At 53.9% G+C, this 288,358-nt stretch overlaps 1 long non-coding RNA gene across 1 annotated transcript; it reads right to left on the bottom strand.

The window, feature by feature from the left end:
- Nucleotides 1-7,017: 7,017 nt before the first annotated feature.
- On the bottom strand, nucleotides 7,018-22,182 carry LOC142051452 (uncharacterized). Its single transcript, XR_012658486.1, has 3 exons — nucleotides 21,984-22,182; nucleotides 7,467-7,658; nucleotides 7,018-7,208 (listed from the first exon to the last, which is right to left on the bottom strand). It is a non-coding gene; the product is annotated as an uncharacterized LOC142051452 (long non-coding RNA).
- Between the last annotated feature and the right edge of the window lie 266,176 nt (nucleotides 22,183-288,358).

Genomic DNA, 288,358 nt, shown 5'->3' with positions numbered 1-288,358 from the left:
TACATCCCAGTACTTCACAGTTCCCTCCCAGTTCACTCCCAGTACACAACAGTTACCTCCCAGTACCTCCCAGTACATCCCAGTAGATCCTGGTACATCCCAAATCCCTGCCAGTTCCACCCGGTACAACCCAGTACAAGCCTGTACATCCTAGTTCCTCCACGGTACATCCCAGGGCATCCCCGCACATTGTAGTGCCTCCCAGTACATCCCAGGTCCCTCCCAGTACTGGGAGGGAACTGGGATGTACTGGGAGGGAACTGGGATGTATTGGGAGGCACTGGGAAAGAAGTGGTAGTGAACCGGGAGGGAATTGGGATGTACGGGGATGAACTGGTAGGAAACTGGGATGTACTGGCATGGAACGGGGATGTATTGGGATGTACAGGAACAGAACTGGAATGTACAGCGATGTATTGGCATGTACTGGGAGCGAGCTGGGATTTACTGGGATGTACTGGGAGGAAACTGGGATATACTGGGAGGAAACTGGGATATACTGGGAGGCATTGGGAGGGAAGTGGGTGTCAACTGGGACATTCCAGTTTCCTCCCAGTACATCCCAGTTCCCTACCAGTGCAGCCCAGTACAACCCAGTTCCCTCCCAGTCCATCCCAATCCCCTCCCAGTACATCCCAGTTCCCTGCCAGTATGTCCCAGTACATCCCAGTTCCCTCCCAGTACATCCCAGTTCCCTCCCAGTACTGGGAGGGACCTGGGATGTACTGGGAGGCACTACAATGTGCGGGGATGCCCTGGGATGTACTGTGGAGGAACTAGGATGTACAGGCTTGTACTGGGTTGTACCGGGTGGAACTGGCAGGGATTTGGGATGTACCAGGATCTACTGGGATGTACTGGGATGTACTGGGAGGTAACTGTTATGTACTGGGAAGGAACAGGGAGGGAACTGGGATGTACTGGGAGGAAACTGGGATGTACTGTGAGGGAACTGGGACGTACTGTGAGGACACTGGGATGTACTGTTATGTACTGGGAGGGAAGTGTTATGTACTGAGGGGAACTGGGACGTACTGGGATGTACTGGGAGGGAACTGTGAAGTACTGGGATGTACTGGGAGTGAACTGGGAGGGAACTGGTATGTAGTAGGATGTACTGGGTGGGAACTGGGATGTACTGGGATGTACTGGGAGGGAACTGGTATGTACTGGGAGGGAACTGGGATTTACTGGGAGGGAACTGGGATGTACTGGGAGGGGATTGGGACGGACTGGGAGGGAACTGGGATGTACTGGGCTGCACTGGTAGGGAACTGGGATGTACTGGGAGGAAACTGGAATGTCCCAGTTGACACCCACTTCCCTCCCAATGCCTCCCAGTATATCCCAGTTCCCTCCCAGTACATCCCAGTACGTCCCAGTTCCCCTCAGTACATAACACTTCCCTCCCAGTACATACCAGTACATCCCAGTGTCCTCACAGTACATCCCAGTTCCCTCCCAGTACATCGCAGTTCTCTCCCAGTTCACTCCCAGTACACAACAGTTACCTCCCAGTACATCCCAGTACATCCCAGTAGATCCTGGTACATCCCAAATCCCTGCCAGTTCCACCCGGTACAACCCAGTACAAGCCTGTACTTCCTAGTTCCTCCACAGTACATCCCAGGGCATCCCCGCACATTGTAGTGCCTCCCAGTACATCCCAGTTCCCTCCCAGTACTGGGAGGGAACTGGGATGTACTGGGAGGGAACTGGGATGTACTGAGATGTAATGGGACGGAACTGGGATGTATTGGGAGGCACTGGGAAAGAAGTGGTAGTGAACCGGGAGGGAACTGGGATGTACGGGGATGAACTGGTAGGAAACTGGGATGTACTGGCATGGAACGGGGATGTATTGGGATGTACAGGAACAGAACTGGAATGTACAGCGATGTATTGGCATGTACTGGGAGCGAGCTGGGATTTACTGGGATGTACTGGGAGGAAACTGGGATATACTGGGAGGAAACTGGGATATACTGGGAGGCATTGGGAGGGAAGTGGTTGTCAACTGGGACATTCCAGTTTCCTCCCAGTACATCCCAGTTCCCTACCAGTGCAGCCCAGTACATCCCAGTTCCCTCCCAGTCCGTCCCAATCCCCTCCCAGTACATCCCAGTTCCCTGCCAGTATGTCCCAGTACATCCCAGTTCCCTCCCAGTTCCCTCCCACTACATCCCAGTACATCCCAGTTCCCTCCCAGTACATACCAGTTCCCTCCCAGTACATCCCAGTTCCCTCCCGGTACATCCCAGTTCCCTCCCGGTACATCCTACTACATACCAGTTCCCTCCCAGTTCACTCCCAGTACATCCCAGTACTTCACAGTTCCCTCCCAGTACATCCCAGTACGTCCCAGTTCCCCTCAGTACATAACACTTCCCTCCCAGTACATACCAGTACATCCCAGTGTCCTCACGGTACGTCCCAGTTCCCTCCCAGTACATCCCAGTTCCCTCCCTGTTCCTTCCCATTACATAACAGTTACCTCCCAGTACATCCCAGTAGATCCTGGTACATCCCAAATCCCTGCCAGTTCCACCCGGTACAACCCAGTACAAGCCTGTACATCCTAGTTCCTCCACAGTACATCCCAGGGCATCCCCGCACATTGTAGTGCCTCCCAGTACATCCCAGTTCCCTCCCAGTACTGGGAGGGACCTGGGATGTACTGGGAGGGACCTGGGATGTACTGGGAGGGAACTGGGATGTACTGGGATGTAATGGGACGGAACTGGGATTATTGGGAGGCACTGGGAAAGAAGTGGTAGTGAACCGGGAGGGAATTGGGATGTACGGGGATGAACTGGTAGGAAACTGGGATGTACTGGCATGGAACGGGGATGTATTGGGATGTACAGGAACGGAACTGGAATGTACTGCGATGTACTGGGATGTACTGGGAGCGAACTGGGATTTACTGGGATGTACTGGGAGGAAACTGGGATATACTGGGATGTACTGGGAGGAAACTGGGATATACTGGGAGGCATTGGGAGGGAAGTGGGTGTCAACTGGGACATTCCAGTTTCCTCCCAGTACATCCCAGCTCCCTACCAGTGCAGCCCAGTACATCCCAGATCCCTCCCAGTACATCCCAGTTCCCTCCCAGTCCGTCCCAGTACATCCCAGTACATCCCAGTTCCCTCACAGTACATCCCAGTTCCCTCACAGTTCACACACAGTTCACTCCCAGTTCCATTCCAGTACATCCCAGTACATGCCACTTTCCTCCAAGTAAACCCCAGTTCCCTCCCACTACATCCAAGTTCCCTCCCACTTCCCTCTAAGTACATCCCAGTACTTCACAGTTCACTCCCAGTACATCCCAGTTCCCCCTCGGTACATAACAGTTCCCTCCCAGTACACCCCAGTACATCCCAGTTCCCTCCCAGTTCCCTCCCAGTCCATCCCAGTTCCCTCCCAGTAAATCCCAATTCCCAACACTTTCCACCCAGTACATCCCAGTTCCCTCCCAGTACATACCAGTTCCCTCTAAGTACATCCCAGTACTTCACAGTTCCCTCCCAGTACATCCCAGTTCCCTCTAAGTACATCCCAATACTTCATAGTTCCCTCCCAGCACGTCCCAGTTCCCCTCAGTACATAACACTTCCCTCCCACTACATACCAGTACATCCCAGTGTCCTCAAAGTACGTCCCAGTTCCCTCCCAGTACATCCCAGTACGTCCCAGTTCCCCTCAGTACATAACACTTCCCTCCCAGTACATACCAGTACATCCCAGTGTCCTCACAGTACATCCCAGTTCCCTCCCAGTACATCCCAGTTCTCTCCCAGTTCACTCCCAGTACACAACAGTTACCTCCCAGTACATCCCAGTACATCCCAGTAGATCCTGGTACATCCCAAATCCCTGCCAGTTCCACCCGGTACAACCGAGTACAAGCCTGTACTTCCTAGTTCCTCCACAGTACATCCCAGGGCATCCCCGCACATTGTAGTGCCTCCCAGTACATCCCAGTTCCCTCCCAGTACTGGCAGGGAACTGGGATGTACTGGGAGGGGATTGGGACGGACTGGGAGGGAACTGGGATGTACTGGGCTGCACTGGTAGGGAACTGGGATGTACTGGGAGGAAACTGGAATGTCCCAGTTGACACCCACTTCCCTCCCAATGCCTCCCAGTATATCCCAGTTTCCTCCCAGTATATCCCAGTTTCCTCTCAGTACATCCCAGTAAATCCCAGCTCGCTCCCAGCACATGCCAATACATCGCTGTACATTCCAGTTCTGTTCCTGTACATCCCAATACATCCCCGTTCCATGCCAGTACATCCCAGTTTCCTACCAGTTCATCCCCGTACATCCCAGTTCCCTCCCGGTTCACTACCACTTCTTTCCCAGTGCCTCCCAATACATCCCAGTTCCGTCCCATTACATCTCAGTACATCCCAGTTCCCTCCCAGTACATCCCAGTTCCCTCCCAGTACATCCCAGTTCCCTCCCACTACATCCCAGTTCCCTCCCACTACATCCCAGTTCCCTCCCACTACATCCCAGTTCCCTCCCACTACATCCCAGTTCCCTCCCGGTACATCCCAGTTCCCTCCCGGTACATCCCAGTTCCCTCCCGGTACATCCCAGTTCCCACCCGGTACATCCTACTACATACCAGTTCCCTCCCAGTTCACTCCCAGTACATCCCAGTACTTCACAGTTCCCTCCCAGTACATCCCAGTACGTCCCAGTTCCCCTCAGTACATAACACTTCCCTCCCAGTACATAACAGTACATCCCAGTGTCCTCACAGTACGTCCCAGTTCCCTCACAGTACATCCCAGTTCCCTCCCTGTTCCTTCCCAGTTCCCTCCCTGTTCCTTCCCAGTACATAACAGTTACCTCCCAGTACATCCCAGTACATCCCAGTAGATCCTGGTACATCCCAAATCCCTGCCAGTTCCACCCGGTACAACCCAGTACAAGCCTGTACATCCTAGTTCCTCCACGGTACATCTCAGGACATCCCCGCACATTGTAGTGCCTCCCAGTACTTCACAGTTCCCTCCCAGTACATCCCAGTACGTCCCAGTTCCCCTCAGTACATAACACTTCCCTCCCAGTACATAACAGTACATCCCAGTGTCCTCACAGTACGTCCCAGTTCCCTCCCAGTACGTCCCAGTTCCCTCCCAGTACGTCCCAGTTCCCTACCAGTACATCCCAGTTCCCTACCAGTACATCCCAGTTCCCTACCTGTTCCTTCCCAGTACATAACAGTTACCTCCCAGTACATCCCAGTAGATCCTGGTACATCCCAAATCCCTGCCAGTTCCACCCGGTACAACCCAGTACAAGCCTGTACATCCTAGTTCCTCCACAGTACATCCCAGGGCATCCCCGCACATTGTAGTGCCTCCCAGTACATCCCAGATCCCTCCCAGTACATCCCAGATCCCTCCCAGTCTGTCCCAGTACGTCCCAGTACATCCCAGTTCCCTCACAGTACATCCCAGTTCCCTCACAGTTCACACACAGTTCACTCCCAGTTCCATTCCAGTACATCCCAGTACATGCCACTTTCCTCCAATTAAATCCCAGTTCCCTCCCACTTCCCTCTAAGTACATCCCAGTACTTCACAGTTCACTCCCAGTACATCCCAGTTCCCCCTCGGTACATAGCAGTCCCCTCCCAGTACACCCCAGTACATCCCTGTTCCCTCTAAGTACATCCCAGTACTTCACAGTTCCCTCCCAGCACATCCCAGTACGTCCCAGTTCCCCTCAGTACATAACACTTCCCTCCCAGTACATCCCAGTACATCCTGGTACATCACAAATCCCTGCTAGTTCCACCCGGTACAACCCAGTACAAGCCTGTACACCCTACTTCCTCCACGGTACATCCCAGGACATCCCAGCACATTGTAGTGCCTCCCAGTACACCCCAGTTCCCTCCCAGTACATCCCATTACATTCCAGTGCCCTCCCAGTACATCCCAGTTCCATCCCAGTACATCCCAGTACATCCCAGTTCCATCCCAGTACATCCCAGTACATCCCAGTTCCCTCCCAGTACATCCCAGTTCCCTCCCAGTACATCCCAGTTCCCTCCCAGTACATCCCAGTTCCCTCCCAGTACATCCCAGTACTTCACAGTTCCCTCCCAGCACATCCCAGTACGTCCCAGTTACCCTCAGTACATAACACTTCCCTCCCAGTACATACCAGTACATCCCAGTTCCCTACCAGTTCCTTCCCAGTACACAACAGTTACCTCCCAGTACATCCCGGTACATCCTGGTACATCCCAAATTCCTGCCAGTTCCACCCGGTACAACCCAGTACAAGCCTGTACATCCTAGTTCCTCCACACTACATTCCAGGACATCCCAGGACATTGTAGAGCCTCCCAGTACGTCCCAGTTCCCTCCCAGTACAACCCAGTAGATCCTGGTACGTCCCCGTTCCCCGCACTATACGTCCCCGTTCCCCGCACTGTACGTCCCCGTTCCCCGCACTGTACTGGGAGGACAACCGAGCCTGCGCAGTGACTGACATAGGGAACGAGCAAGTTTGTACCCATCACTAGACAAGACAATAATGACTATGTATGAGTATGTGAAATTTTCATCTATAAATTGTACGGGAAAGGTGCGTGAGGTACGCACGCCAGGAGGAGCGATCCCCCGTGCATCCGGCGCCGCGAATAAAGAATGCCTGCTCTTTAATACTAAATTGGTGTTGAGGAGTCGTTTCCGATTTTAACGCGTTTTTCGGTAACACAGGGAGTCAGATCAAGAGAGCCAGAGAACAACAAAACACCGACAGGCTACAGGACAGAGCAGGAGGAATAAAAAAAAAAAAAAAAAAAACGGAGCCAGAGCCAGGCAGAGAGAGGCGGAGAAAGAAAAAGGAGCCACAGGCTACAGGACAGAGAGAGGGAGGACTGAAAAGACGGGGAGGCAGGGAGACACTCAGAGCGAGACGGAGAAAGAAGGTGCGGGGGGGGGGCGCAAAAAAAAAAAGTAAATTTTGCAGCAGGTAAGGAAAGAGAGGGGGCCGGGGGAGAGACAGGGAGGGCCCAGGACGCACAAGAGAGGCAACGGGGCCCCAGTGGCCCAGGACTCACCGCGACTCTCGCTCTCAGCGCTGCTGGCACAATTTAGCCGTTCAGATGCTTCTTCCCCCTCCTCTCCTCCCTGCCTCTTCTGCAGCTCCAGACTCTAGGCCGTCCTCCACCTGAAGAGAATACGTGGGTGTCTTACAGCTCTTACCAGATGAGGCTTCCTAGGCACGTAGCCTAGCTTGCTCGTGCACTACACGCCCGTACCCAACTCCGGGTTACGCGTACAGACCCTACGGTGCACGTTGGTGGCCTGGCCCGCTGCGGGCTATGAAGGGGGATCCTTCCTCCCCCACCTGCATGGACAGGCTCTCTCTTGCCTGCGGCAGGAAGGCAGCTGGCAGCCAGAGCACCTTCAGTTTCTTCTTCTTTACCTTTCGTTGGCGTCTCCAGCTTCAGCCGAGGCAGCTCCTGTCCGCAGCCGGGAAGGGCTTTGTCTATCCCTTTTCGGCCCTGCGCTGCGAGGACGGCGAGGACGGGCAGAGAGAAGCCACGCGAGCCTGAGACGGCCGCAGGCAACGGCATCCCCGGGGGAAGGACAGACAACCACGTCCTCAGCACGGTCTCTGGGAGAGGGAAAGAAGAAACAGTGACCGTCATTACCGTCGATCGACCCTGGCCAAAGCCTCTCCTTCCGCAGGGGCTTCTGGACACACCGCTCCCTCCCCACGCTACTGCTAAGGGCCCCTGCGCCAAGGGGGAATCCAGTGCGCTTGAGGGACGGCTTGCTGCCTTCACGACAGGGCCTGGGGGCGGCCTAAGGCTATGCAGCACGCTTATGGGGAGGTGCCGGAGCTGGGGGCAGGCGCACGGGGCAAGGGGGGCCAGGGGAGGCTGAGCGGGACCTCCGGTGGGCCGGGGACGCGGCCATCATCTGCGCCCTGGGCACGGGGAAAAGGTCATCGTCCTCCTCCTTTCCCTCTTCCCTTCTGTCAGCTCCCGGGGAACTCACCGCTTCTCAGGAAGCGGCCGCACCCGCAAGCCCCCAGTAATCAACACGAATCCAACCCCAAAAATACACCTCGCGTACCGTACGCGCCACGGCCGCCCGGCACCCGAGCGCCGGAAGACCGCGCCTCCCGCCATGCCCGGCGAACCACGTGACAGGGCCGGCAGCCACTGCGCCAGGAATACAGCTCCCGGCATGCTCTGCGGCACAACCCGGCCGCCCGGCAGCCGCAAGGACTACAGCTCCCGGCATGCTCTGCGGCACAACCCGGCCGCCCGGCGGCCGGTTTGATGCGGAGCCACCCAGCATCCCTGCGAGCACAGCTGCAGGCGCAACAGCAGTTACGCAGCCACAACTAGGCACTAAACAAAGGCTTTCCAACACTGGAGGTCTAGAACAGGTAGACATTAGCACAGAAGCACAAGGGGCTCCGTCACCCTGCACAAATCTCCCCGTGCCTACACACGCACACGTTCAGAAGTTAGTTATCAGAAAACGCCCGACTCAGCCATTTGCCACAGTCACGAGACTCACGACATGATAACACGACATGACACACGAGGTGGGCTCAGAGTTTTAAGGCAAGAAATACCTCCCACGCCCCCCACCCGAGATCTTTCAGGGTCCACACCTGCCATCGCCCCGCACCAAACCTACCCGGCCAAAGGCTTTCAGGTGGCCCGAAACACTGTACACAGAAAATAACCAGGGACAGACCTGCATTGTTCGGAAGCGAACGATGCCCGACCGGGGCTCCTCTGCGGGGCACGGAGCCCCCCGGCCCCGCCCGGAGACACACACCCGCCCCCCGCTGCCCGAACTCACCCACCAGCGCTCTCCGGCCCCCGGACACGGCCGCGCTGCTCTCTCAGGCGGCTGCCGCAGGCGAGGCTCGGGCACCGCCAGGCCTCCAGGCGTCCCAAGGGGCTGCCGGCCACCGCAGGAGATGGCTGCCGGCGGCCGGACCGCCGCGGCGCTCCCCGCCCAGCTCCGAGCAGGCTCCGCCGGCCGCGGGCTTCCCACGCCGGGCCGCAGAGGGGCCCCGGCACCGCACAGGGACGCCTCGCGACCCGGCCGCCACACGCACCGGCCCTTCGGCCTCCACACGCACCGCTCCCGCCCCGCTCCGACGCGCCGCGCACGCGCCACCGGAAGCCCGAGCCCCGCGGGGCGGCCCTTAAAGGGCGGCCGGAAGGAACGGCCCCCACCGGCCCCGCCACCGCGCCCAGCCGGTGAGCGCCAGCGCCCCCTGCTGGCCGGGCCGCGCTCAGCTCGCGAGGGCGCCGAGGGCCGGGCGGGGCGGGACGCGCCGGCTCGGGGCCAGCGCCTTCTCGGAGCGAGCGGGAAACCCCTGCGGGCCCCGGTCACGGCCGGGCACAGCCGCGCGCCCTCCGAGAGCTGCTGAACGGGGCTGCCGCTCGTGACACATACCGAGCCGTCTGCGACGGGAGCGGGCAGAGGAGGAAGGGGCCGGCGGCCGCGGGGCCCTGGCCCCAGGCGGGGGGGGGGGGGGGGCTGGGGCCCGGGGGGCCGCCCCCCTACTCACAGTTCCCTCACAGTTCCCTCACAGTTCCCTCACAGTTCCCTCACAGTTCCCTCACAGTTCATCCCATGGACGGAACCGGGACCTACTGTGAGGCACTGGGAAAGAAGTGGGAGGAAGCCGGGACAGACCAATATAGCCCAGTATGGACTAGACCAATATAGCCCAGTATGGACTGGAGGGAACTGCGAGGGAACCGCGAGAGAACCCCACAGAACAAACCATGGGGCACGAGAAGGCAGAGAATTAAGAATTAGGGACAGGGAGCCAGAAAAAAAAAAAAGAAAAAAACCAAAGGGAGACAGAGAGCAAAAGGAATCGCAATGCGTACGGAGAGAAGAGAGAAACAATTCTAGCATAGGGTCACGCGGGAGCCAGGGACAGCAAGATGGAGAAAGGACAGAAGCTACAGGCTACAGGGCAGAGAGGGAAGAATTAATGAATAGACACAGAGAGCTGGGCAGAAAGAGATGGAGAAAGGCTAAAGATCACACGGCCTACAGGGAAGAGAGAAGAGAGGGAGGAATTTTAAAAACAGGGGCAAGAAGCCAGAGAGAGGGAGAGAGAAGCAACAATAAGATGGGGACAAGCCACAGGGCAGCGAGGAGGGAATCAATGAATAAGAACACGAGACCAAAGAGAACACAATGTAGAATGGAAAAAAGGAACAGCGGCCTACAGGGAAGGAGGAATTAAAGATCAGGGACTGGGAGGCAGACAGAGACACATGAAGAAACAAGTGAAAAAAAAGAAAAAAACAAACCAACAGCAATGGGCTACAAAGACAGAGAGGGAGGAAATGAGGAAATAAAACGTCGCAGCAAGGAGCTGGACAGAGAGAGATGAGGACAAACAAATAGCACGGGTCCACGTGACAGAGAACGTGGAATTAGAACACAGAGAGAGGGAGCCGGACAGAGAGAGAGGCCGAGAGAAACATCTAGACAGGCTACAGCGGGCAGAGGCAGGAATTAAAACCTAGGGACAGGGAGCTGGACAGAGAGAGATGGAGGTCACAGGGAACAGCGGTGGCTGCAGGAAGAACAGGAATTCATGAATAGGGAAAGGGAGCTGGACAGAGAAGAACTCAGAAAGGCAAGAACAGTAGCAGGGTACAGAGCAGAGAAGACGAATTAAAAAGCACGGGGGGAGCGTTGAGGCAGACAGAGAGAGATTAAGAAAAAAGTCACGGGCTACGTGGCAAAGCAGGAGGAATTCAGAAACGAGGATGGGAACCAAGGGAGAGTGTGCTGGTGAAGGATAACGGGCATTAAAAGTGAGGGACGGGGAGCTGGGAAAAGCGAGGCAGAGAAAAACAGAATCACAGAGAGAATCACACAAAGCCAAAAAAGAAGAAACTGAACAACAGGAACAGGTGTAACCAAAGCGATGAAATCAACCAACCAGAGACGGTGTTCCATTACGGGAACATGGAGCGTACCAATCAGCGCACCTGTCGATCTGCATTTTAGTGCCTAGGCGATCGTTAATGTCAGCAGAACAACAGACAACATGCTTCTGTCAGAAAAGGATGACAAAACGCGGTTTCGCTTAGCGGACTGAGAAAACTAGCCAAGACTGCCAAGAGTAAGAGCCGAGAAGCTAAAAGGTAATTCCGGCAGGGGGAGATCGCGACCACCGACTCACAGACCACCACCGACCCAAGTAACACCACCTACTCAGAAGAGAACAACGGAAGAGGACAACCGAGCCTGCGCAGTGATTGACATACGGAACGAGCAAGTTTGTACCCATCGCTAGACAAGACAATAATGACTATGTATGAGTATGTAAAATTTTCATCTACAAATTGTACAGGAAAGGTGCGTGAGGTACGCACGCCAGGAGGAGCGATCCCCCGTGCATCCGGCACCGTGAATATAGAATGCCTGCTCTTTAATACTAAATTGGTGTTGAGGAGTCGTTTCCGATTTTAACGCGTTTTTCGGTAACAGTTTTGGCACCCCAGGTGGGAACCTGCTTTTGAATCTCGACGGATCCGTGGGATCGTGGGACCTGCAGCCGGCCCCGAGGAATTCTCCGGGAGAGCTTCTGATCCCCGGGCCAGAGAATTCTGAGCAAGATCCCCTGGATTGAGGTAAACAAGGCATTCTTTGAAGAAGAAACTTAGGTAGAATAATACGTGGGGTTAGTTTCCCACATAGGATAGGATAGCGGGTTTGAGTCCCACAGGCCTGCCCGTAAGGCGCGGCGAAAGCCACGCAGGGTCGGGGCCAAGAGGTGCCTCGGTTGGTAAGTCTCTGCTAGGCGAAAGCCTGTGGAGCGGGACCCGAGGGTAGGGGAGTCTTCAACAGGGGGTTGAAGTCTCCAGGGATATCTAGCAGGGGGCTACAGATCCCAGTGGCAGATTTCCAGTGAGACCTCTAACGGGGGTTGGAGTCCCTCTGACTAGTATTTGTGATAGTGCACTATCACAACTACTAGTCGACTGGGAGACGGGAGCATTACTGAGTAGGAAACCTATCCCACAGAGAACACCTTTGCGATGTATTTTGAAGCACTGGAAAGACGTCGGGGGCAGTGACCCACTAACTCGGAAACCATTAATTGAATATTGCAATCATTGGTGGCCAACGTATCAATTGGAAGGTGGGCACAAATGGCCAGAACACGAGACATTGCAATATCGTACCATCTTGCAATTAATGTTGTTTTGTAAAAAGGGAAGGCAAACGGGAAGAAGTGGCATATGTTGATTTGTTCTTTACACCGTGGAATCATCCCGAGCAGCAGAAACAGCGTGAGGTATGTCCACAAGATTCTACGGCAATGTTTCTGAAAAGAGGAAAACGTGGTGAGAACTTGAAAGAGTGTTGCTCTACTTGTGATACTGGATACTTCACTTGATGAAACTGACAAGAAAATAGTATGGAATACAGCCAGAAGGCAGGTGCAGGGAGCACATGCTAACGGGAATTTACAGAGAACAATGAATAAGAATTTTCCATCTACAAATCCCGAGTGGGACCCTAATCAGCCAGGACCCAGGGGAATGTTGACTAGATGTCAGAGAGAGATTTTATTTGGAGTAAGACAAGCAATGCCAAAAGCAATAAATTGGTCAAAATTTATGAAGTGAGACAAGAATTAAGTGAGTCCCCTTCAGCCTTTATGGAAAGACTGAAGGTGACCACCAGAAAATATACTCATTTGAACCCAGAAAAACCAGAAAAAGCAATTCAGCTGGTCTCTATATTCATAAGACAATCAGCCCCAGATGGGGGCGGGGGGAGAGAAAACAACCTTCAGAAACTAGAACAACCTGAATCCAGAGATCTGGGTTAAATGCTTGAAGTATCTCGGCATGAAGGAGACCAGGGGAATCAACCCTAGCTGAACACCTGGTTACACTGAAGCTACGGAATGAAGAAATAGAATTTTTGGTAGATACGGGAGCCACTTATTTGGTATTGAATACACGTGAAGAGAAATTTGATCATAAATCAGTAGATGTTGCTAGCGCAACAGGGCAAAGAAAAATTAGCCCCTCTCAGAGCCATTAAAGTTTAAATTGGAGAAGCAATGGGCAACTCACCAGTTTCTGCATATGCCTGAATGTCCACTGCCTCTGTTATGACGAGATCTATTAGGTCAATTAGATGCTCAAGTAACTTTTAAAGATGGAGAGATTAAATCACTAATACCAGAATCAAAAGCCACAGAGGCGAGAGCGTTTATGTTACAGGATTCCTCCAGGGAGGAACGGGTTCCCGAGGAAGTGGAAAACGTAGTAATTCCTTTGGTTTGAGCGAGCGGAGCTCCGGAGCGATCTAAGTGGGCAGAGCCGGTAAAAGTAACCTTAAAGCTTGGAGCCAAGCCCGTAAGACAAAAACAATACCCTATTAAGCGAGAGGCTCGAAAAGGATTACAGAAGTTAATTATAAAATTTTTCAGAATATGAGCTTTTAGTGGAATGTGAATCAGAATATAGTACTCCTGTGTCGCCAGTAAAGAAATCTAGAGGCAAAGAGTATTAGCTAGTTCACGATTTAAGGGCTATAAATCAGGTGGTCCAAGATATACATCCGGTAGTAGCTAATCCATACACTTTACTGACCTCTTTTAAAGGAGGAGCATAAATGGTTTACTGTACTAGATTTGAAGGACGCCTTCTTTTGCATACCTCCAGGCATAAAAAGTCAAAGCCTATTTGCTTTGGAATGGGAAAGCCCCACCACAGAATGAAAGACACAGCTACCATGGACCGTACTTCCACAAGGATTTAAAAATAGTCCTACGATACTTGAGACTCAGCTGGCAAAAAAAAATTAGATATAGAAAAAACAGAACCCAGGGAGAGGCATCTTGTTACAGAATGCGGATGACATTCTGATAGCGGCACAAAGTAAAGAAAAATGTTTTGAAATTTTTAAATTTTCTGGGCCAAGGAAGATGCGGAGTTTCCAGAAACAAAACCCAAATAGGAAAAGAAGCAGCCATTTATTTAGGATTTGAAATATCTCAAAGACAAAGACAATTAGAAAGTGAAAAGAAAGAAACTATTTGTCAAATTCCCGAACCTAGCAGCCCGAAGGAACTGAGAGCTTTTCTGAAAACAATGAAATAGCATCAGCTCTGGATTCTGAACTATAGACTGTATGTAAAACCATTGTTTGAGGCATTGAAAGACTCAAAAGGATAAATATTTAACCTGGACGCCCGGATGCCAAACGGCATTCAAAGAACTGAAAAGAGCCTCGATGATGGCCCCTGCATTAGGCCTACCTGATTTCGCTAAACCTTTTGAGTTGTTTGTCCACGAAAGACAACATTTAGCCCTTGGAGTGCTGACACAGCGACTGGGAACCTGGAAGAGACCTGTGGGCTACTTCTCCAAACAACCTGACCACGCGAGTAAAAGATGGCCTAGGTGTTTACGGGCAGTAGCAACAACAGCGCTGCCGATCCGGGAAGCCCCAAAGTTAACAATGGGACAGAAGATGACAGTATACGTCCCGCACATAGCGGTGACTGTTTTAGAACAAAAGGGGGGTCGTTGGCTATCCCTTAGCAGAATGTTGAAATATCAAGTTGTTCTGTTAGAACAAGACGATGTGGAATCGAAGACTACTGCTATACTGAATCCTGCTATGTTTTTAACAACAGAAAACCTTACGGACAATTTAGAACACGATCGCTTGCTAACTATTGAACAAGTCTATTCCAGCAGACCAGACCTGAGACACAAACCTCTGGGAAAATCCTGATCTGGAGTTGTTTACAGATGGAAGAAGCTCTGGGCGAGAAGAGAAGCGAATGGCCGGATATGCTGTCGTTATCGCCGCCGAGGGAATGGAGTCAGGGGTGCTGCCTGCAAACACCTCAGCACAGAAAGCAGTATTGGTAGCATTGAAGCGAGCTCTGCGAATGGCAGAAGGACAAAGGATAAATATCTAGACTGATTCCAAACGTGCATTTGGTGTGATCCACGATCATGGAGCTATTGGGAAGGAGAAAGGACTGCCATCAGCCCAAGAATCATCAATACAGCATAAAGAAGAAATTCTCCAACTTCCGGAAGACGTGCAGAAACCAAAAGAAGTGGCGGTAAAGCGTTGCAAAGCTCATCAATTTGGCCAGACGGCTGTAAACATAAGCAAACGACTGACCGATAAAGCTGCAAAGAGGACTGCAGAGCAAGGTATCCTTGCACTAGTACCAGTAAAACAGATCAGAATTCCAAAGTTGAAACCGAGATATAATAAATTGGATGAGCAATTAGCAGAACAATTGGAAGCATCACAAAACACAGAGAGATGGTAGGTAACACCAGAAAAACAAGTAATAACAACAACCACCCCACAAGTTATGACAGAACTTGCAAAAGAAAACCATGAGCAAACACATTAGGGTGTAGGCGCTACGGTTTTGAGTTTAAAAACATCTGTAGCGTGTGTAGGCATGACAAGAATAGTTAAACCCATAGTAGCTAAGTGTCCAATCTGTCCTAGAAATAATCCCCTGAACCAAAGGAAACAACCTTTAGGAGTAACAAAACAAAAAATTCTCCCGGAAATTATTAGCAAATTAAGTTCTCTGAGTTACCCAGACAAAATAGATATAGCAGTATTTGTCAGTGCTGATTGACAAATTTTCTAGATGGCCAGAAGCTTTCTCGTGCTGCACCGACAAAGCTAGAGTAGTAGTTAAAACGTTGCTGAAAGAAATAATACCAAGATTTAGAGTGCCAACGGGAATGTCCTCTGATAGAGCACCACATTTTTTTGCAGAGGTACTTCAACAAATTAATAAAATTTTGGGTAGAAAATGGGACCTGCATACACCCTGGAGACCACAATCAAGTGAAAAATTTCAGAACATGAAGCAAACACTAAACTGACATAGTGGAATGTTACTGATCTAGGATGGAAGTATTGAGAAAATTATTATTTCAGAACTTCCAAACAGGGGAAATGTAACCAAAGTGATGAAATCAACCAGAGACGGTGTTCCATTACGGGAACATGGAGCGTACCAATCAGCGCACCTGTCGATCTGCATTTTAGTCCCTAGGCGATCGTTAATGCGAACAGAACAACAGACAACATGCTTCTGTCAGAAAAGGATGACAAAACGCGGTTTCGCTTAGCGGACTGAGAAAACTAGCCAAGACTGCCAAGAGTAAGAGCCGAGAAGCTAAAAGGTGATTCCGGCAGGGGGAGATCGCGACCACCGACTCACAGACCACCACCGACCCAAGTAACACCACCTACTCAGAAGAGAACAACGGAAGAGGACAACCGAGCCTGCGCAGTGATTGACATACGGAACGAGCAAGTTTGTACCCATCGCTAGACAAGACAATAATGACTATGTACGAGTATGTAAAATTTTCATCTACAAATTGTACAGGAAAGGTGCGTGAGGTACGCACGCCAGGAGGAGCGATCCCCCGTGCATCCGGCGCCGTGAATATAGAATGCCTGCTCTTTAATACTAAATTGGTGTTGAGGAGTCGTTTCCGATTTTAACGCGTTTTTCGGTAACAGTTTTGGCACCCCAGGTGGGAACCTGCTTTTGAATCTCGACGGATCCGTGGGATCGTGGGACCTGCAGCCGGCCCCGAGGAATTCTCCGGGAGAGCTTCCGATCCCCGGGCCAGAGAATTCTGAGCAAGATCCCCTGGATTGAGGTAAACAAGGCATTCTTTGAAGAAGAAACTTAGGTAGAATAATACGTGGGGTTAGTTTCCCACATAGGATAGGATAGCGGGTTTGAGTCCCACAGGCCTGCCCGTAAGGCGCGGCGAAAGCCACGCAGGGTCGGGGCCAAGAGGTGCCTCGGTTGGTAAGTCTCTGCTAGGCGAAAGCCTGTGGAGCGGGACCCGAGGGTAGGGGAGTCTTCAACAGGGGGTTGAAGTCTCCAGGGATATCTAGCAGGGGGCTACAGATCCCAGTGGCAGATTTCCAGTGAGACCTCTAACGGGGGTTGGAGTCCCTCTGACTAGTATTTGTGATAGTGCACTATCACAACTACTAGTCGACTGGGAGACGGGAGCATTACTGAGTAGGAAACCTATCCCACAGAGAACACCTTTGCGATGTATTTTGAAGCACTGGAAAGACGTCGGGGGCGGTGACCCACTAACTCGGAAACCATTAATTGAATATTGCAATCATTGGTGGCCAACGTATCAATTGGAAGGTGGGCACAAATGGCCAGAACACGAGACATTGCAATATCGTACCATCTTGCAATTAATGTTGTTTTGTAAAAAGGGAAGGCAAATGGGAAGAAGTGGCATATGTTGATTTGTTCTTTACACCGTGGAATCATCCCAAGCAGCAGAAACAGCGTGAGGTATGTCCACAAGATTCTACGGCAATGTTTCTGAAAAGAGGAAAACGTGGTGAGAACTTGAAAGAGTGTTGCTCTACTTGTGATACTGGATACTTCGCTTGATGAAACTGACAAGAAAATAGTATGGAATACAGCCAGAAGGCAGGTGCAGGGAGCACATGCTAACAGGAATTTACAGAGAACAATGAATAAGAATTTTCCATCTACAAATCCCGAGTGGGACCCTAATCAGCCAGGACCCAGGGGAATGTTGACTAGATGTCAGAGGGAGATTTTATTTGGAGTAAGACAAGCAATGCCAAAAGCAATAAATTGGTCAAAATTTATGAAGTGAGACAAGAATTAAGTGAGTCCCCTTCAGCCTTTATGGAAAGACTGAAGGTGACCACCAGAAAATATACTCATTTGAACCCAGAAAAACCAGAAAAAGCAATTCAGCTGGTCTCTATATTCATAAGACAATCAGCCCCAGATGGGGGCGGGGGGAGAGAAAACAACCTTCAGAAACTAGAACAACCTGAATCCAGAGATCTGGGTTAAATGCTTGAAGTAGCTTGGCATGAAGGAGACCAGGGGAATCAACCCTAGCTGAACACCTGGTTACACTGAAGCTACGGAATGAAGAAATAGAATTTTTGGTAGATACGGGAGCCACTTATTTGGTATTGAATACACGTGAAGAGAAATTTGATCATAAATCAGTAGATGTTGCTAGCGCAACAGGGCAAAGAAAAATTAGCCCCTCTCAGAGCCATTAAAGTTTAAATTGGAGAAGCAATGGGCAACTCACCAGTTTCTGCATATGCCTGAATGTCCACTGCCTCTGTTATGACGAGATCTATTAGGTCAATTAGATGCTCAAGTAACTTTTAAAGATGGAGAGATTAAATCACTAATACCAGAATCAAAAGCCACAGAGGCGAGAGCGTTTATGTTACAGGATTCCTCCAGGGAGGAACGGGTTCCCGAGGAAGTGGAAAACGTAGTAATTCCTTTGGTTTGAGCGAGCGGAGCTCCGGAGCGATCTAAGTGGGCAGAGCCGGTAAAAGTAACCTTAAAGCTTGGAGCCAAGCCCGTAAGACAAAAACAATACCCTATTAAGCGAGAGGCTCGAAAAGGATTACAGAAGTTAATTATAAAATTTTTCAGAATATGAGCTTTTAGTGGAATGTGAATCAGAATATAGTACTCCTGTGTCGCCAGTAAAGAAATCTAGAGGCAAAGAGTATTAGCTAGTTCACGATTTAAGGGCTATAAATCAGGTGGTCCAAGATATACATCCGGTAGTAGCTAATCCATACACTTTACTGACCTCTTTTAAAGGAGGAGCATAAATGGTTTACTGTACTAGATTTGAAGGACGCCTTCTTTTGCATACCTCCAGGCATAAAAAGTCAAAGCCTATTTGCTTTGCAATGGGAAAGCCCCACCACAGAATGAAAGACACAGCTACCATGGACCGTACTTCCACAAGGATTTAAAAATAGTCCTACGATACTCGAGACTCAGCTGGCAAAAAAAAATTAGAGATATAGAAAAAACAGAACCCAGGGAGAGGCATCTTGTTACAGAATGCGGATGACATTCTGATAGCGGCACAAAGTAAAGAAAAATGTTTTGAAATTTTTAAATTTTCTGGGCCAAGGAAGATGCGGAGTTTCCAGAAACAAAACCCAAATAGGAAAAGAAGCAGCCATTTATTTAGGATTTGAAATATCTCAAAGACAAAGACAATTAGAAAGTGAAAAGAAAGAAACTATTTGTCAAATTCCCGAACCTAGCAGCCCGAAGGAACTGAGAGCTTTTCTGAAAACAATGAAATAGCATCAGCTCTGGATTCTGAACTATAGACTGTATGTAAAACCATTATTTGAGGCATTGAAAGACTCAAAAGGATAAATATTTAACCTGGACGCCCGGATGCCAAACGGCATTCAAAGAACTGAAAAGAGCCTCGATGATGGCCCCTGCATTAGGCCTACCTGATTTCGCTAAACCTTTTGAGTTGTTTGTCCACGAAAGACAACATTTAGCCCTTGGAGTGCTGACACAGCGACTGGGAACCTGGAAGAGACCTGTGGGCTACTTCTCCAAACAACCTGACCACGCGAGTAAAAGATGGCCTAGGTGTTTACGGGCAGTAGCAACAACAGCGCTGCCGATCCGGGAAGCCCCAAAGTTAACAATGGGACAGAAGATGACAGTATACGTCCCGCACATAGCGGTGACTGTTTTAGAACAAAAGGGGGGTCGTTGGCTATCCCTTAGCAGAATGTTGAAATATCAAGTTGTTCTGTTAGAACAAGACGATGTGGAATCGAAGACTACTGCTATACTGAATCCTGCTATGTTTTTAACAACAGAAAACCTTACGGACAATTTAGAACACGATCGCTTGCTAACTATTGAACAAGTCTATTCCAGCAGACCAGACCTGAGACACAAACCTCTGGGAAAATCCTGATCTGGAGTTGTTTACAGATGGAAGAAGCTCTGGGCGAGAAGAGAAGCGAATGGCCGGATATGCTGTCGTTATCGCCGCCGAGGGAATGGAGTCAGGGGTGCTGCCTGCAAACACCTCAGCACAGAAAGCAGTATTGGTAGCATTGAAGCGAGCTCTGCGAATGGCAGAAGGACAAAGGATAAATATCTAGACTGATTCCAAACGTGCATTTGGTGTGATCCACGATCATGGAGCTATTGGGAAGGAGAAAGGACTGCCATCAGCCCAAGAATCATCAATACAGCATAAAGAAGAAATTCTCCAACTTCCGGAAGACGTGCAGAAACCAAAAGAAGTGGCGGTAAAGCGTTGCAAAGCTCATCAATTTGGCCAGACGGCTGTAAACATAAGCAAACGACTGACCGATAAAGCTGCAAAGAGGACTGCAGAGCAAGGTATCCTTGCACTAGTACCAGTAAAACAGATCAGAATTCCAAAGTTGAAACCGAGATATAATAAATTGGATGAGCAATTAGCAGAACAATTGGAAGCATCACAAAACACAGAGAGATGGTAGGTAACACCAGAAAAACAAGTAATAACAACAACCACCCCACAAGTTATGACAGAACTTGCAAAAGAAAACCATGAGCAAACACATTAGGCTGTAGGCGCTACGGTTTTGAGTTTAAAAACATCTGTAGCGTGTGTAGGCACGACAAGAATAGTTAAACCCATAGTAGCTAAGTGTCCAATCTGTCCTAGAAATAATCCCCTGAACCAAAGGAAACAACCTTTAGGAGTAACAAAACAAAAAATTCTCCCGGAAGTTATTAGCAAATTAAGTTCTCTGAGTTACCCAGACAAAATAGATATAGCAGTATTTGTCAGTGCTGATTGACAAATTTTCTAGATGGCCAGCAGCTTTCTCGTGCTGCACCGACAAAGCTAGAGTAGTAGTTAAGACGTTGCTGAAGGAAATAATACCAAGATTTAGAGTGCCAACGGGAATGTCCTCTGATAGAGCACCACATTTTTTTGCAGAGGTACTTCAACAAATTAATAAAATTTTGGGTAGAAAATGGGACCTGCATACACCCTGGAGACCACAATCAAGTGAAAAATTTCAGAACATGAAGCAAACACTAAACTGACATAGTGGAATATTATTGATCTAGGATGGAAGTATTGAGAAAATTATTATTTCAGAACTTCCAAACAGGGGAAATGTAACCAAAGTGATGAAATCAACCAGAGACGGTGTTCCATTACGGGAACATGGAGCGTACCAATCAGCGCACCTGTCGATCTGCATTTTAGTCCCTAGGCGATCATTAATGCGAACAGAACAACAGACAACGTGCTTCTGTCAGAAAAGGATGAAAAAACGCGGTTTCGCTTAGCGGACTGAGAAAACTAGCCAAGACTGCCAAGAGTAAGAGCCGAGAAGCTAAAAGGTAATTCCGGCAGGGGGAGATCGCGACCACCGACTCACAGACCACCACCGACCCAAGTAACAGAAGAGAACAACGGAAGAGGACAACCGAGCCTGCGCAGCGATTTACATACGGAACGAGCAAGTTTGTACCAATCAGCAGACAGGACAATAATGAATATGTATGAATACGTAAAACATTGATCTACAAATTGTACGGGAAAGGTGCGTGAGGTACGCACGCCAGGAGGAGCGATCCCCCGTGCATCCGGCGCCGCGAATAAAGAATGCCTGCTCTTTAATACTAAATTGGTGTTGAGGAGTCGTTTCCGATTTTAACGCGTTTTTTGGTAACACAGGGAGTCAGATCAAGAGAGCCAGAGAACAACAAAACACCGACAGGCTACAGGACAGAGCAGGAGGAAAAAAAAAAAAAAAAAAACGGAGCCAGAGCCAGGCAGAGAGAGGCGGAGAAAGAAAAAGGAGCCACAGGCTACAGGACAGAGAGAGGGAGGACTGAAAAGACGGGGAGGCAGGGAGACACTCAGAGCGAGATGGAGAAAGAAGGTGCGGGGGGGGGGGCGCAAAAAAAAAAAGTAAATTTTGCAGCAGGTAAGGAAAGAGAGGGGGCCGGGGGAGAGACAGGGAGGGCCCAGGACGCACAAGAGAGGCAACGGGGCCCCAGTGGCCCAGGACTCACCGCGACTCTCGCTCTCAGCGCTGCTGGCACAATTTAGCCGTTCAGATGCTTCTTTCCCCTCCTCTCCTCCCTGCCTCTTCTGCAGCTCCAGACTCTAGGCCGTCCTCCACCTGAAGAGAATACGTGGGTGTCTTACAGCTCTTACCAGATGAGGCTTCCTAGGCACGTAGCCTAGCTCGCCCGTGCTGGAGCTGGGGGCAGGCGCACGGGGCAAGGGGGGCCAGGGGAGGCTGAGGGGGAGCTCTGGTGAGCTGGGGAGTCGGCCATCTTCTGCACCCAGAAGCTGCAGGGGGAAAAGGTCATCATCCTCCTCCTCCTTTCCCTCTTCCCTTCTATCAGCTCCCGGGTAACTCCTAGGGCTGCCCTCACCCGCTCGCCTTTAGCATACCAGAAGCCTGCCTCGGCGGGTCGTTTGAAGCTTCCCATCCCACCAGCCCCAGTAGTACAGGCACACAAGGAGATACCCCTGCACCCACCAAAGGGGCTCGCTCACCTCGCCGGCAGCCCTAGGCCTCACCCGACACAGGGAATCGTGTCCGACACACCACCACGCTGCAGCAAGAGCAGAGGAGGCCTTTCCTTACCAGGAAGCAGCAACGAGCACGGCGGCATCACCTCGCAGGCACTGCAGCATCGCAGGGCTGTTACCTGCGGAGAGAGCAATGGGGATCACAGGGACGCCACCGCGCGTGCACGGCTCCCGGGCTCAGTACCCAATTCTGGTCGCTGGGCAGCAGCATTATCTGAATTACTCTTCTCGATTAATACCATCCAGAAACCGTAACTTGGCTGCATCCACAGAGCTTCTATTCCTCTGCACCTTTCCCCCTCGCAGCCCCAGCAGCGCCATTCATTGCCTCTGCACCAAACAGCAAAGTGTCTCGAGGGAGGAGAAGCAGCACAGCAAACCTGGGGAACAAGGTTGGGTTCCCACCCCCGCAGAATAAGCCCCAGGAACTGCTTGTAGGCATGTGGCATCAGGGTTGTGATCGGGTTTTGGTTTGGTTTTCTTTTTTTTTCCCCCGCCTTCTTTACATAATGTAATAATTGGGGTTGCTTTTCCAAACTACTGAGTTCTGTGGGGATTTTTTGTGCTTTTGCCCTACAAAAAATGGTCATTTTCACTTTCGGTTTTGTGCATGAGAATGGTTGGTGGGTGCTTTTAGGTTGTTGTTCCTTCCCCCCACCCCCTTTTTTTTTTCCTTTCCAGCCGCACAAATCCAGCTGGAGTTGGCTTTCCCAGAAGCCCCAAGTTGTTTTCTTTCCACCAGAATTCTTCCTGTATTTTCACCCCTCATTGCAGGCCCAGAGTCAAGGGGTTTGAGGTATTTTTGTGCCCAGGCAGCAGCTCCCAGGCTGCATAAGCAGCCCCACAGGGGGAAGTCCCCGTTTGAGGGAATCGGCCCCAAATTGGGATGGGAAAGTGAAGAGAAGGAGAAAAAACCCTGAATAACCTGAAAAAGAACACCTACTCCAGCCCACCAAGCACCGGTCACCTTGCCTGACTCACCTCCAGGGCCCACATCACGCTCGGCTCATCGCTTAGCACCCTCAGATCACAAAAAAAAAAAAAAAAAGAGTAAAACCCATAATGGAGCCCTATAGCCATCAGTCACATCTTCCCTCCAGTACTACACACAGACTCACCTTCTTACAGCACTCCCCTGGGCTCTCCTCCGTTGCCCTGCACGACTCATCCATCTGCACCTGGAAAAACAGTGTTACTGAACAAGTCACCTGGAGGCACAGCAACAGCTTAACCATTCCACAGCTCCTGCGCCCACGTAGGAATACCATCTAGAGCCCAACTACAGCCTGCCGTTAAAGGAAATGCATTAAATCAAACGTTAAGCCCTCGCACATACAAGCCGGAACAGCAAAAACACGGCACGCTCGCGCACCCAGGGCGCAGCCCGACGGAGGTCCACGCGCACCTCGCCGGTTTGATGCGGAGCCACCCAGCATCCCTGCGAGCACAGCTGCAGGCGCAACAGCAGTTTCACCTACACCCATCTCGGCACGCAGCGCTTCTGAAGCTTTAAGCTGAAAGCCCTACCTTGACGCTTGGCCACACTAGAAGCGAGCCGTAGCTAGGACTCCACAGAAACACAGCAACACAAATTGCACACCCACAGCGGCGACAGCCTTGCAACTACTTAGACCAGGAACAACAGAGGAAAGTAAAACGGCTTCATCACCCGCACAGGAAAAGCGGCAGACGGAGGCAAAGGGTCAGCATTCATAGCCCTTACAGAACACAGGCGTTCTCTCTCCTTCCATTCCTAAACCCATCCCTTAGGTCTAAATATCGCAGCCCTGCTGTGGCAATAGCGAGAGCGGGGAACGAGAGCCCTGCCGCCGGCCGTTTGTGCGGCAGGACACAAAAACAGAGGGACATGTTTTGCCACACACAACCCTGAATCTCCTGAAAAGTTATGTTTACCAAAAATAGGCATTTGGAACATATTGCCAAAAACAAAACATTCGGCAATAAAACTTTTGTGTGTTTGACACCCGCACATTTTTTGGGAACTTGCTATTTGCTTCCTGGTTTTGCTGGTCTTCCCTCAGAAGTTCTACCTGCAGCCAAGTTATTCCCACCCGCCCGACCGGTTCAAGCATTCACCTTCCTGGTATTACCAGCACATTGAGACACAGGCGAGGAACTTAACTGCTCTTCTAAAACTATCCAAATGACAATTACAGCCCTGAAAGAGGAGTGGAAGAGAAGAACAGGAGAGATCAGGCAGCAAAAATGCTCTGCAGGCTGCTGCCAGCCAACACTGCACTCTTTTGTTAAAGCCACCCCGCCCCCCCAAATGCAAACAAAAAAACCCCCCATGACTTCATGAAGTGCGTGGGTTTTTTTTCTTTTCAGTAGTCCTTTTGGAGCTCATCCCTGTCTCAGCATCTTGTCTTGTCAGAGCATGAAGTGCAGATGATCTGTATCCCAATGACATTTGCATGGGATGAATACATTTTCAGAAATAGACCCGATCCGTGAGACTCCTGTCACCTTTGTGGTTTTAATAATCGTAACTCAATTTTATCGACTGACACACTTGTGAGAAAACTAATTAACTTGAAACGTAGCCTCTCCTCGGGGAAAAAATGTGTTAGACACCAAATGAAACCGATTCAGAGCTCCAAACCACGATGGAGCCGATAGAGCTGTTGTGACTTAGTTTGTATGTTTAATTAATTGGTTAATAACTCTTCTAAGCAGCGCAGAATGAAGAGCTGGACCCAAAGAGGGTGCGCTGCACTGGATCCAAAAAGCACCCTTCCTCCAGAGACCCGCCTCAGGTGGCGAGTTCGCTCTGGTGCATGCCGGCCTCCCGAACTTCGGGGTCCGATGTGACCGGACCCCCACCTCCGGGGAGGGTCCTCGTACCCTGCCCAACCCTTGCTTTCCCCTGCAGCCCCCGATGCCCCCACGCCACCCCCACAAGCAGCCAAACCGGCTTCTGCTTTTGGCCCCCAAACCAGCTCACTTTGGGACCGGTTCTGAGCCAAAAAGCCCAGCTGCTGAGCCTGTTCTCAAGTCCCAAAAGCGCAGCACTTGACCTCTGCTCCTCAGCCCAAAACCACACCACTTAGTCCCCTCGCTCAGGCCCTCAAAACGCACGACTCGATCTGTTTCAGGGCCCCGGCATCAGCCACAGGAGCCTGCTCTCAAGGCCCAGGAACAGAAGAGCTGTGCTCTCCACGCTCAGGGACCAAACCAGCTGAACCTGGCTGCGTCCCGGCCCCCTCCGCAGTCCCCACGGGCAACGCTCAGGGCCGCGGAGAGCGCAGCCACCCCGCAGCCCTGCACCCCCACGGCCCACGCGGGCACTGTCGGGGAGGCCTTGGGAACTGAACTGCGCGGGCCCGGCCCCGCACCCCGGCGGGGCAGCCCAGCGCCGGCCCGGCAGCGCTTTCTTCCTGCTCTCGCAGGCCTCGTTTCCCCGGCAGCGCCGGGCCCGCACCCCAACCCCACAGGGGGCCGGGCCCGGCCCGCCTCCAGCAAACCGCGGCGGCAGCAGCCGGGGTCCCTGCCTGCCTCGCGGGCAAGGGGGGACCCGCCCGGCACCGCAGGAGCCCCCGCCGGGGTCGCCGCCGCCGCCGCCCGACCCCGACGAGGAGCAGTCGAGAGCCGGGTGGGGCTGCCCCTACTCCCCGGGGACGGGCACGGGCTCGGCCCCAAAACCCAACCACCGACCCACGACAGCGCTCGGCCCGGGGCCGCTGCTGCCCGCACCCCGCCGCCCCCCCGGGGGCTCCGCGGACCGGGAGACCCCACAGCCCAAACCCGCCGACCCACAGCGCGCCCGGCCATGCGGCTCCTCACCTGCTCTGGCGCGGCTCCGGCTGCCCCACGGCCCGGCACGGAGCCGAACCCGGCCACCGGACCATCCGCCAACCCCCCCAACCCCCGGACGCTCCGGGACGGTTCTCGTCCCTTTTCGCTCTGACGCCTCGAGCCGAGCCGGCCCCGCTCCTCCGAGCTACCGGCGGTGCCCGCTCTGCTGCTCGGGGCCGGGCCCTGTTCTCGCCCGGACGCGAGAAGCCGCTCCGGGGTCTTCTCGGTGCGTCCAGCCCCGTGCCGTGCCGGAGCGGGGAGAGCCGGGTACGAGCGCGGAGCCCTGGGGCAGGGGTTGCCCCAGTGCCGCCGACGGTGTGTGGGGGGGTGTCGTCGTCCCCCGCCCCACGCGGGGGGCGCACACACGGTACACCCGCGGGCAGGGGCATCCCCGGGGAGCCGTGCGGCCGGGCTGCGCCGTAGGAGGGGAAGGTGATGTTGGTTTCCCATTTTCCCCGCAAACTGATCCTCCCCCCCGGCCCCCCTTTCCCGCGCGTTACAGCCCGCGAAAAAGCTTTTAACAACCCGATCGACAACACTCCCTTTATCCCTCTTCCAGCAGCAGCAGCAGCAGCAGCGAGAGATTAAGGCAACTGCAGCAGAGGGGAGGAAGGCAAGGAGAGCCTTTTCAAGCAAGGGCAGGACAAAATGCACGGCGTGGACAGGCACAGGAGAGGCTGCATTATCTGGAAAGCACAACGCCTGCCCAAGGGCAGAAAATAAGGAACGAATTGTTTCCAAGGAGCTGCAGCAGACGAATCACCTTTTTCTTTATTGCACTCCTGCCCTTTGTTATCCAAAGCGATAGGCTTCACCACCGGGCAGAAAATAGCTGCCTAGATTTACACGGACAACCAGAAACAATCAAGCCACCCAGCAAGAAGTTCGCAGCAGAGGTATAACCCATCAGCAGCTAAAACATTTGTTACGCAGGCACAACTAGGCACTAAACAAAGGCTTTCCAACTCTGGAGGTCTAGAACAGGTAGACATTAGCACAGAAGCACAAGGGGCTCCGTCACCCTGCACAAATCTCCCCGTGCCTACACACGCACACGTTCAGAAGTTAGTTATCAGAAAACGCCCGACTCAGCCATTTGCCACAGTCACGAGACTCACGACATGACACACGAGGTGGGCTCAGAGTTTTAAGGCAAGAAATACCTCCCCCACCCCCCACCAGATATCTTTCAGGCTCCAGACCTGCCATCTCCCCGCACCAAACGTAACCGGCCAAAGGGTTTCAGGTGACCCAAAACACAGTACACAAAAAATAACCGGGGAGAGCCCTACATTGTGGAAAAGCGAACGATGCCCGACCGGGGCTTCTCTGCGGGGCCCGGCCCCCGCCCCGCCCCCGGCCCGACCCGCACGGAGATACCCCCCGGCCCGCGCCAGGCCTCACCTCACACGGAGACCCACCCGCTGCCCGAACTCACCCACCAGCGCTCTCCGGCCCCCGGACACGGCCGCGCTGCTCTCTCAGGCGGCTGCCGCAGGCGAGGCTCGGGCACCGCCAGGCCTCCAGGCGTCCCGAGGGGCTGCCGGACACCGCAGGGGATGGCTGCCGGCGGCCGGACCGCCGCGGCGCTCCCCGCCCAGCTCCCAGCAGGCTCCGCCGGCCGCGGGCTTCCCACGCCGGGCCGCAGAGGGGCCCCGGCACCGCACAGGGACGCCTCGCGACCCGGCCGCCACACGCACCGGCCCTTCGGCCTCCACACGCACCGCTCCCGCCCCCGCTCCGACGCGCACGCGCCACCGGAAGCCCGAGCCCCGCGGGGCGGCCCTTAAAGGGCGGCCGGAAGGAACGGCCCCCACCGGCCCCGCCCCCGCGCCGGACCGCCCCCGCGCCCAGCCGGTGAGCGCCAGCGCCCCCTGCTGGCCGGGCCGCGCTCAGCTCGCGAGGGCGCCGAGGGCCGGGCGGGGCGGGGCGGGACGCCCCGGCTCGGGGCCAGCGCCTTCTCGGGGCGAGCGGGAAACCCCTGCGGGCCCCGGTCACGGCCGGGCAGAGCCGCGCGCCCTCCGAGAGCTGCTGAACGGGGCTGCCGCTCGTGACACATACCGAGCCGTCTGCGACGGGAGCGGGCAGAGGAGGAAGGGGCCGGCGGCCGCGGGGCCTGGCCGCAGGCGGGGGGGAGGGGCTGGGGCCCGGGGGGCCGCCCCCCTACTCACAGTTCCCTCACAGTTCCCTCACAGTTCCCTCACAGTTCCTTCCCAGTACATAACAGTTACCTCCCAGTACATCCCAGTACATCCCAGTAGATCCTGGTACATCCCAAATCCCTGCCAGTTCCACCCGGTACAACCCAGTACAAGCCGGTACATCCTAGTTCCTCCACGGTACATCCCAGGGCATCCCCGCACATTGTAGTGCCTCCCAGTACATCCCAGGTCCCTCCCAGTACTGGGAGGGACCTGGGATGTACTGGGAGGGAACTGGGATGTACTGGGAGGGACCTGGGATGTACTGGGAGGGAACTGGGATGTACTGGGATGTAATGGGACGGAACTGGGATGTATTGGGAGGCACTGGGAAAGAAGTGGTAGCGAACCGGGAGGGAATTGGGATGTACGGGGATGAACTGGTAGGAAACTGGGATGTACTGGCATGGAACGGGGATGTATTGGGATGTACAGGAACGGAACTGGAATGTACTGCGATGTACTGGGATGTACTGGGAGCAAATTGGAATTTACTGGGATGTACTGGGAGGAAACTGGGTTATACTGGGTGGAAACTGGAATATACTGGGAGGCACTGGGAGGGAAGTGGGTGTCAACTGGGACATTCCAGTTTCCTCCCAGTACATCCCAGTTCCCTACAAGTGCAGCCCAGTACATCCCATTTCCCGCCCAGTCCGTCCCAGTTCCCTCCCAGTCCGTCCCAGTTCCCTCCCAGTACATCCCAGTTCCCTCACAGTTCACACACAGTTCACTCCCAGTTCCATTCCAGTACATCCCAGTACATGCCAGTTCCCTCCCAGTACATCCCAGTTCCCTCACAGTTCACACACAGTTCACTCCCAGTTCCATTCCAGTACATCCCAGTACATGCCAGTTCCCTCCCAGTACATCACACTACATCCCAGTTCCCTCCCAGTTCCTGCTAAGTACACCCCAGTACTTCACAGTTCCCTCCCAGCACATCCCAGTACGTCCCAGTTCCCCTCAGTACATAACACTTCCCTCCCAGTACATACCAGTACATCCCAGTGTCCTCACAGTACGTCCCAGTTCCCTACCAGTACATCCCAGTTCCCTCCCAGTCCGTCCCAATCCCCTCCCAGTACATCCCAGTTCCCTCCCAGTATGTCCCAGTACATCCCAGTTCCCTCCCAGTTCCCTCCGCCTACATCCCAGTTCCCTCCCAGTACATACCAGTTCCCTCCCAGTACATCCCAGTACATCCTGGTACATCCCAGTTCCCACCCAGTACATCCTACTACATACCAGTTCACTCCCAGTACATCCCAGTTCCCTCCCAGTACATCCCAGTTCCCTCCCTGTTCCTTCCCATTACATAACAGTTACCTCCCAGTACATCCCAGTAGATCCTGGTACATCCCAAATCCCTGCCAGTTCCACCCGGTACAACCCAGTACAAGCCTGTACATCCTAGTTCCTCCACAGTACATCCCAGGGCATCCCCGCACATTGTAGTGCCTCCCAGTACATCCCAGTTCCCTCCCAGTACTGGGAGGGACCTGGGATGTACTGGGAGGGACCTGGGATGTACTGGGAGGGAACTGGGATGTACTGGGATGTAATGGGACGGAACTGGGATGTATTGGGAGGCACTGGGAAAGAAGTGGTAGTGAACCGGGAGGGAATTGGGATGTACGGGGATGAACTGGTAGGTAACTGGGATGTACTGGCATGGAACTGGGATGTATTGGGATGTACAGGAACGGAACTGGAATGTACTGGGATGTACTGGGAGCGAACTGGGATTTACTGGGATGTACTGGGAGGAAACTGGGATATACTGGGAGGAAACTGGGAGGGAAGTGGGTGTCAACTGGGACATTCCAGTTTCCTCCCAGTACATCCCAGTTCCCTACCAGTGCATCCCAGTCCGTCCCAGTTCCCTCCCAGTCCGTCCCAGTTCCCTCCCAGTCCGTCCCAGTACATCCTACTACATACCAGTTCCCTGCCAGTTCACTACCGGTACACAACAGTTACCTCCCAGTACGTCCCAGTTCCCTCCCAGTACGTCCCAGTACATCCCAGTTCCGTCCCAGTTCCCTACCAGTGCGTCCTAGTTCCCTCCCAGTACGTCCCAGTTCCCTCTTAGTCCATTCCAGTTCCCTCCAGTATATCCCACTACATCCCAGTTCCCTCCAGTACATCTCAGTTCTCTCCCATTTCCCTCCCAGTACATCCCAGTTCCCTCACAGTTCACACACAGTTCACTCCCAGTTCACACACAGTTCACTCCCAGTTCCATTCCAGTACATCCCAGTACATGCCAGATCCCTCCCAGTACATCACACTACATCCCAGTTCCCTCCCAGTTGCTGCTAAGTACATCCCAGGACTTCACAGTTCCCTCCCAGCACATCCCAGTACGTCCCAGTTCCCCTCAGTACATAACACTTCCCTCCCAGTACATACCAGTACATCCCAGTGTCCTCACAGTACGTCCCAGTTCCCTCCCAGTACATAACAGTTCCCTCCCAGTCCGTCCCAATCCCCTCCCAGTACGTCCCAGTTCCCTGCCAGTATGTCCCAGTACATCCCAGTTCCCTCCCAGCACATCCCAGTTCCCTCCCAGTAAATCCCAGTTCCCTCCCAGTTCCCTCCCACTACATCCCAGTTCCCTCCCAGTACATACCAGTTCCCTCCCATTACATCCCAGTTCCTTCCCAGTACATCCCAGTTCCCACCCAGTACATCCTACTACATACCAGTTCCCTCCCAGTTCACTCCCAGTACATCCCAGTACTTCACAGTTCCCTCCCAGTACATCCCAGTACGTCCCAGTTCCCCTCAGTACATAACACTTCCCTCCCAGTACATACCAGTACATCCCAGTGTCCTCACAGTACGTCCCAGTTCCCTCACAGTACATCCCAGTTCCCTACCAGTACATCCCAGTTCCCTCCCTGTTCCTTCCCAGTACATAACAGTTACCTCCCAGTACATCCCAGTACATCCCAGTAGATCCTGGTACATCCCAAATCCCTGCCAGTTCCACCCGGTACAACCCAGTACAAGCCTGTACATCCTAGTTCCTCCACAGTACATCCCAGGGCATCCCCGCACATTGTAGTGCCTCCCAGTACATCCCAGTTCCCTCCCAGTACATCCCAGATCCCTGCCAGTCTGTCCCAGTACGTCCCAGTACATCCCAGTTCCCTCCCAGTCCATCCCAGTTCCCTCGCAGTAAATCCCAATTCCCAACACTTTCCACCCAGTACATCCCAGTTCCCTCCCAGTACATACCAGTTCCCTCTAAGTACATCCCAGTACATCCCAGTTCCCTCCCAGTTCATTCCCAGTACACAACAGTTACCTCCCAGTACATCCCAGTACATCCTAGTAGATACTAGGACATTTCAAATCCCTGCCAGTTCCACCCGGTACAACCGAGTACAAGCCTGTACATCCTAGTTCCTCCACAGTACATCCCTGTGCATCCCCGCACATTGTAGTGCCTCCTAGTACATCCCAGGTCCCTCCCAGTTCACTCCCAGTACACAACAGTTACCTCCCAGTACATCCCAGTACATCCCAGTAGATCCTGGTACATCCCAAATCCCTGCCAGTTCCACCCGGTACAACCCAGTACAAGCCTGTACATCCTAGTTCCTCCACGGTACATCCCAGGACATCCCCGCACATTGTAGTGCCTCCCAGTACATCCCAGCTCCCTCCCAGTACTGGGAGGGAACTGGGACGTACTGGGAGGGAACTGGGATGTACTGGGATGTAATGGGACGGAACTGGGATGTATTGGGAGGCACTGGGAAAGAAGTGGTAGTGAACCGGGAGGGAATTGGGATGTACGGGGATGAACTGGTAGGGAACTGGGATGTACTGGCATGGAACGGGGATGTATTGGGATGTACAGGAACGGAACTGGAATGTACTGCGATGTACTGGGATGTACTGGGAGCGAACTGGGATTTACTGGGATGTACTGGGAGGAAACTGGGATATACTGGGAGGAAACTGGGATATACTGGGAGGCATTGGGAGGGAAGTGGGTGTCAACTGGGACATTCCAGTTTCCTCCCAGTACATCCCAGTTCCCTACCAGTGCAGCCCAGTACATCCCAGTTCCCTCCCAGTCCGTCCCAATCCCCTCCCAGTACATCCCAGTTCCCTGCCAGTATGTCCCAGTACATCCCAGTTCCCTCCCAGTACATCCCAGTTCCCTCCCAGTACATACCAGTTCGCTCCCAGTACATCCCAGTTCCCTCCCAGTTCCCTCCCACTACATCCCAGTACATCCCAGTTCCCTCCCAGTACATACCAGTTCCCTCCCAGTACATCCCAGTACATCCTGGTACATCCCAGTTCCCACCCAGTACATCCTACTACATACCAGTTCCCTCCCAGTTCACTCCCAGTACATCCCAGTACTTCACAGTTCCCTCCCAGTACATCCCAGTACGTCCCAGTTCCCCTCAGTACATAACACTTCCCTCCCAGTACATACCAGTACATCCCAGTGTCCTCACAGTACGTCCCAGTTCCCTCCCAGTACATCCCAGTTCCCTCCCAGTACATCCCAGTTCCCTCCCTGTTCCTTCCCAGTACATAACAGTTACCTCCCAGTACATCCCAGTAGATCCTGGTACATCCCAAATCCCTGCCAGTTCCACCCGGTACAACCCAGTACAAGCCTGTACATCCTAGTTCCTCCACAGTACATCCCAGGGCATCCCCGCACATTGTAGTGCCTCCCAGTACATCCCAGTTCCCTCCCAGTACTGGGAGGGACCTGGGATGTACTGGGAGGGAACTGGGATGTACTGGGAGGGAACTGGGATGTGCTGGGATGTAATGGGACGGAACTGGGATGTAATGGGACGGAACTGGGAAAGAAGTGGTAGTGAACCGGGAGGGAATTGGGATGTACGGGGATGAACTGGTAGGGAACTGGGATGTACTGGCATGGAACGGGGATGTATTGGGATGTACAGGAACGGAACTGGAATGTACTGCGATGTACTGGGATGTACTGGGAGCAAACTGGGATTTACTGGGATGTACTGGGAGGAAACTGGGATATACTGGGAGGCACTGGGAGGGAAGTGGGTGTCAACTGGGACATTCCAGTTTCCTCCCAGTACATCCCAGTTCCCTACCAGTGCAGCCCAGTACATCCCAGTTCCCTCCCAGTCCGTCCCAATCCCCTCCCAGTACATCCCAGTTCCCTGCCAGTATGTCCCAGTACATCCCAGTTCCCTCCCAGTACATCCCAGTTCCCTCCCAGTTCCCTCCCACTACATCCCAGTTCCCTCCCAGTACATACCAGTTCCCTCCCAGTACATCCCAGTTCCCTCCCGGTACATCCCAGTTCCCACCCAGTACATCCTACTACATACCAGTTCCCTCCCAGTTCACTCCCAGTACATCCCAGTACTTCACAGTTCCCTCCCAGTACATCCCAGTACGTCCCAGTTCCCCTCAGTACATAACACTTCCCTCCCAGTACATACCAGTACATCCCAGTGTCCTCACAGTAAGTCCCAGTTCCCTCCCAGTACATCCCAGTTCCCTCCCAGTACATCCCAGTTCCCTCCCTGTTCCTTCCCAGTACATAACAGTTACCTCCCAGTACATCCCAGTAGATCCTGGTACATCCCAAATCCCTGCCAGTTCCACCCGGTACAACCCAGTACAAGCCTGTACATCCTAGTTCCTCCACAGTACATCCCAGGGCATCCCCGCACATTGTAGTGCCTCCCAGTACATCCCAGTTCCCTCCCAGTACTGGGAGGGACCTGGGATGTACTGGGAGGGACCTGGGATGTACTGGGAGGGAACTGGGATGTGCTGGGATGTAATGGGACGGAACTGGGATGTAATGGGACGGAACTGGGAAAGAAGTGGTAGTGAACCGGGAGGGAATTGGGATGTACGGGGATGAACTGGTAGGGAACTGGGATGTACTGGCATGGAACGGGGATGTATTGGGATGTACAGGAACGGAACTGGAATGTACTGCGATGTACTGGGATGTACTGGGAGCAAACTGGGATTTACTGGGATGTACTGGGAGGAAACTGGGATATACTGGGAGGCACTGGGAGGGAAGTGGGTGTCAACTGGGACATTCCAGTTTCCTCCCAGTACATCCCAGTTCCCTACCAGTGCAGCCCAGTACATCCCAGATCCCTCCCAGTACATCCCAGTTCCCTCCCAGTCCGTCCCAATCCCCTCCCAGTACATCCCAGTTCCCTGCCAGTATGTCCCAGTACATCCCAGTTCCCTCCCAGTACATACCAGTTCCCTCCCAGTACATCCTGGTACATCCCAGTTCCCACCCAGTACATCCTACTACATACCAGTTCCCTCCCAGTTCACTCCCAGTACATCCCAGTACGTCCCAGTTCCCCTCAGTACATAACACTTCCCTCCCAGTACATACCAGTACATCCCAGTGTCCTCACAGTACGTCCCAGTTCCCTCACAGTACTGGGAGGGAACTGGGATGTACTGGGAGGGAACTGGGATGTACTGGGATGTAATGGGACGGAACTGGGATGTATTGGGAGGCACTGGGAAAGAAGTGGTAGTGAACCGGGAGGGAATTGGGATGTACGGGGATGAACTGGTAGGAAACTGGGATGTACTGGCATGGAACGGGGATGTATTGGGATGGACAGGAACGGAACTGGAATGTACGGCGATGTATTGGGATGTACTGGGAGCGAACTGGGATTTACTGGGATGTACTGGGAGGAAACTGGGATATACTGGGAGGAAACTGGGATATACTGGGAGGAACCTGGGAGGGAAGTGGGTGTCAACTGGGACATTCCAGTTTCCTCCCAGTACATCCCAGTTCCCTACCAGTGCAGCCCAGTACATCCCAGTTCCCTCCCAGTCCCTCCCAGTACATCCCAGTACATCCCAGTTCCCTCACAGTACATCCCAGTTCCCTCACAGTTCACACACAGTTCACTCCCAGTTCCATTCCAGTACATCCCAGTACATGCCAGTTGCCTCCCAGTTTCCTCTAAGTACATCCCAGTACTTTAAATTTCCCTCCCAGTACATCCCAGTTCCCTCACAGTACATCCCAGTACTTCACAGTTCACTCCCACTACATCCCAGTACGTCCCAGTTCCCCCTTGGTACATAACACTTCCCTCCCAATACATCCAAGTTCCCTCCCAGTACATCCCAATCCCCTTCCAGTACATCCCAGTTCCCTGCCAGTATGTCCCAGTACATCCCAGTTCCCTCCCAGTACGTACCAGTTCCCTCCCACTACATCCCAGTTCCCTCCCAGTTCCCTCCCACTACATCCCAGTTCCCTCCCAGTACATACCAGTTCCCTCCCAGTACATCCCAGTACATCCTGGTACATCCCAGTTCCCTCCCAGTTCACTCCCAGTACATCCCAGTACTTCACAGTTCCCTCCCAGTACATCCCAGTACGTCCCAGTTCCCCTCAGTACATAACACTTCCCTCCCAGTACATACCAGTACATCCCAGTGTCCTCACAGTACGTCCCAGTTCCCTCCCAGTACATCCCAGTTCCCTACCAGTACATCCCAGTTACCTCCCTGTTCCTTCCCAGTACATAACAGTTACCTCCCAGTACATCCCAGTAGATCCTGGTACATCCCAAATCCCTGCCAGTTCCACCCGGTACAACCCAGTACAAGCCTGTACATCCTAGTTCCTCCACAGTACATCCCAGGGCATCCCCGCACATTGTAGTGCCTCCCAGTACATCCCAGTTCCCTCCCAGTACTGGGAGGGACCTGGGATGTACTGGGAGGGACCTGGGATGTACTGGGAGGGAACTGGGATGTGCTGGCATGTAATGGGACGGAACTGGGATGTAATGGGACGGAACTGGGAAAGAAGTGGTAGTGAACCGGGAGGGAATTGGGATGTACGGGGATGAACTGGTAGGGAACTGGGATGTACTGGCATGGAACGGGGATGTATTGGGATGTACAGGAACAGAACTGGAATGTACAGCGATGTATTGGCATGTACTGGCAGCGAGCTGGGATTTACTGGGATGTACTGGGAGGAAACTGGGATATACTGGGAGGAAACTGGGATATACTGGGAGGCATTGGGAGGGAAGTGGGTGTCAACTGGGACATTCCAGTTTCCTCCCAGTACATCCCAGTTCCCTACCAGTGCAGCCCAGTACATCCCAGTTCCCTCTCAGTCCGTCCCAATCCCCTCCCAGTACATCACAGTTCCCTGCCAGTATGTCCCAGTACATCCCAGTTCCCTCCCAGTACATACCAGTTCCCTCCCAGTACATCCCAGTTCCCTCCCAGTTCCCTCCCACTACATCCCAGTACATCCCAGTTCCCTCCCAGTACATACCAGTTCCCTCCCAGTACATCCCAGTTCCCTCCCGGTACATCCCAGTTCCCACCCAGTACATCCTACTACATACCAGTTCCCTCCCAGTTCACTCCCAGTACATCCCAGTACTTCACAGTTCCCTCCCAGTACATACCAGTACATCCCAGTGTCCTCACGGTACGTCCCAGTTCCCTCCCAGTACATCCTAGTAGATCCTAGGACATTTCAAATCCCTGCCAGTTCCACCCGGTACAACCCAGTACAAGCCTGTACATCCTAGTTCCTCCACGGTACATCCCAGGGCATCCCCGCACATTGTAGTGCCTCCCAGTACATCCCAGTTCCCTACCAGTACGTCCCAGTTCCCTCCCAGTTACCTCCCAGTACATCCCAGTAGATCCTGGTACATCCCAAATCCCTGCCAGTTCCACCCGGTACAACCCAGTACAAGCCTGTACATCCGAGTTCCTCCACAGAACATCCCAGGGCATCCCCGCACATTGTAGTGCCTCCCAGTACATCCCAGGTCCCTCCCAGTACTGGGAGGGACCTGGGATGTACTGGGAGGGAACTGGGACGTACTGGGAGGGAACTGGGATGTACTGGGATGTAATGGGACGGAACTGGGATGTATTGGGAGGCACTGGGAAAGAAGTGGTAGTGAACCGGGAGGGAATTGGGATGTACGGGGATGAACTGGTAGGAAACTGGGATGTACTGGCATGGAACGGGGATGTATTGGGATGTACAGGAACAGAACTGGAATGTACAGCAATGTATTGGCATGTACTGGCAGCGAGCTGGGATTTACTGGGATGTACTGGGAGGAAACTGGGATATACTGGGAGGCACTGGGAGGGAAGTGGGTGTCAACTGGGACATTCCAGTTTCCTCCCAGTACATCCCAGTTCCCTACCAGTGCATCCCAGTACATCCCAGATCCCTCCCAGTACATCCCAGTTCCCTCCCAGTCCGTCCCAGTACATCCCAGTACATCCCAGTTCCCTCACAGTACATCCCAGTTCCCTCACAGTTCACACACAGTTCACTCCCAGTTCCATTCCAGTACATCCCAGTACATGCCACTTTCCTCCAAGAAAATCCCAGTTCCCTCCCACTACATCCAAGTTCCCTCCCACTTCCCTCTAAGTACATCCCAGTACTTCACAGTTCACTCCCAGTACATCCCAGTTCCCCCTCGGTACATAACAGTTCCCTCCCAGTACACCCCAGTACATCCCAGTTCCCTCCCAGTATGTCCCACTACATCCCAGTTCCCTCCCAGTCCATCCCAGTTCCCTCCCAGTAAATCCCAATTCCCAACACTTTCCACCCAGTACATCCCAGTTCCCTCCCAGTACATCCCAGTTCCCTCTAAGTACATCCCAGTACTTCACAGTTCCCTCCCAGTTCACTCCCAGTTCCCTCCCAGTACATCCCAGTTCCCTCTAAGTACATCCCAATACTTCATAGTTCCCTCCCAGCACGTCCCAGTACGTCCCAGTTCCCCTCAGTACATAACACTTCCCTCCCAGTACATACCAGTACATCCCAGTGTCCTCACAGTACATCCCAGTTCCCTCCCAGTACATCCCAGTTCTCTCCCAGTTCACTCCCAGTACACAACAGTTACCTCCCAGTACATCCCAGTACATCCCAGTAGATCCTGGTACATCCCAAATCCCTGCCAGTTCCACCCGGTACAACCGAGTACAAGCCTGTACATCCTAGTTCCTCCACAGTACATCCCAGGGCATCCCCGCACATTGTAGTGCCTCCCAGTACATCCCAGTTCCCTCCCAGTACTGGGAGGGACCTGGGATGTACTGGGAGGGAACTGGGACGTACTGGGAGGGAACTGGGATGTACTGGGATGTAATGGGACGGAACTGGGATGTATTGGGAGGCAAAGGGAAAGAAGTGGTAGTGAACCGGGAGGGAATTGGGATGTACGGGGATGAACTGGTAGGAAACTGGGATGTACTGGCATGGAACGGGGATGTATTGGGATGTACAGGAACGGAACTGGAATGTACAGCGATGTATTGGCATGTACTGGCAGCGAGCTGGGATTTACTGGGATGTACTGGGAGGAAACTGGGATATACTGGGAGGAAACTGGGATATACTGGGAGGCATTGGGAGGGAAGTGGGTGTCAACTGGGACATTCCAGTTTCCTCCCAGTACATCCCAGTTCCCTACCAGTGCAGCCCAGTACATCCCAGTTCCCTCCCAGTCCGTCCCAATCCCCTCCCAGTACATCCCAGTTCCCTGCCAGTATGTCCCAGTACATCCCAGTTCCCTCCCAGTACATACCAGTTCCCTCCCAGTACATCCCAGTTCCCTCCCAGTTCCCTCCCACTACATCCCAGTACATCCCAGTTCCCTCCCAGTACATACCAGTTCCCTCCCAGTACATCCCAGTTCCCTCCCGGTACATCCCAGTTCCCACCCAGTACATCCTACTACATACCAGTTCCCTCCCAGTTCACTCCCAGTACATCCCAGTACTTCACAGTTCCCTCCCAGTACATCCCAGTACGTCCCAGTTCCCCTCAGTACATAACACTTCCCTCCCAGTACATAACAGTACATCCCAGTGTCCTCACAGTACGTCCCAGTTCCCACCCAGTACATCCTACTACATACCAGTTCCCTCCCAGTTCACTCCCAGTACATCCCAGTACTTCACAGTTCCCTCCCAGTACATCCCAGTACGTCCCAGTTCCCCTCAGTACATAACACTTCCCTCCCAGTACATACCAGTACATCCCAGTGTCCTCACAGTAAGTCCCAGTTCCCTCCCAGTACATCCCAGTTCCCTCCCAGTATATCCCAGTTCCCTCCCTGTTCCTTCCCAGTACATAACAGTTACCTCCCAGTACATCCCAGTACATCCCAGTAGATCCTGGTACATCCCAAATCCCTGCCAGTTCCACCCGGTACAACCCAGTACAAGCCTGTACATCCTAGTTCCTCCACAGTACATCCCAGGCCATCCCCGGACACTGTAGTGCCTCCCAGTACATCCCAGGTCCCTCCCAGTACTGGGAGGGACCTGGGATGTACTGGGAGGGACCTGGGATTAACTGGGAGGGAACTGGGATGTGCTGGGATGTAATGGGACGGAACTGGGATGTAATGGGACGGAACTGGGAAAGAAGTGGTAGTGAAACGGGAGGGAACTGGGATGTACGGGGATGAACTGGTAGGGAACTGGGATGTACTGGCATGGAACGGGGATGTATTGGGATGTACAGGGACGGAACTGGAATGTACTGCGATGTACTGGGATGTACTGGGAGCAAACTGGGATTTACTGGGATGTACTGGGAGGAAACTGGGATATACTGGGAGGCACTGGGAGGGAAGTGGGTGTCAACTGGGACATTCCAGTTTCCTCCCAGTACATCCCAGTTCCCTACCAGTGCAGCCCAGTACATCCCAGATCCCTCCCAGTACATCCCAGTTCCCTCCCAGTCCGTCCCAGTACATCCCAGTACATCCCAGTTCCCTCACAGTACATCCCAGTTCCCTCACAGTTCACACACAGTTCACTCCCAGTTCCATTCCAGTACATCCCAGTACATGCCACTTTCCTCCAAGTAAACCCCAGCTCCCTCCCTCTACATCCAAGTTCCCTCCCACTTCCCTCTAAGTACATCCCAGTACTTCACAGTTCACTCCCAGTACATCCCAGTTCCCCCTCGGTACATAACAGTTCCCTCCCAGTACACCCCAGTACATCCCAGTTCCCTCCCAGTATGTCCCACTACATCCCAGTTCCCTCCCAGTCCATCCCAGTTCCCTCCCAGTAAATCCCAATTCCCAACACTTTCCACCCAGTACATCCCAGTTCCCTCCCAGTACATACCAGTTCCCTCCCAGTACATCCCAGTACTTCACAGTTCCCTCCCAGTTCCCTCCCAGTTCCCTCCCAGTACATCCCAGTTCCCTCTAAGTACATCCCAATACTTCATAGTTCCCTCCCAGCACGTCCCAGTACGTCCCAGTTCCCCTCAGTACATAACACTTCCCTCCCAGTACATACCAGTACATCCAAGTGTCCTCACAGTACATCCCAGTTCCCTCCCAGTACATCCCAGTTCTCTCCCAGTTCACTCCCAGTACACAACAGTTACCTCCCAGTACATCCCAGTACATCCCAGTAGATCCTAGGACATTTCAAATCCCTGCCAGTTCCACCCGGTACAACCCAGTACAAGCCTGTACATCCTAGTTCCTCCACGGTACATCCCAGGGCATCCCCGCACATTGTAGTGCCTCCCAGTACATCCCAGTTCCCTCCCAGTCCGTCCCAATCCCCTCCCAGTACATCCCAGTTCCCTACCAGTGCAGCCCAGTACATCCCAGTTCCCTCCCAGTCCGTCCCAATCCCCTCCCAGTACATCCCAGTTCCCTGCCAGTATGTCCCAGTACATCCCAGTTCCCTCCCAGTACATACCAGTTCCCTCCCAGTACATCCCAGTTCCCTCCCACTACATCCCAGTTCCCTCCCAGTACATACCAGTTCCCTCCCAGTACATCCCAGTACATCCTGGTACATCCCAGTTCCCACCCAGTACATCCTACTACATACCAGTTCCCTCCCAGTTCACTCCCAGTACATCCCAGTACTTCACAGTTCCCTCCCAGTACATCCCAGTTCCCCTCAGTACATAACACTTCCCTCCCAGTACATACCAGTACATCCCAGTGTCCTCACGGTACGTCCCAGTTCCCTCCCAGTACATCCCAGTTCCCTCCCAGTTCACTCCCAGTACATAACAGTTACCTCCCAGTACATCCCAGTAGATCCTGGTACATCCCAAATCCCTGCCAGTTCCACCCGGTACAACCCAGTACAAGCCTGTACATCCTAGTTCCTCCACGGTACATCCCAGGGCATCCCCGCACATTGTAGTGCCTCCCAGTACATCCCAGTTCCCTCCCAGTACTGGGAGGGACCTGGGATGTACTGGGAGGGAACTGGGACGTACTGGGAGGGAACTGGGATGTACTGGGATGTAATGGGACGGAACTGGGATGTATTGGGAGGCACTGGGAAAGAAGTGGTAGTGAACCGGGAGGGAATTGGGATGTACGGGGATGAACTGGTAGGAAACTGGGATGTACTGGCATGGAACGGGGATGTATTGGGATGTACAGGAACAGAACTGGAATGTACAGCGATGTATTGGCATGTACTGGCAGCGAGCTGGGATTTACTGGGATGTACTGGGAGGAAACTGGGATATACTGGGAGGCACTGGGAGGGAAGTGGGTGTCAACTGGGACATTCCAGTTTCCTCCCAGTACATCCCAGTTCCCTACCAGTGCATCCCAGTACATCCCAGATCCCTCCCAGTACATCCCAGTTCCCTCCCAGTCCGTCCCAGTACATCCCAGTACATCCCAGTTCCCTCACAGTACATCCCAGTTCCCTCACAGTTCACACACAGTTCACTCCCAGTTCCATTCCAGTACATCCCAGTACATGCCACTTTCCTCCAAGAAAATCCCAGTTCCCTCCCACTACATCCAAGTTCCCTCCCACTTCCCTCTAAGTACATCCCAGTACTTCACAGTTCACTCCCAGTACATCCCAGTTCCCCCTCGGTACATAACAGTTCCCTCCCAGTACACCCCAGTACATCCCAGTTCCCTCCCAGTATGTCCCACTACATCCCAGTTCCCTCCCAGTCCATCCCAGTTCCCTCCCAGTAAATCCCAATTCCCAACACTTTCCACCCAGTACATCCCAGTTCCCTCCCAGTACATCCCAGTTCCCTCTAAGTACATCCCAGTACTTCACAGTTCCCTCCCAGTTCCCTCCCAGTTCCCTCCCAGTACATCCCAGTTCCCTCTAAGTACATCCCAATACTTCATAGTTCCCTCCCAGCACGTCCCAGTACGTCCCAGTTCCCCTCAGTACATAACACTTCCCTCCCAGTACATACCAGTACATCCCAGTGTCCTCACAGTACATCCCAGTTCCCTCCCAGTACATCCCAGTTCTCTCCCAGTTCACTCCCAGTACACAACAGTTACCTCCCAGTACATCCCAGTACATCCCAGTAGATCCTAGGACATTTCAAATCCCTGCCAGTTCCACCCGGTACAACCCAGTACAAGCCTGTACATCCTAGTTCCTCCACGGTACATCCCAGGGCATCCCCGCACATTGTAGTGCCTCCCAGTACATCCCAGTTCCCTCCCAGTCCGTCCCAATCCCCTCCCAGTACATCCCAGTTCCCTGCCAGTATGTCCCAGTACATCCCAGTTCCCTCCCAGTCCGTCCCAATCCCCTCCCAGTACATCCCAGTTCCCTGCCAGTATGTCCCAGTACATCCCAGTTCCCTCCCAGTACATACCAGTTCCCTCCCAGTACATACCAGTTCCCTCCCAGTACATCCTGGTACATCCCAGTTCCCACCCAGTACATCCTACTACATACCAGTTCCCTCCCAGTTCACTCCCAGTACATCCCAGTACTTCACAGTTCCCTCCCAGTACATCCCAGTACGTCCCAGTTCCCCTCAGTACATAACACTTCCCTCCCAGTACATACCAGTACATCCCAGTGTCCTCACAGTAAGTCCCAGTTCCCTCCCAGTACATCCCAGTTCCCTACCAGTACATCCCAGTTCCCTCCCTGTTCCTTCCCAGTACATAACAGTTACCTCCCAGTACATCCCAGTAGATCCTGGTACATCCCAAATCCCTGCCAGTTCCACCCGGTACAACCCAGTACAAGCCTGTACATCCTAGTTCCTCCACAGTACATCCCAGGGCATCCCCGCACATTGTAGTGCCTCCCAGTACATCCCAGTTCCCTCCCAGTACTGGGAGGGACCTGGGATGTACTGGGAGGGACCTGGGATGTACTGGGAGGGAACTGGGATGTACTGGGATGTAATGGGACGGAACTGGGATGTAATGGGACGGAACTGGGAAAGAAGTGGTAGTGAACCGGGAGGGAATTGGGATGTACGGGGATGAACTGGTAGGGAACAGGGATGTACTGGCATGGAACGGGGATGTATTGGGATGTACAGGAACAGAACTGGAATGTACAGCGATGTATTGGCATGTACTGGCAGCGAGCTGGGATTTACTGGGATGTACTGGGAGGAAACTGGGATATACTGGGAGGAAACTGGGATATACTGGGAGGCATTGGGAGGGAAGTGGGTGTCAACTGGGACATTCCAGTTTCCTCCCAGTACATCCCAGTTCCCTACCAGTGCAGCCCAGTACATCCCAGTTCCCTCCCAGTCCGTCCCAATCCCCTCCCAGTACATCCCAGTTCCCTGCCAGTATGTCCCAGTACATCCCAGTTCCCTCCCAGTACATACCAGTTCCCTCCCAGTACATCCCAGTTCCCTCCCAGTTCCCTCCCACTACATCCCAGTACATCCCAGTTCCCTCCCAGTACATACCAGTTCCCTCCCAGTACATCCCAGTTCCCTCCCGGTACATCCCAGTTCCCACCCAGTACATCCTACTACATACCAGTTCCCTCCCAGTTCACTCCCAGTACATCCCAGTACTTCACAGTTCCCTCCCAGTACATCCCAGTACGTCCCAGTTCCCCTCAGTACATAACACTTCCCTCCCAGTACATACCAGTACATCCCAGTGTCCTCACAGTACGTCCCAGTTCCCTCACAGTACATCCCAGTTCCCTACCAGTACATCCCAGTTCCCTCCCTGTTCCTTCCCAGTACATAACAGTTACCTCCCAGTACATCCCAGTAGATCCTGGTACATCCCAAATCCCTGCCAGTTCCACCCGGTACAACCCAGTACAAGCCTGTACATCCTAGTTCCTCCACAGTACATCCCAGGGCATCCCCGCACATTGTAGTGCCTCCCAGTACATCCCAGCTCCCTCCCAGTACTGGGAAGGAACTGGGACGTACTGGGAGGGAACTGGGATGTACTGGGATGTAATGGGACGGAACTGGGATGTATTGGGAGGCACTGGGAAAGAAGTGGTAGTGAACCGGGAGGGAATTGGGATGTACGGGGATGAACTGGTAGGAAACTGGGATGTACTGGCATGGAACGGGGATGTATTGGGATGTACAGGAACGGAACTGGAATGTACTGCGATGTACTGGGATGTACTGGCAGCGAGCTGGGATTTACTGGGATGTACTGGGAGGAAACTGGGATATACTGGGAGGAAACTGGGATATACTGGGAGGCATTGGGAGGGAAGTGGGTGTCAACTGGGACATTCCAGTTTCCTCCCAGTACATCCCAGTTCCCTACCAGTGCAGCCCAGTACATCCCAGTTCCCTCCCAGTCCGTCCCAATCCCCTCCCAGTACATCCCAGTTCCCTGCCAGTATGTCCTAGTACATCCCAGTTCCCTCCCAGTACATACCAGTTCCCTCCCAGTACATCCCAGTTCCCTCCCAGTTCCCTCCCACTACATCCCAGTACATCCCAGTTCCCTCCCAGTACATACCAGTTCCCTACCAGTACATCCCAGTACATCCTGGTACATCCCAGTTCCCACCCAGTACATCCTACTACATACCAGTTCCCTCCCAGTTCACTCCCAGTACATCCCAGTACTTCACAGTTCCCTCCCAGTACATCCCAGTACGTCCCAGTTCCCCTCAGTACATAACACTTCCCTCCCAGTACATAACAGTACATCCCAGTGTCCTCACAGTACGTCCCACTACATACCAGTTCCCTCCCAGTTCACTCCCAGTACATCCCAGTACTTCACAGTTCCCTCCCAGTACATCCCAGTACGTCCCAGTTCCCCTCAGTACATAACACTTCCCTCCCAGTACATACCAGTACATCCCAGTGTCCTCACAGTAAGTCCCAGTTCCCTCCCAGTACATCCCAGTTCCCTCTCAGTATATCCCAGTTCCCTCCCTGTTCCTTCCCAGTACATAACAGTTACCTCCCAGTACATCCCAGTAGATCCTGGTACATCCCAAATCCCTGCCAGTTCCACCCGGTACAACCCAGTACAAGCCTGTACATCCTAGTTCCTCCACAGTACATCCCAGGCCATCCCCGGACATTGTAGTGCCTCCCAGTACATCCCAGGTCCCTCCCAGTACTGGGAGGGACCTGGGATGTACTGGGAGGGACCTGGGATTAACTGGGAGGGAACTGGGATGTGCTGGGATGTAATGGGACGGAACTGGGATGTAATGGGACGGAACTGGGAAAGAAGTGGTAGTGAACCGGGAGGGAATTGGGATGTACGGGGATGAACTGGTAGGGAACTGGGATGTACTGGCATGGAACGGGGATGTATTGGGATGTACAGGAACGGAACTGGAATGTACTGCGATGTACTGGGATGTACTGGGAGCAAACTGGGATTTACTGGGATGTACTGGGAGGAAACTGGGATATACTGGGAGGCACTGGGAGGGAAGTGGGTGTCAACTGGGACATTCCAGTTTCCTCCCAGTACATCCCAGTTCCCTACCAGTGCAGCCCAGTACATCCCAGATCCCTCCCAGTACATCCCAGTTCCCTCCCAGTCCGTCCCAGTACATCCCAGTACATCCCAGTTCCCTCACAGTACATCCCAGTTCCCTCACAGTTCACACACAGTTCACTCCCAGTTCCATTCCAGTACATCCCAGTACATGCCACTTTCCTCCAAGTAAACCCCAGCTCCCTCCCTCTACATCCAAGTTCCCTCCCACTTCCCTCTAAGTACATCCCAGTACTTCACAGTTCACTCCCAGTACATCCCAGTTCCCCCTCGGTACATAACAGTTCCCTCCCAGTACACCCCAGTACATCCCAGTTCCCTCCCAGTATGTCCCACTACATCCCAGTTCCCTCCCAGTCCATCCCAGTTCCCTCCCAGTAAATCCCAATTCCCAACACTTTCCACCCAGTACATCCCAGTTCCCTCCCAGTACATACCAGTTCCCTCCCAGTACATCCCAGTACTTCACAGTTCCCTCCCAGTTCCCTCCCAGTTCCCTCCCAGTACATCCCAGTTCCCTCTAAGTACATCCCAATACTTCATAGTTCCCTCCCAGCACGTCCCAGTACGTCCCAGTTCCCCTCAGTACATAACACTTCCCTCCCAGTACATACCAGTACATCCCAGTGTCCTCACAGTACATCCCAGTTCCCTCCCAGTACATCCCAGTTCTCTCCCAGTTCACTCCCAGTACACAACAGTTACCTCCCAGTACATCCCAGTACATCCCAGTAGATCCTAGGACATTTCAAATCCCTGCCAGTTCCACCCGGTACAACCCAGTACAAGCCTGTACATCCTAGTTCCTCCACGGTACATCCCAGGGCATCCCCGCACATTGTAGTGCCTCCCAGTACATCCCAGTTCCCTCCCAGTCCGTCCCAATCCCCTCCCAGTACATCCCAGTTCCCTACCAGTGCAGCCCAGTACATCCCAGTTCCCTCCCAGTCCGTCCCAATCCCCTCCCAGTACATCCCAGTTCCCTGCCAGTATGTCCCAGTACATCCCAGTTCCCTCCCAGTACATACCAGTTCCCTCCCAGTACATCCCAGTTCCCTCCCACTACATCCCAGTTCCCTCCCAGTACATACCAGTTCCCTCCCAGTACATCCCAGTACATCCTGGTACATCCCAGTTCCCACCCAGTACATCCTACTACATACCAGTTCCCTCCCAGTTCACTCCCAGTACATCCCAGTACTTCACAGTTCCCTCCCAGTACATCCCAGTTCCCCTCAGTACATAACACTTCCCTCCCAGTACATACCAGTACATCCCAGTGTCCTCACGGTACGTCCCAGTTCCCTCCCAGTACATCCCAGTTCCCTCCCAGTTCACTCCCAGTACATAACAGTTACCTCCCAGTACATCCCAGTAGATCCTGGTACATCCCAAATCCCTGCCAGTTCCACCCGGTACAACCCAGTACAAGCCTGTACATCCTAGTTCCTCCACGGTACATCCCAGGGCATCCCCGCACATTGTAGTGCCTCCCAGTACATCCCAGTTCCCTCCCAGTACTGGGAGGGACCTGGGATGTACTGGGAGGGAACTGGGACGTACTGGGAGGGAACTGGGATGTACTGGGATGTAATGGGACGGAACTGGGATGTATTGGGAGGCACTGGGAAAGAAGTGGTAGTGAACCGGGAGGGAATTGGGATGTACGGGGATGAACTGGTAGGAAACTGGGATGTACTGGCATGGAACGGGGATGTATTGGGATGTACAGGAACAGAACTGGAATGTACTGCGATGTATTGGCATGTACTGGCAGCGAGCTGGGATTTACTGGGATGTACTGGGAGGAAACTGGGATATACTGGGAGGAAACTGGGATATACTGGGAGGCATTGGGAGGGAAGTGGGTGTCAACTGGGACATTCCAGTTTCCTCCCAGTACATCCCAGTTCCCTACCATTGCAGCCCAGTACATCCCAGTTCCCTCCCAGTCCGTCCCAATCCCCTCCCAGTACATCCCAGTTCCCTCCCAGTACATACCAGTTCCCTCCCAGTACATCCCAGTTTCCTCCCAGTTACCTCCCACTACATCCCAGTACATCCCAGTTCCCTCCCAGTACATACCAGTTCCCTCCCAGTACATCCCAGTTCCCTCCCGGTACATCCCAGTTCCCACCCAGTACATCCTACTACATACCAGTTCCCTCCCAGTTCACTCCCAGTACATCCCAGTACTTCACAGTTCCCTCCCAGTACATCCCAGTACGTCCCAGTTCCCCTCAGTACGTAACACTTCCCTCCCAGTACATACCAGTACATCCCAGTGTCCTCACAGTACGTCCCAGTTCCCTCCCAGTTCCCTCCCAGTTCCCTCCCACTACATCCCAGTTCCCTCCCTGTTCCTTCCCAGTACATAACAGTTACCTCCCAGTACATCCCAGTAGATCCTGGTACATCCCAAATCCCTGCCAGTTCCACCCGGTACAACCCAGTACAAGCCTGTACATCCTAGTTCCTCCACAGTACATCCCAGGGCATCCCCGCACATTGTAGTGCCTCCCAGTACATCCCAGTTCCCTCCCAGTATGTCCCACTACATCCCAGTTCCCTCCCAGTCCATCCCAGTTCCCTCCCAGTAAACCCCAATTCCCAACACTTTCCACCCAGTACATCCCAGTTCCCTCCCAGTACATCCCAGTTCCCTCTAAGTACATCCCAGTACATCCCAGTTCCCTCCCAGTACATCCCAGTTCCCTCCCAGTACATCCCAGTACTTCACAGTTCCCTCCCAGTTGACTCCCAGTTCCCTCCCAGTACATCCCAGTTCCCTCTAAGTACATCCCAATACTTCATAGTTCCCTCCCAGCACGTCCCAGTACGTCCCAGTTCCCCTCAGTACATAACACTTCCCTCCCAGTACATACCAGTACATCCCAGTGTCCTCACAGTACATCCCAGTTCCCTCCCAGTACATCCCAGTTCCCTCCCAGTTCACTCCCAGTACACAACAGTTACCTCCCAGTACATCCCAGTACATCCTAGTAGATCTTAGGACATTTCAAATCCCTGCCAGTTCCACCCGGTACAACCCAGTACAAGCCTGTACATCCTAGTTCCTCCACAGTACATCCCAGGGCATCCCCGCATATTGTAGTGCCTCCCAGCACATCCCAGTTCCCTCCCAGTACTGGGAGGGACCTGGGACGTACTGGGAGGGAACTGGGACGTACTGGGAGGGAACTGGGATGTACTGGGATGTAATGGGACGGAACTGGGATGTATTGGGAGGCACTGGGAAAGAAGTGGTAGTGAACCGGGAGGGAATTGGGATGTACGGGGATGAACTGGTAGGAAACTGGGATGTACTGGCATGGAACGGGGATGTATTGGGATGTACAGGAACGGAACTGGAATGTACGGCGATGTATTGGGATGTACTGGGAGCAAACTGGGATTTACTGGGATGTACTGGGAGGAAACTGGGATATACTGGGAGGAAACTGGGATATACTGGGAGGCATTGGGAGGGAAGTGGGTGTCAACTGGGACATTCCAGTTTCCTCCCAGTACATCCCAGTTCCCTACCAGTGCAGCCCAGTACATCCCAGTTCCCTCCCAGTCCGTCCCAATCCCCTCCCAGTACATCCCAGTTCCCTCCCAGTACATCCCAGTTCCCTCCCACTACATCCCAGTACATCCCAGTTCCCTCCCAGTACATACCAGTTCCCTCCCAGTACATCCCAGTTCCCACCCAGTACATCCTACTACATACCAGTTCCCTCCCAGTTCACTCCCAGTACATCCCAGTACTTCACAGTTCCATCCCAGTACATCCCAGTACGTCCCAGTTCCCCTCAGTACATAACACTTCCCTCCCAGTACATACCAGTACATCCCAGTGTCCTCACAGTAAGTCCCAGTTCCCTCCCAGTACATCCCAGTTCCCTCCCAGTACATCCCAGTTCCCTCCCTGTTCCTTCCCAGTACATAACAGTTACCTCCCAGTACATCCCAGTAGATCCTGGTACATCCCAAATCCCTGCTAGTTCCACCCGGTACAACCGAGTACAAGCCTGTACATCCTAGTTCCTCCACAGTACATCCCAGGGCATCCCCGCACATTGTAGTGCCTCCCAGTACATCCCAGTTCCCTCCCAGTACTGGGAGGGAACTGGGATGTCCTGGGAGGGACCTGGGATGTACTGGGAGGGAACTGGGATGTACTGGGATGTAATGGGACGGAACTGGGATGTATTGGGAGGCACTGGGAAAGAAGTGGTAGTGAACCGGGAGGGAATTGGGATGTACGGGGATGAACTGGTAGGGAACTGGGATGTACTGGCATGGAACGGGGATGTATTGGGATGTACAGGAACGGAACTGGAATGTACTGCGATGTACTGGGATGTACTGGGAGCAAACTGGGATTTACTGGGATGTACTGGGAGGAAACTGGGATATACTGGGAGGCACTGGGAGGGAAGTGGGTGTCAACTGGGACATTCCAGTTTCCTCCCAGTACATCCCAGTTCCCTACCAGTGCAGCCCAGTACATCCCAGATGCCTCCCAGTACATCCCAGATCCCTCCCAGTCTGTCCCAGTACATCCCAGTTCCCTCACAGTACATCCCAGTTCACACACAGTTCACACACAGTTCACTCCCAGTTCCATTCCAGTACAGCCCAGTACATGCCACTTTCCTCCAAGTAAATCCGAGTTCTCTCCCACTACATCCAAGTTCCCTCCCACTTCCCGATAAGTACATCCCAGTACTTCACAGTTCACTCCCAGTACATCCCAGTTCCCCCTCGGTACATAACAATTCCCTCCCAGTACACCCCGGTACATCCCAGTTCCCACCCAGTACATCCTACTACATACCAGTTCCCTCCCAGTTCACTCCCAGTACATCCCAGTACTTCACAGTTCCCTCCCAGTACATCCCAGTACGTCCCAGTTCCCCTCAGTACATAACACTTCCCTCCCAGTACATACCAGTACATCCCAGTGTCCTCACAGTACGTCCCAGTTCCCTCCCAGTACTGGGAGGGACCTGGGATGTACTGGGAGGGACCTGGGATGTACTGGGAGGGAACTGGGATGTACTGGGAGGCACTGGGAAAGAAGTGGTAGTGAACCGGGAGGGAATTGGGATGTACGGGGATGAACTGGTAGGAAACTGGGATGTACTGGCATGGAACGGGGATGTATTGGGATGTACAGGAACGGAACTGGAATGTACTGCGATGTACTGGGATGTACTGGGAGCGAACTGGGATTTACTGGGATGTACTGGGAGGAAACTGGGATATACTGGGAGGAAACTGGGATATACTGGGAGGCATTGGGAGGGAAGTGGGTGTCAACTGGGACATTCCAGTTTCCTCCCAGTACATCCCAGTTCCCTACCAGTGCAGCCCAGTACATCCCAGTTCCCTGCCAGTATGTCCCAGTACATCCCAGTTCCCTCCCAGTACATACCAGTTCGCTCCCAGTACATCCCAGTTCCCTCCCAGTTCCCTCCCACTACATCCCAGTACATCCCAGTTCCCTCCAGTACATACCAGTTCCCTCCCAGTACATCCCAGTACATCCTGGTACATCCCAGTTCCCACCCAGTACATCCTACTACATACCAGTTCCCTCCCAGTTCACTCCCAGTACATCCCAGTACTTCACAGTTCCCTCCCAGTACATCCCAGTACGTCCCAGTTCCCCTCAGTACATAACACTTCCCTCCCAGTACATACCAGTACATCCCAGTGTCCTCACAGTAAGTCCCAGTTCCCTCCCAGTACATCCCAGTTCCCTCCCAGTACATCCCAGTTCCCTCCCTGTTCCTTCCCAGTACATAACAGTTACCTCCCAGTACATCCCAGTAGATCCTGGTACATCCCAAATCCCTGCCAGTTCCACCCGGTACAACCCAGTACAAGCCTGTACATCCTAGTTCCTCCACAGTACATCCCAGGGCATCCCCGCACATTGTAGTGCCTCCCAGTACATCCCAGTTCCCTCCCAGTACTGGGAGGGACCTAGGATTAACGGGGAGGGACCTGGGATGTACTGGGAGGGACCTGGGATGTACTGGGATGTAATGGGACGGAACTGGGATGTAATGGGACGGAACTGGGAAAGAAGTGGTAGTGAACCGGGAGGGAATTGGGATGTACGGGGATGAACTGGTAGGGAACTGGGATGTACTGGCATGGAATGGGGATGTATTGGGATGTACAGGAACGGAACTGGAATGTACTGCGATGTACTGGGATGTACTGGGAGCAAACTGGGATTTACTGGGATGTACTGGGAGGAAACTGGGATATACTGGGAGGCACTGGGAGGGAAGTGGGTGTCAACTGGGACATTCCAGTTTCCTCCCAGTACATCCCAGTTCCCTACCAGTGCAGCCCAGTACATCCCAGATCCCTCCCAGTACATCCCAGTTCCCTCCCAGTCCGTCCCAGTACATCCCAGTACATCCAAGTTCCCTCACAGTACATCCCAGTTCCCTCCCAGTAAATCCCAGTTCCCAACACTTTCCACCCAGTACATCCCAGTTCCCTCCCAGTACATCCCAGTTCCCTCTAAGTACATCCCAGTACTTCACAGTTCCCTCCCAGTTCACTCCCAGTACACAACAGTTACCTCCCAGTACATCCCAGTACATCCTAGTAGATCCTGGTACATCCCAAATCCCTGCCAGTTCCACCCGGTACAACCCAGTACAAGCCTGTACATCCTAGTTCCTCCACGGTACATCCCAGGACATCCCCGCACATTGTAGTGCCTCCCAGTACATCCCAGCTCCCTCCCAGTACTGGGAGGGAACTGGGACGTACTGGGAGGGAACTGGGATGTACTGGGATGTAATGGGACGGAACTGGGATGTATTGGGAGGCACTGGGAAAGAAGTGGTAGTGAACCGGGAGGGAATTGGGATGTACGGGGATGAACTGGTAGGAAACTGGGATGTACTGGCATGGAACGGGGATGTATTGGGATGTACAGGAACAGAACTGGAATGTACAGCGATGTACTGGGATGTACTGGGAGCGAACTGGGATTTACTGGGATGTACTGGGAGGAAACTGGGATATACTGGGAGGAAACTGGGATATACTGGGAGGCATTGGGAGGGAAGTGGGTGTCAACTGGGACATTCCAGTTTCCTCCCAGTACATCCCAGTTCCCTACCAGTGCAGCCCAGTACATCCCAGTTCCCTCCCAGTCCGTCCCAATCCCCTCCCAGTACATCCCAGTTCCCTGCCAGTATGTCCCAGTACATCCCAGTTCCCTCCCAGTAAATCCCAGTTCCCTCCCAGTACATACCAGTTCCCTCCCAGTTCCCTCCCACTACATCCCAGTTCCCTCCCAGTACATCCCAGTTCCCTCCCAGTACATCCCAGTACATCCTGGTACATCCCAGTTCCCACCCAGTACATCCTACTACATACCAGTTCCCTCCCAGTTCACTCCCAGTACATCCCAGTACTTCACAGTTCCCTCCCAGTACATCCCAGTTCCCCTCAGTACATAACACTTCCCTCCCAGTACATACCAGTACATCCCAGTGTCCTCACGGTACGTCCCAGTTCCCTCCCAGTACATCCCAGTTCCCTCCCAGTTCACTCCCAGTACATAACAGTTACCTCCCAGTACATCCTAGTAGATCCTAGGACATTTCAAATCCCTGCCAGTTCCACCCGGTACAACCCAGTACAAGCCTGTACATCCTAGTTCCTCCACGGTACATCCCAGGGCATCCCCGCACATTGTAGTGCCTCCCAGTACATCCCAGTTCCCTCCCAGTACTGGGAGGGACCTGGGATGTACTGGGAGGGAACTGGGATGTACTGGGATGTAATGGGACGGAACTGGGATGTATTGGGAGGCACTGGGAAAGAAGTGGTAGTGAACCGGGAGGGAATTGGGATGTACGGGGATGAACTGGTAGGAAACTGGGATGTACTGGCATGGAACGGGGATGTATTGGGATGGACAGGAACAGAACTGGAATGTACAGCGATGTATTGGCATGTACTGGCAGCGAGCTGGGATTTACTGGGATGTACTGGGAGGAAACTGGGATATACTGGGAGGAAACTGGGATATACTGGGAGGCACTGGGAGGGAAGTGGGTGTCAACTGGGACATTCCAGTTTCCTCCCAGTACATCCCAGTTCCCTACCAGTGCAGCCCAGTACATCCCAGTTCCCTCCCAGTCCGTCCCAATCCCCTCCCAGTACATCCCAGTTCCCTGCCAGTATGTCCCAGTACATCCCAGTTCCCTCCCAGTACATACCAGTTCCCTCCCAGTACATCCCAGTTCCCTCCCAGTTCCCTCCCACTACATCCCAGTACATCCCAGTTCCCTCCCAGTACATACCAGTTCCCTCCCGGTACATCCCAGTTCCCACCCAGTACATCCTACTACATACCAGTTCCCTCCCAGTTCACTCCCAGTACATCCCAGTACTTCACAGTTCCCTCCCAGTACATCCCAGTACGTCCCAGTTCCCCTCAGTACATAACACTTCCCTCCCAGTACATACCAGTACATCCCAGTGTCCTCACAGTAAGTCCCAGTTCCCTCCCAGTACATCCCAGATCCCTCCCAGTACATCCCAGTTCCCTCCCTGTTCCTTCCCAGTACATAACAGTTACCTCCCAGTACATCCCAGTAGATCCTGGTACATCCCAAATCCCTGCCAGTTCCACCCGGTACAACCCAGTACAAGCCTGTACATCCTACTTCCTCCACAGTACATCCCAGGGCATCCCCGCACATTGTAGTGCCTCCCAGTACATCCCAGTTCCCTCCCAGTACTGGGAGGGACCTGGGATGTACTGGGAGGGACCTGGGATGTACTGGGAGGGAACTGGGATGTGCTGGGATGTAATGGGACGGAACTGGGATGTAATGGGACGGAACTGGGAAAGAAGTGGTAGTGAACCGGGAGGGAATTGGGATGTACGGGGATGAACTGGTAGGGAACTGAGATGTACTGGCATGGAACGGGGATGTATTGGGATGTACAGGAACGGAACTGGAATGTACTGCGATGTACTGGGATGTACTGGGAGCAAACTGGGATTTACTGGGATGTACTGGGAGGAAACTGGGATATACTGGGAGGCACTGGGAGGGAAGTGGGTGTCAACTGGGACATTCCAGTTTCCTCCCAGTACATCCCAGTTCCCTACCAGTGCAGCCCAGTACATCCCAGTTCCCTCCCAGTCCGTCCCAATCCCCTCCCAGTACATCCCAGTTCCCTGCCAGTATGTCCCCAGTACATCCCAGTTCCCTCCCAGTACATCCCAGTTCCCTCCCAGTTCCCTCCCACTACATCCCAGTACATCCCAGTTCCCTCCCAGTACATACCAGTTCCCTCCCAGTACATCCCAGTTCCCTCCCGGTACATCCCAGTTCCCACCCAGTACATCCTACTACATACCAGTTCCCTCCCAGTTCACTCCCAGTACATCCCAGTACTTCACAGTTCCCTCCCAGTACATCCCAGTACGTCCCAGTTCCCCTCAGTACATAACAATTCCCTCCCAGTACATACCAGTACATCCCAGTGTCCTCACAGTAAGTCCCAGTTCCCTCCCAGTACATCCCAGTTCCCTCCCTGTTCCTTCCCAGTACATAACAGTTACCTCCCAGTACATCCCAGTAGATCCTGGTACATCCCAAATCCCTGCCAGTTCCACCCGGTACAACCCAGTACAAGCCTGTACATCCTAATTCCTCCACAGTACATCCCAGGGCATCCCCGCACATTGTAGTGCCTCCCAGTACATCCCAGTTCCCTCCCAGTACTGGGAGGGACCTGGGATGTACTGGGAGGGAACTGGGACGTACTGGGAGGGAACTGGGATGTGCTGGGATGTAATGGGACGGAACTGGGATGTAATGGGACGGAACTGGGAAAGAAGTGGTAGTGAACCGGGAGGGAATTGGGATGTACGGGGATGAACTGGTAGGGAACTGGGATGTACTGGCATGGAACGGGGATGTATTGGGATGTACAGGAACGGAACTGGAATGTACTGCGATGTACTGGGATGTACTGGAAGCGAACTGGGATTTACTGGGATGTACTGGGAGGAAACTGGGATATACTGGGAGGAAACTGGGATATACTGGGAGGCATTGGGAGGGAAGTGGGTGTCAACTGGGACATTCCAGTTTCCTCCCAGTACATCCCAGTTCCCTACCAGTGCAGCCCAGTACATCCCAGTTCCCTCCCAGTCCGTCCCAATCCCCTCCCAGTACATCCCAGTTCCCTGCCAGTATGTCCCAGTACATCCCAGTTCCCTCCCAGTACATACCAGTTCCCTCCCAGTACATCCCAGTACATCCTGGTACATCCCAGTTCCCACCCAGTACATCCTACTACATACCAGTTCCCTCCCAGTTCACTCCCAGTACATCCCAGTACTTCACAGTTCCCTCCCAGTACATCCCAGTACGTCCCAGTTCCCCTCAGTACATAACACTTCCCTCCCAGTACATAACAGTACATCCCAGTGTCCTCACAGTACGTCCCAGTTCCCTCCCAGTACATCCCAGTTCCCTACCAGTACATCCCAGTTCCCTCCCTGTTCCTTCCCAGTACATAACAGTTACCTCCCAGTACATCCCAGTAGATCCTGGTACATCCCAAATCCCTGCCAGTTCCACCCGGTACAACCCAGTACAAGCCTGTACATCCTAGTTCCTCCACAGTACATCCCAGGGCATCCCCGCACATTGTAGTGCCTCCCAGTACATCCCAGTTCCCTCCCAGTACTGGGAGGGACCTGGGATGTACTGGGAGGGACCTGGGATGTACTGGGATGTAATGGGACGGAACTGGGATGTAATGGGACGGAACTGGGAAAGAAGTGGTAGTGAACCGGGAGGGAACTGGAATGTACGGGGATGAACTGGTTGGGAACTGGGATGTACTGGCATGGAACGGGGATGTATTGGGATGTACAGGAACGGAACTGGAATGTACTGCGATGTACTGGGATGTACTGGCAGCGAGCTGGGATTTACTGGGATGTACTGGGAGGAAACTGGGATATACTGGGAGGCACTGGGAGGGAAGTGGGTGTCAACTGGGACATTCCAGTTTCCTCCCAGTACATCCCAGTTCCCTACCAGTGCATCCCAGTACATCCCAGATCCCTCCCAGTACATCCCAGTTCCCTCCCAGTCTGTCCCAGTACATCCCAGTACATCCCAGTTCCCTCACAGTACATCCCAGTTCACATACAGTTCACACACAGTTCACTCCCAGTTCCATTCCAGTACATCCCAGTACATGCCACTTTCCTCCAAGTAAATCCCAGTTCCCTCCCACTACATCCAAGTTCCCTCCCACTTCCCTCTAAGTACATCCCAGTACTTCACAGTTCACTCCCAGTACATCCCAGTTCCCCCTCGGTACATAACAGTTCCCTCCCAGTACACCCCAGTACATCCCAGTTCCCTCCCAGTATGTCCCACTACATCCCAGTTCCCTCCCAGTCCATCCCAGTTCCCTCCCAGTAAATCCCAATTCCCAACACTTTCCACCCAGTACATCCCAGTTCCCTCCCAGTACATCCCAGTTCCCTCTAAGTACATCCCAGTACTTCACAGTTCCCTCCCAGTTCCCTCCCAGTACATCCCAGTTCCCTCTAAGTACATCCCAATACTTCATAGTTCCCTCCCAGCACGTCCCAGTACGTCCCAGTTCCCCTCAGTACATAACACTTCCCTCCCAGTACATACCAGTACATCCCAGTGTCCTCACAGTACATCCCAGTTCCCTCCCAGTACATCCCAGTTCTCTCCCAGTTCACTCCCAGTACACAACAGTTACCTCCCAGTACATCCCAGTACATCCCAGTAGATCCTGGTACATCCCAAATCCCTGCCAGTTCCACCCGGTACAACCCAGTACAAGCCTGTACATCCTAGTTCCTCCACGGTACATCCCAGGGCATCCCCGCACATTGTAGTGCCTCCCAGTACATCCCAGTTCCCTCCCAGTACTGGGAGGGACCTGGGATGTACTGGGAGGGACCTGGGACGTACTGGGAGGGAACTGGGATGTACTGGGATGTAATGGGACGGAACTGGGATGTATTGGGAGGCACTGGGAAAGAAGTGGTAGTGAACCGGGAGGGAATTGGGATGTACGGGGATGAACTGGTAGGAAACTGGGATGTACTGGCATGGAACGGGGATGTATTGGGATGTACAGGAACAGAACTGGAATGTACAGCGATGTATTGGCATGTACTGGCAGCGAGCTGGGATTTACTGGGATGTACTGGGAGGAAACTAGGATATACTGGGAGGAAACTGGGATATACTGGGAGGCATTGGGAGGGAAGTGGGTGTCAACTGGGACATTCCAGTTTCCTCCCAGTACATCCCAGTTCCCTACCAGTGCAGCCCAGTACATCCCAGTTCCCTCCCAGTCCGTCCCAATCCCCTCCCAGTACATCCCAGTTCCCTGCCAGTATGTCCCAGTACATCCCAGTTCCCTCCCAGTACATACCAGTTCCCTCCCAGTACATCCCAGTTCCCTCCCAGTTCCCTCCCAGTACATACCAGTACATCCCAGTTCCCTCCCAGTACATCCCAGTTCCCTCCGGTACATCCCAGTTCCCACCCAGTACATCCTACTACATACCAGTTCCCTCCCAGTTCACTCCCAGTACATCCCAGTACTTCACAGTTCCCTCCCAGTACATCCCAGTACGTCCCAGTTCCCCTCAGTACATAACACTTCCCTCCCAGTACATACCAGTACATCCCAGTGTCCTCACAGTAAGTCCCAGTTCCCTCCCAGTACATCCCAGTTCCCTCCCAGTATATCCCAGTTCCCTCCCTGTTCCTTCCCAGTACATAACAGTTACCTCCCAGTACATCCCAGTAGATCCTGGTACATCCCAAATCCCTGCCAGTTCCACCCGGTACACCCCAGTACAAGCCTGTACATCCTAGTTCCTCCACAGTACATCCCAGGGCATCCCCGCACATTGTAGTGCCTCCCAGTACATCCCAGCTCCCTCCCAGTACTGGGAGGGAACTGGGATGTACTGGGAGGGACCTGGGATGTACTGGGAGGGAACTGGGACGTACTGGGAGGGAACTGGGATGTACTGGGATGTAATGGGACGGAACTGGGATGTAATGGGACGGAACTGGGAAAGAAGTGGTAGTGAACCGGGAGGGAATTGGGATGTACGGGGATGAACTGGTAGGAAACTGGGATGTACTGGCATGGAACGGGGATGTATTGGGATGGACAGGAACGGAACTGGAATGTACGGCGATGTATTGGGATGTACTGGGAGCGAACTGGGATTTACTGGGATGTACTGGGAGGAAACTGGGATATACTGGGAGGAAACTGGGATATACTGGGAGGAACCTGGGAGGGAAGTGGGTGTCAACTGGGACATTCCAGTTTCCTCCCAGTACATCCCAGTTCCCTACCAGTGCAGCCCAGTACATCCCAGATCCCTCCCAGTCCCTCCCAGTACATCCCAGTACATCCCAGTTCCCTCACAGTACATCCCAGTTCCCTCCCAGTTCACACACAGTTCACTCCCAGTTCCATTCCAGTACATCCCAGTACATGCCAGTTGCCTCCCAGTTTCCTCTAAGTACATCCCAGTACTTTAAAGTTCCCTCCCAGTACATCCCATTTCCCTCACAGTACATCCCAGTACTTCACAGTTCACTCCCACTACATCCCAGTACGTCCCAGTTCCCCCTTGGTACATAACACTTCCCTCCCAATACATCCAAGTTCCCTCCCAGTACATCCCAATCCCCTTCCAGTACATCCCAGTTCCCTGCCAGTATGTCCCAGTACATCCCAGTTCCCTCCCAGTACATCCCAGTTCCCTCCCACTACATCCCAGTTCCCTCCCAGTTCCCTCCCACTACATCCCAGTTCCCTCCCAGTACATACCAGTTCCCTCCCAGTACATCCCAGTACATCCTGGTACATCCCAGTTCCCACCCAGTACATCCTACTACATACCAGTTCCCTCCCAGTTCACTCCCAGTACATCCCAGTACTTCACAGTTCCATCCCAGTACATCCCAGTACGCACCAGTTCCCCTCAGTACATAACACTTCCCTCCCAGTACATAACAGTACATCCCAGTGTCCTCACAGTACGTCCCAGTTCCCTCACAGTACATCCCAGTTCCCTACCAGTACGTCCCAGTTCCCTCCCTGTTCCTTCCCAGTACATAACAGTTTCCTCCCAGTACATCCCAGTAGATCCTGGTACATCCCAAATCCCTGCCAGTTCCACCCGGTACAACCCAGTACAAGCCTGTACATCCTGGTTCCTCCACAGTACATCCCAGGGCATCCCCGCACATTGTAGTGCCTCCAAGTACATCCCAGTTCCCTCCCAGTACTGGGAGGGACCTGGGATGTACTGGGAGGGACCTGGGATGTACTGGGAGGGAACTGGGATGTACTGGGATGTAATGGGACGGAACTGGGATGTAATGGGACGGAACTGGGAAAGAAGCGGTAGTGAACCGGGAGGGAATTGGGATGTACGGGGATGAACTGGTAGGGAACAGGGATGTACTGGCATGGAACGGGGATGTATTGGGATGTACAGGAACAGAACTGGAATGTACAGCGATGTATTGGCATGTACTGGCAGCGAGCTGGGATTTACTGGGATGTACTGGGAGGAAACTGGGATATACTGGGAGGAAACTGGGATATACTGGGAGGCATTGGGAGGGAAGTGGGTGTCAACTGGGACATTCCAGTTTCCTCCCAGTACATCCCAGTTCCCTACCAGTGCAGCCCAGTACATCCCAGTTCCCTCCCAGTCCGTCCCAATTCCCTCCCAGTACATCCCAGTTCCCTCCCAGTATGTCCCAGTACATCCCAGTTCCCTCCCAGTACATCCCAGTTCCCTCTAAGTACATCCCAGTACATCCCAGTTCCCTCCCAGTACATCCCAGTTCCCTCTAAGTACATCCCAGTACTTCACAGTTCCCTCCCAGTTCACTCCCAGTTCCCTCCCAGTACATCCCAGTTCCCTCTAAGTACATCCCAATACTTCATAGTTCCCTCCCAGCACGTCCCAGTACGTCCCAGTTCCCCTCAGTACATAACACTTCCCTCCCAGTACATACCAGTACATCCCAGTGTCCTCACAGTACATCCCAGTTCCCTCCCAGTACATCCCAGTTCCCTCACAGTTCACACACAGTTCACTCCCAGTTCCATTCCAGTACATCCCAGTACATGCCAGTTGCCTCCCAGTTTCCTCTAAGTACATCCCAGTACTTTAAAGTTCCCTCCCAGTACATCCCAGTTCCCTCCCAGTACATCCCAGTACTTCACAGTTCACTCCCACTACATCCCAGTACGTCCCAGTTCCCCCTTGGTACATAACACTTCCCTCCCAATACATCCAAGTTCCCTCCCAGTACATCCCAATCCCCTCCCAGTACATCCCAGTTCCCTGCCAGTATGTCCCAGTTCCCTCCCAGTTCCCTCCCAGTACATACCAGTTCCCTCCCAGTACATCCCAGTTCCCTCCCAGTTCCCTCCCACTACATCCCAGTTCCCTCCCAGTACATACCAGTTCCCTCCCAGTACATCCCAGTACATCCTGGTACATCCCAGTTCCCACCCAGTACATCCTACTACATACCAGTTCCCTCCCAGTTCACTCCCAGTACATCCCAGTACGTCCCAGTTCCCCTCAGTACATAACACTTCCCTCCCAGTACATACCAGTACATCCCAGTGTCCTCACAGTACGTCCCAGTTCCCTCACAGTACATCCCAGTTCCCTACCAGTACGTCCCACTTCCCTCCCAGTTACCTCCCAGTACATCCCAGTAGATCCTGGTACATCCCAAATCCCTGCCAGTTCCACCCGGTACAACCCAGTACAAGCCTGTACATCCGAGTTCCTCCACAGAACATCCCAGGGCATCCCCGCACATTGTAGTGCCTCCCAGTACATCCCAGTTCCCTCCCAGTACTGGGAGGGACCTGGGATGTACTGGGAGGGAACTGGGACGTACTGGGAGGGAACTGGGATGTACTGGGATGTAATGGGACGGAACTGGTATGTATTGGGAGGCACTGGGAAAGAAGTGGTAGTGAACCGGGAGGGAATTGGGATGTATGGGGATGAACTGGTAGGAAACTGGGATGTACTGGCATGGAATGGGGATGTATTGGGATGTACAGGAACAGAACTGGAATGTACAGCAATGTATTGGCATGTACTGGCAGCGAGCTGGGATTTACTGGGATGTACTGGGAGGAAACTGGGATATACTGGGAGGAAACTGGGATATACTGGGAGGCATTGGGAGGGAAGTGGGTGTCAACTGGGACATTCCAGTTTCCTCCCAGTACATCCCAGTTCCCTACCAGTGCAGCCCAGTACATCCCAGTTCCCTCCCAGTCCGTCCCAATCCCCTCCCAGTACATCCCAGTTCCCTCCCAGTACATCCCAGTTCCCTCCCACTACATCCCAGTACATCCCAGTTCCCTCCCAGTACATACCAGTTCCCTCCCAGTACATCCTACTACATACCAGTTCCCTCCCAGTTCACTCCCAGTACATCCCAGTACTTCACAGTTCCCTCCCAGTACATCCCAGTACGTCCCAGTTCCCCTCAGTACATAACACTTCCCTCCCAGTACATACCAGTACATCCCAGTGTCCTCACAGTACGTCCCAGTTCCCTCCCAGTACATCCCAGTTCCCTACCAGTACATCCCAGTTCCCTCCCTGTTCCTTCCCAGTACATAACAGTTACCTCCCAGTACATCCCAGTAGATCCTGGTACATCCCAAATCCCTGCCAGTTCCACCCGGTACAACCCAGTACAAGCCTGTACATCCTAGTTCCTCCACAGTACATCCCAGGGCATCCCCGCACATTGTAGTGCCTCCCAGTACATCCCAGCTTCCTCCCAGTACTGGGAGGGACCTGGGATGTACTGGGAGGGAACTGGGATGTACTGGGATGTAATGGGACGGAACTGGGATGTAATGGGACGGAACTGGGAAAGAAGTGGTAGTGAACCGGGAGGGAATTGGGATGTACGGGGATGAACTGGTAGGGAACTGGGATGTACTGGCATGGAACGGGGATGTATTGGGATGTACAGGAACGGAACTGGAATGTACTGCGATGTACTGGGATGTACTGGGAGCAAACTGGGATTTACTGGGATGTACTGGGAGGAAACTGGGATATACTGGGAGGCACTGGGAGGGAAGTGGGTGTCAACTGGGACATTCCAGTTTCCTCCCAGTAGATCCCAGTTCCCAACCAGTGCAGCCCAGTACATCCCAGATCCCTCCCAGTACATCCCAGATCCCTCCCAGTACATCCCAGTTCCCTCCCAGTCCGTCCCAGTACATCCCAGTACATCCCAGTTCCCTCCCAGTACATCCCAGTTCCCTCACAGTTCACACACAGTTCACTCCCAGTTCCATTCCAGTACATCCCAGTACATGCCACTTTCCTCCAAGTAAATCCCAGTTCCCTCCCACTACATCCAAGTTCCCTCCCACTTCCCGATAAGTACATCCCAGTACTTCACAGTTCACTCCCAGTACATCCCAGTTCCCCCTCGGTACATAACAGTTCCCTCCCAGTACATCCCAGTTCCCTCCCAGTATGTCCCACTACATCCCAGTTCCCTCCCAGTCCATCCCAGTTCCCTCCCACTAAATCCCAATTCCCAACACTTTCCACCCAGTCCATCCCAGTTCCCTCCCAGTACATCCCAGTTCCCTCTAAGTACATCCCAGTACTTCACAGTTCCCTCCCAGTTCACTCCCAGTTCCCTCCCAGTACATCCCAGTTCCCTCTAAGTACATCCCAATACTTCATAGTTCCCTCCCAGCACGTCCCAGTACGTCCCAGTTCCCCTCAGTACATAACACTTCCCTCCCAGTACATACCAGTACATCCCAGTGTCCTCACAGTACATCCCAGTTCCCTCCCAGTACATCCCAGTTCCCTCCCAGTTCACTCCCAGTACACAACAGTTACCTCCTAGTACATCCCAGTACATCCCAGTAGATCCTGGTACATCCCAAATCCCTGCCAGTTCTACCCGGTACAACCGAGTACAAGCCTGTACATCCTAGTTCCTCCACAGTACATCCCAGGGCATCCCCGCACATTGTAGTGCCTCCCAGTACATCCCAGGTCCCTCCCAGTAAATCCCAGTTCCCTCCCAGTACATACCAGTTCCCTCCCAGTACATCCCAGTACATCCTGGTACATCCCAGTTCCCACCCAGTACATCCTACTACATACCAGTTCCCTCCCAGTTCACTCCCAGTACATCCCAGTACTTCACAGTTCCCTCCCAGTACATCCCAGTACGTCCCAGTTCCCCTCAGTACATAACACTTCCCTCCCAGTACATACCAGTACATCCCAGTGTCCTCACAGTACGTCCCAGTTCCCTACCAGTACATCCCAGTTCCCTCCCTGTTCCTTCCCAGTACATAACAGTTACCTCCCAGTACATCCCAGTACATCCTGGTACATCCCAAATCCCTGCCAGTTCCACCCGGTACAACCCAGTACAAGCCTGTACATCCTAGTTCCTCCACAGTACATCCCAGGGCATCCCCGCACATTGTAGTGCCTCCCAGTACATCCCAGTTCCCTCCCAGTACTGGGAGGGACCTGGGACGTACTGGGAGGGAACTGGGACGTACTGGGATGTAATGGGACGGAACTGGGATGTATTGGGAGGCACTGGGAAAGAAGTGGTAGTGAACCGGGAGGGAATTGGGATGTACGGGGATGAACTGGTAGGAAACTGGGATGTACTGGCATGGAACGGGGATGTATTGGGATGTACAGGAACAGAACTGGAATGTACTGCGATGTACTGGGAGCAAACTGGGATTTACTGGGATGTACTGGGAGGAAACTGGGATATACTGGGAGGAAACTGGGATATACTGGGAGGAAACTGGGATATACTGGGAGGCATTGGGAGGGAAGTGGGTGTCAACTGGGACATTCCAGTTTCCTCCCAGTACATCCCAGTTCCCTACCAGTGCAGCCCAGTACATCCCAGTTCCCTCCCAGTCCGTCCCAATCCCCTCCCAGTACATCCCAGTTCCCTGCCAGTATGTCCCAGTACATCCCAGTTCCCTCCCAGTACATACCAGTTCCCTCCCAGTACATCCCAGTTCCCTCCCAGTTCCCTCCCAGTACATACCAGTACATCCCAGTTCCCTCCCAGTACATCCCAGTTCCCTCCGGTACATCCCAGTTCCCACCCAGTACATCCTACTACATACCAGTTCCCTCCCAGTTCACTCCCAGTACATCCCAGTACTTCACAGTTCCCTCCCAGTACATCCCAGTACGTCCCAGTTCCCCTCAGTACATAACACTTCCCTCCCAGTACATACCAGTACATCCCAGTGTCCTCACAGTAAGTCCCAGTTCCCTCCCAGTACATCCCAGTTCCCTCCCAGTATATCCCAGTTCCCTCCCTGTTCCTTCCCAGTACATAACAGTTACCTCCCAGTACATCCCAGTAGATCCTGGTACATCCCAAATCCCTGCCAGTTCCACCCGGTACACCCCAGTACAAGCCTGTACATCCTAGTTCCTCCACAGTACATCCCAGGGCATCCCCGCACATTGTAGTGCCTCCCAGTACATCCCAGCTCCCTCCCAGTACTGGGAGGGAACTGGGATGTACTGGGAGGGACCTGGGATGTACTGGGAGGGAACTGGGACGTACTGGGAGGGAACTGGGATGTACTGGGATGTAATGGGACGGAACTGGGATGTAATGGGACGGAACTGGGAAAGAAGTGGTAGTGAACCGGGAGGGAATTGGGATGTACGGGGATGAACTGGTAGGAAACTGGGATGTACTGGCATGGAACGGGGATGTATTGGGATGGACAGGAACGGAACTGGAATGTACGGCGATGTATTGGGATGTACTGGGAGCGAACTGGGATTTACTGGGATGTACTGGGAGGAAACTGGGATATACTGGGAGGAAACTGGGATATACTGGGAGGAACCTGGGAGGGAAGTGGGTGTCAACTGGGACATTCCAGTTTCCTCCCAGTACATCCCAGTTCCCTACCAGTGCAGCCCAGTACATCCCAGATCCCTCCCAGTCCCTCCCAGTACATCCCAGTACATCCCAGTTCCCTCACAGTACATCCCAGTTCCCTCCCAGTTCACACACAGTTCACTCCCAGTTCCATTCCAGTACATCCCAGTACATGCCAGTTGCCTCCCAGTTTCCTCTAAGTACATCCCAGTACTTTAAAGTTCCCTCCCAGTACATCCCATTTCCCTCACAGTACATCCCAGTACTTCACAGTTCACTCCCACTACATCCCAGTACGTCCCAGTTCCCCCTTGGTACATAACACTTCCCTCCCAATACATCCAAGTTCCCTCCCAGTACATCCCAATCCCCTTCCAGTACATCCCAGTTCCCTGCCAGTATGTCCCAGTACATCCCAGTTCCCTCCCAGTACATCCCAGTTCCCTCCCACTACATCCCAGTTCCCTCCCAGTTCCCTCCCACTACATCCCAGTTCCCTCCCAGTACATACCAGTTCCCTCCCAGTACATCCCAGTACATCCTGGTACATCCCAGTTCCCACCCAGTACATCCTACTACATACCAGTTCCCTCCCAGTTCACTCCCAGTACATCCCAGTACTTCACAGTTCCATCCCAGTACATCCCAGTACGCACCAGTTCCCCTCAGTACATAACACTTCCCTCCCAGTACATAACAGTACATCCCAGTGTCCTCACAGTACGTCCCAGTTCCCTCACAGTACATCCCAGTTCCCTACCAGTACGTCCCAGTTCCCTCCCTGTTCCTTCCCAGTACATAACAGTTTCCTCCCAGTACATCCCAGTAGATCCTGGTACATCCCAAATCCCTGCCAGTTCCACCCGGTACAACCCAGTACAAGCCTGTACATCCTGGTTCCTCCACAGTACATCCCAGGGCATCCCCGCACATTGTAGTGCCTCCAAGTACATCCCAGTTCCCTCCCAGTACTGGGAGGGACCTGGGATGTACTGGGAGGGACCTGGGATGTACTGGGAGGGAACTGGGATGTACTGGGATGTAATGGGACGGAACTGGGATGTAATGGGACGGAACTGGGAAAGAAGCGGTAGTGAACCGGGAGGGAATTGGGATGTACGGGGATGAACTGGTAGGGAACAGGGATGTACTGGCATGGAACGGGGATGTATTGGGATGTACAGGAACAGAACTGGAATGTACAGCGATGTATTGGCATGTACTGGCAGCGAGCTGGGATTTACTGGGATGTACTGGGAGGAAACTGGGATATACTGGGAGGAAACTGGGATATACTGGGAGGCATTGGGAGGGAAGTGGGTGTCAACTGGGACATTCCAGTTTCCTCCCAGTACATCCCAGTTCCCTACCAGTGCAGCCCAGTACATCCCAGTTCCCTCCCAGTCCGTCCCAATTCCCTCCCAGTACATCCCAGTTCCCTCCCAGTATGTCCCAGTACATCCCAGTTCCCTCCCAGTACATCCCAGTTCCCTCTAAGTACATCCCAGTACATCCCAGTTCCCTCCCAGTACATCCCAGTTCCCTCTAAGTACATCCCAGTACTTCACAGTTCCCTCCCAGTTCACTCCCAGTTCCCTCCCAGTACATCCCAGTTCCCTCTAAGTACATCCCAATACTTCATAGTTCCCTCCCAGCACGTCCCAGTACGTCCCAGTTCCCCTCAGTACATAACACTTCCCTCCCAGTACATACCAGTACATCCCAGTGTCCTCACAGTACATCCCAGTTCCCTCCCAGTACATCCCAGTTCCCTCACAGTTCACACACAGTTCACTCCCAGTTCCATTCCAGTACATCCCAGTACATGCCAGTTGCCTCCCAGTTTCCTCTAAGTACATCCCAGTACTTTAAAGTTCCCTCCCAGTACATCCCAGTTCCCTCCCAGTACATCCCAGTACTTCACAGTTCACTCCCACTACATCCCAGTACGTCCCAGTTCCCCCTTGGTACATAACACTTCCCTCCCAATACATCCAAGTTCCCTCCCAGTACATCCCAATCCCCTCCCAGTACATCCCAGTTCCCTGCCAGTATGTCCCAGTTCCCTCCCAGTTCCCTCCCAGTACATACCAGTTCCCTCCCAGTACATCCCAGTTCCCTCCCAGTTCCCTCCCACTACATCCCAGTTCCCTCCCAGTACATACCAGTTCCCTCCCAGTACATCCCAGTACATCCTGGTACATCCCAGTTCCCACCCAGTACATCCTACTACATACCAGTTCCCTCCCAGTTCACTCCCAGTACATCCCAGTACGTCCCAGTTCCCCTCAGTACATAACACTTCCCTCCCAGTACATACCAGTACATCCCAGTGTCCTCACAGTACGTCCCAGTTCCCTCACAGTACATCCCAGTTCCCTACCAGTACGTCCCACTTCCCTCCCAGTTACCTCCCAGTACATCCCAGTAGATCCTGGTACATCCCAAATCCCTGCCAGTTCCACCCGGTACAACCCAGTACAAGCCTGTACATCCGAGTTCCTCCACAGAACATCCCAGGGCATCCCCGCACATTGTAGTGCCTCCCAGTACATCCCAGTTCCCTCCCAGTACTGGGAGGGACCTGGGATGTACTGGGAGGGAACTGGGACGTACTGGGAGGGAACTGGGATGTACTGGGATGTAATGGGACGGAACTGGTATGTATTGGGAGGCACTGGGAAAGAAGTGGTAGTGAACCGGGAGGGAATTGGGATGTATGGGGATGAACTGGTAGGAAACTGGGATGTACTGGCATGGAATGGGGATGTATTGGGATGTACAGGAACAGAACTGGAATGTACAGCAATGTATTGGCATGTACTGGCAGCGAGCTGGGATTTACTGGGATGTACTGGGAGGAAACTGGGATATACTGGGAGGAAACTGGGATATACTGGGAGGCATTGGGAGGGAAGTGGGTGTCAACTGGGACATTCCAGTTTCCTCCCAGTACATCCCAGTTCCCTACCAGTGCAGCCCAGTACATCCCAGTTCCCTCCCAGTCCGTCCCAATCCCCTCCCAGTACATCCCAGTTCCCTCCCAGTACATCCCAGTTCCCTCCCACTACATCCCAGTACATCCCAGTTCCCTCCCAGTACATACCAGTTCCCTCCCAGTACATCCTACTACATACCAGTTCCCTCCCAGTTCACTCCCAGTACATCCCAGTACTTCACAGTTCCCTCCCAGTACATCCCAGTACGTCCCAGTTCCCCTCAGTACATAACACTTCCCTCCCAGTACATACCAGTACATCCCAGTGTCCTCACAGTACGTCCCAGTTCCCTCCCAGTACATCCCAGTTCCCTACCAGTACATCCCAGTTCCCTCCCTGTTCCTTCCCAGTACATAACAGTTACCTCCCAGTACATCCCAGTAGATCCTGGTACATCCCAAATCCCTGCCAGTTCCACCCGGTACAACCCAGTACAAGCCTGTACATCCTAGTTCCTCCACAGTACATCCCAGGGCATCCCCGCACATTGTAGTGCCTCCCAGTACATCCCAGCTTCCTCCCAGTACTGGGAGGGACCTGGGATGTACTGGGAGGGAACTGGGATGTACTGGGATGTAATGGGACGGAACTGGGATGTAATGGGACGGAACTGGGAAAGAAGTGGTAGTGAACCGGGAGGGAATTGGGATGTACGGGGATGAACTGGTAGGGAACTGGGATGTACTGGCATGGAACGGGGATGTATTGGGATGTACAGGAACGGAACTGGAATGTACTGCGATGTACTGGGATGTACTGGGAGCAAACTGGGATTTACTGGGATGTACTGGGAGGAAACTGGGATATACTGGGAGGCACTGGGAGGGAAGTGGGTGTCAACTGGGACATTCCAGTTTCCTCCCAGTAGATCCCAGTTCCCAACCAGTGCAGCCCAGTACATCCCAGATCCCTCCCAGTACATCCCAGATCCCTCCCAGTACATCCCAGTTCCCTCCCAGTCCGTCCCAGTACATCCCAGTACATCCCAGTTCCCTCCCAGTACATCCCAGTTCCCTCACAGTTCACACACAGTTCACTCCCAGTTCCATTCCAGTACATCCCAGTACATGCCACTTTCCTCCAAGTAAATCCCAGTTCCCTCCCACTACATCCAAGTTCCCTCCCACTTCCCGATAAGTACATCCCAGTACTTCACAGTTCACTCCCAGTACATCCCAGTTCCCCCTCGGTACATAACAGTTCCCTCCCAGTACATCCCAGTTCCCTCCCAGTATGTCCCACTACATCCCAGTTCCCTCCCAGTCCATCCCAGTTCCCTCCCACTAAATCCCAATTCCCAACACTTTCCACCCAGTCCATCCCAGTTCCCTCCCAGTACATCCCAGTTCCCTCTAAGTACATCCCAGTACTTCACAGTTCCCTCCCAGTTCACTCCCAGTTCCCTCCCAGTACATCCCAGTTCCCTCTAAGTACATCCCAATACTTCATAGTTCCCTCCCAGCACGTCCCAGTACGTCCCAGTTCCCCTCAGTACATAACACTTCCCTCCCAGTACATACCAGTACATCCCAGTGTCCTCACAGTACATCCCAGTTCCCTCCCAGTACATCCCAGTTCCCTCCCAGTTCACTCCCAGTACACAACAGTTACCTCCTAGTACATCCCAGTACATCCCAGTAGATCCTGGTACATCCCAAATCCCTGCCAGTTCTACCCGGTACAACCGAGTACAAGCCTGTACATCCTAGTTCCTCCACAGTACATCCCAGGGCATCCCCGCACATTGTAGTGCCTCCCAGTACATCCCAGGTCCCTCCCAGTAAATCCCAGTTCCCTCCCAGTACATACCAGTTCCCTCCCAGTACATCCCAGTACATCCTGGTACATCCCAGTTCCCACCCAGTACATCCTACTACATACCAGTTCCCTCCCAGTTCACTCCCAGTACATCCCAGTACTTCACAGTTCCCTCCCAGTACATCCCAGTACGTCCCAGTTCCCCTCAGTACATAACACTTCCCTCCCAGTACATACCAGTACATCCCAGTGTCCTCACAGTACGTCCCAGTTCCCTACCAGTACATCCCAGTTCCCTCCCTGTTCCTTCCCAGTACATAACAGTTACCTCCCAGTACATCCCAGTACATCCTGGTACATCCCAAATCCCTGCCAGTTCCACCCGGTACAACCCAGTACAAGCCTGTACATCCTAGTTCCTCCACAGTACATCCCAGGGCATCCCCGCACATTGTAGTGCCTCCCAGTACATCCCAGTTCCCTCCCAGTACTGGGAGGGACCTGGGACGTACTGGGAGGGAACTGGGACGTACTGGGATGTAATGGGACGGAACTGGGATGTATTGGGAGGCACTGGGAAAGAAGTGGTAGTGAACCGGGAGGGAATTGGGATGTACGGGGATGAACTGGTAGGAAACTGGGATGTACTGGCATGGAACGGGGATGTATTGGGATGTACAGGAACAGAACTGGAATGTACTGCGATGTACTGGGAGCAAACTGGGATTTACTGGGATGTACTGGGAGGAAACTGGGATATACTGGGAGGAAACTGGGATATACTGGGAGGAAACTGGGATATACTGGGAGGCATTGGGAGGGAAGTGGGTGTCAACTGGGACATTCCAGTTTCCTCCCAGTACATCCCAGTTCCCTACCAGTGCAGCCCAGTACATCCCAGTTCCCTCGCAGTCCGTCCCAATCCCCTCCCAGTACATCCCAGTTCCCTGCCAGTATGTCCCAGTACATCCCAGTTCCCTCCCAGTACATACCAGTTCCCTCCCAGTACATCCCAGTTCCCTCCCAGTTCCCTCCCACTACATACCAGTTCCCTCCCAGTACATCCCAGTTCCCTCCCGGTACATCCCAGTTCCCACCCAGTACATCCTACTACATACCAGTTCCCTCCCAGTTCACTCCCAGTACATCCCAGTACTTCACAGTTCCCTCCCAGAACATCCCAGTACGTCCCAGTTCCCCTCAGTACATAACACTTCCCTCCCAGTACGTAACAGTACATCCCAGTGTCCTCACAGTACGTCCCAGTTCCCTCACAGTACATCCCAGTTCCCTCCCAGTACATCCCAGTTCCCTCCCTGTTCCTTCCCAGTACATAACAGTTACCTCCCAGTACATCCCAGTAGATCCTGGTACATCCCAAATCCCTGCCAGTTCCACCCGGTACAACCCAGTACAAGCCTGTACATCCTAGTTCCTCCACAGTACATCCCAGGGCATCCCCGCACATTGTAGTGCCTCCCAGTACATCCCAGATCCCTCCCAGTACATCCCAGATCCCTCCCAGTACATCCCAGATCCCTCCCAGTCTGTCCCAGTACGTCCCAGTACATCCCAGTTCCCTCACAGTTCACACACAGTTCACTCCCAGTTCCATTCCAGTACATCCCAGTACATGCCAGTTGCCTCCCAGTTTCCTCTAAGTACATCCCAGTACTTTAAAGTTCCCTCCCAGTACATCCCAGTTCACTCCCACTACATCCCAGTACGTCCCAGTTCCCCCTTGGTACATAACACTTCCCTCGCAATACATCCAAGTTCCCTCCCAGTACATCCCAATCCCCTCCCAGTACATCCCAGTTCCCTGCCAGTATGTCCCAGTTCCCTCCCAGTTCCCTCCCAGTACATACCAGTTCCCTCCCAGTACATCCCAGTTCCCTCCCAGTTCCCTTCCACTACATCGCAGTTCCCTCCCAGTACATACCAGTTCCCTCCCAGTACATCCCAGTACATCCTGGTACATCCCAGTTCCCACCCAGTACATCCTACTACATACCAGTTCCCTCCCAGTTCACTCCCAGTACATCCCAGTACTTCACAGTTCCATCCCAGTACATCCCAGTACGCACCAGTTCCCCTCAGTACATAACACTTCCCTCCCAGTACATAACAGTACATCCCAGTGTCCTCACAGTACGTCCCAGTTCCCTCCCAGTACATCCCAGTTCCCTACCAGTACATCCCAGTTCCCTCCCTGTTCCTTCCCAGTACATAACAGTTACCTCCCAGTACATCCCAGTAGATCCTGGTACATCCCAAATCCCTGCCAGTTCCACCCGGTACAACCCAGTACAAGCCTGTACATCCTAGTTCCTCCACAGTACATCCCAGGGCATCCCCGCACATTGTAGTGCCTCCCAGTACATCCCAGGTCCCTCCCAGTACTGGGAGGGAACTGGGATGTACTGGGAGGGAACGGGAAGTACTGGGAGGGACCTGGGATGTACTGGGATGTAATGGGACGGAACTGGGATGTAATGGGACGGAACTGGGAAAGAAGTGGTAGTGAACCGGGAGGGAATTGGGATGTACGGGGATGAACTGGTAGGGAACTGGGATGTACTGGCATGGAACGGGGATGTATTGGGATGTACAGGAACAGAACTGGAATGTACAGCGATGTATTGGCATGTACTGGCAGCGAGCTGGGATTTACTGGGATGTACTGGGAGGAAACTGGGATATACTGGGAGGAAACTGGGATATACTGGGAGGCATTGGGAGGGAAGTGGGTGTCAACTGGGACATTCCAGTTTCCTCCCAGTACATCCCAGTTCCCTACCAGTGCAGCCCAGTACATCCCAGTTCCCTCCCAGTCCGTCCCAATCCCCTCCCAGTACATCCCAGTTCCCTGCCAGTATGTCCCAGTACATCCCAGTTCCCTCCCAGTACATACCAGTTCCCTCCCAGTACATCCCAGTTCCCTACCAGTTCCCTCCCACTACATCCCAGTACATCCCAGTTCCCTCCCAGTACATACCAGTTCCCTCCCAGTACATCCCAGTACATCCTGGTACATCCCAGTTCCCACCCAGTACATCCTACTACATACCAGTTCCCTCCCAGTTCACTCCCAGTACATCCCAGTACTTCACAGTTCCCTCCCAGTACATCCCAGTACGTCCCAGTTCCCCTCAGTACATAACACTTCCCTCCCAGTACATACCAGTACATCCCAGTGTCCTCACAGTACGTCTCAGTTCCCTTTCAGTACATCCCAGTTCCCTCCCAGTTCACTCCCAGTACATAACAGTTACCTCCCAGTACATCCCAGTAGATCCTGGTACATCCCAAATCCCTGCCAGTTCCACCCGGTACAACCCAGTACAAGCCTGTACATCCTAGTTCCTCCACAGTACATCCCAGGGCATCCCCGCACATTGTAGTGCCTCCCAGTACATCCCAGTTCCCTCCCAGTACTGGGAGGGACCTGGGATGTACTGGGAGGGAACTGGGACGTACTGGGAGGGAACTGGGATGTACTGGGATGTAATGGGACGGAACTGGGAAAGAAGTGGTAGTGAACCGGGAGGGAATTGGGATGTACGGGGATGAACTGGTAGGGAACTGGGATGTACTGGCATGGAATGGGGATGTATTGGGATGTACAGGAACGGAACTGGAATGTACTGCGATGTACTGGGATGTACTGGGAGCAAACTGGGATTTACTGGGATGTACTGGGAGGAAACTGGGATATACTGGGAGGCACTGGGAGGGAAGTGGGTGTCAACTGGGACATTCCAGTTACCTCCCAGTACATCCCAGTTCCCTACCAGTGCAGCCCAGTACATCCCAGATCCCTCCCAGTACATCCCAGTTCCCTCCCAGTCCGTCCCAGTACATCCCAGTACATCCAAGTTCCCTCACAGTACATCCCAGTTCCCTCCCAGTAAATCCCAGTTCCCAACACTTTCCACCCAGTACATCCCAGTTCCCTCCCAGTACATCCCAGTTCCCTCTAAGTACATCCCAGTACTTCACAGTTCCCTCCCAGTTCACTCCCAGTACACAACAGTTACCTCCCAGTACATCCCAGTACATCCTAGTAGATCCTGGTACATCCCAAATCCCTGCCAGTTCCACCCGGTACAACCCAGTACAAGCCTGTACATCCTAGTTCCTCCACAGTACATCCCAGGGCATCCCCGCACATTGTAGTGCCTCCCAGTACATCCCAGCTCCCTCCCAGTACTGGGAGGGAACTGGGACGTACTGGGAGGGAACTGGGATGTACTGGGATGTAATGGGACGGAACTGGGATGTATTGGGAGGCACTGGGAAAGAAGTGGTAGTGAACCGGGAGGGAATTGGGATGTACGGGGATGAACTGGTAGGAAACTGGGATGTACTGGCATGGAACGGGGATGTATTGGGATGTACAGGAACAGAACTGGAATGTACAGCGATGTACTGGGATGTACTGGGAGAGAACTGGGATTTACTGGGATGTACTGGGAGGAAACTGGGATATACTGGGAGGAAACTGGGATATACTGGGAGGCATTGGGAGGGAAGTGGGTGTCAACTGGGACATTCCAGTTTCCTCCCAGTACATCCCAGTTCCCTACCAGTGCAGCCCAGTACATCCCAGTTCCCTCCCAGTCCGTCCCAATCCCCTCCCAGTACATCCCAGTTCCCTGCCAGTATGTCCCAGTACATCCCAGTTCCCTCCCAGTACATACCAGTTCCCTCCCAGTACATCCCAGTTCCCTCCCAGTTCCCTCCCACTACATCCCAGTACATCCCAGTTCCCTCCCAGTACATACCAGTTCCCTCCCGGTACATACCAGTTCCCACCCAGTACATCCTACTACATACCAGTTCCCTCCCAGTTCACTCCCAGTACATCCCAGTACTTCACAGTTCCCTCCCAGTACATCCCAGTACGTCCCAGTTCCCCTCAGTACATAACACTTCCCTCCCAGTACATACCAGTACATCCCAGTGTCCTCACAGTAAGTCCCAGTTCCCTCCCAGTACATCCCAGTTCCCTCCCAGTACATCCCAGTTCCCTCCCTGTTCCTTCCCAGTACATAACAGTTACCTCCCAGTACATCCCAGTAGATCCTGGTACATCCCAAATCCCTGCCAGTTCCACCCGGTACAACCCAGTACAAGCCTGTACATCCTACTTCCTCCACAGTACATCCCAGGGCATCCCCGCACATTGTAGTGCCTCCCAGTACATCCCAGTTCCCTCCCAGTACTGGGAGGGACCTGGGATGTACTGGGAGGGACCTGGGATGTACTGGGAGGGAACTGGGATGTGCTGGGATGTAATGGGACGGAACTGGGATGTAATGGGACGGAACTGGGAAAGAAGTGGTAGTGAAACGGGAGGGAATTGGGATGTACGGGGATGAACTGGTAGGGAACTGAGATGTACTGGCATGGAACGGGGAGGTATTGGGATGTACAGGAACGGAACTGGAATGTACTGCGATGTACTGGGATGTACTGGGAGCAAACTGGGATTTACTGGGATGTACTGGGAGGAAACTGGGATATACTGGGAGGCACTGGGAGGGAAGTGGGTGTCAACTGGGACATTCCAGTTTCCTCCCAGTACATCCCAGTTCCCTACCAGTGCAGCCCAGTACATCCCAGTTCCCTCCCAGTCCGTCCCAATCCCCTCCCAGTACATCCCAGTTCCCTGCCAGTATGTCCCCAGTACATCCCAGTTCCCTCCCAGTACATCCCAGTTCCCTCCCAGTTCCCTCCCACTACATCCCAGTACATCCCAGTTCCCTCCCAGTACATACCAGTTCCCTCCCAGTACATCCCAGTTCCCTCCCGGTACATCCCAGTTCCCACCCAGTACATCCTACTACATACCAGTTCCCTCCCAGTTCACTCCCAGTACATCCCAGTACTTCACAGTTCCCTCCCAGTACATCCCAGTACGTCCCAGTTCCCCTCAGTACATAACACTTCCCTCCCAGTACATACCAGTACATCCCAGTGTCCTCACAGTAAGTCCCAGTTCCCTCCCAGTACATCCCAGTTCCCTCCCTGTTCCTTCCCAGTACATAACAGTTACCTCCCAGTACATCCCAGTAGATCCTGGTACATCCCAAATCCCTGCCAGTTCCACCCGGTACAACCCAGTACAAGCCTGTACATCCTAATTCCTCCACAGTACATCCCAGGGCATCCCCGCACATTGTAGTGCCTCCCAGTACATCCCAGTTCCCTCCCAGTACTGGGAGGGACCTGGGATGTACTGGGAGGGAACTGGGATGTACTGGGAGGGAACTGGGATGTGCTGGGATGTAATGGGACGGAACTGGGATGTAATGGGACGGAACTGGGAAAGAAGTGGTAGTGAACCGGGAGGGAATTGGGATGTACGGGGATGAACTGGTAGGAAACTGGGATGTACTGGCATGGAACGGGGATGTATTGGGATGTACAGGAACGGAACTGGAATGTACTGCGATGTACTGGGATGTACTGGAAGCGAACTGGGATTTACTGGGATGTACTGGGAGGAAACTGGGATATACTGGGAGGAAACTGGGATATACTGGGAGGCATTGGGAGGGAAGTGGGTGTCAACTGGGACATTCCAGTTTCCTCCCAGTACATCCCAGTTCCCTACCAGTGCAGCCCAGTACATCCCAGTTCCCTCCCAGTCCGTCCCAATCCCCTCCCAGTACATCCCAGTTCCCTGCCAGTATGTCCCAGTACATCCCAGTTCCCTCCCAGTACATACCAGTTCCCTCCCAGTACATCCCAGTACATCCTGGTACATCCCAGTTCCCACCCAGTACATCCTACTACATACCAGTTCCCTCCCAGTTCACTCCCAGTACATCCCAGTACTTCACAGTTCCCTCCCAGTACATCCCAGTACGTCCCAGTTCCCCTCAGTACATAACACTTCCCTCCCAGTACATAACAGTACATCCCAGTGTCCTCACAGTACGTCCCAGTTCCCTCCCAGTACATCCCAGTTCCCTACCAGTACATCCCAGTTCCCTCCCTGTTCCTTCCCAGTACATAACAGTTACCTCCCAGTACATCCCAGTAGATCCTGGTACATCCCAAATCCCTGCCAGTTCCACCCGGTACAACCCAGTACAAGCCTGTACATCCTAGTTCCTCCACAGTACATCCCAGGGCATCCCCGCACATTGTAGTGCCTCCCAGTACATCCCAGTTCCCTCCCAGTACTGGGAGGGACCTGGGATGTACTGGGAGGGACCTGGGATGTACTGGGATGTAATGGGACGGAACTGGGATGTAATGGGACGGAACTGGGAAAGAAGTGGTAGTGAACCGGGAGGGAACTGGAATGTACGGGGATGAACTGGTTGGGAACTGGGATGTACTGGCATGGAACGGGGATGTATTGGGATGTACAGGAACGGAACTGGAATGTACTGCGATGTACTGGGATGTACTGGCAGCGAGCTGGGATTTACTGGGATGTACTGGGAGGAAACTGGGATATACTGGGAGGCACTGGGAGGGAAGTGGGTGTCAACTGGGACATTCCAGTTTCCTCCCAGTACATCCCAGTTCCCTACCAGTGCATCCCAGTACATCCCAGATCCCTCCCAGTACATCCCAGTTCCCTCCCAGTCTGTCCCAGTACATCCCAGTACATCCCAGTTCCCTCACAGTACATCCCAGTTCACATACAGTTCACACACAGTTCACTCCCAGTTCCATTCCAGTACATCCCAGTACATGCCACTTTCCTCCAAGTAAATCCCAGTTCCCTCCCACTACATCCAAGTTCCCTCCCACTTCCCTCTAAGTACATCCCAGTACTTCACAGTTCACTCCCAGTACATCCCAGTTCCCCCTCGGTACATAACAGTTCCCTCCCAGTACACCCCAGTACATCCCAGTTCCCTCCCAGTATGTCCCACTACATCCCAGTTCCCTCCCAGTCCATCCCAGTTCCCTCCCAGTAAATCCCAATTCCCAACACTTTCCACCCAGTACATCCCAGTTCCCTCCCAGTACATCCCAGTTCCCTCTAAGTACATCCCAGTACTTCACAGTTCCCTCCCAGTTCCCTCCCAGTACATCCCAGTTCCCTCTAAGTACATCCCAATACTTCATAGTTCCCTCCCAGCACGTCCCAGTACGTCCCAGTTCCCCTCAGTACATAACACTTCCCTCCCAGTACATACCAGTACATCCCAGTGTCCTCACAGTACATCCCAGTTCCCTCCCAGTACATCCCAGTTCTCTCCCAGTTCACTCCCAGTACACAACAGTTACCTCCCAGTACATCCCAGTACATCCCAGTAGATCCTGGTACATCCCAAATCCCTGCCAGTTCCACCCGGTACAACCCAGTACAAGCCTGTACATCCTAGTTCCTCCACGGTACATCCCAGGGCATCCCCGCACATTGTAGTGCCTCCCAGTACATCCCAGTTCCCTCCCAGTACTGGGAGGGACCTGGGATGTACTGGGAGGGACCTGGGACGTACTGGGAGGGAACTGGGATGTACTGGGATGTAATGGGACGGAACTGGGATGTATTGGGAGGCACTGGGAAAGAAGTGGTAGTGAACCGGGAGGGAATTGGGATGTACGGGGATGAACTGGTAGGAAACTGGGATGTACTGGCATGGAACGGGGATGTATTGGGATGTACAGGAACAGAACTGGAATGTACAGCAATGTATTGGCATGTACTGGCAGCGAGCTGGGATTTACTGGGATGTACTGGGAGGAAACTAGGATATACTGGGAGGAAACTGGGATATACTGGGAGGCATTGGGAGGGAAGTGGGTGTCAACTGGGACATTCCAGTTTCCTCCCAGTACATCCCAGTTCCCTACCAGTGCAGCCCAGTACATCCCAGTTCCCTCCCAGTCCGTCCCAATCCCCTCCCAGTACATCCCAGTTCCCTGCCAGTATGTCCCAGTACATCCCAGTTCCCTCCCAGTACATACCAGTTCCCTCCCAGTACATCCCAGTTCCCTCCCAGTTCCCTCCCACTACATCCCAGTACATCCCAGTTCCCTCCCAGTACATCCCAGTTCCCTCCCAGTACATCCCAGTTCCCACCCAGTACATCCTACTACATACCAGTTCCCTCCCAGTTCACTCCCAGTACATCCCAGTACTTCACAGTTCCCTCCCAGTACATCCCAGTACGTCCCAGTTCCCCTCAGTACATAACACTTCCCTCCCAGTACATACCAGTACATCCCAGTGTCCTCACAGTAAGTCCCAGTTCCCTCCCAGTACATCCCAGTTCCCTCCCAGTATATCCCAGTTCCCTCCCTGTTCCTTCCCAGTACATAACAGTTACCTCCCAGTACATCCCAGTAGATCCTGGTACATCCCAAATCCCTGCCAGTTCCACCCGGTACACCCCAGTACAAGCCTGTACATCCTAGTTCCTCCACAGTACATCCCAGGGCATCCCCGCACATTGTAGTGCCTCCCAGTACATCCCAGCTCCCTCCCAGTACTGGGAGGGAACTGGGATGTACTGGGAGGGACCTGGGATGTACTGGGAGGGAACTGGGACGTACTGGGAGGGAACTGGGATGTACTGGGATGTAATGGGACGGAACTGGGATGTAATGGGACGGAACTGGGAAAGAAGTGGTAGTGAACCGGGAGGGAATTGGGATGTACGGGGATGAACTGGTAGGAAACTGGGATGTACTGGCATGGAACGGGGATGTATTGGGATGGACAGGAACGGAACTGGAATGTACGGCGATGTATTGGGATGTACTGGGAGCGAACTGGGATTTACTGGGATGTACTGGGAGGAAACTGGGATATACTGGGAGGAAACTGGGATATACTGGGAGGAACCTGGGAGGGAAGTGGGTGTCAACTGGGACATTCCAGTTTCCTCCCAGTACATCCCAGTTCCCTACCAGTGCAGCCCAGTACATCCCAGATCCCTCCCAGTCCCTCCCAGTACATCCCAGTACATCCCAGTTCCCTCACAGTACATCCCAGTTCCCTCCCAGTTCACACACAGTTCACTCCCAGTTCCATTCCAGTACATCCCAGTACATGCCAGTTGCCTCCCAGTTTCCTCTAAGTACATCCCAGTACTTTAAAGTTCCCTCCCAGTACATCCCAGTTCCCTCACAGTACATCCCAGTACTTCACAGTTCACTCCCACTACATCCCAGTACGTCCCAGTTCCCCCTTGGTACATAACACTTCCCTCCCAATACATCCAAGTTCCCTCCCAGTACATCCCAATCCCCTTCCAGTACATCCCAGTTCCCTGCCAGTATGTCCCAGTACATCCCAGTTCCCTCCCAGTACATCCCAGTTCCCTCCCACTACATCCCAGTTCCCTCCCAGTTCCCTCCCACTACATCCCAGTTCCCTCCCAGTACATACCAGTTCCCTCCCAGTACATCCCAGTACATCCTGGTACATCCCAGTTCCCACCCAGTACATCCTACTACATACCAGTTCCCTCCCAGTTCACTCCCAGTACATCCCAGTACTTCACAGTTCCATCCCAGTACATCCCAGTACGCACCAGTTCCCCTCAGTACATAACACTTCCCTCCCAGTACATAACAGTACATCCCAGTGTCCTCACAGTACGTCCCAGTTCCCTCACAGTACATCCCAGTTCCCTACCAGTACGTCCCAGTTCCCTCCCTGTTCCTTCCCAGTACATAACAGTTACCTCCCAGTACATCCCAGTAGATCCTGGTACATCCCAAATCCCTGCCAGTTCCACCCGGTACAACCCAGTACAAGCCTGTACATCCTAGTTCCTCCACAGTACATCCCAGGGCATCCCCGCACATTGTAGTGCCTCCAAGTACATCCCAGTTCCCTCCCAGTACTGGGAGTGACCTGGGATGTACTGGGAGGGACCTGGGATGTACTGGGAGGGAACTGGGATGTACTGGGATGTAATGGGACGGAACTGGGATGTAATGGGACGGAACTGGGAAAGAAGCGGTAGTGAACCGGGAGGGAATTGGGATGTACGGGGATGAACTGGTAGGGAACAGGGATGTACTGGCATGGAACGGGGATGTATTGGGATGTACAGGAACAGAACTGGAATGTACAGCGATGTATTGGCATGTACTGGCAGCGAGCTGGGATTTACTGGGATGTACTGGGAGGAAACTGGGATATACTGGGAGGAAACTGGGATATACTGGGAGGCATTGGGAGGGAAGTGGGTGTCAACTGGGACATTCCAGTTTCCTCCCAGTACATCCCAGTTCCCTACCAGTGCAGCCCAGTACATCCCAGTTCCCTCCCAGTCCGTCCCAATCCCCTCCCAGTACATCCCAGTTCCCTCCCAGTATGTCCCAGTACATCCCAGTTCCCTCCCAGTACATCCCAGTTCCCTCTAAGTACATCCCAGTACATCCCAGTTCCCTCCCAGTACATCCCAGTTCCCTCTAAGTACATCCCAGTACTTCACAGTTCCCTCCCAGTTCACTCCCAGTTCCCTCCCAGTACATCCCAGTTCCCTCTAAGTACATCCCAATACTTCATAGTTCCCTCCCAGCACGTCCCAGTACGTCCCAGTTCCCCTCAGTACATAACACTTCCCTCCCAGTACATACCAGTACATCCCAGTGTCCTCACAGTACATCCCAGTTCCCTCCCAGTACATCCCAGTTCCCTCCCAGTTCACACACAGTTCACTCCCAGTTCCATTCCAGTACATCCCAGTACATGCCAGTTGCCTCCCTGTTTCCTCTAAGTACATCCCAGTACTTTAAAGTTCCCTCCCAGTACATCCCAGTTCCCTCCCAGTACATCCCAGTACTTCACAGTTCACTCCCACTACATCCCAGTACGTCCCAGTTCCCCCTTGGTACATAACACTTCCCTCCCAATACATCCAAGTTCCCTCCCAGTACATCCCAATCCCCTCCCAGTACATCCCAGTTCCCTGCCAGTATGTCCCAGTTCCCTCCCAGTTCCCTCCCAGTACATACCAGTTCCCTCCCAGTACATCCCAGTTCCCTCCCAGTTCCCTTCCACTACATCCCAGTTCCCTCCCAGTACATACCAGTACATCCTGGTACATCCCAGTTCCCACCCAGTACATCCTACTACATACCAGTTCCCTCCCAGTTCCCTCCCAGTACATCCCAGTACGCACCAGTTCCCCTCAGTACATAACACTTCCCTCCCAGTACATAACAGTACATCCCAGTGTCCTCACAGTACGTCCCAGTTCCCTCACAGTACATCCCAGTTCCCTACCAGTACGTCCCACTTCCCTCCCAGTTACCTCCCAGTAGATCCTGGTACATCCCAAATCCCTGCCAGTTCCACCCGGTACAACCCAGTACAAGCCTGTACATCCGAGTTCCTCCACAGAACATCCCAGGGCATCCCCGCACATTGTAGTGCCTCCCAGTACATCCCAGTTCCCAACCAGTGCAGCCCAGATCCCTGCCAGTCTGTCCCAGTACGTCCCAGTACATGCCAGTTCCCTCACAGTACATCCCAGTTCCCTCACAGTTCACACACAGTTCACTCCCAGTTCCATTCCAGTACATCCCAGTACATGCCACTTTCCTCCAAGTAAATCCCAGTTCCCTCCCACTACATCCAAGTTCCCTCCCACTTCCCTCTAAGTACATCCCTGTACTTCACAGTTCACTCCCAGTACATCCCAGTTCCCCTTCGGTACATAACAGTTCCCTCCCAGTACACCCCAGTACATCCCAGTTCCCTCCCAGTATGTCCCACTACATCCCAGTTCCCTCCCAGTCCATCCCAGTTCCCTCCCAGTAAATCCCAAACCCAACACTTTCCACCCAGTACATCCCAGTTCCCTCCCAGTACATCCCAGTTCCCTCTAAGTACATCCCAGTACTTCACAGTTCCCTCCCAGTTCACTCCCAGTTCCCTCCCAGTACATCCCAGTTCCCTCTAAGTACATCCCAATACTTCATAGTTCCCTCCCAGCACGCCCCAGTACGTCCCAGTTCCCCTCAGTACATAACACTTCCCTCCCAGTACATACCAGTACATCCCAGTGTCCTCACAGTACGTCCCAGTTCCCTCCCAGTAAATCCCAATTCCCAACACTGTCCACCCAGTACATCCCAGTACCCTCCCAGTACATCCCAGTACATCCCAGTAGATCCTGGTACATCCCAAATCCCTGCCAGTTCCACCCGGTACAACCCAGTACAAGCCTGTACATCCTAGTTCCTCCACAGTACATCCCAGGGCATCCCCGCACATTGTAGTGCCTCCCAGTACATCCCAGTTCCCTCCCAGTACTGGGAGGGACCTGGGATGTACTGGGAGGGAACTGGGATGTACTGGGATGTAATGGGACGGAACTGGGATGTATTGGGAGGCACTGGGAAAGAAGTGGTAGTGAACCGGGAGGGAATTGGGATGTACGGGGATGAACTGGTAGGGAACTGGGATGTACTGGCATGGAACGGGGATGTATTGGGATGTACAGGAACAGAACTGGAATGTACAGCGATGTATTGGCATGTACTGGCAGCGAGCTGGGATTTACTGGGATGTACTGGGAGGAAACTGGGATATACTGGGAGGAAACTGGGATATACTGGGAGGCATTGGGAGGGAAGTGGGTGTCAACTGGGACATTCCAGTTTCCTCCCAGTACATCCCAGTTCCCTACCAGTGCAGCCCAGTACATCCCAGTTCCCTCCCAGTCCGTCCCAATCCCCTCCCAGTACATCCCAGTTCCCTCCCAGTACATCCTGGTACATCCCAGTTCCCACCCAGTACATCCTACTACATACCAGTTCCCTCCCAGTTCACTCCCAGTACATCCCAGTACTTCACAGTTCCCTCCCAGTACATCCCAGTACGTCCCAGTTCCCCTCAGTACATAACACTTCCCTCCCAGTACATAACAGTACATCCCAGTGTCCTCACAGTACGTCCCAGTTCCCTCACAGTACATCCCAGTTTCCTCCCAGTACATCCCAGTTCCCTCCCTGTTCCTTCCCAGTACATAACAGTTACCTCCCAGTACATCCCAGTAGATCCTGGTACATCCCAAATCCCTGCCAGTTCCACCCGGTACAACCCAGTACAAGCCTGTACATCCTAGTTCCTCCACAGTACATCCCAGGGCATCCCCGCACATTGTAGTGCCTCCCAGTACATCCCAAATCCCTCCCAGTACATCCCAGATCCCTGCCAGTCTGTCCCAGTACGTCCCAGTACATCCCAGTTCCCTCCCAGTCCATCCCAGTTCCCTCCCAGTAAATCCCAATTCCCAACACTTTCCACCCAGTACATCCCAGTTCCCTCCCAGTACATCCCAGTTCCCTCTAAGTACATCCCATTACTTCACAGTTCCCTCCCAGTTCACTCCCAGTACACAACAGTTACCTCCCAGTACATCCCAGTACATCCTAGTAGATACTAGGACATTTCAAATCCCTGCCAGTTCCACCTGGTACAACCGAGTACAAGCCTGTACATCCTAGTTCCTCCACAGTACATCCCTGTGCATCCCCGCACATTGTAGTGCCTTCCAGTACATCCCAGGTCCCTCCCAGTTCACTCCCAGTACACAACAGTTACCTCCCAGTACATCCCAGTACATCCCAGTAGATCCTGGTACATCCCAAATCCCTGCCAGCTCCACCCGGTACAACCCAGTACAAGCCTGTACATCCTAGTTCCTCCACGGTACATCCCAGGACATCCCCGCACATTGTAGTGCCTCCCAGTACATCCCAGCTCCCTCGCAGTAATGGGAGGGAACTGGGATGTACTGGGAGGGAACTGGGATGTACTGGGATGTAATGGGACGGAACTGGGATGTATTGGGAGGCATTGGGAAAGAAGTGGTAGTGAACCGGGAGGGAATTGGGATGTACGGGGATGAACTGGTAGGGAACTGGGATGTACTGGCATGGAACGGGGATGTATTGGGATGGACAGGAACGGAACTGGAATGTACGGCGATGTATTGGCATGTACTGGCAGCGAGCTGGATTTACTGGGATGTACTGGGAGGAAACTGGGATATACTGGGAGGAAACTGGGATATACTGGGAGGAAACTGGGATATACTGGGAGGAAACTTGGAGGGAAGTGGGTGTCAACTGGGACATTCCAGTTTCCTCCCAGTACATCCCAGTTCCTTACCAGTGCAGCCCAGTACATCCCAGATCCCTCCCAGTCCCTCCCAGTACATCCCAGTTCCCTCACAGTATATCCCAGTTCCCTCCCAGTTCACACACAGTTCACTCCCAGTTCCATTCCAGTACATCCCAGTACATCCCAGTTGCCTCCCAGTTCCCTCACAGTACATCCCAGTACTTCACAGTTCACTCCCACTACATCCCAGTACGTCCCAGTTCCCCCTTGGTACATAACACTTCCCTCCCAATACATCCAAGTTCCCTCCCAGTACATCCCAATCCCCTCCCAGTACATCCCAGTTCCCTGCCAGTATGTCCCCAGTACATCCCAGTTCGCTCCCAGTACATCCAAGTTCCCTCCCAGTACATCCCAGTACATCCTGGTACATCCCAGTTCCCACCCAGTACATCCTACTACATACCAGTTCCCTCCCAGTACATCCCAGTACATCCCAGTTCCCTCCCAGTACATACCAGTTCCCTCCTAGTACATCCCAGTACATCCTGGTACATCCCAGTTCCCACCCAGTACATCCTACTACATACCAGTTCCCTCCCAGTTCACTCCCAGTACATCCCAGTACTTCACAGTTCCCTCCCAGTACATCCCAGTACGTCCCAGTTCCCCTCAGTACATAACACTTCCCTCCCAGTACATAACAGTGCATCCCAGTGTCCTCACAGTACGTCCCAGTTCCCTCCCAGTACATCCCAGTTCCCTCCCAGTTCCTTCCCAGTACATAACAGTTAGCTCCCAGTACATCCCAGTACATCCTAGTAGATCCTGGTACATCCCAAATCCCTGCCAGTTCCACCTGGCACAACCCAGTACAAGCCTGTACATCCTAGTTCCTCCACGGTACATCCCAGGGCATCCCCGCACATTGTAGTGCCTCCCAGTACATCCCAGTTCCCTCCCAGTACTGGGAGGGAGCTGGGATGTACTGGGAGGGAACTGGGATGTACTGGGATGTAATGGGACGGAACTGGGATGTATTGGGAGGCACTGGGAAAGAAGTGGTAGTGAACCGGGAGGGAATTGGGCTGTAAGGGGATGAACTGGTAGGAAACTGGGATGTACTGGAATGTACGGCGATGTATTGGCATGTACTGGGAGCGAGCTGGGATTTACTGGGATGTACTGGGAGGAAACTGGGATATACTGGGAGGAAACGGGGATATACTGGGAGGAAACGGGGATATACTGGGAGGAAACTGGGAGGAAATTGGGTGTCAACTGGGACATTCCAGATTCCTCCCAGTACATCCCAGTTCCCTACCAGTGCAGCCCAGTACATCCCAGATCCCTCCCAGTCCGTCCCAATCCCCTCCCAGTACATCCCAGTTCCCTCACAGTACATCCCAGTTCCCTCCCAGTACATCCCAGTTCCCTCCCAGTTCACTCCCAGTTCCATTCCAGTACATCCCAGTACATGCCTGTTGCCTCCCAGTTTCCTCTAAGTACATCCCAGTACTTCACAGTTCCCTCCCAGTACATCCCAGTTCCCTCTAAGTACATCCCAGTACTTCACAGTTCACTCCCACTACATCCCAGTACGTCCCAGTTCCCCCTTGGTACATAACACTTCCCTCCCAATACATCCAAGTTCCCTCCCAGTACATCCCAATCCCCTCCCAGTACATCCCAGTTCCCTGCCAGTATGTCCCAGTTCCCTCCCAGTTCCCTCCCAGTTCCCTCCCACTACATCCCAGTTCCCTCCCAGTACATACCAGTTCCCTCCCAGTACATCCCAGTTCCCTCCCAGTTCCCTCCCACTACATCCCAGTTCCCTCCCAGTACATACCAGTTCCCTCCCAGTACATCCTGGTACATCCCAGTTCCCACCCAGTACATCCTACTACATACCAGTTCCCTCCCAGTTCACTCCCAGTACATCCCAGTACTTCACAGTTCCATCCCAGTACATCCCAGTACGCACCAGTTCCCCTCTGTACATAACACTTCCCTCCCAGTACATAACAGTACATCCCAGTGTCCTCACAGTACGTCCCAGTTCCCTCCCAGTACGTCCCAGTTCCCTCCCAGTTCACTCCCAGTACATAACAGTTACCTCCCAGTACATACCAGTACATCCCAGTAGATCCTGGTACATCCCAAATCCCTGCCAGTTCCACCCGGTACAACCCAGTACAAGCCTGTACATCCTAGTTCCTCCACAGTACATCCCAGGGCATCCCCGCACATTGTAGTGCCTCCCAGTACATCCCAGCTCCCTCCCAGTACTGGGAGGGACCTGGGATGTACTGGGATGTAATGGGACGGAACTGGGATGTATTGGGAGGCACTGGGAAAGAAGTGGTAGCGAACCGGGAGGGAATTGGGATGTACGGGGATGAACTGGTAGGAAACTGGGATGTACTGGCATGGAACGGGGATGTATTGGGATGTACAGGAACGGAACTGGAATGTACTGCGATGTACTGGGAGCAAACTGGGATTTACTGGGATGTACTGGGAGGAAACTGGGATATACTGGGAGGAAACTGGGAGGGAAGTGGGTGTCAACTGGGACATTCCAGTTTCCTCCCAGTACATCCCAGTTCCCTACCAGTGCATCCCAGTCCGTCCCAGTTCCCTCCCAGTCCGTCCCAATACATCCCAGTTCCCTCCCAGTACATCCTACTACATACCAGTTCCCTCCCAGTTCACTCCCAGTACACAACAGTTCCCTCCCAGTACGTCCCAGTACATCCCAGTTCCGTCCCTGTTTCCGACCAGTGCGTCCTAGTTCCCTCTTATTCCATTCCAGTTCCCTCCAGTACATCTCAGTTCTCTCCCATTTCCCTCCAAGTACATCCCAGTTCCCTCCCAGTTCACTCCCAGTACACAACAGTTACCTCCCAGTACATCCCAGTAGATCCTAGGACATTTGAAATCCCTGCTAGTTCCACCCGGTACAACCCAGTACAAGCCTGTACATCCTAGTTCCTCCACGGTACATCCCAGGGCATCCCCGCACATTGTAGTGCCTCCCAGTACATCCCAGTTCCCTCCCAGTACTGGGAGGGATCTGGGATGTACTGGGAGGGAACTGGGATGTACTGGGATGTAATGGGACGGATCTGGGATGTATTGGGAGGCACTGGGAAAGAAGTGGTAGTGAACCGGGAGGGAATTGGGATGTACGGGGATGAACTAGTAGGGAACTGGGATGTACTGGCATGGAACGGGGATGTATTGGGATGTACAGGAACGGAACTGGAATGTACGGCGATGTACTGGGATGTACTGGGAGCGAACTGGGATTTACTGGGATTTACTGGGATTTACTGGGAGGAAACTGGGATTTACTGGGAGGAAACTGGGATTTACTGGGAGGAAACTGGGATTTACTGGGAGGAAACTGGGATTTACTGGGAGGAAACTGGGATTTACTGGGAGGAAACTGGGATTTACTGGGAGGAAACTGGGATTTACTGGGAGGAAACTGGGAGGGAAGTGGGTGTCAACTGGGACATTCCAGTGTCCTCCCAGTACATCCCAGTTCCCTACCAGTGCAGCCCAGTACATCCCAGATCCCTCCCAGTCCCTCCCAGTACCCTCACAGTACATCCCAGTTCCCTCCCAGTTCACACACAGTTCACTCCCAGTTCCATTCCAGTACGTCCCACTACATCCCAGTTGCCTCCCAGTTTCCTCTAAGTACATCCCAGTACTTCAAAGTTCCCTCCCAGTACATCCCAGTTCCCTCACAGTACATCCCAGTACTTCACAGTTCACTCCCACTACATCCCAGTACGTCCCAGTTCCCCCTTGGTACATAACACTTCCCTCCCAATACATCCAAGTTCCCTCCCAGTACATCCCAATCCACTCCCAGTACATCCCAGTTCCCTGCCAGTATGTCCCCAGTACATCCCAGTTCCCTCCCAGTACATCCCAGTTCCCTCCCAGTACATACCAGTTCCCTCCTAGTACATCCCAGTTCCCACCCAGTACATCCTACTACATACCAGTTCCCTCCCAGTACACTCCCAGTACATCCCAGTACGTCCCAGTTCCCTACCAGTACATCCCAGTTCCCTACCAGTACATCCCAGTTCCCTCCCTGTTCCTTCCCAGTACATAACAGTTACCTCCCAGTACATCCCAGTAGATCCTGGTACATCCCAAATCCCTGCCAGTTCCACCCGGTACAACCCAGTACAAGCCTGTACATCCTAGTTCCTCCACAGTACATCCCAGGGCATCCCCGCACATTGTAGTGCCTCCCAGTACATCCCAGTTCCCTCCCAGTACTGGGAGGGAACTGGGATGTACTGGGAGGGACCTGGGATGTACTGGGAGGGAACTGGGATGTACTGGGAGGGAACTGGGATGTACTGGGAGGGAACGGGACGGAACTGGGATGTATTAGGAGGCACTGGGAAAGAAGTGGTAGTGAACCGGGAGGGAATTGGGATGTACGGGGATGAACTGGTAGGGAACTGGGATGTACTGGCATGGAACGGGGATGTACTGGCATGGAACGGGGATGTATTGGGATGTACAGGCACGGAACTGGAATGTACTGCGATGTACTGGGATGTACTGGGAGCAAACTGGGATTTACTGGGATGTACTGGGAGGAGACTGGGATATACTGGGAGGCACTGGGAGGGAAGTGGGTGTCAACTGGGACATTCCAGATTCCTCCCAGTACATCCCAGTTCCCTACCAGTGCAGCCCAGTACATCCCAGATCCCTCCCAGTCTGTCCCAGTACATCCCAGTACATCCCAGTTCCCTCACAGTACATCCCAGTTCCCTCACAGTACATCCCAGTTCCCTCACAGTACATCCCAGTTCCCTCACAGTACATCCCAGTTCCCTCACAGTACATCCCAGTTCCCTCACAGTTCACACACAGTTCACTCCCAGTTCCATTCCAGTACATGCCACTTTCCTCCAAGTAAATCCCAGTTCTCTCCCACTACATCCAAGTTCCCTCCCACTTCCCTCTAAGTACATCCCAGTACTTCACAGTTCACTCCCAGTACATCCCAGTTCCCCCTTGGTACATAACAGTCCCCTCCCAGTACACCCCAGTACATCCCAGTTCCCTCCCAGTATGTCCCACTACATCCCAGTTCCCTCCCAGTCCATCCCAGTTCCCTCCCAGTAAATCCCAATTCCCAACACTTTCCTCCCAGTACATCCCAGTTCCCTCCCAGTACATCCCAGTTCCCTCCCAGTACATCCCAGTACTTCACAGTTCCCTCCCAGCACATCCCAGTACGTCCCAGTTACCCTCAGTACATAACACTTCCCTCCCAGTACATACCAGTACATCCCAGTTCCCTACCAGTTCCTTCCCAGTACATAACAGTTACCTCCCAGTACATCCCAGTACGTCCTGGTACATCCCAAATTCCTGCCAGTTCCACCCGGTACAACCCAGTACAAGCCTGTACATCCTAGTTCCTCCACACTACATCCCAGGACATCCCAGGACATTGTAGAGCCTCCCAGTACGTCCCAGTTCCCTCCCAGTACAACCCAGTAGATCCTGGTACGTCCCCGTTCCCCGCACTGTACGTCCCCGTTCCCCGCACTGTACTGGGAGGACAACCGAGCCTGCGCAGTGACTGACATAGGGAACGAGCAAGTTTGTACCCATCACTAGACAAGACAATAATGACTATGTATGAGTATGTGAAATTTTCATCTATAAATTGTACGGGAAAGGTGCGTGAGGTACGCACGCCAGGAGGAGCGATCCCCCGTGCATCCGGCGCCGCGAATAAAGAATGCCTGCTCTTTAATACTAAATTGGTGTTGAGGAGTCGTTTCCGATTTTAACGCGTTTTTCGGTAACACAGGGAGTCAGATCAAGAGAGCCAGAGAACAACAAAACACCGACAGGCTACAGGACAGAGCAGGAGGAATAAAAAAAAAAAAAAAAACGGAGCCAGAGCCAGGCAGAGAGAGGCGGAGAAAGAAAAAGGAGCCACAGGCTACAGGACAGAGAGAGGGAGGACTGAAAAGACGGGGAGGCAGGGAGACACTCAGAGCGAGACGGAGAAAGAAGGTGCGGGGGGGGCGCAAAAAAAAATAATTTTGCAGCAGGTAAGGAAAGAGAGGGGGCCGGGGGAGAGACAGGGAGGGCCCAGGACGTACAAGAGAGGCAACGGGGCCCCAGTGGCCCAGGACTCACCGCGACTCTCGCTCTCAGCGCTGCTGGCACAATTTAGCCGTTCAGATGCTTCTTTCCCCTCCTCTCCTCCCTGCCTCTTCTGCAGCTCCAGACTCTAGGCCGTCCTCCACCTGAAGAGAATACGTGGGTGTCTTACAGCTCTTACCAGATGAGGCTTCCTAGGCACGTAGCCTAGCTCGCTCGTGCACTACACGCCCGTACCCAACTCCGGGTTACGCGTACAGACCCTACGGTGCACGTTGGTGGCCTGGCCCGCTGCGGGCTATGAAGGGGGATCCTTCCTCCCCCACCTGCATGGACAGGCTCTCTCTTGCCTGCGGCAGGAAGGCAGCTGGCAGCCAGAGCACCTTCAGTTTCTTCTTCTTTACCTTTCGTTGGCGTCTCCAGCTTCAGCCGAGGCAGCTCCTGTCCGCAGCCGGGAAGGGTTTTGTCTATCCCTTTTCGGCCCTGCGCTGCGAGGACGGGCAGAGAGAAGCCACGCGAGCCTGAGACGGCCGCAGGCAACGGCATCCCCGGGGGAAGGACAGACAACCACGTCCTCAGCACGGTCTCTGGGAGAGGGAAAGAAGAAACAGCGACCGTCATTACCGTCGATCGACCCTGGCCAAAGCCTCTCCTTCCGCAGGGGCTTCTGGACACACCGCTCCCTCCCCACGCTACTGCTAAGGGCCCCTGCGCCAAGGGGGAATCCAGTGCGCTTGAGGGACGGCTTGCTGCCTTCACGACAGGGCCTGGGGGCGGCCTAAGGCTATGCAGCACGCTTATGGGGAGGTGCCGGAGCTGGGGGCAGGCGCACGGGGCAAGGGGGGCCAGGGGAGGCTGAGCGGGACCTCCGGTGGGCCGGGGAGGCGGCCATCATCTGCGCCCTGGGCACAGGGAAAAGGTCATCGTCCTCCTCCTTTCCCTCTTCCCTTCTGTCAGCTCCCGGGGAACTCACCGCTTCTCGGGAAGCGGCCGCACCCGCAAGCCCCCAGTAATCAACACGAATCCAACCCCAAAAATACACCTCGCGTACCGTACGCGCCACGGCCGCCCGGCACCCGAGCGCCGGAAGACCGCGCCTCCCGCCACGCCCGGCGAACCACGTGACAGGGCCGGCAGCCACTGCGCCAGGCATACAGCTCCCGGCATGCTCTGCGCCACAACCCGGCCGCCCGGCAGCCGCAAGGACTACAGCTCCCGGCATGCTCTGCGGCACAACCCGGCCGCCCGGCGGCCGGTTTGATGCGGAGCCACCCAGCATCCCTGCGAGCACAGCTGCAGGCGCAACAGCAGTTACGCAGCCACAACTAGGCACTAAACAAAGGCTTTCCAACACTGGAGGTCTAGAACAGGTAGACATTAGCACAGAAGCACAAGGGGCTCCGTCACCCTGCACAAATCTCCCCGTGCCTACACACGCACACGTTCAGAAGTTAGTTATCAGAAAACGCCCGACTCAGCCATTTGCCACAGTCACGAGACTCACGACATGATAACACGACATGACACACGAGGTGGGCTCAGAGTTTTAAGGCAAGAAATACCTCCCACGCCCCCCACCCGAGATCTTTCAGGGTCCACACCTGCCATCGCCCCGCACCAAACCTACCCGGCCAAAGGCTTTCAGGTGGCCCGAAACACTGTACACAGAAAATAACCAGGGACAGACCTGCATTGTTCGGAAGCGAACGATGCCCGACCGGGGCTCCTCTGCGGGGCACGGAGCCCCCCGGCCCCGCCCGGAGACACACACCCGCCCCCCGCTGCCCAAACTCACCCACCAGCGCTCTCCGGCCCCCGGACACGGCCGCGCTGCTCTCTCAGGCGGCTGCCGCAGGCGAGGCTCGGGCACCGCCAGGCCTCCAGGCGTCCCGAGGGGCTGCCGGCCACCGCAGGGGATGGCTGCCGGCGGCCGGACCGCCGCGGCGCTCCCCGCCCAGCTCCGAGCAGGCTCCGCCGGCCGCGGGCTTCCCACGCCGGGCCGCAGAGGGGCCCCGGCACCGCACAGGGACGCCTCGCGACCCGGCCGCCACACGCACCGGCCCTTCGGCCTCCACACGCACCGCTCCCGCCCCCGCTCCGACGCGCACGCGCCACCGGAAGCCCGAGCCCCGCGGGGCGGCCCTTAAAGGGCGGCCGGAAGGAACGGCCCCCACCGGCCCCGCCACCGCGCCCAGCCGGTGAGCGCCAGCGCCCCCTGCTGGCCGGGCCGCGCTCAGCTCGCGAGGGCGCCGAGGGCCGGGCGGGGCGGGACGCGCCGGCTCGGGGCCAGCGCCTTCTCGGGGCGAGCGGGAAACCCCTGCGGGCCCCGGTCACGGCCGGGCACAGCCGCGCGCCCTCCGAGAGCTGCTGAACGCGGCTGCCGCTCGTGACACATACCGAGCCGTCTGCGACGGGAGCGGGCAGAGGAGGAAGGGGCCGGCAGCCGCGGCGCCCTGGCCCCAGGCGGGGGGGGGGGCTGGGGCCCGGGGGGCCGCCCCCCTCCTCACAGTTCCCTCACGGTTCCCTCACGGTTCCCTCACAGTTCATCCCATGGACGGAACCGGGACCTACTGTGAGGCACTGGGAAAGAAGTGGGAGGAAGCCGGGACAGACCAATATAGCCCAGTATGGACTGGAGGGAACTGCGAGGGAACCGCGAGAGAACCCCACAGAACAAACCATGGGGCACGAGAAGGCAGAGAATTAAGAATTAGGGACAGGGAGCCAGAAAAAAAAAAAAGAAAAAAAACCAAAGGGAGACAGAGAGCAAAAGGAATCGCAATGCGTACGGAGAGAAGAGAGAAACAATTCTAGCATAGGGTCACGCGGGAGCCAGGGACAGCAAGATGGAGAAAGGACAGAAGCTACAGGCTACAGGGCAGAGAGGGAAGAATTAATGAATAGACACAGAGAGATGTGCAGAAAGACATGGAGAAAGGCTAAAGATCACACGGCCTACAGGGAAGAGAGAAGAGAGGGAGGAATTTTAAAAACAGGGGCAAGAAGCCAGAGAGAGGGAGAGAGAAGCAACAATAAAATGGGGACAAGCCACAGGGCAGCGAGGAGGGAATCAATGAATAAGAACACGAGACCAAAGAGAACACAATGTAGAATGGAAAAAAGGAACAGCGGCCTACAGGGAAGGAGGAATTAAAGATCAGGGACTGGGAGGCAGACAGAGACACATGAAGAAACAAGTGAAAAAAAAAAAAAACAACAAACCAACAGGAATGGGCTACAAAGACAGAGAGGGAGGAAATGAGGAAATAAAACATCGCAGCAAGGAGCTGGACAGAGAGAGATGAGGACAAACAAATAGCACGGGTCCACGTGACAGAGAACGTGGAATTAGAACACAGAGAGAGGGAGCCGGACAGAGAGAGAGGCCGAGAGAAACATCTAGACAGGCTACAGCGGGCAGAGGCAGGAATTAAAACCTAGGGACAGGGAGCTGGACAGAGAGAGATGGAGGTCACAGGGAACAGCGGTGGCTGCAGGAAGAACAGGAATTCATGAATAGGGAAAGGGAGCTGGACAGAGAAGAACTCAGAAAGGCAAGAACAGTAGCAGGGTACAGAGCAGAGAAGACGAATTAAAAAGCACGGGGGGAGCGTTGAGGCAGACAGAGAGAGATTAAGAAAAAAGTCACGGGCTACGTGGCAAAGCAGGAGGAATTCAGAAACGAGGATGGGAACCAAGGGAGAGTGTGCTGGTGAAGGATAACGGGCATTAAAAGTGAGGGACGGGGAGCTGGGAAAAGCGAGGCAGAGAAAAACAGAATCACAGAGAGAATCACACAAAGCCAAAAAAGAAGAAACTGAACAACAGGAACAGGTGTAACCAAAGCGATGAAATCAACCAACCAGAGACGGTGTTCCATTACGGGAACATGGAGCGTACCAATCAGCGCACCTGTCGATCTGCATTTTAGTGCCTAGGCGATTGTTAATGTCAGCAGAACAACAGACAACATGCTTCTGTAAGAAAAGGATGACAAAACGCGGTTTCGCTTAGCGGACTGAGAAAACTAGCCAAGACTGCCAAGAGTAAGAGCCGAGAAGCTAAAAGGTAATTCCGGCAGGGGGAGATCGCGACCACCGACTCACAGACCACCACCGACCCAAGTAACACCACCTACTCAGAAGAGAACAACGGAAGAGGACAACCGAGCCTGCGCAGTGATTGACATACGGAACGAGCAAGTTTGTACCCATCGCTAGACAAGACAATAACGACTATGTATGAGTATGTAAAATTTTCATCTACAAATTGTACAGGAAAGGTGCGTGAGGTACGCACGCCAGGAGGAGCGATCCCCCGTGCATCCGGCACCGTGAATATAGAATGCCTGCTCTTTAATACTAAATTGGTGTTGAGGAGTCGTTTCCGATTTTAACGCGTTTTTCGGTAACAGTTTTGGCACCCCAGGTGGGAACCTGCTTTTGAATCTCGACGGATCCGTGGGATCGTGGGACCTGCAGCCGGCCCCGAGGAATTCTCCGGGAGAGCTTCCGATCCCCGGGCCAGAGAATTCTGAGCAAGATCCCCTGGATTGAGGTAAACAAGGCATTCTTTGAAGAAGAAACTTAGGTAGAATAATACGTGGGGTTAGTTTCCCACATAGGATAGGATAGCGGGTTTGAGTCCCACAGGCCTGCCCGTAAGGCGCGGCGAAAGCCACGCAGGGTCGGGGCCAAGAGGTGCCTCGGTTGGTAAGTCTCTGCTAGGCGAAAGCCTGTGGAGCGGGACCCGAGGGTAGGGGAGTCTTCAACAGGGGGTTGAAGTCTCCAGGGATATCTAGCAGGGGGCTACAGATCCCAGTGGCAGATTTCCAGTGAGACCTCTAACGGGGGTTGGAGTCCCTCTGACTAGTATTTGTGATAGTGCACTATCACAACTACTAGTCGACTGGGAGACGGGAGCATTACTGAGTAGGAAACCTATCCCACAGAGAACACCTTTGCGATGTATTTTGAAGCACTGGAAAGACGTCGGGGGCGGTGACCCACTAACTCGGAAACCATTAATTGAATATTGCAATCATTGGTGGCCAACGTATCAATTGGAAGGTGGGCACAAATGGCCAGAACACGAGACATTGCAATATCGTACCATCTTGCAATTAATGTTGTTTTGTAAAAAGGGAAGGCAAATGGGAAGAAGTGGCATATGTTGATTTGTTCTTTACACCGTGGAATCATCCCGAGCAGCAGAAACAGCGTGAGGTATGTCCACAAGATTCTACGGCAATGTTTCTGAAAAGAGGAAAACGTGGTGAGAACTTGAAAGAGTGTTGCTCTACTTGTGATACTGGATACTTCGCTTGATGAAACTGACAAGAAAATAGTATGGAATACAGCCAGAAGGCAGGTGCAGGGAGCACATGCTAACAGGAATTTACAGAGAACAATGAATAAGAATTTTCCATCTACAAATCCCGAGTGGGACCCTAATCAGCCAGGACCCAGGGGAATGTTGACTAGATGTCAGAGAGAGATTTTATTTGGAGTAAGACAAGCAATGCCAAAAGCAATAAATTGGTCAAAATTTATGAAGTGAGACAAGAATTAAGTGAGTCCCCTTCAGCCTTTATGGAAAGACTGAAGGTGACCACCAGAAAATATACTCATTTGAACCCAGAAAAACCAGAAAAAGCAATTCAGCTGGTCTCTATATTCATAAGACAATCAGCCCCAGATGGGGGCGGGGGGAGAGAAAGCAACCTTCAGAAACTAGAACAACCTGAATCCAGAGATCTGGGTTAAATGCTTGAAGTAGCTTGGCATGAAGGAGACCAGGGGAATCAACCCTAGCTGAACACCTGGTTACACTGAAGCTACGGAATGAAGAAATAGAATTTTTGGTAGATACGGGAGCCACTTATTTGGTATTGAATACACGTGAAGAGAAATTTGATCATAAATCAGTAGATGTTGCTAGCGCAACAGGGCAAAGAAAAATTAGCCCCTCTCAGAGCCATTAAAGTTTAAATTGGAGAAGCAATGGGCAACTCACCAGTTTCTGCATATGCCTGAATGTCCACTGCCTCTGTTATGACGAGATCTATTAGGTCAATTAGATGCTCAAGTAACTTTTAAAGATGGAGAGATTAAATCACTAATACCAGAATCAAAAGCCACAGAGGCGAGAGCGTTTATGTTACAGGATTCCTCCAGGGAGGAACAGGTTCCCGAGGAAGTGGAAAACGTAGTAATTCCTTTGGTTTGAGCGAGCGGAGCTCCGGAGCGATCTAAGTGGGCAGAGCCGGTAAAAGTAACCTTAAAGCCTGGAGCCAAGCCCGTAAGACAAAAACAATACCCTATTAAGCGAGAGGCTCGAAAAGGATTACAGAAGTTAATTATAAAATTTTTCAGAATATGAGCTTTTAGTGGAATGTGAATCAGAATATAGTACTCCTGTGTCGCCAGTAAAGAAATCTAGAGGCAAAGAGTATTAGCTAGTTCACGATTTAAGGGCTATAAATCAGGTGGTCCAAGATATACATCCGGTAGTAGCTAATCCATACACTTTACTGACCTCTTTTAAAGGAGGAGCATAAATGGTTTACTGTACTAGATTTGAAGGACGCCTTCTTTTGCATACCTCCAGGCATAAAAAGTCAAAGCCTATTTGCTTTGGAATGGGAAAGCCCCACCACAGAATGAAAGACACAGCTACCATGGACCATACTTCCACAAGGATTTAAAAATAGTCCTACGATACTTGAGACTCAGCTGGCAAAAAAAAATTAGATATAGAAAAAACAGAACCCAGGGAGAGGCATCTTGTTACAGAATGCGGATGACATTCTGATAGCGGCACAAAGTAAAGAAAAATGTTTTGAAATTTTTAAATTTTCTGGGCCAAGGAAGATGCGGAGTTTCCAGAAACAAAACCCAAATAGGAAAAGAAGCAGCCATTTATTTAGGATTTGAAATATCTCAAAGAGAAAGACAATTAGAAAGTGAAAAGAAAGAAACTATTTGTCAAATTCCCGAACCTAGCAGCCCGAAGGAACTGAGAGCTTTTCTGAAAACAATGAAATAGCATCAGCTCTGGATTCTGAACTATAGACTGTATGTAAAACCATTATTTGAGGCATTGAAAGACTCAAAAGGATAAATATTTAACCTGGATGCCCGGATGCCAAACGGCATTCAAAGAACTGAAAAGAGCCTCGATGATGGCCCCTGCATTAGGCCTACCTGATTTCGCTAAACCTTTTCAGTTGTTTGTCCACGAAAGACAACATTTAGCCCTTGGAGTGCTGACACAGCGACTGGGAACCTGGAAGAGACCTGTGGGCTACTTCTCCAAACAACCTGACCACGCGAGTAAAAGATGGCCTAGGTGTTTACGGGCAGTAGCAACAACAGCGCTGCCGATCCGGGAAGCCCCAAAGTTAACAATGGGACAGAAGATGACAGTATATGTCCCGCACATAGCGGTGACTGTTTTAGAACAAAAGGGGGGTCGTTGGCTATCCCTTAGCAGAATGTTGAAATATCAAGTTGTTCTGTTAGAACAAGACGATGTGGAATCAAAGACTACTGCTATACTGAATCCTGCTATGTTTTTAACAACAGAAAACCTTACGGACAATTTAGAACACGATCGCTTGCTAACTATTGAACAAGTCTATTCCAGCAGACCAGACCTGAGACACAAACCTCTGGGAAAATCCTGATCTGGAGTTGTTTACAGATGGAAGAAGCTCTGGGCGAGAAGAGAAGCGAATGGCCGGATATGCTGTCGTTATCGCCGCCGAGGGAACGGAGTCAGGGGTGCTGCCTGCAAACACCTCAGCACAGAAAGCAGTATTGGTAGCATTGAAGCGAGCTCTGCGAATGGCAGAAGGACAAAGGATAAATATCTAGACTGATTCCAAACGTGCATTTGGTGTGATCCACGATCATGGAGCTATTGGGAAGGAGAAAGGACTGCCATCAGCCCAAGAATCATCAATACAGCATAAAGAAGAAATTCTCCAACTTCCGGAAGACGTGCAGAAACCAAAAGAAGTGGCGGTAAAGCGTTGCAAAGCTCATCAATTTGGCCAGACGGCTGTAAACATAAGCAAACGACTGACCGATAAAGCTGCAAAGAGGACTGCAGAGCAAGGTATCCTTGCACTAGTACCAGTAAAACAGATCAGAATTCCAAAGTTGAAACCGAGATATAATAAATTGGATGAGCAATTAGCAGAACAATTGGAAGCATCACAAAACACAGAGAGATGGTAGGTAACACCAGAAAAACAAGTAATAACAACAACCACCCCACAAGTTATGACAGAACTTGCAAAAGAAAACCATGAGCAAACACATTAGGGTGTAGGCGCTACGGTTTTGAGTTTAAAAACATCTGTAGCGTGTGTAGGCACGACAAGAATAGTTAAACCCATAGTAGCTAAGTGTCCAATCTGTCCTAGAAATAATCCCCTGAACCAAAGGAAACAACCTTTAGGAGTAACAAAACAAAAAATTCTCCCGGAAATTATTAGCAAATTAAGTTCTCTGAGTTACCCAGACAAAATAGATATAGCAGTATTTGTCAGTGCTGATTGACAAATTTTCTAGATGGCCAGCAGCTTTCTCGTGCTGCACCGACAAAGCTAGAGTAGTAGTTAAGACGTTGCTGAAGGAAATAATACCAAGATTTAGAGTGCCAACGGGAATGTCCTCTGATAGAGCACCACATTTTTTTGCAGAGGTACTTCAACAAATTAATAAAATTTTGGGTAGAAAATGGGACCTGCATACACCCTGGAGACCACAATCAAGTGAAAAATTTCAGAACATGAAGCAAACACTAAACTGACATAGTGGAATATTATTGATCTAGGATGGAAGTATTGAGAAAATTATTATTTCAGAACTTCCAAACAGGGGAAATGTAACCAAAGTGATGAAATCAACCAGAGACGGTGTTCCATTACGGGAACATGGAGCGTACCAATCAGCGTATCTGTCGATCTGCATTTTAGTCCGTAGGCGATCATTAATGCGAACAGAACAACAGACAACGTGCTTCTGTCAGAAAAGGATGAAAAAACGCTGTTTCGCTTAGCGGACTGAGAAAACTAGCCAAGACTGCCAAGAGTAAGAGCCGAGAAGCTAAAAGCTAATTCCGGCAGGGGGAGATCGCGACCACCGACTCACAGACCACCACCGACCCAAGTAACAGAAGAGAACAACGGAAGAGGACAACCGAGCCTGCGCAGCGATTTACATACGGAACGAGCAAGTTTGTACCAATCAGCAGACAGGACAATAATGACTATGTATGAATACGTAAAACATTGATCTACAAATTGTATGGGAAAGGTGCGTGAGGTACGCACGCCAGGAGGAGCGATCCCCCGTGCATCCGGCGCCACGAATAAAGAATGCCTGCTCTTTAATACTAAATTGGTGTTGAGGAGTCGTTTCCGATTTTAACGCGTTTTTCGGTAACACAGGGAGTCAGATCAAGAGAGCCAGAGAACAACAAAACACCGACAGGCTACAGGACAGAGCAGGAGGAATAAAAAAAAAAAAACGGAGCCAGAGCCAGGCAGAGAGAGGCGGAGAAAGAAAAAGGAACCACAGGCTACAGGACAGAGAGAGGGAGGACTGAAAAGACAGGGAGGCAAGGAGCCACTCAGAGCGAGATGGAGAAAGAAGGTGCGGTGGGGGGGGCCGCAAAAAAAAAAAGTAAATTTTGCAGCAGGTAAGGAAAGAGAGGGGGCCGGGGGAGAGACAGGGAGGGCCCAGGACGCACAAGAGAGGCAACGGGGCCCCAGTGGCCCAGGACTCACCGCGACTCTCGCTCTCAGCGCTGCTGGCACAATTTAGCCGTTCAGATGCTTCTTTCCCCTCCTCTCCTCCCTGCCTCTTCTGCAGCTCCAGACTCTAGGCCGTCCTCCACCTGAAGAGAATACGTGGGTGTCTTACAGCTCTTACCAGATGAGGCTTCCTAGGCACGTAGCCTAGCTCGCTCGTGCACTACACGCCCGTACCCAACTCCGGGTTACGCGTACAGACCCTACGGTGCACGTTGGTGGCCTGGCCCGCTGCGGGCTATGAAGGGGGATCCTTCCTCCCCCACCTGCATGGACAGGCTCTCTCTTGCCTGCGGCAGGAAGGCAGCTGGCAGCCAGAGCACCTTCAGTTTCTTCTTCTTTACCTTTCGTTGGCGTCTCCAGCTTCAGCCGAGGCAGCTCCTGTCCGCAGCCGGGAAGGGTTTTGTCTATCCCTTTTCGGCCCTGCGCTGCGAGGACGGGCAGAGAGAAGCCACGCGAGCCTGAGACGGCCGCAGGCAACGGCATCCCCGGGGGAAGGACAGACAACCACGTCCTCAGCACGGTCTCTGGGAGAGGGAAAGAAGAAACAGCGACCGTCATTACCGTCGATCGACCCTGGCCAAAGCCTCTCCTTCCGCAGGGGCTTCTGGACACACCGCTCCCTCCCCACGCTACTGCTAAGGGCCCCTGCGCCAAGGGGGAATCCAGTGCGCTTGAGGGACGGCTTGCTGCCTTCACGACAGGGCCTGGGGGCGGCCTAAGGCTATGCAGCACGCTTATGGGGAGGTGCCGGAGCTGGGGGCAGGCGCACGGGGCAAGGGGGGCCAGGGGAGGCTGAGCGGGACCTCCGGTGGGCCGGGGAGGCGGCCATCATCTGCGCCCTGGGCACAGGGAAAAGGTCATCGTCCTCCTCCTTTCCCTCTTCCCTTCTGTCAGCTCCCGGGGAACTCACCGCTTCTCGGGAAGCGGCCGCACCCGCAAGCCCCCAGTAATCAACACGAATCCAACCCCAAAAATACACCTCGCGTACCGTACGCGCCACGGCCGCCCGGCACCCGAGCGCCGGAAGACCGCGCCTCCCGCCACGCCCGGCGAACCACGTGACAGGGCCGGCAGCCACTGCGCCAGGAATACAGCTCCCGGCATGCTCTGCGGCACAACCCGGCCGCCCGGCAGCCGCAAGGACTACAGCTCCCGGCATGCTCTGCGGCACAACCCGGCCGCCCGGCGGCCGGTTTGATGCGGAGCCACCCAGCATCCCTGCGAGCACAGCTGCAGGCGCAACAGCAGTTACGCAGCCACAACTAGGCACTAAACAAAGGCTTTCCAACACTGGAGGTCTAGAACAGGTAGACATTAGCACAGAAGCACAAGGGGCTCCGTCACCCTGCACAAATCTCCCCGTGCCTACACACGCACACGTTCAGAAGTTAGTTATCAGAAAACGCCCGACTCAGCCATTTGCCACAGTCACGAGACTCACGACATGATAACACGACATGACACACGAGGTGGGCTCAGAGTTTTAAGGCAAGAAATACCTCCCACGCCCCCCACCCGAGATCTTTCAGGGTCCACACCTGCCATCGCCCCGCACCAAACCTACCCGGCCAAAGGCTTTCAGGTGGCCCGAAACACTGTACACAGAAAATAACCAGGGACAGACCTGCATTGTTCGGAAGCGAACGATGCCCGACCGGGGCTCCTCTGCGGGGCACGGAGCCCCCCGGCCCCGCCCGGAGACACACACCCGCCCCCCGCTGCCCAAACTCACCCACCAGCGCTCTCCGGCCCCCGGACACGGCCGCGCTGCTCTCTCAGGCGGCTGCCGCAGGCGAGGCTCGGGCACCGCCAGGCCTCCAGGCGTCCCGAGGGGCTGCCGGCCACCGCAGGGGATGGCTGCCGGCGGCCGGACCGCCGCGGCGCTCCCCGCCCAGCTCCGAGCAGGCTCCGCCGGCCGCGGGCTTCCCACGCCGGGCCGCAGAGGGGCCCCGGCACCGCACAGGGACGCCTCGCGACCCGGCCGCCACACGCACCGGCCCTTCGGCCTCCACACGCACCGCTCCCGCCCCCGCTCCGACGCGCACGCGCCACCGGAAGCCCGAGCCCCGCGGGGCGGCCCTTAAAGGGCGGCCGGAAGGAACGGCCCCCACCGGCCCCGCCACCGCGCCCAGCCGGTGAGCGCCAGCGCCCCCTGCTGGCCGGGCCGCGCTCAGCTCGCGAGGGCGCCGAGGGCCGGGCGGGGCGGGACGCGCCGGCTCGGGGCCAGCGCCTTCTCGGGGCGAGCGGGAAACCCCTGCGGGCCCCGGTCACGGCCGGGCACAGCCGCGCGCCCTCCGAGAGCTGCTGAACGGGGCTGCCGCTCGTGACACATACCGAGCCGTCTGCGACGGGAGCGGGCAGAGGAGGAAGGGGCCGGCGGCCGCGGGGCCCTGGCCCCAGGCGGGGGGGAGGGGCTGGGGCCCGGGGGGCCGCCCCCCTCCTCACAGTTCCCTCACAGTTCCCTCACAGTTCCCTCACAGTTCCCTCACAGTTCCCTCACAGTTCATCCCATGGACGGAACCGGGACCTACTGTGAGGCACTGGGAAAGAAGTGGGAGGAAGCCGGGACAGACCAATATAGCCCAGTATGGACTAGACCAATATAGCCCAGTATGGACTAGAGGGAACTGTGAGGGAACCGCGAGAGAACCCCACAGAACAAACCATGGGGCACGAGAAGGCAGAGAATTAAGAATTAGGGACAGGGAGCCAGAAAAAAAAAAAGAAAAAAACCAAAGGGAGACAGAGAGCAAAAGGAATCGCAATGCGTACGGAGAGAAGAGAGAAACAATTCTAGCATAGGGTCACGCGGGAGCCAGGGACAGCAAGATGGAGAAAGGACAGAAGCTACAGGCTACAGGGCAGAGAGGGAAGAATTAATGAATAGACACAGAGAGATGGGCAGAAAGAGATGGAGAAAGGCTAAAGATCACACGGCCTACAGGGAAGAGAGAAGAGAGGGAGGAATTTTAAAAACAGGGGCAAGAAGCCAGAGAGAGGGAGAGAGAAGCAACAATAAAATGGGGACAAGCCACAGGGCGGCGAGGAGGGAATCAATGAATAAGAACACGAGACCAAAGAGAACACAATGTAGAATGGAAAAAAGGAACAGCGGCCTACAGGGAAGGAGGAATTAAAGATCAGGGACTGGGAGGCAGACAGAGACACATGAAGAAACAAGTGAAAAAAAAGAAAAAAACAAACCAACAGGAATGGGCTACAAAGACAGAGAGGGAGGAAATGAGGAAATAAAACATCGCAGCAAGGAGCTGGACAGAGAGAGATGAGGACAAACAAATAGCACGGGTCCACGTGACAGAGAACGTGGAATTAGAACACAGAGAGAGGGAGCCGGACAGAGAGAGAGGCCGAGAGAAACATCTAGACAGGCTACAGCGGGCAGAGGCAGGAATTAAAACCTAGGGACAGGGAGCTGGACAGAGAGAGATGGAGGTCACAGGGAACAGCGGTGGCTGCAGGAAGAACAGGAATTCATGAATAGGGAAAGGGAGCTGGACAGAGAAGAACTCAGAAAGGCAAGAACAGTAGCAGGGTACAGAGCAGAGAAGACAAATTAAAAAGCACGGGGGGAGCGTTGAGGCAGACAGAGAGAGATTAAGAAAAAAGTCACGGGCTACGTGGCAAAGCAGGAGGAATTCAGAAACGAGGATGGGAACCAAGGGAGAGTGTGCTGGTGAAGGATAACGGGCATTAAAAGTGAGGGACGGGGAGCTGGGAAAAGCGAGGCAGAGAAAAACAGAATCACAGAGAGAATCACACAAAGCCAAAAAAGAAGAAACTGAACAACAGGAACAGGTGTAACCAAAGCGATGAAATCAACCAACCAGAGACGGTGTTCCATTACGGGAACATGGAGCGTACCAATCAGCGCACCTGTCGATCTGCATTTTAGTGCCTAGGCGATCGTTAATGTCAGCAGAAAAACAGACAACATGCTTCTGTCAGAAAAGGATGACAAAACGCGGTTTCGCTTAGCGGACTGAGAAAACTAGCCAAGACTGCCAAGATTAAGAGCCAAGAAGGTAAAAGGTAATTCCGGCAGGGGGAGATCGCGACCACCGACTCACAGACCACCACCGACCCAAGTAACAGAAGAGAACAACGGAAGAGGACAACCGAGCCTGCGCAGCGATTTACATACGGAACGAGCAAGTTTGTACCAATCAGCAGACAGGACAATAATGACTATGTATGAATACGTAAAACATTGATCTACAAATTGTACGGGAAAGGTGCGTGAGGTACGCACGCCAGGAGGAGCGATCCCCCGTGCATCCGGCGCCGCGAATAAAGAATGCCTGCTCTTTAATACTAAATTGGTGTTGAGGAGTCGTTTCCGATTTTAACGCGTTTTTCGGTAACACAGGGAGTCAGATCAAGAGAGCCAGAGAACAACAAAACACCGACAGGCTACAGGACAGAGCAGGAGGAATAAAAAAAAAAAAAAACGGAGCCAGAGCCAGGCAGAGAGAGGCGGAGAAAGAAAAAGGAGCCACAGGCTACAGGACAGAGAGAGGGAGGACTGAAAAGACGGGGAGGCAGGGAGACACTCAGAGCGAGATGGAGAAAGAAGGTGCGGGGGGGGGGGGCGCAAAAAAAAAAAGTAAATTTTGCAGCAGGTAAGGAAAGAGAGGGGGCCGGGGGAGAGACAGGGAGGGCCCAGGACGCACAAGAGAGGCAACGGGGCCCCAGTGGCCCAGGACTCACCGCGACTCTCGCTCTCAGCGCTGCTGGCACAATTTAGCCGTTCAGATGCTTCTTTCCCCTCCTCTCCTCCCTGCCTCTTCTGCAGCTCCAGACTCTAGGCCGTCCTCCACCTGAAGAGAATACGTGGGTGTCTTACAGCTCTTACCAGATGAGGCTTCCTAGGCACGTAGCCTAGCTCGCCCGTGCTGGAGCTGGGGGCAGGCGCACGGGGCAAGGGGGGCCAGGGGAGGCTGAGGGGGAGCTCTGGTGAGCTGGGGAGTCGGCCATCTTCTGCACCCAGAAGCTGCAGGGGGAAAAGGTCATCATCCTCCTCCTCCTTTCCCTCTTCCCTTCTATCAGCTCCCGGGTAACTCCTAGGGCTGCCCTCACCCGCTCGCCTTTAGCATACCAGAAGCCTGCCTCGGCGGGTCATTTGAAGCTTCCCATCCCACCAGCCCCAGTAGTACAGGCACACAAGGAGATACCCCTGCACCCACCAAAGGCGCTCGCTCACCTCGCCGGCAGCCCTAGGCCTCACCCGACACAGGGAATCGTGTCCGACACACCACCACGCTGCAGCAAGAGCAGAGGAGGCCTTTCCTTACCAGGAAGCAGCAACGAGCACGGCGGCATCACCTCGCAGGCACTGCAGCATCGCAGGGCTGTTACCTGCGGAGAGAGCAATGGGGATCACAGGGACGCCACCGCGCGTGCGCGGCTCCCGGGCTCAGTACCCAATTCTGGTCGCTGGGCAGCAGCATTATCTGAATTACTCTTCTCGATTAATACCATCCAGAAACCGTAACTTGGCTGCATCCACAGAGCTTCTATTCCTCTGCACCTTTCCCCCTCGCAGCCCCAGCAGCGCCATTCATTGCCTCTGCACCAAACAGCAAAGTGTCTCGAGGGAGGAGAAGCAGCACAGCAAACCTGGGGAACAAGGTTGGGTTCCCACCCCCGCAGAATAAGCCCCAGGAACTGCTTGTAGGCATGTGGCATCAGGGTTGTGATCGGGTTTTGGTTTGGTTTTCTTTTTTTTTCCCCCGCCTTCTTTACATAATGTAATAATTGGGGTTGCTTTTCCAAACTACTGAGTTCTGTGGGGATTTTTTGTGCTTTTGCCCTACAAAAAATGGTCATTTTCACTTTCGGTTTTGTGCATGAGAATGGTTGGTGGGTGCTTTTAGGTTGTTGTTCCTTCCCCCCACCCCCTTTTTTTTTTCCTTTCCAGCCGCACAAATCCAGCTGGAGTTGGCTTTCCCAGAAGCCCCAAGTTGTTTTCTTTCCACCAGAATTCTTCCTGTATTTTCACCCCTCATTGCAGGCCCAGAGTCAAGGGGTTTGAGGTATTTTTGTGCCCAGGCAGCAGCTCCCAGGCTGCATAAGCAGCCCCACAGGGGGAAGTCCCCGTTTGAGGGAATCGGCCCCAAATTGGGATGGGAAAGTGAAGAGAAGGAGAAAAAACCCTGAATAACCTGAAAAAGAACACCTACTCCAGCCCACCAAGCACCGGTCACCTTGCCTGACTCACCTCCAGGGCCCACATCACGCTCGGCTCATCGCTTAGCACCCTCAGATCACAAAAAAAAAAAAAAAAGAGTAAAACCCATAATGGAGCCCTATAGCCATCAGTCACATCTTCCCTCCAGTACTACACACAGACTCACCTTCTTACAGCGCTCCCCTGGGCTCTCCTCCGTTGCCCTGCACGACTCATCCATCTGCACCTGGAAAAACAGTGTTACTGAACAAGTCACCTGGAGGCACAGCAACAGCTTAACCATTCCACAGCTCCTGCGCCCACGTAGGAATACCATCTAGAGCCCAACTACAGCCTGCCGTTAAAGGAAATGCATTAAATCAAACGTTAAGCCCTCGCACATACAAGCCGGAACAGCAAAAACACGGCACGCTCGCGCACCCAGGGCGCAGCCCGACGGAGGTCCACGCGCACCTCGCCGGTTTGATGCGGAGCCACCCAGCATCCCTGCGAGCACAGCTGCAGGCGCAACAGCAGTTTCACCTACACCCATCTCGGCACGCAGCGCTTCTGAAGCTTTAAGCTGAAAGCCCTACCTTGACGCTTGGCCACACTAGAAGCGAGCCGTAGCTAGGACTCCACAGAAACACAGCAACACAAATTGCACACCCACAGCGGCGACAGCCTTGCAACTACTTAGACCAGGAACAACAGAGGAAAGTAAAACGGCTTCATCACCCGCACAGGAAAAGCGGCAGACGGAGGCAAAGGGTCAGCATTCATAGCCCTTACAGAACACAGGCGTTCTCTCTCCTTCCATTCCTAAACCCATCCCTTAGGTCTAAATATCGCAGCCCTGCTGTGGCAATAGCGAGAGCGGGGAACGAGAGCCCTGCCGCCGGCCGTTTGTGCGGCAGGACACAAAAACAGAGGGACATGTTTTGCCACACACAACCCTGAATCTCCTGAAAAGTTATGTTTACCAAAAATAGGCATTTGGAACATATTGCCAAAGACAAAACATTCGGCAATAAAACTTTTATGTGTTTGACACCCGCACATTTTTTGGGAACTTGCTATTTGCTTCCTGGTTTTGCTGGTCTTCCCTCAGAAGTTCTACCTGCAGCCAAGTTATTCCCACCCGCCCGACCGGTTCAAGCATTCACCTTCCTGGTATTACCAGCACATTGAGACACAGGCGAGGAACTTAACTGCTCTTCTAAAACTATCCAAATGACAATTACAGCCCTGAAAGAGGAGTGGAAGAGAAGAACAGGAGAGATCAGGCAGCAAAAATGCTCTGCAGGCTGCTGCCAGCCAACACTGCACTCTTTTGTTAAAGCCACCCCGCCCCCCCAAATGCAAACAAAAAAACCCCCCATGACTTCATGAAGTGCGTGGGTTTTTTTTCTTTTCAGTAGTCCTTTTGGAGCTCATCCCTGTCTCAGCATCTTGTCTTGTCAGAGCATGAAGTGCAGATGATCTGTATCCCGATGACATTTGCATGGGATGAATACATTTTCAGAAATAGACCCGATCCGTGAGACTCCTGTCACCTTTGTGGTTTTAATAATCGTAACTCAATTTTATCGACTGACACACTTGTGAGAAAACTAATTAACTTGAAACGTAGCCTCTCCTCGGGGAAAAAATGTGTTAGACACCAAATGAAACCGATTCAGAGCTCCAAACCACGATGGAGCCGATAGAGCTGTTGTGACTTAGTTTGTATGTTTAATTAATTGGTTAATAACTCTTCTAAGCAGCGCAGAATGAAGAGCTGGACCCAAAGAGGGTGCGCTGCACTGGATCCAAAAAGCACCCTTCCTCCAGAGACCCGCCTCAGGTGGCGAGTTCGCTCTGGTGCATGCCGGCCTCCCGAACTTCGGGGTCCGATGTGACCGGACCCCCACCTCCGGGGAGGGTCCTCGTACCCTGCCCAACCCTTGCTTTCCCCTGCAGCCCCCGATGCCCCCACGCCACCCCCACAAGCAGCCAAACCGGCTTCTGCTTTTGGCCCCCAAACCAGCTCACTTTGGGACCGGTTCTGAGCCAAAAAGCCCAGCTGCTGAGCCTGTTCTCAAGTCCCAAAAGCGCAGCACTTGACCTCTGCTCCTCAGCCCAAAACCACACCACTTAGTCCCCTCGCTCAGGCCCTCAAAACGCACGACTCGATCTGTTTCAGGGCCCCGGCATCAGCCACAGGAGCCTGCTCTCAAGGCCCAGGAACAGAAGAGCTGTGCTCTCCACGCTCAGGGACCAAACCAGCTGAACCTGGCTGCGTCCCGGCCCCCTCCGCAGTCCCCACGGGCAACGCTCAGGGCCGCGGAGAGCGCAGCCACCCCGCAGCCCTGCACCCCCACGGCCCACGCGGGCACTGTCGGGGAGGCCTTGGGAACTGAACTGCGCGGGCCCGGCCCCGCACCCCGGCGGGGCAGCCCAGCACCGGCCCGGCAGCGCTTTCTTCCTGCTCTCGCAGGCCTCGTTTCCCCGGCAGCGCCGGGCCCGCACCCCAACCCCACAGGGGGCCGGGCCCGGCCCGCCTCCAGCAAACCGCGGCGGCAGCAGCCGGGGTCCCTGCCTGCCTCGCGGGCAAGGGGGGACCCGCCCGGCACCGCAGGAGCCCCCGCCGGGGTCGCCGCCGCCGCCGCCCGACCCCGACGAGGAGCAGTCGAGAGCCGGGTGGGGCTGCCCCTACTCCCCGGGGACGGGCACGGGCTCGGCCCCAAAACCCAACCACCGACCCACGACAGCGCTCGGCCCGGGGCCGCTGCTGCCCGCACCCCGCCGCCCCCCCGGGGGCTCCGCGGACCGGGAGACCCCACAGCCCAAACCCGCCGACCCACAGCGCGCCCGGCCATGCGGCTCCTCACCTGCTCTGGCGCGGCTCCGGCTGCCCCACGGCCCGGCACGGAGCCGAACCCGGCCACCGGACCATCCGCCAACCCCCCCAACCCCCGGACGCTCCGGGACGGTTCTCGTCCCTTTTCGCTCTGACGCCTCGAGCCGAGCCGGCCCCGCTCCTCCGAGCTACCGGCGGTGCCCGCTCTGCTGCTCGGGGCCGGGCCCTGTTCTCGCCCGGACGCGAGAAGCCGCTCCGGGGTCTTCTCGGTGCGTCCAGCCCCGTGCCGTGCCGGAGCGGGGAGAGCCGGGTACGAGCGCGGAGCCCTGGGGCAGGGGTTGCCCCAGTGCCGCCGACGGTGTGTGGGGGGGTGTCGTCGTCCCCCGCCCTACGCGGGGGGCGCACACACGGTACACCCGCGGGCAGGGGCATCCCCGGGGAGCCGTGCGGCCGGGCTGCGCCGTAGGAGGGGAAGGTGATGTTGGTTTCCCATTTTCCCCGCAAACTGATCCTCCCCCCCGGCCCCCCTTTCCCGCGCGTTACAGCCCGCGAAAAAGCTTTTAACAACCCGATCGACAACACTCCCTTTATCCCTCTTCCAGCAGCAGCAGCAGCAGCAGCGAGAGATTAAGGCAACTGCAGCAGAGGGGAGGAAGGCAAGGAGAGCCTTTTCAAGCAAGGGCAGGACAAAATGCACGGCGTGGACAGGCACAGGAGAGGCTGCATTATCTGGAAAGCACAACGCCTGCCCAAGGGCAGAAAATAAGGAACGAATTGTTTCCAAGGAGCTGCAGCAGACGAATCACCTTTTTCTTTATTGCACTCCTGCCCTTTGTTATCCAAAGCGATAGGCTTCACCACCGGGCAGAAAATAGCTGCCTAGATTTACACGGACAACCAGAAACAATCAAGCCACCCAGCAAGAAGTTCGCAGCAGAGGTATAACCCATCAGCAGCTAAAACATTTGTTACGCAGGCACAACTAGGCACTAAACAAAGGCTTTCCAACTCTGGAGGTCTAGAACAGGTAGACATTAGCACAGAAGCACAAGGGGCTCCGTCACCCTGCACAAATCTCCCCGTGCCTACACACGCACACGTTCAGAAGTTAGTTATCAGAAAACGCCCGACTCAGCCATTTGCCACAGTCACGAGACTCACGAGGTGGGCTCAGAGTTTTAAGGCAAGAAATACCTCCCCCACCCCCCACCAGAGATCTTTCAGGCTCCAGACCTGCCATCTCCCCGCACCAAACGTAACCGGCCAAAGGCTTTCAGGTGACCCAAAACACAGTACACAAAAAATAACCGGGGAGAGCCCTACATTGTGGAAAAGCGAACGATGCCCGACCGGGGCTCCTCTGCGGGGCCCGGCCCCCGCCCCGCCCCCGGCCCGACCCGCACGGAGATACCCCCCGGCCCGCGCCAGGCCTCACCTCACACGGAGACCCACCCGCTGCCCGAACTCACCCACCAGCGCTCTCCGGCCCCCGGACACGGCCGCGCTGCTCTCTCAGGCGGCTGCCGCAGGCGAGGCTCGGGCACCGCCAGGCCTCCAGGCGTCCCGAGGGGCTGCCGGACACCGCAGGGGATGGCTGCCGGCGGCCGGACCGCCGCGGCGCTCCCCGCCCAGCTCCCAGCAGGCTCCGCCGGCCGCGGGCTTCCCACGCCGGGCCGCAGAGGGGCCCCGGCACCGCACAGGGACGCCTCGCGACCCGGCCGCCACACGCACCGGCCCTTCGGCCTCCACACGCACCGCTCCCGCCCCCGCTCCGACGCGCACGCGCCACCGGAAGCCCGAGCCCCGCGGGGCGGCCCTTAAAGGGCGGCCGGAAGGAACGGCCCCCACCGGCCCCGCCCCCGCGCCGGACCGCCCCCGCGCCCAGCCGGTGAGCGCCAGCGCCCCCTGCTGGCCGGGCCGCGCTCAGCTCGCGAGGGCGCCGAGGGCCGGGCGGGGCGGGGCGGGACGCGCCGGCTCGGGGCCAGCGCCTTCTCGGGGCGAGCGGGAAACCCCTGCGGGCCCCGGTCACGGCCGGGCACAGCCGCGCGCCCTCCGAGAGCTGCTGAACGGGGCTGCCGCTCGTGACACATACCGAGCCGTCTGCGACGGGAGCGGGCAGAGGAGGAAGGGGCCGGCGGCCGCGGCGCCCTGGCCCCAGGCGGGGGGGGGGGGCTGGGGCCCGGGGGGCCGCCCCCCTCCTCACAGTTCCCTCACAGTTCCCTCACAGTTCCCTCACAGTTCCTTCCCAGTACATAACAGTTACCTCCCAGTACATCCCAGTACATCCCAGTAGATCCTGGTACATCCCAAAACCCTGCCAGTTCCACCCGGTACAACCCAGTACAAGCCTGTACATCCTAGTTCCTCCACAGTACATCCCAGGGCATCCCCGCACATTGTAGTGCCTCCCAGTACATCCCAGGTCCCTCCCAGTACTGGGAGGGACCTGGGATGTACTGGGAGGGAACTGGGATGTACTGGGAGGGACCTGGGATGTACTGGGATGTAATGGGACGGAACTGGGATGTATTGGGAGGCACTGGGAAAGAAGTGGTAGCGAACCGGGAGGGAATTGGGATGTACGGGGATGAACTGGTAGGAAACTGGGATGTACTGGCATGGAACGGGGATGTATTGGGATGTACAGGCACGGAACTGGAATGTACTGCGATGTACTGGGATGTACTGGGAGCAAATTGGAATTTACTGGGATGTACTGGGAGGAAACTGGGATATACTGGGCGGAAACTGGAATATACTGGGAGGCACTGGGAGGGAAGTGGGTGTCAACTGGGACATTCCAGTTTCCTCCCAGTACATCCCAGTTCCCTACCAGTGCAGCCCAGTACATCCCATTTCCCTCCCAGTCCGTCCCAGTTCCCTCCCAGTACATCCCAGTTCCCTCACAGTTCACACACAGTTCACTCCCAGTTCCATTCCAGTACATCCCAGTACATGCCAGTTGCCTCCCAGTTTCCTCTAAGTACATCCCAGTACTTCAAAGTTCCATCCCAGTACATCCCAGTTCCCTCCCACCCCGTCCCAGTACATCCCAGTTCCCTCCCAGTACATCCTACTACATACCAGTTCCCTCCCAGTTCACTCCCAGTACACAACAGTTACCTCCCAGTACGTCCCAGTTCCCTCCCAGTACGTCCCAGTACATCCCAGTTCCGTCCCAGTTCCCTACCAGTGCGTCCTAGTTCCCTCCCAGTACGTCCCAGTTCCCTCTTAGTCCATTCCAGTTCCCTCCAGTATATCCCAGTACATCCCAGTTCCCTCCAGTACATCTCAGTTCCCTCACAGTTCACACACAGTTCACTCCCAGTTCCATTCCAGTACATCCCAGTACATGCCAGTTCCCTCCCAGTACATCCCAGTTCCCTCACAGTTCACACACAGTTCACTCCCAGTTCCATTCCAGTACATCCCAGTACATGCCAGTTCCCTCCCAGTACATCACACTACATCCCAGTTCCCTCCCAGTTCCTGCTAAGTACACCCCAGTACTTCACAGTTCCCTCCCAGCACATCCCAGTACGTCCCAGTTCCCCTCAGTACATAACACTTCCCTCCCAGTACATACCAGTACATCCCAGTGTCCTCACAGTCCGTCCCAGTTCCCTCCCAGTACATCCCAGTTCCCTCCCAGTCCGTCCCAATCCCCTCCCAGTACATCCCAGTTCCCTCCCAGTAAATCCCAGTTCCCTCCCAGTTCCCTCCCACTACAACCCAGTTCCCTCCCAGTACATACCAGTTCCCTCCCAGTACATCCCAGTACATCCTGGTACATCCCAGTTCCCACCCAGTACATCCTACTACATACCAGTTCACTCCCAGTACATCCCAGTTCCCTACCAGTACATCCCAGTTCCCTCCCTGTTCCTTCCCAGTACATAACAGTTACCTCCCAGTACATCCCAGTAGATCCTGGTACATCCCAAATCCCTGCCAGTTCCACCCGGTACAACCCAGTACAAGCCTGTACATCCTAGTTCCTCCACAGTACATCCCAGGGCATCCCCGAACATTGTAGTGCCTCCCAGTACATCCCAGTTCCCTCCCAGTACTGGGAGGGACCTGGGATGTACTGGGAGGGAACTGGGATGTACTGGGATGTAATGGGACGGAACTGGGATGTATTGGGAGGCACTGGGAAAGAAGTGGTAGTGAACCGGGAGGGAATTGGGATGTACAGGGATGAACTGGTAGGTAACTGGGATGTACTGGCATGGAACTGGGATGTATTGGGATGTACAGGAACGGAACTGGAATGTACTGGGATGTACTGGGAGCGAACTGGGATTTACTGGGATGTACTGGGAGGAAACTGGGATATACTGGGAGGAAACTGGGAGGGAAGTGGGTGTCAACTGGGACATTCCAGTTTCCTCCCAGTACATCCCAGTTCCCTACTAGTGCATCCCAGTCCGTCCCAGTTCCCTCCCAGTCCGTCCCAGTTCCCTCCCAGTCCGTCCCAGTACATCCCAGTTCCCTCCCAGTACATCCTACTACATACCAGTTCCCTGCCAGTTCACTCCCAGTACACAACAGTTACCTCCCAGTACGTCCCAGTTCCCTCCCAGTACGTCCCAGTACATCCCAGTTCCGTCCCAGTTCCCTACCAGTGCGTCCTAGTTCCCTCCCAGTACGTCCCAGTTCCCTCTTAGTCCATTCAGGTTCCCTCCAGTATATCCCACTACATCCCAGTTCCCTCCAGTACATCTCAGTTCTCTCCCATTTCCCTCCCAGTACATCCCAGTTCCCTCACAGTTCACACACAGTTCACTCCCAGTTCACTCACAGTTCACTCCCAGTTCCATTCCAGTACATCCCAGTACATCCCAGTTCCCTCCCAGTACATCACACTACATCCCAGTTCCCTCCCAGTTGCTGCTAAGTACATCCCAGGACTTCACAGTTCCCTCCCAGCACATCCCAGTACGTCCCAGTTCCCCTCAGTACATAACACTTCCCTCCCAGTACATACCAGTACATCCCAGTGTCCTCACAGTACGTCCCAGTTCCCTCCCAGTACATAACAGTTCCCTCCCAGTCCATCCCAATCCCCTCCCAGTACGTCCCAGTTCCCTGGCAGTATGTCCCAGTACATCCCAGTTCCCTCCCAGCACATCCCAGTTCCCTCCCAGTAAATCCCAGTTCCCTCCCACTACATCCCAGTTCCCTCCCAGTACATACCAGTTCCCTCCCAGTACATCCCAGTTCCATCCCAGTACATCCCAGTTCCCACCCAGTACATCCTACTACATACCAGTTCCCTCCCAGTTCACTCCCAGTACATCCCAGTACTTCACAGTTCCCTCCCAGTACATCCCAGTACGTCCCAGTTCCCCTCAGTACATAACACTTCCCTCCCAGTACATAACAGTACATCCCAGTGTCCTCACAGTACGTCCCAGTTCCCTCCCAGTACATCCCAGTTCCCTACCAGTACATCCCAGTTCCCTACCAGTTCCTTCCCAGTACATAACAGTTACCTCCCAGTACATCCCAGTACATCCCAGTAGATCCTGGTACATCCCAAATCCCTGCCAGTTCCACCCGGTACAACCCAGTACAAGCCTGTACATCCTAGTGCCTCCACAGTACATCCCAGGGCATCCCCGCACATTGTAGTGCCTCCCAGTACATCCCAGGTCCCTCCCAGTTCACTCCCAGTACACAACAGTTACCTCCCAGTACATCCCAGTACATCCTAGTAGATCCTGATACATCCCAAATCCCTGCCAGTTCCACCCGGTACAACCCAGTACAAGCCTGTACATCCTAGTTCCTCCACGGTACATCCCAGGACATCCCCGCACATTGTAGTGCCTCCCAGTACATCCCAGTTCCCTCCCAGTACTGGGAGGGACCTGGGATGTACTGGGAGGGAACTGGGACGTACTGGGAGGGAACTGGGATGTACTGGGATGTAATGGGACGGAACTGGGATGTATTGGGAGGCACTGGGAAAGAAGTGGTAGTGAACCGGGAGGGAATTGGGATGTACGGGGATGAACTGGTAGGAAACTGGGATGTACTGGAATGGAACGGGGATGTATTGGGATGTACAGGAACGGAACTGGAATGTACGGCGATGTATTGGCATGTACTGGGAGGAAACTGGGATTTACTGGGATGTACTGGGAGGAAACTGGGATATACTGGGAGGAAACTGGGATATACTGGGAGGCATTGGGAGGGAAGTGGGTGTCAACTGGGACATTCCAGTTTCCTCCCAGTACATCCCAGTTCCCTACCAGTGCAGCCCAGTACATCCCAGTTCCCTCCCAGTCCGTCCCAATCCCCTCCCAGTACATCCCAGTTCCCTGCCAGTATGTCCCAGTACATCCCAGTTCCCTCCCAGTACATACCAGTTCCCTCCCAGTACATCCCAGTTCCCTCCCAGTTCCCTCCCACTACATCCCAGTACATCCCAGTTCCCTCCCAGTACATCCCAGTTCCCTCCCGTACATCCCAGTTCCCACCCAGTACATCCTACTACATACCAGTTCCCTCCCAGTTCACTCCCAGTACATCCCAGTACTTCACAGTTCCCTCCCAGTACATCCCAGTACGTCCCAGTTCCCCTCAGTACATAACACTTCCCTCCCAGTACATACCAGTACATCCCAGTGTCCTCACAGTAAGTCCCAGTTCCCTCCCAGTACATCCCAGTTCCCTCCCAGTATATCCCAGTTCCCTCCCTGTTCCTTCCCAGTACATAACAGTTACCTCCCAGTACATCCCAGTAGATCCTGGTACATCCCAAATCCCTGCCAGTTCCACCCGGTACACCCCAGTACAAGCCTGTACATCCTAGTTCCTCCACAGTACATCCCAGGGCATCCCCGCACATTGTAGTGCCTCCCAGTACATCCCAGCTCCCTCCCAGTACTGGGAGGGAACTGGGATGTACTGGGAGGGACCTGGGATGTACTGGGAGGGAACTGGGACGTACTGGGAGGGAACTGGGATGTACTGGGATGTAATGGGACGGAACTGGGATGTAATGGGACGGAACTGGGAAAGAAGTGGTAGTGAACCGGGAGGGAATTGGGATGTACGGGGATGAACTGGTAGGAAACTGGGATGTACTGGCATGGAACGGGGATGTATTGGGATGGACAGGAACGGAACTGGAATGTACGGCGATGTATTGGGATGTACTGGGAGCGAACTGGGATTTACTGGGATGTACTGGGAGGAAACTGGGATATACTGGGAGGAAACTGGGATATACTGGGAGGAACCTGGGAGGGAAGTGGGTGTCAACTGGGACATTCCAGTTTCCTCCCAGTACATCCCAGTTCCCTACCAGTGCAGCCCAGTACATCCCAGATCCCTCCCAGTCCCTCCCAGTACATCCCAGTACATCCCAGTTCCCTCACAGTACATCCCAGTTCCCTCCCAGTTCACACACAGTTCACTCCCAGTTCCATTCCAGTACATCCCAGTACATGCCAGTTGCCTCCCAGTTTCCCCAAATACATCCCAGTACTTTAAAGTTCCCTCCCAGTACATCCCAGTTCCCTCACAGTACATCCCAGTACTTCACAGTTCACTCCCACTACATCCCAGTACGTCCCAGTTCCCCCTTGGTACATAACACTTCCCTCCCAATACATCCAAGTTCCCTCCCAGTACATCCCAATCCCCTTCCAGTACATCCCAGTTCCCTGCCAGTATGTCCCAGTACATCCCAGTTCCCTCCCAGTACATCCCAGTTCCCTCCCACTACATCCCAGTTCCCTCCCAGTTCCCTCCCACTACATCCCAGTTCCCTCCCAGTACATACCAGTTCCCTCCCAGTACATCCCAGTACATCCTGGTACATCCCAGTTCCCACCCAGTACATCCTACTACATACCAGTTCCCACCCAGTACATCCTACTACATACCAGTTCCCTCCCAGTTCCCTCCCAGTACATCCCAGTACGCACCAGTTCCCCTCAGTACATAACACTTCCCTCCCAGTACATAACAGTACATCCCAGTGTCCTCACAGTACGTCCCAGTTCCCTCACAGTACATCCCAGTTCCCTACCAGTACGTCCCAGTTCCCTCCCTGTTCCTTCCCAGTACATAACAGTTACCTCCCAGTACATCCCAGTAGATCCTGGTACATCCCAAATCCCTGCCAGTTCCACCCGGTACAACCCAGTACAAGCCTGTACATCCTAGTTCCTCCACAGTACATCCCAGGGCATCCCCGCACATTGTAGTGCCTCCAAGTACATCCCAGTTCCCTCCCAGTACTGGGAGGGACCTGGGATGTACTGGGAGGGACCTGGGATGTACTGGGAGGGAACTGGGATGTACTGGGATGTAATGGGACGGAACTGGGATGTATTGGGAGGCACTGGGAAAGAAGTGGTAGTGAACCGGGAGGGAATTGGGATGTACGGGGATGAACTGGTAGGGAACTGGGATGTACTGGCATGGAACGGGGATGTATTGGGATGTACAGGAACAGAACTGGAATGTACAGCGATGTATTGGCATGTACTGGCAGCGAGCTGGGATTTACTGGGATGTACTGGGAGGAAACTGGGATATACTGGGAGGAAACTGGGATATACTGGGAGGCATTGGGAGGGAAGTGGGTGTCAACTGGGACATTCCAGTTTCCTCCCAGTACATCCCAGTTCCCTACCAGTGCAGCCCAGTACATCCCAGTTCCCTCCCAGTCCGTCCCAATCCCCTCCCAGTACATCCCAGTTCCCTCCCAGTATGTCCCAGTACATCCCAGTTCCCTCCCAGTACATCCCAGTTCCCTCTAAGTACATCCCAGTACATCCCAGTTCCCTCCCAGTACATCCCAGTTCCCTCTAAGTACATCCCAGTACTTCACAGTTCCCTCCCAGTTCACTCCCAGTTCCCTCCCAGTACATCCCAGTTCCCTCTAAGTACATCCCAATACTTCATAGTTCCCTCCCAGCACGTCCCAGTACGTCCCAGTTCCCCTCAGTACATAACACTTCCCTCCCAGTACATACCAGTACATCCCAGTGTCCTCACAGTACATCCCAGTTCCCTCCCAGTACATCCCAGTTCCCTCCCAGTTCACACACAGTTCACTCCCAGTTCCATTCCAGTACATCCCAGTACATGCCAGTTGCCTCCCTGTTTCCTCTAAGTACATCCCAGTACTTTAAAGTTCCCTCCCAGTACATCCCAGTTCCCTCCCAGTACATCCCAGTACTTCACAGTTCACTCCCACTACATCCCAGTACGTCCCAGTTCCCCCTTGGTACATAACACTTCCCTCCCAATACATCCAAGTTCCCTCCCAGTACATCCCAATCCCCTCCCAGTACATCCCAGTTCCCTGCCAGTATGTCCCAGTTCCCTCCCAGTTCCCTCCCAGTACATACCAGTTCCCTCCCAGTACATCCCAGTTCCCTCCCAGTTCCCTTCCACTACATCCCAGTTCCCTCCCAGTACATACCAGTACATCCTGGTACATCCCAGTTCCCACCCAGTACATCCTACTACATACCAGTTCCCTCCCAGTTCCCTCCCAGTACATCCCAGTACGCACCAGTTCCCCTCAGTACATAACACTTCCCTCCCAGTACATAACAGTACATCCCAGTGTCCTCACAGTACGTCCCAGTTCCCTCACAGTACATCCCAGTTCCCTACCAGTACGTCCCACTTCCCTCCCAGTTACCTCCCAGTACATCCCAGTAGATCCTGGTACATCCCAAATCCCTGCCAGTTCCACCCGGTACAACCCAGTACAAGCCTGTACATCCGAGTTCCTCCACAGAACATCCCAGGGCATCCCCGCACATTGTAGTGCCTCCCAGTACATCCCAGTTCCCAACCAGTGCAGCCCAGATCCCTGCCAGTCTGTCCCAGTACGTCCCAGTACATGCCAGTTCCCTCACAGTACATCCCAGTTCCCTCACAGTTCACACACAGTTCACTCCCAGTTCCATTCCAGTACATCCCAGTACATGCCACTTTCCTCCAAGTAAATCCCAGTTCCCTCCCACTACATCCAAGTTCCCTCCCACTTCCCTCTAAGTACATCCCTGTACTTCACAGTTCACTCCCAGTACATCCCAGTTCCCCCTCGGTACATAACAGTTCCCTCCCAGTACACCCCAGTACATCCCAGTTCCCTCCCAGTATGTCCCACTACATCCCAGTTCCCTCCCAGTCCATCCCAGTTCCCTCCCAGTAAATCCCAAACCCAACACTTTCCACCCAGTACATCCCAGTTCCCTCCCAGTACATCCCAGTTCCCTCTAAGTACATCCCAGTACTTCACAGTTCCCTCCCAGTTCACTCCCAGTTCCCTCCCAGTACATCCCAGTTCCCTCTAAGTACATCCCAATACTTCATAGTTCCCTCCCAGCACGCCCCAGTACGTCCCAGTTCCCCTCAGTACATAACACTTCCCTCCCAGTACATACCAGTACATCCCAGTGTCCTCACAGTACGTCCCAGTTCCCTCCCAGTAAATCCCAATTCCCAACACTGTCCACCCAGTACATCCCAGTACCCTCCCAGTACATCCCAGTACATCCCAGTAGATCCTGGTACATCCCAAATCCCTGCCAGTTCCACCCGGTACAACCCAGTACAAGCCTGTACATCCTAGTTCCTCCACAGTACATCCCAGGGCATCCCCGCACATTGTAGTGCCTCCCAGTACATCCCAGTTCCCTCCCAGTACTGGGAGGGACCTGGGATGTACTGGGAGGGAACTGGGATGTACTGGGATGTAATGGGACGGAACTGGGATGTATTGGGAGGCACTGGGAAAGAAGTGGTAGTGAACCGGGAGGGAATTGGGATGTACGGGGATGAACTGGTAGGGAACTGGGATGTACTGGCATGGAACGGGGATGTATTGGGATGTACAGGAACAGAACTGGAATGTACAGCGATGTATTGGCATGTACTGGCAGCGAGCTGGGATTTACTGGGATGTACTGGGAGGAAACTGGGATATACTGGGAGGAAACTGGGATATACTGGGAGGCATTGGGAGGGAAGTGGGTGTCAACTGGGACATTCCAGTTTCCTCCCAGTACATCCCAGTTCCCTACCAGTGCAGCCCAGTACATCCCAGTTCCCTCCCAGTCCGTCCCAATCCCCTCCCAGTACATCCCAGTTCCCTCCCAGTACATCCTGGTACATCCCAGTTCCCACCCAGTACATCCTACTACATACCAGTTCCCTCCCAGTTCACTCCCAGTACATCCCAGTACTTCACAGTTCCCTCCCAGTACATCCCAGTACGTCCCAGTTCCCCTCAGTACATAACACTTCCCTCCCAGTACATAACAGTACATCCCAGTGTCCTCACAGTACGTCCCAGTTCCCTCACAGTACATCCCAGTTTCCTCCCAGTACATCCCAGTTCCCTCCCTGTTCCTTCCCAGTACATAACAGTTACCTCCCAGTACATCCCAGTAGATCCTGGTACATCCCAAATCCCTGCCAGTTCCACCCGGTACAACCCAGTACAAGCCTGTACATCCTAGTTCCTCCACAGTACATCCCAGGGCATCCCCGCACATTGTAGTGCCTCCCAGTACATCCCAAATCCCTCCCAGTACATCCCAGATCCCTGCCAGTCTGTCCCAGTACGTCCCAGTACATCCCAGTTCCCTCCCAGTCCATCCCAGTTCCCTCGCAGTAAATCCCAATTCCCAACACTTTCCACCCAGTACATCCCAGTTCCCTCCCAGTACATCCCAGTTCCCTCTAAGTACATCCCATTACTTCACAGTTCCCTCCCAGTTCACTCCCAGTACACAACAGTTACCTCCCAGTACATCCCAGTACATCCTAGTAGATACTAGGACATTTCAAATCCCTGCCAGTTCCACCTGGTACAACCGAGTACAAGCCTGTACATCCTAGTTCCTCCACAGTACATCCCTGTGCATCCCCGCACATTGTAGTGCCTTCCAGTACATCCCAGGTCCCTCCCAGTTCACTCCCAGTACACAACAGTTACCTCCCAGTACATCCCAGTACATCCCAGTAGATCCTGGTACATCCCAAATCCCTGCCAGCTCCACCCGGTACAACCCAGTACAAGCCTGTACATCCTAGTTCCTCCACGGTACATCCCAGGACATCCCCGCACATTGTAGTGCCTCCCAGTACATCCCAGCTCCCTCGCAGTAATGGGAGGGAACTGGGATGTACTGGGAGGGAACTGGGATGTACTGGGATGTAATGGGACGGAACTGGGATGTATTGGGAGGCATTGGGAAAGAAGTGGTAGTGAACCGGGAGGGAATTGGGATGTACGGGGATGAACTGGTAGGGAACTGGGATGTACTGGCATGGAACGGGGATGTATTGGGATGGACAGGAACGGAACTGGAATGTACGGCGATGTATTGGCATGTACTGGCAGCGAGCTGGATTTACTGGGATGTACTGGGAGGAAACTGGGATATACTGGGAGGAAACTGGGATATACTGGGAGGAAACTTGGAGGGAAGTGGGTGTCAACTGGGACATTCCAGTTTCCTCCCAGTACATCCCAGTTCCTTACCAGTGCAGCCCAGTACATCCCAGATCCCTCCCAGTCCCTCCCAGTACATCCCAGTTCCCTCACAGTATATCCCAGTTCCCTCCCAGTTCACACACAGTTCACTCCCAGTTCCATTCCAGTACATCCCAGTACATCCCAGTTGCCTCCCAGTTCCCTCACAGTACATCCCAGTACTTCACAGTTCACTCCCACTACATCCCAGTACGTCCCAGTTCCCCCTTGGTACATAACACTTCCCTCCCAATACATCCAAGTTCCCTCCCAGTACATCCCAATCCCCTCCCAGTACATCCCAGTTCCCTGCCAGTATGTCCCCAGTACATCCCAGTTCGCTCCCAGTACATCCCAGTTCCCTCCCAGTACATCCCAGTACATCCTGGTACATCCCAGTTCCCACCCAGTACATCCTACTACATACCAGTTCCCTCCCAGTACATCCCAGTACATCCCAGTTCCCTCCCAGTACATACCAGTTCCCTCCTAGTACATCCCAGTACATCCTGGTACATCCCAGTTCCCACCCAGTACATCCTACTACATACCAGTTCCCTCCCAGTTCACTCCCAGTACATCCCAGTACTTCACAGTTCCCTCCCAGTACATCCCAGTACGTCCCAGTTCCCCTCAGTACATAACACTTCCCTCCCAGTACATAACAGTGCATCCCAGTGTCCTCACAGTACGTCCCAGTTCCCTCCCAGTACATCCCAGTTCCCTCCCAGTTCCTTCCCAGTACATAACAGTTAGCTCCCAGTACATCCCAGTACATCCTAGTAGATCCTGGTACATCCCAAATCCCTGCCAGTTCCACCTGGCACAACCCAGTACAAGCCTGTACATCCTAGTTCCTCCACGGTACATCCCAGGGCATCCCCGCACATTGTAGTGCCTCCCAGTACATCCCAGTTCCCTCCCAGTACTGGGAGGGAGCTGGGATGTACTGGGAGGGAACTGGGATGTACTGGGATGTAATGGGACGGAACTGGGATGTATTGGGAGGCACTGGGAAAGAAGTGGTAGTGAACCGGGAGGGAATTGGGCTGTAAGGGGATGAACTGGTAGGAAACTGGGATGTACTGGAATGTACGGCGATGTATTGGCATGTACTGGGAGCGAGCTGGGATTTACTGGGATGTACTGGGAGGAAACTGGGATATACTGGGAGGAAACGGGGATATACTGGGAGGAAACGGGGATATACTGGGAGGAAACTGGGAGGAAATTGGGTGTCAACTGGGACATTCCAGATTCCTCCCAGTACATCCCAGTTCCCTACCAGTGCAGCCCAGTACATCCCAGATCCCTCCCAGTCCGTCCCAATCCCCTCCCAGTACATCCCAGTTCCCTCACAGTACATCCCAGTTCCCTCCCAGTACATCCCAGTTCCCTCCCAGTTCACTCCCAGTTCCATTCCAGTACATCCCAGTACATGCCTGTTGCCTCCCAGTTTCCTCTAAGTACATCCCAGTACTTCACAGTTCCCTCCCAGTACATCCCAGTTCCCTCTAAGTACATCCCAGTACTTCACAGTTCACTCCCACTACATCCCAGTACGTCCCAGTTCCCCCTTGGTACATAACACTTCCCTCCCAATACATCCAAGTTCCCTCCCAGTACATCCCAATCCCCTCCCAGTACATCCCAGTTCCCTGCCAGTATGTCCCAGTTCCCTCCCAGTTCCCTCCCAGTTCCCTCCCACTACATCCCAGTTCCCTCCCAGTACATACCAGTTCCCTCCCAGTACATACCAGTTCCCTCCCAGTACATCCCAGTTCCCTCCCAGTTCCCTCCCACTACATCCCAGTTCCCTCCCAGTACATACCAGTTCCCTCCCAGTACATCCTGGTACATCCCAGTTCCCACCCAGTACATCCTACTACATACCAGTTCCCTCCCAGTTCACTCCCAGTACATCCCAGTACTTCACAGTTCCATCCCAGTACATCCCAGTACGCACCAGTTCCCCTCTGTACATAACACTTCCCTCCCAGTACATAACAGTACATCCCAGTGTCCTCACAGTACGTCCCAGTTCCCTCCCAGTACGTCCCAGTTCCCTCCCAGTTCACTCCCAGTACATAACAGTTACCTCCCAGTACATACCAGTACATCCCAGTAGATCCTGGTACATCCCAAATCCCTGCCAGTTCCACCCGGTACAACCCAGTACAAGCCTGTACATCCTAGTTCCTCCACAGTACATCCCAGGGCATCCCCGCACATTGTAGTGCCTCCCAGTACATCCCAGCTCCCTCCCAGTACTGGGAGGGACCTGGGATGTACTGGGATGTAATGGGACGGAACTGGGATGTATTGGGAGGCACTGGGAAAGAAGTGGTAGCGAACCGGGAGGGAATTGGGATGTACGGGGATGAACTGGTAGGAAACTGGGATGTACTGGCATGGAACGGGGATGTATTGGGATGTACAGGAACGGAACTGGAATGTACTGCGATGTACTGGGAGCAAACTGGGATTTACTGGGATGTACTGGGAGGAAACTGGGATATACTGGGAGGAAACTGGGAGGGAAGTGGGTGTCAACTGGGACATTCCAGTTTCCTCCCAGTACATCCCAGTTCCCTACCAGTGCATCCCAGTCCGTCCCAGTTCCCTCCCAGTCCGTCCCAATACATCCCAGTTCCCTCCCAGTACATCCTACTACATACCAGTTCCCTCCCAGTTCACTCCCAGTACACAACAGTTCCCTCCCAGTACGTCCCAGTACATCCCAGTTCCGTCCCTGTTTCCGACCAGTGCGTCCTAGTTCCCTCTTATTCCATTCCAGTTCCCTCCAGTACATCTCAGTTCTCTCCCATTTCCCTCCAAGTACATCCCAGTTCCCTCCCAGTTCACTCCCAGTACACAACAGTTACCTCCCAGTACATCCCAGTAGATCCTAGGACATTTGAAATCCCTGCTAGTTCCACCCGGTACAACCCAGTACAAGCCTGTACATCCTAGTTCCTCCACAGTACATCCCAGGGCATCCCCGCACATTGTAGTGCCTCCCAGTACATCCCAGTTCCCTCCCAGTACTGGGAGGGACCTGGGATGTACTGGGAGGGAACTGGGATGTACTGGGAGGGAACGGGACGGAACTGGGATGTATTAGGAGGCACTGGGAAAGAAGTGGTAGTGAACCGGGAGGGAATTGGGATGTACGGGGATGAACTGGTAGGGAACTGGGATGTACTGGCATGGAACGGGGATGTACTGGCATGGAACGGGGATGTACTGGCATGGAACGGGGATGTATTGGGATGTACAGGCACGGAACTGGAATGTACTGCGATGTACTGGGATGTACTGGGAGCAAACTGGGATTTACTGGGATGTACTGGGAGGAGACTGGGATATACTGGGAGGCACTGGGAGGGAAGTGGGTGTCAACTGGGACATTCCAGATTCCTCCCAGTACATCCCAGTTCCCTACCAGTGCAGCCCAGTACATCCCAGATCCCTCCCAGTCTGTCCCAGTACATCCCAGTACATCCCAGTTCCCTCACAGTACATCCCAGTTCCCTCACAGTACATCCCAGTTCCCTCACAGTACATCCCAGTTCCCTCACAGTACATCCCAGTTCCCTCACAGTACATCCCAGTTCCCTCACAGTTCACACACAGTTCACTCCCAGTTCCATTCCAGTACATGCCACTTTCCTCCAAGTAAATCCCAGTTCTCTCCCACTACATCCAAGTTCCCTCCCACTTCCCTCTAAGTACATCCCAGTACTTCACAGTTCACTCCCAGTACATCCCAGTTCCCCCTTGGTACATAACAGTCCCCTCCCAGTACACCCCAGTACATCCCAGTTCCCTCCCAGTATGTCCCACTACATCCCAGTTCCCTCCCAGTCCATCCCAGTTCCCTCCCAGTAAATCCCAATTCCCAACACTTTCCTCCCAGTACATCCCAGTTCCCTCCCAGTACATCCCAGTTCCCTCCCAGTACATCCCAGTACTTCACAGTTCCCTCCCAGCACATCCCAGTACGTCCCAGTTACCCTCAGTACATAACACTTCCCTCCCAGTACATACCAGTACATCCCAGTTCCCTACCAGTTCCTTCCCAGTACATAACAGTTACCTCCCAGTACATCCCAGTACGTCCTGGTACATCCCAAATTCCTGCCAGTTCCACCCGGTACAACCCAGTACAAGCCTGTACATCCTAGTTCCTCCACACTACATCCCAGGACATCCCAGGACATTGTAGAGCCTCCCAGTACGTCCCAGTTCCCTCCCAGTACAACCCAGTAGATCCTGGTACGTCCCCGTTCCCCGCACTGTACGTCCCCGTTCCCCGCACTGTACTGGGAGGACAACCGAGCCTGCGCAGTGACTGACATAGGGAACGAGCAAGTTTGTACCCATCACTAGACAAGACAATAATGACTATGTATGAGTATGTGAAATTTTCATCTATAAATTGTACGGGAAAGGTGCGTGAGGTACGCACGCCAGGAGGAGCGATCCCCCGTGCATCCGGCGCCGCGAATAAAGAATGCCTGCTCTTTAATACTAAATTGGTGTTGAGGAGTCGTTTCCGATTTTAACGCGTTTTTCGGTAACACAGGGAGTCAGATCAAGAGAGCCAGAGAACAACAAAACACCGACAGGCTACAGGACAGAGCAGGAGGAATAAAAAAAAAAAAAAAAACGGAGCCAGAGCCAGGCAGAGAGAGGCGGAGAAAGAAAAAGGAGCCACAGGCTACAGGACAGAGAGAGGGAGGACTGAAAAGACGGGGAGGCAGGGAGACACTCAGAGCGAGACGGAGAAAGAAGGTGCGGGGGGGGCGCAAAAAAAAATAATTTTGCAGCAGGTAAGGAAAGAGAGGGGGCCGGGGGAGAGACAGGGAGGGCCCAGGACGTACAAGAGAGGCAACGGGGCCCCAGTGGCCCAGGACTCACCGCGACTCTCGCTCTCAGCGCTGCTGGCACAATTTAGCCGTTCAGATGCTTCTTTCCCCTCCTCTCCTCCCTGCCTCTTCTGCAGCTCCAGACTCTAGGCCGTCCTCCACCTGAAGAGAATACGTGGGTGTCTTACAGCTCTTACCAGATGAGGCTTCCTAGGCACGTAGCCTAGCTCGCTCGTGCACTACACGCCCGTACCCAACTCCGGGTTACGCGTACAGACCCTACGGTGCACGTTGGTGGCCTGGCCCGCTGCGGGCTATGAAGGGGGATCCTTCCTCCCCCACCTGCATGGACAGGCTCTCTCTTGCCTGCGGCAGGAAGGCAGCTGGCAGCCAGAGCACCTTCAGTTTCTTCTTCTTTACCTTTCGTTGGCGTCTCCAGCTTCAGCCGAGGCAGCTCCTGTCCGCAGCCGGGAAGGGTTTTGTCTATCCCTTTTCGGCCCTGCGCTGCGAGGACGGGCAGAGAGAAGCCACGCGAGCCTGAGACGGCCGCAGGCAACGGCATCCCCGGGGGAAGGACAGACAACCACGTCCTCAGCACGGTCTCTGGGAGAGGGAAAGAAGAAACAGCGACCGTCATTACCGTCGATCGACCCTGGCCAAAGCCTCTCCTTCCGCAGGGGCTTCTGGACACACCGCTCCCTCCCCACGCTACTGCTAAGGGCCCCTGCGCCAAGGGGGAATCCAGTGCGCTTGAGGGACGGCTTGCTGCCTTCACGACAGGGCCTGGGGGCGGCCTAAGGCTATGCAGCACGCTTATGGGGAGGTGCCGGAGCTGGGGGCAGGCGCACGGGGCAAGGGGGGCCAGGGGAGGCTGAGCGGGACCTCCGGTGGGCCGGGGAGGCGGCCATCATCTGCGCCCTGGGCACAGGGAAAAGGTCATCGTCCTCCTCCTTTCCCTCTTCCCTTCTGTCAGCTCCCGGGGAACTCACCGCTTCTCGGGAAGCGGCCGCACCCGCAAGCCCCCAGTAATCAACACGAATCCAACCCCAAAAATACACCTCGCGTACCGTACGCGCCACGGCCGCCCGGCACCCGAGCGCCGGAAGACCGCGCCTCCCGCCACGCCCGGCGAACCACGTGACAGGGCCGGCAGCCACTGCGCCAGGCATACAGCTCCCGGCATGCTCTGCGCCACAACCCGGCCGCCCGGCAGCCGCAAGGACTACAGCTCCCGGCATGCTCTGCGGCACAACCCGGCCGCCCGGCGGCCGGTTTGATGCGGAGCCACCCAGCATCCCTGCGAGCACAGCTGCAGGCGCAACAGCAGTTACGCAGCCACAACTAGGCACTAAACAAAGGCTTTCCAACACTGGAGGTCTAGAACAGGTAGACATTAGCACAGAAGCACAAGGGGCTCCGTCACACTGCACAAATCTCCCCGTGCCTACACACGCACACGTTCAGAAGTTAGTTATCAGAAAACGCCCGACTCAGCCATTTGCCACAGTCACGAGACTCACGACATGATAACACGACATGACACACGAGGTGGGCTCAGAGTTTTAAGGCAAGAAATACCTCCCACGCCCCCCACCCGAGATCTTTCAGGGTCCACACCTGCCATCGCCCCGCACCAAACCTACCCGGCCAAAGGCTTTCAGGTGGCCCGAAACACTGTACACAGAAAATAACCAGGGACAGACCTGCATTGTTCGGAAGCGAACGATGCCCGACCGGGGCTCCTCTGCGGGGCACGGAGCCCCCCGGCCCCGCCCGGAGACACACACCCGCCCCCCGCTGCCCAAACTCACCCACCAGCGCTCTCCGGCCCCCGGACACGGCCGCGCTGCTCTCTCAGGCGGCTGCCGCAGGCGAGGCTCGGGCACCGCCAGGCCTCCAGGCGTCCCGAGGGGCTGCCGGCCACCGCAGGGGATGGCTGCCGGCGGCCGGACCGCCGCGGCGCTCCCCGCCCAGCTCCCAGCAGGCTCCGCCGGCCGCGGGCTTCCCACGCCGGGCCGCAGAGGGGCCCCGGCACCGCACAGGGACGCCTCGCGACCCGGCCGCCACACGCACCGGCCCTTCGGCCTCCACACGCACCGCTCCCGCCCCCGCTCCGACGCGCACGCGCCACCGGAAGCCCGAGCCCCGCGGGGCGGCCCTTAAAGGGCGGCCGGAAGGAACGGCCCCCACCGGCCCCGCCACCGCGCCCAGCCGGTGAGCGCCAGCGCCCCCTGCTGGCCGGGCCGCGCTCAGCTCGCGAGGGCGCCGAGGGCCGGGCGGGGCGGGACGCGCCGGCTCGGGGCCAGCGCCTTCTCGGGGCGAGCGGGAAACCCCTGCGGGCCCCGGTCACGGCCGGGCAGAGCCGCGCGCCCTCCGAGAGCTGCTGAACGCGGCTGCCGCTCGTGACACATACCGAGCCGTCTGCGACGGGAGCGGGCAGAGGAGGAAGGGGCCGGCAGCCGCGGCGCCCTGGCCCCAGGCGGGGGGGGGGGCTGGGGCCCGGGGGGCCGCCCCCCTCCTCACAGTTCCCTCACGGTTCCCTCACGGTTCCCTCACAGTTCATCCCATGGACGGAACCGGGACCTACTGTGAGGCACTGGGAAAGAAGTGGGAGGAAGCCGGGACAGACCAATATAGCCCAGTATGGACTGGAGGGAACTGCGAGGGAACCGCGAGAGAACCCCACAGAACAAACCATGGGGCACGAGAAGGCAGAGAATTAAGAATTAGGGACAGGGAGCCAGAAAAAAAAAGAAAAAAACCAAAGGGAGACAGAGAGCAAAAGGAATCGCAATGCGTACGGAGAGAAGAGAGAAACAATTCTAGCATAGGGTCACGCGGGAGCCAGGGACAGCAAGATGGAGAAAGGACAGAAGCTACAGGCTACAGGGCAGAGAGGGAAGAATTAATGAATAGACACAGAGAGATGTGCAGAAAGACATGGAGAAAGGCTAAAGATCACACGGCCTACAGGGAAGAGAGAAGAGAGGGAGGAATTTTAAAAACAGGGGCAAGAAGCCAGAGAGAGGGAGAGAGAAGCAACAATAAAATGGGGACAAGCCACAGGGCAGCGAGGAGGGAATCAATGAATAAGAACACGAGACCAAAGAGAACACAATGTAGAATGGAAAAAAGGAACAGCGGCCTACAGGGAAGGAGGAATTAAAGATCAGGGACTGGGAGGCAGACAGAGACACATGAAGAAACAAGTGAAAAAAAAAAAAAACAACAAACCAACAGGAATGGGCTACAAAGACAGAGAGGGAGGAAATGAGGAAATAAAACATCGCAGCAAGGAGCTGGACAGAGAGAGATGAGGACAAACAAATAGCACGGGTCCACGTGACAGAGAACGTGGAATTAGAACACAGAGAGAGGGAGCCGGACAGAGAGAGAGGCCGAGAGAAACATCTAGACAGGCTACAGCGGGCAGAGGCAGGAATTAAAACCTAGGGACAGGGAGCTGGACAGAGAGAGATGGAGGTCACAGGGAACAGCGGTGGCTGCAGGAAGAACAGGAATTCATGAATAGGGAAAGGGAGCTGGACAGAGAAGAACTCAGAAAGGCAAGAACAGTAGCAGGGTACAGAGCAGAGAAGACAAATTAAAAAGCACGGGGGGAGCGTTGAGGCAGACAGAGAGAGATTAAGAAAAAAGTCACGGGCTACGTGGCAAAGCAGGAGGAATTCAGAAACGAGGATGGGAACCAAGGGAGAGTGTGCTGGTGAAGGATAACGGGCATTAAAAGTGAGGGACGGGGAGCTGGGAAAAGCGAGGCAGAGAAAAACAGAATCACAGAGAGAATCACACAAAGCCAAAAAAGAAGAAACTGAACAACAGGAACAGGTGTAACCAAAGCGATGAAATCAACCAACCAGAGACGGTGTTCCATTACGGGAACATGGAGCGTACCAATCAGCGCACCTGTCGATCTGCATTTTAGTGCCTAGGCGATTGTTAATGTCAGCAGAACAACAGACAACATGCTTCTGTAAGAAAAGGATGACAAAACGCGGTTTCGCTTAGCGGACTGAGAAAACTAGCCAAGACTGCCAAGAGTAAGAGCCGAGAAGCTAAAAGGTAATTCCGGCAGGGGGAGATCGCGACCACCGACTCACAGACCACCACCGACCCAAGTAACACCACCTACTCAGAAGAGAACAACGGAAGAGGACAACCGAGCCTGCGCAGTGATTGACATACGGAACGAGCAAGTTTGTACCCATCGCTAGACAAGACAATAACGACTATGTATGAGTATGTAAAATTTTCATCTACAAATTGTACAGGAAAGGTGCGTGAGGTACGCACGCCAGGAGGAGCGATCCCCCGTGCATCCGGCGCCGCGAATAAAGAATGCCTGCTCTTTAATACTAAATTGGTGTTGAGGAGTCGTTTCCGATTTTAACGCGTTTTTCGGTAACAGTTTTGGCACCCCAGGTGGGAACCTGCTTTTGAATCTCGACGGATCCGTGGGATCGTGGGACCTGCAGCCGGCCCCGAGGAATTCTCCGGGAGAGCTTCCGATCCCCGGGCCAGAGAATTCTGAGCAAGATCCCCTGGATTGAGGTAAACAAGGCATTCTTTGAAGAAGAAACTTAGGTAGAATAATACGTGGGGTTAGTTTCCCACATAGGATAGGATAGCGGGTTTGAGTCCCACAGGCCTGCCCGTAAGGCGCGGCGAAAGCCACGCAGGGTCGGGGCCAAGAGGTGCCTCGGTTGGTAAGTCTCTGCTAGGCGAAAGCCTGTGGAGCGGGACCCGAGGGTAGGGGAGTCTTCAACAGGGGGTTGAAGTCTCCAGGGATATCTAGCAGGGGGCTACAGATCCCAGTGGCAGATTTCCAGTGAGACCTCTAACGGGGGTTGGAGTCCCTCTGACTAGTATTTGTGATAGTGCACTATCACAACTACTAGTCGACTGGGAGACGGGAGCATTACTGAGTAGGAAACCTATCCCACAGAGAACACCTTTGCGATGTATTTTGAAGCACTGGAAAGACGTCGGGGGCGGTGACCCACTAACTCGGAAACCATTAATTGAATATTGCAATCATTGGTGGCCAACGTATCAATTGGAAGGTGGGCACAAATGGCCAGAACACGAGACATTGCAATATCGTACCATCTTGCAATTAATGTTGTTTTGTAAAAAGGGAAGGCAAATGGGAAGAAGTGGCATATGTTGATTTGTTCTTTACACCGTGGAATCATCCCGAGCAGCAGAAACAGCGTGAGGTATGTCCACAAGATTCTACGGCAATGTTTCTGAAAAGAGGAAAACGTGGTGAGAACTTGAAAGAGTGTTGCTCTACTTGTGATACTGGATACTTCGCTTGATGAAACTGACAAGAAAATAGTATGGAATACAGCCAGAAGGCAGGTGCAGGGAGCACATGCTAACAGGAATTTACAGAGAACAATGAATAAGAATTTTCCATCTACAAATCCCGAGTGGGACCCTAATCAGCCAGGACCCAGGGGAATGTTGACTAGATGTCAGAGAGAGATTTTATTTGGAGTAAGACAAGCAATGCCAAAAGCAATAAATTGGTCAAAATTTATGAAGTGAGACAAGAATTAAGTGAGTCCCCTTCAGCCTTTATGGAAAGACTGAAGGTGACCACCAGAAAATATACTCATTTGAACCCAGAAAAACCAGAAAAAGCAATTCAGCTGGTCTCTATATTCATAAGACAATCAGCCCCAGATGGGGGCGGGGGGAGAGAAAGCAACCTTCAGAAACTAGAACAACCTGAATCCAGAGATCTGGGTTAAATGCTTGAAGTAGCTTGGCATGAAGGAGACCAGGGGAATCAACCCTAGCTGAACACCTGGTTACACTGAAGCTACGGAATGAAGAAATAGAATTTTTGGTAGATACGGGAGCCACTTATTTGGTATTGAATACACGTGAAGAGAAATTTGATCATAAATCAGTAGATGTTGCTAGCGCAACAGGGCAAAGAAAAATTAGCCCCTCTCAGAGCCATTAAAGTTTAAATTGGAGAAGCAATGGGCAACTCACCAGTTTCTGCATATGCCTGAATGTCCACTGCCTCTGTTATGACGAGATCTATTAGGTCAATTAGATGCCCAAGTAACTTTTAAAGATGGAGAGATTAAATCACTAATACCAGAATCAAAAGCCACAGAGGCGAGAGCGTTTATGTTACAGGATTCCTCCAGGGAGGAACAGGTTCCCGAGGAAGTGGAAAACGTAGTAATTCCTTTGGTTTGAGCGAGCGGAGCTCCGGAGCGATCTAAGTGGGCAGAGCCGGTAAAAGTAACCTTAAAGCCTGGAGCCAAGCCCGTAAGACAAAAACAATACCCTATTAAGCGAGAGGCTCGAAAAGGATTACAGAAGTTAATTATAAAATTTTTCAGAATATGAGCTTTTAGTGGAATGTGAATCAGAATATAGTACTCCTGTGTCGCCAGTAAAGAAATCTAGAGGCAAAGAGTATTAGCTAGTTCACGATTTAAGGGCTATAAATCAGGTGGTCCAAGATATACATCCGGTAGTAGCTAATCCATACACTTTACTGACCTCTTTTAAAGGAGGAGCATAAATGGTTTACTGTACTAGATTTGAAGGACGCCTTCTTTTGCATACCTCCAGGCATAAAAAGTCAAAGCCTATTTGCTTTGGAATGGGAAAGCCCCACCACAGAATGAAAGACACAGCTACCATGGACCGTACTTCCACAAGGATTTAAAAATAGTCCTACGATACTTGAGACTCAGCTGGCAAAAAAAAATTAGAGATATAGAAAAAAACAGAACCCAGGGAGAGGCATCTTGTTACAGAATGCGGATGACATTCTGATAGCGGCACAAAGTAAAGAAAAATGTTTTGAAATTTTAAATTTTCTCGGCCAAGGAAGATGCGGAGTTTCCAGAAACAAAACCCAAATAGGAAAAGAAGCAGCCATTTATTTAGGATTTGAAATATCTCAAAGACAAAGACAATTAGAAAGTGAAAAGAAAGAAACTATTTGTCAAATTCCCGAACCTAGCAGCCCGAAGGAACTGAGAGCTTTTCTGAAAACAATGAAATAGCATCAGCTCTGGATTCTGAACTATAGACTGTATGTAAAACCATTATTTGAGGCATTGAAAGACTCAAAAGGATAAATATTTAACCTGGATGCCCGGATGCCAAACGGCATTCAAAGAACTGAAAAGAGCCTCGATGATGGCCCCTGCATTAGGCCTACCTGATTTCGCTAAACCTTTTCAGTTGTTTGTCCACGAAAGACAACATTTAGCCCTTGGAGTGCTGACACAGCGACTGGGAACCTGGAAGAGACCTGTGGGCTACTTCTCCAAACAACCTGACCACGCGAGTAAAAGATGGCCTAGGTGTTTACGGGCAGTAGCAACAACAGCGCTGCCGATCCGGGAAGCCCCAAAGTTAACAATGGGACAGAAGATGACAGTATATGTCCCGCACATAGCGGTGACTGTTTTAGAACAAAAGGGGGGTCGTTGGCTATCCCTTAGCAGAATGTTGAAATATCAAGTTGTTCTGTTAGAACAAGACGATGTGGAATCGAAGACTACTGCTATACTGAATCCTGCTATGTTTTTAACAACAGAAAACCTTACGGACAATTTAGAACACGATCGCTTGCTAACTATTGAACAAGTCTATTCCAGCAGACCAGACCTGAGACACAAACCTCTGGGAAAATCCTGATCTGGAGTTGTTTACAGATGGAAGAAGCTCTGGGCGAGAAGAGAAGCGAATGGCCGGATATGCTGTCGTTATCGCCGCCGAGGGAACGGAGTCAGGGGTGCTGCCTGCAAACACCTCAGCACAGAAAGCAGTATTGGTAGCATTGAAGCGAGCTCTGCGAATGGCAGAAGGACAAAGGATAAATATCTAGACTGATTCCAAACGTGCATTTGGTGTGATCCACGATCATGGAGCTATTGGGAAGGAGAAAGGACTGCCATCAGCCCAAGAATCATCAATACAGCATAAAGAAGAAATTCTCCAACTTCCGGAAGACGTGCAGAAACCAAAAGAAGTGGCGGTAAAGCGTTGCAAAGCTCATCAATTTGGCCAGACGGCTGTAAACATAAGCAAACGACTGACCGATAAAGCTGCAAAGAGGACTGCAGAGCAAGGTATCCTTGCACTAGTACCAGTAAAACAGATCAGAATTCCAAAGTTGAAACCGAGATATAATAAATTGGATGAGCAATTAGCAGAACAATTGGAAGCATCACAAAACACAGAGAGATGGTAGGTAACACCAGAAAAACAAGTAATAACAACAACCACCCCACAAGTTATGACAGAACTTGCAAAAGAAAACCATGAGCAAACACATTAGGGTGTAGGCGCTACGGTTTTGAGTTTAAAAACATCTGTAGCGTGTGTAGGCACGACAAGAATAGTTAAACCCATAGTAGCTAAGTGTCCAATCTGTCCTAGAAATAATCCCCTGAACCAAAGGAAACAACCTTTAGGAGTAACAAAACAAAAAATTCTCCCGGAAATTATTAGCAAATTAAGTTCTCTGAGTTACCCAGACAAAATAGATATAGCAGTATTTGTCAGTGCTGATTGACAAATTTTCTAGATGGCCAGCAGCTTTCTCGTGCTGCACCGACAAAGCTAGAGTAGTAGTTAAGACGTTGCTGAAGGAAATAATACCAAGATTTAGAGTGCCAACGGGAATGTCCTCTGATAGAGCACCACATTTTTTTGCAGAGGTACTTCAACAAATTAATAAAATTTTGGGTAGAAAATGGGACCTGCATACACCCTGGAGACCACAATCAAGTGAAAAATTTCAGAACATGAAGCAAACACTAAACTGACATAGTGGAATATTATTGATCTAGGATGGAAGTATTGAGAAAATTATTATTTCAGAACTTCCAAACAGGGGAAATGTAACCAAAGTGATGAAATCAACCAGAGACGGTGTTCCATTACGGGAACATGGAGCGTACCAATCAGCGTATCTGTCGATCTGCATTTTAGTCCGTAGGCGATCATTAATGCGAACAGAACAACAGACAACGTGCTTCTGTCAGAAAAGGATGAAAAAACGCTGTTTCGCTTAGCGGACTGAGAAAACTAGCCAAGACTGCCAAGAGTAAGAGCCGAGAAGCTAAAAGCTAATTCCGGCAGGGGGAGATCGCGACCACCGACTCACAGACCACCACCGACCCAAGTAACAGAAGAGAACAACGGAAGAGGACAACCGAGCCTGCGCAGCGATTTACATACGGAACGAGCAAGTTTGTACCAATCAGCAGACAGGACAATAATGACTATGTATGAATACGTAAAACATTGATCTACAAATTGTATGGGAAAGGTGCGTGAGGTACGCACGCCAGGAGGAGCGATCCCCCGTGCATCCGGCGCCACGAATAAAGAATGCCTGCTCTTTAATACTAAATTGGTGTTGAGGAGTCGTTTCCGATTTTAACGCGTTTTTCGGTAACACAGGGAGTCAGATCAAGAGAGCCAGAGAACAACAAAACACCGACAGGCTACAGGACAGAGCAGGAGGAATAAAAAAAAAAAAACGGAGCCAGAGCCAGGCAGAGAGAGGCGGAGAAAGAAAAAGGAACCACAGGCTACAGGACAGAGAGAGGGAGGACTGAAAAGACAGGGAGGCAAGGAGCCACTCAGAGCGAGATGGAGAAAGAAGGTGCGGTGGGGGGGGCCGCAAAAAAAAAAGTAAATTTTGCAGCAGGTAAGGAAAGAGAGGGGGCCGGGGGAGAGACAGGGAGGGCCCAGGACGCACAAGAGAGGCAACGGGGCCCCAGTGGCCCAGGACTCACCGCGACTCTCGCTCTCAGCGCTGCTGGCACAATTTAGCCGTTCAGATGCTTCTTTCCCCTCCTCTCCTCCCTGCCTCTTCTGCAGCTCCAGACTCTAGGCCGTCCTCCACCTGAAGAGAATACGTGGGTGTCTTACAGCTCTTACCAGATGAGGCTTCCTAGGCACGTAGCCTAGCTCGCTCGTGCACTACACGCCCGTACCCAACTCCGGGTTACGCGTACAGACCCTACGGTGCACGTTGGTGGCCTGGCCCGCTGCGGGCTATGAAGGGGGATCCTTCCTCCCCCACCTGCATGGACAGGCTCTCTCTTGCCTGCGGCAGGAAGGCAGCTGGCAGCCAAGCACCTTCAGTTTCTTCTTCTTTTACCTTTCGTTGGCGTCTCCAGCTTCAGCCGAGGCAGCTCCTGTCCCGCAGCCGGGAAGGGTTTTGTCTATCCTTTTCGGCCCTGCGCTGCGAGGACGGGCAGAGAGAAGCCACGCGAGCCTGAGACGGCCGCAGGCAACGGCATCCCCGGGGGAAGGACAGACAACCACGTCCTCAGCACGGTCTCTGGGAGAGGGAAAGAAGAAACAGCGACCGTCATTACCGTCGATCGACCCTGGCCAAAGCCTCTCCTTCCGCAGGGGCTTCTGGACACACCGCTCCCTCCCCACGCTACTGCTAAGGGCCCCTGCGCCAAGGGGGAATCCAGTGCGCTTGAGGGACGGCTTGCTGCCTTCACGACAGGGCCTGGGGGCGGCCTAAGGCTATGCAGCACGCTTATGGGGAGGTGCCGGAGCTGGGGGCAGGCGCACGGGGCAAGGGGGGCCAGGGGAGGCTGAGCGGGACCTCCGGTGGGCCGGGGAGGCGGCCATCATCTGCGCCCTGGGCACAGGGAAAAGGTCATCGTCCTCCTCCTTTCCCTCTTCCCTTCTGTCAGCTCCCGGGGAACTCACCGCTTCTCGGGAAGCGGCCGCACCCGCAAGCCCCCAGTAATCAACACGAATCCAACCCCAAAAATACACCTCGCGTACCGTACGCGCCACGGCCGCCCGGCACCCGAGCGCCGGAAGACCGCGCCTCCCGCCACGCCCGGCGAACCACGTGACAGGGCCGGCAGCCACTGCGCCAGGCATACAGCTCCCGGCATGCTCTGCGCCACAACCCGGCCGCCCGGCAGCCGCAAGGACTACAGCTCCCGGCATGCTCTGCGGCACAACCCGGCCGCCCGGCGGCCGGTTTGATGCGGAGCCACCCAGCATCCCTGCGAGCACAGCTGCAGGCGCAACAGCAGTTACGCAGCCACAACTAGGCACTAAACAAAGGCTTTCCAACACTGGAGGTCTAGAACAGGTAGACATTAGCACAGAAGCACAAGGGGCTCCGTCACACTGCACAAATCTCCCCGTGCCTACACACGCACACGTTCAGAAGTTAGTTATCAGAAAACGCCCGACTCAGCCATTTGCCACAGTCACGAGACTCACGACATGATAACACGACATGACACACGAGGTGGGCTCAGAGTTTTAAGGCAAGAAATACCTCCCACGCCCCCCACCCGAGATCTTTCAGGGGTCCACACCTGCCATCGCCCCGCACCAAACCTACCCGGCCAAAGGCTTTCAGGTGGCCCGAAACACTGTACACAGAAAATAACCAGGGACAGACCTGCATTGTTCGGAAGCGAACGATGCCCGACCGGGGCTCCTCTGCGGGGCACGGAGCCCCCCGGCCCCGCCCGGAGACACACACCCGCCCCCCGCTGCCCAAACTCACCCACCAGCGCTCTCCGGCCCCCGGACACGGCCGCGCTGCTCTCTCAGGCGGCTGCCGCAGGCGAGGCTCGGGCACCGCCAGGCCTCCAGGCGTCCCGAGGGGCTGCCGGCCACCGCAGGGGATGGCTGCCGGCGGCCGGACCGCCGCGGCGCTCCCCGCCCAGCTCCGAGCAGGCTCCGCCGGCCGCGGGCTTCCCACGCCGGGCCGCAGAGGGGCCCCGGCACCGCACAGGGACGCCTCGCGACCCGGCCGCCACACGCACCGGCCCTTCGGCCTCCACACGCACCGCTCCCGCCCCCGCTCCGACGCGCACGCGCCACCGGAAGCCCGAGCCCCGCGGGGCGGCCCTTAAAGGGGCGGCCGGAAGGAACGGCCCCCCACCGGCCCCGCCACCGCGCCCAGCCGGTGAGCGCCAGCGCCCCCTGCTGGCCGGGCCGCGCTCAGCTCGCGAGGGCGCCGAGGGCCGGGCGGGGCGGGACGCGCCGGCTCGGGGCCAGCGCCTTCTCGGGGCGAGCGGGAAACCCCTGCGGGCCCCGGTCACGGCCGGGCACAGCCGCGCGCCCTCCGAGAGCTGCTGAACGGGGCTGCCGCTCGTGACACATACCGAGCCGTCTGCGACGGGAGCGGGCAGAGGAGGAAGGGGCCGGCGGCCGCGGCGCCCTGGCCCCAGGCGGGGGGGGGGGCTGGGGCCCGGGGGCCGCCCCCCTACTCACAGTTCCCTCACAGTTCCCTCACAGTTCCCTCACAGTTCCCTCACAGTTCCCTCACAGTTCCCTCACAGTTCCCTCACAGTTCCCTCACAGTTCCCTCACAGTTCCCTCACAGTTCATCCCATGGACGGAACCGGGACCTACTGTGAGGCACTGGAAAGAAGTGGGAGGAAGCCGGGACAGACCATATAGCCCAGTATGGACTGGAGGGAACTGTGAGGGAACCGCGAGAGAACCCCACAGAACAAACCATGGGGCACGAGAAGGCAGAGAATTAAGAATTAGGGACAGGGAGCCAGAAAAAAAAAAAAGAAAAAAACCAAAGGGAGACAGAGAGCAAAAGGAATCGCAATGCGTACGGAGAGAAGAGAGAAACAATTCTAGCTTAGGGTCACGCGGGAGCCAGGGACAGCAAGATGGAGAAAGGACAGAAGCTACAGGCTACAGGGCAGAGAGGGAAGAATTAATGAATAGACACAGAGAGATGGGCAGAAAGAGATGGAGAAAGGCCTAAAGATCACACGGCCTACAGGGAAGAGAGAAGAGAGGGAGGAATTTTAAAAACAGGGGCAAGAAGCCAGAGAGAGGGAGAGAGAAGCAACAATAAAATGGGGACAAGCCACAGGGCAGCGAGGAGGGAATCAATGAATAAGAACACGAGACCAAAGAGAACACAATGTAGAATGGAAAAAAGGAACAGCGGCCTACAGGGAAGGAGGAATTAAAGATCAGGGACTGGGAGGCAGACAGAGACACATGAAGAAACAAGTGGAAAAAAAAAAAAAAAAACAAACCAACAGGAATGGGCTACAAAGACAGAGAGGGAGGAAATGAGGAAATAAAACATCGCAGCAAGGAGCTGGACAGAGAGAGATGAGGACAAACAAATAGCACGGGTCCACGTGACAGAGAACGTGGAATTAGAACACAGAGAGAGGGAGCCGGACAGAGAGAGAGGCCGAGAGAAACATCTAGACAGGCTACAGCGGGCAGAGGCAGGAATTAAAACCTAGGGACAGGGAGCTGGACAGAGAGAGATGGAGGTCACAGGGAACAGCGGTGGCTGCAGGAAGAACAGGAATTCATGAATAGGGAAAGGGAGCTGGACAGAGAAGAACTCAGAAAGGCAAGAACAGTAGCAGGGTACAGAGCAGAGAAGACAAATTAAAAAGCACGGGGGGAGCGTTGAGGCAGACAGAGAGAGATTAAGAAAAAAGTCACGGGCTACGTGGCAAAGCAGGAGGAATTCAGAAACGAGGATGGGAACCAAGGGAGAGTGTGCTGGTGAAGGATAACGGGCATTAAAAGTGAGGGACGGGGAGCTGGGAAAAGCGAGGCAGAGAAAAACAGAATCACAGAGAGAATCACACAAAGCCAAAAAAGAAGAAACTGAACAACAGGAACAGGTGTAACCAAAGCGATGAAATCAACCAACCAGAGACGGTGTTCCATTACGGGAACATGGAGCGTACCAATCAGCGCACCTGTCGATCTGCATTTTAGTGCCTAGGCGATCGTTAATGTCAGCAGAACAACAGACAACATGCTTCTGTCAGAAAAGGATGACAAAACGCGGTTTCGCTTAGCGGACTGAGAAAACTAGCCAAGACTGCCAAGAGTAAGAGCCGAGAAGCTAAAAGGTAATTCCGGCAGGGGGAGATCGCGACCACCGACTCACAGACCACCACCGACCCAAGTAACACCACCTACTCAGAAGAGAACAACGGAAGAGGACAACCGAGCCTGCGCAGTGATTGACATACGGAACGAGCAAGTTTGTACCAATCAGCAGACAAGACAATAATGACTATGTATGAGTATGTAAAATTTTCATCTACAAATTGTACAGGAAAGGTGCGTGAGGTACGCACGCCAGGAGGAGCGATCCCCCGTGCATCCGGCACCGTGAATATAGAATGCCTGCTCTTTAATACTAAATTGGTGTTGAGGAGTCGTTTCCGATTTTAACGCGTTTTTCGGTAACAGTTTTGGCACCCCAGGTGGGAACCTGCTTTTGAATCTCGACGGATCCGTGGGATCGTGGGACCTGCAGCCGGCCCCGAGGAATTCTCCGGGAGAGCTTCCGATCCCCGGGCCAGAGAATTCTGAGCAAGATCCCCTGGATTGAGGTAAACAAGGCATTCTTTGAAGAAGAAACTTAGGTAGAATAATACGTGGGGTTAGTTTCCCACATAGGATAGGATAGCGGGTTTGAGTCCCACAGGCCTGCCCGTAAGGCGCGGCGAAAGCCACGCAGGGTCGGGGCCAAGAGGTGCCTCGGTTGGTAAGTCTCTGCTAGGCGAAAGCCTGTGGAGCGGGACCCGAGGGTAGGGGAGTCTTCAACAGGGGGTTGAAGTCTCCAGGGATATCTAGCAGGGGGCTACAGATCCCAGTGGCAGATTTCCAGTGAGACCTCTAACGGGGGTTGGAGTCCCTCTGACTAGTATTTGTGATAGTGCACTATCACAACTACTAGTCGACTGGGAGACGGGAGCATTACTGAGTAGGAAACCTATCCCACAGAGAACACCTTTGCGATGTATTTTGAAGCACTGGAAAGACGTCGGGGGCGGTGACCCACTAACTCGGAAACCATTAATTGAATATTGCAATCATTGGTGGCCAACGTATCAATTGGAAGGTGGGCACAAATGGCCAGAACACGAGACATTGCAATATCGTACCATCTTGCAATTAATGTTGTTTTGTAAAAAGGGAAGGCAAACGGGAAGAAGTGGCATATGTTGATTTGTTCTTTACACCGTGGAATCATCCCGAGCAGCAGAAACAGCGTGAGGTATGTCCACAAGATTCTACGGCAATGTTTCTGAAAAGAGGAAAACGTGGTGAGAACTTGAAAGAGTGTTGCTCTACTTGTGATACTGGATACTTCGCTTGATGAAACTGACAAGAAAATAGTATGGAATACAGCCAGAAGGCAGGTGCAGGGAGCACATGCTAACAGGAATTTACAGAGAACAATGAATAAGAATTTTCCATCTACAAATCCCGAGTGGGACCCTAATCAGCCAGGACCCAGGGGAATGTTGACTAGATGTCAGAGAGAGATTTTATTTGGAGTAAGACAAGCAATGCCAAAAGCAATAAATTGGTCAAAATTTATGAAGTGAGACAAGAATTAAGTGAGTCCCCTTCAGCCTTTATGGAAAGACTGAAGGTGACCACCAGAAAATATACTCATTTGAACCCAGAAAAACCAGAAAAAGCAATTCAGCTGGTCTCTATATTCATAAGACAATCAGCCCCAGATAGGGGCAGGGGGAGAGAAAACAACCTTCAGAAACTAGAACAACCTGAATCCAGAGATCTGGGTTAAATGCTTGAAGTAGCTTGGCATGAAGGAGACCAGGGGAATCAACCCTAGCTGAACACCTGGTTACACTGAAGCTACGGAATGAAGAAATAGAATTTTTGGTAGATACGGGAGCCACTTATTTGGTATTGAATACACGTGAAGAGAAATTTGATCATAAATCAGTAGATGTTGCTAGCGCAACAGGGCAAAGAAAAATTAGCCCCTCTCAGAGCCATTAAAGTTTAAATTGGAGAAGCAATGGGCAACTCACCAGTTTCTGCATATGCCTGAATGTCCACTGCCTCTGTTATGACGAGATCTATTAGGTCAATTAGATGCTCAAGTAACTTTTAAAGATGGAGAGATTAAATCACTAATACCAGAATCAAAAGCCACAGAGGCGAGAGCGTTTATGTTACAGGATTCCTCCAGGGAGGAACAGGTTCCCGAGGAAGTGGAAAACGTAGTAATTCCTTTGGTTTGAGCGAGCGGAGCTCCGGAGCGATCTAAGTGGGCAGAGCCGGTAAAAGTAACCTTAAAGCCTGGAGCCAAGCCCGTAAGACAAAAACAATACCCTATTAAGCGAGAGGCTCGAAAAGGATTACAGAAGTTAATTATAAAATTTTTCAGAATATGAGCTTTTAGTGGAATGTGAATCAGAATATAGTACTCCTGTGTCGCCAGTAAAGAAATCTAGAGGCAAAGAGTATTAGCTAGTTCACGATTTAAGGGCTATAAATCAGGTGGTCCAAGATATACATCCGGTAGTAGCTAATCCATACACTTTACTGACCTCTTTTAAAGGAGGAGCATAAATGGTTTACTGTACTAGATTTGAAGGACGCCTTCTTTTGCATACCTCCAGGCATAAAAAGTCAAAGCCTATTTGCTTTGGAATGGGAAAGCCCCACCACAGAATGAAAGACACAGCTACCATGGACCATACTTCCACAAGGATTTAAAAATAGTCCTACGATACTTGAGACTCAGCTGGCAAAAAAAAATTAGATATAGAAAAAACAGAACCCAGGGAGAGGCATCTTGTTACAGAATGCGGATGACATTCTGATAGCGGCACAAAGTAAAGAAAAATGTTTTGAAATTTTTAAATTTTCTCGGCCAAGGAAGATGCGGAGTTTCCAGAAACAAAACCCAAATAGGAAAAGAAGCAGCCATTTATTTAGGATTTGAAATATCTCAAAGACAAAGACAATTAGAAAGTGAAAAGAAAGAAACTATTTGTCAAATTCCCGAACCTAGCAGCCCGAAGGAACTGAGAGCTTTTCTGAAAACAATGAAATAGCATCAGCTCTGGATTCTGAACTATAGACTGTATGTAAAACCATTATTTGAGGCATTGAAAGACTCAAAAGGATAAATATTTAACCTGGATGCCCGGATGCCAAACGGCATTCAAAGAACTGAAAAGAGCCTCGATGATGGCCCCTGCATTAGGCCTACCTGATTTCGCTAAACCTTTTGAGTTGTTTGTCCACGAAAGACAACATTTAGCCCTTGGAGTGCTGACACAGCGACTGGGAACCTGGAAGAGACCTGTGGGCTACTTCTCCAAACAACCTGACCACGCGAGTAAAAGATGGCCTAGGTGTTTACGGGCAGTAGCAACAACAGCGCTGCCGATCCGGGAAGCCCCAAAGTTAACAATGGGACAGAAGATGACAGTATATGTCCCGCACATAGCGGTGACTGTTTTAGAACAAAAGGGGGGTCGTTGGCTATCCCTTAGCAGAATGTTGAAATATCAAGTTGTTCTGTTAGAACAAGACGATGTGGAATCAAAGACTACTGCTATACTGAATCCTGCTATGTTTTTAACAACAGAAAACCTTACGGACAATTTAGAACACGATCGCTTGCTAACTATTGAACAAGTCTATTCCAGCAGACCAGACCTGAGACACAAACCTCTGGGAAAATCCTGATCTGGAGTTGTTTACAGATGGAAGAAGCTCTGGGCGAGAAGAGAAGCGAATGGCCGGATATGCTGTCGTTATCGCCGCCGAGGGAATGGAGTCAGGGGTGCTGCCTGCAAACACCTCAGCACAGAAAGCAGTATTGGTAGCATTGAAGCGAGCTCTGCGAATGGCAGAAGGACAAAGGATAAATATCTAGACTGATTCCAAACGTGCATTTGGTGTGATCCACGATCATGGAGCTATTGGGAAGGAGAAAGGACTGCCATCAGCCCAAGAATCATCAATACAGCATAAAGAAGAAATTCTCCAACTTCCGGAAGACGTGCAGAAACCAAAAGAAGTGGCGGTAAAGCGTTGCAAAGCTCATCAATTTGGCCAGAAGGCTGTAAACATAAGCAAACGACTGACCGATAAAGCTGCAAAGAGGACTGCAGAGCAAGGTATCCTTGCACTAGTACCAGTAAAACAGATCAGAATTCCAAAGTTGAAACCGAGATATAATAAATTGGATGAGCAATTAGCAGAACAATTGGAAGCATCACAAAACACAGAGAGATGGTAGGTAACACCAGAAAAACAAGTAATAACAACAACCACCCCACAAGTTATGACAGAACTTGCAAAAGAAAACCATGAGCAAACACATTAGGGTGTAGGCGCTACGGTTTTGAGTTTAAAAACATCTGTAGCGTGTGTAGGCACGACAAGAATAGTTAAACCCATAGTAGCTAAGTGTCCAATCTGTCCTAGAAATAATCCCCTGAACCAAAGGAAACAACCTTTAGGAGTAACAAAACAAAAAATTCTCCCGGAAATTATTAGCAAATTAAGTTCTCTGAGTTACCCAGACAAAATAGATATAGCAGTATTTGTCAGTGCTGATTGACAAATTTTCTAGATGGCCAGCAGCTTTCTCGTGCTGCACCGACAAAGCTAGAGTAGTAGTTAAGACGTTGCTGAAGGAAATAATACCAAGATTTAGAGTGCCAACGGGAATGTCCTCTGATAGAGCACCACATTTTTTTGCAGAGGTACTTCAACAAATTAATAAAATTTTGGGTAGAAAATGGGACCTGCATACACCCTGGAGACCACAATCAAGTGAAAAATTTCAGAACATGAAGCAAACACTAAACTGACATAGTGGAATATTATTGATCTAGGATGGAAGTATTGAGAAAATTATTATTTCAGAACTTCCAAACAGGGGAAATGTAACCAAAGTGATGAAATCAACCAGAGACGGTGTTCCATTACGGGAACATGGAGCGTACCAATCAGCGTATCTGTCGATCTGCATTTTAGTCCGTAGGCGATCATTAATGCGAACAGAACAACAGACAACGTGCTTCTGTCAGAAAAGGATGAAAAAACGCGGTTTCGCTTAGCGGACTGAGAAAACTAGCCAAGACTGCCAAGAGTAAGAGCCGAGAAGCTAAAAGCTAATTCCGGCAGGGGGAGATCGCGACCACCGACTCACAGACCACCACCGACCCAAGTAACAGAAGAGAACAACGGAAGAGGACAACCGAGCCTGCGCAGCGATTTACATACGGAACGAGCAAGTTTGTACCAATCAGCAGACAGGACAATAATGACTATGTATGAATATGTAAAACATTGATCTACAAATTGTATGGGAAAGGTGCGTGAGGTACGCACGCCAGGAGGAGCGATCCCCCGTGCATCCGGCGCCACGAATAAAGAATGCCTGCTCTTTAATACTAAATTGGTGTTGAGGAGTCGTTTCCGATTTTAACGCGTTTTTCGGTAACACAGGGAGTCAGATCAAGAGAGCCAGTGAACAACAAAACACCGACAGGCTACAGGACAGAGCAGGAGGAATAAAAAAAAAAAAAAAAACGGAGCCAGAGCCAGGCAGAGAGAGGCGGAGAAAGAAAAAGGAACCACAGGCTACAGGACAGAGAGAGGGAGGACTGAAAAGAGAGGGAGGCAAGGAGCCACTCAGAGCGAGATGGAGAAAGAAGGTGCGGGGGGGGGGGGGGGGCGCAAAAAAAAAAAGTAAATTTTGCAGCAGGTAAGGAAAGAGAGGGGGCCGGGGGAGAGACAGGGAGGGCCCAGGACGCACAAGAGAGGCAACGGGGCCCCAGTGGCCCAGGACTCACCGCGACTCTCGCTCTCAGCGCTGCTGGCACAATTTAGCCGTTCAGATGCTTCTTTCCCCTCCTCTCCTCCCTGCCTCTTCTGCAGCTCCAGACTCTAGGCCGTCCTCCACCTGAAGAGAATACGTGGGTGTCTTACAGCTCTTACCAGATGAGGCTTCCTAGGCACGTAGCCTAGCTCGCTCGTGCACTACACGCCCATACCCAACTCCGGGTTACGCGTACAGACCCTACGGTGCACGTTGGTGGCCTGGCCCGCTGCGGGCTATGAAGGGGGATCCTTCCTCCCCCACCTGCATGGACAGGCTCTCTCTTGCCTGCGGCAGGAAGGCAGCTGGCAGCCAGAGCACCTTCAGTTTCTTCTTCTTTACCTTTCGTTGGCGTCTCCAGCTTCAGCCGAGGCAGCTCCTGTCCGCAGCCGGGAAGGGTTTTGTCTATCCCTTTTCGGCCCTGCGCTGCGAGGACGGGCAGAGAGAAGCCACGCGAGCCTGAGACGGCCGCAGGCAACGGCATCCCCGGGGGAAGGACAGACAACCACGTCCTCAGCACGGTCTCTGGGAGAGGGAAAGAAGAAACAGCGACCGTCATTACCGTCGATCGACCCTGGCCAAAGCCTCTCCTTCCGCAGGGGCTTCTGGACACACCGCTCCCTCCCCACGCTACTGCTAAGGGCCCCTGCGCCAAGGGGGAATCCAGTGCGCTTGAGGGACGGCTTGCTGCCTTCACGACAGGGCCTGGGGGCGGCCTAAGGCTATGCAGCACGCTTATGGGGAGGTGCCGGAGCTGGGGGCAGGCGCACGGGGCAAGGGGGGCCAGGGGAGGCTGAGCGGGACCTCCGGTGGGCCGGGGAGGCGGCCATCATCTGCGCCCTGGGCACAGGGAAAAGGTCATCGTCCTCCTCCTTTCCCTCTTCCCTTCTGTCAGCTCCCGGGGAACTCACCGCTTCTCGGGAAGCGGCCGCACCCGCAAGCCCCCAGTAATCAACACGAATCCAACCCCAAAAATACACCTCGCGTACCGTACGCGCCACGGCCGCCCGGCACCCGAGCGCCGGAAGACCGCGCCTCCCGCCACGCCCGGCGAACCACGTGACAGGGCCGGCAGCCACTGCGCCAGGAATACAGCTCCCGGCATGCTCTGCGGCACAACCCGGCCGCCCGGCAGCCGCAAGGACTACAGCTCCCGGCATGCTCTGCGGCACAACCCGGCCGCCCGGCGGCCGGTTTGATGCGGAGCCACCCAGCATCCCTGCGAGCACAGCTGCAGGCGCAACAGCAGTTACGCAGCCACAACTAGGCACTAAACAAAGGCTTTCCAACACTGGAGGTCTAGAACAGGTAGACATTAGCACAGAAGCACAAGGGGCTCCGTCACACTGCACAAATCTCCCCGTGCCTACACACGCACACGTTCAGAAGTTAGTTATCAGAAAACGCCCGACTCAGCCATTTGCCACAGTCACGAGACTCACGACATGATAACACGACATGACACACGAGGTGGGCTCAGAGTTTTAAGGCAAGAAATACCTCCCACGCCCCCCACCCGAGATCTTTCAGGGTCCACACCTGCCATCGCCCCGCACCAAACCTACCCGGCCAAAGGCTTTCAGGTGGCCCGAAACACTGTACACAGAAAATAACCAGGGACAGACCTGCATTGTTCGGAAGCGAACGATGCCCGACCGGGGCTCCTCTGCGGGGCACGGAGCCCCCCGGCCCCGCCCGGAGACACACACCCGCCCCCCCGCTGCCCAAACTCACCCACCAGCGCTCTCCGGCCCCCGGACACGGCCGCGCTGCTCTCTCAGGCGGCTGCCGCAGGCGAGGCTCGGGCACCGCCAGGCCTCCAGGCGTCCCGAGGGGCTGCCGGACACCGCAGGGGATGGCTGCCGGCGGCCGGACCGCCGCGGCGCTCCCCGCCCAGCTCCGAGCAGGCTCCGCCGGCCGCGGGCTTCCCACGCCGGGCCGCAGAGGGGCCCCGGCACCGCACAGGGACGCCTCGCGACCCGGCCGCCACACGCACCGGCCCTTCGGCCTCCACACGCACCGCTCCCGCCCCCGCTCCGACGCGCACGCGCCACCGGAAGCCCGAGCCCCGCGGGGCGGCCCTTAAAGGGCGGCCGGAAGGAACGGCCCCCACCGGCCCCGCCACCGCGCCCAGCCGGTGAGCGCCAGCGCCCCCTGCTGGCCGGGCCGCGCTCAGCTCGCGAGGGCGCCGAGGGCCGGGCGGGGCGGGACGCGCCGGCTCGGGGCCAGCGCCTTCTCGGGGCGAGCGGGAAACCCCTGCGGGCCCCGGTCACGGCCGGGCACAGCCGCGCGCCCTCCGAGAGCTGCTGAACGGGGCTGCCGCTCGTGACACATACCGAGCCGTCTGCGACGGGAGCGGGCAGAGGAGGAAGGGGCCGGCGGCCGCGGGGCCCTGGCCCCAGGCGGGGGGGAGGGGCTGGGGCCCGGGGGGCCGCCCCCCTCCTCACAGTTCCCTCACAGTTCCCTCACAGTTCCCTCACAGTTCCCTCACAGTTCCCTCACAGTTCCCTCACAGTTCATCCCATGGACGGAACCGGGACCTACTGTGAGGCACTGGGAAAGAAGTGGGAGGAAGCCGGGACAGACCAATATAGCCCAGTATGGACTAGACCAATATAGCCCAGTATGGACTAGAGGGAACTGTGAGGGAACCGCGAGAGAACCCCACAGAACAAACCATGGGGCACGAGAAGGCAGAGAATTAAGAATTAGGGACAGGGAGCCAGAAAAAAAAAAAGAAAAAAACCAAAGGGAGACAGAGAGCAAAAGGAATCGCAATGCGTACGGAGAGAAGAGAGAAACAATTCTAGCATAGGGTCACGCGGGAGCCAGGGACAGCAAGATGGAGAAAGGACAGAAGCTACAGGCTACAGGGCAGAGAGGGAAGAATTAATGAATAGACACAGAGAGATGGGCAGAAAGAGATGGAGAAAGGCTAAAGATCACACGGCCTACAGGGAAGAGAGAAGAGAGGGAGGAATTTTAAAAACAGGGGCAAGAAGCCAGAGAGAGGGAGAGAGAAGCAACAATAAAATGGGGACAAGCCACAGGGCGGCGAGGAGGGAATCAATGAATAAGAACACGAGACCAAAGAGAACACAATGTAGAATGGAAAAAAGGAACAGCGGCCTACAGGGAAGGAGGAATTAAAGATCAGGGACTGGGAGGCAGACAGAGACACATGAAGAAACAAGTGAAAAAAAAGAAAAAAACAAACCAACAGGAATGGGCTACAAAGACAGAGAGGGAGGAAATGAGGAAATAAAACATCGCAGCAAGGAGCTGGACAGAGAGAGATGAGGACAAACAAATAGCACGGGTCCACGTGACAGAGAACGTGGAATTAGAACACAGAGAGAGGGAGCCGGACAGAGAGAGAGGCCGAGAGAAACATCTAGACAGGCTACAGCGGGCAGAGGCAGGAATTAAAACCTAGGGACAGGGAGCTGGACAGAGAGAGATGGAGGTCACAGGGAACAGCGGTGGCTGCAGGAAGAACAGGAATTCATGAATAGGGAAAGGGAGCTGGACAGAGAAGAACTCAGAAAGGCAAGAACAGTAGCAGGGTACAGAGCAGAGAAGACAAATTAAAAAGCACGGGGGGAGCGTTGAGGCAGACAGAGAGAGATTAAGAAAAAAGTCACGGGCTACGTGGCAAAGCAGGAGGAATTCAGAAACGAGGATGGGAACCAAGGGAGAGTGTGCTGGTGAAGGATAACGGGCATTAAAAGTGAGGGACGGGGAGCTGGGAAAAGCGAGGCAGAGAAAAACAGAATCACAGAGAGAATCACACAAAGCCAAAAAAGAAGAAACTGAACAACAGGAACAGGTGTAACCAAAGCGATGAAATCAACCAACCAGAGACGGTGTTCCATTACGGGAACATGGAGCATACCAATCAGCGCACCTGTCGATCTGCATTTTAGTGCCTAGGCGATCGTTAATGTCAGCAGAAAAACAGACAACATGCTTCTGTCAGAAAAGGATGACAAAACGCGGTTTCGCTTAGCGGACTGAGAAAACTAGCCAAGACTGCCAAGATTAAGAGCCAAGAAGGTAAAAGGTAATTCCGGCAGGGGGAGATCGCGACCACCGACTCACAGACCACCACCGACCCAAGTAACAGAAGAGAACAACGGAAGAGGACAACCGAGCCTGCGCAGCGATTTACATACGGAACGAGCAAGTTTGTACCAATCAGCAGACAGGACAATAATGACTATGTATGAATACGTAAAACATTGATCTACAAATTGTACGGGAAAGGTGCGTGAGGTACGCACGCCAGGAGGAGCGATCCCCCGTGCATCCGGCGCCGCGAATAAAGAATGCCTGCTCTTTAATACTAAATTGGTGTTGAGGAGTCGTTTCCGATTTTAACGCGTTTTTCGGTAACACAGGGAGTCAGATCAAGAGAGCCAGAGAACAACAAAACACCGACAGGCTACAGGACAGAGCAGGAGGAATAAAAAAAAAAAAAAACGGAGCCAGAGCCAGGCAGAGAGAGGCGGAGAAAGAAAAAGGAGCCACAGGCTACAGGACAGAGAGAGGGAGGACTGAAAAGACGGGGAGGCAGGGAGACACTCAGAGCGAGATGGAGAAAGAAGGTGCGGGGGGGGGGGGGCGCAAAAAAAAAAAGTAAATTTTGCAGCAGGTAAGGAAAGAGAGGGGGCCGGGGGAGAGACAGGGAGGGCCCAGGACGCACAAGAGAGGCAACGGGGCCCCAGTGGCCCAGGACTCACCGCGACTCTCGCTCTCAGCGCTGCTGGCACAATTTAGCCGTTCAGATGCTTCTTTCCCCTCCTCTCCTCCCTGCCTCTTCTGCAGCTCCAGACTCTAGGCCGTCCTCCACCTGAAGAGAATACGTGGGTGTCTTACAGCTCTTACCAGATGAGGCTTCCTAGGCACGTAGCCTAGCTCGCCCGTGCTGGAGCTGGGGGCAGGCGCACGGGGCAAGGGGGGCCAGGGGAGGCTGAGGGGGAGCTCTGGTGAGCTGGGGAGTCGGCCATCTTCTGCACCCAGAAGCTGCAGGGGGAAAAGGTCATCATCCTCCTCCTCCTTTCCCTCTTCCCTTCTATCAGCTCCCGGGTAACTCCTAGGGCTGCCCTCACCCGCTCGCCTTTAGCATACCAGAAGCCTGCCTCGGCGGGTCATTTGAAGCTTCCCATCCCACCAGCCCCAGTAGTACAGGCACACAAGGAGATACCCCTGCACCCACCAAAGGCGCTCGCTCACCTCGCCGGCAGCCCTAGGCCTCACCCGACACAGGGAATCGTGTCCGACACACCACCACGCTGCAGCAAGAGCAGAGGAGGCCTTTCCTTACCAGGAAGCAGCAACGAGCACGGCGGCATCACCTCGCAGGCACTGCAGCATCGCAGGGCTGTTACCTGCGGAGAGAGCAATGGGGATCACAGGGACGCCACCGCGCGTGCGCGGCTCCCGGGCTCAGTACCCAATTCTGGTCGCTGGGCAGCAGCATTATCTGAATTACTCTTCTCGATTAATACCATCCAGAAACCGTAACTTGGCTGCATCCACAGAGCTTCTATTCCTCTGCACCTTTCCCCCTCGCAGCCCCAGCAGCGCCATTCATTGCCTCTGCACCAAACAGCAAAGTGTCTCGAGGGAGGAGAAGCAGCACAGCAAACCTGGGGAACAAGGTTGGGTTCCCACCCCCGCAGAATAAGCCCCAGGAACTGCTTGTAGGCATGTGGCATCAGGGTTGTGATCGGGTTTTGGTTTGGTTTTCTTTTTTTTTCCCCCGCCTTCTTTACATAATGTAATAATTGGGGTTGCTTTTCCAAACTACTGAGTTCTGTGGGGATTTTTTGTGCTTTTGCCCTACAAAAAATGGTCATTTTCACTTTCGGTTTTGTGCATGAGAATGGTTGGTGGGTGCTTTTAGGTTGTTGTTCCTTCCCCCCACCCCCTTTTTTTTTTCCTTTCCAGCCGCACAAATCCAGCTGGAGTTGGCTTTCCCAGAAGCCCCAAGTTGTTTTCTTTCCACCAGAATTCTTCCTGTATTTTCACCCCTCATTGCAGGCCCAGAGTCAAGGGGTTTGAGGTATTTTTGTGCCCAGGCAGCAGCTCCCAGGCTGCATAAGCAGCCCCACAGGGGGAAGTCCCCGTTTGAGGGAATCGGCCCCAAATTGGGATGGGAAAGTGAAGAGAAGGAGAAAAAACCCTGAATAACCTGAAAAAGAACACCTACTCCAGCCCACCAAGCACCGGTCACCTTGCCTGACTCACCTCCAGGGCCCACATCACGCTCGGCTCATCGCTTAGCACCCTCAGATCACAAAAAAAAAAAAAAAAGAGTAAAACCCATAATGGAGCCCTATAGCCATCAGTCACATCTTCCCTCCAGTACTACACACAGACTCACCTTCTTACAGCGCTCCCCTGGGCTCTCCTCCGTTGCCCTGCACGACTCATCCATCTGCACCTGGAAAAACAGTGTTACTGAACAAGTCACCTGGAGGCACAGCAACAGCTTAACCATTCCACAGCTCCTGCGCCCACGTAGGAATACCATCTAGAGCCCAACTACAGCCTGCCGTTAAAGGAAATGCATTAAATCAAACGTTAAGCCCTCGCACATACAAGCCGGAACAGCAAAAACACGGCACGCTCGCGCACCCAGGGCGCAGCCCGACGGAGGTCCACGCGCACCTCGCCGGTTTGATGCGGAGCCACCCAGCATCCCTGCGAGCACAGCTGCAGGCGCAACAGCAGTTTCACCTACACCCATCTCGGCACGCAGCGCTTCTGAAGCTTTAAGCTGAAAGCCCTACCTTGACGCTTGGCCACACTAGAAGCGAGCCGTAGCTAGGACTCCACAGAAACACAGCAACACAAATTGCACACCCACAGCGGCGACAGCCTTGCAACTACTTAGACCAGGAACAACAGAGGAAAGTAAAACGGCTTCATCACCCGCACAGGAAAAGCGGCAGACGGAGGCAAAGGGTCAGCATTCATAGCCCTTACAGAACACAGGCGTTCTCTCTCCTTCCATTCCTAAACCCATCCCTTAGGTCTAAATATCGCAGCCCTGCTGTGGCAATAGCGAGAGCGGGGAACGAGAGCCCTGCCGCCGGCCGTTTGTGCGGCAGGACACAAAAACAGAGGGACATGTTTTGCCACACACAACCCTGAATCTCCTGAAAAGTTATGTTTACCAAAAATAGGCATTTGGAACATATTGCCAAAGACAAAACATTCGGCAATAAAACTTTTATGTGTTTGACACCCGCACATTTTTTGGGAACTTGCTATTTGCTTCCTGGTTTTGCTGGTCTTCCCTCAGAAGTTCTACCTGCAGCCAAGTTATTCCCACCCGCCCGACCGGTTCAAGCATTCACCTTCCTGGTATTACCAGCACATTGAGACACAGGCGAGGAACTTAACTGCTCTTCTAAAACTATCCAAATGACAATTACAGCCCTGAAAGAGGAGTGGAAGAGAAGAACAGGAGAGATCAGGCAGCAAAAATGCTCTGCAGGCTGCTGCCAGCCAACACTGCACTCTTTTGTTAAAGCCACCCCGCCCCCCCCAAATGCAAACAAAAAAACCCCCCATGACTTCATGAAGTGCGTGGGTTTTTTTTCTTTTCAGTAGTCCTTTTGGAGCTCATCCCTGTCTCAGCATCTTGTCTTGTCAGAGCATGAAGTGCAGATGATCTGTATCCCGATGACATTTGCATGGGATGAATACATTTTCAGAAATAGACCCGATCCGTGAGACTCCTGTCACCTTTGTGGTTTTAATAATCGTAACTCAATTTTATCGACTGACACACTTGTGAGAAAACTAATTAACTTGAAACGTAGCCTCTCCTCGGGGAAAAAATGTGTTAGACACCAAATGAAACCGATTCAGAGCTCCAAACCACGATGGAGCCGATAGAGCTGTTGTGACTTAGTTTGTATGTTTAATTAATTGGTTAATAACTCTTCTAAGCAGCGCAGAATGAAGAGCTGGACCCAAAGAGGGTGCGCTGCACTGGATCCAAAAAGCACCCTTCCTCCAGAGACCCGCCTCAGGTGGCGAGTTCGCTCTGGTGCATGCCGGCCTCCCGAACTTCGGGGTCCGATGTGACCGGACCCCCACCTCCGGGGAGGGTCCTCGTACCCTGCCCAACCCTTGCTTTCCCCTGCAGCCCCCGATGCCCCCACGCCACCCCCACAAGCAGCCAAACCGGCTTCTGCTTTTGGCCCCCAAACCAGCTCACTTTGGGACCGGTTCTGAGCCAAAAAGCCCAGCTGCTGAGCCTGTTCTCAAGTCCCAAAAGCGCAGCACTTGACCTCTGCTCCTCAGCCCAAAACCACACCACTTAGTCCCCTCGCTCAGGCCCTCAAAACGCACGACTCGATCTGTTTCAGGGCCCCGGCATCAGCCACAGGAGCCTGCTCTCAAGGCCCAGGAACAGAAGAGCTGTGCTCTCCACGCTCAGGGACCAAACCAGCTGAACCTGGCTGTGTCCCGGCCCCCTCCGCAGTCCCCACGGGCAACGCTCAGGGCCGCGGAGAGCGCAGCCACCCCGCAGCCCTGCACCCCCACGGCCCACGCGGGCACTGTCGGGGAGGCCTTGGGAACTGAACTGCGCGGGCCCGGCCCCGCACCCCGGCGGGGCAGCCCAGCACCGGCCCGGCAGCGCTTTCTTCCTGCTCTCGCAGGCCTCGTTTCCCCGGCAGCGCCGGGCCCGCACCCCAACCCCACAGGGGGCCGGGCCCGGCCCGCCTCCAGCAAACCGCGGCGGCAGCAGCCGGGGTCCCTGCCTGCCTCGCGGGCAAGGGGGGACCCGCCCGGCACCGCAGGAGCCCCCGCCGGGGTCGCCGCCGCCGCCGCCCGACCCCGACGAGGAGCAGTCGAGAGCCGGGTGGGGCTGCCCCTACTCCCCGGGGACGGGCACGGGCTCGGCCCCAAAACCCAACCACCGACCCACGACAGCGCTCGGCCCGGGGCCGCTGCTGCCCGCACCCCGCCGCCCCCCCGGGGGCTCCGCGGACCGGGAGACCCCACAGCCCAAACCCGCCGACCCACAGCGCGCCCGGCCATGCGGCTCCTCACCTGCTCTGGCGCGGCTCCGGCTGCCCCACGGCCCGGCACGGAGCCGAACCCGGCCACCGGACCATCCGCCAACCCCCCCAACCCCCGGACGCTCCGGGACGGTTCTCGTCCCTTTTCGCTCTGACGCCTCGAGCCGAGCCGGCCCCGCTCCTCCGAGCTACCGGCGGTGCCCGCTCTGCTGCTCGGGGCCGGGCCCTGTTCTCGCCCGGACGCGAGAAGCCGCTCCGGGGTCTTCTCGGTGCGTCCAGCCCCGTGCCGTGCCGGAGCGGGGAGAGCCGGGTACGAGCGCGGAGCCCTGGGGCAGGGGTTGCCCCAGTGCCGCCGACGGTGTGTGGGGGGGTGTCGTCGTCCCCCGCCCTACGCGGGGGGCGCACACACGGTACACCCGCGGGCAGGGGCATCCCCGGGGAGCCGTGCGGCCGGGCTGCGCCGTAGGAGGGGAAGGTGATGTTGGTTTCCCATTTTCCCCGCAAACTGATCCTCCCCCCCGGCCCCCCTTTCCCGCGCGTTACAGCCCGCGAAAAAGCTTTTAACAACCCGATCGACAAACACTCCCTTTATCCCTCTTCCAGCAGCAGCAGCAGCAGCAGCGAGAGATTAAGGCAACTGCAGCAGAGGGGAGGAAGGCAAGGAGAGCCTTTTCAAGCAAGGGCAGGACAAAATGCACGGCGTGGACAGGCACAGGAGAGGCTGCATTATCTGGAAAGCACAACGCCTGCCCAAGGGCAGAAAATAAGGAACGAATTGTTTCCAAGGAGCTGCAGCAGACGAATCACCTTTTTCTTTATTGCACTCCTGCCCTTTGTTATCCAAAGCGATAGGCTTCACCACCGGGCAGAAAATAGCTGCCTAGATTTACACGGACAACCAGAAACAATCAAGCCACCCAGCAAGAAGTTCGCAGCAGAGGTATAACCCATCAGCAGCTAAAACATTTGTTACGCAGGCACAACTAGGCACTAAACAAAGGCTTTCCAACTCTGGAGGTCTAGAACAGGTAGACATTAGCACAGAAGCACAAGGGGCTCCGTCACACTGCACAAATCTCCCCGTGCCTACACACGCACACGTTCAGAAGTTAGTTATCAGAAAACGCCCGACTCAGCCATTTGCCACAGTCACGAGACTCACGAGGTGGGCTCAGAGTTTTAAGGCAAGAAATACCTCCCCCACCCCCCACCAGAGATCTTTCAGGCTCCAGACCTGCCATCTCCCCGCACCAAACGTAACCGGCCAAAGGCTTTCAGGTGACCCAAAACACAGTACACAAAAAATAACCGGGGAGAGCCCTACATTGTGGAAAAGCGAACGATGCCCGACCGGGGCTCCTCTGCGGGGCACGGCCCCCGCCCCGCCCCCGGCCCGACCCGCACGGAGATACCCCCCGGCCCGCGCCAGGCCTCACCTCACACGGAGACCCACCCGCTGCCCGAACTCACCCACCAGCGCTCTCCGGCCCCCGGACACGGCCGCGCTGCTCTCTCAGGCGGCTGCCGCAGGCGAGGCTCGGGCACCGCCAGGCCTCCAGGCGTCCCGAGGGGCTGCCGGACACCGCAGGGGATGGCTGCCGGCGGCCGGACCGCCGCGGCGCTCCCCGCCCAGCTCCGAGCAGGCTCCGCCGGCCGCGGGCTTCCCACGCCGGGCCGCAGAGGGGCCCCGGCACCGCACAGGGACGCCTCGCGACCCGGCCGCCACACGCACCGGCCCTTCGGCCTCCACACGCACCGCTCCCGCCCCCGCTCCGACGCGCACGCGCCACCGGAAGCCCGAGCCCCGCGGGGCGGCCCTTAAAGGGCGGCCGGAAGGAACGGCCCCCACCGGCCCCGCCCCCGCGCCGGACCGCCCCCGCGCCCAGCCGGTGAGCGCCAGCGCCCCCTGCTGGCCGGGCCGCGCTCAGCTCGCGAGGGCGCCGAGGGCCGGGCGGGGCGGGGCGGGACGCGCCGGCTCGGGGCCAGCGCCTTCTCGGGGCGAGCGGGAAACCCCTGCGGGCCCCGGTCACGGCCGGGCACAGCCGCGCGCCCTCCGAGAGCTGCTGAACGGGGCTGCCGCTCGTGACACATACCGAGCCGTCTGCGACGGGAGCGGGCAGAGGAGGAAGGGGCCGGCGGCCGCGGCGCCCTGGCCCCAGGCGGGGGGGGGGGGCTGGGGCCCGGGGGGCCGCCCCCCTCCTCACAGTTCCCTCACAGTTCCCTCACAGTTCCCTCCCAGTTCCTTCCCAGTACATAACAGTTACCTCCCAGTACATCCCAGTACATCCCAGTAGATCCTGGTACATCCCAAAACCCTGCCAGTTCCACCCGGTACAACCCAGTACAAGCCTGTACATCCTAGTTCCTCCACAGTACATCCCAGGGCATCCCCGCACATTGTAGTGCCTCCCAGTACATCCCAGGTCCCTCCCAGTACTGGGAGGGACCTGGGATGTACTGGGAGGGAACTGGGATGTACTGGGAGGGACCTGGGATGTACTGGGATGTAATGGGACGGAACTGGGATGTATTGGGAGGCACTGGGAAAGAAGTGGTAGCGAACCGGGAGGGAATTGGGATGTACGGGGATGAACTGGTAGGAAACTGGGATGTACTGGCATGGAACGGGGATGTATTGGGATGTACAGGCACGGAACTGGAATGTACTGCGATGTACTGGGATGTACTGGGAGCAAATTGGAATTTACTGGGATGTACTGGGAGGAAACTGGGATATACTGGGCGGAAACTGGAATATACTGGGAGGCACTGGGAGGGAAGTGGGTGTCAACTGGGACATTCCAGTTTCCTCCCAGTACATCCCAGTTCCCTACCAGTGCAGCCCAGTACATCCCATTTCCCTCCCAGTCCGTCCCAGTTCCCTCCCAGTCCGTCCCAGTTCCCTCCCAGTACATCCCAGTTCCCTCACAGTTCACACACAGTTCACTCCCAGTTCCATTCCAGTACATCCCAGTACATGCCAGTTGCCTCCCAGTTTCCTCTAAGTACATCCCAGTACTTCAAAGTTCCATCCCAGTACATCCCAGTTCCCTCCCACCCCGTCCCAGTACATCCCAGTTCCCTCCCAGTACATCCTACTACATACCAGTTCCCTCCCAGTTCACTCCCAGTACACAACAGTTACCTCCCAGTACGTCCCAGTTCCCTCCCAGTACGTCCCAGTACATCCCAGTTCCGTCCCAGTTCCCTACCAGTGCGTCCTAGTTCCCTCCCAGTACGTCCCAGTTCCCTCTTAGTCCATTCCAGTTCCCTCCAGTATATCCCAGTACATCCCAGTTCCCTCCAGTACATCTCAGTTCCCTCACAGTTCACACACAGTTCACTCCCAGTTCCATTCCAGTACATCCCAGTACATGCCAGTTCCCTCCCAGTACATCCCAGTTCCCTCACAGTTCACACACAGTTCACTCCCAGTTCCATTCCAGTACATCCCAGTACATGCCAGTTCCCTCCCAGTACATCACACTACATCCCAGTTCCCTCCCAGTTCCTGCTAAGTACACCCCAGTACTTCACAGTTCCCTCCCAGCACATCCCAGTACGTCCCAGTTCCCCTCAGTACATAACACTTCCCTCCCAGTACATACCAGTACATCCCAGTGTCCTCACAGTCCGTCCCAGTTCCCTCCCAGTACATCCCAGTTCCCTCCCAGTCCGTCCCAATCCCCTCCCAGTACATCCCAGTTCCCTCCCAGTAAATCCCAGTTCCCTCCCAGTTCCCTCCCACTACAACCCAGTTCCCTCCCAGTACATACCAGTTCCCTCCCAGTACATCCCAGTACATCCTGGTACATCCCAGTTCCCACCCAGTACATCCTACTACATACCAGTTCACTCCCAGTACATCCCAGTTCCCTACCAGTACATCCCAGTTCCCTCCCTGTTCCTTCCCAGTACATAACAGTTACCTCCCAGTACATCCCAGTAGATCCTGGTACATCCCAAATCCCTGCCAGTTCCACCCGGTACAACCCAGTACAAGCCTGTACATCCTAGTTCCTCCACAGTACATCCCAGGGCATCCCCGAACATTGTAGTGCCTCCCAGTACATCCCAGTTCCCTCCCAGTACTGGGAGGGACCTGGGATGTACTGGGAGGGAACTGGGATGTACTGGGATGTAATGGGACGGAACTGGGATGTATTGGGAGGCACTGGGAAAGAAGTGGTAGTGAACCGGGAGGGAATTGGGATGTACAGGGATGAACTGGTAGGTAACTGGGATGTACTGGCATGGAACTGGGATGTATTGGGATGTACAGGAACGGAACTGGAATGTACTGGGATGTACTGGGAGCGAACTGGGATTTACTGGGATGTACTGGGAGGAAACTGGGATATACTGGGAGGAAACTGGGAGGGAAGTGGGTGTCAACTGGGACATTCCAGTTTCCTCCCAGTACATCCCAGTTCCCTACTAGTGCATCCCAGTCCGTCCCAGTTCCCTCCCAGTCCGTCCCAGTTCCCTCCCAGTCCGTCCCAGTACATCCCAGTTCCCTCCCAGTACATCCTACTACATACCAGTTCCCTGCCAGTTCACTCCCAGTACACAACAGTTACCTCCCAGTACGTCCCAGTTCCCTCCCAGTACGTCCCAGTACATCCCAGTTCCGTCCCAGTTCCCTACCAGTGCGTCCTAGTTCCCTCCCAGTACGTCCCAGTTCCCTCTTAGTCCATTCAGGTTCCCTCCAGTATATCCCACTACATCCCAGTTCCCTCCAGTACATCTCAGTTCTCTCCCATTTCCCTCCCAGTACATCCCAGTTCCCTCACAGTTCACACACAGTTCACTCCCAGTTCACTCACAGTTCACTCCCAGTTCCATTCCAGTACATCCCAGTACATCCCAGTTCCCTCCCAGTACATCACACTACATCCCAGTTCCCTCCCAGTTGCTGCTAAGTACATCCCAGGACTTCACAGTTCCCTCCCAGCACATCCCAGTACGTCCCAGTTCCCCTCAGTACATAACACTTCCCTCCCAGTACATACCAGTACATCCCAGTGTCCTCACAGTACGTCCCAGTTCCCTCCCAGTACATAACAGTTCCCTCCCAGTCCATCCCAATCCCCTCCCAGTACGTCCCAGTTCCCTGGCAGTATGTCCCAGTACATCCCAGTTCCCTCCCAGCACATCCCAGTTCCCTCCCAGTAAATCCCAGTTCCCTCCCAGTTCCCTCCCACTACATCCCAGTTCCCTCCCAGTACATACCAGTTCCCTCCCAGTACATCCCAGTTCCATCCCAGTACATCCCAGTTCCCACCCAGTACATCCTACTACATACCAGTTCCCTCCCAGTTCACTCCCAGTACATCCCAGTACTTCACAGTTCCCTCCCAGTACATCCCAGTACGTCCCAGTTCCCCTCAGTACATAACACTTCCCTCCCAGTACATAACAGTACATCCCAGTGTCCTCACAGTACGTCCCAGTTCCCTCCCAGTACATCCCAGTTCCCTACCAGTACATCCCAGTTCCCTACCAGTTCCTTCCCAGTACATAACAGTTACCTCCCAGTACATCCCAGTACATCCCAGTAGATCCTGGTACATCCCAAATCCCTGCCAGTTCCACCCGGTACAACCCAGTACAAGCCTGTACATCCTAGTGCCTCCACAGTACATCCCAGGGCATCCCCGCACATTGTAGTGCCTCCCAGTACATCCCAGGTCCCTCCCAGTTCACTCCCAGTACACAACAGTTACCTCCCAGTACATCCCAGTACATCCTAGTAGATCCTGATACATCCCAAATCCCTGCCAGTTCCACCCGGTACAACCCAGTACAAGCCTGTACATCCTAGTTCCTCCACGGTACATCCCAGGACATCCCCGCACATTGTAGTGCCTCCCAGTACATCCCAGTTCCCTCCCAGTACTGGGAGGGACCTGGGATGTACTGGGAGGGAACTGGGACGTACTGGGAGGGAACTGGGATGTACTGGGAGGGAACTGGGATGTACTGGGATGTAATGGGACGGAACTGGGATGTATTGGGAGGCACTGGGAAAGAAGTGGTAGTGAACCGGGAGGGAATTGGGATGTACGGGGATGAACTGGTAGGAAACTGGGATGTACTGGAATGGAACGGGGATGTATTGGGATGTACAGGAACGGAACTGGAATGTACGGCGATGTATTGGCATGTACTGGGAGGAAACTGGGATTTACTGGGATGTACTGGGAGGAAACTGGGATATACTGGGAGGAAACTGGGATATACTGGGAGGCATTGGGAGGGAAGTGGGTGTCAACTGGGACATTCCAGTTTCCTCCCAGTACATCCCAGTTCCCTACCAGTGCAGCCCAGTACATCCCAGATCCCTCCCAGATCCCTCCCAGTACATCCCAGTTCCCTCACAGTACATCCCAGTTCCCTCCCAGTTCACACACAGTTCACTCCCAGTTCCATTCCAGTACATCCCAGTACATGCCAGTTGCCTCCCAGTTTCCTCTAAGTACATCCCAGTACTTCAAAGTTCCCTCCCAGTACATCCCAGTTCCCTCACAGTACATCCCAGTACTTCACAGTTCACTCCCACTACATCCCAGTACGTCCCAGTTCCCCCTTGGTACATAACACTTCCCTCCCAATACATCCAAGTTCCCTCCCAGTACATCCCAATCCCCTCCCAGTACATCCCAGTTCCCTGCCAGTATGTCCCAGTACATCCCAGTTCCCTCCCAGTACATACCAGTTCCCTCCCAGTACATACCAGTTACCTCCCACTACATCCCAGTTCCCTCCCAGTACATACCAGTTCCCTCCCAGTACATCCTGGTACATCCTGGTACATCCCAGTTCCCACCCAGTACATCCTACTACATACCAGTTCCCTCCCAGTTCACTCCCAGTACATCCCAGTACTTCACAGTTCCATCCCAGTACATCCCAGTACATCCCAGTACGCACCAGTTCCCGTCAGTACATAACACTTCCCTCCCAGTACATAACAGTACATCCCAGTGTCCTCACACTACGTCCCAGTTCCCTCCCAGTACATCCCAGTTACCTCCCAGTACATCCCAGTACATCCCAGTAGATCCTGGTACATCCCAAATCCCTGCTAGTTCCACCCGGTACAACCCAGTACAAGCCTGTACATCCTAGTTCCTCCACGGTACATCCCAGGACATCCCCGCACATTGTAGTGCCTCCCAGTACATCCCAGTTCCCTCCCAGTACTGGGAGGGAACTGGGATGTACTGGGAGGGAACTGGGACATACTGGGAGGGACCTGGGATGTACTGGGAGGGACCTGGGATGTACTGGGATGTAATGGGACGGAACTGGGATGTATTGGGAGGCACTGGGAAAGAAGTGGTAGCGAACCGGGAGGGAATTGGGATGTACGGGGATGAACTGGTAGGGAACTGGGATGTACTGGCATGGAACGGGGATGTATTGGGATGTACAGGAACGGAACTGGAATGTACTGGGATGTACTGGGAGCGAACTGGGATTTACTGGGATGTACTGGGAGGAAACTGGGATATACTGGGAGGAAACTGGGAGGGAAGTGGGTGTCAACTGGGACATTCCAGTTCCCTACCAGTGCATCCCAGTTCCCTACCAGTGCATCCCAGTCCGTCCCAGTTCCCTCCCAGTCCGTCCCAGATCCCTCCCAGTTCCCTCCCAGTACATCCTACTACATACCAGTTCCCTCCCAGTTCACTCCCAGTACACAACAGTTACCTCCCAGTACGTCCCAGTACATCCCAGTACGTCCCAGTACATCCCAGTTCCGTCCCTGTTTCCGACCAGTGCGTCCTAGTTCCCTCCCAGTACGTCCCAGTTCCCTCTTATTCCATTCCAGTTCCCTCCAGGATATCCCAGTACATCCCAGTTCCCTCCAGTACATCTCAGTTCTCTCCCATTTCCCTCCAAGTACATCCCAGTTCCCTCCCAGTTCACTCCCAGTACATAACACTTCCCTCCCAGTACATCCCAGTAGATCCTGGTACATCCCAAATCCATGCCAGTTCCACCCGGTACAACCCAGTACAAGCCTGTACATCCTAGTTCCTCCACAGTACATCCTAGGGCATCCCCGCACATTGTAGTGCCTCCCAGTACATCCCAGCTCCCTCCCAGTACTGGGAGGGACCTGGGATGTACTGGGATGTAATGGGATGGAACTGGGATGTATTGGGAGGTACTGGGAAAGAAGTGGTAGTGAACCGGGAGGGAATTGGGATGTACGGGGATGAACTGGTAGGAAACTGGGATGTACTGGCATGGAACGGGGATGTATTGGGATGTACAGGAACGGAACTGGAATGTACTGCGATGTACTGGGATGTACTGGGAGCGAACTGCGATTTACTGGGATGTACTGGGAGGAAACTGGGATATACTGGGAGGAAACTGGGATATACTGGGAGGCATTGGGAGGGAAGTGGGTGTCAACTGGGACATTCCAGTTTCCTCCCAGTACATCCCAGTTCCCTACCAGTGCAGCCCAGTACATCCCAGTTCCCTCCCAGTCCGTCCCAGTTCCCTCCCAGTACATCCCAGTTCCCTCACAGTTCACACACAGTTCACTCCCAGTTCCATTCCAGTACATCCCAGTACATGCCAGTTGCCTCCCAGTTTCCTCTAAGTACATCCCAGTACTTCAAAGTTCCATCCCAGTACATCCCAGTTCCCTCCCACCCCGTCCCAGTACATCCCAGTTCCCTCCCAGTACATCCTACTACATACCAGTTCCCTCCCAGTTCACTCCCAGTACACAACAGTTACCTCCCAGTACGTCCCAGTTCCCTCCCAGTACGTCCCAGTACATCCCAGTTCCGTCCCAGTTCCCTACCAGTGCGTCCTAGTTCCCTCCCAGTACGTCCCAGTTCCCTCTTAGTCCATTCCAGTTCCCTCCAGTATATCCCAGTACATCCCAGTTCCCTCCAGTACATCTCAGTTCCCTCACAGTTCACACACAGTTCACTCCCAGTTCCATTCCAGTACATCCCAGTACATGCCAGTTCCCTCCCAGTACATCCCAGTTCCCTCACAGTTCACACACAGTTCACTCCCAGTTCCATTCCAGTACATCCCAGTACATGCCAGTTCCCTCCCAGTACATCACACTACATCCCAGTTCCCTCCCAGTTCCTGCTAAGTACACCCCAGTACTTCACAGTTCCCTCCCAGCACATCCCAGTACGTCCCAGTTCCCCTCAGTACATAACACTTCCCTCCCAGTACATACCAGTACATCCCAGTGTCCTCACAGTCCGTCCCAGTTCCCTCCCAGTACATCCCAGTTCCCTCCCAGTCCGTCCCAATCCCCTCCCAGTACATCCCAGTTCCCTCCCAGTAAATCCCAGTTCCCTCCCAGTTCCCTCCCACTACAACCCAGTTCCCTCCCAGTACATACCAGTTCCCTCCCAGTACATCCCAGTACATCCTGGTACATCCCAGTTCCCACCCAGTACATCCTACTACATACCAGTTCACTCCCAGTACATCCCAGTTCCCTACCAGTACATCCCAGTTCCCTCCCTGTTCCTTCCCAGTACATAACAGTTACCTCCCAGTACATCCCAGTAGATCCTGGTACATCCCAAATCCCTGCCAGTTCCACCCGGTACAACCCAGTACAAGCCTGTACATCCTAGTTCCTCCACAGTACATCCCAGGGCATCCCCGAACATTGTAGTGCCTCCCAGTACATCCCAGTTCCCTCCCAGTACTGGGAGGGACCTGGGATGTACTGGGAGGGAACTGGGATGTACTGGGATGTAATGGGACGGAACTGGGATGTATTGGGAGGCACTGGGAAAGAAGTGGTAGTGAACCGGGAGGGAATTGGGATGTACAGGGATGAACTGGTAGGTAACTGGGATGTACTGGCATGGAACTGGGATGTATTGGGATGTACAGGAACGGAACTGGAATGTACTGGGATGTACTGGGAGCGAACTGGGATTTACTGGGATGTACTGGGAGGAAACTGGGATATACTGGGAGGAAACTGGGAGGGAAGTGGGTGTCAACTGGGACATTCCAGTTTCCTCCCAGTACATCCCAGTTCCCTACTAGTGCATCCCAGTCCGTCCCAGTTCCCTCCCAGTCCGTCCCAGTTCCCTCCCAGTCCGTCCCAGTACATCCCAGTTCCCTCCCAGTACATCCTACTACATACCAGTTCCCTGCCAGTTCACTCCCAGTACACAACAGTTACCTCCCAGTACGTCCCAGTTCCCTCCCAGTACGTCCCAGTACATCCCAGTTCCGTCCCAGTTCCCTACCAGTGCGTCCTAGTTCCCTCCCAGTACGTCCCAGTTCCCTCTTAGTCCATTCAGGTTCCCTCCAGTATATCCCACTACATCCCAGTTCCCTCCAGTACATCTCAGTTCTCTCCCATTTCCCTCCCAGTACATCCCAGTTCCCTCACAGTTCACACACAGTTCACTCCCAGTTCACTCACAGTTCACTCCCAGTTCCATTCCAGTACATCCCAGTACATCCCAGTTCCCTCCCAGTACATCACACTACATCCCAGTTCCCTCCCAGTTGCTGCTAAGTACATCCCAGGACTTCACAGTTCCCTCCCAGCACATCCCAGTACGTCCCAGTTCCCCTCAGTACATAACACTTCCCTCCCAGTACATACCAGTACATCCCAGTGTCCTCACAGTACGTCCCAGTTCCCTCCCAGTACATAACAGTTCCCTCCCAGTCCATCCCAATCCCCTCCCAGTACGTCCCAGTTCCCTGGCAGTATGTCCCAGTACATCCCAGTTCCCTCCCAGCACATCCCAGTTCCCTCCCAGTAAATCCCAGTTCCCTCCCAGTTCCCTCCCAGTACATCCCAGTTCCCTCCCAGTACATACCAGTTCCCTCCCAGTACATCCCAGTTCCATCCCAGTACATCCCAGTTCCCACCCAGTACATCCTACTACATACCAGTTCCCTCCCAGTTCACTCCCAGTACATCCCAGTACTTCACAGTTCCCTCCCAGTACATCCCAGTACGTCCCAGTTCCCCTCAGTACATAACACTTCCCTCCCAGTACATAACAGTACATCCCAGTGTCCTCACAGTACGTCCCAGTTCCCTCCCAGTACATCCCAGTTCCCTACCAGTACATCCCAGTTCCCTACCAGTTCCTTCCCAGTACATAACAGTTACCTCCCAGTACATCCCAGTACATCCCAGTAGATCCTGGTACATCCCAAATCCCTGCCAGTTCCACCCGGTACAACCCAGTACAAGCCTGTACATCCTAGTGCCTCCACAGTACATCCCAGGGCATCCCCGCACATTGTAGTGCCTCCCAGTACATCCCAGGTCCCTCCCAGTTCACTCCCAGTACACAACAGTTACCTCCCAGTACATCCCAGTACATCCTAGTAGATCCTGATACATCCCAAATCCCTGCCAGTTCCACCCGGTACAACCCAGTACAAGCCTGTACATCCTAGTTCCTCCACGGTACATCCCAGGACATCCCCGCACATTGTAGTGCCTCCCAGTACATCCCAGTTCCCTCCCAGTACTGGGAGGGACCTGGGATGTACTGGGAGGGAACTGGGACGTACTGGGAGGGAACTGGGATGTACTGGGAGGGAACTGGGATGTACTGGGATGTAATGGGACGGAACTGGGATGTATTGGGAGGCACTGGGAAAGAAGTGGTAGTGAACCGGGAGGGAATTGGGATGTACGGGGATGAACTGGTAGGAAACTGGGATGTACTGGAATGGAACGGGGATGTATTGGGATGTACAGGAACGGAACTGGAATGTACGGCGATGTATTGGCATGTACTGGGAGGAAACTGGGATTTACTGGGATGTACTGGGAGGAAACTGGGATATACTGGGAGGAAACTGGGATATACTGGGAGGCATTGGGAGGGAAGTGGGTGTCAACTGGGACATTCCAGTTTCCTCCCAGTACATCCCAGTTCCCTACCAGTGCAGCCCAGTACATCCCAGATCCCTCCCAGATCCCTCCCAGTACATCCCAGTTCCCTCACAGTACATCCCAGTTCCCTCCCAGTTCACACACAGTTCACTCCCAGTTCCATTCCAGTACATCCCAGTACATGCCAGTTGCCTCCCAGTTTCCTCTAAGTACATCCCAGTACTTCAAAGTTCCCTCCCAGTACATCCCAGTTCCCTCACAGTACATCCCAGTACTTCACAGTTCACTCCCACTACATCCCAGTACGTCCCAGTTCCCCCTTGGTACATAACACTTCCCTCCCAATACATCCAAGTTCCCTCCCAGTACATCCCAATCCCCTCCCAGTACATCCCAGTTCCCTGCCAGTATGTCCCAGTACATCCCAGTTCCCTCCCAGTACATACCAGTTCCCTCCCAGTACATACCAGTTACCTCCCACTACATCCCAGTTCCCTCCCAGTACATCCCAGTTCCCTCCCAGTACATCCTGGTACATCCTGGTACATCCCAGTTCCCACCCAGTACATCCTACTACATACCAGTTCCCTCCCAGTTCACTCCCAGTACATCCCAGTACTTCACAGTTCCATCCCAGTACATCCCAGTACATCCCAGTACGCACCAGTTCCCGTCAGTACATAACACTTCCCTCCCAGTACATAACAGTACATCCCAGTGTCCTCACACTACGTCCCAGTTCCCTCCCAGTACATCCCAGTTACCTCCCAGTACATCCCAGTACATCCCAGTAGATCCTGGTACATCCCAAATCCCTGCTAGTTCCACCCGGTACAACCCAGTACAAGCCTGTACATCCTAGTTCCTCCACGGTACATCCCAGGACATCCCCGCACATTGTAGTGCCTCCCAGTACATCCCAGTTCCCTCCCAGTACTGGGAGGGAACTGGGATGTACTGGGAGGGAACTGGGACATACTGGGAGGGACCTGGGATGTACTGGGAGGGACCTGGGATGTACTGGGATGTAATGGGACGGAACTGGGATGTATTGGGAGGCACTGGGAAAGAAGTGGTAGCGAACCGGGAGGGAATTGGGATGTACGGGGATGAACTGGTAGGGAACTGGGATGTACTGGCATGGAACGGGGATGTATTGGGATGTACAGGAACGGAACTGGAATGTACTGGGATGTACTGGGAGCGAACTGGGATTTACTGGGATGTACTGGGAGGAAACTGGGATATACTGGGAGGAAACTGGGAGGGAAGTGGGTGTCAACTGGGACATTCCAGTTCCCTACCAGTGCATCCCAGTTCCCTACCAGTGCATCCCAGTCCGTCCCAGTTCCCTCCCAGTCCGTCCCAGATCCCTCCCAGTTCCCTCCCAGTACATCCTACTACATACCAGTTCCCTCCCAGTTCACTCCCAGTACACAACAGTTACCTCCCAGTACGTCCCAGTACATCCCAGTACGTCCCAGTACATCCCAGTTCCGTCCCTGTTTCCGACCAGTGCGTCCTAGTTCCCTCCCAGTACGTCCCAGTTCCCTCTTATTCCATTCCAGTTCCCTCCAGGATATCCCAGTACATCCCAGTTCCCTCCAGTACATCTCAGTTCTCTCCCATTTCCCTCCAAGTACATCCCAGTTCCCTCCCAGTTCACTCCCAGTACATAACACTTCCCTCCCAGTACATCCCAGTAGATCCTGGTACATCCCAAATCCATGCCAGTTCCACCCGGTACAACCCAGTACAAGCCTGTACATCCTAGTTCCTCCACAGTACATCCTAGGGCATCCCCGCACATTGTAGTGCCTCCCAGTACATCCCAGCTCCCTCCCAGTACTGGGAGGGACCTGGGATGTACTGGGATGTAATGGGATGGAACTGGGATGTATTGGGAGGTACTGGGAAAGAAGTGGTAGTGAACCGGGAGGGAATTGGGATGTACGGGGATGAACTGGTAGGAAACTGGGATGTACTGGCATGGAACGGGGATGTATTGGGATGTACAGGAACGGAACTGGAATGTACTGCGATGTACTGGGATGTACTGGGAGCGAACTGCGATTTACTGGGATGTACTGGGAGGAAACTGGGATATACTGGGAGGAAACTGGGATATACTGGGAGGCATTGGGAGGGAAGTGGGTGTCAACTGGGACATTCCAGTTTCCTCCCAGTACATCCCAGTTCCCTACCAGTGCAGCCCAGTACATCCCAGTTCCCTCCCAGTCCGTCCCAATCCCCTCCCAGTACATCCCAGTTCCCTGCCAGTATGTCCCAGTACATCCCAGTTCCCTCCCAGTACATCCCAGTTCCCTCCCAGTACATCCCAGTTCCCTCCCAGTTCCCTCCCACTACATCCCAGTACATCCCAGTTCCCTCCCAGTACATACCAGTTCCCTCCCAGTACATCCCAGTTCCTTCCCGGTACATCCCAGTTCCCACCCAGTACATCCTACTACATACCAGTTCCCTCCCAGTTCACTCCCAGTACATCCCAGTACTTCACAGTTCCCTCCCAGTACATCCCAGTACGTCCCAGTTCCCCTCAGTACATAACACTTCCCTCCCAGTACATACCAGTACATCCCAGTGTCCTCACAGTAAGTCCCAGTTCCCTCCCAGTACATCCCAGTTCCCTCCCAGTACATCCCAGTTACCTCCCTGTTCCTTCCCAGTACATAACAGTTACCTCCCAGTACATCCCAGTAGATCCTGGTACATCCCAAATCCCTGCCAGTTCCACCCGGTACAACCCAGTACAAGCCTGTACATCCTAGAGCCTCCACAGTACATCCCAGGGCATCCCCGCACATTGTAGTGCCTCCCAGTACATCCCAGGTCCCTCCCAGTTCACTCCCAGTACACAACAGTTACCTCCCAGTACATCCCAGTACATCCTAGTAGATCCTGATACATCCCAAATCCCTGCCAGTTCCACCCGGTACAACCCAGTACAAGCCTGTACATCCTAGTTCCTCCACGGTACATCCCAGGACATCCCCGCACATTGTAGTGCCTCCCAGTACATCCCAGTTCCCTCCCAGTACTGGGAGGGACCTGGGATGTACTGGGAGGGAACTGGGACGTACTGGGAGGGACCTGGGATGTACTGGGAGGGACCTGGGATGTACTGGGAGGGAACTGGGATGTAATGGGACGGAACTGGGATGTAATGGGACGGAACTGGGAAAGAAGTGGTAGTGAACCGGGAGGGAATTGGGATGTACGGGGATGAACTGGTAGGGAACTGGGACGTACTGGCATGGAACGGGGATGTATTGGGATGTACAGGAACAGAACTGGAATGTACAGCGATGTATTGGCATGTACTGGCAGCGAGCTGGGATTTACTGGGATGTACTGGGAGGAAACTGGGACGTACTGGGAGGGAACTGGGATGTACTGGGATGTAATGGGACGGAACTGGGATGTATTGGGAGGCACTGGGAAAGAAGTGGTAGTGAACCGGGAGGGAATTGGGATGTACGGGGATGAACTGGTAGGGAACTGGGATGTACTGGCATGGAACGGGGATGTATTGGGATGTACAGGAACGGAACTGGAATGTACTGCGATGTATTGGGATGTACTGGCAGCGAGCTGGGATTTACTGGGATGTACTGGGAGGAAACTGGGATATACTGGGAGGAAACTGGGATATACTGGGAGGCATTGGGAGGGAAGTGGGTGTCAACTGGGACATTCCAGTTTCCTCCCAGTACATCCCAGTTCCCTACCAGTGCAGCCCAGTACATCCCAGTTCCCTCCCAGTCCGTCCCAATCCCCTCCCAGTACATCCCAGTTCCCTGCCAGTATGTCCCAGTACATCCCAGTTCCCTCCCAGTACATACCAGTTCCCTCCCAGTACATCCCAGTTCCCTCCCAGTTCCCTCCCACTACATCCCAGTACATCCCAGTTCCCTCCCAGTACATACCAGTTCCCTCCCACTACATCCCAGTTCCCTCCCGGTACATCCCAGTTCCCACCCAGTACATCCTACTACATACCAGTTCCCTCCCAGTTCACTCCCAGTACATCCCAATTCCCTCCCGGTTCACTACCACTTCTTTCCCAGTTCCCTCCCAGTACATCCCAGTTCCCTCCCAGTTCCCTCCCAGTACATAACGGTTACCTCCCAGTACATCCTAGTAGATCCTAGGACATTTCAAATCCCTGCCAGTTCCACCCGGTACAACCCAGTACAAGCCTGTACATCCTAGTTCCTCCACAGTACATCCCAGGGCATCCCCGCACATTGTAATGCCTCCCAGTACATCCCAGTTCCCTCCCAGTACTGGGAGGGACCTGGGATGTACTGGGAGGGAACTGGGACGTACTGGGAGGGAACTGGGACGTACTGGGATGTAATGGGACGGAACTGGGATGTAATGGGACGGAACTGGGAAAGAAGTGGTAGTGAACCGGGAGGGAATTGGGATGTATGGGGATGAACTGGTAGGGAACTGGGATGTACTGGCATGGAACGGGGATGTATTGGGATGTACAGGAACAGAACTGGAATGTACAGCGATGTATTGGCATGTACTGGCAGCGAACTGGGATTTACTGGGATGTACTGGGAGGAAACTGGGATATACTGGGAGGAAACTGGGATATACTGGGAGGCATTGGGACGGAAGTGGGTGTCAACTGGGACATTCCAGTTTCCTCCCAGTACACCCCAGTTCCCTACCAGTGCAGCCCAGTACATCCCAGTTCCCTCCCAGTCCGTCCCAATCCCCTCCCAGTACATCCCAGTTCCCTGCCAGTATGTCCCAGTACATCCCAGTACCCTCCCAGTACATACCAGTTCCCTCCCAGTACATACCAGTTCCCTCCCAGTACATCCCAGTACATCCTGGTACATCCCAGTTCCCACCCAGTACATCCTACCACATACCAGTTCCCTCCCAGTTCACTCCCAGTACATCCCAGTACTTCACAGTTCCATCCCAGTACATCCCAGTACGCACCGGTTCCCCTCTGTACATAACACTTCCCTCCCAGTACATAACAGTACATCCCAGTGTCCTCACAGTACGTCCCAGTTCCCTCCCAGTACATCCCAGTTCCCTACCAGTACGTCCCAGTTCCCTCCCAGTTCACTCCCAGTACATAACAGTTACCTCCCAGTACATCCCAGTACATCCCAGTAGATCCTGGTACATCCCAAATCCCTGCTAGTTCCACCCGGTACAACCCAGTACAAGCCTGTACATCCTAGTTCCTCCACAGTACATCCCAGGGCATCCCCACACATTGTAGTGCCTCCCAGTACATCCCAGTTCCCTCCCAGTACTGGGAGGGACCTGGGATGTACTGGGAGGGACCTGGGATGTACTGGGAGGGAACTGGGATGTGCTGGGATGTAATGGGACGGAACTGGGATGTATTGGGAGGCACTGGGAAAGAACTGGTAGTGAACCGGGAGGGAATTGGGATGTACGGGGATGAACTGGTAGGGAACTGGGATGTACTGGCATGGAACGGGGATGTATTGGGATATACAGGAACGGAACTGGAATGTACTGCGATGTACTGGGATGTACTGGGAGCAAACTGGGATTTACTGGGATGTACTGGGAGGAAACTGGGATATACTGGGAGGCACTGGGAGGGAAGTGGGTGTCAACTGGGACATTCCAGTTTCCTCCCAGTACATCCCAGTTCCCTACCAGTGCAGCCCAGTACATCCCAGTTCCCTCCCAGTCCGTCCCAATCCCCTCCCAGTACATCCCAGTTCCCTGCCAGTATGTCCCAGTACATCCCAGTTCCCTCCCAGTACATACCAGTTCCCTCCCAGTTCCCTCCCACTACATCCCAGTACATCCCAGTTCCCTCCCAGTACATACCAGTTCCCTCCCAGTACATCCCAGTTCCTTCCCGGTACATCCCAGTTCCCACCCAGTACATCCTACTACATACCAGTTCCCTCCCAGTTCACTCCCAGTACATCCCAGTACTTCACAGTTCCCTCCCAGTACATCCCAGTACGTCCCAGTTCCCCTCAGTACATAACACTTCCCTCCCAGTACATAACAGTACATCCCAGTGTCCTCACAGTACGTCCCAGTTCCTTCCCAGTACATCCCAGTTCCCTACCAGTACATCCCAGTTCCCTCCCTGTTCCTTCCCAGTACATAACAGTTACCTCCCAGTACATCCCAGTAGATCCTGGTACATCCCAAATCCCTGCCAGTTCCACCCGGTACAACCCAGTACAAGCCTGTACATCCTAGTTCCTCCACAGTACATCCCAGGGCATCCCCGCACATTGAAGTGCCTCCCAGTACATCCCAGGTCCCTCCCAGTACTGGGAGGGAACTGGGATGTACTGGGAGGGAACTGGGACGTACTGGGAGGGAACTGAGATGTACTGGGATGTAATGGGACGGAACTGGGATGTATTGGGAGGCACTGGGAAAGAAGTGGTAGTGAACCGGGAGGGAATTGGGATGTACGGGGATGAACTGGTAGGAAACTGGGATGTACTGGCATGGAACGGGGATGTATTGGGATGGACAGGAACAGAACTGGAATGTACAGCGATGTATTGGGATGTACTGGGAGCGAGCTGGGATTTACTGGGATGTACTGGGAGGAAACTGGGATATACTGGGAGGAAACTGGGATATACTGGGAGGCATTGGGAGGGAAGTGGGTGTCAACTGGTACATTCCAGTTTCCTCCCAGTACATCCCTGTTCCCTACCAGTGCAGCCCAGTACATCCCAGTTCCCACCCAGTACATCCTACTACATACCAGTTCCCTCCCAGTTCACTCCCAGTACATCCCAGTACTTCACAGTTCCCTCCCAGTACATCCCAGTACGTCCCAGTTCCCCTCAGTACATAACACTTCCCTCCCAGTACATAACAGTACATCCCAGTGTCCTCACAGTACGTCCCAGTTCCCTCCCAGTACATCCCAGTTCCCTCCCAGTTCCTTCCCAGTACATAACAGTTACCTCCCAGTACATCCCAGTACATCCCAGTAGATCCTGGTACATCCCAAATCCCTGCTAGTTCCACCCGGTACAACCCAGTACAAGCCTGTACATCCTAGTTCCTCCACAGTACATCCCAGGGCATCCCCGCACATTGTAGTGCCTCCCAGTACATCCCAGTTCCCTCCCAGTACTGGGAGGGACCTGGGATGTACTGGGAGGGAACTGGGATGTACTGGGAGGGAACTGGGATGTACTGGGAGGGAACTGGGATGTACTGGGATGTAATGGGACGGAACTGGGATGTAATGGGACGGAACTGGGAAAGAAGTGGTAGCGAACCGGGAGGGAATTGGGATGTACGGTGATGAACTGGTAGGGAACTGGGATGTACTGGCATGGAACGGGGATGTATTGGGATGTACAGGAACAGAACTGGAATGTACAGCGATGTATTGGCATGTACTGGGAGCGAGCTGGGATTTACTGGGATGTACTGGGAGGAAACTGGGATATACTGGGAGGAAACTGGGATATACTGGGAGGAAACTGGGATATACTGGGAGGCATTGGGAGGGAAGTGGGTGTCAACTGGGACATTCCAGTTTCCTCCCAGTACATCCCAGTTCCCTACCAGTGCAGCCCAGTACATCCCAGTTCCCTCCCAGTCCGTCCCAAACCCCTCCCAGTACATCCCAGTTCCCTGCCAGTATGTCCCAGTACATCCCAGTTCCCTCCCAGTACATACCAGTTCCCTCCCAGTACATCCCAGTACATCCCAGTTCCCACCCAGTACATCCTACTACATACCAGTTCCCTCCCAGTTCACTCCCAGTACATCCCAGTACTTCACAGTTCCCTCCCAGTACATCCCAGTACGTCCCAGTTCCCCTCAGTACATAACACTTCCCTCCCAGTACATACCAGTACATCCCAGTGTCCTCACAGTACGTCCCAGTTCCCTCACAGTACATCCCAGTTTCCTCCCAGTACATCCCAGTTCCCTCCCTGTTCCTTCCCAGTACATAACAGTTACCTCCCAGTACATCCCAGTACATCCCAGTAGATCCTGGTACATCCCAAATCCCTGCCAGTTCCACCCGGTACAACCCAGTACAAGCCTGTACATCCTAGTTCCTCCACAGTACATCCCAGGGCATCCCCGCACATTGTAGTGCCTCCCAGTACATCCCAGATCCCTCCCAGTACATCCCAGATCCCTCCCAGTCTGTCCCAGTACGTCCCAGTACATCCCAGTTCCCTCACAGTACATCCCAGTTCCCTCACAGTTCACACACAGTTCACTCCCAGTTCCATTCCAGTACATCCCAGTACATGCCACTTTCCTCCAAGTAAATCCCAGTTCCCTCCCACTACATCCAAGTTCCCTCCCACTTCCCTCTAAGTACATCCCAGTACTTCACAGTTCACTCCCAGTACATCCCAGTTCCCCCTCGGTACATAACAATTCCCTCCCAGTACACCCCAGTACATCCCAGTTCCCTCCCAGTATGTCCCACTACATCCCAGTTCCCTCCCAGTCCATCCCAGTTCCCTCCCAGTAAATCCCAATTCCCAACACTTTCCACCCAGTACATCCCAGTTCCCTCCCAGTACATCCCAGTTCCCTCTAAGTACATCCCAGTACTTCACAGTTCCCTCCCAGTTCACTCCCAGTACACAACAGTTACCTCCCAGTACATCCCAGTACATCCTAGTAGATACTAGGACATTTCAAATCCCTGCCAGTTCCACCCGGTACAACCGAGTACAAGCCTGTACATCCTAGTTCCTCCACAGTACATCCCTGTGCATCCCCGCAAATTGTAGTGCCTTCCAGTACATCCCAGGTCCCTCCCAGTTCACTCCCAGTACACAACAGTTACCTCCCAGTACATCCCAGTACATCCCAGTAGATCCTGGTACATCCCAAATCCCTGCCAGTTCCACCCGGTACAACCCAGTACAAGCCTGTACATCCTAGTTCCTCCACAGTACATCCCAGGGCATCCCCGCACATTGTAGTGCCTCCCAGTACATCCCAGTTCCCTCCCAGTACTGGGAGGGACCTAGGATTAACGGGGAGGGACCTGGGATGTACTGGGAGGGACCTGGGATGTACTGGGATGTAATGGGACGGAACTGGGATGTATTGGGAGGCACTGGGAAAGAAGTGGTAGCGAACCGGGAGGGAATTGGGATGTACGGGGATGAACTGGTAGGGAACTGGGATGTACTGGCATGGAACGGGGATGTATTGGGATATACAGGAACGGAACTGGAATGTACTGGGATGTACTGGGAGCAAACTGGGATTTACTGGGATGTACTGGGAGGAAACTGGGAGGAAAGTGGGTGTCAACTGGGACATTCCACTTTCCTCCCAGTACATCCCAGTTCCCTACCAGTGCATCCCAGTCCGTCCCAGTTCCCTCCCAGTCCGTCCCAGTACATCCCAGTTCCCTCCCAGTTCACTCCCAGTACATAACAGATACCTCCCAGTACATCCCAGTACATCCCAGTAGATCCTGGTACATCCCAAATCCATGCCAGTTCCACCCGGTACAACCCAGTACAAGCCTGTACATCCTAGTTCCTCCACAGTACATCCCAGGGCATCCCCGCACATTGTAGTGCCTCCCAGTACATCCCAGTTCCCTCCCAGTACTGGGAGGGACCTAGGATTAACGGGGAGGGACCTGGGATGTACTGGGAGGGACCTGGGATGTACTGGGAGGGACCTGGGATGTACTGGGATGTAATGGGACGGAACTGGGATGTATTGGGAGGCACTGGGAAAGAAGTGGTAGCGAACCGGGAGGGAATTGGGATGTACGGGGATGAACTGGTAGGGAACTGGGATGTACTGGCATGGAACGGGGATGTATTGGGATGTACAGGAACGGAACTGGAATGTACTGGGATGTACTGGGAGCAAACTGGGATTTACTGGGATGTACTGGAAGGAAACTGGGAGGAAAGTGGGTGTCAACTGGGACATTCCAGTTTCCTCCCAGTACATCCCAGTTCCCTACCAGTGCATCCCAGTCCGTCCCAGTTCCCTCCCAGTCCGTCCCAGTACATCCCAGTTCCCTCCCAGTTCACTCCCAGTACATAACAGATACCTCCCAGTACATCCCAGTACATCCCAGTAGATCCTGGTACATCCCAAATCCATGCCAGTTCCACCCGGTACAACCCAGTACAAGCCTGTACATCCTAGTTCCTCCACAGTACATCCCAGGGCATCCCCGCACACTGTAGTGCCTCCCAGTACATCCCAGGTCCCTCCCAGTACTGGGAGGGACCTGGGATGTACTGGGAGGGAACTGGGACGTACTGGGAGGGAACTGGGACGTACTGGGAGGGAACTGGGACGTACTGGGAGGGAACTGGGACGTACTGGGATGTAATGGGACGGAACTGGGATGTATTGGGAGGCACTGGGAAAGAAGTGGTAGTGAACCGGGAGGGAATTGGGATGTACGGGGATGAACTGGTAGGAAACTGGGATGTACTGGCATGGAACGGGGATGTATTGGGATGTACAGGAACAGAACTGGAATGTACTGCGATGTACTGGGAGCAAACTGGGATTTACTGGGATGTACTGGGAGGAAACTGGGATATACTGGGAGGAAACTGGGATATACTGGGAGGAAACTGGGATATACTGGGAGGCATTGGGAGGGAAGTGGGTGTCAACTGGGACATTCCAGTTTCCTCCCAGTACATCCCAGTTCCCTACCAGTGCAGCCCAGTACATCCCAGTTCCCTCCCAGTCTGTCCCAATCCCCTCCCAGTACATCCCAGTTCCCTGCCAGTATGTCCCAGTACATCCCAGTTCCCTCCCAGTACATCCCAGTTCCCTCCCAGTACATACCAGTTCCCTCCCAGTTCCCTCCCACTACATCCCAGTACATCCCAGTTCCCTCCCAGTACATCCCAGTTCCCTCCCAGTACATACCAGTTCCCTCCCGGTACATCCCAGTTCCCACCCAGTACATCCTACTACATACCAGTTCCCTCCCAGTTCACTCCCAGTACATCCCAGTACTTCACAGTTCCCTCCCAGTACATCCCAGTACGTCCCAGTTCCCCTCAGTACATAACACTTCCCTCCCAATACATACCAGTACATCCCAGTGTCCTCACAGTACGTCCCAGTTCCCTCCCAGTACATCCCAGTTCCCTACCAGTACATCCCAGTTCCCTCCCTGTTCCTTCCCAGTACATAACAGTTACCTCCCAGTACATCCCAGTAGATCCTGGTACATCCCAAATCCCTGCCAGTTCCACCCGGTACAACCCAGTACAAGCCTGTACATCCTAGTTCCTCCACAGTACATCCCAGGGCATCCCCGCACATTGTAGTGCCTCCCAGTACATCCCAGTTTCCTCCCAGTACTGGGAGGGACCTGGGATGTACTGGGAGGGAACTGGGATGTACTGGGATGTAATGGGACGGAACTGGGATGTAATGGGACGGAACTGGGAAAGAAGTGGTAGTGAACCGGGAGGGAATTGGGATGTACGGGGATGAACTGGTAGGAAACTGGGATGTACTGGCATGGAACGGGGATGTATTGGGATGGACAGGAACGGAACTGGAATGTACTGCGATGTACTGGGATGTACTGGGAGCAAACTGGGATTTACTGGGATGTACTGGGAGGAAACTGGGATATACTGGGAGGCACTGGGAGGGAAGTGGGTGTCAACTGGGACATTCCAGTTTCCTCCCAGTAGATCCCAGTTCCCAACCAGTGCAGCCCAGTACATCCCAGATCCCTCCCAGTCCGTCCCAGTACATCCCAGTTCCCTCACAGTACATCCCAGTTCCCTCACAGCTCACACACAGTTCACTCCCAGTTCCATTCCAGTACATCCCAGTACATGCCACTTTCCTCCAAGTAAATCCCAGTTCCCTCCCACTACATCCAAGTTCCCTCCCACTTCCCTCTAAGTACATCCCAGTACTTCACAGTTCACTCCCAGTACATCCCAGTTCCCCCTCGGTACATAACAGTTCCCTCCCAGTACACCCCAGTACATCCCAGTTCCCTCCCAGTATGTCCCACTACATCCCAGTTCCCTCCCAGTCCATCCCAGTTCCCTCCCACTAAATCCCAATTCCCAACACTTTCCACCCAGTCCATCCCAGTTCCCTCCCAGTACATCCCAGTTCCCTCTAAGTACATCCCAGTACTTCACAGTTCCCTCCCAGTTCACTCCCAGTTTTCTCCCAGTACATCCCAGTTCCCTACCAGTACATCCCAATACTTCATAGTTCCCTCCCAGCACGTCCCAGTACGTCCCAGTTCCCCTCAGTACATAACACTTCCCTCCCAGTACATACCAGTACATCCCAGTGTCCTCACAGTACATCCCAGTTCCCTCCCAGTTCACTCCCAGTACACAACAGTTACCTCCCAGTACATCCCAGTAGATCCTGGTACATCCCAAATCCCTGCCAGTTCCACCCGGTACAACCCAGTACAAGCCTGTACATCCTAGTTCCTCCACAGTACATCCCAGGGCATCCCCGCACATTGTAGTGCCTCCCAGTACATCCCAGTTCCCAACCAGTGCAGCCCAGATCCCTGCCAGTCTGTCCCAGTACGTCCCAGTACATGCCAGTTCCCTCACAGTTCACACACAGTTCACTCCCAGTTCCATTCCAGTACATCCCAGTACATGCCAGTTGCCTCCCAGTTTCCTCTAAGTACATCCCAGTACTTCAAAGTTCCCTCCCAGTACATCCCAGTTCCCTCACAGTACATCCCAGTACTTCACAGTTCACTCCCACTACATCCCAGTACGTCCCAGTTCCCCCTTGGTACATAACACTTCCCTCCCAATACATCCAAGTTCCCTCCCAGTACATCCCAATCCCCTCCCAGTACATCCCAGTTCCCTGCCAGTATGTCCCAGTACATCCCAGTTCCCTCCCAGTACATACCAGTTCCCTCCCACTACATCCCAGTTCCCTCCCAGTACATCCCAGTTCCCTCCCAGTACATCCTGGTACATCCTGGTACATCCCAGTTCCCACCCAGTACATCCTACTACATACCAGTTCCCTCCCAGTTCACTCCCAGTACATCCCAGTACTTCACAGTTCCATCCCAGTACATCCCAGTACATCCCAGTACGCACCAGTTCCCGTCAGTACATAACACTTCCCTCCCAGTACATACCAGTACATCCCAGTGTCCTCACACTACGTCCCAGTTCCCTCCCAGTACATCCCAGTTACCTCCCAGTACATCCCAGTACATCCCAGTAGATCCTGGTACATCCCAAATCCCTGCTAGTTCCACCCGGTACAACCCAGTACAAGCCTGTACATCCTAGTTCCTCCACGGTACATCCCAGGACATCCCCGCACATTGTAGTGCCTCCCAGTACATCCCAGTTCCCTCCCAGTACTGGGAGGGAACTGGGATGTACTGGGAGGGAACTGGGACATACTGGGAGGGACCTGGGATGTACTGGGAGGGACCTGGGATGTACTGGGATGTAATGGGACGGAACTGGGATGTATTGGGAGGCACTGGGAAAGAAGTGGTAGCGAACCGGGAGGGAATTGGGATGTACGGGGATGAACTGGTAGGGAACTGGGATGTACTGGCATGGAACGGGGATGTATTGGGATGTACAGGAACGGAACTGGAATGTACTGGGATGTACTGGGAGCGAACTGGGATTTACTGGGATGTACTGGGAGGAAACTGGGATATACTGGGAGGAAACTGGGAGGGAAGTGGGTGTCAACTGGGACATTCCAGTTCCCTACCAGTGCATCCCAGTTCCCTACCAGTGCATCCCAGTCCGTCCCAGTTCCCTCCCAGTCCGTCCCAGATCCCTCCCAGTTCCCTCCCAGTACATCCTACTACATACCAGTTCCCTCCCAGTTCACTCCCAGTACACAACAGTTACCTCCCAGTACGTCCCAGTACATCCCAGTACGTCCCAGTACATCCCAGTTCCGTCCCTGTTTCCGACCAGTGCGTCCTAGTTCCCTCCCAGTACGTCCCAGTTCCCTCTTATTCCATTCCAGTTCCCTCCAGGATATCCCAGTACATCCCAGTTCCCTCCAGTACATCTCAGTTCTCTCCCATTTCCCTCCAAGTACATCCCAGTTCCCTCCCAGTTCACTCCCAGTACATAACACTTCCCTCCCAGTACATCCCAGTAGATCCTGGTACATCCCAAATCCATGCCAGTTCCACCCGGTACAACCCAGTACAAGCCTGTACATCCTAGTTCCTCCACAGTACATCCTAGGGCATCCCCGCACATTGTAGTGCCTCCCAGTACATCCCAGCTCCCTCCCAGTACTGGGAGGGACCTGGGATGTACTGGGATGTAATGGGATGGAACTGGGATGTATTGGGAGGTACTGGGAAAGAAGTGGTAGTGAACCGGGAGGGAATTGGGATGTACGGGGATGAACTGGTAGGAAACTGGGATGTACTGGCATGGAACGGGGATGTATTGGGATGTACAGGAACGGAACTGGAATGTACTGCGATGTACTGGGATATACTGGGAGCGAACTGCGATTTACTGGGATGTACTGGGAGGAAACTGGGATATACTGGGAGGAAACTGGGATATACTGGGAGGCATTGGGAGGGAAGTGGGTGTCAACTGGGACATTCCAGTTTCCTCCCAGTACATCCCAGTTCCCTACCAGTGCAGCCCAGTACATCCCAGTTCCCTCCCAGTCCGTCCCAATCCCCTCCCAGTACATCCCAGTTCCCTGCCAGTATGTCCCAGTACATCCCAGTTCCCTCCCAGTACATCCCAGTTCCCTCCCAGTACATCCCAGTTCCCTCCCAGTTCCCTCCCACTACATCCCAGTACATCCCAGTTCCCTCCCAGTACATACCAGTTCCCTCCCAGTACATCCCAGTTCCTTCCCGGTACATCCCAGTTCCCACCCAGTACATCCTACTACATACCAGTTCCCTCCCAGTTCACTCCCAGTACATCCCAGTACGTCCCAGTTCCCCTCAGTACATCCCAGTACGTCCCAGTTCCCCTCAGTACATAACACTTCCCTCCCAGTACATACCAGTACATCCCAGTGTCCTCACAGTAAGTCCCAGTTCCCTCCCAGTACATCCCAGTTCCCTCCCAGTACATCCCAGTTACCTCCCTGTTCCTTCCCAGTACATAACAGTTACCTCCCAGTACATCCCAGTAGATCCTGGTACATCCCAAATCCCTGCCAGTTCCACCCGGTACAACCCAGTACAAGCCTGTACATCCTAGAGCCTCCACAGTACATCCCAGGGCATCCCCGCACATTGTAGTGCCTCCCAGTACATCCCAGGTCCCTCCCAGTTCACTCCCAGTACACAACAGTTACCTCCCAGTACATCCCAGTACATCCTAGTAGATCCTGATACATCCCAAATCCCTGCCAGTTCCACCCGGTACAACCCAGTACAAGCCTGTACATCCTAGTTCCTCCACGGTACATCCCAGGACATCCCCGCACATTGTAGTGCCTCCCAGTACATCCCAGTTCCCTCCCAGTACTGGGAGGGACCTGGGATGTACTGGGAGGGAACTGGGACGTACTGGGAGGGACCTGGGATGTACTGGGAGGGACCTGGGATGTACTGGGAGGGAACTGGGATGTAATGGGACGGAACTGGGATGTAATGGGACGGAACTGGGAAAGAAGTGGTAGTGAACCGGGAGGGAATTGGGATGTACGGGGATGAACTGGTAGGGAACTGGGACGTACTGGCATGGAACGGGGATGTATTGGGATGTACAGGAACAGAACTGGAATGTACAGCGATGTATTGGCATGTACTGGCAGCGAGCTGGGATTTACTGGGATGTACTGGGAGGAAACTGGGACGTACTGGGAGGGAACTGGGATGTACTGGGATGTAATGGGACGGAACTGGGATGTATTGGGAGGCACTGGGAAAGAAGTGGTAGTGAACCGGGAGGGAATTGGGATGTACGGGGATGAACTGGTAGGAAACTGGGATGTACTGGCATGGAACGGGGATGTATTGGGATGTACAGGAACGGAACTGGAATGTACTGCGATGTATTGGGATGTACTGGCAGCGAGCTGGGATTTACTGGGATGTACTGGGAGGAAACTGGGATATACTGGGAGGAAACTGGGATATACTGGGAGGCATTGGGAGGGAAGTGGGTGTCAACTGGGACATTCCAGTTTCCTCCCAGTACATCCCAGTTCCCTACCAGTGCAGCCCAGTACATCCCAGTTCCCTCCCAGTCCGTCCCAATCCCCTCCCAGTACATCCCAGTTCCCTGCCAGTATGTCCCAGTACATCCCAGTTCCCTCCCAGTACATACCAGTTCCCTCCCAGTACATCCCAGTTCCCTCCCAGTTCCCTCCCACTACATCCCAGTACATCCCAGTTCCCTCCCAGTACATACCAGTTCCCTCCCACTACATCCCAGTTCCCTCCCGGTACATCCCAGTTCCCACCCAGTACATCCTACTACATACCAGTTCCCTCCCAGTTCACTCCCAGTACATCCCAATTCCCTCCCGGTTCACTACCACTTCTTTCCCAGTTCCCTCCCAGTACATCCCAGTTCCCTCCCAGTTCCCTCCCAGTACATAACGGTTACCTCCCAGTACATCCTAGTAGATCCTAGGACATTTCAAATCCCTGCCAGTTCCACCCGGTACAACCCAGTACAAGCCTGTACATCCTAGTTCCTCCACAGTACATCCCAGGGCATCCCCGCACATTGTAATGCCTCCCAGTACATCCCAGTTCCCTCCCAGTACTGGGAGGGACCTGGGATGTACTGGGAGGGAACTGGGACGTACTGGGAGGGAACTGGGACGTACTGGGATGTAATGGGACGGAACTGGGATGTAATGGGACGGAACTGGGAAAGAAGTGGTAGTGAACCGGGAGGGAATTGGGATGTATGGGGATGAACTGGTAGGGAACTGGGATGTACTGGCATGGAACGGGGATGTATTGGGATGTACAGGAACAGAACTGGAATGTACAGCGATGTATTGGCATGTACTGGCAGCGAACTGGGATTTACTGGGATGTACTGGGAGGAAACTGGGATATACTGGGAGGAAACTGGGATATACTGGGAGGCATTGGGACGGAAGTGGGTGTCAACTGGGACATTCCAGTTTCCTCCCAGTACACCCCAGTTCCCTACCAGTGCAGCCCAGTACATCCCAGTTCCCTCCCAGTCCGTCCCAATCCCCTCCCAGTACATCCCAGTTCCCTGCCAGTATGTCCCAGTACATCCCAGTACCCTCCCAGTACATACCAGTTCCCTCCCAGTACATACCAGTTCCCTCCCAGTACATCCCAGTACATCCTGGTACATCCCAGTTCCCACCCAGTACATCCCAGTACGCACCGGTTCCCCTCTGTACATAACACTTCCCTCCCAGTACATAACAGTACATCCCAGTGTCCTCACAGTACGTCCCAGTTCCCTCCCAGTACATCCCAGTTCCCTACCAGTACGTCCCAGTTCCCTCCCAGTTCACTCCCAGTACATAACAGTTACCTCCCAGTACATCCCAGTACATCCCAGTAGATCCTGGTACATCCCAAATCCCTGCTAGTTCCACCCGGTACAACCCAGTACAAGCCTGTACATCCTAGTTCCTCCACAGTACATCCCAGGGCATCCCCACACATTGTAGTGCCTCCCAGTACATCCCAGTTCCCTCCCAGTACTGGGAGGGACCTGGGATGTACTGGGAGGGACCTGGGATGTACTGGGAGGGAACTGGGATGTGCTGGGATGTAATGGGACGGAACTGGGATGTATTGGGAGGCACTGGGAAAGAACTGGTAGTGAACCGGGAGGGAATTGGGATGTACGGGGATGAACTGGTAGGGAACTGGGATGTACTGGCATGGAACGGGGATGTATTGGGATATACAGGAACGGAACTGGAATGTACTGCGATGTACTGGGATGTACTGGGAGCAAACTGGGATTTACTGGGATGTACTGGGAGGAAACTGGGATATACTGGGAGGCACTGGGAGGGAAGTGGGTGTCAACTGGGACATTCCAGTTTCCTCCCAGTACATCCCAGTTCCCTACCAGTGCAGCCCAGTACATCCCAGTTCCCTCCCAGTCCGTTCCAATCCCCTCCCAGTACATCCCAGTTCCCTGCCAGTATGTCCCAGTACATCCCAGTTCCCTCCCAGTACATACCAGTTCCCTCCCAGTTCCCTCCCACTACATCCCAGTACATCCCAGTTCCCTCCCAGTACATACCAGTTCCCTCCCAGTACATCCCAGTTCCTTCCCGGTACATCCCAGTTCCCACCCAGTACATCCTACTACATACCAGTTCCCTCCCAGTTCACTCCCAGTACATCCCAGTACTTCACAGTTCCCTCCCAGTACATCCCAGTACGTCCCAGTTCCCCTCAGTACATAACACTTCCCTCCCAGTACATAACAGTACATCCCAGTGTCCTCACAGTACGTCCCAGTTCCTTCCCAGTACATCCCAGTTCCCTACCAGTACATCCCAGTTCCCTCCCTGTTCCTTCCCAGTACATAACAGTTACCTCCCAGTACATCCCAGTAGATCCTGGTACATCCCAAATCCCTGCCAGTTCCACCCGGTACAACCCAGTACAAGCCTGTACATCCTAGTTCCTCCACAGTACATCCCAGGGCATCCCCGCACATTGAAGTGCCTCCCAGTACATCCCAGGTCCCTCCCAGTACTGGGAGGGAACTGGGATGTACTGGGAGGGAACTGGGACGTACTGGGAGGGAACTGAGATGTACTGGGATGTAATGGGACGGAACTGGGATGTATTGGGAGGCACTGGGAAAGAAGTGGTAGTGAACCGGGAGGGAATTGGGATGTACGGGGATGAACTGGTAGGAAACTGGGATGTACTGGCATGGAACGGGGATGTATTGGGATGGACAGGAACAGAACTGGAATGTACAGCGATGTATTGGGATGTACTGGCAGCGAGCTGGGATTTACTGGGATGTACTGGGAGGAAACTGGGATATACTGGGAGGAAACTGGGATATACTGGGAGGCATTGGGAGGGAAGTGGGTGTCAACTGGTACATTCCAGTTTCCTCCCAGTACATCCCTGTTCCCTACCAGTGCAGCCCAGTACATCCCAGTTCCCACCCAGTACATCCTACTACATACCAGTTCCCTCCCAGTTCACTCCCAGTACATCCCAGTACTTCACAGTTCCCTCCCAGTACATCCCAGTACGTCCCAGTTCCCCTCAGTACATAACACTTCCCTCCCAGTACATAACAGTACATCCCAGTGTCCTCACAGTACGTCCCAGTTCCCTCCCAGTACATCCCAGTTCCCTCCCAGTTCCTTCCCAGTACATAACAGTTACCTCCCAGTACATCCCAGTACATCCCAGTAGATCCTGGTACATCCCAAATCCCTGCTAGTTCCACCCGGTACAACCCAGTACAAGCCTGTACATCCTAGTTCCTCCACAGTACATCCCAGGGCATCCCCGCACATTGTAGTGCCTCCCAGTACATCCCAGTTCCCTCCCAGTACTGGGAGGGACCTGGGATGTACTGGGAGGGAACTGGGATGTACTGGGAGGGAACTGGGATGTACTGGGAGGGAACTGGGATGTACTGGGATGTAATGGGACGGAACTGGGATGTAATGGGACGGAACTGGGAAAGAAGTGGTAGCGAACCGGGAGGGAATTGGGATGTACGGTGATGAACTGGTAGGGAACTGGGATGTACTGGCATGGAACGGGGATGTATTGGGATGTACAGGAACAGAACTGGAATGTACAGCGATGTATTGGCATGTACTGGGAGCGAGCTGGGATTTACTGGGATGTACTGGGAGGAAACTGGGATATACTGGGAGGAAACTGGGATATACTGGGAGGAAACTGGGATATACTGGGAGGCATTGGGAGGGAAGTGGGTGTCAACTGGGACATTCCAGTTTCCTCCCAGTACATCCCAGTTCCCTACCAGTGCAGCCCAGTACATCCCAGTTCCCTCCCAGTCCGTCCCAAACCCCTCCCAGTACATCCCAGTTCCCTGCCAGTATGTCCCAGTACATCCCAGTTCCCTCCCAGTACATACCAGTTCCCTCCCAGTACATCCCAGTACATCCCAGTTCCCACCCAGTACATCCTACTACATACCAGTTCCCTCCCAGTTCACTCCCAGTACATCCCAGTACTTCACAGTTCCCTCCCAGTACATCCCAGTACGTCCCAGTTCCCCTCAGTACATAACACTTCCCTCCCAGTACATACCAGTACATCCCAGTGTCCTCACAGTACGTCCCAGTTCCCTCACAGTACATCCCAGTTTCCTCCCAGTACATCCCAGTTCCCTCCCTGTTCCTTCCCAGTACATAACAGTTACCTCCCAGTACATCCCAGTACATCCCAGTAGATCCTGGTACATCCCAAATCCCTGCCAGTTCCACCCGGTACAACCCAGTACAAGCCTGTACATCCTAGTTCCTCCACAGTACATCCCAGGGCATCCCCGCACATTGTAGTGCCTCCCAGTACATCCCAGATCCCTCCCAGTACATCCCAGATCCCTCCCAGTGTGTCCCAGTACGTCCCAGTACATCCCAGTTCCCTCACAGTACATCCCAGTTCCCTCACAGTTCACACACAGTTCACTCCCAGTTCCATTCCAGTACATCCCAGTACATGCCACTTTCCTCCAAGTAAATCCCAGTTCCCTCCCACTACATCCAAGTTCCCTCCCACTTCCCTCTAAGTACATCCCAGTACTTCACAGTTCACTCCCAGTACATCCCAGTTCCCCCTCGGTACATAACAATTCCCTCCCAGTACACCCCAGTACATCCCAGTTCCCTCCCAGTATGTCCCACTACATCCCAGTTCCCTCCCAGTCCATCCCAGTTCCCTCCCAGTAAATCCCAATTCCCAACACTTTCCACCCAGTACATCCCAGTTCCCTCCCAGTACATCCCAGTTCCCTCTAAGTACATCCCAGTACTTCACAGTTCCCTCCCAGTTCACTCCCAGTACACAACAGTTACCTCCCAGTACATCCCAGTACATCCTAGTAGATACTAGGACATTTCAAATCCCTGCCAGTTCCACCCGGTACAACCGAGTACAAGCCTGTACATCCTAGTTCCTCCACAGTACATCCCTGTGCATCCCCGCAAATTGTAGTGCCTTCCAGTACATCCCAGGTCCCTCCCAGTTCACTCCCAGTACACAACAGTTACCTCCCAGTACATCCCAGTACATCCCAGTAGATCCTGGTACATCCCAAATCCCTGCCAGTTCCACCCGGTACAACCCAGTACAAGCCTGTACATCCTAGTTCCTCCACAGTACATCCCAGGGCATCCCCGCACATTGTAGTGCCTCCCAGTACATCCCAGTTCCCTCCCAGTACTGGGAGGGACCTAGGATTAACGGGGAGGGACCTGGGATGTACTGGGAGGGACCTGGGATGTACTGGGAGGGACCTGGGATGTACTGGGATGTAATGGGACGGAACTGGGATGTATTGGGAGGCACTGGGAAAGAAGTGGTAGCGAACCGGGAGGGAATTGGGATGTACGGGGATGAACTGGTAGGGAACTGGGATGTACTGGCATGGAACGGGGATGTATTGGGATATACAGGAACGGAACTGGAATGTACTGGGATGTACTGGGAGCAAACTGGGATTTACTGGGATGTACTGGGAGGAAACTGGGAGGAAAGTGGGTGTCAACTGGGACATTCCACTTTCCTCCCAGTACATCCCAGTTCCCTACCAGTGCATCCCAGTCCGTCCCAGTTCCCTCCCAGTCCGTCCCAGTACATCCCAGTTCCCTCCCAGTTCACTCCCAGTACATAACAGATACCTCCCAGTACATCCCAGTACATCCCAGTAGATCCTGGTACATCCCAAATCCATGCCAGTTCCACCCGGTACAACCCAGTACAAGCCTGTACATCCTAGTTCCTCCACAGTACATCCCAGGGCATCCCCGCACATTGTAGTGCCTCCCAGTACATCCCAGTTCCCTCCCAGTACTGGGAGGGACCTAGGATTAACGGGGAGGGACCTGGGATGTACTGGGAGGGACCTGGGATGTACTGGGAGGGACCTGGGATGTACTGGGATGTAATGGGACGGAACTGGGATGTATTGGGAGGCACTGGGAAAGAAGTGGTAGCGAACCGGGAGGGAATTGGGATGTACGGGGATGAACTGGTAGGGAACTGGGATGTACTGGCATGGAACGGGGATGTATTGGGATGTACAGGAACGGAACTGGAATGTACTGGGATGTACTGGGAGCAAACTGGGATTTACTGGGATGTACTGGAAGGAAACTGGGAGGAAAGTGGGTGTCAACTGGGACATTCCAGTTTCCTCCCAGTACATCCCAGTTCCCTACCAGTGCATCCCAGTCCGTCCCAGTTCCCTCCCAGTCCGTCCCAGTACATCCCAGTTCCCTCCCAGTTCACTCCCAGTACATAACAGATACCTCCCAGTACATCCCAGTACATCCCAGTAGATCCTGGTACATCCCAAATCCATGCCAGTTCCACCCGGTACAACCCAGTACAAGCCTGTACATCCTAGTTCCTCCACAGTACATCCCAGGGCATCCCCGCACACTGTAGTGCCTCCCAGTACATCCCAGGTCCCTCCCAGTACTGGGAGGGACCTGGGATGTACTGGGAGGGAACTGGGACGTACTGGGAGGGAACTGGGACGTACTGGGAGGGAACTGGGACGTACTGGGAGGGAACTGGGACGTACTGGGATGTAATGGGACGGAACTGGGATGTATTGGGAGGCACTGGGAAAGAAGTGGTAGTGAACCGGGAGGGAATTGGGATGTACGGGGATGAACTGGTAGGAAACTGGGATGTACTGGCATGGAACGGGGATGTATTGGGATGTACAGGAACAGAACTGGAATGTACTGCGATGTACTGGGAGAAAACTGGGATTTACTGGGATGTACTGGGAGGAAACTGGGATATACTGGGAGGAAACTGGGATATACTGGGAGGCATTGGGAGGGAAGTGGGTGTCAACTGGGACATTCCAGTTTCCTCCCAGTACATCCCAGTTCCCTACCAGTGCAGCCCAGTACATCCCAGTTCCCTCCCAGTCTGTCCCAATCCCCTCCCAGTACATCCCAGTTCCCTGCCAGTATGTCCCAGTACATCCCAGTTCCCTCCCAGTACATCCCAGTTCCCTCCCAGTACATACCAGTTCCCTCCCAGTTCCCTCCCACTACATCCCAGTACATCCCAGTTCCCTCCCAGTACATCCCAGTTCCCTCCCAGTACATACCAGTTCCCTCCCGGTACATCCCAGTTCCCACCCAGTACATCCTACTACATACCAGTTCCCTCCCAGTTCACTCCCAGTACATCCCAGTACTTCACAGTTCCCTCCCAGTACATCCCAGTACGTCCCAGTTCCCCTCAGTACATAACACTTCCCTCCCAATACATACCAGTACATCCCAGTGTCCTCACAGTACGTCCCAGTTCCCTCCCAGTACATCCCAGTTCCCTACCAGTACATCCCAGTTCCCTCCCTGTTCCTTCCCAGTACATAACAGTTACCTCCCAGTACATCCCAGTAGATCCTGGTACATCCCAAATCCCTGCCAGTTCCACCCGGTACAACCCAGTACAAGCCTGTACATCCTAGTTCCTCCACAGTACATCCCAGGGCATCCCCGCACATTGTAGTGCCTCCCAGTACATCCCAGTTTCCTCCCAGTACTGGGAGGGACCTGGGATGTACTGGGAGGGAACTGGGATGTACTGGGATGTAATGGGACGGAACTGGGATGTAATGGGACGGAACTGGGAAAGAAGTGGTAGTGAACCGGGAGGGAATTGGGATGTACGGGGATGAACTGGTAGGAAACTGGGATGTACTGGCATGGAACGGGGATGTATTGGGATGGACAGGAACGGAACTGGAATGTACTGCGATGTACTGGGATGTACTGGGAGCAAACTGGGATTTACTGGGATGTACTGGGAGGAAACTGGGATATACTGGGAGGCACTGGGAGGGAAGTGGGTGTCAACTGGGACATTCCAGTTTCCTCCCAGTAGATCCCAGTTCCCAACCAGTGCAGCCCAGTACATCCCAGATCCCTCCCAGTCCGTCCCAGTACATCCCAGTTCCCTCACAGTACATCCCAGTTCCCTCACAGCTCACACACAGTTCACTCCCAGTTCCATTCCAGTACATCCCAGTACATGCCACTTTCCTCCAAGTAAATCCCAGTTCCCTCCCACTACATCCAAGTTCCCTCCCACTTCCCTCTAAGTACATCCCAGTACTTCACAGTTCACTCCCAGTACATCCCAGTTCCCCCTCGGTACATAACAGTTCCCTCCCAGTACACCCCAGTACATCCCAGTTCCCTCCCAGTATGTCCCACTACATCCCAGTTCCCTCCCAGTCCATCCCAGTTCCCTCCCACTAAATCCCAATTCCCAACACTTTCCACCCAGTCCATCCCAGTTCCCTCCCAGTACATCCCAGTTCCCTCTAAGTACATCCCAGTACTTCACAGTTCCCTCCCAGTTCACTCCCAGTTTTCTCCCAGTACATCCCAGTTCCCTACCAGTACATCCCAATACTTCATAGTTCCCTCCCAGCACGTCCCAGTACGTCCCAGTTCCCCTCAGTACATAACACTTCCCTCCCAGTACATACCAGTACATCCCAGTGTCCTCACAGTACATCCCAGTTCCCTCCCAGTTCACTCCCAGTACACAACAGTTACCTCCCAGTACATCCCAGTAGATCCTGGTACATCCCAAATCCCTGCCAGTTCCACCCGGTACAACCCAGTACAAGCCTGTACATCCTAGTTCCTCCACAGTACATCCCAGGGCATCCCCGCACATTGTAGTGCCTCCCAGTACATCCCAGTTCCCAACCAGTGCAGCCCAGATCCCTGCCAGTCTGTCCCAGTACGTCCCAGTACATGCCAGTTCCCTCACAGTTTACACACAGTTCACTCCCAGTTCCATTCCAGTACATCCCAGTACATGCCAGTTGCCTCCCAGTTTCCTCTAAGTACATCCCAGTACTTCAAAGTTCCCTCCCAGTACATCCCAGTTCCCTCACAGTACATCCCAGTACTTCACAGTTCACTCCCACTACATCCCAGTACGTCCCAGTTCCCCCTTGGTACATAACACTTCCCTCCCAATACATCCAAGTTCCCTCCCAGTACATCCCAATCCCCTCCCAGTACATCCCAGTTCCCTGCCAGTATGTCCCAGTACATCCCAGTTCCCTCCCAGTACATACCAGTTCCCTCCCACTACATCCCAGTTCCCTCCCAGTACATCCTGGTACATCCTGGTACATCCCAGTTCCCACCCAGTACATCCTACTACATACCAGTTCCCTCCCAGTTCACTCCCAGTACATCCCAGTACTTCACAGTTCCATCCCAGTACATCCCAGTACATCCCAGTACGCACCAGTTCCCCTCAGTACATAACACTTCCCTCCCAGTACATAACAGTACATCCCAGTGTCCTCACACTACGTCCCAGTTCCCTCCCAGTACATCCCAGTTACCTCCCAGTACATCCCAGTACATCCCAGTAGATCCTGGTACATCCCAAATCCCTGCTAGTTCCACCCGGTACAACCCAGTACAAGCCTGTACATCCTAGTTCCTCCACGGTACATCCCAGGACATCCCCGCACATTGTAGTGCCTCCCAGTACATCCCAGTTCCCTCCCAGTACTGGGAGGGAACTGGGATGTACTGGGAGGGAACTGGGACGTACTGGGAGGGACCTGGGATGTACTGGGAGGGAACTGGGATGTACTGGGATGTAATGGGACGGAACTGGGATGTATTGGGAGGCACTGGGAAAGAAGTGGTAGCGAACCGGGAGGGAATTGGGATGTACGGGGATGAACTGGTAGGAAACTGGGATGTACTGGCATGGAACGGGGATGTATTGGGATGTACAGGAACGGAACTGGAATGTACTGCGATGTATTGGGATGTACTGGCAGCGAGCTGGGATTTACTGGGATGTACTGGGAGGAAACTGGGATATACTGGGAGGAAACTGGGATATACTGGGAGGCATTGGGAGGGAAGTGGGTGTCAACTGGGACATTCCAGTTTCCTCCCAGTACATCCCAGTTCCCTACCAGTGCAGCCCAGTACATCCCAGTTCCCTCCCAGTCCGTCCCAATCCCCTCCCAGTACATCCCAGTTCCCTGCCAGTATGTCCCAGTACATCCCAGTTCCCTCCCAGTACATACCAGTTCCCTCCCAGTACATCCCAGTTCCCTCCCAGTTCCCTCCCACTACATCCCAGTACATCCCAGTTCCCTCCCAGTACATACCAGTTCCCTCCCACTACATCCCAGTTCCCTCCCGGTACATCCCAGTTCCCACCCAGTACATCCTACTACATACCAGTTCCCTCCCAGTTCACTCCCAGTACATCCCAGTACTTCACAGTTCCCTCCCAGTACATCCCAGTACGTCCCAGTTCCCCTCAGTACATAACACTTCCCTCCCAGTACATAACAGTACATCCCAGTGTCCTCACGGTACGTCCCAGTTCCCTCCCAGTACATCCCAGTTCCCTCCCAGTTCACTCCCAGTACATAACGGTTACCTCCCAGTACATCCTAGTAGATCCTAGGACATTTCAAATCCCTGCCAGTTCCACCCGGTACAACCCAGTACAAGCCTGTACATCCTAGTTCCTCCACAGTACATCCCAGGGCATCCCCACACATTGTAGTGCCTCCCAGTACATCCCAGTTCCCTCCCAGTACTGGGAGGGACCTGGGATGTACTGGGAGGGACCTGGGATGTACTGGGAGGGAACTGGGATGTGCTGGGATGTAATGGGACGGAACTGGGATGTATTGGGAGGCACTGGGAAAGAAGTGGTAGTGAACCGGGAGGGAATTGGGATGTACGGGGATGAACTGGTAGGGAACTGGGATGTACTGGCATGGAACGGGGATGTATTGGGATGTACAGGAACGGAACTGGAATGTACTGCGATGTACTGGGATGTACTGGGAGCAAACTGGGATTTACTGGGATGTACTGGGAGGAAACTGGGATATACTGGGAGGCACTGGGAGGGAAGTGGGTGTCAACTGGGACATTCCAGTTTCCTCCCAGTACATCCCAGTTCCCTACCAGTGCAGCCCAGTACATCCCAGTTCCCTCCCAGTCCGTCCCAATCCCCTCCCAGTACATCCCAGTTCCCTGCCAGTATGTCCCAGTACATCCCAGTTCCCTCCCAGTACATACCAGTTCCCTCCCACTACATCCCAGTACATCCCAGTTCCCTCCCAGTACATACCAGTTCCCTCCCAGTACATCCCAGTTCCTTCCCGGTACATCCCAGTTCCCACCCAGTACATCCTACTACATACCAGTTCCCTCCCAGTTCACTCCCAGTACATCCCAGTACTTCACAGTTCCCTCCCAGTACATCCCAGTACGTCCCAGTTCCCCTCAGTACATAACACTTCCCTCCCAGTACATACCAGTACATCCCAGTGTCCTCACAGTACGTCCCAGTTCCCTCACAGTACATCCCAGTTCCCTACCAGTACATCCCAGTTCCCTCCCAGTCCGTCCCAATCCCCTCCCAGTACATCCCAGTTCCCTGCTAGTATGTCCCAGTACATCCCAGTTCCCTCCCAGTAAATCCCAGTTCCCTCCCAGTACATCCCAGTACATCCCAGTTCCCACCCTGTACATCCTACTACATACCAGTTCCCTCCCAGTTCACTCCCAGTACATCCCAGTATTTCACAGTTCCCTCCCAGTACATCCCAGTACGTCCCAGTTCCCCTCAGTACATAACACTTCCCTCCCAGTACATACCAGTACATCCCAGTGTCCTCACAGTACGTCCCAGTTCCCTCACAGTACTGGGAGGGAACTGGGATGTACTGGGAGGGAACTGGGATGTACTGGGATGTAATGGGACGGAACTGGGATGTATTGGGAGGCACTGGGAAAGAAGTGGTAGTGAACCGGGAGGGAATTGGGATGTACGGGGATGAACTGGTAGGAAACTGGGATGTACTGGCATGGAACGGGGATGTATTGGGATGGACAGGAACGGAACTGGAATGTACGGCGATGTATTGGGATGTACTGGGAGCGAACTGGGATTTACTGGGATGTACTAGGAGGAAACTGGGATATACTGGGAGGAAACTGGGATATACTGGGAGGCATTGGGAGGGAAGTGGGTGTCAACTGGGACATTCCAGTTTCCTCCCAGTACATCCCAGTTCCCTCCCAGTCCCTCCCAGTTCCCTCCCAGTACATCCCAGTTCCCTCACAGTACATCCCAGTTCCCTCCCAGTTCACACACAGTTCCCTCCCAGTTCCATTCCAGTACATCCCAGTACATGCCAGTTGCCTCCCAGTTTCCTCTAAGTACATCCCAGTACTTTAAAGTTCCCTCCCAGTACATCCCAGTTCCCTCACAGTACATCCCAGTACTTCACAGTTCACTCCCACTACATCCCAGTACGTCCCAGTTCCCCCTTGGTACATAACACTTCCCTCCCAATACATCCAAGTTCCCTCCCAGTACATCCCAATCCACTCCCAGTACATCCCAGTTCCCTGCCAGTATGTCCCAGTACATCCCAGTTCCCTCCCAGTACATCCCAGTTCCCTCCCAGTTCCCTCCCACTACATCCCAGTTCCCTCCCAGTACATACCAGTTCCCTCCCAGTACATCCCAGTTCCTTCCCGGTACATCCCAGTTCCCTCCCGGTACATCCTACTACATACCAGTTCCCTCCCAGTTCACTCCCAGTACATCCCAGTACTTCACAGTTCCCTCCCAGTACGTCCCAGTTCCCCTCAGTACATAACACTTCCCTCCCAGTACATCCCAATCCACTCCCAGTACATCCCAGTTCCCTGCCAGTATGTCCCAGTACATCCCAGTGTCCTCACAGTACGTCCCAGTTCCCTCCCAGTACATCCCAGTTCCCTACCAGTACATCCCAGTTCCCTCCCTGTTCCTTCCCAGTACATAACAGTTACCTCCCAGTACATCCCAGTAGATCCTGGTACATCCCAAATCCCTGCCAGTTCCACCCGGTACAACCCAGTACAAGCCTGTACATCCTAGTTCCTCCACAGTACATCCCAGGGCATCCCCGCACATTGTAGTGCCTCCCAGTACATCCCAGTTCCCTCCCAGTACTGGGAGGGACCTGGGATGTACTGGGAGGGAACTGGGATGTACTGGGATGTAATGGGACGGAACTGGGATGTAATGGGACGGAACTGGGAAAGAAGTGGTAGTGAACCGGGAGGGAATTGGGATGTACGGGGATGAACTGGTAGGGAACTGGGATGTACTGGCATGGAACGGGGATGTATTGGGATGTACAGGAACAGAACTGGAATGTACTGCGATGTACTGGGATGTACTGGCAGCGAGCTGGGATTTACTGGGATGTACTGGGAGGAAACTGGGATATACTGGGAGGAAACTGGGATATACTGGGAGGCATTGGGACGGAAGTGGGTGTCAACTGGGACATTCCAGTTTCCTCCCAGTACATCCTAGTTCCCTACCAGTGCAGCCCAGTACATCCCAGTTCCCTCCCAGTCCGTCCCAATCCCCTCCCAGTACATCCCAGTTCCCTGCCAGTATGTCCCAGTACATCCCAGTTCCCTCCCAGTACATACCAGTTCCCTCCCAGTACATCCCAGTTCCCTCCCAGTTCCCTCCCACTACATCCCAGTACATCCCAGTTCCCTCTCAGTACATCCCAGTTCCCTCCCAGTACATCCCAGTTCCCTCCCAGTACATCCCAGTACTTCACAGTTCCCTCCCAGTTCACTCCCAGTACACAACAGTTACCTCCCAGTACATCCCAGTACATCCTAGTAGATACTAGGACATTTCAAATCCCTGTCAGTTCCACCCGGTACAACCGAGTACAAGCCTGTACATCCCAGTTCCTCCACAGTACATCCCTGTGCATCCCCGCAAATTGTAGTGCCTTCCAGTACATCCCAGGTCCCTCCCAGTTCACTCCCAGTACACAACAGTTACCTCCCAGTACATCCCAGTACATCCCAGTAGATCCTGGTACATCCCAAATCCCTGCCAGTTCCACCCGGTACAACCCAGTACAAGCCTGTACATCCTAGTTCCTCCACAGTACATCCCAGGGCATCCCCGCACATTGTAGTGCCTCCCAGTACATCCCAGTTCCCTCCCAGTACTGGGAGGGACCTAGGATTAACGGGGAGGGACCTGGGATGTACTGGGAGGGACCTGGGATGTACTGGGAGGGACCTGGGATGTACTGGGATGTAATGGGACGGAACTGGGATGTATTGGGAGGCACTGGGAAAGAAGTGGTAGCGAACCGGGAGGGAATTGGGATGTACGGGGATGAACTGGTAGGGAACTGGGATGTACTGGCATGGAACGGGGATGTATTGGGATATACAGGAACGGAACTGGAATGTACTGGGATGTACTGGGAGCAAACTGGGATTTACTGGGATGTACTGGGAGGAAACTGGGAGGAAAGTGGGTGTCAACTGGGACATTCCACTTTCCTCCCAGTACATCCCAGTTCCCTACCAGTGCATCCCAGTCCGTCCCAGTTCCCTCCCAGTCCGTCCCAGTACATCCCAGTTCCCTCCCAGTACATAACAGATACCTCCCAGTACATCCCAGTACATCCCAGTAGATCCTGGTACATCCCAAATCCATGCCAGTTCCACCCGGTACAACCCAGTACAAGCCTGTACATCCTAGTTCCTCCACAGTACATCCCAGGGCATCCCCGCACATTGTAGTGCCTCCCAGTACATCCCAGTTCCCTCCCAGTACTGGGAGGGACCTAGGATTAACGGGGAGGGACCTGGGATGTACTGGGAGGGACCTGGGATGTACTGGGAGGGACCTGGGATGTACTGGGAGGGACCTGGGATGTACTGGGATGTACTGGGATGTAATGGGACGGAACTGGGATGTATTGGGAGGCACTGGGAAAGAAGTGGTAGCGAACCGGGAGGGAATTGGGATGTACGGGGATGAACTGGTAGGGAACTGGGATGTACTGGCATGGAACGGGGATGTATTGGGATGTACAGGAACGGAACTGGAATGTACTGGGATGTACTGGGAGCAAACTGGGATTTACTGGGATGTACTGGAAGGAAACTGGGAGGAAAGTGGGTGTCAACTGGGACATTCCAGTTTCCTCCCAGTACATCCCAGTTCCCTACCAGTGCATCCCAGTCCGTCCCAGTTCCCTCCCAGTCCGTCCCAGTACATCCCAGTTCCCTCCCAGTTCACTCCCAGTACATAACAGATACCTCCCAGTACATCCCAGTACATCCCAGTAGATCCTGGTACATCCCAAATCCATGCCAGTTCCACCCGGTACAACCCAGTACAAGCCTGTACATCCTAGTTCCTCCACAGTACATCCCAGGGCATCCCCGCACACTGTAGTGCCTCGCAGTACATCCCAGGTCCCTCCCAGTACTGGGAGGGAACTGGGACGTACTGGGAGGGAACTGGGACGTACTGGGAGGGAACTGGGACGTACTGGGAGGGAACTGGGACGTACTGGGAGGGAACTGGGACGTACTGGGATGTAATGGGACGGAACTGGGATGTATTGGGAGGCACTGGGAAAGAAGTGGTAGTGAACCGGGAGGGAATTGGGATGTACGGGGATGAACTGGTAGGAAACTGGGATGTACTGGCATGGAACGGGGATGTATTGGGATGTACAGGAACAGAACTGGAATGTACTGCGATGTACTGGGAGCAAACTGGGATTTACTGGGATGTACTGGGAGGAAACTGGGATATACTGGGAGGAAACTGGGATATACTGGGAGGAAACTGGGATATACTGGGAGGCATTGGGAGGGAAGTGGGTGTCAACTGGGACATTCCAGTTTCCTCCCAGTACATCCCAGTTCCCTACCAGTGCAGCCCAGTACATCCCAGTTCCCTCCCAGTCCGTCCCAATCCCCTCCCAGTACGTCCCAGTTCCCTGCCAGTATGTCCCAGTACATCCCAGTTCCCTCCCAGTACATCCCAGTTCCCTCCCAGTACATACCAGTTCCCTCCCAGTTCCCTCCCACTACATCCCAGTACATCCCAGTTCCCTCCCAGTACATCCCAGTTCCCTCCCAGTACATCCCAGTTCCCTCCCAGTACATACCAGTTCCCTCCCGGTACATCCCAGTTCCCACCCAGTACATCCCAGTTCCCACCCAGTACATCCTACTACATACCAGTTCCCTCCCAGTTCACTCCCAGTACATCCCAGTACTTCACAGTTCCCTCCCAGTACATCCCAGTACGTCCCAGTTCCCCTCAGTACATAACACTTCCCTCCCAGTACATACCAGTACATCCCAGTGTCCTCACAGTACGTCCCAGTTCCCTCCCAGTACATCCCAGTTCCCTACCAGTACATCCCAGTTCCCTCCCTGTTCCTTCCCAGTACATAACAGTTACCTCCCAGTACATCCCAGTAGATCCTGGTACATCCCAAATCCCTGCCAGTTCCACCCGGTACAACCCAGTACAAGCCTGTACATCCTAGTTCCTCCACAGTACATCCCAGGGCATCCCCGCACATTGTAGTGCCTCCCAGTACATCCCAGTTTCCTCCCAGTACTGGGAGGGACCTGGGATGTACTGGGAGGAAACTGGGATGTACTGGGATGTAATGGGACGGAACTGGGATGTAATGGGACGGAACTGGGAAAGAAGTGGTAGTGAACCGGGAGGGAATTGGGATGTACGGGGATGAACTGGTAGGGAACTGGGATGTACTGGCATGGAACGGGGATGTATTGGGATGTACAGGAACGGAACTGGAATGTACTGGGATGTACTGGGAGCAAACTGGGATTTACTGGGATGTACTGGGAGGAAACTGGGATATACTGGGAGGCACTGGGAGGGAAGTGGGTGTCAACTGGGACATTCCAGTTTCCTCCCAGTAGATCCCAGTTCCCAACCAGTGCAGCCCAGTACATCCCAGATCCCTCCCAGTCCGTCCCAGTACATCCCAGTTCCCTCACAGTACATCCCAGTTCCCTCACAGCTCACACACAGTTCACTCCCAGTTCCATTCCAGTACATCCCAGTACATGCCACTTTCCTCCAAGTAAATCCCAGTTCCCTCCCACTACATCCAAGTTCCCTCCCACTTCCCTCTAAGTACATCCCAGTACTTCACAGTTCACTCCCAGTACATCCCAGTTCCCCCTCGGTACATAACAGTTCCCTCCAGTACACCCCAGTACATCCCAGTTCCCTCCCAGTATGTCCCACTACATCCCAGTTCCCTCCCAGTCCATCCCAGTTCCCTCCCACTAAATCCCAATTCCAACACTTTCCACCCAGTCCATCCAGTTCCCTCCCAGTACATCCCAGTTCCCTCTAAGTACATCCCAGTACTTCACAGTTCCCTCCCAGTTCACTCCCAGTTCCCTACCAGTACATCCCAATACTTCATAGTTCCCTCCCAGCACGTCCCAGTACATCCCAGTTCCCCTCAGTACATAACACTTCCCTCCCAGTACATACCAGTACATCCCAGTGTCCTCACAGTACATCCCAGTTCCCTCCCAGTTCACTCCCAGTACACAACAGTTACCTCCCAGTACATCCCAGTAGATCCTGGTACATCCCAAATCCCTGCCAGTTCCACCCGGTACAACCCAGTACAAGCCTGTACATCCTAGTTCCTCCACAGTACATCCCAGGGCATCCCCGCACATTGTAGTGCCTCCCAGTACATCCCAGTTCCCAACCAGTGCAGCCCAGATCCCTCCCAGTCTGTCCCAGTACGTCCCAGTACATCCCAGTTCCCTCACAGTACATCCCAGTTCCCTCACAGTTCACACACAGTTCACTCCCAGTTCCATTCCAGTACATCCCAGTACATGCCACTTTCCTCCAAGTAAATCCCAGTTCCCTCCCACTTCCCTCTAAGTACATCCCAGTACTTCACAGTTCACTGCCACTACATCCCAGTTCCCCCTCGGTACATAACAGTTCCCTCCCAGTACACCCCAGTACATCCCAGTTCCCTCCAGTCCATCCCAGTTCCCTCCCACTAAATCCCAATTCCCAACACTTTCCACCCAGTCCATCCCAGTTCCCTCCCAGTACATACCAGTTCCCTCTAAGTACATCCCAGTACTTCACAGTTCACTCCCAGTACATCCCAGTTCCCCCTCGGTACATAACAATTCCCTCCCAGTACACCCCAGTACATCCCAGTTCCCTCCCAGTATGTCCCACTACATCCCAGTTCCCTCCCAGTCCATCCCAGTTCCCTCCCAGTAAATCCCAATTCCCAACACTTTCCACCCAGTACATCCCAGTTCCCTCCCAGTACATACCAGTTCCCTCTAAGTACATCCCAGTACTTCACAGTTCCCTCCCAGTTCACTCCCAGTACACAACAGTTACCTCCCAGTACATCCCAGTACATCCTAGTAGATACTAGGACATTTCAAATCCCTGCCAGTTCCACCTGGTACAACCCAGTACAAGCCTGTACATCCTAGTTCCTCCACAGTACATCCCTGTGCATCCCCGCACATTGTAGTGCCTTCCAGTACATCCCAGGTCCCTCCCAGTTCACTCCCAGTACACAACAGTTACCTCCCAGTACATCCCAGTAGATCCTGGTACATCCCAAATCCCTGCCAGTTCCACCCGGTACAACCCAGTACAAGCCTGTACATCCTAGTTCCTCCACGGTACATCCCAGGACATCCCCGCACATTGTAGTGCCTCCCAGTACATCCCAGCTCCCTCCCAGTACTGGGAGGGAACTGGGATGTACTGGGAGGGAACTGGGATGTACTGGGATGTAATGGGACGGAACTGGGATGTATTGGGAGGCACTGGGAAAGAAGTGGTAGTGAACCGGGAGGGAATTGGGATGTACGGGGATGAACTAGTAGGGAACTGGGACGTACTGGCATGGAACGGGGATGTATTGGGATGTACAGGAACGGAACTGGAATGTACGGCGATGTATTGGGATGTACTGGGAGCGAACTGGGATTTACTGGGATGTACTGGGAGGAAACTGGGATTTACTGGGAGGAAACTGGGATTTACTGGGAGGAAACTGGGATGTACTGGGAGGAAACTGGGATGTACTGGGAGGAAACTGGGATGTACTGGGAGGAAACTGGGATTTACTGGGAGGAAACTGGGATTTACTGGGAGGAAACTGGGATTTACTGGGAGGAAACTGGGATTTACTGGGAGGAAACTGGGATTTACTGGGAGGAAACTGGGATTTACTGGGAGGAAACTGGGATTTACTGGGAGGAAACTGGGATTTACTGGGAGGAAACTGGGATTTACTGGGAGGAAACTGGGATTTACTGGGAGCAAACTGGGATTTACTGGGATGTACTGGGAGGAGACTGGGATATAGTGGGAGGCACTGGCAGGGAAGTGGGTGTCAACTGGGACATTCCAGTGTCCTCCCAGTACATCCCAGTTCCCTACCAGTGCATCCCAGTACATCCCAGATCCCTCCCAGTCTGTCCCAGTACATCCCAGTACATCCCAGTTCCCTCACAGTACATCCCAGTTCCCTCACAGTTCACACACAGTTCACTCCCAGTTCCATTCCAGTACATCCCAGTACATGCCACTTTCCTCCAAGTAAATCCCAGTTCTCTCCCACTACATCCAAGTTCCCTCCCACTTCCCTCTAAGTACATCCCAGTACTTCACAGTTCACTCCCAGTACATCCCAGTTCCCCCTCGGTACATAACAGTCCCCTCCCAGTACACCCCAGTACATCCCAGTTCCCTCCCAGTATGTCCCACTACATCCCAGTTCCCTCCCGGTAAATCCCAATTCCAAACACTTTCCTCCCAGTACATCCTAGTTCCCTCCCAGTACATCCCAGTTCCCTCCCAGTACATCCCAGTACTTCACAGTTCCCTCCCAGCACATCCCAGTACGTCCCAGTTCCCTTCCATTTCCTTCCCAGTACATAACAGTTACCTCCCAGTACATCCCAGTACATTCTGGTACATCCCAAATTCCTGCCAGTTCCACCCGGTACAACCCAGTACAAGCCTGTACATCCTAGTTCCTCCACAGTACATCCCAGGACATCCCAGGACATTGTAGAGCCTCCCAGTACGTCCCAGTTCCCTCCCAGTACAACCCAGTAGATCCTGGTACGTCCCCGTTCCCCGCACTGTACGTCCCCGTTCCCCGCACTGTACGTCCCCGTTCCCCGCACTGTACTGGGAGGACAACCGAGCCTGCGCAGTGACTGACATAGGGAACGAGCAAGTTTGTACCCATCACTAGACAAGACAATAATGACTATGTATGAGTATGTGAAATTTTCATCTATAAATTGTACGGGAAAGGTGCGTGAGGTACGCACGCCAGGAGGAGCGATCCCCCGTGCATCCGGCGCCGCGAATAAAGAATGCCTGCTCTTTAATACTAAATTGGTGTTGAGGAGTCGTTTCCGATTTTAACGCGTTTTTCGGTAACACAGGGAGTCAGATCAAGAGAGCCAGAGAACAACAAAACACCGACAGGCTACAGGACAGAGCAGGAGGAATAAAAAAAAAAAAAAAAACGGAGCCAGAGCCAGGCAGAGAGAGGCGGAGAAAGAAAAAGGAGCCACAGGCTACAGGACAGAGAGAGGGAGGACTGAAAAGACGGGGAGGCAGGGAGACACTCAGAGCGAGATGGAGAAAGAAGGTGCGGGGGGGGGGGGGGGGCGCAAAAAAGTAAATTTTGCAGCAGGTAAGGAAAGAGAGGGGGCCGGGGGAGAGACAGGGAGGGCCCAGGACGCACAAGAGAGGCAACGGGGCCCCAGTGGCCCAGGACTCACCGCGACTCTCGCTCTCAGCGCTGCTGGCACAATTTAGCCGTTCAGATGCTTCTTTCCCCTCCTCTCCTCCCTGCCTCTTCTGCAGCTCCAGACTCTAGGCCGTCCTCCACCTGAAGAGAATACGTGGGTGTCTTACAGCTCTTACCAGATGAGGCTTCCTAGGCACGTAGCCTAGCTTGCTCGTGCACTACACGCCCGTACCCAACTCCGGGTTACGCGTACAGACCCTACGGTGCACGTTGGTGGCCTGGCCCGCTGCGGGCTATGAAGGGGGATCCTTCCTCCCCCACCTGCATGGACAGGCTCTCTCTTGCCTGCGGCAGGAAGGCAGCTGGCAGCCAGAGCACCTTCAGTTTCTTCTTCTTTACCTTTCGTTGGCGTCTCCAGCTTCAGCCGAGGCAGCTCCTGTCCGCAGCCGGGAAGGGCTTTGTCTATCCCTTTTCGGCCCTGCGCTGCGAGGACGGCGAGGACGGGCAGAGAGAAGCCACGCGAGCCTGAGACGGCCGCAGGCAACGGCATCCCCGGGGGAAGGACAGACAACCACGTCCTCAGCACGGTCTCTGGGAGAGGGAAAGAAGAAACAGCGACCGTCATTACCGTCGATCGACCCTGGCCAAAGCCTCTCCTTCCGCAGGGGCTTCTGGACACACCGCTCCCTCCCCACGCTACTGCTAAGGGCCCCTGCGCCAAGGGGAATCCAGTGCGCTTGAGGGACGGCTTGCTGCCTTCACGACAGGGCCTGGGGGCGGCCTAAGGCTATGCAGCACGCTTATGGGGAGGTGCCGGAGCTGGGGGCAGGCGCACGGGGCAAGGGGGGCCAGGGGAGGCTGAGCGGGACCTCCGGTGGGCCGGGGAGGCGGCCATCATCTGCGCCCTGGGCACGGGGAAAAGGTCATCGTCCTCCTCCTTTCCCTCTTCCCTTCTGTCAGCTCCCGGGGAACTCACCGCTTCTCGGGAAGCGGCCGCACCCGCAAGCCCCCAGTAATCAACACGAATCCAACCCCAAAAATACACCTCGCGTACCGTACGCGCCACGGCCGCCCGGCACCCGAGCGCCGGAAGACCGCGCCTCCCGCCATGCCCGGCGAACCACGTGACAGGGCCGGCAGCCACTGCGCCAGGAATACAGCTCCCGGCATGCTCTGCGGCACAACCCGGCCGCCCGGCAGCCGCAAGGACTACAGCTCCCGGCATGCTCTGCGGCACAACCCGGCCGCCCGGCGGCCGGTTTGATGCGGAGCCACCCAGCATCCCTGCGAGCACAGCTGCAGGCGCAACAGCAGTTACGCAGCCACAACTAGGCACTAAACAAAGGCTTTCCAACACTGGAGGTCTAGAACAGGTAGACATTAGCACAGAAGCACAAGGGGCTCCGTCACCCTGCACAAATCTCCCCGTGCCTACACACGCACACGTTCAGAAGTTAGTTATCAGAAAACGCCCGACTCAGCCATTTGCCACAGTCACGAGACTCACGACATGATAACACGACATGACACGCGAGGTGGGCTCAGAGTTTTAAGGCAAGAAATACCTCCCACGCCCCCCACCCGAGATCTTTCAGGGTCCACACCTGCCATCGCCCCGCACCAAACCTACCCGGCCAAAGGCTTTCAGGTGGCCCGAAACACTGTACACAGAAAATAACCAGGGACAGACCTGCATTGTTCGGAAGCGAACGATGCCCGACCGGGGCTCCTCTGCGGGGCACGGAGCCCCCCGGCCCCGCCCGGAGACACACACCCGCCCCCCGCTGCCCGAACTCACCCACCAGCGCTCTCCGGCCCCCGGACACGGCCGCGCTGCTCTCTCAGGCGGCTGCCGCAGGCGAGGCTCGGGCACCGCCAGGCCTCCAGGCGTCCCGAGGGGCTGCCGGCCACCGCAGGGCATGGCTGCCGGCGGCCGGACCGCCGCGGCGCTCCCCGCCCAGCTCCCAGCAGGCTCCGCCGGCCGCGGGCTTCCCACGCCGGGCCGCAGAGGGGCCCCGGCACCGCACAGGGACGCCTCGCGACCCGGCCGCCACACGCACCGGCCCTTCGGCCTCCACACGCACCGCTCCCGCCCCCGCTCCGGCGCGCACGCGCCACCGGAAGCCCGAGCCCCGCGGGGCGGCCCTTAAAGGGCGGCCGGAAGGAACGGCCCCCACCGGCCCCGCCACCGCGCCCAGCCGGTGAGCGCCAGCGCCCCCTGCTGGCCGGGCCGCGCTCAGCTCGCGAGGGCGCCGAGGGCCGGGCGGGGCGGGACGCGCCGGCTCGGGGCCAGCGCCTTCTCGGAGCGAGCGGGAAACCCCTGCGGGCCCCGGTCACGGCCGGGCAGAGCCGCGCGCCCTCCGAGAGCTGCTGAACGCGGCTGCCGCTCGTGACACATACCGAGCCGTCTGCGACGGGAGCGGGCAGAGGAGGAAGGGGCCGGCGGCCGCGGGGCCTGGCCCCAGGCGGGGGGGAGGGGCTGGGGCCCGGGGGGCCGCCCCCCTCCTCACAGTTCCCTCACAGTTCCCTCACAGTTCCCTCACAGTTCCCTCACAGTTCCCTCACAGTTCCCTCACAGTTCCCTCACAGTTCCCTCACAGTTCCCTCACAGTTCCCTCACAGTTCCCTCACAGTTCCCTCACAGTTCCCTCACAGTTCCCTCACAGTTCCCTCACAGTTCCCTCACAGTTCCCTCACAGTTCCCTCACAGTTCCCTCACAGTTCCCTCACAGTTCCCTCACAGTTCCCTCACAGTTCCCTCACAGTTCCCTCACAGTTCCCTCACAGTTCCCTCACAGTTCCCTCACAGTTCATCCCATGGACGGAACCGGGACCTACTGTGAGGCACTGGGAAAGAAGTGGGAGGAAGCCAGGACAGACCAATATAGCCCAGTATGGACTAGACCAATATAGCCCAGTATGGACTGGAGGGAACTGCGAGGGAACCGCGAGAGAACCCCACAGAACAAACCATGGGGCACGAGAAGGCAGAGAATTAAGAATTAGGGACAGGGAGCCAGAAAAAAAAAGAAAAAAACCAAAGGGAGACAGAGAGCAAAAGGAATCGCAATGCGTACGGAGAGAAGAGAGAAACAATTCTAGCATAGGGTCACGCGGGAGCCAGGGACAGCAAGATGGAGAAAGGACAGAAGCTACAGGCTACAGGGCAGAGAGGGAAGAATTAATGAATAGACACAGAGAGATGGGCAGAAAGAGATGGAGAAAGGCTAAAGATCACACGGCCTACAGGGAAGAGAGAAGAGAGGGAGGAATTTTAAAAACAGGGGCAAGAAGCCAGAGAGAGGGAGAGAGAAGCAACAATAAAATGGGGACAAGCCACAGGGCAGCGAGGAGGGAATCAATGAATAAGAACACGAGACCAAAGAGAACACAATGTAGAATGGAAAAAAGGAACAGCGGCCTACAGGGAAGGAGGAATTAAAGATCAGGGACTGGGAGGCAGACAGAGACACATGAAGAAACAAGTGAAAAAAAAGAAAAAAACACAAACCAACAGCAATGGGCTACAAAGACAGAGAGGGAGGAAATGAGGAAATAAAACATCACAGCAAGGAGCTGGACAGAGAGAGATGAGGACAAACAAATAGCACGGGTCCACGTGACAGAGAACGTGGAATTAGAACACAGAGAGAGGGAGCCGGACAGAGAGAGAGGCCGAGAGAAACATCTAGACAGGCTACAGCGGGCAGAGGCAGGAATTAAAACCTAGGGACAGGGAGCTGGACAGAGAGAGATGGAGGTCACAGGGAACAGCGGTGGCTGCAGGAAGAACAGGAATTCATGAATAGGGAAAGGGAGCTGGACAGAGAAGAACTCAGAAAGGCAAGAACAGTAGCAGGGTACAGAGCAGAGAAGACAAATTAAAAAGCACGGGGGGAGCGTTGAGGCAGACAGAGAGAGATTAAGAAAAAAGTCACGGGCTACGTGGCAAAGCAGGAGGAATTCAGAAACGAGGATGGGAACCAAGGGAGAGTGTGCTGGTGAAGGATAACGGGCATTAAAAGTGAGGGACGGGGAGCTGGGAAAAGCGAGGCAGAGAAAAACAGAATCACAGAGAGAATCACACAAAGCCAAAAAAGAAGAAACTGAACAACAGGAACAGGTGTAACCAAAGCGATGAAATCAACCAACCAGAGACGGTGTTCCATTACGGGAACATGGAGCGTACCAATCAGCGCACCTGTCGATCTGCATTTTAGTCCCTAGGCGATCGTTAATGTCAGCAGAACAACAGACAACGTGCTTCTGTCAGAAAAGGATGACAAAACGCGGTTTCGCTTAGCGGACTGAGAAAACTAGCCAAGACTGCCAAGATTAAGAGCCGAGAAGCTAAAAGGTAATTCCGGCAGGGGGAGATCGCGACCACCGACTCACAGACCACCACCGACCCAAGTAACACCACCTACTCAGAAGAGAACAACGGAAGAGGACAACCGAGCCTGCGCAGTGATTGACATACGGAACGAGCAAGTTTGTACCCATCGCTAGACAAGACAATAATGACTATGTATGAGTATGTAAAATTTTCATCTACAAATTGTACAGGAAAGGTGCGTGAGGTACGCACGCCAGGAGGAGCGATCCCCCGTGCATCCGGCGCCGTGAATATAGAATGCCTGCTCTTTAATACTAAATTGGTGTTGAGGAGTCGTTTCCGATTTTAACGCGTTTTTCGGTAACAGTTTTGGCACCCCAGGTGGGAACCTGCTTTTGAATCTCGACGGATCCGTGGGATCGTGGGACCTGCAGCCGGCCCCGAGGAATTCTCCGGGAGAGCTTCCGATCCCCGGGCCAGAGAATTCTGAGCAAGATCCCCTGGATTGAGGTAAACAAGGCATTCTTTGAAGAAGAAACTTAGGTAGAATAATACGTGGGGTTAGTTTCCCACATAGGATAGGATAGCGGGTTTGAGTCCCACAGGCCTGCCCGTAAGGCGCGGCGAAAGCCACGCAGGGTCGGGGCCAAGAGGTGCCTCGGTTGGTAAGTCTCTGCTAGGCGAAAGCCTGTGGAGCGGGACCCGAGGGTAGGGGAGTCTTCAACAGGGGGTTGAAGTCTCCAGGGATATCTAGCAGGGGGCTACAGATCCCAGTGGCAGATTTCCAGTGAGACCTCTAACGGGGGTTGGAGTCCCTCTGACTAGTATTTGTGATAGAGCACTATCACAACTACTAGTCGACTGGGAGACGGGAGCATTACTGAGTAGGAAACCTATCCCACAGAGAACACCTTTGCGATGTATTTTGAAGCACTGGAAAGACGTCGGGGGCGGTGACCCACTAACTCGGAAACCATTAATTGAATATTGCAATCATTGGTGGCCAACGTATCAATTGGAAGGTGGGCACAAATGGCCAGAACACGAGACATTGCAATATCGTACCATCTTGCAATTAATGTTGTTTTGTAAAAAGGGAAGGCAAACGGGAAGAAGTGGCATATGTTGATTTGTTCTTTACACCGTGGAATCATCCCGAGCAGCAGAAACAGCGTGAGGTATGTCCACAAGATTCTACGGCAATGTTTCTGAAAAGAGGAAAACGTGGTGAGAACTTGAAAGAGTGTTGCTCTACTTGTGATACTGGATACTTCACTTGATGAAACTGACAAGAAAATAGTATGGAATACAGCCAGAAGGCAGGTGCAGGGAGCACATGCTAACAGGAATTTACAGAGAACAATGAATAAGAATTTTCCATCTACAAATCCCGAGTGGGACCCTAATCAGCCACGACCCAGGGGAATGTTGACTAGATGTCAGAGAGAGATTTTATTTGGAGTAAGACAAGCAATGCCAAAAGCAATAAATTGGTCAAAATTTATGAAGTGAGACAAGAATTAAGTGAGTCCCCTTCAGCCTTTATGGAAAGACTGAAGGTGACCACCAGAAAATATACTCATTTGAACCCAGAAAAACCAGAAAAAGCAATTCAGCTGGTCTCTATATTCATAAGACAATCAGCCCCAGATGGGGGCGGGGGGAGAGAAAACAACCTTCAGAAACTAGAACAACCTGAATCCAGAGATCTGGGTTAAATGCTTGAAGTAGCTTGGCATGAAGGAGACCAGGGGAATCAACCCTAGCTGAACACCTGGTTACACTGAAGCTACGGAATGAAGAAATAGAATTTTTGGTAGATACGGGAGCCACTTATTTGGTATTGAATACACGTGAAGAGAAATTTGATCATAAATCAGTAGATGTTGCTAGCGCAACAGGGCAAAGAAAAATTAGCCCCTCTCAGAGCCATTAAAGTTTAAATTGGAGAAGCAATGGGCAACTCACCAGTTTCTGCATATGCCTGAATGTCCACTGCCTCTGTTATGACGAGATCTATTAGGTCAATTAGATGCTCAAGTAACTTTTAAAGATGGAGAGATTAAATCACTAATACCAGAATCAAAAGCCACAGAGGCGAGAGCGTTTATGTTACAGGATTCCTCCAGGGAGGAACGGGTTCCCGAGGAAGTGGAAAACGTAGTAATTCCTTTGGTTTGAGCGAGCGGAGCTCCGGAGCAATCTAAGTGGGCAGAGCCGGTAAAAGTAACCTTAAAGCCTGGAGCCAAGCCCGTAAGACAAAAACAATACCCTATTAAGCGAGAGGCTCGAAAAGGATTACAGAAGTTAATTATAAAATTTTTCAGAATATGAGCTTTTAGTGGAATGTGAATCAGAATATAGTACTCCTGTGTCGCCAGTAAAGAAATCTAGAGGCAAAGAGTATTAGCTAGTTCACGATTTAAGGGCTATAAATCAGGTGGTCCAAGATATACATCCGGTAGTAGCTAATCCATACGCTTTACTGACCTCTTTTAAAGGAGGAGCATAAATGGTTTACTGTACTAGATTTGAAGGACGCCTTCTTTTGCATACCTCCAGGCATAAAAAGTCAAAGCCTATTTGCTTTGGAATGGGAAAGCCCCACCACAGAATGAAAGACACAGCTACCATGGACCGTACTTCCACAAGGATTTAAAAATAGTCCTACGATACTTGAGACTCAGCTGGCAAAAAAAAATTAGAGATATAGAAAAAACAGAACCCAGGGAGAGGCATCTTGTTACAGAATGCGGATGACATTCTGATAGCGGCACAAAGTAAAGAAAAATGTTTTGAAATTTTTAAATTTTCTGGGCCAAGGAAGATGCAGAGTTTCCAGAAACAAAACCCAAATAGGAAAAGAAGCAGCCATTTATTTAGGATTTGAAATATCTCAAAGACAAAGACAATTAGAAAGTGAAAAGAAAGAAACTATTTGTCAAATTCCCGAACCTAGCAGCCCGAAGGAACTGAGAGCTTTTCTGAAAACAATGAAATAGCATCAGCTCTGGATTCTGAACTATAGACTGTATGTAAAACCATTATTTGAGGCATTGAAAGACTCAAAAGGATAAATATTTAACCTGGACGCCCGGATGCCAAACGGCATTCAAAGAACTGAAAAGAGCCTCGATGATGGCCCCTGCATTAGGCCTACCTGATTTCGCTAAACCTTTTCAGTTGTTTGTCCACGAAAGACAACATTTAGCCCTTGGAGTGCTGACACAGCGACTGGGAACCTGGAAGAGACCTGTGGGCTACTTCTCCAAACAACCTGACCACGCGAGTAAAAGATGGCCTAGGTGTTTACGGGCAGTAGCAACAACAGCGCTGCCGATCCGGGAAGCCCCAAAGTTAACAATGGGACAGAAGATGACAGTATATATCCCGCACATAGCGGTGACTGTTTTAGAACAAAAGGGGGGTCGTTGGCTATCCCTTAGCAGAATGTTGAAATATCAAGTTGTTCTGTTAGAACAAGACGATGTGGAATCGAAGACTACTGCTATACTGAATCCTGCTATGTTTTTAACAACAGAAAACCTTACGGACAATTTAGAACACGATCGCTTGCTAACTATTGAACAAGTCTATTCCAGCAGACCAGACCTGAGACACAAACCTCTGGGAAAATCCTGATCTGGAGTTGTTTACAGATGGAAGAAGCTCTGGGCGAGAAGAGAAGCGAATGGCCGGATATGCTGTCGTTATCGCCGCCGAGGGAATGGAGTCAGGGGTGCTGCCTGCAAACACCTCAGCACAGAAAGCAGCATTGGTAGCATTGAAGCGAGCTCTGCGAATGGCAGAAGGACAAAGGATAAATATCTAGACTGATTCCAAACGTGCATTTGGTGTGATCCACGATCATGGAGCTATTGGGAAGGAGAAAGGACTGCCATCAGCCCAAGAATCATCAATACAGCATAAAGAAGAAATTCTCCAACTTATGGAAGACGTGCAGAAACCAAAAGAAGTGGCGGTAAAGCGTTGCAAAGCTCATCAATTTGGCCAGACGGCTGTAAACATAAGCAAACGACTGACCGATAAAGCTGCAAAGAGGACTGCAGAGCAAGGTATCCTTGCACTAGTACCAGTAAAACAGATCAGAATTCCAAAGTTGAAACCGAGATATAATAAATTGGATGAGCAATTAGCAGAACAATTGGAAGCATCACAAAACACAGAGAGATGGTAGGTAACACCAGAAAAACAAGTAATAACAACAACCACCCCACAAGTTATGACAGAACTTGCAAAAGAAAACCATGAGCAAACACATTAGGCTGTAGGCGCTACGGTTTTGAGTTGAAAAACATCTGTAGCGTGTGTAGGCATGACAAGAATAGTTAAACCCATAGTAGCTAAGTGTCCAATCTGTCCTAGAAATAATCCCCTGAACCAAAGGAAACAACCTTTAGGAGTAACAAAACAAAAAATTCTCCCGGAAATTATTAGCAAATTAAGTTCTCTGAGTTACCCAGACAAAATAGATATAGCAGTATTTGTCAGTGCTGATTGACAAATTTTCTAGATGGCCAGAAGCTTTCTCGTGCTGCACCGACAAAGCTAGTAGTAGTTAAAACGTTGCTGAAAGAAATAATACCAAGATTTAGAGTGCCAACGGGAATGTCCTCTGATAGAGCACCACATTTTTTTGCAGAGGTACTTCAACAAATTAATAAAATTTTGGGTAGAAAATGGGACCTGCATACACCCTGGAGACCACAATCAAGTGAAAAATTTCAGAACATGAAGCAAACACTAAACTGACATAGTGGAATGTTATTGATCTAGGATGGAAGTATTGAGAAAATTATTATTTCAGAACTTCCAAACAGGGGAAATGTAACCAAAGTGATGAAATCAACCAGAGACGGTGTTCCATTACGGGAACATGGAGCGTACCAATCAGCGCACCTGTCGATCTGCATTTTAGTCCCTAGGCGATCGTTAATGTCAGCAGAACAACAGACAACGTGCTTCTGTCAGAAAAGGATGACAAAACGCGGTTTCGCTTAGCGGACTGAGAAAACTAGCCAAGACTGCCAAGATTAAGAGCCAAGAAGGTAAAAGGTAATTCCGGCAGGGGGAGATCGCGACCACCGACTCACAGACCACCACCGACCCAAGTAACAGAAGAGAACAACGGAAGAGGACAACCGAGCCTGCGCAGCGATTTACATACGGAACGAGCAAGTTTGTACCAATCAGCAGACAGGACAATAATGAATATGTATGAATACGTAAAACATTGATCTACAAATTGTACGGGAAAGGTGCGTGAGGTACGCACGCCAGGAGGAGCGATCCCCCGTGCATCCGGCGCCGCGAATAAAGAATGCCTGCTCTTTAATACTAAATTGGTGTTGAGGAGTCGTTTCCGATTTTAACGCGTTTTTCGGTAACACAGGAAGTCAGATCAAGAGAGCCAGAGAACAACAAAACACCGACAGGCTACAGGACAGAGCAGGAGGAATAAAAAAAAAAAACGGAGCCAGAGCCAGGCAGAGAGAGGCGGAGAAAGAAAAAGGAGCCACAGGCTACAGGACAGAGAGAGGGAGGACTGAAAAGACGGGGAGGCAGGGAGACACTCAGAGCGAGATGGAGAAAGAAGGTGCGGGGGGGGGGGGGGGCGCAAAAAAGTAAATTTTGCAGCAGGTAAGGAAAGAGAGGGGGCCGGGGGAGAGACAGGGAGGGCCCAGGACGCACAAGAGAGGCAACGGGGCCCCAGTGGCCCAGGACTCACCGCGACTCTCGCTCTCAGCGCTGCTGGCACAATTTAGCCGTTCAGATGCTTCTTTCCCCTCCTCTCCTCCCTGCCTCTTCTGCAGCTCCAGACTCTAGGCCGTCCTCCACCTGAAGAGAATACGTGGGTGTCTTACAGCTCTTACCAGATGAGGCTTCCTAGGCACGTAGCCTAGCTCGCCCGTGCTGGAGCTGGGGGCAGGCGCACGGGGCAAGGGGGGCCAGGGGAGGCTGAGGGGGAGCTCTGGTGAGCTGGGGAGTCGGCCATCTTCTGCACCCAGAAGCTGCAGGGGGAAAAGGTCATCATCCTCCTCCTCCTTTCCCTCTTCCCTTCTATCAGCTCCCGGGTAACTCCTAGGGCTGCCCTCACCCGCTCGCCTTTAGCATACCAGAAGCCTGCCTCGGCGGGTCATTTGAAGCTTCCCATCCCACCAGCCCCAGTAGTACAGGCACACAAGGAGATACCCCTGCACCCACCAAAGGGGCTCGCTCACCTCGCCGGCAGCCCTAGGCCTCACCCGACACAGGGAATCGTGTCCGACACACCACCACGCTGCAGCAAGAGCAGAGGAGGCCTTTCCTTACCAGGAAGCAGCAACGAGCACGGCGGCATCACCTCGCAGGCACTGCAGCATCGCAGGGCTGTTACCTGCGGAGAGAGCAATGGGGATCACAGGGACACCACCGCGCGTGCACGGCTCCCGGGCTCAGTACCCAATTCTGGTCGCTGGGCAGCAGCATTATCTGAATTACTCTTCTCGATTAATACCATCCAGAAACCGTAACTTGGCTGCATCCACAGAGCTTCTATTCCTCTGCACCTTTCCCCCTCGCAGCCCCAGCAGCGCCATTCATTGCCTCTGCACCAAACAGCAAAGTGTCTCGAGGGAGGAGAAGCAGCACAGCAAACCTGGGGAACAAGGTTGGGTTCCCACCCCCGCAGAATAAGCCCCAGGAACTGCTTGTAGGCATGTGGCATCAGGGTTGTGATCGGGTTTTGGTTTGGTTTTCTTTTTTTTTCCCCCGCCTTCTTTACATAATGTAATAATTGGGGTTGCTTTTCCAAACTACTGAGTTCTGTGGGGATTTTTTGTGCTTTTGCCCTACAAAAAATGGTCATTTTCACTTTCGGTTTTGTGCATGAGAATGGTTGGTGGGTGCTTTTAGGTTGTTGTTCCTTCCCCCCACCCCCTTTTTTTTTTCCTTTCCAGCCGCACAAATCCAGCTGGAGTTGGCTTTCCCAGAAGCCCCAAGTTGTTTTCTTTCCACCAGAATTCTTCCTGTATTTTCACCCCTCATTGCAGGCCCAGAGTCAAGGGGTTTGAGGTATTTTTGTGCCCAGGCAGCAGCTCCCAGGCTGCATAAGCAGCCCCACAGGGGGAAGTCCCCGTTTGAGGGAATCGGCCCCAAATTGGGATGGGAAAGTGAAGAGAAGGAGAAAAAACCCTGAATAACCTGAAAAAGAACACCTACTCCAGCCCACCAAGCACCGGTCACCTTGCCTGACTCACCTCCAGGGCCCACATCACGCTCGGCTCATCGCTTAGCACCCTCAGATCACAAAAAAAAAAAAAAAGAGTAAAACCCATAATGGAGCCCTATAGCCATCAGTCACATCTTCCCTCCAGTACTACACACAGACTCACCTTCTTACAGCACTCCCCTGGGCTCTCCTCCGTTGCCCTGCACGACTCATCCATCTGCACCTGGAAAAACAGTGTTACTGAACAAGTCACCTGGAGGCACAGCAACAGCTTAACCATTCCACAGCTCCTGCGCCCACGTAGGAATACCATCTAGAGCCCAACTACAGCCTGCCGTTAAAGGAAATGCATTAAATCAAACGTTAAGGCCTCGCACATACAAGCCGGAACAGCAAAAACACGGCACGCTCGCGCACCCAGGGCGCAGCCCGACGGAGGTCCACGCGCACCTCGCCGGTTTGATGCGGAGCCACCCAGCATCCCTGCGAGCACAGCTGCAGGCGCAACAGCAGTTTCACCTACACCCATCTCGGCACGCAGCGCTTCTGAAGCTTTAAGCTGAAAGCCCTACCTTGACGCTTGGCCACACTAGAAGCGAGCCGTAGCTAGGACTCCACAGAAACACAGCAACACAAATTGCACACCCACAGCGGCGACAGCCTTGCAACTACTTAGACCAGGAACAACAGAGGAAAGTAAAACGGCTTCATCACCCGCACAGGAAAAGCGGCAGACGGAGGCAAAGGGTCAGCATTCATAGCCCTTACAGAACACAGGCGTTCTCTCTCCTTCCATTCCTAAACCCATCCCTTAGGTCTAAATATCGCAGCCCTGCTGTGGCAATAGCGAGAGCGGGGAACGAGAGCCCTGCCGCCGGCCGTTTGTGCGGCAGGACACAAAAACAGAGGGACATGTTTTGCCACACACAACCCTGAATCTCCTGAAAAGTTATGTTTACCAAAAATAGGCATTTGGAACATATTGCCAAAAACAAAACATTCGGCAATAAAACTTTTATGTGTTTGACACCCGCACATTTTTTGGGAACTTGCTATTTGCTTCCTGGTTTTGCTGGTCTTCCCTCAGAAGTTCTACCTGCAGCCAAGTTATTCCCACCCGCCCGACCGGTTCAAGCATTCACCTTCCTGGTATTACCAGCACATTGAGACACAGGCGAGGAACTTAACTGCTCTTCTAAAACTATCCAAATGACAATTACAGCCCTGAAAGAGGAGTGGAAGAGAAGAACAGGAGAGATCAGGCAGCAAAAATGCTCTGCAGGCTGCTGCCAGCCAACACTGCACTCTTTTGTTAAAGCCACCCCGCCCCCCCAAATGCAAACAAAAAAACCCCCCATGACTTCATGAAGTGCGTGGGTTTTTTTTCTTTTCAGTAGTCCTTTTGGAGCTCATCCCTGTCTCAGCATCTTGTCTTGTCAGAGCATGAAGTGCAGATGATCTGTATCCCGATGACATTTGCATGGGATGAATACATTTTCAGAAATAGACCCGATCCGTGAGACTCCTGTCACCTTTGTGGTTTTAATAATCGTAACTCAATTTTATCGACTGACACACTTGTGAGAAAACTAATTAACTTGAAACGTAGCCTCTCCTCGGGGAAAAAATGTGTTAGACACCAAATGAAACCGATTCAGAGCTCCAAACCACGATGGAGCCGATAGAGCTGTTGTGACTTAGTTTGTATGTTTAATTAATTGGTTAATAACTCTTCTAAGCAGCGCAGAATGAAGAGCTGGACCCAAAGAGGGTGCGCTGCGCTGGATCCAAAAAGCACCCTTCCTCCAGAGACCCGCCTCAGGTGGCGAGTTCGCTCTGGTGCATGCCGGCCTCCCGAACTTCGGGGTCCGATGTGACCGGACCCCCACCTCCGGGGAGGGTCCTCGTACCCTGCCCAACCCTTGCTTTCCCCTGCAGCCCCCGATGCCCCCACGCCACCCCCACAAGCAGCCAAACCGGCTTCTGCTTTTGGCCCCCAAACCAGCTCACTTTGGGACCGGTTCTGAGCCAAAAAGCCCAGCTGCTGAGCCTGTTCTCAAGTCCCAAAAGCGCAGCACTTGACCTCTGCTCCTCAGCCCAAAACCACACCACTTAGTCCCCTCGCTCAGGCCCTCAAAACGCACGACTCGATCTGTTTCAGGGCCCCGGCGTCAGCCACAGGAGCCTGCTCTCAAGGCCCAGGAACAGAAGAGCTGTGCTCTCCACGCTCAGGGACCAAACCAGCTGAACCTGGCTGCGTCCCGGCCCCCTCCGCAGTCCCCACGGGCAACGCTCAGGGCCGCGGAGAGCGCAGCCACCCCGCAGCCCTGCACCCCCACGGCCCACGCGGGCACTGTCGGGGAGGCCTTGGGAACTGAACTGCGCGGGCCCGGCCCCGCACCCCGGCGGGGCAGCCCAGCACCGGCCCGGCAGCGCTTTCTTCCTGCTCTCGCAGGCCTCGTTTCCCCGGCAGCGCCGGGCCCGCACCCCAACCCCACAGGGGGCCGGGCCCGGCCCGCCTCCAGCAAACCGCGGCGGCAGCAGCCGGGGTCCCTGCCTGCCTCGCGGGCAAGGGGGGACCCGCCCGGCACCGCAGGAGCCCCCGCCGGGGTCGCCGCCGCCGCCGCCCGACCCCGACGAGGAGCAGTCGAGAGCCGGGTGGGGCTGCCCCTACTCCCCGGGGACGGGCACGGGCTCGGCCCCAAAACCCAACCACCGACCCACGACAGCGCTCGGCCCGGGGCCGCTGCTGCCCGCACCCCGCCGCCCCCCCGGGGGCTCCGCGGACCGGGAGACCCCACAGCCCAAACCCGCCGACCCACAGCGCGCCCGGCCATGCGGCTCCTCACCTGCTCTGGCGCGGCTCCGGCTGCCCCACGGCCCGGCACGGAGCCGAACCCGGCCACCGGACCATCCGCCAACCCCCCCAACCCCCGGACGCTCCGGGACGGTTCTCGTCCCTTTTCGCTCTGACGCCTCGAGCCGAGCCGGCCCCGCTCCTCCGAGCTACCGGCGGTGCCCGCTCTGCTGCTCGGGGCCGGGCCCTGTTCTCGCCCGGACGCGAGAAGCCGCTCCGGGGTCTTCTCGGTGCGTCCAGCCCCGTGCCGTGCCGGAGCGGGGAGAGCCGGGTACGAGCGCGGAGCCCTGGGGCAGGGGTTGCCCCAGTGCCGCCGACGGTGTGTGGGGGGGTGTCGTCGTCCCCCGCCCCACGCGGGGGGCGCACACACGGTACACCCGCGGGCAGGGGCATCCCCGGGGAGCCGTGCGGCCGGGCTGCGCCGTAGGAGGGGAAGGTGATGTTGGTTTCCCATTTTCCCCGCAAACTGATCCTCCCCCCCGGCCCCCCTTTCCCGCGCGTTACAGCCCGCGAAAAAGCTTTTAACAACCCGATCGACAACACTCCCTTTATCCCTCTTCCAGCAGCAGCAGCAGCGAGAGATTAAGGCAACTGCAGCAGAGGGGAGGAAGGCAAGGAGAGCCTTTTCAAGCAAGGGCAGGACAAAATGCACGGCGTGGACAGGCACAGGAGAGGCTGCATTATCTGGAAAGCACAACGCCTGCCCAAGGGCAGAAAATAAGGAACGAATCGTTTCCAAGGAGCTGCAGCAGACGAATCACCTTTTTCTTTATTGCACTCCTGCCCTTTGTTATCCAAAGCGATAGGCTTCACCACCGGGCAGAAAATAGCTGCCTAGATTTACACGGACAACCAGAAACAATCAAGCCACCCAGCAAGAAGTTCGCAGCAGAGGTATAACCCATCAGCAGCTAAAACATTTGTTACGCAGGCACAACTAGGCACTAAACAAAGGCTTTCCAACTCTGGAGGTCTAGAACAGGTAGACATTAGCACAGAAGCACAAGGGGCTCCGTCACACTGCACAAATCTCCCCGTGCCTACACACGCACACGTTCAGAAGTTAGTTATCAGAAAACGCCCGACTCAGCCATTTGCCACAGTCACGAGACTCACGACATGACACGCGAGGTGGGCTCAGAGTTTTAAGGCAAGAAATACCTCCCCCACCCCCCACCAGAGATCTTTCAGGCTCCAGACCTGCCATCTCCCCGCACCAAACGTAACCGGCCAAAGGCTTTCAGGTGACCCAAAACACAGTACACAAAAAATAACCGGGGAGAGCCCTACATTGTGGAAAAGCGAACGATGCCCGACCGGGGCTCCTCTGCGGGGCACGGCCCCCGCCCCGCCCCCGGCCCGACCCGCACGGAGATACCCCCCGGCCCGCGCCAGGCCTCACCTCACACGGAGACCCACCCGCTGCCCGAACTCACCCACCAGCGCTCTCCGGCCCCCGGACACGGCCGCGCTGCTCTCTCAGGCGGCTGCCGCAGGCGAGGCTCGGGCACCGCCAGGCCTCCAGGCGTCCCGAGGGGCTGCCGGCCACGGCAGGGGATGGCTGCCGGCGGCCGGACCGCCGCGGCGCTCCCCGCCCAGCTCCCAGCAGGCTCCGCCGGCCGCGGGCTTCCCACGCCGGGCCGCAGAGGGGCCCCGGCACCGCACAGGGACGCCTCGCGACCCGGCCGCCACACGCACCGGCCCTTCGGCCTCCACACGCACCGCTCCCGCCCCCGCTCCGACGCGCACGCGCCACCGGAAGCCCGAGCCCCGCGGGGCGGCCCTTAAAGGGCGGCCGGAAGGAACGGCCCCCACCGGCCCCGCCCCCGCGCCGGACCGCCCCCGCGCCCAGCCGGTGAGCGCCAGCGCCCCCTGCTGGCCGGGCCGCGCTCAGCTCGCGAGGGCGCCGAGGGCCGGGCGGGGCGGGGCGGGACGCCCCGGCTCGGGGCCAGCGCCTTCTCGGGGCGAGCGGGAAACCCCTGCGGGCCCCGGTCACGGCCGGGCACAGCCGCGCGCCCTCCGAGAGCTGCTGAACGGGGCTGCCGCTCGTGACACATACCGAGCCGTCTGCGACGGGAGCGGGCAGAGGAGGAAGGGGCCGGCGGCCGCGGGGCCTGGCCGCAGGCGGGGGGGAGGGGCTGGGGCCCGGGGGGCCACCCCCCTACTCACAGTTCCCTCACAGTTCCCTCACAGTTCCCTCACAGTTCCTTCCCAGTACATAACAGTTACCTCCCAGTACATCCCAGTACATCCCAGTAGATCCTGGTACATCCCAAATCCCTGCCAGTTCCACCCGGTACAACCCAGTACAAGCCTGTACATCCTAGTTCCTCCACAGTACATCCCAGGGCATCCCCGCACATTGTAGTGCCTCCCAGTACATCCCAGTTCCCTCCCAGTACTGGGAGGGAACTGGGACGTACTGGGAGGGAACTGGGATGTACTGGGAGGGAACTGAGACGTACTGGGAGGGACCTGGGATGTACTGGGAGGGACCTGGGATGTACTGGGATGTAATGGGACGGAACTGGGATGTATTGGGAGGCACTGGGAAAGAAGTGGTAGCGAACCGGGAGGGAATTGGGATGTATGGGGATGAACTGGTAGGGAACTGGGATGTACTGGCATGGAACGGGGATGTATTGGGATGTACAGGAACGGAACTGGAATGTACTGGGATGTACTGGGAGCGAACTGGGATTTACTGGGATGTACTGGGAGGAAACTGGGATATACTGGGAGGAAACTGGGAGGGAAGTGGGTGTCAACTGGGACATTCCAGTTCCCTACCAGTGCATCCCAGTTCCCTACCAGTGCATCCCAGTCCGTCCCAGTTCCCTCCCAGTCCGTCCCAGATCCCTCCCAGTTCCCTCCCAGTACATCCTACTACATACCAGTTCCCTCCCAGTTCACTCCCAGTACACAACAGTTACCTCCCAGTACGTCCCAGTACATCCCAGTACGTCCCAGTACATCACAGTTCCGTCCCTGTTTCCGACCAGTGCGTCCTAGTTCCCTCCCAGTACGTCCCAGTTCCCTCTTATTCCATTCCAGTTCCCTCCAGGATATCCCAGTACATCCCAGTTCCCTCCAGTACATCTCAGTTCTCTCCCATTTCCCTCCCAGTACATCCCAGTTCCCTCCCAGTTCACTCCCAGTACATAACACTTCCCTCCCAGTACATCCCAGTACATCCCAGTAGATCCTGGTACATCCCAAATCCCTGCTAGTTCCACCCGGTACAACCCAGTACAAGCCTGTACATCCTAGTTCCTCCACAGTACATCCCAGGGCATCCCCGCACATTGTAGTGCCTCCCAGTACATCCCAGCTCCCTCCCAGTACTGGGAGGGAACTGGGACGTACTGGGAGGGAACTGGGATGTACTGGGATGTAATGGGACGGAACTGGGATGTATTGGGAGGCACTGGGAAAGAAGTGGTAGTGAAACGGGAGGGAATTGGGATGTACGGGGATGAACTGGTAGGAAACTGGGATGTACTGGCATGGAACGGGGATGTATTGGGATGTACAGGAACGGAACTGGAATGTACTGCGATGTATTGGGAGCAAACTGGGATTTACTGGGATGTACTGGGAGGAAACTGGGATATACTGGGAGGAAACTGGGAGGAAAGTGGGTGTCAACTGGGACATTCCAGTTTCCTCCCAGTACATCCCAGTTCCCTACCAGTGCATCCCAGTCCGTCCCAGCTCCCTCCCAGTCCGTCCCAGTACATCCCAGTTCCCTCCCAGTTCACTCCCAGTACATAACAGTTACCTCCCAGTACATCCCAGTAGATCCTGGTACATCCCAAATCCCTGCCAGTTCCACCCGGTACAACCCAGTACAAGCCTGTACATCCTAGTTCCTCCACAGTACATCCCAGGGCATCCCCGCACATTGTAGTGCCTCCCAGTACATCCCAGTTCCCTCCCAGTACTGGGAGGGACCTGGGATGTACTGGGAGGGAACTGGGACGTACTGGGAGGGACCTGGGATGTACTGGGATGTAATGGGACGGAACTGGGATGTATTGGGAGGCACTGGGAAAGAAGTGGTAGTGAACCGGGAGGGAATTGGGATGTACGGGGATGAACTGGTAGGAAACTGGGATGTACTGGCATGGAACGGGGATGTATTGGGATGTACAGGAACGGAACTGGAATGTACTGCGATGTATTGGGATGTACTGGCAGCGAGCTGGGATTTACTGGGATGTACTGGGAGGAAACTGGGATATACTGGGAGGAAACTGGGATATACTGGGAGGCATTGGGAGGGAAGTGGGTGTCAACTGGGACATTCCAGTTTCCTCCCAGTACATCCCAGTTGCCTACCAGTGCAGCCCAGAACATCCCAGTTCCCTCCCAGTCCGTCCCAATCCCCTCCCAGTACATCCCAGTTCCCTGCCAGTATGTCCCAGTACATCCCAGTTCCCTCCCAGTACATACCAGTTCCCTCCCAGTACATCCCAGTTTCCTCCCAGTTCCCTCCCACTACATCCCAGTACATCCCAGTTCCCTCCCAGTACATACCAGTTCCCTCCCAGTACATACCAGTTCCCTCCCGGTACATCCCAGTTCCCACCCAGTACATCCTACTACATACCAGTTCCCTCCCAGTTCACTCCCAGTACATCCCAGTACTTCACAGTTCCCTCCCAGTACATCCCAGTACGTCCCAGTTCCCCTCAGTACATAACACTTCCCTCCCAGTACATACCAGTACATCCCAGTGTCCTCACAGTACGTCCCAGTTCCCTCCCAGTACATCCCAGTTCCCTACCAGTACATCCCAGTTACCTCCCTGTTCCTTCCCAGTACATAACAGTTACCTCCCAGTACATCCCAGTAGATCCTGGTACATCCCAAATCCCTGCCAGTTCCACCCGGTACAACCCAGTACAAGCCTGTACATCCTAGTTCCTCCACAGTACATCCCAGGGCATCCCCGCACATTGTAGTGCCTCCCAGTACATCCCAGTTCCCTCCCAGTACTGGGAGGGACCTGGGATGTACTGGGAGGGACCTGGGATGTACTGGGAGGGAACTGGGATGTACTGGGATATAATGGGACGGAACTGGGATGTAATGGGACGGAACTGGGAAAGAAGTGGTAGTGAACCGGGAGGGAATTGGGATGTATGGGGATGAACTGGTAGGGAACTGGGATGTACTGGCATGGAACGGGGATGTATTGGGATGTACAGGAACAGAACTGGAATGTACAGCGATGTATTGGCATGTACTGGCAGCGAGCTGGGATTTACTGGGATGTACTGGGAGGAAACTGGGATATACTGGGAGGAAACTGGGATATACTGGGAGGCATTGGGAGGGAAGTGGGTGTCAACTGGGACATTCCAGTTTCCTCCCAGTACATCCCAGTTCCCTACCAGTGCAGCCCAGTACATCCCAGTTCCCTCCCAGTCCGTCCCAATCCCCTCCCAGTACATCCCAGTTCCCTGCCAGTATGTCCCAGTACATCCCAGTTCCCTCCCAGTACATACCAGTTCCCTCCCAGTACATACCAGTTCCCTCCCAGTACATCCCAGTACATCCTGGTACATCCCAGTTCCCACCCAGTACATCCTACCACATCCCAGTTCCCTCCCAGTACATACCAGTTCCCTCCCAGTACATCCCAGTTCCCTCCCGGTACATCCCAGTTCCCACCCAGCACATCCTACTACATACCAGTTCCCTCCCAGTTCACTCCCAGTACATCCCAGTGTCCTCACAGTACGTCCCAGTTCCCTCCCAGTACATCCCAGTTCCCTACCAGTACGTCCCAGTTCCCTCCCAGTTCACTCCCAGTACATAACAGTTACCTCCCAGTACATCCCAGTACATCCCAGTAGATCCTGGTACATCCCAAATCCCTGCTAGTTCCACCCGGTACAACCCAGTACAAGCCTGTACATCCTAGTTCCTCCACAGTACATCCCAGGGCATCCCCGCACATTGTAGTGCCTCCCAGTACATCCCAGGTCCCTCCCAGTACGTACTGGGAGGGACCTGGGATGTACTGGGAGGGAACTGGGACGTACTGGGAGGGAACTGGGATGTACTGGGATGTAATGGGACGGAACTGGGATGTATTGGGAGGCACTGGGAAAGAAGTGGTAGTGAACCGGGAGGGAATTGGGATGTACGGGGATGAACTGGTAGGAAACTGGGATGTACTGGCATGGAACGGGGATGTATTGGGATGTACAGGAACGGAGCTGGAATGTACAGCGATGTATTGGCATGTACTGGGAGCAAACTGGGATTTACTGGGATGTACTGGGAGGAAACTGGGATATACTGGGAGGAAACTGGGATATACTGGGAGGCATTGGGAGGGAAGTGGGTGTCAACTGGGACATTCCAGTTTCCTCCCAGTACATCCCAGTTCCCTACCAGTGCAGCCCAGTACATCCCAGTTCCCTCCCAGTCCGTCCCAATCCCCTCCCAGTACATCCCAGTTCCCTGCCAGTATGTCCCAGTACATCCCAGTTCCCTCCCAGTACATCCCAGTTCCCTCCCAGTTCCCTCCCACTACATCCCAGTACATCCCAGTTCCCTCCCAGTACATACCAGTTCCCTCCCAGTACATACCAGTTCCCTCCCGGTACATCCCAGTTCCCACCCAGTACATCCTACTACATACCAGTTTCCTCCCAGTTCACTCCCAGTACATCCCAGTACTTCACAGTTCCCTCCCAGTACATCCCAGTACGTCCCAGTTCCCCTCAGTACATAACACTTCCCTCCCAGTACATACCAGTACATCCCAGTGTCCTCACAGTACGTCCCAGTTCCCTCACAGTACTGGGAGGGAACTGGGATGTACTGGGAGGGAACTGGGATGTACTGGGATGTAATGGGACGGAACTGGGATGTATTGGGAGGCACTGGGAAAGAAGTGGTAGTGAACCGGGAGGGAATTGGGATGTACGGGGATGAACTGGTAGGAAACTGGGATGTACTGGCATGGAACGGGGATGTATTGGGATGGACAGGAACGGAACTGGAATGTACGGCGATGTATTGGGATGTACTGGGAGCGAACTGGGATTTACTGGGATGTACTGGGAGGAAACTGGGATATACTGGGAGGAAACTGGGATATACTGGGAGGAACCTGGGAGGGAAGTGGGTGTCAACTGGGACATTCCAGTTTCCTCCCAGTACATCCCAGTTCCCTACCAGTGCAGCCCAGTACATCCCAGATCCCTCCCAGTCCCTCCCAGTACATCCCAGTACATCCCAGTTCCCTCACAGTACATCCCAGTTCCCTCCCAGTTCACACACAGTTCACTCCCAGTTCCATTCCAGTACATCCCAGTACATGCCAGTTGCCTCCCAGTTTCCTCTAAGTACATCCCAGTACTTTAAAGTTCCCTCCCAGTACATCCCAGTTCCCTCACAGTACATCCCAGTACTTCACAGTTCACTCCCACTACATCCCAGTACGTCCCAGTTCCCCCTTGGTACATAACACTTCCCTCCCAATACATCCAAGTTCCCTCCCAGTACATCCCAATCCCCTCCCAGTACATCCCAGTTCCCTGCCAGTATGTCCCAGTACATCCCAGTTCCCTCCCAGTACATACCAGTTCCCTCCCAGTACATCCCAGTTCCCTCCCAGTTCCCTCCCACTACATCCCAGTTCCCTCCCAGTACGTACCAGTTCCCTCCCACTACATCCCAGTACATCCTGGTACATCCCAGTTCCCACCCAGTACATCCTACTACATACCAGTTCCCTCCCAGTTCACTCCCAGTACATCCCAGTACTTCACAGTTCCCTCCCAGTACATCCCAGTACGTCCCAGTTCCCCTCAGTACATAACACTTCCCTCCCAGTACATACCAGTACATCCCAGTGTCCTCACAGTACGTCCCAGTTCCCTCACAGTACATCCCAGTTCCCTCCCAGTACATCCCAGTTCCCTCCCAGTTCACTCCCAGTACATAACAGTTACCTCCCAGTACATCCCAGTACATCCCAGTAGATCCTGGTACATCCCAAATCCCTGCCAGTTCCACCCGGTACAACCCAGTACAAGCCTGTACATCCTAGTTCCTCCACAGTACATCCCAGGGCATCCCCGCACATTGTAGTGCCTCCCAGTACATCCCAGGTCCCTCCCAGTACTGGGAGGGACCTGGGATGTACTGGGAGGGAACTGGGACGTACTGGGAGGGAACTGGGATGTACTGGGATGTAATGGGACGGAACTGGGATGTATTGGGAGGCACTGGGAAAGAACTGGTAGTGAACCGGGAGGGAATTGGGATGTACGGGGATGAACTGGTAGGAAACTGGGATGTACTGGCATGGAACGGGGATGTATTGGGATGGACAGGAACAGAACTGGAATGTACAGCGATGTATTGGCATGTACTGGCAGCGAGCTGGGATTTACTGGGATGTACTGGGAGGAAACTGGGATATACTGGGAGGAAACTGGGATATACTGGGAGGCATTGGGAGGGAAGTGGGTGTCAACTGGGACATTCCAGTTTCCTCCCAGTACATCCCAGTTCCCTACCAGTGCAGCCCAGTACATCCCAGTTCCCTCCCAGTCCGTCCCAATCCCCTCCCAGTACATCCCAGTTCCCTGCCAGTATGTCCCAGTACATCCCAGTTCCCTCCCAGTACATACCAGTTCCCTCCCAGTACATCCCAGTTCCCTCCCAGTTCCCTCCCACTACATCCCAGTACATCCCAGTTCCCTCCCAGTACATACCAGTTCCCTCCCAGTACATCCCAGTTCCCTCCCGGTACATCCCAGTTCCCACCCAGTACATCCTACTACATACCAGTTCCCTCCCAGTTCACTCCCAGTACATCCCAGTACTTCACAGTTCCCTCCCAGTACATCCCAGTACGTCCCAGTTCCCCTCAGTACATAACACTTCCCTCCCAGTACATACCAGTACATCCCAGTGTCCTCACAGTACGTCCCAGTTCCCTCACAGTACATCCCAGTTCCCTACCAGTACATCCCAGTTCCCTCCCTGTTCCTTCCCAGTACATAACAGTTACCTCCCAGTACATCCCAGTAGATCCTGGTACATCCCAAATCCCTGCCAGTTCCACCCGGTACAACCCAGTACAAGCCTGTACATCCTAGTTCCTCCACAGTACATCCCAGGGCATCCCCGCACATTGTAGTGCCTCCCAGTACATCCCAGCTCCCTCCCAGTACTGGGAGGGAACTGGGATGTACTGGGATGTAATGGGACGGAACTGGGAAAGAAGTGGTAGTGAACCGGGAGGGAATTGGGATGTACGGGGATGAACTGGTAGGGAACTGGGATGTACTGGCATGGAACGGGGATGTATTGGGATGTACAGGAACAGAACTGGAATGTACAGCGATGTATTGGCATGTACTGGCAGCGAGCTGGGATTTACTGGGATGTACTGGGAGGAAACTGGGATATACTGGGAGGAAACTGGGATATACTGGGAGGCATTGGGAGGGAAGTGGGTGTCAACTGGGACATTCCAGTTTCCTCCCAGTACACCCCAGTTCCCTACCAGTGCAGCCCAGTACATCCCAGTTCCCTCCCAGTCCGTCCCAATCCCCTCCCAGTACATCCCAGTTCCCTGCCAGTATGTCCCAGTACATCCCAGTTCCCTCCCAGTACATACCAGTTCCCTCCCAGTACATCCCAGTTCCCTCCCAGTTCCCTCCCACTACATCCCAGTACATCCCAGTTCCCTCCCAGTACATACCAGTTCCCTCCCACTACATCCCAGTACATCCTGGTACATCCCAGTTCCCACCTAGTACTTCCTACTACATACCAGTTCCCTCCCAGTTCACTCCCAGTACATCCCAGTACTTCACAGTTCCCTCCCAGTACATCCCAGTACGTCCCAGTTCCCCTCAGTACATAACACTTCCCTCCCAGTACATACCAGTACATCCCAGTGTCCTCACGGTACGTCCCAGTTCCCTCCCAGTACATCCCAGTTCCCTCCCAGTTCACTCCCAGTACATAACAGTTACCTCCCAGTACATCCCAGTAGATCCTGGTACATTTCAAATCCCTGCCAGTTCCACCCGGTACAACCCAGTACAAGCCTGTACATCCTAGTTCCTCCACAGTACATCCCAGGGCATCCCCGCACATTGTAGTGCCTCCCAGTACATCCCAGTACATCCCAGTACTGGGAGGGACCTGGGATGTACTGGGAGGGAACTGGGATGTACTGGGAGGGACCTGGGATGTACTGGGATGTAATGGGACGGAACTGGGATGTAATGGGACGGAACTGGGAAAGAAGTGGTAGTGAACCGGGAGGGAACTGGAATGTACGGGGATGAACTGGTTGGGAACTGGGATGTACTGGCATGGAACGGGGATGTATTGGGATGTACAGGAACGGAACTGGAATGTACTGCGATGTACTGGGATGTACTGGCAGCGAGCTGGGATTTACTGGGATGTACTGGGAGGAAACTGGGATATACTGGGAGGCATTGGGAGGGAAGTGGGTGTCAACTGGGACATTCCAGTTTCCTCCCAGTACATCCCAGCTCCCTACCAGTGCAGCCCAGTACATCCCAGATCCCTCCCAGTACATCCCAGTTCCCTCCCAGTCCGTCCCAGTACATCCCAGTACATCCCAGTTCCCTCACAGTACATCCCAGTTCCCTCACAGTTCACACACAGTTCACTCCCAGTTCCATTCCAGTACATCCCAGTACATGCCACTTTCCTCCAAGTAAATCCCAGTTCCCTCCCACTACATCCAAGTTCCCTCCCACTTCCCTCTAAGTACATCCCAGTACTTCACAGTTCACTCCCAGTACATCCCAGTTCCCCCTCGGTACATAACAGTTCCCTCCCAGTACACCCCAGTACATCCCAGTTCCCTCCCAGTATGTCCCACTACATCCCAGTTCCCTCCCAGTCCATCCCAGTTCCCTCCCAGTAAATCCCAATTCCCAACACTTTCCACCCAGTACATCCCAGTTCCCTCCCAGTACATACCAGTTCCCTCCCAGTACATCCCAGTACTTCACAGTTCCCTCCCAGTTCCCTCCCAGTTCCCTCCCAGTACATCCCAGTTCCCTCTAACTACATCCCAATACTTCATACTTCCCTCCCAGCACGTCCCAGTACGTCCCAGTTCCCCTCAGTACATAACACTTCCCTCCCAGTACATACCAGTACATCCCAGTGTCCTCACAGTACATCCCAGTTCCCTCCCAGTACATCCCAGTTCTCTCCCAGTTCACTCCCAGTACACAACAGTTACCTCCCAGTACATCCCAGTACATCCCAGTAGATCCTGGTACATCCCAAATCCCTGCCAGTTCCACCCGGTACAACCCAGTACAAGCCTGTACATCCTAGTTCCTCCACAGTACATCCCAGGGCATCCCCGCACATTGTAGTGCCTCCCAGTACATCCCAGTTCCCTCCCAGTACTGGGAGGGACCTGGGATGTACTGGGAGGGAACTGGGACGTACTGGGAGGGAACTGGGATGTACTGGGATGTAATGGGACGGAACTGGGATGTATTGGGAGGCACTGGGAAAGAAGTGGTAGTGAACCGGGAGGGAATTGGGATGTACGGGGATGAACTGGGAGGGAACTGGGATGTACTGGGAGGGACCTGGGATGTACTGGGAGGGAACTGGGATGTGCTGGGATGTAATGGGACGGAACTGGGATGTAATGGGACGGAACTGGGAAAGAAGTGGTAGTGAACCGGGAGGGAATTGGGATGTACGGGGATGAACTGGTAGGGAACTGGGATGTACTGGCATGGAACGGGGATGTATTGGGATGTACAGGAACGGAACTGGAATGTACTGCGATGTACTGGGATGTACTGGGAGCAAACTGGGATTTACTGGGATGTACTGGGAGGAAACTGGGATATACTGGGAGGCACTGGGAGGGAAGTGGGTGTCAACTGGGACATTCCAGTTTCCTCCCAGTACATCCCAGTTCCCTACCAGTGCAGCCCAGTACATCCCAGATCCCTCCCAGTACATCCCAGTTCCCTCCCCGTCCGTCCCAGTACATCGCAGTACATCCCAGTTCCCTCACAGTACATCCCAGTTCCCTCACAGTTCACACACAGTTCACTCACAGTTCCATTCCAGTACATCCCAGTACATGCCACTTTCCTCCAAGTAAACCCCAGCTCCCTCCCACTACATCCAAGTTCCCTCCCACTTCCCTCTAAGTACATCCCAGTACTTCACAGTTCACTCCCAGTACATCCCAGTTCCCCCTCGGTACATAACAGTTCCCTCCCAGTACACCCCAGTACATCCCAGTTCCCTCCCAGTATGTCCCACTACATCCCAGTTCCCTCCCAGTCCATCCCAGTTCCCTCCCAGTAAATCCCAATTCCCAACACTTTCCACCCAGTACATCCCAGTTCCCTCCCAGTACATACCAGTTCCCTCCCAGTACATCCCAGTACTTCACAGTTCCCTCCCAGTTCCCTCCCAGTTCCCTCCCAGTACATCCCAGTTCCCTCTAAGTACATCCCAATACTTCATAGTTCCCTCCCAGCACGTCCCAGTACGTCCCAGTTCCCCTCAGTACATAACACTTCCCTCCCAGTACATACCAGTACATCCCAGTGTCCTCACAGTACATCCCAGTTCCCTCCCAGTACATCCCAGTTCCCTCCCAGTTCACTCCCAGTACACAACAGTTACCTCCCAGTACATCCCAGTACATCCTAGTAGATCCTAGGACATTTCAAATCCCTGCCAGTTCCACCCGGTACAACCCGGTACAAGCCTGTACATCCTAGTTCCTCCACGGTACATCCCAGGGCATCCCCGCACATTGTAGTGCCTCCCAGTACATCCCAGTTCCCTCCCAGTACTGGGAGGGACCTGGGATGTACTGGGAGGGAACTGGGACGTACTGGGAGGGAACTGGGATGTACTGGGATGTAATGGGACGGAACTGGGATGTATTGGGAGGCACTGGGAAAGAAGTGGTAGTGAACCGGGAGGGAATTGGGATGTACGGGGATGAACTGGTAGGAAACTGGGATGTACTGGCATGGAACGGGGATGTATTGGGATGTACAGGAACGGAACTGGAATGTACTGCGATGTATTGGGATGTACTGGCAGCGAGCTGGGATTTACTGGGATGTACTGGGAGGAAACTGGGATATACTGGGAGGAAACTGGGATATACTGGGAGGCATTGGGAGGGAAGTGGGTGTCAACTGGGACATTCCAGTTTCCTCCCAGTACATCCCAGTTGCCTACCAGTGCAGCCCAGAACATCCCAGTTCCCTCCCAGTCCGTCCCAATCCCCTCCCAGTACATCCCAGTTCCCTGCCAGTATGTCCCAGTACATCCCAGTTCCCTCCCAGTACATACCAGTTCCCTCCCAGTACATCCCAGTTCCCTCCCAGTTCCCTCCCACTACATCCCAGTACATCCCAGTTCCCTCCCAGTACATACCAGTTCCCTCCCAGTACATCCCAGTTCCCTCCCGGTACATCGCAGTTCCCACCCAGTACATCCTACTACATACCAGTTCCCTCCCAGTTCACTCCCAGTACATCCCAGTACTTCACAGTTCCCTCCCAGTACATCCCAGTACGTCCCAGTTCCCCTCAGTACATAACACTTCCCTCCCAGTACATACCAGTACATCCCAGTGTCCTCACAGTACGTCCCAGTTCCCTCCCAGTACATCCCAGTTCCCTACCAGTACATCCCAGTTACCTCCCTGTTCCTTCCCAGTACATAACAGTTACCTCCCAGTACATCCCAGTAGATCCTGGTACATCCCAAATCCCTGCCAGTTCCACCCGGTACAACCCAGTACAAGCCTGTACATCCTAGTTCCTCCACAGTACATCCCAGGGCATCCCCGCACATTGTAGTGCCTCCCAGTACATCCCAGTTCCCTCCCAGTACTGGGAGGGACCTGGGATGTACTGGGAGGGACCTGGGATGTACTGGGAGGGAACTGGGATGTACTGGGATGTAATGGGACGGAACTGGGATGTAATGGGACGGAACTGGGAAAGAAGTGGTAGTGAACCGGGAGGGAATTGGGATGTATGGGGATGAACTGGTAGGGAACTGGGATGTACTGGCATGGAACGGGGATGTATTGGGATGTACAGGAACAGAACTGGAATGTACAGCGATGTATTGGCATGTACTGGCAGCGAGCTGGGATTTACTGGGATGTACTGGGAGGAAACTGGGATATACTGGGAGGAAACTGGGATATACTGGGAGGCATTGGGAGGGAAGTGGGTGTCAACTGGGACATTCCAGTTTCCTCCCAGTACACCCCAGTTCCCTACCAGTGCAGCCCAGTACATCCCAGTTCCCTCCCAGTCCGTCCCAATCCCCTCCCAGTACATCCCAGTTCCCTGCCAGTATGTCCCAGTACATCCCAGTTCCCTCCCAGTACATACCAGTTCCCTCCCAGTACATACCAGTTCCCTCCCACTACATCCCAGTACATCCTGGTACATCCCAGTTCCCACCCAGTACATCCTACCACATACCAGTTCCCTCCCAGTTCACTCCCAGTACATCCCAGTACTTCACAGTTCCATCCCAGTACATCCCAGTACGCACCGGTTCCCCTCTGTACATAACACTTCCCTCCCAGTACATAACAGTACATCCCAGTGTCCTCACAGTACGTCCCAGTTCCCTCCCAGTACATCCCAGTTCCCTACCAGTACGTCCCAGTTCCCTCCCAGTTCACTCCCAGTACATAACAGTTACCTCCCAGTACATCCCAGTACATCCCAGTAGATCCTGGTACATCCCAAATCCCTGCTAGTTCCACCCGGTACAACCCAGTACAAGCCTGTACATCCTAGTTCCTCCACAGTACATCCCAGGGCATCCCCGCACATTGTAGTGCCTCCCAGTACATCCCAGTTCCCTCCCAGTACTGGGAGGGACCTGGGATGTACTGGGAGGGACCTGGGATGTACTGGGAGGGAACTGGGATGTGCTGGGATGTAATGGGACGGAACTGGGATGTAATGGGACGGAACTGGGAAAGAAGTGGTAGTGAACCGGGAGGGAATTGGGATGTACGGGGATGAACTGGTAGGGAACTGGGATGTACTGGCATGGAACGGGGATGTATTGGGATGTACAGGAACGGAACTGGAATGTATTGCGATGTACTGGGATGTACTGGGAGCGAACTGGGATTTACTGGGATGTACTGGGAGGAAACTGGGATATACTGGGAGGCACTGGGAGGGAAGTGGGTGTCAACTGGGACATTCCAGTTTCCTCCCAGTACATCCCAGTTCCCTACCAGTGCAGCCCAGTACATCCCAGTTCCCTCCCAGTCCGTCCCAATCCCCTCCCAGTACATCCCAGTTCCCTGCCAGTATGTCCCAGTACATCCCAGTTCCCTCCCAGTACATACCAGTTCCCTCCCAGTTCCCTCCCACTACATCCCAGTACATCCCAGTTCCCTCCCAGTACATACCAGTTCCCTCCCAGTACATCCCAGTTCCCTCCCGGTACATCCCAGTTCCCACCCAGTACATCCTACTACATACCAGTTCCCTCCCAGTTCACTCCCAGTACATCCCAGTACTTCACAGTTCCCTCCCAGTACATCCCAGTACGTCCCAGTTCCCCTCAGTACATAACACTTCCCTCCCAGTACATACCAGTACATCCCAGTGTCCTCACAGTACGTCCCCGTTCCCTCACAGTACTGGGAGGGAACTGGGATGTACTGGGAGGGAACTGGGATGTACTGGGATGTAATGGGACGGAACTGGGATGTATTGGGAGGCACTGGGAAAGAAGTGGTAGTGAACCGGGAGGGAATTGGGATGTACGGGGATGAACTGGTAGGAAACTGGGATGTACTGGCATGGAACGGGGATGTATTGGGATGGACAGGAACGGAACTGGAATGTACGGCGATGTATTGGGAGGTACTGGGAGCGAACTGGGATTTACTGGGATGTACTGGGAGGAAACTGGGATATACTGGGAGGAAACTGGGATATACTGGGAGGAACCTGGGAGGGAAGTGGGTGTCAACTGGGACATTCCAGTTTCCTCCCAGTACATCCCAGTTCCCTACCAGTGCAGCCCAGTACATCCCAGATCCCTCCCAGTCCCTCCCAGTACATCCCAGTACATCCCAGTTCCCTCACAGTACATCCCAGTTCCCTCCCAGTTCACACACAGTTCACTCCCAGTTCCATTCCAGTACATCCCAGTACATGCCAGTTGCCTCCCAGTTTCCTCTAAGTACATCCCAGTACTTTAAAGTTCCCTCCCAGTACATCCCAGTTCCCTCACAGTACATCCCAGTACTTCACAGTTCACTCCCACTACATCCCAGTACGTCCCAGTTCCCCCTTGGTACATAACACTTCCCTCCCAATACATCCAAGTTCCCTCCCAGTACATACCAGTTCCCTCCCAGTACATCCCAGTTCCCTCCCAGTTCCCTCCCACTACATCCCAGTTCCCTCCCAGTACATACCAGTTCCCTCCCAGTACATCCCAGTACATCCTGGTACATCCCAGTTCCCACCCAGTACATCCTACTACATACCAGTTCCCTCCCAGTTCACTCCCAGTACATCCCAGTACTTCACAGTTCCCTCCCAGTACATCCCAGTACGTCCCAGTTCCCCTCAGTACATAACACTTCCCTCCCAGTACATACCAGTACATCCCAGTGTCCTCACAGTACGTCCCAGTTCCCTCACAGTACATCCCAGTTCCCTCCCAGTACATCCCAGTTCCCTCCCAGTTCACTCCCAGTACATAACAGTTACCTCCCAGTACATCCCAGTACATCCCAGTAGATCCTGGTACATCCCAAATCCCTGCCAGTTCCACCCGGTACAACCCAGTACAAGCCTGTACATCCTAGTTCCTCCACAGTACATCCCAGGGCATCCCCGCACATTGTAGTGCCTCCCAGTACATCCCAGTTCCCTCCCAGTACTGGGAGGGACCTGGGATGTACTGGGAGGGAACTGGGACGTACTGGGAGGGAACTGGGATGTACTGGGATGTAATGGGACGGAACTGGGATGTATTGGGAGGCACTGGGAAAGAAGTGGTAGTGAACCGGGAGGGAATTGGGATGTACGGGGATGAACTGGTAGGAAACTGGGATGTACTGGCATGGAACGGGGATGTATTGGGATGGACAGGAACAGAACTGGAATGTACAGCGATGTATTGGCATGTACTGGCAGCGAGCTGGGATTTACTGGGATGTACTGGGAGGAAACTGGGATATACTGGGAGGAAACTGGGATATACTGGGAGGCATTGGGAGGGAAGTGGGTGTCAACTGGGACATTCCAGTTTCCTCCCAGTACATCCCAGTTCCCTACCAGTGCAGCCCAGTACATCCCAGTTCCCTCCCAGTCCGTCCCAATCCCCTCCCAGTACATCCCAGTTCCCTGCCAGTATGTCCCAGTACATCCCAGTTCCCTCCCAGTACATACCAGTTCCCTCCCAGTACATACCAGTTCCCTCCCAGTTCCCTCCCACTACATCCCAGTACATCCCAGTTCCCTCCCAGTACATACCAGTTCCCTCCCAGTACATCCCAGTTCCCTCCCGGTACATCCCAGTTCCCACCCAGTACATCCTACTACATACCAGTTCCCTCCCAGTTCACTCCCAGTACATCCCAGTACTTCACAGTTCCCTCCCAGTACATCCCAGTACGTCCCAGTTCCCCTCAGTACATAACACTTCCCTCCCAGTACATACCAGTACATCCCAGTGTCCTCACAGTACGTCCCAGTTCCCTCACAGTACATCCCAGTTCCCTCCCAGTACATCCCAGTTACCTCCCTGTTCCTTCCCAGTACATAACAGTTACCTCCCAGTACATCCCAGTAGATCCTGGTACATCCCAAATCCCTGCCAGTTCCACCCGGTACAACCCAGTACAAGCCTGTACATCCTAGTTCCTCCACAGTACATCCCAGGGCATCCCCGCACATTGTAGTGCCTCCCAGTACATCCCAGCTCCCTCCCAGTACTGGGAGGGAACTGGGATGTACTGGGATGTAATGGGACGGAACTGGGAAAGAAGTGGTAGTGAACCGGGAGGGAATTGGGATGTACGGGGATGAACTGGTAGGGAACTGGGATGTACTGGCATGGAACGGGGATGTATTGGGATGTACAGGAACAGAACTGGAATGTACAGCGATGTATTGGCATGTACTGGCAGCGAGCTGGGATTTACTGGGATGTACTGGGAGGAAACTGGGATATACTGGGAGGAAACTGGGATATACTGGGAGGCATTGGGAGGGAAGTGGGTGTCAACTGGGACATTCCAGTTTCCTCCCAGTACATCCCAGTTCCCTACCAGTGCAGCCCAGTACATCCCAGTTCCCTCCCAGTCCGTCCCAATCCCCTCCCAGTACATCCCAGTTCCCTGCCAGTATGTCCCAGTACATCCCAGTTCCCTCCCAGTACATACCAGTTCCCTCCCAGTACATCCCAGTTCCCTCCCAGTTCCCTCCCACTACATCCCAGTACATCCCAGTTCCCTCCCAGTACATCCCAGTTCCCTCCCAGTACATCCCAGTACATCCTGGTACATCCCAGTTCCCACCTAGTACTTCCTACTACATACCAGTTCCCTCCCAGTTCACTCCCAGTACATCCCAGTACTTCACAGTTCCCTCCCAGTACATCCCAGTACGTCCCAGTTCCCCTCAGTACATAACACTTCCCTCCCAGTACATACCAGTACATCCCAGTGTCCTCACGGTACGTCCCAGTTCCCTCCCAGTACATCCCAGTTCCCTCCCAGTTCACTCCCAGTACATAACAGTTACCTCCCAGTACATCCCAGTAGATCCTGGTACATTTCAAATCCCTGCCAGTTCCACCCGGTACAACCCAGTACAAGCCTGTACATCCTAGTTCCTCCACAGTACATCCCAGGGCATCCCCGCACATTGTAGTGCCTCCCAGTACATCCCAGTACATCCCAGTACTGGGAGGGACCTGGGATGTACTGGGAGGGAACTGGGATGTACTGGGAGGGACCTGGGATGTACTGGGATGTAATGGGACGGAACTGGGATGTAATGGGACGGAACTGGGAAAGAAGTGGTAGTGAACCGGGAGGGAACTGGAATGTACGGGGATGAACTGGTTGGGAACTGGGATGTACTGGCATGGAACGGGGATGTATTGGGATGTACAGGAACGGAACTGGAATGTACTGCGATGTACTGGGATGTACTGGCAGCGAGCTGGGATTTACTGGGATGTACTGGGAGGAAACTGGGATATACTGGGAGGCATTGGGAGGGAAGTGGGTGTCAACTGGGACATTCCAGTTTCCTCCCAGTACATCCCAGCTCCCTACCAGTGCAGCCCAGTACATCCCAGATCCCTCCCAGTACATCCCAGTTCCCTCCCAGTCCGTCCCAGTACATCCCAGTACATCCCAGTTCCCTCACAGTACATCCCAGTTCCCTCACAGTTCACACACAGTTCACTCCCAGTTCCATTCCAGTACATCCCAGTACATGCCACTTTCCTCCAAGTAAATCCCAGTTCCCTCCCACTACATCCAAGTTCCCTCCCACTTCCCTCTAAGTACATCCCAGTACTTCACAGTTCACTCCCAGTACATCCCAGTTCCCCCTCGGTACATAACAGTTCCCTCCCAGTACACCCCAGTACATCCCAGTTCCCTCCCAGTATGTCCCACTACATCCCAGTTCCCTCCCAGTCCATCCCAGTTCCCTCCCAGTAAATCCCAATTCCCAACACTTTCCACCCAGTACATCCCAGTTCCCTCCCAGTACATACCAGTTCCCTCCCAGTACATCCCAGTACTTCACAGTTCCCTCCCAGTTCCCTCCCAGTTCCCTCCCAGTACATCCCAGTTCCCTCTAACTACATCCCAATACTTCATACTTCCCTCCCAGCACGTCCCAGTACGTCCCAGTTCCCCTCAGTACATAACACTTCCCTCCCAGTACATACCAGTACATCCCAGTGTCCTCACAGTACATCCCAGTTCTCTCCCAGTTCACTCCCAGTACACAACAGTTACCTCCCAGTACATCCCAGTACATCCCAGTAGATCCTGGTACATCCCAAATCCCTGCCAGTTCCACCCGGTACAACCCAGTACAAGCCTGTACATCCTAGTTCCTCCACAGTACATCCCAGGGCATCCCCGCACATTGTAGTGCCTCCCAGTACATCCCAGTTCCCTCCCAGTACTGGGAGGGACCTGGGATGTACTGGGAGGGAACTGGGACGTACTGGGAGGGAACTGGGATGTACTGGGATGTAATGGGACGGAACTGGGATGTATTGGGAGGCACTGGGAAAGAAGTGGTAGTGAACCGGGAGGGAATTGGGATGTACGGGGATGAACTGGGAGGGAACTGGGATGTACTGGGAGGGACCTGGGATGTACTGGGAGGGAACTGGGATGTGCTGGGATGTAATGGGACGGAACTGGGATGTAATGGGACGGAACTGGGAAAGAAGTGGTAGTGAACCGGGAGGGAATTGGGATGTACGGGGATGAACTGGTAGGGAACTGGGATGTACTGGCATGGAACGGGGATGTATTGGGATGTACAGGAACGGAACTGGAATGTACTGCGATGTACTGGGATGTACTGGGAGCAAACTGGGATTTACTGGGATGTACTGGGAGGAAACTGGGATATACTGGGAGGCACTGGGAGGGAAGTGGGTGTCAACTGGGACATTCCAGTTTCCTCCCAGTACATCCCAGTTCCCTACCAGTGCAGCCCAGTACATCCCAGATCCCTCCCAGTACATCCCAGTTCCCTCCCCGTCCGTCCCAGTACATCGCAGTACATCCCAGTTCCCTCACAGTACATCCCAGTTCCCTCACAGTTCACACACAGTTCACTCACAGTTCCATTCCAGTACATCCCAGTACATGCCACTTTCCTCCAAGTAAACCCCAGCTCCCTCCCACTACATCCAAGTTCCCTCCCACTTCCCTCTAAGTACATCCCAGTACTTCACAGTTCACTCCCAGTACATCCCAGTTCCCCCTCGGTACATAACAGTTCCCTCCCAGTACACCCCAGTACATCCCAGTTCCCTCCCAGTATGTCCCACTACATCCCAGTTCCCTCCCAGTCCATCCCAGTTCCCTCCCAGTAAATCCCAATTCCCAACACTTTCCACCCAGTACATCCCAGTTCCCTCCCAGTACATACCAGTTCCCTCCCAGTACATCCCAGTACTTCACAGTTCCCTCCCAGTTCCCTCCCAGTTCCCTCCCAGTACATCCCAGTTCCCTCTAAGTACATCCCAATACTTCATAGTTCCCTCCCAGCACGTCCCAGTACGTCCCAGTTCCCCTCAGTACATAACACTTCCCTCCCAGTACATACCAGTACATCCCAGTGTCCTCACAGTACATCCCAGTTCCCTCCCAGTACATCCCAGTTCTCTCCCAGTTCACTCCCAGTACACAACAGTTACCTCCCAGTACATCCCAGTACATCCTAGTAGATCCTAGGACATTTCAAATCCCTGCCAGTTCCACCCGGTACAACCCGGTACAAGCCTGTACATCCTAGTTCCTCCACGGTACATCCCAGGGCATCCCCGCACATTGTAGTGCCTCCCAGTACATCCCAGGTCCCTCCCAGTACTGGGAGGGAACTGGGACGTACTGGGAGGGAACTGGGATGTACTGGGATGTAATGGGACGGACTGGGAGGGATCTGGGATGTACTGGTAGGGAACTGGGATGTACTGGCATGGAACGGGGATGTATTGGGATGTACAGGAACGGAACTGGAATGTACTGCGATGTACTGGGATGTACTGGGAGCGAACTGGGATTTACTGGGATGTACTGGGAGGAAACTGGGATATACTGGGAGGAAACTGGGATATACTGGGAGGCATTGGGAGGGAAGTGGGTGTCAACTGGGACATTCCAGTTTCCTCCCAGTACACCCCAGTTCCCTACCAGTGCAGCCCAGTACATCCCAGTTCCCTCCCAGTACATCCCAATCCCCTCCCAGTACATCCCAGTTCCCTGCCAGTATGTCCCAGTACATCCCAGTTCCCTCCCAGTACATACCAGTTCCCTCCCAGTACATACCAGTTCCCTCCCACTACATCCCAGTACATCCTGGTACATCCCAGTTCCCACCCAGTACATCCTACCACATACCAGTTCCCTCCCAGTTCACTCCCAGTACATCCCAGTACTTCACAGTTCCATCCCAGTACATCCCAGTACGCACCGGTTCCCCTCTGTACATAACACTTCCCTCCCAGTACATAACAGTACATCCCAGTGTCCTCACAGTACGTCCCAGTTCCCTCCCAGTACATCCCAGTTCCCTACCAGTACGTCCCAGTTCCCTCCCAGTTCACTCCCAGTACATAACAGTTACCTCCCAGTACATCCCAGTACATCCCAGTAGATCCTGGTACATCCCAAATCCCTGCCAGTTCCACCCGGTACAACCCAGTACAAGCCTGTACATCCTAGTTCCTCCACAGTACATCCCAGGGCATCCCCGCACATTGTAGTGCCTCCCAGTACATCCCAGTTCCCTCCCGGTACATCCCAGTTCCCACCCAGTACATCCTGCTACATACCAGTTCCCTCCCAGTTCACTCCCAGTACATCCCAGTACTTCACAGTTCCCTCCCAGTACATCCCAGTACGTCCCAGTTCCCCTCAGTACATAACACTTCCCTCCCAGTACATACCAGTACATCCCAGTGTCCTCACAGTACGTCCCAGTTCCCTCCCAGTACATCCCAGTTCCCTACCAGTACATCCCAGTTACCTCCCTGTTCCTTCCCAGTACATAACAGTTACCTCCCAGTACATCCCAGTAGATCCTGGTACATCCCAAATCCCTGCCAGTTCCACCCGGTACAACCCAGTACAAGCCTGTACATCCTAGTTCCTCCACAGTACATCCCAGGGCATCCCCGCACATTGTAGTGCCTCCCAGTACATCCCAGGTCCCTCCCAGTACTGGGAGGGAACTGGGATGTACTGGGAGGGACCTGGGATGTACTGGGAGGGACCTGGGATGTACTGGGATGTAATGGGACGGAACTGGGATGTAATGGGACGGAACTGGGAAAGAAGTGGTAGTGAACCGGGAGGGAATTGGGATGTACGGGGATGAACTGGTAGGGAACTGGGATGTACTGGCATGGAACGGGGATGTATTGGGATGGACAGGAACAGAACTGGAATGTACAGCGATGTATTGGCATGTACTGGCAGCGAGCTGGGATTTACTGGGATGTACTGGGAGGAAACTGGGATATACTGGGAGGAAACTGGGATATACTGGGAGGCATTGGGAGGGAAGTGGGTGTCAACTGGGACATTCCAGTTTCCTCCCAGTACATCCCAGTTCCCTACCAGTGCAGCCCAGTACATCCCAGTTCCCTCCCAGTCCGTCCCAATCCCCTCCCAGTACATCCCAGTTCCCTGCCAGTATGTCCCAGTACATCCCAGTTCCCTCCCAGTACATACCAGTTCCCTCCCAGTTCCCTCCCACTACATCCCAGTACATCCCAGTTCCCTCCCAGTACATCCCAGTTCCCTCCCAGTACATCCCAGTTCCCTCCCGGTACATCCCAGTTCCCACCCAGTACATCCTACTACATACCAGTTCCCTCCCAGTTCACTCCCAGTACATCCCAGTACTTCACAGTTCCCTCCCAGTACATCCCAGTACGTCCCAGTTCCCCTCAGTACATAACACTTCCCTCCCAGTACATACCAGTACATCCCAGTGTCCTCACAGTAAGTCCCAGTTCCCTCCCAGTACATCCCAGTTCCCTACCAGTACATCCCAGTACTGGGAGGGACCTGGGATGTACTGGGAGGGACCTGGGATGTACTGGGAGGGAACTGGGATGTGCTGGGATGTAATGGGACGGAACTGGGATGTAATGGGACGGAACTGGGAAAGAAGTGGTAGTGAACCGGGAGGGAATTGGGATGTACGGGGATGAACTGGTAGGAAACTGGGATGTACTGGCATGGAACGGGGATGTATTGGGATGTACAGGAACGGAACTGGAATGTACTGCGATGTACTGGGATGTACTGGGAGCAAACTGGGATTTACTGGGATGTACTGGGAGGAAACTGGGATATACTGGGAGGCACTGGGAGGGAAGTGGGTGTCAACTGGGACATTCCAGTTTCCTCCCAGTACATCCCAGTTCCCTACCAGTGCAGCCCAGTACATCCCAGATCCCTCCCAGTACATCCCAGTTCCCTCCCAGTCCGTCCCAATCCCCTCCCAGTACATCCCAGTTCCCTGCCAGTATGTCCCAGTACATCCCAGTTCCCTCCCAGTACATACCAGTTCCCTCCCAGTACATCCTGGTACATCCCAGTTCCCACCCAGTACATCCTACTACATACCAGTTCCCTCCCAGTTCACTCCCAGTACATCCCAGTACTTCACAGTTCCCTCCCAGTACATCCCAGTACGTCCCAGTTCCCCTCAGTACATAACACTTCCCTCCCAGTACATACCAGTACATCCCAGTGTCCTCACAGTACGTCCCAGTTCCCTCACAGTACTGGGAGGGAACTGGGATGTACTGGGAGGGAACTGGGATGTACTGGGATGTAATGGGACGGAACTGGGATGTATTGGGAGGCACTGGGAAAGAAGTGGTAGTGAACCGGGAGGGAATTGGGATGTACGGGGATGAACTGGTAGGAAACTGGGATGTACTGGCATGGAACGGGGATGTATTGGGATGGACAGGAACGGAACTGGAATGTACGGCGATGTATTGGGATGTACTGGGAGCGAACTGGGATTTACTGGGATGTACTGGGAGGAAACTGGGATATACTGGGAGGAAACTGGGATATACTGGGAGGAACCTGGGAGGGAAGTGGGTGTCAACTGGGACATTCCAGTTTCCTCCCAGTACATCCCAGTTCCCTACCAGTGCAGCCCAGTACATCCCAGATCCCTCCCAGTCCCTCCCAGTACATCCCAGTTCCCTCACAGTACATCCCAGTACGTCCCAGTTCCCCTCAGTACATAACACTTCCCTCCCAGTACATACCAGTACATCCCAGTGTCCTCACAGTACGTCCCAGTTCCCTCCCAGTACATCCCAGTTCCCTACCAGTACATCCCAGTTACCTCCCTGTTCCTTCCCAGTACATAACAGTTACCTCCCAGTACATCCCAGTAGATCCTGGTACATCCCAAATCCCTGCCAGTTCCACCCGGTACAACCCAGTACAAGCCTGTACATCCTAGTTCCTCCACAGTACATCCCAGGGCATCCCCGCACATTGTAGTGCCTCCCAGTACATCCCAGGTCCCTCCCAGTACTGGGAGGGAACTGGGATGTACTGGGAGGGAACTGGGATGTACTGGGAGGGACCTGGGATGTACTGGGATGTAATGGGACGGAACTGGGATGTAATGGGACGGAACTGGGAAAGAAGTGGTAGTGAACCGGGAGGGAATTGGGATGTACGGGGATGAACTGGTAGGGAACTGGGATGTACTGGCATGGAACGGGGATGTATTGGGATGGACAGGAACAGAACTGGAATGTACAGCGATGTATTGGCATGTACTGGCAGCGAGCTGGGATTTACTGGGATGTACTGGTAGGGAACTGGGATGTACTGGGAGGGAACTGGGATGTGCTGGGATGTAATGGGACGGAACTGGGATGTAATGGGACGGAACTGGGAAAGAAGTGGTAGTGAACCGGGAGGGAATTGGGATGTACGGGGATGAACTGGTAGGAAACTGGGATGTACTGGCATGGAACGGGGATGTATTGGGATGTACAGGAACGGAACTGGAATGTACTGCGATGTACTGGGATGTACTGGGAGCAAACTGGGATTTACTGGGATGTACTGGGAGGAAACTGGGATATACTGGGAGGCACTGGGAGGGAAGTGGGTGTCAACTGGGACATTCCAGTTTCCTCCCAGTACATCCCAGTTCCCTACCAGTGCAGCCCAGTACATCCCAGATCCCTCCCAGTACATCCCAGTTCCCTCCCAGTCCGTCCCAATCCCCTCCCAGTACATCCCAGTTCCCTGCCAGTATGTCCCAGTACATCCCAGTTCCCTCCCAGTACATACCAGTTCCCTCCCAGTACATCCTGGTACATCCCAGTTCCCACCCAGTACATCCTACTACATACCAGTTCCCTCCCAGTTCACTCCCAGTACATCCCAGTACTTCACAGTTCCCTCCCAGTACATCCCAGTACGTCCCAGTTCCCCTCAGTACATAACACTTCCCTCCCAGTACATACCAGTACATCCCAGTGTCCTCACAGTACGTCCCAGTTCCCTCACAGTACTGGGAGGGAACTGGGATGTACTGGGAGGGAACTGGGATGTACTGGGATGTAATGGGACGGAACTGGGATGTATTGGGAGGCACTGGGAAAGAAGTGGTAGTGAACCGGGAGGGAATTGGGATGTACGGGGATGAACTGGTAGGAAACTGGGATGTACTGGCATGGAACGGGGATGTATTGGGATGGACAGGAACGGAACTGGAATGTACGGCGATGTATTGGGATGTACTGGGAGCGAACTGGGATTTACTGGGATGTACTGGGAGGAAACTGGGATATACTGGGAGGAAACTGGGATATACTGGGAGGAACCTGGGAGGGAAGTGGGTGTCAACTGGGACATTCCAGTTTCCTCCCAGTACATCCCAGTTCCCTACCAGTGCAGCCCAGTACATCCCAGATCCCTCCCAGTCCCTCCCAGTACATCCCAGTTCCCTCACAGTACATCCCAGTTCCCTCCCAGTTCACACACAGTTCACTCCCAGTTCCATTCCAGTACATCCCAGTACATGCCAGTTGCCTCCCAGTTTCCTCTAAGTACATCCCAGTACTTTAAAGTTCCCTCCCAGTACATCCCAGTTCCCTCACAGTACATCCCAGTACTTCACAGTTCACTCCCACTACATCCCAGTACGTCCCAGTTCCCCCTTGGTACATAACACTTCCCTCCCAATACATCCAAGTTCCCTCCCAGTACATCCCAATCCCCTCCCAGTACATCCCAGTTCCCTGCCAGTATGTCCCAGTACATCCCAGTTCCCTCCCAGTACATACCAGCTCCCTCCCAGTACATACCAGTTCCCTCCCAGTTCCCTCCCACTACATCCCAGTTCCCTCCCAGTACATACCAGTTCCCTCCCAGTACATCCCAGTACATCCTGGTACATCCCAGTTCCCACCCAGTACATCCTACTACATACCAGTTCCCTCCCAGTTCACTCCCAGTACATCCCAGTACTTCACAGTTCCATCCCAGTACATCCCAGTACGCACCAGTTCCCCTCAGTACATAACACTTCCCTCCCAGTACATAACAATACATCCCAGTGTCCTCACAGTACGTCCCAGTTCCCTCACAGTACATCCCAGTTCCCTACCAGTACATCCCAGTTCCCTCCCAGTTCACTCCCAGTACACAACAGTTACCTCCCAGTACATCCCAGTAGATCCTGGTACATCCCAAATCCCTGCCAGTTCCACCCGGTACAACCCAGTACAAGCCTGTACATCCTAGTTCCTCCACAGTACATCCCAGGGCATCCCCGCACATTGTAGTGCCTCCCAGTACATCCCAGTTCCCTCCCAGTACTGGGAGGGACCTGGGATGTACTGGGAGGGACCTGGGATGTACTGGGAGGGAATTGGGATGTACTGGGATGTAATGGGACGGAACTGGGAAAGAAGTGGTAGTGAACCGGGAGGGAATTGGGATGTACGGGGATGAACTGTTAGGGAACTGGGATGTACTGGCATGGAACGGGGATGTATTGGGATGTACAGGAACAGAACTGGAACGTACAGCGATGTATTGGCATGTACTGGCAGCGAGCTGGGATTTACTGGGATGTACTGGGAGGAAACTGGGATATACTGGGAGGCATTGGGAGGGAAGTGGGTGTCAACTGGGACATTCCAGTTTCCTCCCAGTACATCCCAGTTCCCTACCAGTGCAGCCCAGTACATCCCAGTTCCCTCCCAGTCCGTCCCAATCCCCTCCCAGTACATCCCAGTTCCCTGCCAGTATGTCCCAGTACATCCCAGTTCCCTCCCAGTACATACCAGTTCCCTCCCAGTACATCCCAGTTCCCTCCCAGTTCCCTCCCACTACATCCCAGTACATCCCAGTTCCCTCCCAGTACATACCAGTTCCCTCCCAGTACATCCCAGTACATCCTGGTACATCCCAGTTCCCACCTAGTACTTCCTACTACATACCAGTTCCCTCCCAGTTCACTCCCAGTACATCCCAGTACTTCACAGTTCCCTCCCAGTACATCCCAGTACGTCCCAGTTCCCCTCAGTACATAACACTTCCCTCCCAGTACATACCAGTACATCCCAGTGTCCTCACGGTACGTCCCAGTTCCCTCCCAGTACATCCCAGTTCCCTCCCAGTTCACTCCCAGTACATAACAGTTACCTCCCAGTACATCCCAGTAGATCCTGGTACATTTCAAATCCCTGCCAGTTCCACCCGGTACAACCCAGTACAAGCCTGTACATCCTAGTTCCTCCACGGTACATCCCAGGGCATCCCCGCACATTGTAGTGCCTCCCAGTACATCCCAGGTCCCTCCCAGTACTGGGAGGGAACTGGGATGTACTGGGAGGGAACTGGGATGTACTGGTAGGGACCTGGGATGTACTGGGATGTAATGGGACGGAACTGGGATGTAATGGGACGGAACTGGGAAAGAAGTGGTAGTGAACCGGGAGGGAACTGGAATGTACGGGGATGAACTGGTTGGGAACTGGGATGTACTGGCATGGAACGGGGATGTATTGGGATGTACAGGAACGGAACTGGAATGTACTGCGATGTACTGGGATGTACTGGCAGCGAGCTGGGATTTACTGGGATGTACTGGGAGGAAACTGGGATATACTGGGAGGCACTGGGAGGGAAGTGGGTGTCAACTGGGACATTCCAGTTTCCTCCCAGTACATCCCGGTTCCCTACCAGTGCATCCCAGTACATCCCAGATCCCTCCCAGTACATCCCAGTTCCCTCCCAGTCTGTCCCAGTACATCCCAGTACATCCCAGTTCCCTCACAGTACATCCCAGTTCCCTCACAGTTCACACACAGTTCACTCCCAGTTCCATTCCAGTACATCCCAGTACATGCCACTTTCCTCCAAGTAAATCCCAGTTCCCTCCCACTACATCCAAGTTCCCTCCCACTTCCCTCTAAGTACATCCCAGTACTTCACAGTTCACTCCCAGTACATCCCAGTTCCCCCTCGGTACATAACAGTTCCCTCCCAGTACACCCCAGTACATCCCAGTTCCCTCCCAGTATGTCCCACTACATCCCAGTTCCCTCCCAGTCCATCCCAGTTCCCTCCCAGTAAATCCCAATTCCCAACACTTTCCACCCAGTACATCCCAGTTCCCTCCCAGTACATCCCAGTTCCCTCCCAGTACATCCCAGTACTTCACAGTTCCCTCCCAGTACATCCCAGTACGTCCCAGTTCCCCTCAGTACATAACACTTCCCTCCCAGTACATACCAGTACATCCCAGTGTCCTCACGGTACGTCCCAGTTCCCTCCCAGTACATCCCAGTTCCCTACCAGTTCACTCCCAGTACATAACAGTTACCTCCCAGTACATCCCAGTAGGTCCTGGTACATTTCAAATCCCTGCCAGTTCCACCCGGTACAACCCGGTACAAGCCTGTACATCCTAGTTCCTCCACGGTACATCCCAGGGCATCCCCGCACATTGTAGTGCCTCCCAGTACATCCCAGGTCCCTCCCAGTACTGGGAGGGACCTGGGATGTACTGGGAGGGAACTGGGATGTACTGGGAGGGACCTGGGATGTACTGGGATGTAATGGGACGGAACTGGGATGTAATGGGACGGAACTGGGAAAGAAGTGGTAGTGAACCGGGAGGGAACTGGAATGTACGGGGATGAACTGGTTGGGAACTGGGATGTACTGGCATGGAACGGGGATGTATTGGGATGTACAGGAACGGAACTGGAATGTACTGCGATGTACTGGGATGTACTGGCAGCGAGCTGGGATTTACTGGGATGTACTGGGAGGAAACTGGGATATACTGGGAGGCATTGGGAGGGAAGTGGGTGTCAACTGGGACATTCCAGTTTCCTCCCAGTACATCCTAGTTCCCTACCAGTGCATCCCAGTACATCCCAGATCCCTCCCAGTACATCCCAGTTCCCTCCCAGTACATACCAGTTCCCTCCCGGTACATCCCAGTTCCCACCCAGTACATCCTACTACATACCAGTTCCCTCCCAGTTCACTCCCAGTACATCCCAGTACTTCACAGTTCCCTCCCAGTACATCCCAGTACGTCCCAGTTCCCCTCAGTACATAACACTTCCCTCCCAGTACATAACAGTACATCCCAGTGTCCTCACAGTACGTCCCAGTTCCCTCACAGTACATCCCAGTTTCCTCCCAGTACATCCCAGTTCCCTCCCTGTTCCTTCCCAGTACATAACAGTTACCTCCCAGTACATCCCAGTACATCCCAGTAGATCCTGGTACATCCCAAATCCCTGCCAGTTCCACCCGGTACAACCCAGTACAAGCCTGTACATCCTAGTTCCTCCACGGTACATCCCAGGACATCCCCGCACATTGTAGTGCCTCCCAGTACATCCCAGTTCCCTCCCAGTACTGGGAGGGACCTGGGATGTACTGGGAGGGAACTGGGATGTACTGGGATGTAATGGGACGGAACTGGGATGTATTGGGAGGCACTGGGAAAGAAGTGGTAGTGAACCGGGAGGGAATTGGGATGTACGGGGATGAAATGGTAGGGAACTGGGATGTACTGGCATGGAACGGGGATGTATTGGGATGGACAGGAACGGAACTGGAATGTACGGCGATGTATTGGGATGTACTGGGAGCGAACTGGGATTTACTGGGATGTACTGGGAGGAAACTGGGATATACTGGGAGGAAACTGGGATATACTGGGAGGCATTGGGAGGGAAGTGGGTGTCAACTGGGACATTCCAGTTTCCTCCCAGTACATCCCAGTTCCCTACCAGTGCAGCCCAGTACATCCCAGATCCCTCCCAGTCCCTCCCAGTACATCCCAGTACATCCCAGTTCCCTCACAGTACATCCCAGTTCCCTCCCAGTTCACACACAGTTCACTCCCAGTTCCATTCCAGTACATCCCAGTACATGCCAGTTGCCTCCCAGTTTCCTCTAAGTACATCCCAGTACTTTAAAGTTCCCTCCCAGTACATCCCAGTTCCCTCACAGTACATCCCAGTACTTCACAGTTCACTCCCACTACATCCCAGTACGTCCCAGTTCCCCCTTGGTACATAACACTTCCCTCCCAATACATCCAAGTTCCCTCCCAGTACATCCCGATCCCCTCCCAGTACATCCCAGTTCCCTGCCAGTATGTCCCAGTACATCCCAGTTCCCTCCCAGTACATACCAGCTCCCTCCCAGTACATACCAGTTCCCTCCCAGTTCCCTCCCACTACATCCCAGTTCCCTCCCAGTACATACCAGTTCCCTCCCAGTACATCCCAGTACATCCTGGTACATCCCAGTTCCCACCCAGTACATCCTACTACATACCAGTTCCCTCCCAGTTCACTCCCAGTACATCCCAGTACGTCCCAGTTCCATCCCGGTACATCCCAGTACGCACCAGTTCCCCTCAGTACATAACACTTCCCTCCCAGTACATAACAGTACATCCCAGTGTCCTCACAGTACGTCCCAGTTCCCTCACAGTACATCCCAGTTCCCTACCAGTACATCCCAGTTCCCTCCCAGTTCACTCCCAGTACACAACAGTTACCTCCCAGTACATCCCAGTAGATCCTGGTACATCCCAAATCCCTGCTAGTTCCACCCGGTACAACCCAGTACAAGCCTGTACATCCTAGTTCCTCCACAGTACATCCCAGGGCATCCCCGCACATTGTAGTGCCTCCCAGTACATCCCAGTTCCCTCCCAGTACTGGGAGGGACCTGGGATGTACTGGGAGGGAACTGGGACGTACTGGGAGGGAACTGGGATGTACTGGGATGTAATGGGACGGAACTGGGATGTATTGGGAGGCACTGGGAAAGAAGTGGTAGTGAACCGGGAGGGAATTGGGATGTACGGGGATGAACTGGTAGGAAACTGGGATGTACTGGCATGGAACGGGGATGTATTGGGATGTACAGGAACGGAACTGGAATGTACTGCGATGTACTGGGATGTACTGGGAGCGAACTGGGATTTACTGGGATGTACTGGTAGGAAACTGGGATATACTGGGAGGAAACTGGGATATACTGGGAGGCATTGGGAGGGAAGTGGGTGTCAACTGGGACATTCCAGTTTCCTCCCAGTACATCCCAGTTCCCTACCAGTGCAGCCCAGTACATCCCAGTTCCCTCCCAGTCCGTCCCAATCCCCTCCCAGTACATCCCAGTTCCCTGCCAGTATGTCCCAGTACATCCCAGTTCCCTCCCAGTACATACCAGTTCCCTCCCAGTACATCCCAGTACATCCTGGTACATCCCAGTTCCCACCCAGTACATCCTACTACATACCAGTTCCCTCCCAGTTCACTCCCAGTACATCCCAGTACTTCACAGTTCCCTCCCAGTACATCCCAGTACGTCCCAGTTCCCCTCAGTACATAACACTTCCCTCCCAGTACATACCAGTACATCCCAGTGTCCTCACAGTATGTCCCAGTTCCCTCCCAGTACATCCCAGTTCCCTCCCAGTACATCCCAGTTCCCTCCCAGTTCCCTCCCACTACATCCCAGTACATCCCAGTTCCCTCCCAGTACATACCAGTTCCCTCCCAGTACATCCCAGGTCCCTCCCGGTACATCCCAGTTCCCACCCAGTACATCCTACTACATACCAGTTCCCTCCCAGTTCACTCCCAGTACATCCCAGTACTTCACAGTTCCCTCCCAGTACATCCCAGTACGTCCCAGTTCCCCTCAGTACATAACACTTCCCTCCCAGTACATACCAGTACATCCCAGTGTCCTCACAGTAAGTCCCAGTTCCCTCCCAGTACATCCCAGTTCCCTCCCAGTTCACTCCCAGTACATAACAGTTACCTCCCAGTACATCCCAGTAGATCCTGGTACATTTCAAATCCCTGCCAGTTCCACCCGGTACAACCGAGTACAAGCCTGTACATCCTAGTTCCTCCACGGTACATCCCAGGGCATCCCCGCACATTGTAGTGCCTCCCAGTACATCCCAGGTCCCTCCCAGTACTGGGAGGGAACTGGGATGTACTGGGAGGGAACTGGGATGTACTGGTAGGGACCTGGGATGTACTGGGATGTAATGGGACGGAACTGGGATGTAATGGGACGGAACTGGGAAAGAAGTGGTAGTGAACCGGGAGGGAACTGGAATGTACGGGGATGAACTGGTTGGGAACTGGGATGTACTGGCATGGAACGGGGATGTATTGGGATGTACAGGAACGGAACTGGAATGTACTGCGATGTACTGGGATGTACTGGCAGCGAGCTGGGATTTACTGGGATGTACTGGGAGGAAACTGGGATATACTGGGAGGCACTGGGAGGGAAGTGGGTGTCAACTGGGACATTCCAGTTTCCTCCCAGTACATCCCGGTTCCCTACCAGTGCATCCCAGTACATCCCAGATCCCTCCCAGTACATCCCAGTTCCCTCCCAGTCTGTCCCAGTACATCCCAGTACATCCCAGTTCCCTCACAGTACATCCCAGTTCCCTCACAGTTCACACACAGTTCACTCCCAGTTCCATTCCAGTACATCCCAGTACATGCCACTTTCCTCCAAGTAAATCCCAGTTCCCTCCCACTACATCCAAGTTCCCTCCCACTTCCCTCTAAGTACATCCCAGTACTTCACAGTTCACTCCCAGTACATCCCAGTTCCCCCTCGGTACATAACAGTTCCCTCCCAGTACACCCCAGTACATCCCAGTTCCCTCCCAGTATGTCCCACTACATCCCAGTTCCCTCCCAGTCCATCCCAGTTCCCTCCCAGTAAATCCCAATTCCCAACACTTTCCACCCAGTACATCCCAGTTCCCTCCCAGTACATCCCAGTTCCCTCCCAGTACATCCCAGTACTTCACAGTTCCCTCCCAGTACATCCCAGTACGTCCCAGTTCCCCTCAGTACATAACACTTCCCTCCCAGTACATACCAGTACATCCCAGTGTCCTCACGGTACGTCCCAGTTCCCTCCCAGTACATCCCAGTTCCCTACCAGTTCACTCCCAGTACATAACAGTTACCTCCCAGTACATCCCAGTAGGTCCTGGTACATTTCAAATCCCTGCCAGTTCTACCCGGTACAACCCGGTACAAGCCTGTACATCCTAGTTCCTCCACGGTACATCCCAGGGCATCCCCACACATTGTAGTGCCTCCCAGTACATCCCAGGTCCCTCCCAGTACTGGGAGGGACCTGGGATGTACTGGGAGGGAACTGGGATGTACTGGGAGGGACCTGGGATGTACTGGGATGTAATGGGACGGAACTGGGATGTAATGGGACGGAACTGGGAAAGAAGTGGTAGTGAACCGGGAGGGAACTGGAATGTACGGGGATGAACTGGTTGGGAACTGGGATGTACTGGCATGGAACGGGGATGTATTGGGATGTACAGGAACGGAACTGGAATGTACTGCGATGTACTGGGATGTACTGGCAGCGAGCTGGGATTTACTGGGATGTACTGGGAGGAAACTGGGATATACTGGGAGGCATTGGGAGGGAAGTGGGTGTCAACTGGGACATTCCAGTTTCCTCCCAGTACATCCTAGTTCCCTACCAGTGCATCCCAGTACATCCCAGATCCCTCCCAGTACATCCCAGTTCCCTCCCAGTACATACCAGTTCCCTCCCGGTACATCCCAGTTCCCACCCAGTACATCCTACTACATACCAGTTCCCTCCCAGTTCACTCCCAGTACATCCCAGTACTTCACAGTTCCCTCCCAGTACATCCCAGTACGTCCCAGTTCCCCTCAGTACATAACACTTCCCTCCCAGTACATAACAGTACATCCCAGTGTCCTCACAGTACGTCCCAGTTCCCTCACAGTACATCCCAGTTTCCTCCCAGTACATCCCAGTTCCCTCCCTGTTCCTTCCCAGTACATAACAGTTACCTCCCAGTACATCCCAGTACATCCCAGTAGATCCTGGTACATCCCAAATCCCTGCCAGTTCCACCCGGTACAACCCAGTACAAGCCTGTACATCCTAGTTCCTCCACGGTACATCCCAGGACATCCCCGCACATTGTAGTGCCTCCCAGTACATCCCAGTTCCCTCCCAGTACTGGGAGGGACCTGGGATGTACTGGGAGGGAACTGGGATGTACTGGGATGTAATGGGACGGAACTGGGATGTATTGGGAGGCACTGGGAAAGAAGTGGTAGTGAACCGGGAGGGAATTGGGATGTACGGGGATGAAATGGTAGGGAACTGGGATGTACTGGCATGGAACGGGGATGTATTGGGATGGACAGGAACGGAACTGGAATGTACGGCGATGTATTGGGATGTACTGGGAGCGAACTGGGATTTACTGGGATGTACTGGGAGGAAACTGGGATATACTGGGAGGAAACTGGGATATACTGGGAGGCATTGGGAGGGAAGTGGGTGTCAACTGGGACATTCCAGTTTCCTCCCAGTACATCCCAGTTCCCTACCAGTGCAGCCCAGTACATCCCAGATCCCTCCCAGTCCCTCCCAGTACATCCCAGTACATCCCAGTTCCCTCACAGTACATCCCAGTTCCCTCCCAGTTCACACACAGTTCACTCCCAGTTCCATTCCAGTACATCCCAGTACATGCCAGTTGCCTCCCAGTTTCCTCTAAGTACATCCCAGTACTTTAAAGTTCCCTCCCAGTACATCCCAGTTCCCTCACAGTACATCCCAGTACTTCACAGTTCACTCCCACTACATCCCAGTACGTCCCAGTTCCCCCTTGGTACATAACACTTCCCTCCCAATACATCCAAGTTCCCTCCCAGTACATCCCGATCCCCTCCCAGTACATCCCAGTTCCCTGCCAGTATGTCCCAGTACATCCCAGTTCCCTCCCAGTACATACCAGCTCCCTCCCAGTACATACCAGTTCCCTCCCAGTTCCCTCCCACTACATCCCAGTTCCCTCCCAGTACATACCAGTTCCCTCCCAGTACATCCCAGTACATCCTGGTACATCCCAGTTCCCACCCAGTACATCCTACTACATACCAGTTCCCTCCCAGTTCACTCCCAGTACATCCCAGTACTTCACAGTTCCATCCCGGTACATCCCAGTACGCACCAGTTCCCCTCAGTACATAACACTTCCCTCCCAGTACATAACAGTACATCCCAGTGTCCTCACAGTACGTCCCAGTTCCCTCACAGTACATCCCAGTTCCCTACCAGTACATCCCAGTTCCCTCCCAGTTCACTCCCAGTACACAACAGTTACCTCCCAGTACATCCCAGTAGATCCTGGTACATCCCAAATCCCTGCTAGTTCCACCCGGTACAACCCAGTACAAGCCTGTACATCCTAGTTCCTCCACAGTACATCCCAGGGCATCCCCGCACATTGTAGTGCCTCCCAGTACATCCCAGTTCCCTCCCAGTACTGGGAGGGACCTGGGATGTACTGGGAGGGAACTGGGACGTACTGGGAGGGAACTGGGATGTACTGGGATGTAATGGGACGGAACTGGGATGTATTGGGAGGCACTGGGAAAGAAGTGGTAGTGAACCGGGAGGGAATTGGGATGTACGGGGATGAACTGGTAGGAAACTGGGATGTACTGGCATGGAACGGGGATGTATTGGGATGTACAGGAACGGAACTGGAATGTACTGCGATGTACTGGGATGTACTGGGAGCGAACTGGGATTTACTGGGATGTACTGGTAGGAAACTGGGATATACTGGGAGGAAACTGGGATATACTGGGAGGCATTGGGAGGGAAGTGGGTGTCAACTGGGACATTCCAGTTTCCTCCCAGTACATCCCAGTTCCCTACCAGTGCAGCCCAGTACATCCCAGTTCCCTCCCAGTCCGTCCCAATCCCCTCCCAGTACATCCCAGTTCCCTGCCAGTATGTCCCAGTACATCCCAGTTCCCTCCCAGTACATACCAGTTCCCTCCCAGTACATCCCAGTACATCCTGGTACATCCCAGTTCCCACCCAGTACATCCTACTACATACCAGTTCCCTCCCAGTTCACTCCCAGTACATCCCAGTACTTCACAGTTCCCTCCCAGTACATCCCAGTACGTCCCAGTTCCCCTCAGTACATAACACTTCCCTCCCAGTACATACCAGTACATCCCAGTGTCCTCACAGTACGTCCCAGTTCCCTCCCAGTACATCCCAGTTCCCTCCCAGTACATCCCAGTTCCCTCCCAGTTCCCTCCCACTACATCCCAGTACATCCCAGTTCCCTCCCAGTACATACCAGTTCCCTCCCAGTACATCCCAGGTCCCTCCCGGTACATCCCAGTTCCCACCCAGTACATCCTACTACATACCAGTTCCCTCCCAGTTCACTCCCAGTACATCCCAGTACTTCACAGTTCCCTCCCAGTACATCCCAGTACGTCCCAGTTCCCCTCAGTACATAACACTTCCCTCCCAGTACATACCAGTACATCCCAGTGTCCTCACAGTAAGTCCCAGTTCCCTCCCAGTACATCCCAGTTCCCTCCCAGTACATCCCAGTTCCCTCCCTGTTCCTTCCCAGTACATAACAGTTACCTCCCAGTACATCCCAGTAGATCCTGGTACATCCCAAATCCCTGCCAGTTCCACCCGGTACAACCCAGTACAAGCCTGTACATCCTAGTTCCTCCACAGTACATCCCAGGGCATCCCCGCACATTGTAGTGCCTCCCAGTACATCCCAGTTCCCTCCCAGTACTGGGAGGGACCTGGGATGTACTGGGAGGGACCTGGGATGTACTGGGAGGGAACTGGGAGGTGCTGGGATGTAATGGGACGGAACTGGGATGTAATGGGACGGAACTGGGAAAGAAGTGGTAGTGAACCGGGAGGGAATTGGGATGTACGGGGATGAACTGGTAGGGAACTGGGATGTACTGGCATGGAACGGGGATGTATTGGGATGTACAGGAACGGAACTGGAATGTATTGCGATGTACTGGGATGTACTGGGAGCAAACTGGGATTTACTGGGATGTACTGGGAGGAAACTGGGATATACTGGGAGGCACTGGGAGGGAAGTGGGTGTCAACTGGGACATTCCAGTTTCCTCCCAGTACATCCCAGTTCCCTACCAGTGCAGCCCAGTACATCCCAGATCCCTCCCAGTACATCCCAGTTCCCTCCCAGTCCGTCCCAATCCCCTCCCAGTACATCCCAGTTCCCTGCCAGTATGTCCCAGTACATCCCAGTTCCCTCCCAGTACATACCAGTTCCCTCCCAGTACATCCTGGTACATCCCAGTTCCCACCCAGTACATCCTACTACATACCAGTTCCCTCCCAGTTCACTCCCAGTACATCCCAGTACTTCACAGTTCCCTCCCAGTACATCCCAGTACGTCCCAGTTCCCCTCAGTACATAACACTTCCCTCCCAGTACATACCAGTACATCCCAGTGTCCTCACAGTACGTCCCAGTTCCCTCACAGTACTGGGAGGGAACTGGGATGTACTGGGAGGGAACTGGGATGTACTGGGATGTAATGGGACGGAACTGGGATGTATTGGGAGGCACTGGGAAAGAAGTGGTAGTGAACCGGGAGGGAATTGGGATGTACGGGGATGAACTGGTAGGAAACTGGGATGTACTGGCATGGAACGGGGATGTATTGGGATGGACAGGAACGGAACTGGAATGTACGGCGATGTATTGGGATGTACTGGGAGCGAACTGGGATTTACTGGGATGTACTGGGAGGAAACTGGGATATACTGGGAGGAAACTGGGATATACTGGGAGGAACCTGGGAGGGAAGTGGGTGTCAACTGGGACATTCCAGTTTCCTCCCAGTACATCCCAGTTCCCTACCAGTGCAGCCCAGTACATCCCAGATCCCTCCCAGTCCCTCCCAGTACATCCCAGTTCCCTCACAGTACATCCCAGTTCCCTCCCAGTTCACACACAGTTCACTCCCAGTTCCATTCCAGTACATCCCAGTACATGCCAGTTGCCTCCCAGTTTCCTCTAAGTACATCCCAGTACTTTAAAGTTCCCTCCCAGTACATCCCAGTTCCCTCACAGTACATCCCAGTACTTCACAGTTCACTCCCACTACATCCCAGTACGTCCCAGTTCCCCCTTGGTACATAACACTTCCCTCCCAATACATCCCAGTTCCCTCCCAGTCCGTCCCAAACCCCTCCCAGTACATCCCAGTTCCCTCCCACTACATCCCAGTACATCCCAGTTCCCTCCCAGTACATACCAGTTCCCTCCCACTACATCCCAGTACATCCTGGTACATCCCAGTTCCCACCTAGTACTTCCTACTACATACCAGTTCCCTCCCAGTTCACTCCCAGTACATCCCAGTACTTCACAGTTCCCTCCCAGTACATCCCAGTACGTCCCAGTTCCCCTCAGTACATAACACTTCCCTCCCAGTACATACCAGTACATCCCAGTGTCCTCACGGTACGTCCCAGTTCCCTCCCAGTACATCCCAGTTCCCTCCCAGTTCACTCCCAGTACATAACAGTTACCTCCCAGTACATCCCAGTAGATCCTGGTACATTTCAAATCCCTGCCAGTTCCACCCGGTACAACCCAGTACAAGCCTGTACATCCTAGTTCCTCCACGGTACATCCCAGGGCATCCCCGCACATTGTAGTGCCTCCCAGTACATCCCAGCTCCCTCCCAGTACTGGGAGGGACCTGGGATGTACTGGGAGGGAACTGGGATGTACTGGGAGGGACCTGGGATGTACTGGGATGTAATGGGACGGAACTGGGATGTAATGGGACGGAACTGGGAAAGAAGTGGTAGTGAACCGGGAGGGAACTGGAATGTACGGGGATGAACTGGTTGGGAACTGGGATGTACTGGCATGGAACGGGGATGTATTGGGATGTACAGGAACGGAACTGGAATGTACTGCGATGTACTGGGATGTACTGGCAGCGAGCTGGGATTTACTGGGATGTACTGGGAGGAAACTGGGATATAATGGGAGGCACTGGGAGGGAAGTGGGTGTCAACTGGGACATTCCAGTTTCCTCCCAGTACATCCCAGTTCCCTACCAGTGCATCCCAGTACATCCCAGATCCCTCCCAGTACATCCCAGTTCCCTCCCAGTCCGTCCCAGTACATCCCAGTACATCCCAGTTCCCTCACAGTACATCCCAGTTCCCTCACAGTTCACACACAGTTCACTCCCAGTTCCATTCCAGTACATCCCAGTACATGCCACTTTCCTCCAAGTAAATCCCAGTTCCCTCCCACTACATCCAAGTTCCCTCCCACGTCCCTCTAAGTACATCCCAGTACTTCACAGTTCACTCCCAGTACATCCCAGTTCCCCCTCGGTACATAACAGTTCCCTCCCAGTACACCCCAGTACATCCCAGTTCCCTCCCAGTATGTCCCACTACATCCCAGTTCCCTCCCAGTACATACCAGTTCCCTCCCAGTAAATCCCAATTCCCAACACTTTCCACCCAGTACATCCCAGTTCCCTCCCAGTACATCCCAGTTCCCTCCCAGTACATCCCAGTACTTCACAGTTCCCTCCCAGTACATCCCAGTACGTCCCAGTTCCCCTCAGTACATAACACTTCCCTCCCAGTACATACCAGTACATCCCAGTGTCCTCACGGTACGTCCCAGTTCCCTCCCAGTACATCCCAGTTCCCTACCAGTTCACTCCCAGTACATAACAGTTACCTCCCAGTACATCCCAGTAGGTCCTGGTACATTTCAAATCCCTGCCAGTTCCACCCGGTACAACCCGGTACAAGCCTGTACATCCTAGTTCCTCCACGGTACATCCCAGGGCATCCCCGCACATTGTAGTGCCTCCCAGTACATCCCAGGTCCCTCCCAGTACTGGGAGGGACCTGGGATGTACTGGGAGGGAACTGGGATGTACTGGGAGGGACCTGGGATGTACTGGGATGTAATGGGACGGAACTGGGATGTAATGGGACGGAACTGGGAAAGAAGTGGTAGTGAACCGGGAGGGAACTGGAATGTACGGGGATGAACTGGTTGGGAACTGGGATGTACTGGCATGGAACGGGGATGTATTGGGATGTACAGGAACGGAACTGGAATGTACTGCGATGTACTGGGATGTACTGGCAGCGAGCTGGGATTTACTGGGATGTACTGGGACGAAACTGGGATATACTGGGAGGCACTGGGAGGGAAGTGGGTGTCAACTGGGACATTCCAGTTTCCTCCCAGTACATCCTAGTTCCCTACCAGTGCATCCCAGTACATCCCAGATCCCTCCCAGTACATCCCAGTTCCCTCCCAGTACATCCCAGTTCCCTCCCGGTACATCCCAGTTCCCACCCAGTACATCCTACTACATACCAGTTCCCTCCCAGTTCACTCCCAGTACATCCCAGTACTTCACAGTTCCCTCCCAGTACATCCCAGTACGTCCCAGTTCCCCTCAGTACATAACACTTCCCTCCCAGTACATAACAGTACATCCCAGTGTCCTCACAGTACGTCCCAGTTCCCTCACAGTACATCCCAGTTTCCTCCCAGTACATCCCAGTTCCCTCCCTGTTCCTTCCCAGTACATAACAGTTACCTCCCAGTACATCCCAGTACATCCCAGTAGATCCTGGTACATCCCAAATCCCTGCCAGTTCCACCCGGTACAACCCAGTACAAGCCTGTACATCCTAGTTCCTCCACGGTACATCCCAGGACATCCCCGCACATTGTAGTGCCTCCCAGTACATCCCAGTTCCCTCCCAGTACTGGGAGGGACCTGGGATGTACTGGGAGGGAACTGGGATGTACTGGGATGTAATGGGACGGAACTGGGATGTATTGGGAGGCACTGGGAAAGAAGTGGTAGTGAACCGGGAGGGAATTGGGATGTACGGGGATGAACTGGTAGGGAACTGGGATGTACTGGCATGGAACGGGGATGTATTGGGATGGACAGGAACGGAACTGGAATGTACGGCGATGTATTGGGATGTACTGGGAGCGAACTGGGATTTACTGGGATGTACTGGGAGGAAACTGGGATATACTGGGAGGAAACTGGGATATACTGGGAGGCATTGGGAGGGAAGTGGGTGTCAACTGGGACATTCCAGTTTCCTCCCAGTACATCCCAGTTCCCTACCAGTGCAGCCCAGTACATCCCAGATCCCTCCCAGTCCCTCCCAGTACATCCCAGTTCCCTCACAGTACATCCCAGTTCCCTCCCAGTTCACACACAGTTCACTCCCAGTTCCATTCCAGTACATCCCAGTACATGCCAGTTGCCTCCCAGTTTCCTCTAAGTACATCCCAGTACTTTAAAGTTCCCTCCCAGTACATCCCAGTTCCCTCACAGTACATCCCAGTACTTCACAGTTCACTCCCACTACATCCCAGTACGTCCCAGTTCCCCCTTGGTACATAACACTTCCCTCCCAATACATCCAAGTTCCCTCCCAGTACATCCCAATCCCCTCCCAGTACATCCCAGTTCCCTGCCAGTATGTCCCAGTACATCCCAGTTCCCTCCCAGTACATACCAGCTCCCTCCCAGTACATACCAGTTCCCTCCCAGTTCCCTCCCACTACATCCCAGTTCCCTCCCAGTACATACCAGTTCCCTCCCAGTACATCCCAGTACATCCTGGTACATCCCAGTTCCCACCCAGTACATCCTACTACATACCAGTTCCCTCCCAGTTCACTCCCAGTACATCCCAGTACTTCACAGTTCCATCCCAGTACATCCCAGTACGCACCAGTTCCCCTCAGTACATAACACTTCCCTCCCAGTACATAACAGTACATCCCAGTGTCCTCACAGTACGTCCCAGTTCCCTCACAGTACATCCCAGTTCCCTACCAGTACATCCCAGTTCCCTCCCAGTTCACTCCCAGTACACAACAGTTACCTCCCAGTACATCCCAGTAGATCCTGGTACATCCCAAATCCCTTCCAGTTCCACCCGGTACAACCCAGTACAAGCCTGTACATCCTAGTTCCTCCACAGTACATCCCAGGGCATCCCCGCACATTGTAGTGCCTCCCAGTACATCCCAGGTCCCTCCCAGTACTGGGAGGGAACTGGGATGTACTGGGAGGGACCTGGGATGTACTGGGATGTAATGGGACGGAACTGGGATGTATTGGGAGGCACTGGGAAAGAAGTGGTAGTGAACCGGGAGGGAATTGGGATGTACGGGGATGAACTGGTAGGAAACTGGGATGTACTGGCATGGAACGGGGATGTATTGGGATGGACAGGAACGGAACTGGAATGTACTGCGATGTACTGGGATGTACTGGGAGCGAACTGGGATTTACTGGGATGTACTGGTAGGAAACTGGGATATACTGGGAGGAAACTGGGATATACTGGGAGGCATTGGGAGGGAAGTGGGTGTCAACTGGGACATTCCAGTTTCCTCCCAGTACATCCCAGTTCCCTACCAGTGCAGCCCAGTACATCCCAGTTCCCTCCCAGTCCGTCCCAATCCCCTCCCAGTACATCCCAGTTCCCTGCCAGTATGTCCCAGTACATCCCAGTTCCCTCCCAGTACATACCAGTTCCCTCCCAGTACATCCCAGTACATCCTGGTACATCCCAGTTCCCACCCAGTACATCCTACTACATACCAGTTCCCTCCCAGTTCACTCCCAGTACATCCCAGTACTTCACAGTTCCCTCCCAGTACATCCCAGTACGTCCCAGTTCCCCTCAGTACATAACACTTCCCTCCCAGTACATACCAGTACATCCCAGTGTCCTCACAGTAAGTCCCAGTTCCCTCCCAGTACATCCCAGTTCCCTCCCAGTACATCCCAGTTCCCTACCAGTACATCCCAGTTACCTCCCTGTTCCTTCCCAGTACATAACAGTTACTTCCCAGTACATCCCAGTAGATCCTGGTACATCCCAAATCCCTGCCAGTTCCACCCGGTACAACCCAGTACAAGCCTGTACATCCTAGTTCCTCCACAGTACATCCCAGGGCATCCCCGCACATTGTAGTGCCTCCCAGTACATCCCAGGTCCCTCCCAGTACTGGGAGGGACCTGGGATGTACTGGGAGGGACCTGGGATGTACTGGGAGGGACCTGGGACGTACTGGGAGGGAACTGGGATGTACTGGGATGTAATGGGACGGAACTGGGATGTATTGGGAGGCACTGGGAAAGAAGTGGTAGTGAACCGGGAGGGAATTGGGATGTACGGGGATGAACTGGTAGGAAACTGGGATGTACTGGCATGGAACGGGGATGTATTGGGATGGAGAGGAACAGAACTGGAATGTACAGCGATGTATTGGCATGTACTGGCAGCGAGCTGGGATTTACTGGGATGTACTGGGAGGAAACTGGGATATACTGGGAGGAAACTGGGATATACTGGGAGGCATTGGGAGGGAAGTGGGTGTCAACTGGGACATTCCAGTTTCCTCCCAGTACATCCCAGTTCCCTACCAGTGCAGCCCAGTACATCCCAGTTCCCTCCCAGTCCGTCCCAATCCCCTCCCAGTACATCCCAGTTCCCTGCCAGTATGTCCCAGTACATCCCAGTTCCCTCCCAGTACATACCAGTTCCCTCCCAGTACATCCCAGTTCCCTCCCAGTTCCCTCCCACTACATCCCAGTACATCCCAGTTCCCTCCCAGTACATACCAGTTCCCTCCCAGTACATCCCAGTTCCCTCCCGGTACATCCCAGTTCCCACCCAGTACATCCTACTACATACCAGTTCCCTCCCAGTTCACTCCCAGTACATCCCAGTACTTCACAGTTCACTCCCAGTACATCCCAGTTCCCCCTCGGTACATAACAGTTCCCTCCCAGTACACCCCAGTACATCCCAGTTCCCTCCCAGTATGTCCCACTACATCCCAGTTCCCTCCCAGTCCATCCCAGTTCCCTCCCAGTAAATCCCAATTCCCAACACTTTCCACCCAGTACATCCCAGTTCCCTCCCAGTACATACCAGTTCCCTCCCAGTACATCCCAGTACTTCACAGTTCCCTCCCAGTTCCCTCCCAGTTCCCTCCCAGTACATCCCAGTTCCCCCTAAGTACATCCCAATACTTCATAGTTCCCTCCCAGCACGTCCCAGTACGTCCCAGTTCCCCTCAGTACATAACACTTCCCTCCCAGTACATACCAGTACATCCCAGTGTCCTCACAGTACATCCCAGTTCCCTCCCAGTACATCCCAGTTCTCTCCTAGTTCACTCCCAGTACACAACAGTTACCTCCCAGTACATCCCAGTACATCCTAGTAGATCCTAGGACATTTCAAATCCCTGCCAGTTCCACCCGGTACAACCCGGTACAAGCCTGTACATCCTAGTTCCTCCACGGTACATCCCAGGGCATCCCCGCACATTGTAGTGCCTCCCAGTACATCCCAGTTCCCTCCCAGTACTGGGAGGGACCTGGGATGTACTGGGAGGGAACTGGGACGTACTGGGAGGGAACTGGGATGTACTGGGATGTAATGGGACGGACTGGGAGGGATCTGGGATGTACTGGTAGGGAACTGGGATGTACTGGCATGGAACGGGGATGTATTGGGATGTACAGGAACAGAACTGGAATGTACTGCGATGTACTGGGATGTACTGGGAGCGAACTGGGATTTACTGGGATGTACTGGGAGGAAACTGGGATATACTGGGAGGAAACTGGGATATACTGGGAGGCATTGGGAGGGAAGTGGGTGTCAACTGGGACATTCCAGTTTCCTCCCAGTACACCCCAGTTCCCTACCAGTGCAGCCCAGTACATCCCAGTTCCCTCCCAGTCCGTCCCAATCCCCTCCCAGTACATCCCAGTTCCCTCCCAGTACATCCCAGTTCCCTCCCACTACATCCCAGTACATCCCAGTTCCCTCCCACTACATCCCAGTCCCCTCCCAGTACATCCCAGTTCCCTGCCAGTATGTCCCAGTACATCCCAGTTCCCTCCCAGTACATACCAGTTCCCTCCCATTACATAACAGTTCCCTCCCAGTACATCCCAGTACATCCTGGTACATCCCAGTTCCCACCCAGTACATCCTACCACATACCAGTTCCCTCCCAGTTCACTCCCAGTACATCCCAGTACTTCACAGTTCCATCCCAGTACATCCCAGTACGCACCGGTTCCCCTCTGTACATAACACTTCCCTCCCAGTACATAACAGTACATCCCAGTGTCCTCACAGTACGTCCCAGTTCCCTCCCAGTACATACCAGTTCCCTACCAGTACGTCCCAGTTCCCTCCCAGTTCACTCCCAGTACATAACAGTTACCTCCCAGTACATCCCAGTACATCCCAGTAGATCCTGGTACATCCCAAATCCCTGCTAGTTCCACCCGGTACAACCCAGTACAAGCCTGTACATCCTAGTTCCTCCACAGTACATCCCAGGGCATCCCCGCACATTGTAGTGCCTCCCAGTACATCCCAGGTCCCTCCCAGTACTGGGAGGGAACTGGGATGTACTGGGAGGGAACTGGGATGTACTGGGAGGGAACTGGGATGTACTGGGATGTAATGGGACGGAACTGGGAAAGAAGTGGTAGTGAACCGGGAGGGAATTGGGATGTACGGGGATGAACTGGTAGGGAACTGGGATGTACTGGCATGGAACGGGGATGTATTGGGATGTACAGGAACAGAACTGGAATGTACAGCGATGTATTGGCATGTACTGGCAGCGAGCTGGGATTTACTGGGATGTACTGGGAGGAAACTGGGATATACTGGGAGGAAACTGGGATATACTGGGAGGCATTGGGAGGGAAGTGGGTGTCAACTGGGACATTCCAGTTTCCTCCCAGTACATCCCAGTTCCCTACCAGTGCAGCCCAGTACATCCCAGTTCCCTCCCAGTCCGTCCCAATCCCCTCCCAGTACATCCCAGTTCCCTGCCAGTATGTCCCAGTACATCCCAGTTCCCTCCCAGTACATACCAGTTCCCTCCCAGTACATCCCAGTTTCCTCCCAGTTCCCTCCCACTACATCCCAGTACATCCCAGTTCCCTCCCACTACATACCAGTTCCCTCCCAGTACATACCAGTTCCCTCCCGGTACATCCCAGTTCCCTCCCACTACATACCAGTTCCCTCCCAGTACATACCAGTTCCCTCCCAGTACATCCTGGTACATCCCAGTTCCCACCCAGTACATCCTACTACATACCAGTTCCCTCCCAGTTCACTCCCAGTACATCCCAGTACTTCACAGTTCCCTCCCAGTACATCCCAGTACGTCCCAGTTCCCCTCAGTACATAACACTTCCCTCCCAGTACATACCAGTACATCCCAGTGTCCTCACAGTACGTCCCAGTTCCCTCACAGTACATCCCAGTTCCCTCCCAGTACATCCCAGTTCCCTCCCTGTTCCTTCCCAGTACATAGCAGTTACCTCCCAGTACATCCCAGTAGATCCTGGTACATCCCAAATCCCTGCCAGTTCCACCCGGTACAACCCAGTACAAGCCTGTACATCCTAGTTCCTCCACAGTACATCCCAGGGCATCCCCGCACATTGTAGTGCCTCCCAGTACATCCCAGCTCCCTTCCAGTCCGTCCCAATCCACTCCCAGTACATCCCAGTTCCCTGCCAGTATGTCCCAGTACATCCCAATTCCCTCCCAGTACATACCAGTTCCCTCCCAGTACATCCCAGTTCCCTCCCAGTTCCCTCCCACTACATCCCAGTACATCCCAGTTCCCTCCCAGTACATACCAGTTCCCTCCCAGTACATCCCAGTACATCCTGGTACATCCCAGTTCCCACCCAGTACATCCTACTACATACCAGTTCCCTCCCAGTTCACTCCCAGTACATCCCAGTACTTCACAGTTCCCTCCCAGTACATCCCAGTACGTCCCAGTTCCCCTCAGTACATAACACTTCCCTCCCAGTACATACCAGTACATCCCAGTGTCCTCACGGTACGTCCCAGTTCCCTCCCAGTACATCCCAGTTCCCTCCCAGTTCACTCCCAGTACATAACAGTTACCTCCCAGTACATCCTAGTAGATCCTAGGACATTTCAAATCCCTGCCAGTTCCACCCGGTACAACCCAGTACAAGCCTGTACATCCTAGTTCCTCCACGGTACATCCCAGGGCATCCCCGCACATTGTAGTGCCTCCCAGTACATCCCAGTTCCCTCCCAGTACATCCCAGTTCCCTCACAGTACATCCCAGTTCCCTCCCAGTTCCCTCCCACTACATCCCAGTACATCCCAGTTCCCTCCCAGTACATCCCAGTTCCCTCCCGGTACATCCCAGTTCCCACCCAGTACATCCTACTACATACCAGTTCCCTCCCAGTTCACTCCCAGTACATCCCAGTACTTCACAGTTCCCTCCCAGTACATCCCAGTACGTCCCAGTTCCCCTCAGTACATAACACTTCCCTCCCAGTACATACCAGTACATCCCAGTGTCCTCACAGTAAGTCCCAGTTCCCTCCCAGTACATCCCAGTTCCCTACCAGTACATCCCAGTTCCCTCCCTGTTCCTTCCCAGTACATAACAGTTACCTCCCAGTACATCCCAGTAGATCCTGGTACATCCCAAATCCCTGCCAGTTCCACCCGGTACAACCCAGTACAAGCCTGTACATCCTAGTTCCTCCACAGTACATCCCAGGGCATCCCCGCACATTGTAGTGCCTCCCAGTACATCCCAGTTCCCTCCCAGTACTGGGAGGGACCTGGGATGTACTGGGAGGGAACTGGGATGTACTGGGAGGGAACTGGGATGTGCTGGGATGTAATGGGACGGAACTGGGATGTAATGGGACGGAACTGGGAAAGAAGTGGTAGTGAACCGGGAGAGAATTGGGATGTACGGGGATGAACTGGTAGGGAACTGGGATGTACTGGCATGGAACGGGGATGTATTGGGATGTACAGGAACGGAACTGGAATGTATTGCGATGTACTGGGATGTACTGGGAGCAAACTGGGATTTACTGGGATGTACTGGGAGGAAACTGGGATATACTGGGAGGCACTGGGAGGGAAGTGGGTGTCAACTGGGACATTCCAGTTTCCTCCCAGTACATCCCAGTTCCCTACCAGTGCAGCCCAGTACATCCCAGTTCCCTCCCAGTCCGTCCCAATCCCCTCCCAGTACATCCCAGTTCCCTGCCAGTATGTCCCAGTACATCCCAGTTCCCTCCCAGTTCCCTCCCACTACATCCCAGTACATCCCAGTTCCCTCCCAGTACATACCAGTTCCCTCCCAGTACATCCCAGTTCCCTCCCGGTACATCCCAGTTCCCACCCAGTACATCCTACTACATACCAGTTCCCTCCCAGTTCACTCCCAGTACATCCCAGTACTTCACAGTTCCATCCCAGTACATCCCAGTACGTCCCAGTTCCCCTCAGTACATAACACTTCCCTCCCAGTACATACCAGTACATCCCAGTGTCCTCACAGTAAGTCCCAGTTCCCTCCCAGTACATCCCAGTTCCCTACCAGTACATCCCAGTTCCCTCCCTGTTCCTTCCCAGTACATAACAGTTACCTCCCAGTACATCCCAGTAGATCCTGGTACATCCCAAATCCCTGCCAGTTCCACCCGGTACAACCCAGTACAAGCCTGTACATCCTAGTTCCTCCACAGTACATCCCAGGGCATCCCCGCACATTGTAGTGCCTCCCAGTACATCCCAGTTCCCTCCCAGTACTGGGAGGGACCTGGGATGTACTGGGAGGGACCTGGGATGTACTGGGAGGGAACTGGGATGTGCTGGGATGTAATGGGACGGAACTGGGATGTAATGGGACGGAACTGGGAAAGAAGTGGTAGTGAACCGGGAGGGAATTGGGATGTACGGGGATGAACTGGTAGGAAACTGGGATGTACTGGCATGGAACGGGGATGTATTGGGATGTACAGGAACGGAACTGGAATGTACTGCGATGTACTGGGATGTACTGGGAGCAAACTGGGATTTACTGGGATGTACTGGGAGGAAACTGGGATATACTGGGAGGCACTGGGAGGGAAGTGGGTGTCAACTGGGACATTCCAGTTTCCTCCCAGTACATCCCAGTTCCCTACCAGTGCATCCCAGTACATCCCAGATCCCTCCCAGTACATCCCAGTTCCCTCCCAGTCCGTCCCAATCCCCTCCCAGTACATCCCAGTTCCCTGCCAGTATGTCCCAGTACATCCCAGTTCCCTCCCAGTACATACCAGTTCCCTCCCAGTACATCCTGGTACATCCCAGTTCCCACCCAGTACATCCTACTACATACCAGTTCCCTCCCAGTTCACTCCCAGTACATCCCAGTACTTCACAGTTCCCTCCCAGTACATCCCAGTACGTCCCAGTTCCCCTCAGTACATAACACTTCCCTCCCAGTACATACCAGTACATCCCAGTGTCCTCACGGTACGTCCCAGTTCCCTCCCAGTACATCCCAGTTCCCTCCCAGTTCACTCCCAGTACATAACAGTTACCTCCCAGTACATCCTAGTAGATCCTAGGACATTTCAAATCCCTGCCAGTTCCACCCGGTACAACCCAGTACAAGCCTGTACATCCTAGTTCCTCCACGGTACATCCCAGGGCATCCCCGCACATTGTAGTGCCTCCCAGTACATCCCAGTTCCCTCCCAGTACATCCCAGTTCCCTCACAGTACATCCCAGTTCCCTCCCAGTTCCCTCCCACTACATCCCAGTACATCCCAGTTCCCTCCCAGTACATCCCAGTTCCCTCCCGGTACATCCCAGTTCCCACCCAGTACATCCTACTACATACCAGTTCCCTCCCAGTTCACTCCCAGTACAACCCAGTACTTCACAGTTCCCTCCCAGTACATCCCAGTACGTCCCAGTTCCCCTCAGTACATAACACTTCCCTCCCAGTACATACCAGTACATCCCAGTGTCCTCACAGTAAGTCCCAGTTCCCTCCCAGTACATCCCAGTTCCCTACCAGTACATCCCAGTTCCCTCCCTGTTCCTTCCCAGTACATAACAGTTACCTCCCAGTACATCCCAGTAGATCCTGGTACATCCCAAATCCCTGCCAGTTCCACCCGGTACAACCCAGTACAAGCCTGTACATCCTAGTTCCTCCACAGTACATCCCAGGGCATCCCCGCACATTGTAGTGCCTCCCAGTACATCCCAGTTCCCTCCCAGTACTGGGAGGGACCTGGGATGTACTGGGAGGGAACTGGGATGTACTGGGAGGGAACTGGGATGTGCTGGCATGTAATGGGACGGAACTGGGATGTAATGGGACGGAACTGGGAAAGAAGTGGTAGTGAACCGGGAGAGAATTGGGATGTACGGGGATGAATTGGTAGGGAACTGGGATGTACTGGCATGGAACGGGGATGTATTGGGATGTACAGGAACGGAACTGGAATGTATTGCGATGTACTGGGATGTACTGGGAGCAAACTGGGATTTACTGGGATGTACTGGGAGGAAACTGGGATATACTGGGAGGCACTGGGAGGGAAGTGGGTGTCAACTGGGACATTCCAGTTTCCTCCCAGTACATCCCAGTTCCCTACCAGTGCAGCCCAGTACATCCCAGTTCCCTCCCAGTCCGTCACAATCCCCTCCCAGTACATCCCAGTTCCCTGCCAGTATGTCCCAGTACATCCCAGTTCCCTCCCAGTACATACCAGTTCCCTCCCAGTTCCCTCCCACTACATCCCAGTACATCCCAGTTCCCTCCCAGTACATACCAGTTCCCTCCCAGTACATCCCAGTTCCCTCCCGGTACATCCCAGTTCCCACCCAGTACATCCTACTACATACCAGTTCCCTCCCAGTTCACTCCCAGTACATCCCAGTACTTCACAGTTCCCTCCCAGTACATCCCAGTACGTCCCAGTTCCCCTCAGTACATAACACTTCCCTCCCAGTACGTAACAGTACATCCCAGTGTCCTCACAGTAAGTCCCAGTTCCCTCCCAGTACATCCCAGTTCCCTCCCAGTACATCCCAGTTCCCTCCCTGTTCCTTCCCAGTACATAACAGTTACCTCCCAGTACATCCCAGTAGATCCTGGTACATCCCAAATCCCTGCCAGTTCCACCCGGTACAACCCAGTACAAGCCTGTACATCCTAGTTCCTCCACAGTACATCCCAGGGCATCCCCGCACATTGTAGTGCCTCCCAGTACATCCCAGTTCCCTCCCAGTACTGGGAGGGACCTGGGATGTACTGGGAGGGACCTGGGATGTACTGGGAGGGAACTGGGATGTGCTGGGATGTAATGGGACGGAACTGGGATGTAATGGGACGGAACTGGGAAAGAAGTGGTAGTGAACCGGGAGGGAATTGGGATGTACGGGGATGAACTGGTAGGAAACTGGGATGTACTGGCATGGAACGGGGATGTATTGGGATGTACAGGAACGGAACTGGAATGTACTGCGATGTACTGGGATGTACTGGGAGCAAACTGGGATTTACTGGGATGTACTGGGAGGAAACTGGGATATACTGGGAGGCACTGGGAGGGAAGTGGGTGTCAACTGGGACATTCCAGTTTCCTCCCAGTACATCCCAGTTCCCTACCAGTGCAGCCCAGTACATCCCAGATCCCTCCCAGTACATCCCAGTTCCCTCCCAGTCCGTCCCAATCCCCTCCCAGTACATCCCAGTTCCCTGCCAGTATGTCCCAGTACATCCCAGTTCCCTCCCAGTACATACCAGTTCCCTCCCAGTACATCCTACTACATACCAGTTCCCTCCCAGTTCACTCCCAGTACATCCCAGTACTTCACAGTTCCCTCCCAGTACATCCCAGTACGTCCCAGTTCCCCTCAGTACATAACACTTCCCTCCCAGTACATACCAGTACATCCCAGTGTCCTCACGGTACGTCCCAGTTCCCTCCCAGTACATCCCAGTTCCCTCCCAGTACATCCCAGTTCCCTACCAGTACATCCCAGTTACCTCCCTGTTCCTTCCCAGTACATAACAGTTACTTCCCAGTACATCCCAGTAGATCCTGGTACATCCCAAATCCCTGCCAGTTCCACCCGGTACAACCCAGTACAAGCCTGTACATCCTAGTTCCTCCACAGTACATCCCAGGGCATCCCCGCACATTGTAGTGCCTCCCAGTACATCCCAGGTCCCTCCCAGTACTGGGAGGGACCTGGGATGTACTGGGAGGGACCTGGGATGTACTGGGAGGGACCTGGGACGTACTGGGAGGGAACTGGGATGTACTGGGATGTAATGGGACGGAACTGGGATGTATTGGGAGGCACTGGGAAAGAAGTGGTAGTGAACCGGGAGGGAATTGGGATGTACGGGGATGAACTGGTAGGAAACTGGGATGTACTGGCATGGAACGGGGATGTATTGGGATGGAGAGGAACGGAACTGGAATGTACAGCGATGTATTGGCATGTACTGGCAGCGAGCTGGGATTTACTGGGATGTACTGGGAGGAAACTGGGATATACTGGGAGGAAACTGGGATATACTGGGAGGCATTGGGAGGGAAGTGGGTGTCAACTGGGACATTCCAGTTTCCTCCCAGTACATCCCAGTTCCCTACCAGTGCAGCCCAGTACATCCCAGTTCCCTCCCAGTCCGTCCCAATCCCCTCCCAGTACATCCCAGTTCCCTGCCAGTATGTCCCAGTACATCCCAGTTCCCTCCCAGTACATACCAGTTCCCTCCCAGTACATCCCAGTTCCCTCCCAGTTCCCTCCCACTACATCCCAGTACATCCCAGTTCCCTCCCAGTACATACCAGTTCCCTCCCAGTACATCCCAGTTCCCTCCCGGTACATCCCAGTTCCCACCCAGTACATCCTACTACATACCAGTTCCCTCCCAGTTCACTCCCAGTACATCCCAGTACTTCACAGTTCACTCCCAGTACATCCCAGTTCCCCCTCGGTACATAACAGTTCCCTCCCAGTACACCCCAGTACATCCCAGTTCCCTCCCAGTATGTCCCACTACATCCCAGTTCCCTCCCAGTCCATCCCAGTTCCCTCCCAGTAAATCCCAATTCCCAACACTTTCCACCCAGTACATCCCAGTTCCCTCCCAGTACATACCAGTTCCCTCCCAGTACATCCCAGTACTTCACAGTTCCCTCCCAGTTCCCTCCCAGTTCCCTCCCAGTACATCCCAGTTCCCCCTAAGTACATCCCAATACTTCATAGTTCCCTCCCAGCACGTCCCAGTACGTCCCAGTTCCCCTCAGTACATAACACTTCCCTCCCAGTACATACCAGTACATCCCAGTGTCCTCACAGTACATCCCAGTTCCCTCCCAGTACATCCCAGTTCTCTCCTAGTTCACTCCCAGTACACAACAGTTACCTCCCAGTACATCCCAGTACATCCTAGTAGATCCTAGGACATTTCAAATCCCTGCCAGTTCCACCCGGTACAACCCGGTACAAGCCTGTACATCCTAGTTCCTCCACGGTACATCCCAGGGCATCCCCGCACATTGTAGTGCCTCCCAGTACATCCCAGTTCCCTCCCAGTACTGGGAGGGACCTGGGATGTACTGGGAGGGAACTGGGACGTACTGGGAGGGAACTGGGATGTACTGGGATGTAATGGGACGGACTGGGAGGGATCTGGGATGTACTGGTAGGGAACTGGGATGTACTGGCATGGAACGGGGATGTATTGGGATGTACAGGAACAGAACTGGAATGTACTGCGATGTACTGGGATGTACTGGGAGCGAACTGGGATTTACTGGGATGTACTGGGAGGAAACTGGGATATACTGGGAGGAAACTGGGATATACTGGGAGGCATTGGGAGGGAAGTGGGTGTCAACTGGGACATTCCAGTTTCCTCCCAGTACACCCCAGTTCCCTACCAGTGCAGCCCAGTACATCCCAGTTCCCTCCCAGTCCGTCCCAATCCCCTCCCAGTACATCCCAGTTCCCTCCCAGTACATCCCAGTTCCCTCCCACTACATCCCAGTACATCCCAGTTCCCTCCCACTACATCCCAGTCCCCTCCCAGTACATCCCAGTTCCCTGCCAGTATGTCCCAGTACATCCCAGTTCCCTCCCAGTACATACCAGTTCCCTCCCAGTACATAACAGTTCCCTCCCAGTACATCCCAGTACATCCTGGTACATCCCAGTTCCCACCCAGTACATCCTACCACATACCAGTTCCCTCCCAGTTCACTCCCAGTACATCCCAGTACTTCACAGTTCCATCCCAGTACATCCCAGTACGCACCGGTTCCCCTCTGTACATAACACTTCCCTCCCAGTACATAACAGTACATCCCAGTGTCCTCACAGTACGTCCCAGTTCCCTCCCAGTACGTCCCAGTTCCCTCCCAGTTCACTCCCAGTACATAACAGTTACCTCCCAGTACATCCCAGTACATCCCAGTAGATCCTGGTACATCCCAAATCCCTGCTAGTTCCACCCGGTACAACCCAGTACAAGCCTGTACATCCTAGTTCCTCCACAGTACATCCCAGGGCATCCCCGCACATTGTAGTGCCTCCCAGTACATCCCAGGTCCCTCCCAGTACTGGGAGGGAACTGGGATGTACTGGGAGGGAACTGGGATGTACTGGGAGGGAACTGGGATGTACTGGGAGGAAACTGGGATATACTGGGAGGCACTGGGAGGGAAGTGGGTGTCAACTGGGACATTCCAGTTTCCTCCCAGTACATCCCAGTTCCCTACCAGTGCATCCCAGTACATCCCAGATCCCTCCCAGTACATCCCAGTTCCCTCCCAGTCCGTCCCAATCCCCTCCCAGTACATCCCAGTTCCCTGCCAGTATGTCCCAGTACATCCCAGTTCCCTCCCAGTACATACCAGTTCCCTCCCAGTACATCCTGGTACATCCCAGTTCCCACCCAGTACATCCTACTACATACCAGTTCCCTCCCAGTTCACTCCCAGTACATCCCAGTACTTCACAGTTCCCTCCCAGTACATCCCAGTACGTCCCAGTTCCCCTCAGTACATAACACTTCCCTCCCAGTACATACCAGTACATCCCAGTGTCCTCACAGTACGTCCCAGTTCCCTCACAGTACTGGGAGGGAACTGGGATGTACTGGGAGGGAACTGGGATGTACAGGGATGTAATGGGACGGAACTGGGATGTATTGGGAGGCACTGGGAAAGAAGTGGTAGTGAACCGGGAGGGAATTGGGATGTACGGGGATGAACTGGTAGGAAACTGGGATGTACTGGCATGGAACGGGGATGTATTGGGATGGACAGGAACGGAACTGGAATGTACGGCGATGTATTGGGATGTACTGGGAGCGAACTGGGATTTACTGGGATGTACTGGGAGGAAACTGGGATATACTGGGAGGAAACTGGGATATACTGGGAGGAACCTGGGAGGGAAGTGGGTGTCAACTGGGACATTCCAGTTTCCTCCCAGTACATCCCAGTTCCCTACCAGTGCAGCCCAGTACATCCCAGATCCCTCCCAGTCCCTCCCAGTACATCCCAGTTCCCTCACAGTACATCCCAGTTCCCTCCCAGTTCACACACAGTTCACTCCCAGTTCCATTCCAGTACATCCCAGTACATGCCAGTTGCCTCCCAGTTTCCTCTAAGTACATCCCAGTACTTTAAAGTTCCCTCCCAGTACATCCCAGTTCCCTCACAGTACATCCCAGTACTTCACAGTTCACTCCCACTACATCCCAGTACGTCCCAGTTCCCCCTTGGTACATAACACTTCCCTCCCAATACATCCAAGTTCCCTCCCAGTACATCCCAATCCCCTCCCAGTACATCCCAGTTCCCTGCCAGTATGTCCCAGTACATCCCAGTTCCCTCCCAGTACATACCAGTTCCCTCCCAGTACATCCCAGTTCCCTCCCAGTTCCCTCCCACTACATCCCAGTTCCCTCCCAGTACATACCAGTTCCCTCCCAGTACATCCCAGTACATCCTGGTACATCCCAGTTCCCACCCAGTACATCCTACTACATACCAGTTCCCTCCCAGTTCACTCCCAGTACATCCCAGTACTTCACAGTTCCATCCCAGTACATCCCAGTACGCACCAGTTCCCCTCAGTACATAACACTTCCCTCCCAGTACATAACAGTACATCCCAGTGTCCTCACAGTACGTCCCAGTTCCCTCACAGTACATCCCAGTTCCCTCCCAGTACATCCCAGTTCCCTCCCAGTTCACTCCCAGTACATAACAGTTACCTCCCAGTACATCCCAGTACATCCCAGTAGATCCTGGTACATCCCAAATCCCTGCCAGTTCCACCCGGTACAACCCAGTACAAGCCTGTACATCCTAGTTCCTCCACAGTACATCCCAGGGCATCCCCGCACATTGTAGTGCCTCCCAGTACATCCCAGTTCCCTCCCAGTACTGGGAGGGACCTGGGATGTACTGGGAGGGAACTGGGACGTACTGGGAGGGAACAGGGATGTACTGGGATGTAATGGGACGGAACTGGGATGTATTGGGAGGCACTGGGAAAGAAGTGGTAGTGAACCGGGAGGGAATTGGGATGTACGGGGATGAACTGGTAGGAAACTGGGATGTACTGGCATGGAACGGGGATGTATTGGGATGTACAGGAACGGAACTGGAATGTACTGCGATGTACTGGGATGTACTGGGAGCGAACTGGGATTTACTGGGATGTACTGGGAGGAAACTGGGATATACTGGGAGGAAACTGGGATATACTGGGAGGCATTGGGAGGGAAGTGGGTGTCAACTGGGACATTCCAGTTTCCTCCCAGTACATCCCAGTTCCCTACCAGTGCAGCCCAGTACATCCCAGTTCCCTCCCAGTCCGTCCCAATCCCCTCCCAGTACATCCCAGTTCCCTGCCAGTATGTCCCAGTACATCCCAGTTCCCTCCCAGTACATACCAGTTCCCTCCCACTACATCCCAGTACATCCTGGTACATCCCAGTTCCCACCCAGTACATCCTACTACATACCAGTTCCCTCCCAGTTCACTCCCAGTACATCCCAGTACTTCACAGTTCCCTCCCAGTACATCCCAGTACGTCCCAGTTCCCCTCAGTACATAACACTTCCCTCCCAGTACATACCAGTACATCCCAGTGTCCTCACAGTACGTCCCAGTTCCCTCACAGTACATCCCAGTTCCCTACCAGTACATCCCAGTTCCCTCCCTGTATTTTATCCAGTACATAACAGTTACCTCCCAGTACATCCCAGTAGATCCTGGTACATCCCAAATCCCTGCCAGTTCCACCCGGTACAACCCAGTACAAGCCTGTACATCCTAGTTCCTCCACAGTACATCCCAGGGCATCCCCGCACATTGTAGTGCCTCCCAGTACATCCCAGTTCCCTCCCAGTACTGGGAGGGACCTGGGATGTACTGGGAGGGAACTGGGACGTACTGGGAGGGAACAGGGATGTACTGGGATGTAATGGGACGGAACTGGGATGTATTGGGAGGCACTGGGAAAGAAGTGGTAGTGAACCGGGAGGGAATTGGGATGTACGGGGATGAACTGGTAGGAAACTGGGATGTACTGGCATGGAACGGGGATGTATTGGGATGTACAGGAACAGAACTGGAATGTACAGCAATGTATTGGCATGTACTGGCAGCGAGCTGGGATTTACTGGGATGTACTGGGAGGAAACTGGGATATACTGGGAGGAAACTGGGATATACTGGGAGGCATTGGGAGGGAAGTGGGTGTCAACTGGGACATTCCAGTTTCCTCCCAGTACATCCCAGTTCCCTACCAGTGCAGCCCAGTACATCCCAGTTCCCTCCCAGTCCGTCCCAATCCCCTCCCAGTACATCCCAGTTCCCTGCCAGTATGTCCCAGTACATCCCAGTTCCCTCCCACTACATACCAGTTCCCTCCCAGTTCCCTCCCACTACATCCCAGTACATCCCAGTTCCCTCCCAGTACATACCAGTTCCCTCCCAGTACATCCCAGTTCCCTCCCGGTACATCCCAGTTCCCACCCAGTACATCCTACTACATACCAGTTCCCTCCCAGTTCACTCCCAGTACATCCCAGTACTTCACAGTTCCCTCCCAGTACATCCCAGTACGTCCCAGTTCCCCTCAGTACATAACACTTCCCTCCCAGTACATAACAGTACATCCCAGTGTCCTCACAGTACGTCCCAGTTCCCTCACAGTACATCCCAGTTTCCTCCCAGTACATCCCAGTTCCCTCCCTGTTCCTTCCCAGTACATAACAGTTACCTCCCAGTACATCCCAGTAGATCCTGGTACATCCCAAATCCCTGCCAGTTCCACCCGGTACAACCCAGTACAAGCCTGTACATCCTAGTTCCTCCACGGTACATCCCAGGACATCCCCGCACATTGTAGTGCCTCCCAGTACATCCCAGTTCCCTCCCAGTACTGGGAGGGACCTGGGATGTACTGGGAGGGAACTGGGATGTACTGGGATGTAATGGGACGGAACTGGGATGTATTGGGAGGCACTGGGAAAGAAGTGGTAGTGAACCGGGAGGGAATTGGGATGTACGGGGATGAAATGGTAGGGAACTGGGATGTACTGGCATGGAACGGGGATGTATTGGGATGGACAGGAACGGAACTGGAATGTACGGCGATGTATTGGGATGTACTGGGAGCGAACTGGGATTTACTGGGATGTACTGGGAGGAAACTGGGATGTACTGGGAGGAAACTGGGATATACTGGGAGGCATTGGGAGGGAAGTGGGTGTCAACTGGGACATTCCAGTTTCCTCCCAGTACATCCCAGTTCCCTACCAGTGCAGCCCAGTACATCCCAGATCCCTCCCAGTCCCTCCCAGTACATCCCAGTACATCCCAGTTCCCTCACAGTATGTCCCAGTACATCCCAGTTCCCTCCCAGTACATACCAGTTCCCTCCCAGTACATCCCAGTTCCCTCCCAGTTCCCTCCCACTACATCCCAGTACATCCCAGTTCCCTCCCAGTACATACCAGTTCCCTCCCAGTACATCCCAGTACATCCTGGTACATCCCAGTTCCCACCTAGTACTTCCTACTACATACCAGTTCCCTCCCAGTTCACTCCCAGTACATCCCAGTACTTCACAGTTCCCTCCCAGTACATCCCAGTACGTCCCAGTTCCCCTCAGTACATAACACTACCCTCCCAGTACATACCAGTACATCCCAGTGTCCTCACGGTACGTCCCAGTTCCCTCCCAGTACATCCCAGTTCCCTCCCAGTTCACTCCCAGTACATAACAGTTACCTCCCAGTACATCCCAGTAGATCCTGGTACATTTCAAATCCCTGCCAGTTCCACCCGGTACAACCCAGTACAAGCCTGTACATCCTAGTTCCTCCACGGTACATCCCAGGGCATCCCCGCACATTGTAGTGCCTCCCAGTACATCCCAGGTCCCTCCCAGTACTGGGAGGGACCTGGGATGTACTGGGATGTAATGGGACGGAACTGGGATGTAATGGGACGGAACTGGGAAAGAAGTGGTAGTGAACCGGGAGGGAACTGGAATGTACGGGGATGAACTGGTTGGGAACTGGGATGTACTGGCATGGAACGGGGATGTATTGGGATGTACAGGAACGGAACTGGAATGTACTGCGATGTACTGGGATGTACTGGCAGCGAGCTGGGATTTACTGGGATGTACTGGGAGGAAACTGGGATATACTGGGAGGCACTGGGAGGGAAGTGGGTGTCAACTGGGACATTCCAGTTTCCTCCCAGTACATCCCAGTTCCCTACCAGTGCATCCCAGTACATCCCAGATCCCTCCCAGTACATCCCAGTTCCCTCCCAGTCCGTCCCAATCCCCTCCCAGTACATCCCAGTTCCCTGCCAGTATGTCCCAGTACATCCCAGTTCCCTCCCAGTACATACCAGTTCCCTCCCAGTACATCCTGGTACATCCCAGTTCCCACCCAGTACATCCTACTACATACCAGTTCCCTCCCAGTTCACTCCCAGTACATCCCAGTACTTCACAGTTCCCTCCCAGTACATCCCAGTACGTCCCAGTTCCCCTCAGTACATAACACTTCCCTCCCAGTACATACCAGTACATCCCAGTGTCCTCACAGTACGTCCCAGTTCCCTCACAGTACTGGGAGGGAACTGGGATGTACTGGGAGGGAACTGGGATGTACAGGGATGTAATGGGACGGAACTGGGATGTATTGGGAGGCACTGGGAAAGAAGTGGTAGTGAACCGGGAGGGAATTGGGATGTACGGGGATGAACTGGTAGGAAACTGGGATGTACTGGCATGGAACGGGGATGTATTGGGATGGACAGGAACGGAACTGGAATGTACGGCGATGTATTGGGATGTACTGGGAGCGAACTGGGATTTACTGGGATGTACTGGGAGGAAACTGGGATATACTGGGAGGAAACTGGGATATACTGGGAGGAACCTGGGAGGGAAGTGGGTGTCAACTGGGACATTCCAGTTTCCTCCCAGTACATCCCAGTTCCCTACCAGTGCAGCCCAGTACATCCCAGATCCCTCCCAGTCCCTCCCAGTACATCCCAGTTCCCTCACAGTACATCCCAGTTCCCTCCCAGTTCACACACAGTTCACTCCCAGTTCCATTCCAGTACATCCCAGTACATGCCAGTTGCCTCCCAGTTTCCTCTAAGTACATCCCAGTACTTTAAAGTTCCCTCCCAGTACATCCCAGTTCCCTCACAGTACATCCCAGTACTTCACAGTTCACTCCCACTACATCCCAGTACGTCCCAGTTCCCCCTTGGTACATAACACTTCCCTCCCAATACATCCAAGTTCCCTCCCAGTACATCCCAATCCCCTCCCAGTACATCCCAGTTCCCTGCCAGTATGTCCCAGTACATCCCAGTTCCCTCCCAGTACATCCCAGTTCCCTCCCAGTACATCCCAGTTCCCTCCCAGTTCCCTCCCACTACATCCCAGTTCCCTCCCAGTACATACCAGTTCCCTCCCAGTACATCCCAGTACATCCTGGTACATCCCAGTTCCCACCCAGTACATCCTACTACATACCAGTTCCCTCCCAGTTCACTCCCAGTACATCCCAGTACTTCACAGTTCCATCCCAGTACATCCCAGTACGCACCAGTTCCCCTCAGTACATAACACTTCCCTCCCAGTACATAACAGTACATCCCAGTGTCCTCACAGTACGTCCCAGTTCCCTCACAGTACATCCCAGTTCCCTCCCAGTACATCCCAGTTCCCTCCCAGTTCACTCCCAGTACATAACAGTTACCTCCCAGTACATCCCAGTACATCCCAGTAGATCCTGGTACATCCCAAATCCCTGCCAGTTCCACCCGGTACAACCCAGTACAAGCCTGTACATCCTAGTTCCTCCACAGTACATCCCAGGGCATCCCCGCACATTGTAGTGCCTCCCAGTACATCCCAGTTCCCTCCCAGTACTGGGAGGGACCTGGGATGTACTGGGAGGGAACTGGGACGTACTGGGAGGGAACTGGGATGTACTGGGATGTAATGGGACGGAACTGGGATGTATTGGGAGGCACTGGGAAAGAAGTGGTAGTGAACCGGGAGGGAATTGGGATGTACGGGGATGAACTGGTAGGAAACTGGGATGTACTGGCATGGAACGGGGATGTATTGGGATGTACAGGAACGGAACTGGAATGTACTGCGATGTACTGGGATGTACTGGGAGCGAACTGGGATTTACTGGGATGTACTGGGAGGAAACTGGGATATACTGGGAGGAAACTGGGATATACTGGGAGGCATTGGGAGGGAAGTGGGTGTCAACTGGGACATTCCAGTTTCCTCCCAGTACATCCCAGTTCCCTACCAGTGCAGCCCAGTACATCCCAGTTCCCTCCCAGTCCGTCCCAATCCCCTCCCAGTACATCGCAGTTCCCTGCCAGTATGTCCCAGTACATCCCAGTTCCCTCCCAGTACATACCAGTTCCCTCCCACTACATCCCAGTACATCCTGGTACATCCCAGTTCCCACCCAGTACATCCTACTACATACCAGTTCCCTCCCAGTTCACTCCCAGTACATCCCAGTACTTCACAGTTCCCTCCCAGTACATCCCAGTACGTCCCAGTTCCCCTCAGTACATAACACTTCCCTCCCAGTACATACCAGTACATCCCAGTGTCCTCACAGTACGTCCCAGTTCCCTCACAGTACATCCCAGTTCCCTACCAGTACATCCCAGTTCCCTCCCTGTATTTTATCCAGTACATAACAGTTACCTCCCAGTACATCCCAGTAGATCCTGGTACATCCCAAATCCCTGCCAGTTCCACCCGGTACAACCCAGTACAAGCCTGTACATCCTAGTTCCTCCACAGTACATCCCAGGGCATCCCCGCACATTGTAGTGCCTCCCAGTACATCCCAGGTCCCTCCCAGTACTGGGAGGGACCTGGGATGTACTGGGAGGGAACTGGGACGTACTGGGAGGGAACAGGGATGTACTGGGATGGGAACTGGGACGTACTGGGAGGGAACAGGGATGTACTGGGATGTAATGGGACGGAACTGGGATGTATTGGGAGGCACTGGGAAAGAAGTGGTAGTGAACCGGGAGGGAATTGGGATGTACGGGGATGAACTGGTAGGAAACTGGGATGTACTGGCATGGAACGGGGATGTATTGGGATGTACAGGAACAGAACTGGAATGTACAGCAATGTATTGGCATGTACTGGCAGCGAGCTGGGATTTACTGGGATGTACTGGGAGGAAACTGGGATATACTGGGAGGAAACTGGGATATACTGGGAGGCATTGGGAGGGAAGTGGGTGTCAACTGGGACATTCCAGTTTCCTCCCAGTACATCCCAGTTCCCTACCAGTGCAGCCCAGTACATCCCAGTTCCCTCCCAGTCCGTCCCAATCCCCTCCCAGTACATCCCAGTTCCCTGCCAGTATGTCCCAGTACATCCCAGTTCCCTCCCAGTACATACCAGTTCCCTCCCAGTACATCCCAGTTCCCTCCCAGTTCCCTCCCACTACATCCCAGTACATCCCAGTTCCCTCCCAGTACATACCAGTTCCCTCCCAGTACATCCCAGTTCCCTCCCGGTACATCCCAGTTCCCACCCAGTACATCCTACTACATACCAGTTCCCTCCCAGTTCACTCCCAGTACATCCCAGTACTTCACAGTTCCCTCCCAGTACATCCCAGTACGTCCCAGTTCCCCTCAGTACATAACACTTCCCTCCCAGTACATAACAGTACATCCCAGTGTCCTCACAGTACGTCCCAGTTCCCTCACAGTACATCCCAGTTTCCTGCCAGTACATCCCAGTTCCCTCCCTGTTCCTTCCCAGTACATAACAGTTACCTCCCAGTACATCCCAGTAGATCCTGGTACATCCCAAATCCCTGCCAGTTCCACCCGGTACAACCCAGTACAAGCCTGTACATCCTAGTTCCTCCACGGTACATCCCAGGACATCCCCACACATTGTAGTGCCTCCCAGTACATCCCAGTTCCCTCCCAGTACTGGGAGGGACCTGGGATGTACTGGGAGGGAACTGGGATGTACTGGGATGTAATGGGACGGAACTGGGATGTATTGGGAGGCACTGGGAAAGAAGTGGTAGTGAACCGGGAGGGAATTGGGATGTACGGGGATGAACTGGTAGGAAACTGGGATGTACTGGCATGGAACGGGGATGTATTGGGATGGAGAGGAACAGAACTGGAATGTACAGCGATGTATTGGCATGTACTGGCAGCGAGCTGGGATTTACTGGGATGTACTGGGAGGAAACTGGGATATACTGGGAGGAAACTGGGATATACTGGGAGGCATTGGGAGGGAAGTGGGTGTCAACTGGGACATTCCAGTTTCCTCCCAGTACATCCCAGTTCCCTACCAGTGCAGCCCAGTACATCCCAGTTCCCTCCCAGTCCGTCCCAATCCCCTCCCAGTACATCCCAGTTCCCTGCCAGTATGTCCCAGTACATCCCAGTTCCCTCCCAGTACATACCAGTTCCCTCCCAGTACATCCCAGTTCCCTCCCAGTTCCCTCCCACTACATCCCAGTACATCCCAGTTCCCTCCCAGTACATACCAGTTCCCTCCCAGTACATCCCAGTTCCCTCCCGGTACATCCCAGTTCCCACCCAGTACATCCTACTACATACCAGTTCCCTCCCAGTTCACTCCCAGTACATCCCAGTACTTCACAGTTCCCTCCCAGTACATCCCAGTACGTCCCAGTTCCCCTCAGTACATAACACTTCCCTCCCAGTACATAACAGTACATCCCAGTGTCCTCACAGTAAGTCCCAGTTCCCTCCCAGTACATCCCAGTTCCCTGCCAGTATATCCCAGTTCCCTCCCTGTTCCTTCCCAGTACATAACAGTTACCTCCCAGTACATCCCAGTAGATCCTGGTACATCCCAAATCCCTGCAGTTCCACCTGGTACAACCCAGTACAAGCCTGTACATCCTAGTTCCTCCACAGTACATCCCAGGGCATCCCCGCACATTGTAGTGCCTCCCAGTACATCCCAGTTCCCTCCCAGTACTGGGAGGGACCTGGGATGTACTGGGAGGGACCTGGGATGTACTGGGAGGGAACTGGGATGTGCTGGGATGTAATGGGACGGAACTGGGATGTAATGGGACGGAACTGGGAAAGAAGTGGTAGTGAACCGGGAGGGAATTGGGATGTACGGGGATGAACTGGTAGGCAACTGGGATGTACTGGCATGGAACGGGGATGTATTGGGATGTACAGGAACGGAACTGGAATGTACTGCGATGTACTGGGATGTACTGGGAGCAAACTGGGATTTACTGGGATGTACTGGGAGGAAACTGGGATATACTGGGAGGCACTGGGAGGGAAGTGGGTGTCAATTGGGACATTCCAGTTTCCTCCCAGTACATCCCAGTTCCCTACCAGTGCAGCCCAGTACATCCCAGATCCCTCCCAGTACATCCCAGTTCCCTCCCCGTCCGTCCCAGTACATCCCAGTACATCCCAGTTCCCTCACAGTACATCCCAGTTCCCTCACAGTTCACACACAGTTCACTCCCAGTTCCATTCCAGTACAGCCCAGTACATGCCACTTTCCTCCAAGTAAACCCCAGCTCCCTCCCACTACATCCAAGTTCCCTCCCACTTCCCTCTAAGTACATCCCAGTACTTCACAGTTCACTCCCAGTACATCCCAGTTCCCCCTCGGTACATAACAGTTCCCTCCCAGTACACCCCAGTACATCCCTGTTCCCTCCCAGTATGTCCCACTACATCCCAGTTCCCTCCCAGTCCATCCCAGTTCCCTCCCAGTAAATCCCAATTCCCAACACTTTCCACCCAGTACATCCCAGTTCCCTCCCAGTACATACCAGTTCCCTCCCAGTACATCCCAGTACTTCACAGTTCCCTCCCAGTTCCCTCCCAGTTCCCTCCCAGTACATCCCAGTTCCCTCTAAGTACATCCCAATACTTCATAGTTCCCTCCCAGCACGTCCCAGTACGTCCCAGTTCCCCTCAGTACATAACACTTCCCTCCCAGTACATACCAGTACATCCCAGTGTCCTACAGTACATCCCAGTTCCCTCCCAGTACATCCCAGTTCTCTCCCAGTTCACTCACAGTACACAACACTTACCTCCCAGTACATCCCAGTACATCCTAGTAGATCCTAGGACATTTCAAATCCCTGCCAGTTCCACCCGGTACAACCCGGTACAAGCCTGTACACCCTAGTTCCTCCACGGTACATCCCAGGGCATCCCCGCACATTGTAGTGCCTCCCAGTACATCCCAGTTCCCTCCCAGTACTGGGAGGGACCTGGTATGTACTGGGAGGGAACTGGGACGTACTGGGAGGGAACTGGGATGTACTGGGATGTAATGGGACGGACTGGGAGGGATCTGGGATGTACTGGTAGGGAACTGGGATGTACTGGCATGGAACGGGGATGTATTGGGATGTACAGGAACGGAACTGGAATGTACCGCGATGTAGTGGGACGTACTGGGAGCGAACTGGGATTTACTGGGATGTACTGGGAGGAAACTGGGATATACTGGGAGGAAACTGGGATATACTGGGAGGCATTGGGAGGGAAGTGGGTGTCAACTGGGACATTCCAGTTTCCTCCCAGTACACCCCAGTTCCCTACCAGTGCAGCCCAGTACATCCCAGTTCCCTCCCAGTCCGTCCCAATCCCCTCCCAGTACATCCCAGTTCCCTGCCAGTATGTCCCAGTACATCCCAGTTCCCTCCCAGTACATACCAGTTCCCTCCCAGTACATCCCAGTTCCCACCCAGTACATCCTACCACATACCATTTCCCTCCCAGTTCACTCCCAGTACATCCAAGTACTTCACAGTTCCATCCCAGTACATCCCAGTACGCACCGGTTCCCCTCTGTACATAACACTTCCCTCCCAGTACATAACAGTACATCCCAGTGTCCTCACAGTACGTCCCAGTTCCCTCCCAGTACATCCCAGTTCCCTACCAGTACGTCCCAGTTCCCTCCCAGTTC

Source organism: Phalacrocorax aristotelis, unplaced genomic scaffold (assembly GCF_949628215.1).
Source record: "Phalacrocorax aristotelis unplaced genomic scaffold, bGulAri2.1 scaffold_49, whole genome shotgun sequence".
NCBI classification, from domain to species: domain Eukaryota; kingdom Metazoa; phylum Chordata; class Aves; order Suliformes; family Phalacrocoracidae; genus Phalacrocorax; species Phalacrocorax aristotelis.
Note: the sequence above shows the minus strand (reverse complement) of the source record. Positions and strands in the feature narration are given on the sequence as shown.